Here is a 288,358-nt window from a genome sequence, read left to right as displayed (position 1 = left end):
TGCTTGTTGTGGTGTGTGTGTGTGTGTGTGTGTGTGTGCGTGTGTGTGTGAGAGCAGTTACCACTTCTAATAACAATAACAAGACATTAGTTGCTGTGATCCAGTGTGGTGGAGCAAGTTACAGAACGGCACGTGATGATCACAGGTGTTCGCGGCTGCCTTGTACAAACTTGTAAAAAGAGATATCGCCAATGTAAGTTATATCATCAGTGGACCATCACAAACTAATTCCGATGCAGAACGGCGTGCTCTTCACCGCAACATGGACGGAGACACGAAAAGTTATTTATAGATTTTGGCATTTTTTTACGCTCTATATACAGTACAGAGCGACATTTTTGCTTTACTGTTGCATCACAGTTTTACAGGTGTAAAAGAGTGTCTGAAATTGTTTTGTTTTTTTGTGCAACGTTGCCATCTGTTTTTGTTATTTATTTATTTTCCCCCAGATTTAACGGAGCCCACGTGGAAGCAGCCCTCTCCCTCGAAGGTCGCTCCCGTGACCCGGTAGGTCCAACCAGGTCAGGTAGGAGACCAACCACTTGACTTCCTGTCCAAGGTCAGAAAGGGTGTCCACGCTGCGCCCATTTCGATCGCCATCGATACATTGAAAGCTGACAAAATCATGCAAATATGGCATTTGGCATTGCAAGACTAAACGATGAACATCAATGATGATGTTTAGGTGAAAAAAGAACAGGAAAACTAATTATATTATTATTATAAATGTTGTAATGATACAACCGTAGGTCTTGCAGGGTTACGGTGTGCAACTGATTATCATTTGTAATGAATGGGAAGTATGCAATGTCTGGCACCTGCCATTGTTGCCAAGTTGTAGCCAGTTTCATGAGGCTGAGATTTTGATTATCTAAATTCATTGATAGATTTAAACCATGAACAAGAAATGGAAGTGTGTGTGTGTGTGTGTGTGTGTGGCTATGCGAGGCTATAATATGTATGGCACATATGTACGTATGCAGTGGACAATTTCATATCTCTCTGAAGCAGGGACTATTTTCACTTTGGCCTGATCATAATAACATTATTTGTATAGCACCTTTCATGACGTCAAATGCAGGCCAAAGTGCTTTACATAAAAAAAGAGATCAAACTGTCAGTGTGTTTTGGACCCACAGACAGACAGACAGACAGACAGACAGACACCTTTATTAACCCACGGGGGGAAATCAGTCGCCCTGCAGAGGCAGCACATCAGTTAAGGTTACAAGATACAAGTAAGACTAAGACTGGTAAAAAAAAGTACTGTAGTATACAGAAGAAACGAGGCAGAAGGACAAGTAAGGTGCATCAAGAAACAATAATAATAAAATAATAATAGACAGGGAAAACAAGGATAAACAAGAGACAAGACATAGTCCATCAGTGCATCATCATAAAGTGTATTGCTGCGTCTCATAACAAAAACAAGACAAAAGTATTCAACAGTGCAAAGTCAAACTAAACTAAAGTGTCCATTTGGTCAGTGCAAGAAAGCGTGAGATGTGAAAACGGCACAAGATACGCTTGGAAATGAGTCAGAGTCATGATTTTTTATTTATTTAAATAAATCCAGGTTATGCTTTGATTGTCCTAGCCAAGTGGACGTTGTGTGTCTCGTTGTAACCTTTCAGCACAACTCCTATAGGAGACCCAGGAGGACAGAATAATGATTACTTTACTTACTTAACTCCCGATCCGATTCCGATCACGTTTAATGCCATATCACATAAAGGTAATAAATTGATAAATGGTGCATTTATATAGCGCCTTTATCCAAGGCGCTTTATATAGATTGTGCATTACATTCACCCATTCACACACACACATTCACACACCGATGCCGTATAGGAAACCATGCAAGGCACCAACAAGCACATCGGGAGCAATTAGGGGTTCAGAGTCTTGCTCAAGGACACTAACTCTGGGGGAGCCCACAGGGTTCTGAGCCACTGCCCACAGCCCCTGAGCCACTGCCGCCCCATTGCAATAGTACAATATCCAGTCTAATATCATGATATGGATATAATAATGATACTATAGTGTCCCGATCACGTTTCTTGGCTCCCGACCGATTTTTTTTTATATATTTTTTTTTAAAAGCCACATTTTCACGATCTCCAAGCTCTATGAGCTTGTAGATCTGCTATTATTCAGTAGCTAAAGTATAACATAATGCTTAAAACACAAAAAGGGGTTCCCGGCTCCCGCCCCGGAATGGGTTAAAGAATATTGATTAAAGAATCAAGATGATAAAAAAACACTAAGTAAATGTGATAAAGAACAAATTTAAAGGAGGCCAGATCAAAATGATAAAACGATGCGATAAGAAAACTGGCAATAAGCGACGTCTCTAGGCAGAATACTCTTTCCAGCGCTCTGAGCTTTGAGATTCTGATCATTTGAAAATGACGTGATCGGCCCCAATTTCCGATCACCCGATCCGACCGGGACAACCCTACTTAAAACATTATATAATACAAAAGCAAGGTACACCTCACAGGGCGAATAAACAGGACCCCGGAAACATAACGTGACAACACAATGATCCAGCACAGAGAGAACACACCGTCTTAAATACATCTAGAAGTCATTAGGCCAACGGCTCGCAGCTGAAGCCGGGTGGAGCCCTGCAGGCTGTTCAATCAAGGACTCGCCAGGGGAGAAGGGGAGAGCATGCAGAGCCCAGAGCCTTAGATATATAGACAGAGTTGCGCAAACTGCGTTCACTTCATGGGGCCGGTCCAATGGCGGCTCTCCTACTGTACATAGACTTCTATTGAGCATGGGGACAACCAACTGGGACAAGTCCTGGACCGGAAGTAGGATTGGACTCAGGGAACAGCCCAGCTTTAATGAGCTTAAATCCCTTTATTTTAGATTGTTCAACATAAACATTAAATAGACTTTAGTTGTTACTGTACAATACTTTAAAACGGTTGTCATGCAGTTGTCATGCCTAAAATAGCTCTTATTTGCACCGACCTCGTTGAAAACGATGTATTTCCAACTCCAGCTTTTCTCAGTTCAGGCTGCATGAACAGCGCCCGAGCGCTCGGTTTCTGCCCCCTCTATATCGCAACTCTTCTATTAGATGGCTCTGGCAGAGCCTGTAGTGGCCAAATGGGGAAAGGGTCAGGCCCAAGACGTGGCAGCAACTCCCGTCCAATTAAAGAATATTGATTAAAGAATCAAGATGATAAAAACACTAAGATCAAAAATGTGATAAAGAACAAATTTAAAGGAGGCCAAGATCAAAATTAAAACGATACGATAAGAAAACTGGCAATAAGCGACGTGTCTGGGCAGAATACACTTTCCAGCGCTTTGAGCTTCGTGTCTACTGTCTATACCTGCGTGTAGCTGAGGACGGCTGGATGGCTGGACCACATCACACGGCTGTTCTTTATTCTCTCATCATAGAAGAGAGATACACTGGCCTTTCAACTCCCCCTCTGCCCCTCCTCTCCTCTCTTTCAACCTGACTGATATCAGCACAGACAGAGCAGGAGTGTTATGACTAAAGTTGCAGGACTTAAAAATAGCAGATTTTCTATTTTTGGCAGAAGGACTCTTATCATACGCTAAAGCATTGGTTTTCAACCCTTTTTTTTTACACCATTATTTATTCAGCATTTGAGCCACGGACCACCATTTGATGAGATTTAGCCTTTCTGACCCAAACCATTGAATATTTTGTATTTTGGTTGTCGTTTCATAAGATTTTGTCCACAATAAGAGACAATAGGCAAACATTGACCAAAACAACAAATATTCTACATTCTGTAATTGTGTAGACTTCTTGTAAATGAAGTAATGCAGTTTTAACAACAATTTAACTCTTGCGAGCGTAAAATGAAACCAAACGGACCAGGTCTGTTTGGTTTCATTTGGTTACCAACTCACTCTCCATCATTTAGCTGGGGTACCACCTGCAACATGTAGATACATCTGGTATCGGTGTGTGTCTGGTACAATATTTTTTCAAATGGTGGACATTTTGGGGTCCTTGAGTTGAAAAAGTTTGAAAACCGCTGTTGCACGCACACACGCATGCATGCTATCCGCTGAGCTGCGCACCTCCAAATTGTGGATTTTGGCCCAGTTAAACCTGACACCTGAAATCCTAGCTGAGCTCTGAGCAGGTGTCTGGTTCCAACCACAACACTGGCCTCAGTAACAGTAGCATGGCACCGATAAAACTTCCCACGTCTCACTCTTTCCTCTAACCTCTCACCCCCCCCCCCCCATTTTGCGTGTGTGTGTGTGTGTGTGGCAGGCTATCAGAGACGCTGCTGAGTGACATTCTTGCTGTATCATGATTCCAAGACATGTGTCATAAGTTTGTGATTGTAACATAACTGCAGCCGTAATGTTTGTGCATTTCCCTTTGTGTGGACATAAATACATTCTTAGTGTGTGTGTGTGTGTGTGTGTGTGTGTGTGCGCACATGTTCGGTATGGATGATTTAGTTGTTGAAACCCCCGCTACGCCGTGTTGACACGCCGACATACCACATCCCGGAAGCTCCAACTCTTCGCTCACATAGACTGGAAGTGAATGCCTGGGGACGCACGCGGATGTTTCTGTCGCGCATGTATGTACGGCCGTACACTAAAAGCCAAATTCCAATACCCCAAAAAGCCAAAGTCTTGGCCACTCGGTCACTCACACTCGATCACTCCGGCGTGGCGGTGCTGTGGTGAAATTGGTGACCATCTTGTGGACTTGTGGGTATGGTAGGACAATGTTGAAAAGGAGTGCAATTACCCTTTAAATATGTGTCCTGAATCCCGCTACGTTGAACTCAGCTAATAAACAAACTGCAGCCATTTACATTTTGGACACTGACGTTATGTGACGGTCTACACCAGTGGTTCCCAAACCTTTTCCGTCAAATTAGCCCGCGGACCCCCATAAGAGAGGATTTTTACGGCTCTAGCAGTGATTCTCAACCCGTTTAATTTCAAGGACCCCCCAGTTTGACATGCATTAGTCGACGGACCCCCGTTTAATGGCATTTTCTATCTCTGGGACCCCCAATTTATATTGTAAAATCAAGGTTAATTTAACTCTGAGAGTGTACAAATGGAACCAAATGGACTCGTTGGGGTCCATTTGTACACTCCATTTGTACACTATCATTTAGCTGGTTCCATTTGTTCACTCTATTTGTACACTATCATTTAGCTGGTTCCATTTGTACACTCCATTTGTACACTATCATTTAGCTGGTTCCATTTGTTCACTCCATTTGTACACTATCATTTAGCTGGTTCCATTTGTTCACTCCATTTGTACACTATCATTTAGCTGGTTCCATTTGTTCACTCCATTTGTACACTATCATTTAGCTGGTTCCATTTGTACACTCCATTTGTACACTATCATTTAGCTGGTTCCATTTGTTCACTCCATTTGTACACTATCATTTAGCTGGTTCCATTTGTACACTCCATTTGTACACTATCATTTAGCTGGTTCCATTTGTTCACTCCATTTGTACACTATCATTTAGCTGGTTCCATTTGTACACTCCATTTGTACACTATCATTTAGCTGGTTCCATTTGTACACTCCATTTGTACACTATCATTTAGCTGGTTCCATTTGTACACTCCATTTGTACACTATCATTTAGCTGGTTCCATTTGTTCACTCCATTTGTACACTATCATTTAGCTGGTTCCATTTGTACACTCCATTTGTACACTATCATTTAGCTGGTTCCATTTGTACACTCCATTTGTACACTATCATTTAGCGCCCTGGAACTCCCTCAAGGACCCCTGGGGGTACTTGAGGAACCACTGGTCTACACGATTGTCACATATTTCAGCAGGTCACCAATTTCACCGTAACACAGCCATGCTGGAGCGACCGAGTGTGCGTGAGTTTGCGAGTGGCCCGAGATTTGGGGTATAGGGATCAGGCTTAAGACTTCATCGTATGATGCTGTAAAAACAACGCATTGCAACACGACGCATCGCAGCGGCTCGTGAGCTTATCTATCGCCCCCATTTATGCGGGTGACGCTGCCGTACAATGGACCATAAACGAATCATCATGTGTATTTAAGAAGCAATGGGAATGGCATGAAGAGTATCCTCTGAATGAAAACAACGTGCTTCACAACAATCGGGAGTGTTGCAGCCAGTGTTCCTCATATTGGTATACGGTCTGGGAGCATTTTGTCCTAATAACCCTGAAAGACTTTTGCTCCGGCACTAGCACACACACCTGGCCTCCATTTTCCCTTCTGACGTAGATTATATAGACGGCATATAGATGGGTCTGTCCCCTGCAGAGGAGCGCCGGTGTCAAGCCAGCAGTCCAGCAATCTAGAGTAAACCAGAGGGAGAGAACAGAAAAAGGTGTCTTTTTTGGTATGTTACACAGGTGCAAAGGGAGAGGTAATATTAAGCTATTATGTTACGGCAACATGCACAGCAACATTGTCCTAATATTTTAATCTTGTTCAAATCATTGGAGATGCCAAAAGCAGTCTATCGTCTGAAATGCATGCATGAACCGGCTGATGTTCAGAATCCCAATTCCTTAGTAATTGCCGTGTATGTTATCACCGTACGGTAAATTAATTTGTCACGGTGAGGTCGGCGTATTGCACTGAATAATGACCGTACTAGTGAGGAATATATGTATACTTTTATTTAACACACACACACACACACACACACACACACACACACACACACACACACACACACACACACACACACTCTATACTGTACAATGTAAAACCATTCCATGATCCATCTCTACCTTCTGTAATAACATTTGCTGCTGTCCATTGATGGCAAAAATTACTACAACATATTGAAAAATAGCATGTGATGTTATTGTCGTGTACAGAACTCTGATGAAAAAATGAGTGTGTTTTATATACTCTATACTATAGCTATGGACCAGGGATTTACAGACCCTTCAGATTGGCTTCACTGCGCTGAAACAACATGACTGGCTGGCACTTGTCCCGCCTTCTAATGATCCAGAGGTTGATTGGTTCTGGCACTCGTTCCTCTCTTTAATGACGGCTGTTGATTGGTCACAGGCCCTCCTTTGCTTTCAACTCCCGCCTGGCGAAATAAACAAGCAAAGCTATGAGCATCATCAATCATCAAACACAATCATCTCTCTCACACTCTCTCTCTCTCTCCTGTCTTTAACCACGCTACAGACTGGAGTAATGGCAGTGCCAGTTCACACTGAATGTCTGACTTTGTTGTGGCCGTGCTTTTCCATCAGGGTTTATACTAAAGGCAGTTGAATGCAATCTATTAAAAGTTAGTCAGTCGGGCTGAATTATTGCTAGGCTTTAAATGTGACAGACTACCACACATTGACAATCGAATGGGATAAGTACTCGGTAAAACGCTCCAACGCTTACACGCATGCTGTGCAAAGACGGCAACAAGTCATGTTAATGTTACAGCTGCCAGTCAAATACATTTGAGCACAGATCGTTGATCTGTGACACCGAAGCAACAAGGTTAGATAGACAGACTGACTGACAAAATAGACTGACTGAAAATAAGACTGTTACTAACTGGGATTATAGGAATCCAAAACTGGGATTATAGGTAATTTATAGGTCCTCCACATTTACAGGGTGTCTGCAGGTTATATATGGTATGATCTATTAGCGTGCATGAATATACATACTAGTAGGGATGTCCCGATCATGTTTTTGATCCGAATCACAAGAACACGTTTATGCCATATCACAATTGTACAATATCCCCAAATTATTATATTCAGGTTATTGCGTTGTTTCCCTTCGTCAGTTCTATGAATTGGCTAAAGGGCCTGGCAACGCATGTGACCCCCCCCCTCCTCTGGATGGAAGGAACTGTGCGATCATTAATTTATCTATCCTTCCCCTCTCTTGCTTTCTCTGAAACCAGAACTAATCCTCCTGTTGCATTATTCACCTGTAGAGCCAACACTCCCAGCCCTGGTATCAATATTTCAGTGTGGACCAGACCTCTGCCGACCCATGGCATTCATTTGCATATACCTACAGTACATCAGTCAGATCCTCATACCTTCTGTAACTCAGTGTTGACCAAATGGACCCGTTTGGGGGTCTCTGAGTTGCAGGGATAGTTCATCATTAAATAAAAGAAAAGAAAAAAGAAAAAATATGTTTTTTTTGTCACCTTCCTGATACAATGTTCCGGTATTAATTTAAGTAAATGGGAGGCCAAGCCCTAACTTAAGAGAATTGTTTGGGAGTTTATAGCAATAGTAAAGTAATTGCTCTTTTTAACATTGGCCTCCTATTTACTTCAATGCATTAAATATTGGTGTATTGGATCAGGAATGCAAAAAAAAAAAATCTCATGAATTCAAGGCTTCTGGGGTGAGTAATGGGACAATTCTTTTTGGGGGGCCAACTACCCATTTAACTCAGTGGTTTTCAACCCTTTTCATATCCATTATGTCCATTATTTATTCGGCATTTGAGCCACGGACCACCATTTGATGACATTTAGCCTCTCAGACCTAAAACTAAAGAATATTCTGTTGTCATTGGATAAGATTGTGTCCACAACTCCATGCTGTATTGATGTTTGTAGGCTACCATTATTAGGAGAGATGACGTTAGCAAACGTTGAACAAAATTACAATTACCGTAATATTACACTTTCTGATTGTGTAGACTTATTGTAAATTAAGTATAATGCAGATGTCTAACAATAATTTTAATAGTGAGGGCGTAAATCAGTGCTATTGAACACCCTGTACGTCTGTGTGTTGTTTCGAAAATATTGACCCAATGGAAAGTAGTAAAATGCTTTGGACAAAACCTTAACTCCATTGGACCCTCATACTGTCTGCTAAAGCAGCTAACTCCACCAGCTCTCCCCCTCTGATGCAAATAATTGTCAATATATAAAGTCACAACACCAACTTTGATGAGGCAGTATTGCTTTGTTTTCAAAATATAAGGTTTTCTTAATTTCCTGAAAATGTATTTTCAGGAAATAATATACGGTCCGGTAGGAATTTAATCTAATAGGAGTGAGGCTACAGTACATTAAAGGACGGTGCTGTCGAGGCCGATTTATCTGAACCGAGTGGTTTATCAGAGCAAAGTGTCTAATGGGAGATGGCGTTTAATGCAGAGGATCCATTAGGAATGGTTAATCCACTGTAATTAGAGTCATTTGTCCAGGAGGAATGATGTGCCTTAATGTGGGAGCTGTACTGCATGTCTGACCGGAATAATTGCCGTTCCAGTTGAACCTCTTTGGCATCGTGACACATTGTGAGCTTGCAGATTGGCCAACATATAAAATACGGCTTAATTGGTATAATGCACGTTTTGTAATAATAATAATCTGAATCTGCACATTTAACTGCGATGTAGTGGAGTAGAAGTACAAAGTATCACACATTTTAAACCCTCCAGTAAAGTAAAAGTCCCTCAAAACTGTACTTAAGCATATATATAGTACTTGAGTAACATGGTCTCTGTCGGGGTGGAAACCTTGTGATGTCCAAAACTGTTACTTTTCAGGATTCAAAATAAAAAAAGTAGCAGATCTTTTGAAGATTTTCAAAAACGTCTGAGGACTTTTGAAAAGTACTTTGACTTTTGTACTTTACTGTTCTACTCAAGTGAAATTCTGAACCTCATAGGACTTTAACTCGTAACAGAGCATTTCTGCATTGTGGTATTCGCACTTTGACTTCAGTAAAACATATCCGAATACTTTTTCCACTACCGGAATTGTACCACCCACACAGAGACAGTAAAGTTGCAATGCATGCCAGCTACTGTAGATTCATGAGCTTGACAATGAAGAGTAATGAGGAGGAAACCAAAACGAAGCCATATAATGCCAGTGGAATATGTGTTATATGATTTAGCATCATTCTGTTGTTGACTGATGAATGTTGAATGAACTCGTAGCAGCTATAAATATACACGTATAGCCAAACATGAATGATTTTTTTTTGTTGGACATTTATGAATGTAACGTAGATGAACAATCAGAATATTTGTTTTCCTTGTCGCAGGTATTTGAGCAAAATCGTTACTGAGGTGAAGTGTAACCAACCATCAGATAACTGAACATGACACCACCTTAGAGGGATATTTCCACTTTCAAACATGTCTGCATCATTTCAAACTCCATTTTAACCACGATGAATTCATTGAAAACGCCCGTCCTCTGTTTCAGTTAAATGGGGGTCCCTAGCCTATAATGCATGTTAAACTGGGGGGGTCCTTGAAATTGAAATGGTTGAGAATCATTGCTAGAGCCGTAGAAATCTTCACAAATGGGGGGGGGTCCCTCCCTGGCATTATCTCTTCAAATGGGGGTCCGCGGGCTAATTTGTGTCCATTGGAGGGTTCTTGACGAACCGCGGATGTAGACGATGCTCATATCCGCTGTAGTGTTTATGTATGTGTTGTATGGGTCTGTACGGCAGATGTCTCAGGAGGGATGTGTCTGTTTCACAGATGGGAGCTTTAGTGTCGGGGGGGTGGGGGGGGTGGAAAGCCAAAGTACTGCAGAGCCTTTACTTCGAATGTATAATTAGCTACGTTATGACTTAATTTTGAGTCATATAATTCTCAACATTGCCCTCAAACTTCTCCTTTCCTCTGTGGTTGTTCGGATGGGGTCATGTTCAGCACATGGCACAGTTGTATGATGGAGCATATCTAAATTATGCGTAATTTATACATAAAACAGAGTCACACACTGGAAACAACAGATGCACTTCAAAAGTCATAATACGTTATTCTCGCCACCATCGCGCAATGCTGTACGAAACAGGCTTCAGGCATGATGATCCTCTTTGCTTGGAGTGGAACAGCGGTTCCCTTTTAATTGACATGTTTTCAAATGTTATGACCAACTAGCACCGCACTTCTCAAACATTGACGACTGTCAGAATCCAGAGAATTTCCAATGACAACAATGCACTGTTTTGTGAACCGTGAAATGAAGCCACTTTTTGGACACACAATATCCTTGGCCCATTCGAAGAGAAAGTAAACCACAAAATAGAAGTCACATGAGCGAGTCCTACAGTGTAATCTTGCGTGGCCTAGTCGGCATTCTTGAAGATATGCAACTTCCTTTCAATACCAAAGACCAGTGAGCCAGAACTCGAATTGGATGATAGAGCAAGTGTTCACAAAGTAGGACACTCATTTAATTCATTCATGGCAGTTGATGACAGTACAATTTCAATAACCATTTACAATTTAGACTTTTGACAGGCGCTCTTCAATGACCAGAGCGACTTATTACTGCAAGTCTCTTACTTCAAACGTTGTTAAAAGTTAGTTGGGCAAGAACATCAATACACTAGTATACTTCCTGGACATGACTGGTTAGAGCATGAGGCGTTCATAGGAAATACCACGGGGTGAATCACAAAACCTCCTGGAATCTAAACAGTAGTTTTATTGTTCTTATAAATGTTTTTCTACTTCGTAACAATTTTGGTGTTCAGGTGAGAGGGAGGCTGCCTTGTCTCCATTCTTGCCTGCTTCTTAATCCATTCTGGGCGGGAACCCTTTTTGGTGTTTTAAGTATTATATTATAATTTATACGTTTAGCTCCACAAGCTCATAGCTTGAGCTTGTAGACCTGCTATTTTTACAAATCTTTGCATGTATATTCTTTCAGAGCGAACGCTTTACCTCAAATCTTTGATTCTGGCACTGCGCAAAAAGCTTGGAATAAGGATGTGTATATTACAGGAAACTCCCGTTAATCTTTCCAACAAACTCCCGTAAACTCCCGAATTGTACCATCACACCTGTATATTACCGTATATTACATGTATATGCCTGCTAAACTTCACGCAGTGTGGGGGGTCTCTGGAACAACATATTTTCAGATGGGGGTCGGCAGCCAATTACATGTATTTTTGGGGGTCCTTGACATGAAATATTGAGCACCACTGATATAGAAACATAGGTATTTCAGAAAACTGTCAGGATTTAGATTTTTTCTTTTCGACGTAAGGCCTAAATGGGTAGAGGAATAGTACTCATTTTCAACATTGAACTATGTCATTAATACACCTTAGAGTTGTGTGGAGGGAAAAAAAGTCCCCCTGTTCTGTTTAGCCTAGAACTTGAGGTCATGTGATCAGTGACATCACGTAGATGTACTCTGCAGGCCAAAAAGTACACCTTCGTGATGTCACTGATCACATGACCACATGTTCTAGACCTCTAGTTCTAGACTAAATAGAAGGGGGGGGGGGGGGGGGGGAAACATGGACATCACAGGACACAGGACGGAACATTAATGACATCGTAACCGAGCGCGTCGCTCCACAGGCTGGGAGCGCCTGGTGCACCTTGAAATGTGCTCCGTAGCTGCAAATCGCTGGGTTTAATGGTCCTAAATAAAATATCCCTGGGCGTTCGGGCTGTTCATGACATAGTTCAATGTCGAAAAATCCCCTTTAAGCTAGTTTAAGATGCCATACTGTTTCATTCGACATTGACTTGATTTGTTTTTGTCCTTCTGAAGCCCATGTGAGGCTCATGGGGCTGTTTTAACAGAGAACTTAAATTGGGGTTAAAATCAAACCAACAGTGCTCACATGAATACATTTTGACTGGTTTATTGTTTTGATCTTGTTGCCTTTGTTATATAGCTTATAATGTGTAACATTAAAGAAGAGGATCCAAGGAACTCTGTTCCAGTGAAGTGAAAAAAAAGTCATTGCATTACAAAAAGGACCAACGCGTTTCGGCACTCAGCCTTCGTCAGGGTCCCATGCTTATAATGTGTATTTAATTCTGACTATAGTGTTTTTAATTATAACATGTTGATTATGACTATTATATAAACTATACAAAGTAAACATATATTAAACTATATCTATATCTATAGATAGATAGATAGATAGATAGATACTGTAGATAGGGTTAATATAATGAAATGAGATTCCTAGAAATCTGTGACTGGGTAATATCGGGAAGTATATCTGGTCTGTCCAATGTGATCAAACAAATGTAATGAAATAATTTTGATGCCTGGCATCATTATTGGCAAAGACCATGATATATTGTGATATATTCAGGGTCAAAAAAATGAAGGAAAGTTGCACTAATATTTTAGAAATAGCAATACAAATGATAGTTTAGATAGGTTAGTTTTGTGGATTAATTAACTTTTAATGCTGGCCCCCTGTGCACCGCACAAAATGACCGGAACTACTTAATATTTCACCAAAACCAGAGCAGAACTCCCACCACGGGACTCGGGCAATCAATGAATACAGTTGCAACCACTATATTAATGGCAAGTATTTCATACAGCTTAAGTTAAAACGAATCTGAACTATCCCTTTAAGGCTATTCTTGTTTCAGTTCATATGGAGGTGGTTACTTTGTATAGTTTGAGTATAGATCCCGCCCCCTTTCATGACGACGCGGTTCGGTCCCGCCCCCTTGCATGACGATGAGGTTCGGTTCCGCCCCCTTGCATGACGACGAGGTTCGGTCCCGCCCCCCTTGCATGACGACGAGGTTCGGTCCCGCCCCCTTTCATGACGATGAGGTTCGGTCCCGCCCCCTTTCATGACGATGAGGTTCGGTCCCGCCCCCTTGCATGACGATGAGGTTCGGTCCCGCCCCCTTGCATGACGATGAGGTTCGGTCCCACCCCCTTCCATGACGAAGAGGTTCGGTCCCGCCCCCTTTCATGACGACGAGGTTCGGTCCCGCCCCCTACGAGGTTCAGCACTACGAGCTTGTAGATCTGTTATTTTTGAAAAATCGTGAAAATGTGACATCTGTGTATATATATTCTTTCAGAGCAAATGTTTTTAACTCAAATCATTGCTTCTGCTCCCTGGAACAACATATTTTCAGATGGGGGGTCGGCGGCCAATTACATATAATCTTGGGGGTCCTTGGCATGAAAATGTTTGAGAACCGCTGACATAGAAACATGGGTTTTTTCAGAAAACTGTCAGGATTTAGAAGACATTTGTAGAATCGTTTCCAGGTCTAAATGGGTTAGATAAATACTTCTATGTGAAACATTAATTGGAAATTGTCTTCCGGACCGCTCGTCGGGGGGGGCGGACTGCGACGCTCTACATACCTTGTGTATGAAATGAAGTAATATTGGAGGGGACATCTTTTCAAGCAATGCTATTGCTACTGTATGCTTGCTGTGCGAGTAGAGAATGATTGCAACTGTTAACCGTATGACACTTACCGTATAACATGTTTGACCGTAACAGTAGAGTATCTGTAAGTTAGCTTATCGTAAGTCCTCTTTGTTGTCCATAAGTGCTTTAATGTGTCTGTAATTACACTTAACTGCCAGGGCCATTTCAACAGAACTGGTTTAAAGACCATAATGCGTTTCAACCCATGGGCTCGACCGCAATGAAACAATTAGAACCAGTGAGCTCAACTGCTGGTCCCTAATGGTATTCTCGTAGGTCTGAGCAATCAAGAACCAGAGGCCGATTTATACTCTCGCACACAACGGTGTTGTGTGCGTGTGTGTGTGTGTGTGTGTGTGTGTGTGTCCAGACCTACGAGTGTCGGGAGCTTGTAGATCTGCTATTCCCCCCCCCCCCCCCCCCCCAGCGTGACACCGCCGTCACGGCAAAGTTTCAATCAGGCTTATTACGGTGTGGTACGCATGAAGAACGCAGGGTGGTGTGTGTGTGTGTGGGGGGGCTGGCGGGTCCAAAGAAGGAAAAAAAAAGGTTTAAAAAGCCTCACATATTTGCTGATCGAGAATCGGAGCTATTTTGTTTAGGAATGAATGAGGCATTTTATTTTGGTTGTTTGATCAGTGTTTTGATTTTGACACCAAATTTTGATTTCGTAGAGTCGTAGTCTCGTGAAGAGTTTTCATTTAGTTTTAGTCACATTTTAGTCACCTGGAATGTATTAATAGTCTAGTTTTAGTGTATGACCGTGTGTATGACTAACATCATACACACAACACGACTAACATAAGATGTTAGTCGTGTGTATGATGTTAGTCAGGCCAATGTATTTTGGCCTGATTATATGACTGATTTTACACTTGCTGAAAATAGCCGATCTACAAGCTCACAACGCACCGCACTGCAACGCGTTGTGAGCTTGTAGATCAGCTAATTTCAGCATGCAACCAAGTGTAAAATGACTTGTCTTTTATTTATACTGGATCTCTTGTCCACGAGTCCCTTCCTAACATTTAGTCTATAGTTTGTATATGTTGATAAAATTGTCAGTATATTTAGTCATCATGGCTTAGTTTTCATTTGGTTGGTCAGTGAAAAAAGGTAGTTGACGAACATTTTTTGTCTTCATATTAGTCGACGAAATCAACACTGTTGTTGTTGTCCTCACATTGCAGCGTACAGTTAAAAAGCCAAAACCACCAGACAACAAGACTGACTCATTTCTTCCCAATAAATGGGGGAAAAAACGGTTATTGAGGAATGTGTCCCTGCAATGACATAACCCCCGAAAATAAACGTGTCATTATGGAGATATTGTAGGCCTACTGATACTGTAATAAGAATGACATTGATGGAAAACAGAATTGTAAAAAAAAAAAAAAAAAATGAGGACACTGACATTTTCTTTAAAAAATACAAATACATAAATAAACACAAATAGAATTGACACATTATTCCATTGAAAATGAAATCAAAACAGGTGCTATTTTGTATTTATTCCTCAGCCGTGGACAAGCATCGTGATTGGCATTCTTCTCCAGCGAGGGAAGCCCCTACAGCCTTCCTAAGTAGTTCAAAGCGGAGCGCGGAGTATGTGGTGCATCAAAACATCCAACAAATTGTTTTCTGGTGTGACGAAATATTCCCCCCCCCCCCCCCCCCCACCCTCACGGACGACCGGCTCCCAACATCTGAGCCTTGTTAGGGCCTTAACACAGAACAACAGGGAGTGGGAGGCACCACAGGCAACGGGGAGATCAGTCAATAATTGATCAATAAAATTAGTCCAATTGTAATTGATCCTTAGACGATGTACATATAGGCCGGAGTTAAATCCATCTGTCTGTTTTTCGGTGTTGCGCACGTGTGTGTGCGTGTGTGTGTGTGTGTGCGTGTGTCTGTGTCTGTGTGTGTGTGTGTGTGTGTGCGTGCGTGCGTGCGGACACATGGTTATGTGTATTGTCATTCTACACCCCTGAATTCAAGCCACAGTGCCACTGACCAGATGTTCTCTTGCGCGCACGCACACACTCTTTCGCTCCTCTCCTCTCCCATGTACATTTTCCAGCTCCTCACTCCACTATAGACTGCTTTTCTCCCCACAAACTAATGTCCCCAAGGGGGGGCTGTGTTGGTACCCATTTATTTAGCCTGTATCTCTTCAACTCGTACTACTATGCACGCATGCACGCACGCACACACACGCGGACACACACGCACGCACATGAATTAATTCACCCGCAAGCACATGCATAGGCTAACAAAACCATTTCCCTATAGTGAGGTCAGTAGTAGACCATTTTACCAGTATTTCTGTGTGTGACACACACACACACACACACACACACACTACACACACGCACGATATGATGTTTAGTTTACTTTTTAATGTGGATGGTGAGGAGAAGTAGAGGAGATATGCCTGTAGTCTGACAATGTGAAAAGGAAATTAAACAATGCTGAAAGCAGACAGTGGGTCCAGATTCTTTGAAAGGTCTAATGTAGGCTCCTCACGGAAGGCCCCAAACGTTTCAACCCTCTTAAGCCATTCTGACCTGAGATCAGATTCATACGAGGTTTCCACTGGACACACACTGGTCTGATGAACCCATTCTGACCTGAGATCAGATTCTAAAAATGTCAGTCGTTCTTCGAATTTTTCAAAAATAGCAGACCTACAAGCTCGTATCGCACCACTCGGTGGCGCGATATGAGCTTGTAGATCTGCTATTTTTCAATAGGTAAAGCATAACATGATGCTAACACCAAAATGGGTGCCCGGTCAGAATGGGTTAAGTGGCGTGGCGTACTTACGTTATGTTTTATCTATAATGATCTATATACATCAGGCCTTCAGTGATCTGACCCATACCGCATGTCTCCTGTGGTGGGGGGGAAAGTAGTCCAATGTTTTTACTTAAGTAGAAGTATATAAATGCTGCAATGTGCGAAGTAGAAGTCCCGTGTTCAAAAATGTACTCGAGTAAAAGTACTAAAGTATCGGTGTCAAAATGCACTTAAAGTACTAAAAGTGAAAGTACTCTTATTGCAGAATGTCCCATTCCACAATTTGAAAATAGCCGGTCCACAATGCGACGCATTGTGAGCTTATGTAGATCGGCTATTTTCAAATAGCCAATATTTTCAAAGATTACTTTTGAAAATAGCAGATCTACCAGCTCACAATGCATCACATTAATTCATTAAAACTATGAACTCTGACTGCAGGGGGATATATAATGATCATTATAACGATGTGCAAGAAAATATTTAAAAAGAAGGAAGAACTTTATATTTGTGGACAATCAAAATATGTTTTTTTATTTTAATGTGGTGTCATTAAAATTAATCTGGCAGACTCACTATCTAGAAAATAAAAACATGGCACTTCATTTAAAATAGGTTACAGACCCCTGTTATATGCGCTTCTTTTGTGATTATTTTAATAGACCTATTTACTTGTTTCTATGAGACATGGCAACAGCGCTCTTTGCTGCGGCTTTCTTTGGTAAAATGGAATAGAAACAAATTATTTTGAGGCATAAAGGTGACAGCATGCAGTGCAATAGGAATAATTAACCCAAATGTGACAAAGTCATGTCATGTCTTCTATGGTGCCAGCCGGAAGAAATGTAATACCACGATCCCCAAAGTGCGCATTCCGTATGTGACATCAGCTGACTGGTAAAGAGAATAGTACGGACATGTTGATTGGGTACGTCTCAAACACTCCTTAAACACTCCCATGACTCAAGGCCGTTTTGCGCAATCCACGGGGTGTCGAAAGCGCTTCTTACCATGCCCAAAATTGCTATATGACATTCCACACGCCCTCACCTCTTAAAACTGTAATATTATATGGAATTTCATTGGCCTATGACTATAACTAAAATCAAAATGTGCCGCCAAAAACAACACTGGTAGGCGTAAAATGAGTGCAGTCTCGTTTTCTCTGCCCATGCATGCTTTCTCTGACCGGTTCTGCACATACTGGTGGGGTTTGGCTCGGGGAGGGAGGGAGAGAGAGAGAGAGAGAGAGAGAGACAGAGAGGGTGGGCGAGAGAGAAAACGGGGTGTGGCTGACCCCCACACCCCACCCCTATACCCCACCCCACTCCCCCTTAAAGTCCCTTCACGCTCACACGCGCGCTGCAGCCGCACGCGCGCGTCTCTTCAAAGCCAAGTGGTTTTCATAGACGTCCAATTACACTAAGAGATGACATCTGGGGCAACTACAGCAGATAAATAAGGTGAGAGGAGAGACAAGACTCAAGTCACCTAAGAGAAACTCCAGATAGCCAGAGATCACTGCTGACAGCAAGAGAGAGAGAGAGAGACTCGCACACAAGAGAAACGCGCACACACACACACACACACACACACACACACACACACACACACGCACACGCACGCATAAAGAGGCAGAGGAGAGGGAGGGGGCCAGAGGAGAGGAAGCCACACACAGGAGGATAGAAGAGAGGCAGCGCAGGGCTGTAGCCCTCAGACTCCCAGAGACACGGACGGACACAGGAGAGAGAGAGAGAGAGAGAGAGAGAGAGCTCTACTGACACACACCACCAGAGAGAGAGAGAGACACACACACACAGGAGAACTCTTAGTCTCAGTTACACACACAAGTAACTTCAAACCAACTCTGGGAAAGAAAAGAAAAAACTCCAGAGAAAAGAAAGAAAGATAGATAGAAAAGGGGGAAACAAAGAAGGAAAAGAAATCTGGATTATGTGACAACTTTTTTTTACATTTTTTCTTCTTTTTTTTTTCGTTCTCTGCCTTGCGTGGATTTCTTTGGATATTTTATGAGAAGCGGCTTTGTTTGTTTAGTATTCCTCTCTTTGTTTACTGAACATCTCTTGGCTGTCCCTCTCATCGTCCACCTCTACACGGACAGGCAGCCCCATGAATGTTTCCGCCCCGCGGAGCCCGCACAGTCCATTAGGAAAACGTGTGTGAGTGGATCCTCGCGGCACTGCGTGCGCACCGGGGCTTGGATGCGAGAGTATTAAGAGCTGCAGCACATGTGTATGTATATGTGTGTGTCCTTATAGTTTGAGAAGACGAGCATGTGTGGTGGTCTGAGTGTGTATGTGTGTGTGTGTGTGTGTGTGTAAGCGTGTGCATGTGTGTGAGAGTGAGTGTTAGGGGAGTGAAGAGCGGTTGACTCGGGGAGGAGGAGAAGGGAGGGAGGGCAGAGGTCTTTGAGGCGAGCCCCCGGTCGTTCCCATTTGCGAGGTGATCTGAGTTATGGATGTTGACACATTCCTGTGGCACTGCTGAGGAATAAACAACAGTGGGGAAACTGTAGCGGTGGAATCAGCCACAGCACAGCGGCGCTGCGGGCTTCGCCACTATCACCTCCAGCTGCATCACTCTCGCCTCGCCTCGCTCCCCACGCAGTCGAGACCAGCGCCGTCAACCGTCCGAGGCACAGCTCGCCGGGGACAGACACCCGCCCACACCCCATCCATCAGCGCCAACCGCTCTGCCACAGAGACCCTCCCTGTGCCCCCACCCCCCCGGCTAACCCGCGGTACAGTATACCCAAAGGTCGCGGTCGTCGGGGGCCAACCTCGGGAGAGAACCAGCCATTTCGCGCGCCGTAGCTCGGACGCCTGCTGCTGCGGTCCTCTCCTCGGCGAGGCGGCGGTGGGTCTCCGGAAGGAGGAGGAGGAGGAGGTCGTGGGTCAGGGGGGGCCTCTCCCGCTCTACAGCCCTCTCCCTGCCCCCGCCGGCTCAGCATGCCATCCCAGCCCCCGAGCCTCTCCTCCACAGCGCTCCCAGCTCCACTACCATGTGTAGATGGACAGTGACACAAGGTGCACCGGTCGCCTGCTGGCCCTCCTCCTCCTCCTCCCGCCGCCTCCTCCTCCGCCGCAGCAGCAGACCTCCCTCCTGCCTCCTCTCCCTTGCCTTCCTTCTCCTGCTCGTGCTGGCGCTCGGGCCGTCGCCTTCCTCCTCCTCCTCGTCAGCCGCCCCCGCCGCCGCTGCCGCCGCTGCTGCTTCTCCGTCGCCGTCATCGGCGGCGTCGTCATCATCATCGTCGTCGCAGTTGCGTTCAGACTCCGAGAAAGACCACCACAACAACAACAATGCGCCTGCGGGAGGAGACAATCCTCGCTTTCGCGTCCTGCGTTCCCCCTCATCGGTATCATCGTCGTCGTCGTCGTCGTCCTCATCACCGCCTCCGCCACTGGCAGCGGTCTCTTCTGCGAGGTTGCCGCGGGCCACCAATGTGTCGTCGCCGTCGTCCCCGGCAACGGTGGTGGGACGCCACGTGCGGAGCAGCTACAACCACCTGCAGGGAGACGTGCGCCGGAGGAAGCTCTTCTCCTACCAGAAGTTCTTCCTGCGCATCGACAAGAAGGGGAAGGTCAACGGCACCAAGAGCGAAGACGACCCCTACAGTAAGTCCAAGCTCGTCTCGTTGAAGGCTTCATGGTATATCATGTGTCCCTCATAGAACACCTCTCAGGGAATTCTGTCCGCTCTGAGCACCGCAGTAAACACCTCTGTCTGTCCTCAGTAAAACGGACCTGTAAACCCCTCCGTCTGTCCTCAGTAAAACGGACCTGTAAACCCCTCTGTCTGTCCTCAGTAAAACGGACCTGTAAACCCCTCTGTCTGTCCTCAGTAAAACGGACCTGTAAACCCCTCTGTCCTCAGTAAAACGGACCTGTAAACCCCTCTCTGTCCTCAGTAAAACGGACCTGTAAACCCCTCTGTCTGTCCTCAGTAAAACGGACCTGTAAACCCCTCTGTCTGTCCTCAGTAAAACGGACCTGTAAACCCCTCTGTCTGTCCTCAGTAAAACAGACCTGTAAACCCCTCCGTCTGTCCTCAGTAGAACGGACCTGTAAACCCCTCTGTCTGTCCTCAGTAGAACGGACCTGTAAACCCCTCTGTCTGTCCTCAGTAGAACAGACCTGTAAACACCTCTGTCTGTCCTCAGTAGAACGGACCTGTAAACCACTCTGTCTGTCCTCAGTAGAACAGACCTGTAAACCCCTCTGTCTGTCCTCAGTAGAACAGACCTGTAAACCCCTCTGTCTGTCCTCAGTAGAACAGACCTGTAAACCCCTCTGTCTGTCCTCAGTAGAACAGACCTGTAAACCCCTCTGTCTGCCCTCAGTAAAACGGACCTGTAAACCCCTCTGTCTGTCCTCAGTAGAACAGACCTGTAAGTGTAAACCCCTCTGTCTGTCCTCAGTATAAGTTACAATTGTACTCGGATGGTCTACAGCCAATCTACAAACTTGCGTTGTAGATCTGCTATTTTTGTGACCCATTATAGGCAGAAGAAAAGAAGTAAACAAAACAACAACATATATATATATATATATATATATATATATATATATATATATATTTAAAACGTCTAACAAAAAAGCAAAAAAAATGGCAAATCTACAATCTCACAATGTGAGGTTGTATGTAGAGGTTGCCTGTGACGTTTTGAAAATGGGGCCTATAAGTGGTTTAATTGATTGTGATTGTCATTCAACCGCCCTTTGCCCCGGCTGGGTGTGCCCACATCCAAGGGGGTGGGTGGGTGGCAGGGCAGTATGGTGGTTAGATTGACCAGCCTGTAATCGGGAGACCCGCAATTAGGCCCCTGCACCCGCTGCCATTTTGTGCTGTCAAAGTGTCACCGAGTTCAAAGTTGTTGAACACATAGAGTGCTCATACTCTCTCGGTGTAAGCTGGTCTCAATAAGAGCATCAGGAAAGTACCAATATTTGGTATTTGGTGCAAAATACTTCCGCAAATACTTTATTTAATTTTTTTTAATTCACCGAAGAAACGATATAAAAAAGTCCAAAACAACCCCCAAAATGATGTTTCATGATGTTTCATCTTGGCCATCTTCTTTTTTTTTCATCTTTTTTCATAGCACTGTAGAAGAATACTATAGTGTGCTGACAAATTAATGGTCTGCAATGTGTCTCCCATTTTGTTTCCCCACTTCATTTGGTGCGTTTTCGGAGGAGTGCAATTGTTTCCCTCGCGCCATGAACATTAGGACCACATTTTTTAATGTGTCAGGCTGGTGAAGAGACGTTAGAGCGCTGTGTGCGGTTTGTGTTCCTTCTCACCATGTATAGAGACCTCCATACACATGCATGTGTAGAGTCCTGCATACACATGCATGTGTGTAGAGTCCTGCATACACATGCATGTGTAGAGTCCTGCATACACATGCATGTGTAGAGTCCTGCATACACATGCATGTGTAGAGTCCTGCATACACATGCATGTCATTTGTAGGACGTCTGGGACTAGAGTGTGATTAAGGAGGAGAGTGAGCAAGGTGATGGAGAGGAGAGTAGAGGAGAGGAGAGGAGAGGAGATGTATTAACAGAGATTGCACAGAGAACGTTCTTTCGGAGAAAACGTCGAGAATAAACGCATCATCAAACCTGACAGATATACTCGGCACGCGCAGCTATTTTATGTTAGGATTTACTTGTGGTGAAATGTGTAAAGTCCTGTTCAATTAAAGCTGCAATTCGTAACTTTTGTTTTAAGAGACTAAAACGTTGTTCTGATTACCAACATGTATGGGAGAGTATATTAATACAATATATAATATGTATGAGAGAGTGTATAAATTAATACAATATAGCTGACTGGTTACAGTTGGTCTCCCTGCCCTCCTATTGAGACGTTTGGATCGTGTGCTCGGGTAGGACCACTACTGGTTGACAAGAGGTATTGCACAAAATTCAAAGGGGAACATTTCCTCCCAAAAAAATCAACTCTCCGATGTACATGTAGCTCAACAAGTTGAAAATGTGCAGCTCAAATGGGGGACCCCAGATGGTTATCCAGGACATGGAAGGTATAGGCTATAGCAGTGGTTCCCAAAGTGGGGTCAGGGGACCCCCAGGGGTCCTTGAGGGATCCATTTGGTTCCATTTGTACTGTACACTGTCATAGATTGATTTTTACAATATAGATAGATTTTTGTGTGTGTGTGTGAGTGTGTGAGTGAGTGTGAGTGTGAGCAGTACCATGAGACTCCGTCATTTTGATTTTATTTTAGCTGGATGTGACTGTTTTAGTAGTCACTGGTTCAGCCAGGAACGTAAAACTGTAGCTACAGTATTTTTATTGCAGGTTTCGTGACGCGACAAAACGCACCGTGGTTCTCAGACATTCCTGCGTCAAGGATCACCCACCCCCCCCCATCCAAATTGATGTGTATTTGGCCACGGACCCCCATCTGAAAAGATGCCATGATGACCATAAGAGAATAACAAAATGCTGCATGCCATTCTTTAAAAACACTTTCCCTCCCGACACATAGACGAGGACTGTGAGGCTTGCAGTGCCACTCACCGTAGAAGAAGACATCCTGGACTTTATTAAATCGGGTTATAGGAAGCGAAGACCGTACGGTGGACTCCATCCATGTTGCTCCCTGGAAGGAAAGAAACATGCGCAATGGACCTATAACTAAGACCCGGCCTCTCCCACTTAGACACTCCCACTTGGACACTTTCCAGCCCGGGCTCATTCATTCCAATGTAAATATCATGGATTTTACACATTAAATACTGGTTCATTTTTGGAACCAGACCTTCAGAATCTCTTCCAAATCCGTCAACAAGGCCTGCCATATGCATTGGGAAAATGTATGTGCGTGGCATTTCTTTCATCACTCAGGCAGTAATGTTGGTCGGTACATGACGTGACATGTACAAGCATCCCTCCTTTCAGTGGCATCACGCCATCTGCTGGGCAGTTTGTGCCATATCTATGATTTGTGCATGTACAACTTCCTGGTCTCTATTGCGTTTCTTTCCTTCCAGGGAGCAACATGGAGTCCACCGTACGTCTTCGCTTCCTAACCTGATTTAATAAACCTTGAGGGCAACCAGGAAGTTTAGCCCCCCCCCCCCCCCCCCCCCCCAGCCCACTACAGGGTGGCTTCACTCTAGGCTGCGGTAGAACGGCGAGGAGAAGTTTTTGTCCGCGTGATGTAAGAAGAGGGAATGATAAGCTTTCAAACACTGGATTGTGGCTCATTTTATGCAGAAAAATGAGTAATAAGTGCGCGTGTGCAGATCCGTATGTAGGATAACATGCGAGTAAAAGCTAAAAAATTATAATAATAATTACCGGATTAAATGACATTAAAAAAGACAGATTTTTACATTCTGGCACAGGCAGGGGGCTGGAGAATAGACCGGATTTCCACGTTCCTGGCATTAATACGGTTAATTATTCAAACGGTGTGTGTGCTTGTATATCGTCACTTTTAGAATAGCCGAAGTATGCGACAGCGTTAAAGTGGTTGAAGTGATTTTGATGCTGCGTTATATTATATTAACTCGTCTTTCTTTCACCCCCCCCCCTCCCCCCACGAACCCAAGAACACAAGGACCACCGCTTTAAGCAAACACATAAGCGCAGCAAAGCACCAACACATTCTTGTCTCTTTCGTTTTACCACCATCATGCATCTTACAGTCTTCAACGCCTGGCAGCTGCCAAAACAAAACAATCCACATTTCTCTTCTGGGGTCCAGTAAGCTGATGGGGGGTTAATGCACAGTAATGGAGCGGGGGGGTAGAACACAACACAGTCTATTGAAACGTAACAGTAAAACCGTCAATGTTAGTTTGACTCTGAAAGTGTACAAAAAGTAACCAAATGTTACAAATTGATTAATTAACGCAGAGGAGTTTACAGCATTGGGTAATCGCATTTGGCTGGCTAATATATGTACGAGTATATTTATGATTACATTTATTTGATGTTAACTTGCATGGATTAATTTCCCCTGTTGCTGCTTTATATAACACTATCTGCTGGATTTGGAACAGTTTAACTCGTGACCCGTTTTGAGAGTCAAACAAAGTGAAAACATTTTCGGCTCCCTCAAATGCAATCACTTGTTCTTACTGTAGATGTGTATCAAAAGAAAACCTCATCAGCAACAACAGCCATATACTAAATATACTTTTATCTGCCTATATACAATCAGGTACTTATTATTTTATTTTTTACACACAAAGACGGCAAACGTTCATTATCAACAATGTTTCGTATGCAAAGTGTCTGGACGGATCAGGGTTTGATGTGTGGCCCATGTGTAACTGCAGTGATCATAGGGTTCTTTTTCATCACACAGCTGGGGCTACTTTTTCATCCCTAGACGCAGTTTCCCACCATTATTTGATGCTTCGCATTCACACAGTGATACCAAATTAAATAATTGATGACCATTTCCATCGTTCTCTTTTCCCCTGCCAGGCGGTCTGGGGGATTCAGTGCTGAGGGCTTCCAGATTACAAGCTCTTTCCTCTAAACCTATACACAGTGTAATGCACAGTGTTCATTTAACCAAATGGACCACTCACGGTCACGCGTCCATTTGGTTCCATCTGTACTCTCTGAGTAATGTGGGATATATAGCGGCCAAATGCATATTAATTTGGGTAGGCGCGATGCGACACATTGCGAGCTTGTTGATTGGCAATTTTTAAATGGCTGAAATGTATAGGGCTGGAGCGGACAATGTATGTTTTGAAAGAAATTATCAAAAAGTGTCTTATCATCGTACCATCATCTCATTCTGCCCAATCGGAATTTGCATCCTCACCTTCATCTTCGATGTTCGTGTTACGCAGTGTTTGACACACAAACACTCAACATTGTCCATTCATTGTCTGGCATTTAATGTTTGTGTTAGGACAAAATGTGTGTTTACACACGCACGCACGCACGCGCGCGCGCGCGCGCACACACACACACACACACACACACACACACACACACACACAGACACACACACACAATGCATGTCAAACTGGGCGTCGTTGAGAATCTCTGCCAGAGCCATAGAAGTCTTCTCTTATGGGGGGTCCGCGGGATAATTTATGTCAATTTGGGGGGTCCTTGACATGAAAAGGTTTGGGAACCACTGATTTACACCACTGCTCCCCCCCCTAAATGCGTTGCATGCTTCTCTCTCTCTCTCTCTCTCTCTCTCTCTCTCTCTCTCTCTCTGCGTAACAATCTTTCCGACCAGCGGTGCTCAACCTTCTCTGGACCAGGGCCCACTTGGACGGCTCCAAAGTGTCCACGGCCCACCCATAATGTCTGACCGCGTATTGCTCGCGATAAGTGGTCACGTGGCGTCAGATGGGTGCAGGCTGTGTGCATTTTCAGAGCATGTTTATTCCATCATTTTTATACAGAGAAAAATCACACCCGTGTGAAGTGAGGGGCGCTCTTGTTGTCGTATACATCATCCAATTAAAAAGAAAAAATATATATATATATACTTCCTCATGAATTAATTTGTCAACTTATGTTATCTTTTAACCATGACACAAGGTTTCTTTTTAAAAAGGCATTCGTAGAATCGGCCTCGCGTCTTCAGGGGTTCAAATGGAAATGTTTCTGGGCAGTCATTTGGGGGCCCATGATGTGACCATGTGGGCAGGTTGAGAACCCCCTGTTTGGCACGGTGCATGATGGGAAGCAGCAACACGTGCCGTAAAGTACAGAGCTGGCATTTAACCCATTCTGACCTGAGATCAGATTCATACGAGGTTTCTATTGGACAACACACTGGTCTTGATTAACCCATTCTGACCTGAGATCAGATTCTAAAAATGTCAGTCATTCTTCGAATTTTTCAAAAATAGCAGACCTACAAGCTCGTATCGCGCCACTCGGTGGCGCGATATGAGCTTGTAGATCTGCTATTTTTCAATAGGTAAAGCATAACATGATGCTAAACACCAAAATGGGTGCCCGGTCAGAATGGGTTAACGTTCATAAAGTGGACTTTATCACTTATTCAGCCGCCGACAGTACGTACATAATACGAATGTACACGTGTCATAGTGTGTATCGGCCTGTCCATCTCTGGGGTCGTACAAGCTGCCTCCTGCTGAAAGAGAACATGGGCACACACACACACACACACACACACGAGTGAGCAAGGAGAGGCCAGTTTTGCACATGGCCTCCATATGGCAAAGCCCATTTTTATTAGGGCTTGTGTGTGTGTGTGTGTGTGTGTGTGTGTGTGTGTGTGTGTGTGTGTGTGTGTGTGTGTGTGTGTGTGTGTGTGTGTGTGTCATTCAGACACCAAGGCTCTGCCAGACATGGCTGAAGGAATTTCAATTAGCGTCTCTCCCCCCCCCCCCCCCCCTTGCCTGCAGCCCTCTCTATCACATACACACACACACACACACACACGCACAAATAAACATACAGAGTACACAACTTTTCTTTGAGGCTGCATTAGCATGTAAGATATATCCCCAATTTAAAAGGTCATGCATGGCTTTAAAGAGACTGTCCAGCAGATAAACTGTACTCTGACATTCATCTGAAAACCCTCTGAAAAACGAGTGTGTGTGTGTGTGTGTGTGTGTGTGTGTGTGTGTGTGTGTTTGTCGTGCGTTCGTGCATGATGACGATGCCATAGGCTTTGCACTAGGCCATATTTCCTTTTTTGGCTACTCCTCCTACATTGTTGAACATGAAAGTGGTGACGTGACGACGGTCTGTTTGTTCCATAAACATTTACCCAGATAAAGGGTATTATTAACAGGAGCTTGTGCACGACGAAGGTGTTTCAATTTCCTGAAAAGTGGTAGTAGTTATTTCTACCTTCCAGAAAGTACAGATGTTCCAACATATTTCAGACTCAATGGCCAGAATTATGAGGGGTTGATGAAGGGGGAGAGAGTTGTCTGTCCGTGCCCTATACAGTATTCGTTATTGTACTGTGAAAACGGCAGATCTAAAAGCTTGTAAATGTGCTATTTTCAAAATGCTTGGAGATATACAAGAATACTTTGGACGGCACACTGATAAAGCATTACACTTGTTTACCACAGGGGTCCACCATTTTCAATTCATCCGAACATTTAGAGACGTACAAATATTCACTTCTATATTAAAAGCATGCAGGAAATAATGTAAGGAGGTAAATAGGGAAATTAAACATACTGTAAGGGGGAAAGGGGGTGGTTATATATTGGATATATGTGACCAGATTTGACTGAGAGCCTGCCATCGCGCAAGTTCCAGCTTTTCACCAGAGGAGAAAAACTTTTTTTTTCAGAAAATGAGTTAATAGCAAAGGCAGACTCTCCACATACTAGATCATGTCTGAAATAGGTGTCGGAGCTGGAATTGACATGTAAATATGAAATAAATGCTTAAACATGTAGCTAGGTGTAATGTTAGAGACCACATAAGTGAACCTTTCAAGCCCATTTTCTCAACTCGCCGTTTTCTGTAAGACATTACTCTATAAGCCATATCCACAACTGGTGGGTCAAACTGAACAACCAATATGTCAATTTGAACCTATGATTCCCTGCTTTCACATGACATGAAAAAAAACGGAAATTCAAAAAATACAATGGCAGTCCCTCCCTCAGTCAAATTTGGTCACATATTGTGATATACTGTCACTGAGTGCAATTTGTGCATGTACGTATACACGTGTGTGTGCGTGCAGGGCAATCATAGAAATGAGTTTGCTTATGTTCGCACTAATCTGTCACCTCACATTAGTCAGGCTGGGCAGTATAAAATGAGCAGAGGTTAAACAACGTTCTTTCCAAAAACAACACTGAGATTCCAGTCCTTCAACTCAAAGGACATGTATATTAATAACGTGTCATATTATTTCTTTTGTAATCTTTAGACGATAATCATGACACCTAATTGTCTGGAGGATCCTGTGCACACATGCACCGTTGCGCGCGCGCACACACACACACACACACACACACACAGAAAGTGGAGACGGAAGATCGCGAGTGAGAGATAAACCCAAATATAGGGAGAGAGAGAGAGGCTGCATTTGTGAAGGCATTTGTCCGTTTCCAGTACGTTCTCTCTTGTTTGTTTGTGTTCATGTGCAACATGTGTCCGTTGCCTTTCTCCCGTCTATCCCCCCCCCCCACCTCCCCCCACCTCCCCCTCCTCTCCCTCCTCTCTCTCTCCCTGGCGTATCGTGTTGTCCTCTTCAATAAGCTCACATACAGTGGGGGTGAAACCTAACCCTGGGTCCCTACGTGTCGCTCCCTTTCACCATCCATCTGCTGCGAGTTGCGCTAAAAAAAATAAAAGTCTCTGGACTTGGAAATAATGGCCCCCGAATTCCAGCGACGGCTGAACTCTTGTCGGATGTGTCAGATGTGTCAAATTGCAACTATATAACAACAAAATAAAAGCCCCCCCTCCCCTCACAGGCCACACCACCGCAACCAAAATAATCACCATTAGATGCCGTTCTTGACTGCTCTGTGCACGGCAGAATCCTGCATAAATGTTTACAGGATACTGTCACACACTGTTCATGTGCTATGAAAGTCACAGTTCATCAGTCCTAACAGTTCTGGGCACGGCCTCCTAACAGGTGGACATTTGGACCACAATAGCGCATTTACACAGTGCAAGCTCGCAACGTGTCGCAATTCAAGGTGCATTGCCGTGTGAGCTTGTAGATCGTTCGTGCGCGCAAGGCGGTTGGTATGCTGATCGGTCAGAGATTAGCTCTGGACACACACACACACACACACACACACACACGTCATGGCACTAATGACACTCGGGCATCGGAACTGGGAAACTAAGTACATGTAGGCCTACTCAAGCATTGTACTGAGTATTGCATTGTACTGCAATGTAGAACTACTCCGACTCACACGTTTATTTGAGTAAGAGTACTAAAGCATTGGTATCAAAATGTACACTTAAAGTACCTAAAAGTGGAAAGTACTCATTATGTATCATTTCCCATTTCACAAGTTCAAAATGTATACAAATGTTTTGAGTAAAAGTATAAAAAGTACATTTGGATCTGAGATGTAGTGGATGTTGGAGATACTGACTTTACAAAACAACTTCTAAATTGTACTTAAGTATACAGTACTTAAGTACACGTCCTTACAGTTACTTAAGCTTTTAGATGCAGTTGCTTGTTCAGGGGAGACGTTTCCAAATCAGCGTCGTCATTATGACAGATTTGATTGAGGAGATAGAAGAGAGGCGCCCACACACCCCGAGCCTTTTCTAATCATGTTGTCAAAGATCAGGGCAGTACATCACATGGGGGTCAGGGCCTGCTGCGTGCGCATGCGTGCGTGCGTGCGCAAGTATGCGTGTGTACCCCACAAATAAGATTAAGCCAATGGCCATCTCCAGTATTTTATCCTCTAACTTCGCGAGGCTCCACTCAAGGCTGCAGCACTCACGGAATTAAAACCCAAATTCTGCACGGCATTATGTGATTAGCATCGATAATGCTGCAGCGAAACCGAAAGGCTATACAGAACCGTCCTTGTTTTCTCCCCTGCGTACGACATGGACCGTCACATCTCGTTTGCAAACAAACGGATGAGGCAGAGACACAAACGGACATGTGTTTGCAGTTTGCCTGTGCCCATGTGTTTCATGTGGCTCAATTAGGACGGGGTTGTGCCAGCTTTACAAAACAACAAAAAAATGGTTGTGATTCTTTCTGAGTGTGGCCCCAAAAAATCTGCCACACTCATTTGTTCGTGTTGATAAACATTGTGTGAATAGTTCACTGCAAAAAAACCTTCCCTTTTTCTTGTGGGAAGGGCTTGTAAAATGTACCGTTTTATTGACATATATACATTCAGGAGTGAGGAGTGTGCAGTAACAACTGCAACATTATCGATCCCAGTCCGGAAACTTTGTTTACGACGGTCAATTTGAGGTTTTGTAAAACGGGGTGAGGTGGCAGGGTGTTCTGTGCGGGAACAGTATCACCGTAGAAATGGACGGTATACGCGTAGTAGGTGCTTTCTCTTCCTGAAAGCCGTGCCATTCGCCCTCCATCGGCCAGTCTGTCAAGCCTGATTTGTACTTAATCGCACAGCGTTACATATTAGGCGTGACTTAGGCATCTCACTTTCCTTTTCTCTTGTCCTCCTCTCGCTCCTTTTCTCTTCCTCTCCCACCTTCTCTCGCTCTCTCTCTCCCCCTTGTGCCCTCTCGATCTCCGCTCTCTGTCTCTCTCACACTCTCTCTCTCTCTCTCTCTCTCTCTCTCTCCCTCTCTCACCCTGTCCTCTCTGCTTGACGAGCCTATTAAGAGTTCTCATGGGAAAAGGTAAGAGTGTGCGCCATAAAAAGAGAGTTATGAGGAGGCACTGGATGCGGCAGAGGTTAGTGTCAGCGTTGCTTTTCATTCTATGTAACCCTGACATCTTCATGGACTTTCTTCTCCTCCGCGGCCATAAATAAAGCCTGTGTGCATATGCCACTGCCGCTCAAGGCTGTTTAAACTCTTACCGAAGATAATAACCATAATATTTGCGACAGACAAGTTTGAAAATTAAATGAGTATTTAAGCGTATTTTGAGAGTTACGGCTCGCACCAGGTATAGTGGAATTACTGGTGTGTAACTGCTAGACGCCCAAGGGTGTTGTAATTTCATTGACTGGAAAGTGTAACTGTCTGGAAACAATGCCGCTGAGAAGGTCAACACAATCAAAGTGATCAGGTTCCCCTCAATCTGGGAACCGATTTGAAAAAACTCAGAAACAGAAACTCTGTTAGGCTCCTGCCGTTTCTTAGTCCACTTCCTTCCGGGTGCTTCTGTGTTTATTCATACTAACAACAACACGACATGTTTGGGGCAGTGGCGCTGAGAGATTAGGGTTCACCCTGATATTGAAGTTCTCACGCAACATATTATGCGCCATTAGGTTAATATAATGTACACCTTTCACCACGTTCAAACTACACGGAAACATTTTCAAACGGTTAAATGACGGCAGACACTGCATTTATATAATATTATGTAAAACCTTGTTTAGAAGTGATACCACCAATATCCTGTAGAAACACTGTATCAGGCTTGGGCCGCCGCGGCTGAGCGGTCCAGGCACCTTGGCCGGCAGTCCGGCCTGACGGCGTGCCGCGAGTTCGAGTCCCGAGCCCGTCAGCCCTTGCCACGTGTACCCCCCCCCCCCGTCTCTCTCCCTCTTTCCTGTCACATTACTGTACCCTATCAAATAAAGGCAAAAAGCCATAAAGAAATATCTTAAAAGAAACCCTGTATCATCATAATTATGGACTTAAGAGTCACTTATGTTTTACTAGTATACAACTAATGGGGCTAAACCCAACAACATGTTTGGGGGCGAGCGTGTTTTCAAAATGGCAAAATCAAGGACTGCATTAGGCCTGTGTATGTAAAATATTGCGGAGAAACAAAGTAAACGCAGCACATTGGACCAATCTTATAATCCCACACAGATTGTCACATAAATTTCACTAATGAATCCCTGTTAACTGAAAGATTCAGTCCAGGATCGCACTTGATTTGAGTTTGAGAAAGGAACACCTCGTTACAATGGTTTGGCTCTGTACCATTCATTCCCCAAGACTGTCGGGGGATGTGCAACACTCCTATCGTGTGCTGTCGGGTGGGAACCTGTTACTGTTCACGGTTCAAATTCAAAAATGGTATTGCAATGCAATGTTGAGCTTGTAGATCCGCTATTCTTTCTGTGTGACACAGTATTCTGATCATTAATCATATCATAATATGAGCATTGATTTAAGTGTGGCGATAAGAGGTTTGCCTGATGATTGTATTATGGATACCATTTGTATATCCGTACATTTGTAGCTTGGTAATGGTGAGATCAGTACTCAAGTGACATCTGGAATGTATAGTGCATTGAGTTTCTGAAAGGATATGCCGAGAGGTTGTTCATTGCCTTTTGATCTAACAAATGAAGACCTGAGGCCGATTCTACAAATGTCTAAACGGTTTTCTGAAAAAACGTATGTTGCTATATCGGTGCTTCTCCAAAATGGTACTAGTCCATCCTACCCGTTCGGTACTCTGGCTTTTATGCCATCCCGCATACGCACACACGCGCACATCCAGTCCTATTTGAAAGCCATGTGGGGCTTGCGTATCCGCGCACCCTGGTGTGTCATTGCTATCAATATTGGTTCTTTCCAAACACGCTGTACAGTTTACGCACGCAGTCAATTCCACGCATACGCGCGCTTTGAACAGTACACAGTAAAAGCACACGCAGATGCAGGCACACGTGCGTCTCGTCAACACGTTGTGGTCCATGTGTTTTGTCCCACACACACACACACGCACGTACACGACCCGTCACATCGTCACATCGCGACCACGCACGCACACACACACAAACTTGTGAGACTCGTCTGCATAATTGTTAGACGCACGCACGCACAACCCATGGCCGTGTCGTCGCTACACCAGCCTTTACAAAGTGTGCGTATGCGTCGAATTTACTGCACATGTACGTATGGCGCATTTGGAAAGAACCAATTGATATCAATTATACCGGCTACACCAGGCATGCGGATAACGTAAGACCCTTGCGTGCATCACGTGCACATTCTTGGTGTAGCCCGGCCGTTATTCAAAATCGAATTGTTGGAATAAATCGCTAGGAAAGAAATGGACACAAAGCCCTAAACAAGTCATCCCTTCCCCACAGCCCTCCTCCAGCCCAGTCTCAACCCCTCCATATCAGAGTAAAAACAACATGCTGCTATTTAAGTTCTCAGCTTTATTCCTCTGGGTGGGGAAGCGCAGGCCGTGGCCAGCGATGCGCATTAACGGTAAAAACTGCGGTCACATACGCTAATAAACGGCGTACAATTTGGGAAAGTGAAAAAGGGGCTTTGCAGTTCGATGCATAAGCTATACAAGTGATCAATGGCCGTCTGCAAATTCAGATCCATTGTTCCAGGCACCGAGGAGTGACAGAAAGCTCTTGATGACAGACATCTCTAAAGTTACACCATTTGGCAGCCGACCTCCCCCCCCAATCTCAAAATATTTTGTTCCCGGGACCCCCCAGAAGCAAAGATTTGAATTGCCAATGTTCCTTTTAAAAAGTATAAAGATTTGCACATATTTTCAAGATTCTTCAAAAAGCTTGTATACAGTATCTGCTATTTTTGAATAGCCAAAGTATACAATGTGAAAGGAGGGACATCCGCACACTGCCACTTGCTAGCTCAGAGCATTTTATTGAGCAACGTTTCGGTCTTGCGACCTTCCTCAGGCTTGACTAGCCAAAGTATAAAATAATGGTTGAAATCTGTTCAACTCTGTTCAAATCTAAAACGACACGGCATTGCTTTCCCGGGTTTTAATGGATTCAACTTGACATCTGAAATCCATATAGCACATGGATATGCCGAGACTTAGGATGTTCATTGTCTTTTGATTTATGTTGGGATTCAAGCTTACAATTGAACGTGGCCTCCTGTAACACTTTCAGCTAGTTATTTTCAGATTGTCAATCTGACCTTGTAATATCGGCTGTAATGAAAATCTTGCCAACCTCTCTTCTTCTCCTCCCCAAACACCACCCCTCTCTTCTCCTCCCCGAACACCACCCCTCTCTCCTCCTCCCCAAACACCACCCCTCTCTTCTCCTCCCCGAACACCACCCCTCTCTTCTCCTCCCCGAACGCCACCCCTCTCTCCTCCTCCCCGAACACCACCCCTCTCTTCTCCTCCCCAAACACCACCCCTCTCTTCTCCTCCCCGAACACCACCCCTCTCTCCTCCTCCCCAAACACCACCCCTCTCTTCTCCTCCCCGAACACCACCCCTCTCTCCTCCTCCCCAAACACCACCCCTCTCTCCTCCTCCCCAAACACCACCCCTCTCTCCTCCTCCCCAAACACCACCCCTCTCTTCTCCTCCCCGAACACCACCCCTCTCTTCTCCTCCCCAAACACCACCCCTCTCTTCTCCTCCCCGAACGCCACCCCTCTTCAGCACTATTCAGAGATCCCTCACATTTGCATGCATGCGTGCACACACAGAAGTGCAGTGGTCCAGATGTATGACTAACCTTTGACCCCATTACTCAGAGTACAGGGTCATCTACGGAGCGTGTGTGTGTGTGTGTGTGTGTGTGTGTGTGTGTGTGTGTGTTGCGTGCGTGCGTGTATATGTGTGTGTGCAAGAGCGTGGCAGACAGAGAGATGAGCGGGGCGTGAGTGGGTGAACTTATCTGGACAATCATATTATCCGCACACAAATAAACCACAAATAAAAGACAACATTTCCATTTCCTCACAGGCCCACACAGATACTTCATCCATACGGTCATGGTTAGACTGCAGTTTTCATCTTTTTTCAAAGATGAAGCGCTTTGACCAGACTCACTGGGGAGTGGAGCGGAGGACTGTGTCATCTCTCTTTTCAATCATCATTTACATATTTCTTGTCGTCATTGCCCGATACCCTTCCATCTCTTCAGCTCTCTTTTCTATTAACGTGTGGGCTACAACATGCGTGAAATAAGGCCCAGATTTCGTCTCGAGGCCACAGGCGGAGATGCTGCTACAGGCCGTACGATGGTATCACTTGCCAATCTACAAGCTCATAACGTGTCGCCTCACAAACGCGTCGTGGGCTTGTAAGTCTGCTATTTGTTGGCCGACCCCTAAACAAAAGTCTCCCGAGTAGAAAAATCTATTCTCTGTAAGAGAAATCTCTTCTGTCACGTTGCGTCGTTTCAACTCTCGTGGGAGAGAGTGGCTTCAGACATCAAGAGACCCATTACTATCCGCAGGAATCTTAAGTTGGGGCTTATTTGTTGTGACAAAGCGTCTTTCTCATTGTTTATATTATGTGACAGAGTGTCGCCGAGCACACAGTACACCGGACACACTGACAACAACATGACATAAACAGACGGGAAGAACAGAAGAGAAAGGGGGGGGGAAGAAAGACGAGGAGACGAGAGGGAGACCAGCAACTATACAGAGTATAGAGTATAGATAGAGACTCTGTAGTTGCAGATGATCCTTATATCAGTGGCTCCCAAACTTTTTCATGTCAAGGACCCCCCAAATTGACACCTAATTATAGCCTACGGACCCCCATTTGAAAAGACATCACACAGTATATTGGTCCAGTATATTGGTCGAGTATTTCTCTAGCATTGCTCCAGTATATTGCTCCAGTATTGCTCCAGTATTGCTCCAGTATTTCTTCTAGTATTGCTCCAGTATTGCTCCAGTATTGCTCCAGTATTTCTCTAGTATTGCTCCAGTATATTGCTCCAGTATTGCTCCAGTATTTCTCTAGTATTGCTCCATCATGTATTGTTACACAATGTTGCAGTATTGCTCCAGTATCGCTCCATGTATTGGTACAGCATGGTCCCAGACTGTATTGGTACAGTATTGCTCCATCATGTATTGGTACAGTATTGCTCCTGTATTGCTCCATCATGTATTGGTAGAGTATTGGTCCACTATTGGAGTATTTATCCAGTATTGCTCCATGTATTGCCCCATGTATTGCTCCAGTATTGCTCCAGTATTGGTACAGCATGGTCCTATAGACGGTACTGGCCTGGTGTCGGTCCAGTGTGGGAACATGGAGTATTTGTGGCCGGTAAAGCAGTGGGTGGTGGGGTGTAGCATCTGTGATGGATAAGATCCAGGGCTGCTGCCCCAGCCACCAGTTGCCTCAGGAAAAGCCCCCCTCCTAACACACACAAACACACACACACACACACACACACACACACACACACACACACGTGTGCACGCACCAGCAAACACACTGCCATACCCATTCTCCTGTATTCGTGCATGCACAGGAACAGATGGAAGTGTGTGTGTGCGTGCGTGCTCGCATGCGCGTGTGTGCGCATGCGTGCATGCATGTGTGTGTGTGAGGGCCTTAATGGAGCCATCAAAGGTAAAACTGGGAGCCCAGGGTTGAGTCGACGGGGAAGCATCTGGAGAGCCTAGCCGTTTGAACAGAGCAGGCAGGAATGCCGGCTAATTAGACTCTGTGCGCGTGCACACGTATACGCGCATGTGTGTGAGACACAGAGTATCTGTGCATGAGTCCACAAACATGTACACTGTACGGTATACTCTATATAGACTGCATAGAACTTGCGGTGCAAAGTGACATGTTTTCCATAACTAAAAAAGGTTGAATGCCAACAACTGAAACCACAACAATTAGACAGCACTGCGCTGGCAACTGTAATGTAAATGAAAAAAAGGGAAAAAAAATGCGGGAAATGCAGACCGCTGTCACATACACCCCACCAACCCCACTCCCCCCTCCTTGAAAAACTTTGCCCCTCAGTCATTGCACTGTGAAATGTTTTGACAGAAACTGGCAGTGTTCGTGTTACAAAGTCAACTGCGTTACAAGAATCGCAATACCTCAGACGGCTGCATTTTTCCCCCTTGATCTAACCACCATTAACATCACTGTGAATTTGCCTCACTTGGTGTTTCATTCTAAATGAGAGTTGCGTAATGTTCTGCGGTGGTTTTAGTGGTGCTGTTGGTGTTAACCACTTAAAGCCTTATATGTGCTTTGCTGACGCTGAACACGGTCCCCCCTAGGGCTCTACACTAGGCCCGCTCCTGTTTTCCCTTTACACCAGTCTTTCCTAAACAATGGGTTGTGAGTAAATATATTTTACAAAAGAAATGTGTTTCCTACAAAATGCATCTACACACAATGCACCATGAGGGTGTGCGTTTGGATTGGGATCCCGGGGTGACACCAAATGTATATCTTTTGGGTCTCGAGTTGAAAGGTTTGGGTTCTCCATTTCTACACCAAATATATCTTGAGCTAAAGTTAAGCCCATCGCAACAGGCTCACACCGACGGGAACTGCATTGCGCCGCTCGCCCCAAACACCAATGGGCAAGACGTGAGTGAGCTTGTAGATGGCGATGGGCTGCCTTTTGGCACGCAACACCAGCGCACACCGAAAGTGTACGCTTTATACTTTGTTGCACGACAAAATGATCTCAGCCCATGCAGACTGGAATGATCAAGGCTGTGGCAGAGGGAATTTAATGCTATCTAGTTGGCTGGGTAGGGTAGGCAGACCTGGTATTTTAAACATCGGCTTTACACTCAGGTGATCCTATTTGTTTTGTTTTCAGAATAATCTGGACTTGCTTTTCTTTGTGTACCTCGGCCAGTTTTAAAATCACACACAGCTTGAACAGTGCGGTTTTGGCCCCCCTCTGCCCAGAGAGAGAGAGAGAGAGAGAGGGAGATGTGTAAGTGTTCCTGTCAGGAAAGGAAATAAAATCATTCTGTAGGCAAGAATAAGCTAAATAGAACAGTGAGCATAGGTCACAACTCGTTCTTCTAGGCTGTACTACTGCACCCCAAGACATGCGCCCTGCAGTCAGGCAACAGACTGGGGACCCAACCCCGTGTCAACTTCATGAAAATGTGATATTATGGAGTGCCATGTGTGGCCAAACAATGAAATGCAAAACAAAAAAGAGTGATGAAATACCGTGAAATAGGTTTTGAAAACAAAATATTTTTAACCCAAGAATTCTACGTATGAAAAAAATTGTTTGGTCGTGCTGAAAATGAGAAACAGACCGGTGTTTTCTCAGCTCTGGTCAGAGCCACTGGCCAGGGATGACTTTGATGTGGGCAGTTAGTGTAGGATGATACTGTTTTCAGCCACATGAGTGTAAACCATAGTACTGTACCTCGGCAGAACTTGCAGAATTTCTATTCCCGGGGCCGGCCCAACATGAGCTTCTTTTCTTGTTCTGTCACGTCTCCGAAATGAGAGAACTATTAATCGGGCGCTTAGGAGAAACAGGAGAAAAAAAAAAATCTAAGAAACAACCTGCTCAAGAAATATTGGAAACAGCTGGGATTTTGCAACGATGAAAACCTGTTAGTTTCAAATAATTCATTTTCATGGCACAACTCTGTAGGAGGCAAGCGGTCTTCGGAGAGGGGTGTGCCGCGTGCGTGCACGGCGCGTGCGTGCGTGTGAGCGTGTGTATTTGGTTTGTTGGTCCGGGGCACACAGCAGAAATTGTATGTTTGATGTGTTTTGAAATATTACTTAACCCATTCTGACCGGGCACCCATTTTGGTGTTCGCATCATGTTATGCTTTACCTATTGAAAAACAGCAGATCTACAAGCTCATATCGCGCCACCGAGTGGCGCGATACGAGCTTGTAGGTCTGCTATTTTTGAAAAATTCGAAGAACGACTGACATTTTTAGAATCTGATCTCAGGTCAGAATGGGTTCATCAGACCAGTGTGTGTCCAGTGGAAACCTCGTATGAATCTGATCTCAGGTCAGAATGGGTTAATAATAATGTCATAGATACCACGTCATATATGATTGATGTCATAGACTCCATAGTATGATCCACATGCAAGCCTGCGATAACTCTGTTAATAGAGCCTCTCTTGTTTCACATTTCACTTTTTTTGTTTTGTTTATTAAATACATATTCCAAGCATCTTGTTTGTACTGCGAGGTTGCTTGCTACAGTCACATTATTTATATATTTCTGATTGTTTTGTCATTTCTTTCCACCCATCAGTCATTGCCATGAGTTACACAGACGTAGATTCCCGTGTCATTGCAAATCTGTCATTTTCAGTCACTTTGTTGCTCTGCTTTCAAAGAGAAAAATGATCTCTGCAGTGCTTAGACCTAAACTAATGCAAATTAAACATGATATGCTATAAACACAGACACAGAGGTCCCTTTTTGCAAGGCAGGGGAGAAACAAAAAGTCTTTTCATGGACTTTTTTTTTAATATCAAAATGTTTTGGGGAAAAATGTATGGCTCTAGGAATATACACAGCAAAGGGGGGTTCTTTCCAACAAACAAACCCTGAGCAATTGGAAGAAAGAACCAAGACATCGTAACGTAAAAGCTCTCACTGGGTGAGGGGTAGTGTTCCCAACGCTGTTAACGAGTGACGTTATTTCACAATACACACATACGCACCACAGACCGGCTATGTGTGTGTGTGTGTGGACCCCCACTCAACTCACCGCAGACCGTGTGCGTGTGTGCGTGCGCGTGTGTGTGTGTGTGTGTGTGTGGACCCCCACTCAACTCACCGCTCTAGTCGTTCGTAGTGCTGATGAGGTCACCATGTGAGCAGTCGCAGTATAATCTTCAAAAAGCCCTTGGATAAACAGTGGAAACATTTTCACAACCTCCCCTAACCTTTAGGTTCAGGCTGGAGTCTCACTGGCCATGTTCCTAGAGGCAGGGGGCAACCAGGGTGCAGGGGAAGGGGCACGTGTGTGTGTGTGTGTGTGTGTGTGTGTGTGTGTGTGTGTGTGTGTGTGTGTGTGTGTGTGTGTGTGTGTGTGTGTGTGTGTGTGTGTGTGTGTGTGTGTGTGCGCGTGCGTGTGTGCGCGTGTGCGTGCACTATTTGTGTGTGCTGATGGAAGTGAGAGAGGAAGGAAGCCTTCTATTTTTTCTTCTCAGCCTCCCTCTGTGGCCCTTTGGTGTCCATTAGACAGTTGAACCTGAGTATAAAGAAATGATTTGATACAAACATTTGATTCACCTTATTGGGATATATTCAATGTGGAGTCAAATGATTAATCCATAAAGTTACTAGACTCCGTATAGCGCAGTGGTTTTCAACCCTTTTCATATCGAGGCTCATTATTTATTCAGCATTTGAGCCACAGACCACCGTTTTGATAGAGCAGACCCAAAACTAAGGAATATCTTGTTGAAGTTGGACAAGACTTTGTCCACAATTCCATGCTGTATTGATGTGGTGTCATAGGGGAGATAACAGGCAAACGTTGGTCAAAATAAGAATAATTTTTGTATAGACTTCTAAGTATAGCCTAATGCAGGCGTTTAACAATAATGTAACTTTTGAGAGCGTAAAATGAAACCAAAAAATGGACCCTTTTTACGCTCTCAAGAGTTAAAGATCTAACGAAGGTCCATTTGGTCACCAACTCTCCGTCATTTAGCTGGGGACCACCAGGCTGGAAGCCCCTCAAGGACCACTGGTTGAACATCACTGGTATAGTGTGTTGGACAGTGGATTAGTTAGCCCATTCTGACCGGGCACCCATTTTGGTGTTAGCATCATGTTATGCTTTACCTATTGAAAAATAGCAGATCTACAAGCTCATATCGCGCCACCGAGTGGCGCGATACGAGCTTGTAGGTCTGCTATTTTTGAAAAATTCGAAGAACGACTGACATTTTTTTAATCTGATCTCAGGTCAGATTGGGTTAATCAGACCAGTGTGTGTCCAGTGGAAACCTCGTATGAATCTGATCTCAGGTCAGAATGGGTTAACACTCCAGTGCATGTCTGGCTTGTTGCGAGTCTGCAGCTCCAAGATGGTTGGAGTTAGGCTCTTGTTTATTATATTACAGTTGGTGGTAATACAATAAATTTCCATGGGAGCGTGATCCAGTCTGCACACTCTATTGTTTCTGTGTTGGAGATGGAAGCCAGACACGAAACAAGGTAGAAAAAAACAAACGAGGTGGAGAATCGAAAAAGAGAGGAGATGAGTGAAGTGAGGAAAGCAACGTCGGTTTAGTTGTCTGGTGGAGAGGACATAATCGCTGAGAGGAATACATCATGGATGAACGCTGGTGGTAGAAGTACTCGAAAAAAGTAGCGATGCCACAGAGTGAACGTATACTTTGTTACAAGTGGATTCAAAATCTCGCTTATGTCAAAGTATTTACATCAACACATTTAATGTAGAACAAGTGAAAGTCATTGTACAGAATGATAGATGCCATGTCATTGGTTGATATTTAATGTGGTCGTCATCACTTCAATGTTGCAGCTGCGGTACAGATGGAAGTGATTTGAATAGTAACTTAATCCATGTAATAATAGGCCTAATTCAAATACATTTATTTTATTTTATTAATCTGCTGTAAATCTGCAAAGTAAGTAAAGCTGTCAAATAAATCGGGTTGTATAAAAACTACTATATTTCTCTCTTTAAAGTACACTGCCTCTTAAATGTACTTGAGTATGTGCACTTGGTGACTCCCCCCCCCCCCACTGCACGAAGCAAGTGAGTGGAGGTGAAGTGTGAGAAATAAGAACAAGAGAAGAAGGGTGGGAGAGAGAAAGTGGTGAGAAAGAAAAGAAAAAACGAGAATTGCACTAAATGAGATACAATGAGAACTGTCAGAGGGAACCAGACAACTTTACGGCGACCACCCACAAAGCATGGAAGAAAGACAAAAAACTAATCCAAGGCAATAGCAGCCAGCAGCAGAAAGCCCGCGTTACAAGCAGTGATTTATGAAAGCACTTATTGATAGACTGCTCCGTTGCACACAAAAAAAAGAAAAAGAAAACAAGCACCGGGTGTTACGGAATCAGACGTCTGTGTTCCATACAGGAGTAAGAGAGTCCCTGAGTGTGAATGGATCCATTCGGAATTCTGAGAGGTTTACAGATGCATGTTATGAAAACATGTAGGACAGAAACTAGAAAAAAGAGATACGAGTATGAGTAACAAGTACTACTGCTACAACTACTACAATAATACTACTACTACTACTACTTCTAATAATAATGATAACTAGAATGCACTCTGTCGAGGTGCCAACTTGCGCCTTGCACACAAGTGCGCAAGCAGAGCGTGCCAATTACTGCTACTAACGAATGTATATGTCTTACAACTGACCCATTATTGACCTTATACCAACCTTGAAACGTACCTTATTGACGTCACCATCAACAGCCATCAACATCCGTCCAATTGTCCTTGACTCTCTTGACTCTCTTGAAAAGTAATTTGAAATTTTCGCTTGAATAGTTTGGTCTTCTGCCTCTGCAATGGAATTTATGTCTTTATAAACGATTGTAAAACATAGATTGGTTACAACAACAGCCAATAGCTACTACAAACGTTATGCAAAGCTTGGCCAATCTCAGCGGAAGTTAGGTAGGTTACTCCGGAAGAATAATAAGAAAGTGTGACAATAACTATAGTCTGCTTGCCCTTTGGCCAACCACACTAATAATAATTATTGTAATAATAATAAAGAGTATAAGCACCTAGTAATGTACGGGGATTAGGAATAGACCAGAAACCAGGACATTTAGGTACACTATATAACTGTCAAGGTTATATAGTGTAAGGTCACTTTGTTTACAACTGACAGATTCCTACGTCTGTCAGCACTACATTCTGGTGTCATACTATCTGACTACAAAACCCAGCAGCACTACATTCTGGTGTCATACTATCTGACTACAAAACCCAGCAGACATTGCGGTTAAACACATTCTAAAGTGCTTCATAAACAGTTTCCTCCTACAGTTCGAAAGCACAGCTCTCTCTGTGTGTGTGTGCGTGTGCGCGCACGCCCGTGTTAATGTTCCTAGCTGGCCTGCTTTTATGAAGGTTGTGACGCTGCCCTGGGTTACACACACAGGTGTTTGCCCTTAGTCATTTCCCCCCAATTTCTTTTGGAAATGTCGGGACCCCTTCTATTTTTTACCCTTCTTCTTCCATGTTTGTTAAAAGCAACCTCCATGTTATTTCAAAGTCAATGTCAATCATTAAAGAAAAAAATAATAATCTTCAAAGCCTTGAAATGTTTAAAATAAAGATTTCGGCTGGGGGTCCAGGGCAGAGAGAGTACAGAGAGAAAGGCGGGCGGACTAACGAGATTCAAGATTTTGTATGTGATGTATTATACGTAGTATATATTTTAACACAAATACAGTACATCTGTCACGACCTCAGGTCAAAACAAACGCATATGCTGCACACACACACACACACACACACACACACACACACACACACACACACACACACACACACACACACACACGTTCCTCCATCAGAAACTATTGTTGCAGTCTAAGCCCTTTTGTTGCAAGTTACCCTGCAGTCTTTCAACTCACTAGGCCAGCTAGACGGAAGGCTTCTGGTAAGTGGTATAAGCGGAGCATAAAAGAGCCCTGTGCTCTTGTTCCTGGATCACCACATCAAACAGGTTTAACCACATGAACCCCAGTGTCATTATAGTCTGAACCTCGGCGTGATAATGGGTGAACATCCTGCAACAAATAGGCTAGCTGTAGCATTCGGCGGGAATAGATCTACAAGACTCACAAGCTTGAGCTTGTACAGTATATATATATGTAGATCGGCTATTTTCTTTGCGAAGGGATTTTGTTGTAGAGGGGAAAGAAAGTGGGGCACCGAGTAGAGAGCCCTGGGGGACTCCGGTCAACCAAAGTATATTTAAGGTTTTAAGTGGACGAGAGAGTGCTCACAAATGTCAGCTACGGTGGAGATGGCATTTTTACGACGCGTGTGTGTGTGTGTGTGTGTGTGTGTGTGTGTGTGTGTGTGTGTGTGTGTGCGCATGCGCGCGCATAATGCAGCTGTTTATCAGCAGACCTCACAAGAGAACGAATAGTACAAAAGTGGACTGCAGTGTAAATAAGCACAAAATAACATTACTTAACAGGAGACGATAAGAATGGGGAGAGGGCCAAAGTAGAGAACAAGACAGAGACATACTGTATATACCGTAGAGTCACGGTCGGGAAGATGGAACAGCATGCGTATATATAAACCATAATAGAACAGTATGCGTCTAAAGCGTAATAGATGGTAGCATGAGAAAGCCAGAGACAGAAAATGAGGATCTATATAGAGTGCTCAAGCAGAAGCACTTAGTGGCCAGATGCCTCCAGATGAGTCTGAATGCCTGAATGATTTAGCCCTGATCAAAGAATGATGTGACAGGGCTCCTAAAGTGCATCCCCCTGGCCTCCTCCGCTTGTCTTTGAACCGCTATAAAATCACACCAGGGCTGCAGGATGTTACAAATCTACTGTCCTGTCCTCTCGGAGAGACTGAAGGTCAGAGAGAGGCGATGATTGGACATGATGCGCAATAAAGTCTCATGCTGTATTTTAATCCTCCGTTGCTGCCTTTTTCCTTGATGCATACCATGCATCCAAAACGGACTGAAATGGATTTTCTATTTCTATTATTATAATAATAAAGATGCAGCGCAATTGTTTTGTAGGAGCTGTCAAACTACACCACCGTTCAATACAGGTTTCCGCCCCGCTGTCTAAAACGGCTACCACGGGGCACCCCGTCGGTGACAACAGTTGACTTTACCAATCATTCCACCAGATGATGCCTGTTTACTTTAGGATGTGATGCCCCTGTTTGGTTTTTTTCCCGCGTCCTCTCTACCGTGTCTGTGACCCCCGCTCCACTTCCTACAGGCCCGAGACCCCTTCACCTAATCCTCTCTAACCCCTGATGGCTTTATGGCTTGGTATAATTGACTTTAGGATGAGAGGAAGAAAGGGCCGGGAACCACAGCTTAAACCCGTAATTGGTTCAGGCATGGAAACTGATACAGACGCGGCAGTGCAGCGGCCACGCAGGCCTCCCTCCCTCCCTCCCACCCTCCCTCCTTCCCTCCCTCCTGCCCGTGTGCCTTGCCTGCCTGCCCGTGCTCCCCTGGTCAGAAAAACAAACATGGAATGGAGAAATGTTTTTTCCTGGCTCACGCCTCGGTCCCATGGCACACGTACGGCCTGCCAGCTAACCGCTGGGCGAATGGAAGAGGCGTGGGGGCCGCTCTCAGTTCTGTGACTGTCGCACAGTTAAGAGAGAGAGAGAGGGGGGGGGGGGGGCTAAAGTTTAGGTTTACCCAAAAGCATCATACTAAGGCTATTCAGTTTATTCATATTTTTAAAAAAAATGCTGCAATTCTGCAGTTGATATATATCCACCGTTTCTGAGATCTACACACATTTGAGAAAAGGTCAAGATAAAAAATAATAAAGGTTTGCCAATGATAGTAAAATTCTCCGGCACTGAAATTATTTATTAATTAATACAAGTTTTGCCAAGAAACATCTCTCTCTCTCTCGCTCTCTCTCTCGCTCTCTCTCTCTCTCTCTCGCCTATATTATTATATTTATCATTTCAAACTTTAAAGTTTTACTCTGAAGAAAGAAGCAATGATGAGTATAGGGCAGTGACATAGGCCTAAAGCAAATGGCCTGGCCTATGCAGCTATACTAGGAATTGAACCGGGGACTCACTGGCAGGCAACCACTCAACCATCACGTCGGCCCATTTATCCATCCCTTAGTGTGCGTCGACAGTCCTCTTGTTTGCTGTTTTAAATGAAGGAGCACCAGTGTGAGCTAATTCAGCAGCAGCTGTATGGCTCCTGCTGTATACAGTACCTTTCCAACAGGCCAGTTCTAAAGTACCAATCTGTAGTAGAAAACTGTATGAGCTTATATACCCCCCCCCCCCCTCCTCTATCTGCTTCAGGTGTGTTGGAGATCAAATCAGTGGATGTTGGAGTGGTGGCGATCAAAGGCCTCAGCAGTAACTACTACCTGGCCATCAAAAAGAACGGAGAGCTGTATGGAGCGGTGAGTTCACAGATTCCATCCATCTTTAACCGCTTATCCGTAGTCGGGGGCGGGGGGGGGGCGGGGGGGCAACAGCTCCACCAGAGAGCTCCAGACTTCCCTCTCCAGAGCGACATCAGTGACTTCCTCCTGGGGGATCCCGAGACGTTCCAAGGCCAGTGAGTCGATGTGTTGTGTTTCCTCCAACTGCGCCTTGGTCTGCCCCGGGGTCTCCTCCCAGTGGGACGTGCCTCGAGGACCTCCCTAGGGAGACGTCCGAGAGGCATCCTAACTAGATGCCCGAACCACCTAAGCTGGCTCCTTTCCTAGGCGAATAAGCAGCGACACTACTCCGAGTCTCTCTCGTGTGACTGAACTTCTCACCCTATCGCTAAGGGAGATGCCAGCCACATATTCCAGTGGTTTTCAGCCAGTGGTCTTTGATGGGGTTCCAAGTGGTCCCCATGCTAAATGATGGAGAGTTGGTGACCAAATGGACCCTTATAGGTAAAATGAAACCAAGAGTCCATTTGGTTTCATTTTACACTCTCAAAAGTTAGATTATTGGTAAACGTCTGCATCAGTTAATTTATAATAAGTCTACACAATTAGAGAATGTAGAAGGATTGTTATTTCAATCAACATTTGCCTGTTATCTCTCCTAATGGTGCCAACATTAATACAGCATGGGATCTTATCCAACAATGGCAACAAAATGTATTCTACATGTTGGGTCTGAGAGGCAAAATCTCATCAAATGGTGGTCCGTGGCTCAAGGGCCCAATAAATAATGACATATTCATATTCAGCCACTTGTAAGCGGCAACTTTGTACCACACTGATCCGACGGTCAAACAACAGTGCAACGTGAGAGCTCAGGACTGGACCATAGTTCCCTTCCCACCCTGAAAGCTCAAGGATAGGATAGGATAGGATAGGATAGGATAGTAGAGGAGAGGAGAGGAGAGGAGAGGCCCTGGTTGACACCAAAAGCTGAACTCCACGACACTGTACAAGCTCTCCACGAGTTAGAGACAAGTCCGGCTGTCTTGACTCTTGAGTGCTAAAAAAAAAACCCACAACAATGAACAAGGCTGTTCCAGAAATATAGGCACCACAAACGGCACCAACCTGTGTGAGCCCTGTCCCGTCCACTACCTTACCTCCGCTCCCATTCAGAAACACGGAAACACAATCTACCCTCAGCTTCTCTATTCTGCATCGGTCCCTCTGGGGGGAAGAGTGGCCCTTGTTTCATCTGTTTTCTCTGTCCCACTCCCCCCCCCCCTCCCCCCTCTTGTCTCTCCCGTTACTTTGAAAGGGCCTTAACTTTCGGCGTGTCTCTCTGGAGTCGCACCACAGATGAAATGACACACGGTAGAAAGAAAGAAAGAAAGAAAGGCATTCTGCTGCATGGCCTGTAACCAAATTCCCATGACGTCTTCCGCAACCAGCTATAGTAACACACCAAGCGAAGGGCCCGGGATACCATTACATCCAGCTATAGTAACCCGGGATAACATTACACTGGACGGGTTTAGAGACAGTGGCTTCTTTATCCGGGCAGTATAGTCGAATGAAAACATTATTTCATTATATCACCGGACGGATACATGGAAATGAAACGCAATGCAAATGGCACGCCTCGGTTTCTCCTCCAACGTCAATTAAGTTAATTAAACCACTGAATGATAAACGCATTCATTATATGCTCATAATGCTCATAATTTTGCAATCAATGTTTTTTTCCGCATAGTTCGAATTTGCATGTCGAGCCATTCCTGGCCAGGGATTGCACATCTGGTAAAGTGTTAATGGCCGGTGCGTTCCCGCATGGAGACGTTGCTTCATTGCACTACTTTCATGTCACTTGTGATTGTTGTTTCAGTCGGATCGCTGTTTATTCAGCATTATTCACACCCACTTTAATTGAGGGCCACGCATGCCGGCACTCACAACGGGGGTTTGCACGCCAGACAACAGCAGATCTACAAGCTCACAGCGCGTCGCAAAATACGACATTGTGAGCCTGTGGATTGTCTGTTATTTTCGGCACGCCGAGTCTGTTGTACGGTGGAGTATAAATTATTGTGACCAATGTTAGTTACAGTAAACGGCTGCACAGTGTCTACAAACTATGCTCATTTTTGCTTTGGGAACATTCAGTTTCACTTCTGGAACCAATTTGAACAGCTGTGGCCTGGGAGAGTGAGAAAGAGAAGAGAGCGTGTGTGCGGGTGTGTGTGTGCGCGCGCGCGCGCGTGTGTGTGTGCGTGTGTGTGTGTGTGTGTGTGCGTGCGTGCGTGCACGTGTGCGTGCGTGCATGCACACGCGTATACACACACGTCACGTACGCATGTGTATCCACATGTACGTGCATGTGTGTGTGCGTATGTGTGTGTGCGTGGTGAGTGCATGCACACGCGTATACACACACGTGCGCATGTGTATCCACACGTATGTGCATGTGTGTGTACGTATGTGCGTTTTGCGGAAGGTACATTCTTGGTTGTGAGTACATCCACTGGCTGATTAACCCTTTCAGGACGGAACTCCTTTTGGTGTTTTAAAGCATTATGTTCTACTTTAGCTATTAAAGTGCCGCGCAACGAGCTTGTAGATCTGCTATTTAAAAAAAATCGTGAACATGTGGCACAAATCTTTGAATATATATTCTTTCAGAGCGTTTCGAATCTTTGCTTCTGGGGGGGTCCCTGGAACAGAATATATTCATATGAGGGTCCGCAGGTCTAACTGGATTAAGTGATGATGGGCTCTCGGCCACCAGTGGATCTTCCAGTAAACTTCTCTCAGATCCCCTTCTCTAAACTTCTCTCAGGTCTCCTCATTGACCTGTGGTTGTGGTCAGCAGGGTAATGTAATGCAAGCCACAGTCATCGTGTGATTCACGTCACAACGCTCGTCGTTTTGTCACAATGATTCCACTTCAGTGGTTCCCAAACTTTTTAACCCCCGGAACCCAAACGATAGTGAAAATAGTACATCTACAACTTGAAGCTCACAGCGTGTCGCAAGCTTGTAGATCGGCTATTTCCACTACTAGGCTACTTAAACATTTATTTTTTTCTAATTTATCCTAGATTTTTCTTTTTTATTTCTTCATGAAATTACTGAAAAAAAACCATTGAATTTGTTTTTAAATCATGACAAATTTAGCTTTTTGTTTTGCTTAAATGGACGCTAACGGGTCCCTAACGTCCATTTGGTTCCATTTGTACATCCCATTAGGGTCCATTTGGTTCCAAACAATCATTTAGCTGGGGACCCCCTGGAACTCCCTCAAGGACCCCTGGGAACTAATGTTCTATGGGGTAACTATTCTGTGAAGGTGAAGAGATCTGATGTGCAGTGTGTCAGGGATTGGATCAAATCAATCAATCAATCAATCAATCAATCAATACATGGGTGTCAGTACATGATGTCATTGACTATTCACAGCTTTGGCCATATATCGTACACAAACATAAACCGTATTAAGCATTATTCCTTAATGGAGTACATCTTTAGATTTTGCATGTTTACCATTTTCTCCTTAAACGGTTAACAAACTGACGTCATAGCTGTGCCGCGCTACGAGCTTGTAGATCTGCAATTATTTTAAATTAATTAAAATGTGGTGCAAATCTTTGAATATATATTCTTTACCAGCGAACGTTTTTAAGTCAAATCTTTGCTTCTGGGAGGTCCTTGGAACAACATATTTTCACATGGGGGTCTGTGGCCAAATTCAGAAAATTCTGGGGGTCCTTGACATGGAAAAGGTTGAGCACCACTGGCAGTTTTCTGAAAAACTTAATGTTTCTATATCAGTCGTTCTCAAACTATTTCATGTCAAAAAGTACATGTAATTGACCCACATCTGAAAATGTTGTCCCTGCAGGGACCTCCGCAGAAGGAAAGATTTGACTTAACAACGTTTGTAGCTTGTAGATCTGCTATTTCTCAATAGCTAGTCGAACATAATGCTTAAAACACCAAAAGGGGTTCCCGTCCTGAATGGGTTAGAAGTAGAACCCATTAAAACACAACAATGAAGTAACTTTCATAATCGATTCCCTATCCCAAGATACCGGTATAGTTCCATGTGCCTGATTGTCATGCCATAGACCCTTCTGAAATTAGCTGAATACAATGGCTTCCTCAGAAATCAAACGGACCACAATATACTTTGGAAAATGGTCGGCAGTAATGTCAAGTCATAGTGGAGTCATAGTTTTGACTCATAGTCAATGGGCTAAACATGGTAGACCACCACTATCGTCCTAAAGTCCTTTAACAAGCTTAAATTCAGTGTTGCTTTTTCTAGCCGTCGGCTTTGATTTTGCTAAAAATAGTACAACAGTTTGTACATCCTACAATCAAACGTGTGAAAATCGTCCTCTGCATTAAATCAGGCTTTATGGCCTTACTGTAGTACCAGCGGTGAGAAGATGAATCAAAGAGGAGACACTGTCACTGATTGGAAGAGGATTTGAGAAAGTGGAAAGCTCTCCAAACACATTTTTTACGGTCGTGTTGCTCAGAGAACAAATAACAGATTTTTGTGTGTTTTATGGTGGGGGGTACCCCGCGGTGCATCCGGTTTGGCCCCGACCGTCTATCGTCTATCGCTATCGCTGTGTTCGCGGGAGGGAGGGAAGCCTGGAGAGGAACGGTGATCTTTGTCGCCCGCGTGTACTATGCCCGGCGACTAGTCTGTCTCCGCGGGGACTGTTGGAACGGGAGGCGTAGGACGGCCTGTCTGTCTCAGGCCACACCTAAAAGACACCTGTCTTGTCCGTGTCTTGTGTCTTGTCCGTGTTTAATGGCCGCTCCAATGCATTTCCAATGGAAGTCACATGGTTTGACAAGACAGTCTGGTTTGATTGGGGGGAGGAGGGAAGAACACAGCCATCAAACAAGACGGTCTTGTCAAACCATGTGACTTCCATTGGAAATGCATTGGAGCGGCCACGGGCCACGGGCAAGACACAAGACAGGTGTGAATGAGGCCTCAGTGTGGGGACTGTTGGAACGGGAGGCGTAGGACGGGATAGCACTACGTCGGTGGGGGTTCCTCACTGGCAGGAGAGCCAGAAAAAGGGGCATACCAAAAAAATTAATTAAGTAAATGAAGCATATATTGTGTTAGTTCATGCAGGACATGGGAGTCACACTCACCCTCAGCTGTAATCAGCTGTCGGGCTGCTGACTGAGTCATTGTTTCTAATCAGCCATGCTTTTCTACACACCGGCTTGGCGGCTTCTCGTTCTCACAACGAGGCGGTCCATACAAATATGCGGATACTGGATCTGGAGGATTGAGCTGCCACACACGGTGCTGCTGGCAAATTAAGCTTTGCCAGTTTTCCTCCATCCCAGCCTTGAAATAAATGTTTTGCATTGTCTCACTTTGGTTCCACTCTTTTATATCCATGGGGGAGTTTCTGCATTGTGTTTTTCCCCCGATTTCGCTGAGCATATACTGCTCGGCAAATTCAGGAACATCTTAAAAGAGCAGAGCCATCAACGCCGAGTCTAGGCCTAACCGTATTCCATTTCGTGCAATAAATTGTTAAATCTGAGCTATGATGTGAGTGTTCCTGACTAAATAATAATTAGTTCAACTGAAAAACGTGTCGTGGCACAGCGGGAGTCACTTAGCGCAGTATAAATTGGCCCTTATTCTTCAGCGAGACATTCAGATCAGTGGCTCTAAAATGTAATCCATTTACTGCGTGTTCCTTCTACTGGTGAGTGCAGCTGTCCCTCGACAATAGCGTGATGTCTGATCATATCCTTATGTCTGTTCTATTCAAGAAAAACATTGCCCCAGTTTAACTTTTACATAATGTCGGTCGCTCTCTCTCTCTCTCTCTCTCTCTCTAGTTTTCTCTCATTGCCTATACTGAGTGTCGTCAAGTTATTGTCTAGCTCGAGTGTAAAGGAAGGTGGTACCGTGGTAGGCAGGCAGACAACGTGATTTTGTATTAGGGGTTGTTGAAAATGAACTCGTACAGATCATCAGTTATTGCAAACAGCTAAACGATGACACCCCAGCTCTATTTCTTCTAATACATAAACCCATTTTGACCTGAGGACGATTCTACAAAATGTCTTCTAAGTCTTGACAGTTTTCTGAAAAACCTATGTTTATATGTCAGTGGTTCTCAAACATTTTCATGTCATGGACCCCCAAAACAATATGTAATTGGCCGCCGGCGGCTGACCCCCATCTGAAAATATGTAGTTCCAGGGACCTCCCCCAGAGGCAAAGATTTGAGTTCAAAACATTCACTCAAAGAATATATATTCAAAGATTTGCACCACGTCACAAGTTTTTCTAAAATAGCAGATCTACAAGCTCATATCGTGGCACTCGGTGCCGCGCTACAAGCTTGTAGATCTGCTATTTTTCAATAGCTCAAGAATAACATGACACCAAAAGGGGTTCCCGTTCAGAATTAAAACGGCCAAATCGGTTGACGGTTACACACAATTACCAACCGATGTCCAACTCAACCTATAAATGGCTGAGTTTCATCCACTCTGAGAACTTCTGGGAACTCAGTCAGATTTACATCCTCTCATACCGTTCCCTTTTTTTCTCCCCTTTTCTCCAGAAAGACTTTGGTCCGGACTGCCGCTTGATCGAGCGCATCGAGGAGAACAAGTACAACACGTACGCTTCAGCGGAAAACCGCAACAGGAAGAACAAACCCATGTTTGTTGGACTCAACACCAATGGCAAGCCCAAAAATGGGAGGAAGACGCGCAGGAAAAATACCGCCACTCACTTTCTGCCCATTGTGGTTCAGCCACGGTGATTTGGACGTTTTTCTCTATACCGCGTGGCTCGGGTGAACTGGAGGGGGTTGGATGTTATTTTGCGGAGTAACGGTGGACTTGGAGTAGTGGCTAATTTAATCAGATCTGTATATGAGGAGGATTTGCTGCACTGAGGAGGAGAGAAACAGAACTTCTAGACTATAGGAACTTATCTCTACGGAGAGAGAAGAAAATGGTTTCTCGTTCGGCTAAAGACATTTCTATTTTTCAAGAGAGGCTTCTATGCTAAAAGAACGGACAGAAATGATACCAACCGGGACACAGGCATGTTTTATTTCTTGTGTTTAAATTATAATAATGTACACGTCGGGCACAGATGGAAATATGGAGAGAGAAAGAGAGAAAAGACAGCTTTTTCTGTGCCAAACTTTTATTTTATACCCGGATGAAACAGTTGGAAACAGAAAGGGAACGGATGATGGGATCCCTGATGACCTTGGGGGCGGGGTGTAGGTTGTCTTATATGTGTAAATGTGCGTGATCTGCATGGATGCAGTTATTTATGCAATACTAACTCCTATGGGTTATTTATGCTGTACTAACTCGTATGAGGAACTGAGATGGAACAGATTGTTTTATTTTATTTTATTTGAGATTTGTGTCCACGTGAATTTTACTCCCATAACTACATTTACCACCAGAAGCACTTGACTGGGGAGAGACTAAGAGGAGAGCAAATCGATGCTTCGTCTCACGGCCACGTCGCTCGGAAAAAAGTAATGGATTTATTTTCTTTTATTGAGTGACGTGGTCGTGTAACGAAGGATAAGTCAGGCTAGATGGTGGGGGGGGGGGGGGGGAGGAAGGAAGGAAAGCAAGGGAAGGATGCTTCATCTAACGATTGTCATTGTGCGCCGAAAATAGTGAACTTGTAGATTGGCTATTTTTGTCACCGTCCTATGACAAAGTATAACCCAGGCTTTAAGGGAGAAAGGTGTGGCTGGGTATAAAGGAGGTGAAGGAACAAGAAAAACAAAGAAATGGCAAGGGAAGAACATAAGAAAGAAAGATGGAGGGTAGGCAGATTTGGAACACTGCGAAATGAGTCAGAAAGAGACATTGTTTGTCAAGCTATCATCATCACATAAACAACGCATAATTAACATAAAACAGTCACTGCATTGGGGTTGTCTCCTTCATTCCTAATCCTTTCACCTTGACTGCTTTAAAAGATTATTTATTTTATGTAATATTTAACAACAGAAAAGAACAAAAACATGGAAAGGACAAATTCTTTTTTAAACATTTATGCCTATCTTTTTTGAATACTAATCTATCATTTAAACATGAATAAAATAAATATATTTCTCTTTAATTTGTTCAGACTTGACTTCTATTTATGTTACTTTCAGCCTCTTTAAACGTTCATTCGTTTCTCGAGAGGATTTCAGGTGGTCCCCCAGCAAAATGTGTTGATGTTGCATTTAAATCAGTTTAACCCATTCAGAACGGGAACCCCTTTTGGTGTTTTAAGGATTATGTTATACTTTAGCTATTGAAAAATAGCAGATCTACAAGCTCATAGCGAGCTTGTAGATCTGCTATTTTTGAAAAATCTTGAAAATGTGGCCCGAATCTTAGAATATATATTCTTTCACAGTGAACGTTTTTAACTAAAATCTTTGCTTCTGGGGGGGGGGTCCAATATGGAACAACATATTTTCAAATGGGGGTTGGCGGCCAATTTCATATAATTTGTAGGGTCCTTGACATGAAATATTGAGCACCACTGATATAGAAACATTTTTCTGAAAGTTGATTTAGAAGACTTTTCTTTTTTTTTTTGATGTAATCAATTTAACCCTAATTTTATTTTGAAACCTTTTGGATATTTTTTAAACGTTTTAACCAGGGCGATAACGTGTATAGGCAGAGAGTATTGGGATAAGAGCACCCCTCACTTCCAGACGATTGTTCAAGTCGCTCCGGTCCGAGTCCAAGTCGAGTCCCAAGTCGTTTGGTCCCAAGTGCAAGTCGAGTCCCAAGTCGTTTGGTCCCAAGTCCAAGTCGAGTCCCAAGTCAGTCCAAACCCTCAGGTCCGAGTCCCAAGTCGAGTCCCAAGTCATTTGGTCCCAAGTCCAAGTCGAGTCCCAAGTCAATCCAACCCTCAGGTCCGAGTCCCAAGTCGAGTCCCAAGTCATTTGGTCCCAAGTCCAAGTCGAGTCCCAAGTCTTTCTGTTGTGGGCAAGTCAAGCCGAGTCACAAGTCGAGTCACAAGGTTGTGTCAAGTCTAGAAAATTGTTATTTGTCATGTGACTTGTCATGATTATGAATTGATTACCCAGGACCGAATGGAAATAAGACAGCAAGGACTTTTTTCAGTGATCCCTTTTTGATCAGTGTTTGACTGTACCCTATACCGATTACATTTCTGACAATAAAGTATTCAATCAATGAATCAATAGATATTCCCCACTGTATTTCACTGTACTATGGCTCCCCCTAATGGCCGTTTTGTCCCTGTACGCTGGAGCAGAGGCAGTGCAATCTGCGCATGCTCACAACTGTCACATGTGTGCCTCCGTGTTGACACTAGTTTACAGACACAACTTCACACTTAGTTAGTATGGAAATATGGAATATACAATTGGATCTGGGTGTCTTTCAGCAACACTAACTCAAAGGTAGGAAGCAACTTTTCAATCTACTGCAGCTGTGTGGTGAAAATAAAGGTTTTGCCTTAGTGTGCGAGTGGAGTTGCGCTGCACACCGACGCTGTATTCAAATACTGTATGCTCGGAAACAAAACAAGTCACAAGTCATCTTGTCTCGAGTCGAGTCGAGTCGGGAGTCATTGGCTAGCAAGTCGGAGTCAAGTCTCAAGTCTCGTTGGTCTTTTACCTTCCATGTCCGAGTCGAGTCGCAAGTCTTTACATTCAAAGTCCGAGTCGAGTCGCAAGTCGTCAAAGAGTCGAGTCACTATAACTCGAGTCCAATTGTCTGCTCACTTCACACGGGTGTGATTCTTATTTACTTTCAAGACGGGCACCCGTTTTGGGGTTGATCTTGTTGCTATAGTGCAACATATATATTTTTTTGTCATATTTGAATAAATATTTGAAGTTTCTCAGAAAACTTAAAACTCCGTTTAGAAGGCCTTTTTACGTTTTAGAATCGGCCTCAGTCCTAAATGGGTTAACCATTTAAAGACCAGTATCTCTGTAATAATGAGGAAAACCTTCACAGCAAACATGAGCTGTGGCTCAGGAGGTAGAGCGGGTCGTCCAATGATCCATGGGTCGGCGGTTCGAATCCCGGCTCCTTCTGTCCACACGTGGAACCCTACATTGCCTCCAATGAGTCGGTCGGTGTGGGGCTCGCCACCATTGGTGTGGGAAGTGAGGACGCTGGCGTCGACTGTTCGCCGCTTCACCTCCCAAATGTATGAACGAATTAACCTTTTAAAGCGCTTTTAGCACTTGGAAAATCACTATAAAAATGCAATTCATTATTATTATGATGTCACTTTGTGGGGACTCCGAGGGTCAACCAAGGATAGGCTTTTAAGTGGTTAAATCAGGCTTTATACTACATCATATACATGGGCAACTGGCGGCCTGTGGGCCACATGCGGCCCCCCCATACCTTCACTTAATGTGGCCCTCGGGTAGAATTCTGATATATTATTGATTCGCAAACATGACCCGCTTTAAATACTTCTAAACCTCTAAATTAGTAGCTTGTTCGATTTCGTCTTGATATCCTGCAGCTCCTAAATACAGCATGGAATTGTGGACAAAAACTAAAATCTTTAGTTTTGGGTCTGAGAGACAGTCCCACTAAACCTCATCAAAAATGCAGAATAAATAGTGGGCCCTGGTATCAAAAATGGAAAACCACTGAATTAGGGCATTCATTCACAAAAAGCAAACCTAAAATGTTAAGACGTGGAGATGCAAGGTCTCTGCTCGACAGCTCCGATATGTTAGTGCACCGCCGATCTGTTTCACATGTACACACGGCTTCCTAGAGGATAAACACTGTCTTTTATATATGTGAGAAGAGAACAACAAAGACAGAGAGGGCTTTTTCCTATGGCCCCTCTCGCATGCACGCACGCGCACACGCACACGCACACAAACGCACACATTCATTGGAGTAACAAAATATCGACTAATATTTCTGTCCACGTTGAGACGCATTAGACGCAACTTGGCATGAATGATATGGATTACTCAGAGTATATATTATTTTTTTACCATGAAACCGATTTTTCTTGTGAGGTTATACTGTAGCTGATTTCCCAAATCATACGATCTACTTGTTGTGGGCCATTTGGCTCTTGTACATATAGGAATACAAGTGCACGCACGCACGCACACACACACACACGCACGTACACACACACACCCACACGCACGTACACACACACCCACACGCACGCACGCACGCACATATACACACAGTGTGGTCTAGCAGCTGGGCCCAGCCTCCTCCTTGACCTGTCTTGTCTGAAACCTGTTGCTGTGCCCCAGAGACAGACAGACACATGGAGGAGGGCATATGGCGTAACGTAAATATCACTCCCCCTGTTTATCACCTGATTCTAATTAACTATGATGTCATGCTTTCTTCATACAACCACCCCCCCCCTCTCCCGGCCCCCTCTCTCTCTCTCTCTCTCTCTCTCTCTCTCTCTCTCTCTCTCTCTCTCTCTCTCTCTGCAATCTTACTTTTACTCTAAATCTTATCCATTCCAGCAATTAGTGAGATCAGACCAAGCATGCACGCACGCACGCACACGCGCGTCACAAATAGACACACACACACACACACACACACACACACACACACACACACACACACACACACACACACACACACACACACACACACGCATACATACATGCCAGACCATTATGATGTATGATGATGGAATCCACCAGACTGTGTTTATTACAACAACAAAAAAAGGTCCTGGATGCTCCCATAGTGCTCAGACAGGAATCCTCCGTGCCTAACGGTCGTGTCAAAACGTGAGTAAGTATGATGCATGGAAGGGGAGATTCAGATGTCCTTTCATCCGCCCAGGGCATCCAGCCCTTTGTTTATATGATTACTTGGGTGTTCTGTAAACTACATATCAAGTACAATTACTCTGAAATGTGTTCAAGACACTGATCCCCCCCCCCCCGCCCCCCCTTCTCGTAAAGTTCAAGGGCTGGCATTCCTCAGCCAAGATGTCTTTATTATTTGGTCGTACGACTTGACAGATCTACATATAATGTAAGCTTTCACTATTTTGGTGCCATTATTAGAGCGTGGAACTTTGGAATAAGAAATGGCAGAGGGCTTTCGAAAGCAGAGACAGACTAGTTGTTTATTTGCTCATTTGTGCAGAAACAGTCAGAAACAAGTCTCTGTTCAAAATGTATATATTTATAGATCTCTCGGGGAACAGAAAACTGAATTTATGGCAACTTGAATGTAGGCCTATAAGTGAATGCGGTCTAGCCATCAGCCATTATGCATAACAAGACCAGACTTAAAAAGCAGACCCATTTATTTAAGACAGATGTTAAACACTCATTATCAAGTCAATGACATCTGAGTGGGGCTGCTCAGCTGCGTTTGAGCGACGCACCATCTCTCCCATTTCTGTATTAGGCTACCTCAAACATGCTTCTCAAAACTGTGTTTGCCGATGTCATTTGCGTGCGCGCACGCGTGTGCACGCATGTGTGTGTGCGTGACGTGTGTGTGTGTGTGTGTGTGTTGTGTATGTGTGTGTGTGTGTGTGTGTTGTGCTTATGGGGTATGTTTGGTTAGTGTTTGGTTTGTTGAGGCATGTGGTGAGGGCTCAGTATGCGGTTTCTGTTTTGACTACATCAGGATCTATCGGACCTGTGTCGGACCTCAAATGAAACGTACACCGTCGGGCTTCACACGTTCACAGCTCCTCTTGTTTGCTCAGAGAGACTTGTGGTCCGCGCGACCCGACCGCAGCAGCAGCTGTGAATATTTTACATCCTGGGGAGAAGGGAGAGAGAGAGAGAGAGCCAGAGAGAGAGAGAGAGAAATGGGGAGTATAGAGGGGAGATATTTGCAGAGGTGGAGTGGGGGGGAAAGGAGTGGGTTTTGCTATAGGGTTGTAAGGGTGAGTGTGTGAGGGGAAAGATGGGGTGATGGGGTTGATTAGAAAAGTTGCCAGAGAAGTTGTGAGAGTGAAGGTGGGGTGGGGGGAGGGGGCTGTTTGCAGAGGCTGGGGGGAGACTTTGGGGGGTGCATCATTGGAAGCAGACCAAGGGAGTTCCTGGAACCCAAAAGAGGTGAGAGTGTGGCAGATCAGAGAAGCGGGTCCTTAACCACCCCCCTTCCCTTCCCTCGGCCTCCCTCGGCCTCGGCTCTGCTGCTTTGCCTTTTCCCCCACTTATCTCCTCCAACAGCAGCTCTCGTAAAAAAAAAAATCACACCCGTGTGACGTGAGGGGCGCTCTTATCATCGTACGGGGCGGCTCAGGGGTAGCGTGGCCAGATGGTAACCGCAAGTTTGCCAGTTCGAACCCGGGCTCCCCCAGAGTTAGTGTCGAAGTGTCCTTGAGCAAGACACTGAACCCCTAATTGCTCCAGATGTACAGGTTGGTGCCTTGCATGGTTTCGTCCACCATCGCTGTGTGAATGTGTGTGTGTGAATGGGTGAATGTAATGCGCAATCTCTGTAAAGCGCCTTGGATAAAGGCGCTATATAAATGCACCATTGCAACATGAGAAAAATAGGATAAGGGACAAGGGCAGTGGCACTCAACTGTACATCATCATGACGTAACGAGGCGATTTGCTCAGACACGTATGACGTAAAATCACCTTTCATTGTCATTGGCAAATGTGACACGAGTTATGACAAAAAGCTGTATATAGGAGGGGCTATAGCGCCCCTCAAAAATAAACAAATAAACTTTTTCATCCACGCTGTAATAATTGTTAATCTTGTTCTTGATCTGCATGTGTTATAGGCCAGCAGTTCTCAACCTGTGGGTTGGGAGGGACCCCCAGGCAGGGGGGGGGGGGGGGGGGAGGGTCCCCCCAGATCACAGTGAAGTGGCAATTTAAGGAATTTTAAGAAATGTGTAAATGCCTAAAAAGAAATGAAAGAATGAAAGAAAAAAAATATGACCATAAATGCATCAGAAGTAGCCTAATCAACAAACTAAAAACTGGCCAAAATAGTCAAATAAAGAGGCAAAGATTGTGAAAATAGCTGATCTACAAGCTGGAATTGTGAGGCGTTGTGAGCTTGTATCTGATGTGTACAGTATTTGTGGTCAAACTAAATGGTCAAAGTGGTCAAACTAAATGATGCCTATACAGTTTGACTTGTTTTCCTATGATAGTTTGTTCTTCCCCAGACTAACTCTTATTTTGTAGTGTATGTCCTCGTGCTTCCTGTCTGCCCTAGTAGCTGTTGTCTATATTATATATTGTGTGTTAGCCTAGCTAGCCTATTTCCCTCTGTCTGTTGTCACCTGCAGGCTGTGTCCTCCCTGTGTCCAAACCCCCCTGTGTCTCCACTTCATTGACAGTTCATCGCTCATTGTGAGTACGTGTACAGGCTATGCATTGACTGATATAGAAAATATGTAGATTATAAAGAGACAATGTATACATGTCTGTCTAATTTCAATACAGTAATACTCATAGAAAGGATCTTGCTACTACAGACAACATCCCTTAAAACCCATTTTGGGTGGGAACCCCTTTTGGTGTTTTAAACATTATAAACGTTATAATTTAGCTATTGAAAAATAGCAGATCTACAAGCTTGTATAGGTCTGCTATTTTTGAAAAATCGAAGAACGACTGACACAGAAACATAGCTTTTTCAGAAAACTGTCAGGATGTAGAAGACATTTTTAGAATCTGATCTCAGGTCAGAATACCTCCGTCCACTTTACACACACACACACGCACACACACACACACACACACACACACACACACACACACACACACACACACACACACACACACACACACACACACACACACACACACACACACACACACACACACACACGCACACACACTTCTCCACCCACTCTCTCGTTCTGGTCCAGAAAGGAGCAGAAGGTGGAGCAGTGCCCTCCATCCTCCCGTCTCCTGAGGGCTTGGGGGTTTCCTGCAACAGGTGGCTCAAACATTTGCCTTGGCCTGCGCTGAGGTAAGGCCTCTGTTTATCGATTCGGAAAGAGTTTAGGAGAGTTATGCTCGATTTACACTTTGCCCGAATGGCCGAATGCCGCGCGCGTGTGTGTGTGTGTGTGTGTGTGTGTGTGTGTGTGTCGAAAATGGCTGATCTGCAAGCTGTCACGAATCACGATGCGTGACACGAAGCGTTGTGAGGTTGGTAGATAGTCTATGTTGGACATGTGACAGGTCCGTCATATAGGACAACATACAAATCTGGCCTTCTTGAGTAGGAGGGACAAAGAGAAAAGTAAGAGATAAAGTGCATGTAGAGTTGAGTGAGAAAAGGTAGGATGTGCCTTCCTAGATATCATTGTTAATCAGCTTTATAGTCTAAAATAACATGTTACATGTACGACTACGTTGACTGCCGGTGTGTAAAGTTACTTTTGATGAGTCAAAGCATCGTAACTGTACCTCCTTGAGTTCTTATAATGAAAATCCGGCTGAAAATAGTTCCACGGTTTGTTATTGAGCCGACACAAAAGCCACTTCCTCGATCCGACTCACAGACAAAGAGCAAAGCGAGCTAAGATTGTCCATACCTTAGAGTACAGTATATATGAATAGAGACCGCACCCAAGTTCTCCTCCCATCCACTTAAGTTGCTCTAAAGCGCATGAGGCGATTTCACTCCTCCTTCCGGGTAGGGACAGAGTGCATTCTGGGATGGATTTGAAACAACGGCAAATTAAACATTATAAAACCAATAGAGGGTTTAGCGTATTTAGCAATGGAATGGAATAAATGTCGTGTATGGCGGGTTATGCAGTCAGTTGTGTTAATTTCAAATATTTGACACTGTCGGCGTGATTCCAGATCATTCATTTTTAATAAATCTGTGTTTCATCCTGTGTGTAAGGCTGTGACATGAGGAAGATGAATACTAGAAGGTCAAATGTATCTCTCATGGTGACATTGTATAGTTAAGTTAACGTTGTGATAAACTCAGAGCCAGAGCCATGCTTGTACACTGTCAATCCTCCAGTTGTTGTGAGCTTGTAGATCTGATATTTTCGGTGCACGAACACCGGCACACAACCACGTTATAAGGTTTCACCCATCCCATGCTTTTTTGCCCCACTGCTTTCCAGAGAAATTTGCCTTGCAGTCTAAATGAAAATCTATTTGTTGTTATTGTTGGCCGTATCCCCTGTAACTGTGCTGGCGTGATAGACCCAAGGTCTGGCATGTACTGCCTGCATGTCAGTTAGAAAGCTTCTATTAGGCCTTGATCACTGGCTGCCTGACAGCAGAGTCAACATGCAGGGCATTAGGGCCTGACGCACCATCAAATACAAGCTAATTTATTGGGTGCCTGGCCTGCATCTAGTAAAACTACTATTAGTAAGAAAAAATACTATTCTGCTGAACAACATTGTGTTTTGTTGGTGTGGCTCCTCGGTGGGCGAGCCGTCCAATGAGAGGGTTTGTCTCATAGTGTGTGTCTGAGCGTCCAGGACTTCTCTGGCAAAGTTTCTCTCTGGGCCAATCGGCGGATTCAGCACTGGTCAGATTATGTTGTGTAAACGGTTCTTCCAGTAGGCCTATAGGCCACAGAACTATCACCGCTATTTATTTTTCTACATATATCATCCTTCTGTGTGTAAATTCACAAAATAATTTCCAATTCCACTTGTCTATCCTGTATCCTGTTCTCTGTCCTGATTGGATAGAATTGGTATCAGGTGTGACAATGTATTTTCCTAAATATACTAAAATGGATAGAGAGAGACATGATAAAGGCCTTTTACTGAACAAACACTCTATAGCTTAGTGTTATTTCTATAAGAATATAGAGCTATTTATCACTTTTATTATTATTATTGTTATTATTATTATTATTATTATTATTATTATTATTATTATTAAGAAAAACACTACGTTTAAGAAAATAGCTATCTCTGTAACTTGGAATGAACCAACTACAGTATGTAACCCTTTTACAGTACAGTATACTATGAGTACAGTACAATGAACCAACTACAGTATGTAACCCTGCTAAAACACACAGTACAGTATGAGTACATGAGTTAGTGACTTAATAGGGTGTGAGTCAATTGAGAACAGTCAATAGAGTATCACAATTATAAACAGTATGGTCTATATACAGTATGACAGTGCAGGTTCCTCATCATTTTCAAAATCTATATTTGGCAACTTTCAACCTGCCAAAAATGATGTTGTGAGATTATAGTATAGATTAGCTATTTTATTCCAAGTATAAAGCTAAGAATTAAGTTTGTCATTTAAATAGATGATTCTCTCCAGCCAACGGAATGAAATTTCACCACTAGCACTGCTCCAGTAATAATCCCCACAAGCAGTCAAAAAAACATTAACTGGATAATTACAGTTTGTTTTAATATATTAGCTCCAGTACTTACATGCACCACTTACTGCAAACCACGTATTAGAGTAGGGGTCCTCAGGGGTCAGTAGTAGTGTTTACTTAATTGATCTATGCATTGTGATATTAATACGTAGTTTTTTGGGGCGAGCCGTCAAGGAGAGGGTTTCCTCCTTTTTCCCCTCTACAGTCTACACCATCCCTTTGCCAAAATAACCAATCTACAAGCTTCTATTATTGTCTAATTTCGTCCCCAGAATAGAGATGCCAAGCTTTATTTAACCAGCGGTGCCAGATATGCACTGTAGGGCATGAAAACGACATGGACATGATTTTGCCACATTTTTTGCAGCCTGACTCTCAAAGTGCAGGGAATTGAATGTGTTCCTACATATTGTGGAAGCATGGGGCGAATATCATATTGGTTTAATTTGGAGGCAAAATGGATACCAGCCAGATAGTTGTGTTTCATTGGAAGGCATTTGCTGATGAAAACAAATTAAAAAAAAAACAATGGAGGCCCGAGGTTAGGAGGATTTAGTCGGTTGAATGTAGTGTTTACACTGCATGGTATACATTTTTATATAATGCACTAAAAGCTGTTATGATAGAGAATACCTTTACCATCTGCTATTGATTGGTACAGACGGGCTCTCACGTAGAAACATCTGTCATCGAATGGATCAAAATAAGGGTATTACTTCCCACCCAAAGGCCCGGCCTCCCTTTTAATTCTGCCCAGTTTCACCCTCGGTGTAAATCTGGAAGTGTTGAAACGCATGTGATCATGCACTCCATCTTGGAGCATCCCACACACTGGCATGGTGCTCAGACAAGGTCTAGACTAGCAGGGGTCTTCAACAGGGGGTTCCTCTTAGACTGCAGGGGGCGCCAAACCCTATACCTTCCCTGGGATCCGCACGTAATTTCCGACGGAGCGTTAGTCTGACATGCGTGATGCGCTGCTCCCGTGCTTGCGGTTATGGTTAGGTTAGGGTTTGCGATTTGTCGATTTGTCGGAAAGCGTGCGCGCCCCGGTTCGGGATGCCTCCTGTGGTTAGAGTGGTTGCACTGTAGTGCGGGTGGCTCCGGCTGTCAGGCCGCTCCTCACCAGATCTCCAAGTGAAGGAGTCTGGGAGGCTGCTTTGATGTCGCTTGGCATATTAAACTCGCCAATGAATGCATGGGTTTTGTTCTCGCTGGGGGACGTTATCTGTTGTTGAATTTTGGATTAGACTGTTGATTTAGCACAGTCACACACATGCACACACACACACACACACACACACACACGCACACACACACCACCGCCTCCCCCCTCGTTGTTGGAACAAACACTACATTATTTGCAGACTGTCGGATCACTGGAAGCTGGGGAGTTGAACGTGTTGATTGGTGCGGGTGTGACTGATCGTTGGTTGGTTGATTGATTGATTGATCTGGCTGTGTCTAGTGTAAGTGACCGATGATTGATTGATTGATTGGTCTGGCTGCGTCTATAGTGTAAGTGGTATTGGGCTCCTCGTTCGCTCACTGTGTGGAAGTAGTGAGTTTGTGGTTGAGCAGATCGAGGTCTACGGCAGAGTTTTGTCGCGGCCGGGGGCCGAAACCTTGTATGTCGAAATACGGTCACTTTCCAATTGGATACAATATAGTTATTATTATTGATTCACAAAAAATTAAAAATTAAAAACAATTATGAAATATGGAGATACAAGGTTTCTGCCCGACAGCAACGGTTTTGTATGTTGTTGCACAAATAGCGGGAGGTCTGAGAGTGAGTGAGTTGGCGGTGGGGTTTCTGTGTGATATGTGTGGTTTCACTTTGAGTGGGGTCTGTGTGTGTGTGTGTGTGTGTGTGTGTGTGTGTGTGTGTGTGTGTGGATGCAACAGAGTGGGAGTTTTTTTTATGGTTAGACAGCGTGATGGAGCCTGGATGGAACTTGTGCTTTGACGAGGAAAGCTGCACAGCCGTTGAGGGCTGTGTTGCGTCACGTAGCCACAGAGCCAGGGACATCTGGCCCTGACATGAGATTTCCTTTTATCACCTGCTCGCTCGCTCCCTCTCCCTCTCTACGCATCTGTGTCTCTCTCTCTCTCTCTCTCTCTCTCTCTCTCTCTCTAACTCTCTCTTTGTCTCGCTCTCTGCTGCAGAACAACAATGCCTGCTTCTTCTCAGCCAGACGACGTGTGTTCTCTGGGCCACGCATGGGTATAATCACGGAGAAGATGGGCCCTGTAATGGTGTGTGTGGTTGTGTGTAAGTGTGCATGCCTGTTTGCACTTGGGCGACTATGTGTCCTTGAGTACTATAGCGTGTGAGAGAGCGCGTCCGTCCGTCCGTCCGTCCGTCCGTCCGTCCGTACATGACATGCGCCTGCAGGGGGTCTCAGCGATCCAGAGGCCTGAGAAACACTGACGATGGCACAGGGGGCGGCGGTGGTGGTTCAGGGGGTAGAGTGGCCCGGATGGTTGCCACGGTTCGACCCCGGGCTTCCGACACTGAACCCCTAATTAATAATAATAATGCATTTTATTCATGAAACGCTTTAACATCCTTACGATTCTCAAAGTGCTACAAGGTTTAAAAAGCATGGCAAAATAAATTAAATAAAAAACAATAAAAGAAGCGTAAGCAACATCGTAATCAGTAAAACATGTTTAGGGAAAAGCTTTCTTAAAAAGGTGGGTCTGAAGTCCATTTTTAAAGGAGTCGGTGGACTGTGATGCTCTCAGGTGAATGGTGGAGAGAGTTCCACAGACATGGGGCTGTGGTGCTCTCAGGTGAATGGTTGGAGAGAGTTCCACAGACATGGGGCTGTGGTGCTCTCAGGTGAATGGTTGGAGAGAGTTCCACAGACATGGGACTGTGGTGCTCTCAGGTGAATGGGGGAGAGAGTTCCACAGACATGGGGCTGTGGTGCTCTCAGGTGAATGGTGGAGAGAGTTCCACAGACATGGGGCTGTGGTGCTCTCGGGTGAATGGTGGAGAGAGTTCCACAGACATGGGGCTGTGGTGCTCTCAGGTGAATGGTGGAGAGAGTTCCACAGACATGGGACTGTGGTGCAGGTGAATGGTGGTGAGAGTTCCACAGACATGGGGCTGTGGTGCTCTCAGGTGAATGGTGGAGAGAGTTCCACAGACATGGGGCTGTGGTGCTCTCAGGTGAATGGTTGGAGAGAGTTCCACAGACATGGGGCTGTGGTGCTCTCAGGTGAATGGTTGAGAGAGTTCCACAGACATGGGGCTGTGGTGCTCTCAGGTGAATGGTGGAGAGAGTTCCACAGACATGGGGCTGTGGTGCTCTCAGGTGAATGGGGGAGAGAGTTCCACAGACATGGGGCTGTGGTGCTCTCAGGTGAATGGGTGGAGAGAGTTCCACAGACATGGGGCTGTGATGCTCTCAGGTGAATGGTGGAGAGAGTTCCACAGACATGGGGCTGTGATGCTCTCAGGTGAATGGGGGAGAGAGTTCCACAGACATGGGGCTGTGATGCTCTCAGGTGAATGGGGGAGAGAGTTCCACAGACATGGGGCTGTGTGGCAGAAGGCCCGGTCGCCCATGGTGCGGAGGTTGGTGTTGGGGGGGACGGGGAGAAGATGGTTGTTGGAGGAGTGGTGGGTTTAGGGGCAATGAGTTGTTGATGTGCAGGTCGGTGCCTTGCATGGTTTCCTCTGCCATCGGTGTATGAATGGGTGAATGTAATGCACAATCTCTATATCTCTGTAAAGCGCCTTGGATATAAAGGCGCTATATAAATGCATCATTTACCATTTATGGCATCGGCAGCCCACTCTTCGTTTCAGCACAGCTGAGTAACATGTCACTAATTTGTATCTCCACCAGACCAAAAGCCAGTATACTGTCAAATAAGGAGTTCAAATTAACACTGCATAGTGTGTATAGGAGAGGTTCAATATTTACTTACGGGGTCTTTATATGAAAGCCCAAATCGGATTGTGCATCATTTGGAAAGAATGTTTTGGCCATTTCATTTCCCCCCCGACTGGATTTGTTTATATTTGAGTGTGTGCTAAGAATGTGTGTTCGTTCAATTATATCGTACGTTTAACCCTTGCAACTTTCTTACAAAAGCATTAACCCATTCTGGGCGGGGAACCCCTTTTTGGAGTTTTAAACATTATGTTATAATTTGGCTATTGAAAAATAGCAGATCTACAAGCTCGTAGCGCGCCACCGAGTGGCGCGCTACGAGCTTGTAGGTCTGCTATTTTTGAAAAATCTTTGAATATATGTTCTTTCAGAGGGAACGTTTTTAACTCAGGCCTCAATGGGTTAAGATGTAACGGTACTGATGAGAGAAACAGGGTTGAACCACGCAGACGTGAATGAGACGGTATAACTGGCTCAATGGAAGCTTTTCCCTTTTCTCAACGAAGACATCGGGGAAGAAAACAAAGCAGGGAAATGCAGATGGCTTCCAAATCAAGTCTTAATCACTATTGGACGGTTTACAAAGAAATGATGTTCCTCAAAACATGGCAAGTAAAGTCAATTTTAAACAAATTTCAATCAACAAACCTAAAGTTCATTTGAAACAGCTTCATACATCATGTGAACGTTGCTCTGTGTTATTGAAAATCAAACATTTATACACAAAAAAAAGCAAACATTCTTTTCCTCATATTGACAAATCGGGAAGGGAAAACAGATTGCGACGGACAATATGACCTGTGGACCGCCGCCGTTTCAGTTTGAACTCGGGCTTTCCGCACCTGCTTTCCACCTGGCCATGTCGTTATAGACAAAGACCTTTTGATTAAGTCGTTATTCAGATATTTTATACAAGCATGGTCAGACCAAATTGTTTTCAGAAAGGGGAAAATGTGCTGTGAGATTGTAGCTTGACATTTTGTTGCTATTCGGAACTCGTACGAATTACGATGATGTATGTATATATTATGGCTTAAGTGGGTACAAATTATAATAACCTTGGACAGTGCAGTATAGCCCGTGTGATGATGACTCAATGGTAAGAGTACCCAGAGTGTACCTATTTAAGAGCCCCCCTCTTGGCAAATGTGAACCACATGTTGGTTCCATATGTAAGCAATAAACAGCTCATGGCCCCGTGTCCCCAATTCCAGCCATCATATACGGGGCAAGTGTAGATGAGGCATCCGGAGAACTGGCCAGTTTTACCAACTCGCCGCGATTTAGTGCATTTTAGTTTGACTTCACCTTCATTTAAAAGTCATTGAATTGAGAGAGAGAGAGAGAGAGAGAGAGAGAGAGAGAGAGAGAGAGAGGATAGTTGTTTTTCGAGTTAACACTAGAGAAAGTATAGGAATGCTAAAAGTTTAAAAACACCAAAGTACCGAAACAATGTCATTCTAAATTATTAGTAAACAATATCCTGAAATGGTATTCACATATTCACCTTTTTACCATCATCTAGCTGACCATTTATTTGCACAAAATAATGTGATCACTTTGGAAATGAACTATAACATCTGTGAGGTTGACATACTACACTGATGAAGACAGCATGTTAGCATAACGATGAAGACATTGATGAAGAACCTTCGCCGCGGCGACTTGGTAAACTGGCGAGGTCTCCGGTATCCGTAGATAATAGCAATGACGAGTGCCCCAAGCGCATACATTGCGTTTTATTATTTTACCCCAAAGTCATAATATGATATAATAATAAATAATATAATATCTTATATTATATTATGGAATCACACAGTTAATCAGAATCATGTGCCAAAGCTCATGTATAATCCTAGTAATTGTTATAATTTGTCCTATAGGCCAAGTTGCCAGGAACGGTCCTGAAAATGTTACACTGAATTTTCACGAGGATAAATAATAATTTGTAATGCTGCGCAGTTTTATTTTTTTATTTCAGTCACTGAAATTTTGTAATGTAATGTTTACCTCGGGGAACAATCTAATTATTAAACAATTTGGTTATGTAAACTTGGAGGAAATGTGATCTTAAACAGATTATCCTGTCTTTATTGTGCTATTTTTTTTTAAATCACACATTGACTGTATCAATGAACAGCAGGAAACCATTGCAATGCACGCACGCATGCACGCACGCACATACACATACACATACACATACACATTCGCATCAACGTTGGCTTAAGCAAATCAAACAAAAGACAAAACCATTCTGTGACACATTCTCGTTCATTATTTTTCTAGACACTGTGGACAATAGTATCAGACACTGAAACTTCAGAACTGCAGCTTAGGAGAAGAGAAAAACAAAAGGGGGGGGAAAAAAAGTCTTTCCCGAGAAGATTCTGCTTTATTAGACTGTCAAAAGTGATGGCTGGTTAACCCATTCTGACCGGGCACCCATTTTGGTGTCGGCATCATGTTATGCTTTAGCTATTGAAAAATAGCAGATCTACAAGCTCATATCGCGCCACCGAGTGGCGCGATACGAGCTTGTAGGTCTGCTATTTTTGAAAAAATCGAAGAGCGACTGACATTTTTTAGAATCTGATCTCAGGTCAGAATGGGTTCATCAGACCAGTGTGTGTCCCGTGGAAACCTCGTATGAATCTGATCTCAGGTCAGAATGGGTTAATAGGAACCGCAGGTCACTGGAGACTTTGTGGCCCGAATCTAATGCAGTCAGTCCTCTCTGTCTTCTTAACTGTGGAGAAAGCAGTGGTTATATGGGAGATCAAGACTTGGAGAGGCAACCGCAAATGTCATTCATAGCCCTTGTACGCAGACGATGTGCGCGTGTTGTGTGCACGCCTGTTGTCCGTGTGCAGGACGCATCTGTGTCCGTGTGCATGTGCGCTTGTGTCTGCTCGCTTGTGCTTGGGCTTGTGCAGTGAGCGTTTGTGTGTGTGTGTGTGTGTGTGTGTGTGTGTGTGTGCGTGTGTGTGTGTGTGTGTGTGTGTGTGTGTGTGTGTGTTTTGTTTCTCGTCTCTCATGCCAAGCAGCGCTGGGACTTGCTAACCACGCGGCCGTTTGATCACTATGGCATTGAAATTCTCGGAGGACAGCGGCGGTTTAGACTGGTACACTTTGTCTATGCCCTCCAGTCACCTCCAGATCCAGATGGGAGATAGCTTATAACCCACTGTGACTCTGGTGGTGTCTGGTTGGAGACCTCCAACAGCTAGTACACACAGTACATGGGCAACTGGCCATGCCAGGCCCCCACTCGTCACTGAATGTGGCCCCGCAGTTTAATATCGGAATACTGATATATCATTTCAGCCACGTTACAATTTCAGCAAACATGACCCGCTTTAATTACTTCAGTCTAGCTTAATGAGCAGTAGTATTTGTAGTAGTTATTGTCTTTTTGATGTCCAATGTATTTGCACTTCATAAAGTTAACGTAACTTTAATTAAAGGCATTTGAGAGGCATTTGAAATTAATTAAAAATGTAACTTTTCTGGATTCCAATTCGAAAATAGCAAAACATTATTCAGGATTCCAATTCAAATATTTAGCAAAGATTGCTGATCTACAAGCTCAAAACGTGTCGCCAGTGGCGTGCACAGACATTTAGAGGGGCAGGTACTCAAGTGAAAAAAGGGCACCTTGTGCAGAGCGTGGAACCGGCCGGTTGCCTTAATAGTGTGAGATTTATAGATTTTGGGGCATAAATAATAATATTAGAAGCTTTTTTTTAATCAAGAATTGGTCAATGTCACCATGGTCCACATACTGTAAAAAATTTAAAGGGCACATTGCTGTCCAGACTCCAGAGGGCAATGGCAGGTGGTGCTCCAGCATCCACTAGTGTCTATCTGTGCACGCCACTGAGCTTGTAGACCGGGTGTTTTTGCTATGACAGTAATATGCAATGTGGCCCTCTGAAGTGAGTGTGTAAATATAGTGGCCCTCTCCATTGTCAAAGTTGCCCACCCCTCTAGTATAGATGCTTTTCACGTTTGCATCCAGCTGCACTTGGCTGGCATTTTAAACGCCATCGCAGGCCGTTTGTCCCGTGCCGAAAAGAAAAGAATGTCCGATCTGCAAGTTCACGCCACACGTCGCGACGTGAGCATGTAGATCTGCTGTAAACCCTGCAGGCCTCAGTGTTGTGGCCTTCTGTTGTGCGCATGCATGTGCGAGAGAAATGGCTGTTAAAAATCCGGAGCGTGCGTGCGTGATTGTGTGTGTCAGTGGTTTTCAACCTCTTTTGTGAGCATACTAATACCGTGTTAAGTGGTCATGAGATTCCCACGCATTTTCATTCATCGATTGCATTTCCGGTTTGGATCAGCCGAACCAGCTGAACCAATCAATAGGTCTACTATGATACCACTATACTACTTCACGATAAATAAATAAAATTATAATAAAGAAAAATGAGCAGATCTACAAGCTAGCTAAAGTATAACATAAAACAGTGGTTATTAACGTTTTTGGCTGGGGACCCCCGGAAATGCTTTGGCCATGCCTCGCAATGTATTCATTTGGTGACCCCCCCCCCCCTAAAACACCTGACCTAAAACACCAAAAGGAGTTCCCGTCCTGAATGGGATAAATGAGGTACTATGTATCTGACCTCTATACTTCTATACGTAGCGGAGTGCACTGTACTGAACCGTCTCCATTGATGTGTGGGTACCTCGACTCGAGTGAAACGTGTATAATAATAGTTCACCGCAGGATGTTGGACTATTTCATAAAAGGTCTCCTAAACGCTGCATGTGCTCCGTGCAGTGGCCTGTTTGTTTAGAGAGAAAACAAGGAGAAAGAGACTCTAGGCTCTTTTTCACCGTGCACTCTCATTGCCTTCAATTTCCTTACTCCTACTTCTCCTTGGTTGCTGTCCAATATCCTGACCCAGAGCGTGCATGCGTGCGTGTGTGTGTGTGTGTGTGTGTGTGTGTGTGTGTGTGTGTGTGTGTGTGTGTGTGTGTGTGTGTGTGTGTGTGCAAGCGCACGTGCATACGTGTGTGTGTGTGTGTGTGTGTGCACTCCATCTTCTCCTGCAGAGTCCAGTGTGTGTGTGACCTGCATTCGGAATGAACTGTCTTCTTGCTTTGCTTTCTCATAGTAATAACATCCATGTGGCAGGGCAGGCGTTCTATGTTTTTCTTGCATGAAATGGACCAGTCAGAATCGATGACGGCCCCCGAGTTGGTTACAGCACTTTTGCTGTTGCCCCACAATATGACACACACGTGGACGCATTCACACACACACACACACACACACACACACACACACACACACACACACAAACACAGGCGAACAACAGACACACATGCTTATACGGACCACAGACAAAGACTCAGGTACATCACACACACGCACGCACACACTCACGCGTGCACGCACAAACGCACACTCAAACAGATGTGTACCCATGTAAACATGCACATACACTGACACTTAGCAAAGTTTGGAACAGACATGCTCTCCCTCCATGTGTCTTTGATAAGGCAGACCTACCTCATACTGTTTCTTTCTCAGGTCTAGCTACACACAGTTCAGCTGGAGTGTGTACAGGTGTGTGTGTGTGTGTGTGTGTGTGTGTGTGTGTGTGTGTGTGTGTGTGTGTGTGTGTGTGTGTGTGTGTGTGTGTGTGTGTGTGTGTGTGTGCGTGTGTGTGTGCGTGTGTGCGTGCGTGTGCGTGTGTGTGTGTGTGTGTGTGTGTGTGTGCGCGCGTGCGCGTGCACGCGAGTGCGAGAGAGAGAGAGACATGTTGGAACATCCCCCATACTGTATTTCATCCTGGTTTCATAATGCTAGGATTATTGTCAGAGGAAATTACATGTAAGAGTTCTAACACCTCGACCTAAGATGAACATATTGTTGCTGTCAGGCCAAAACCTCTTATTTCCATATATATATTTTTTTTTTGTCGTGCATCAATGCAGCTACGTTGTCATACTACAGTGACACACATAGTATAGCAGAAATAGCAGATGTACACGCTCCAAACACAGCACAATGCTATGCGGTTCAAGCTTGTAGATCTGCAAACGTTTTGCCGTGCAGTCGTGCACGTTTTAATTTGAAACTTTAAAAAGCAAGCCTTTTTGCACATCACTGACAGGTGCAATGGTGCATAGGATAAGACCAAATTAGATCAAAAGAAAAAAAACTCCCACACCTTGTCATTAAATGCAAGAAAACATATTGAATGGGAACATACTATACAGTTAAACTACATACCAATATGAATCTTAGTCCAACTGTTCTTTTTAAACTGGGAAAGCCTCGGTGTCGTGCGTTCTCTATTCACAAATAGCAGTTCACGAGTCAAGAACCACACCTTTTGAGAAATGTTAAAGATGTTTATTGAATGAAAGACCACACCCGTGTGAACTGAGCACTGGAACTGTACTGTAATTGTTATACTGTACTGAACTCCTGTACTACTCGTACTGTACTACTCGTACTGTACTGTAGTGTCCTGTGTATTGTACTGTTGTGAGTGAGGCTGCAGTGGGAAGTGCATTCCATAGTTTTGGAGCCAGAAGGGAGAAGAGGTTGGGACGTGTGGAGGTACTTGCAGCTTCCCTGCGTTGGCTGATAGTGCGCGGGAGGGTTTGTAGGGTTCAATCAGACTTGCAAGATATTATGGGGGTGCCATACGGAGAATGGGGGAGCCAAGCGAAGAAGGGGGGAGACATGTGAGCATTTTGGCTGGTTGAAGACCAAGCGAGCTGCGGCATTTTGCATGCCGGTAGGCCAGTAAGGAGGGAGTTACAATAGTCAAGTTTTGACGTGACTGATGTCTGGATTAGGAGCTGGGCTGACTCCTGGGTGAGGAACGGTCTAATTCGTCGTATGATAGCGCGTCACTTCCTGATGCGCTATGAGCTTTTAGATTTGCTGTTTTTGACCAGCGCCAAGTATAAAATAATAGTTCAGACAGAAACACTCACGTCAAAGTAGATAAACCATTTATTGCAACAAATGGAATAGAGTTAAACTTGGCATTAAAGGCTCCACTCTGAGAGATGTACTCGGGGAACGTTTAGCAAAACACCTTTAGGGATACAATAGTAATACATAAGCAATACATTGACATTGATATTTAGCTTGAATCAGCGAACATGCATTCACACATATTTGAGCCTATGCCAGATTCTTGAGTCTATGCCAGACTGATGACACAGAATCTGCTTTCCCAGTTTGACTGGGTTAACAGACAACTGATGTGGGGGTTGGCAGTAAGTGAACATCAAGTGTTCATACCGTGCATCGTTGTGTGCACAGGCTGAAACTGAATTAAAATCCTCAGTGTTTGCTTAACTACATAAGAAAGTACAAATGTAACCATGAAGTGCATTTGTATTCATTCATTCATGAATTTATTTATTTTATTTATTTTATTTATATAGCACCTTTCCAAACATAACATAATTCATTCATTCATTCAAACCTTTATTTATTCTCGAAAGACACTGAGGTCACCAACATTTGTAGTGTCGTTGAGAACAGAACAGCAACATTTCCTCATCGTGTGACATACTGTAGCATGTAGGCTATGTTTAAACACTTGGGGGTAAGTCTGCAATCAGAGATTTGAATTGACCGTATGTTTCTGGGAGAACAGCTCTTTAAGTGAAGCTGTAGGTCATTCCACGTGTTTGCAGTATACGCTCTTGAAAAATGGACCCATTGAGGATTTTTATGTGTACCCTATTAGTCCTGACGTATATACAGTATATCTAAAACGCACATCTAAATTGCAATGTCAGTAATTTTTGCGTTGCAGTGCGATATATTTTCATATACTGTTTTCCCCATTGCACCTGCCAAACGGCTAGACAGATAGCAGATCTATAGTTCCTAATATTCGTACATATACGGTATAGGAAATACCTCACATTTGGCATACATTTATCTCGTTTTCTGGGGATGAAAGTCGTCAAAATGGCATCATTTTCGCCATGTTCATTAACCCATTCTGACCGGGAACCCATTTTGGTGTTAGCCTCATGTTGTGCTTTAACCATTGAAAAATAGCAGATCTACAAGCTCATAGCGCGCCACCGAGTGGCGCGCTACGAGCTTGTAGGTCTGCTATTTTTGAAAAAATCGAAGAACGACTGACATTTTTAGAATCTGATCTCAGGTCAGAATGGGTTCATCAGACCAGTGTGTGTCCAGTGGAAACCTCGTATGAATCTGATCTCAGGTCAGAATGGGTTAAGCGATACTGTAAGTACATGTGTTGTTTGGCTTGACTCTGATGTTAAATTGGCAGTATTTGAAAGGATTCAATATGTTACTAGTCCATAGCCAGTGTGTATCTGTCTTATCTCACCTCCGTTCATTAAAGGCTCCTAGCCATGTTTTCAGCATGGTACATCTCATCAAAACTTCTGCTTATTCCACCTAATTTTCATGTTCTCTCCTTTGTTCCCACAGCACTCCCGCCCAAAAACGGCTCCATTGTCCTTTGTTCTCCTCATTAGTGCTCTCATCAACTCTCCTCTCCTTGTCTCTCATGCTTAACACATTCAGGACGGTAACCCTTTATGTTTTAAGCATTATGTTACACTTTAGCAGATCTACAAGCTCATATAGTGCGGCACCGAGTGCTATTGCTAGTGCTGTTTTTGAAAAATCGTAAGAATGTGGTGCAAATCTTTGGATATATATTCTTTCAGAGTGAACGTTTTTAACTCAAATCTTCTGGAACAACATATTTTCGGATGGGGGTCGACGGCCAATTTCATATATTTTTGGGGGTCCTTGACATGAAAATGTTTGAGCACGACTTACATATAGAAAACTGCCAGGATTTAGAAGGCATTTGTAGAATCGTCCTCAGGTCTAAATTGGTTAATTTATACTCCACCGCGGTATGACAATGTCCTATCCCTATCCTTATCCACCCGTGGACTCTCACGCCCTGACAGTTTACTAGCTCTCCCTCTCTCCTCTCTCTCTCTCTCTCTCTCTCTCTCTCGCTCTCTCTCGCATAGTTTCAGAGCAGAGCTTTCCCAGCCACATGTACTCAATATAGCCAGTTTATCTTACCTTGGCTTTAAAACAAAAGTCATCCACCCGTGATTAAAAAGAGTCAGGGACTTAGAACATGGAGGGTCAGACTTCAAAAGAGAGGAATGGGAGACCTCAGGGGAGAAAGTGGAGAGCGCCAGTGGCTACCAATGTACTATAGGAATAAAGAATAGCCTCTTGTCTACTCTAGGAACTATTTGCTGGGACAATTTCTTTAGTCGGGGGTCCGTCCGGGCAGCCATTGTCATGGCAGTCCTTGCACTTGTATTTCTGATTCTTCTTATAACTAATCACGAAATCTGCATGAAAATGAACAAAACGTTTTACACAGGCCCACTCCTGTATGCCAAACCTTCTCAACCGGTAGGCTAGTCCTGGTGGTGGTGCTGCAGCAACCGTCTAAAGTTTAAATCTTTGAAAATTCACAATACATCATGAGATGGTATCACTTCAAAGCTCTCGCCAAAATGTAGACCCAAGTGAATAGAAATGTTCAGATGCTTTGAGCTGATTCTCTCTCTTCTCTCTCTCTCTCTCTCTCTCTCTCTCTCTGCAATGCCCAAAGTGCATTTATTGCATTTCATTATTTTGAAGGTGGTAATTTTCACAAATACAAAATAATAATGATTATAACAATATTATCTGGGTCGCGGTTTTTTCCCACATTCTGAATTCCCATAGACTTTTTTTTTTAAATATTGCATCAAATAAGAACTGTGTTCCAAAAATAAACAAATGATCCTGGCGGTTTCACTTATATGGATATGAACAAAACTCCAATAGTGCTGCCGCCAAGTAATCACTTTCTAAGAAACCATTTGTGGATATTAATTGCATTACCACCTGCATGTCAAATTGGACCTCCAGGGAAATAAGGGGGAAAAAGAAAGGAAAGTAAAACAGGCCATTAACTGAAGACCATTGAGACATTTCTTAAATAGTGACTTCTGCAGATGTTCATACTGTCACTTCAGGAGGAGTGTTATAAGTAATTGTACTGTGGGTTCCACAACAGCCCTGTTCTCTTGTGCAGTGACAAGTCCAGCTAGATGATTACATCCCATTAGTGTTGCTGAAGTTAAGCACCAAGGTTGTGCTACACGCATGCACACGCACACGCACACATGGAGCCCTGAATGTGATAGGTAAATGGAGATGCTGGTTGGCTAAGTATCACAGCAGTAATTGTGCTGATGAATGCAGAACGGTTTGGCTAAATATCATCGGGAGAACTTGGAGGGAGCAGAACCATTTCTTCACTCCACACATGTGTGCACCTGTCTCCATGCCCATTCGCACCTGCACACGATGGAACCTGAGAACTGACATTATTCGCAACAAAGTAATACAGTCATTCTTAACTGTGCCTTTGTGCAAATGTATACACTTTCAGAGTTGCAGACGCAAAAGGGTCCATTTGGAACCCCCGGTGGTCCTTGATGTTAGGAACCAGATTGTTAGGAACCTTGTAGAAAAGGTTTCTAAAAAAATGAAGAAAGGGTTTGGTGAAAAGGCTACATTGAATGTAGGTGATTTGGTTGTTTTCAAACTGCATCAAGTTAAGTATTATTGTTATTATAAATCGTTATTATAATCAACTTCATCAAGAAATCATCTTGGCTGGGCGATATGGACAAAAAAAAAACCTCTATGGATATTGTGACGATAATATGTGACAATAGACAAAACGAAAGAAACACTTTCAAAATGCAGTGCGCTGTGAACTACTTTTTTGCTTTTCTTGAAGTCATGAGTGATTTAAAACCAGGAAATGACGACACCAACCGACGCCATAACATCTCAATATCATGGCATCCCAAATCCCATAATGATATCTAGTCCTCACAATCACCACATCAGTATCGATATATTGCTCAGCCGTATAAAAGTGAAGCTCGGGGTCATTGCGACCATGCCAGGACAGCCAGCTGCTTAACTTCACGTCTGTGTGTCAACTAATCGCTGACGCGGATGAGTCTCTCAAGCATTGGGTCGTCTGCGTTAAGTCATTTTGGCCGGGAACCCCTTTTGGTGTTGGCATTATGTTATGCTTTAGCTATTGGAAAAATAGCAGATCTACAAGCTCATGGCGCGCCACCGAGTGGCGCGCCACGAGCTTGTAGGCCTGCTATTTTTGAAAAATCGTGAAAATGTGGCGCAAATCTTTGAATAAATATTCGTTCACAGCGAACGTTTTTAACTCAAATCTTTGCTTCTGGGGGGGTTCCTGGAACAACATAACATGGTCGGCGGCCAATTACATATATTTTTGGGGGTCCTTGACATGAAACGGTGAACCACTGACATAGAAACATGGGTTTTTCAGAAAAGGATTTAGAAGACATTTGTAGAATCAGGTCAAAATGGGTTAAAAGGGAGTGAAGTAATGCTGATGGTCGATGGAGGACAGGAGACCTCTGTTAGTCTTCAGCCTCTCACACCTGCCATACCACTCACTGAGCTCGTTAGTCCGTTAACAGTTGTGAATTGAACGAGGGTGTTTCTTTGGCCATATCTCCCCGCCGCAGACATTTGCACGCCGATGATGAGTCTATTGGCTGAGCACCAGTTATAGCTCAGCCTGCCTCTCTGATCTCGGATTCCGCTCTCTGTCGTGTACTTTGGCTTACCTGTAAATATACTGTTATGAGAGCAATATGTCGGTCTGGCCCGATATACTGTATCTATCAGCTAATTGTTTGACTTTTTCCGTTATCGGTGAGCTTGACCAATGAAAAACAATCTGGCCTGCAAATAATTGTCGATAATATACTCACCAGTTCTGTCTAACTTCAGTGAACCAGGTCTTGTCATTTTGCTTTGCTGGGCATACTGTACATGCAGTCTATGTAGAATAGCAATAGCATTTTCAACAAGTTGTACGTCACGTTCTGATCCAAATTGTTGTTGTTGTCTCCAGCAGGCTGAAGGCATGGGGAGAGAGTATGTTTTGCACCAGCTAATCTCGGGCACCGCTAACCCGGTCGATTCCACATTTTGCACACACACTCCCTGGATGCCAACGATGAACCTCTGCCCTAAGTTTTCCAAAACGGCCTGTTATAGCGCCACCAGGAGGCCGACTTTTGTAAAAACATTATTTTTTGATATTACTCCTCCAACTTCTGTCCAGAAATCCCGCAACTCGTTACACAGTATCTCTATAGTCATGTGTTCAAGACGGATCTGTCCGATATTTCAGATTCCATCCTGATTGGCTAACATTGGCTCGTTTTTAACAACGGTTTTTAACAACTCCATATAACGATCATGAACGCATTTACGTGCAATCTTTCACAGACTTTCCTACTAGGTCGGAGATATATATCCCACCCTTTTCACATTGGCCTGTTATAGCGCCACCAACAGGTGGATTTTTGCAAAAGGCATTTTTGGAACAAAATGCCTCAAATCATCCAATTGCCATCCAAGGCGTAAGAAGAAATGTCACCCTTTTCAGATTGGCCTATTATAGCACCACCAGGAGGCCACAACCTGACCTGGCCTGGTGGAGACCTGTGCCCCGAGGGTCACTTTTTCTTCTCTCATAAGGATCCTTGGCACAAACCCTTTTCAGATGGGGGTCTGTGGGAAAATACATGAGGGGTCCTTGACGTGAAAGTGTTTGAGGACGTACTGCTATCTAGGCAACAACACTAAACGGCACAAACAAGCAAAAAACGAGAAATTGGGAATATATGACAATGTTAAAAAGAGCTGGACTCAATGATCATGTGAAGTTATTGATATATGCCATGTGTGCCACTGTCCACTGGGCAATCATTGTGCTCCCATTTTTGACACAACACATGACAGACAGTAAGTGGAAAATTACAAACACCGGTGTCCCATCCAAGTGTGAAGCATCTTTAGAGTCCCAAGCCTGGAGCCTTGGACCAACCTGCTCATCAAAGACAGAGGGGGATTTACCCCGGCCAACACACATGCGCACGCACTCACACTCGCACGCACGCACACACGCACTCGCACACATCGTCACTCACTCACACACGCACATGCTCACACAGGTCTAATATGTCCCAGCTGTGGATGGTTGCGTGATACAGCTAGACAACAATTAATGTGGAGAAGAGGCAGGACATGTTGACCTACTAAACAGAGAGAGAGAGAGAGAGAGAGATGGAAGGGGGGGGGGGGGGGGCAGAAAGACAGGGAGGGAAATGGGAAGAGAGAGAGAGAGAGAGAGAGTGTACGCACGCACGTACACACACACACACACACACACACACACACACGCAGTCACACGCACGCGCGCACACGCAGAGATGTATACAGAGAGAACAACAACCTCATATAACTGCTAACAGGTTGCAGTGCATGTGCCAGCTCTCTGACATGCCTCACTGTATGTTCTCAGCCTCCAGCTTAAAACATCTGACATTGAAGTATCACACACAGCAACCTTTAACAACCAGCGAATGCCTGGAGTGCTGCATGCACTGTCATCCCTCGGCTTTCTGCTGGAGAGACGTGAGCTAAGGTCAGTGTAATCAGCCCTGACAGCTAGGCCCCCATATGAAAGACCCAAATCCACTCTAAACAGAGTTCCCCATATGTTATTTCTATAATCTTGGACAGCTCCGATAATATTTGTGAACATGAACAGTTCTTAACCTCACCTTAACCCCAGCCAGTCCCGTCCCGAGAACCGCCCACACACGCCAAAAAAATAATAATTTGAAGATCAACTTTGCGGGTTCATAGAAAACAGTGCTTGAGCTTTTACTGTATTATCCTCTAATGTATTTTATTGTAGGCCTACCACTAACGTTTTTTTTTATTATGCGCAAACATGAGAAATGACAAATAAAGTGAACCTTATGTGCCACAAAATGGGCTTAAATGCCCACAGAAATCTCTATTGGTATTATATCCATGAAGTGACCTTGTAATTTAGTATCCAGAGAGAATCATTCTTTTTTTTCCCAATTGTAATTAAGTAAGTAAGTACATTTTATTTGTAAAGCACCTTTCAAGACAAAGTCACAAGGTGCTGAACAGAACACAGAACAAGCAATCAACAAGTTCAAACCAAACAGGAAAACATAGCACAATAAAGTAAAAAAGACAATAAAGAATTTAACGAAACCAATAAACAAAGGCATGTAAAATAGTGAACTATAGGCAGAATCACAAAAACATAGGTATATAAAAAGTCAGGTAAGAACTACATGGAAGAAATAAATAAATGTGTCTTTAGCTTTCTCTTTAAAGGAGTCTACTGACTCAGCATTTTTTAACATGAGGGGCAGGGCGTTCCAAAGAGTAGGAGCAACCACTGCGAAAGCCCGGTCGCCCTTTGTTTTTAGTTTAGACCTGACAAATAAGGTACCTTATGCTAATCACAAAAGCTTTGCCGTTCAGAGCAATCCCCTGATCAATCAATCAATCAATCAAACAATCATTACGCCTCTTAGTATTAAAGGATATCAGGGATTCCACAACTTCTGAATAACACTCCACTCACAGCCACATGGTCTGCCAATTTGTAGCACAGTCTGTACGCATGAATAATATAGTAATCCATTCACACACATGTGCTGTCATTTTAGTAAAGATGTAGTCTTGTGTGCATTGTTTGTTTATCCATTGCCGAACTCTCAACATTGTGATGTGTTTCCAGCATAATCTACTGTACCTATAAATGCACCAAGTCTCTACTTCTGTACGTCTGTAATCCACCTAACTCGGGAACCATTCGCCCCACCGACTTCACACCCCACAGGGAATCCAGTGCCCGGTGTCGAGTCGGTCGGACCCACGGTTGTCCAGAACTGCCACAAAAGGACGACTTGAGTCGTGCGGCCTCATCCTTCCCAGCATTAGGTCTGCCGTGGTCAGCACCTCGTCAGCACAGGTGTGCTGTTCCCTTCATTGTGTTTGTCAAACTGGCAATGAGAAGACTAATACAAATGTGTGTGTTGGCGTGGCAGTTGTGTGAGTGAGTTTGTATACTGTATAGCTCGTCGTAGAGTTGGTGTGTGTAGAAGGGGGGAAGGAGAGGGGGCCTATAGTATAGAGCCCTCCGGTCAAAGAAAGATGTACTGTAGTAGGTTTTAAGTGGTTTAATGAGTTGTTCACTTGTCTGTCTGTCTGTCTGTCTGTCTGTCTGTCTGTCTGTCTGTCTGTCTGTCTGTCTGTCATGCCTCTCCTTCTCTCTGTTGACCCAGTAAGAATGTCCTCTGGGCCGGCTCCCAGACATTGGTTGGGGAAGAATATAAGAATTGAGTCCAACCGCCCAATCTGACATCTCTGTGAAACAAAAGGAATGTGTCAGAGGAGGTCTGTGAGTGTTCTTCTCTTTGGGCAGACTGGATGTCCTCTCTCTTCAGCCAGACGAGTGGTCGGGTGTGTTGAGGTTTCGTTGGCAAACGGCTCACGGTGGAGGGGGGGGGGTGAACGTGAGAATGTAGAGTTCGCGTTGAAATGACGCATCAGAAAGTCACTGTGCAGCACTTCACACGGTGCGGGGGTGGACTGTCAATCATTTTAGCTGGGTGAGGGATTGATTGAATTTGGCAGGTGTGTGAAGCTGTTTTGTTGCAAGGAGTTGCATTGGTGTGACATGTCCTTAAAACTGTTTAGTTGCGAGGAGTTGCATTGGTGTGACACGTCCTTAAAACTGTTTAGTTGCGAGGAGTTGCATTGGTGTGACACGTCCTTAAAACTGTTTAGTTGCGAGGAGTTGCATTGGTGTGACATGTCCTTAAAACTGTTTAGTTGCGAGGAGTTGCATTGGTGTGACATGTCCGTAAAACTGTTTTGTTGCAAGGAGTTGCATTGGTGTGACATGTCCTTAAAACTGTTTAGTTGCGAGGAGTTGCATTGGTGTGACACGTCCTTAAAACTGTTTAGTTGCGAGGAGTTGCATTGGTGTGACATGTCCTTAAAACTGTTTAGTTGCGAGGAGTTGCATTGGTGTGACATGTCCTTAAAACTGTTTAGTTGCGAGGAGTTGCATTGGTGTGACATGTCCGTAAAACTGTTTTGTTGCAAGGAGTTGCATTGGTGTGACATGTCCTTAAAACTGTTTTGTTGCAAGGTAAGGAGTTGCATTGGTGCAATACGGAGACAAAACTCTCTGCGCACATAGTTGGATAGGCCTGAAAAGCTCAGGCTTGTGGGTGGGTTGTCTGTTGTTGCTGACATGTGATGTCGGGTTGATCTTATAAGTTGTAACCTTGTCCATCACATTCTGCATCTTCCAGGTTCTGCTATAGGTATACTGGAAGATGTGCACTTGTGCATGTGTCTGGATCCTGGGGGAGGCAGGGGGGGGGATTCTTAGTTCAGCCTGGGGACAGGGCTGAAGGCGAAAAAGAAACATTCCTTCCTCATTATTTGGGTTGGCACACAGGCTCTTTCTGCTGTCAGAATGTCTTACAGCTGTTGGTCACAGTAACTATTTCATTTATGGTTCCCCGCCTTTTCTCGTCGGCCTTTCGGCTATAGGCTGTGTGGGTTTGTGATTGAGGCAGACCCTGATGACAAGACCTGCACTCTGGGGTGTGGTGAGGGGGCTGGCAGTCCTCTGTCCAACTTCTGTGGTCCTGTCACCACCTCATCTTCCTCACAGCTGAGGTCCATGGGTGTGTCCAGATGTAGACTAGACGCCTATAGACTAGAGAGTACATTTAGAGTTACGGAGAAATACATCATCGTTTCTTTATATAAAATACAAACGTTGTAACTTTGTAAATAACAGTATTAAATGTTATTGTGCAAACATGTGTGTTGTATTATGATGAAAATAATTGAAGGGAAATGTAGTATTTTGTTTAGAAAACAACTGCTAACCTTCTGGGCAGTAAGAATGACATAATGGACATAATTGTCACTAGCGGAGCCACCCTGGACATTTCGGGGTTTTTTTGTATTTCACAAAGCTGTCCTGTAATTGCTTCCACCTTCTCCGAGTCTCCCGCTGTGACAGACAGACAGAGTAACCAATATGCAATAACAATACAATACTATTACAGGGTCCGTCCCCCCCCCCCCCCCACACACACACACACACACACACACACACACACACACACACACACACACACACTGCATTTTAAGCACACTGCACACTGTCAATTGCTCACTGCATGAAAATACAATATATCAATATAAAATATACTTTAATTTCAATACAGACGGAAAATAGACGGCACCCGGGAGCATTATGGGTTGGCGCCCCAGCCTGTGTCTTCCGTGAGGAAGAAGCCCAACAAACCCACGGTGAGGCCTTCAGGAGGGCCATTCAAGCCTCAAGCGCAGCCTGCAGCACCACCAAGGGCAAGGTGGAGCCTGCGGAACCATTGCGGCTCAAGAATCCACCATTCCTGAATAAAGTGCCTGGTGCTGGGAGTCTGGTGCAACGCACAGGGCCTGACCTGGTGAGAGCAGGAGTGGACCTGGTGAGACGTAGGAGGGGCCCGGACAGGAGTCAACCCACAGAGCCTAGTCCTTCCACGTGCCAGAATGGTACCTGCCAGTAGTTCAGGAGGAAGCTCGATCGAGGGTAGCTGCTGGGACTTAAGTCGGGACTTGATCACCCCGGCTGGGTCACCTGAGTGAGGTGTATGATGTTGGGAGACCCGAAACCCCGATGACCTCGGGATACATCACTGAGGATACGTCCCAGGTGCATCCACGTATGTATGTATGTATTTTGTTTTAGTTTATTTAGTCAGCTAAAATGTATTTTGGCGGGCCTTGATGCCGTCGTAATGACTGTTTTTACACAAGCTGAAAATAGCCAATCTACAAGCTCACAACGGGTCGCCTTGTAGATCTGCTATTTTCAGCATGCAGCATGGAGTCCTTGAGGGAGTTCCAGGGGGTCCCCACTAAATGATAGTTAGGAACCAAATGGACCCTTATGGGTCTGTAACTCAGAGTGTACAAACGGAACCAAATGGACCCTTATGGGTCTGTAACTCAGAGTGTACAAATGGAACCAAATGGACCCTTATGGGTCTGTAACTCAGAGTGTACAAATGGAACCAAATGGACCCTTATGCGTCTGTAACTCTGAGAGTGTACAAATGGAACCAAATGGACCCTTATGCGTCTGTAACTCTGAGAGTGTACAAATGGAACCAAATGGACCCTTATGCGTCTGTAACTCTGAGAGTGTACAAATGGAACCAAATGGACCCTTATGCGTCTGTAACTCAGAGAGTGTACAAATGGAACCAAATGGACCCTTATGCGTCTGTAACTCCGAGAGTGTACAAATGGAACCAAATGGACCCTTATGCGTCTGTAACTCAGAGAGTGTACAAATGGAACCAAATGGACCATTATGCGTCTGTAACTCAGAGAGTGTACAAATGGAACCAAATGGACCCTTATGCGTCTGTAACTCAGAGAGTGTACAAATGGAACCAAATGGACCCGTTACAGAGTTAAATTCACTTAGATTGTACAATATACATTGGAGTCCCAGAGATAGAAATGCCATTACATAGGGACCTTAACCTACTGTAATTAAGATCAAACCGGTGGCCCTTGAAATGAAAATCACTGCTAGAGCCATACAAATAATCTCTTATGGGGGTCCTTGGCATTTATTTTCAAACGGGGGGTCCGCGGGTCGTTTTGGCAGTCCTTGACATAAACATTTTGGGACCCATGGTGCACATGTCCTATAGAATGATCCCAACAACACAGATGTGAGAATTTGAGAAGATGTGTGTTGAACTGTTGATAGATTGCATCATCGGAGACTGACAGTGTATTTTTATGTACCTTTGATCATACGTATTTCGGTTGCATATAGCATTACGGGAGGGATGAAATATCCAGAGCATTCTGGCTAATGTCAATGGAATATTGGCGCTGTCCAATTGAAACCAGTTTGATGTATAGCGCGAGAGAGACAGGTCAGATTGATCAGGCATGACCTGGAGAAGATCCAAACCAGATCAAAAAAATGTTGACTATAATCCTTCTATACAAAAATAAATGGCTTCATGGTTCATTCTGGGCCTGAGCCCACGCCAAAACAACAGCACACCATTAATGCCTGGAAGACTCCTCCTTATGACTTAGAAGGCTGTGTCATGGTATATTAAATTGATCATTTCTGAGAGAAGCTTCATCAGAACATTCTTTGTCAGTGACATTAATCATTGTCTCGTCCAGCATCCTGCCAAAACAAACATCAGACATGCAGACACTGCATGGCCAAATCCACATGACCAGAGTTTCAATTTGTGCCTCGACTAAATGCTTTCCGTTTGACGGCAAGTGAAGGTGAAACTCACTGACCTCACTGAGCCTGTATAACAAATGGTTTGTTCATATATAAAACTCTCGCCATAGTCCTATTTTACTGCAAAACTGTGACGAAATGGCATACTGTTGCCAAATGATCAGTTACCCCAAAGATATGTGGAGTTCTGGTGGATACTTGGAGTAATCAAAACATGTTGTGCACGGTCAGCTATGTTGTCCAAAATTAGTGCGCAGCATCCATCATTTTGAGATATCAAATTTCAAATCGCAAATTGAGAAAAAGTGTAGGCCGCAGATCACTGGTTCTCAACGTTGGGTCCGGGGACCCACAGGGGTTTTTGAGGGGGTTCCAGGGGGTCTCAACCAAAACAATTGATAGTAATGGAGGGGACTCTATACGCGGTCCGTAACTCAGATAGTGTACAGTGGAACCAATTGGGTCCATTTGTACACTATACAGATATTTGATTTGATTTGATTGTTTGACTGTTAAGCCTTAAAATGCAGTTTTTGAGGGGCTCCTATGCCCAGCTTTGTGTGTTTGTGTGTACCCCATGGCGATGATTTGATTGGCAGAGCACCCCATGGTGATGATTTGATTGGCTGAGCACCCCTATAGCGATGATTTGATTAGGCTGAGCAATGTATACATAACGTATTGAGGATAAAAAGTGAGGAGATAGAATTGAGGACGCCACAAGTGATTAGCCGGATTGGACTTGAGGATAAAAAAAATCACACCCATGTGAAGTGAGGGGCGCTCTTATCATCTTACAACATCGAGGAGGGAATTCTAACTCATGTTGCTATGATTAGGTGATGTAATGATGATGTAAAACAAACGGTAACAAAACAAACGTTTTTAAAACAAACATTGATCTAAAAACATTAAACCTGTATATAGGAGGGGATATATCGCGCCCCCAAAAAATTGACACTAAGCCGAATTGCTCAGACACTATGATGTAGAATTCTCCATTCATTCACATTGTCAATGGGAATTTAATGTTTGTGTATAGGACAAGAATAGCCAATTTGCTCACATAAAACTCTCTATTCATTGTCAATGGGAATTTAATGGTTGTGTACGACGAAAATCTACACTAATAGCTGAATATAAAGAGGGGGATGTGATGAATGAAGATGTATGATGATAAGAGCGCCCCTCACTTCACACGCATGTGATTTTATTTTATAAAATTAAGTACCAACGAGGTTTGTGCATTTTCAAAAATGTTGCTGATCATATGAAATCTAAGCCAACAAAGTGGAGCCAGAGCAGCAGGGAACTTGCACCTGCAGAGTGTTGAAATGATGTGATTAAGAACAGGAAGCATAAAGAGATTAAGTGAACCATGTGGGGCCGAATGTTGCATTGATCTGCGCTCCACGCAGTCCATCTGTTCCGAATCAATAGCGATTTGCACAAAATCACAAAAGTCATTACTCTGGGAGCTTCATTGTTTTTGTGGACAGACCCATTGTCTTCATATCCATATAAATATACAGCTCGGTTTTCTTGGGACAATTTTTTTACTTGCAATTTCACGACTAAGTAATCGGACTGTCATGTGCGTAAACTAGTTTACAGTATTTTACCCGCGGTCTATAAAAAAAGTAAGTGGAACCAAATCAAATGGATCCTGCATGCATGCATGGGTACACTCAGATATATTTTATTTTATTTCTTTTGACAGTTACACCTTCAAATACCGTTTTAAGTCGTACTATGCCTAGACCACTTTCTTTTAATTAATTTCCTAATAATATGCTGATCATATTAAATGGGAGCCAACGAAAAAGAAAGTGGAAGCAAAGCAATGGGGGACCTGTTGGCATGCAGTGAACAGGAAGACTAGAGAGATTAAACTACAGGGGGTTAAATGTTGCATTGATCTGTCTGTGCTCCGTACAATACATCTGTGATCAATAAAATCACAACTCTGGGAGATCATTGTCTTCATGGACATGATTTATCATATCCATATTGATTTCTGAAGGGAATATGATTTTTACTCGCAATTTCATGAATAAGTCATTGGACCATCATGGTACATGCAATCCCCCGCAGGATCAATAAAGGTATCGATCTATCTATAGACCTATACTAAAATTTACACTATGACACTTTTGTCTCTCCATAGAGCACAGATATCCACCAGCTGTTATTCGTATACGCTTGTAAATTACTTGATTCACTGTGTGAACGTTTATGTCTTGTTGGAAGGCGAAGCATTTATAGCCGGGCATCGTCTTTTAGTATATTAGTAAAACAACTGGTCAAGTGCACACTATATTTCACCACGTTATGTCACTTAATTGTCATGAGCTTGTAAATATCTCTCTCTCTCTCTCTCTCTCTCTCTCTCTAAGCCTCGGTCCCATGGCCTTGTTCATCTGCAAAGAGAAAAGCCTGGTCACAACCTATAGGGCAGAGAGTGTATCTGCGGAAGTGTCGGGCCGGAACATCCGTCAGATGTACAGGTATTTCCCCGGCCCGGATACGTACATTCTTCAACCAACCAACCGACACTTGTTTCATTTACGGAGAAGGTAAACAGATAAAGCGTAATTTCCTTGAGTGGTACTTCCGCCAAAATCCTGCTACTTCCGACCTACTACTTTACAGCGTAGGTCTTGCCTTGTCTCTCTCGCTCCTCTCGATCAAGAAAGTCAAGTAACCTAACGAGATCTTTGGGCAGGATTTCAACCTTTTGTCAACAAAAGTGCATGCTCTCAAGACTAGCTGGGTGCCCTCATTCAATGCCATTTTCATTATGCGTGCACCACTTGGTCCTCCAACATCTCAATGTCACTAAAACTACAGTAAGACCTCCCAAAACAAACTGGTCCGACTACATGTCAGCCACCCATCTAATTCCAACACACTTTGCTAGTTTGGCATGGTCTTCAGGGCAGTGGTCCTTTAAAGGACCTATATCTTCATTATAATAATAGGCTCCTCACAAATGATCATGATAAAATGGCACGGGTTGCTGGGCAGGCCGGGTAATACTGTGCAGGCATGAAAAACATAAAACTAACAGTTGTTCATGGATTGTTATTGTTAATGGCGGTTTGGAGCCCGAGTGGTCCAGAGGTTGTCAAGGTTTCAACAATGAGCGCTCGCCGCTCAGCTGCAAACAAGGCATAAACAAAGTTTCCACGGTGATTATCATATTTAAGACAACTTGGCCAGTCAGAGATGGTTAGCCATAATGGAAGAGAAGGCACATTAGTGTAAGTACTTTGAATAAAAAACAAAACATGGATTGTAATTTTATCTCAACTGTAACTTAACATTAAAACCATTAGTTTTAACCCATTAGGGATAGGAACCTCTTTTGGTGTTTTAACCATTATGTTATATAATTTAGCTATTGAAAAATAGCAGATCTACAAACTCATACCAAGTGCCGCGATACGATCTATAATACGTGCAACAACACAGGCAGGGCTGTATCCTTGCGAGCGGCCGCCATGCATTATTCATGCTGTTGAAGCTTTATGTTGACCAGAGTCCAGAAGAGTTTCCAGTCCGTGACACTTCCTCCACTGAAGGGCCCTAGATATACCGCTATAGAGCGCAGCTGTCCCGCCCCCTTTCAGAAAAGCGAGTGGCCCAGGAAATGAAACCCCAATGCATTTTTCCATCGGCACTTCGAATATAATTTATTTAAAGACGGTTACGCCGCGGACAAAGCCAATTCGGATCATGACAAATCATGACAATGAACACAATGTTTTGGGACGATCAAATCATTAGAAAGAAGAAAATAAAGGCAGGAGACAACACTATTTGTTTTGTTTTTCGTCTTATAAATTATTTGATCGTCCCAAAACATTGTGTTCATTGTCATGATTTGTCATGATCCGAATTGGCTTTGTCCGCGGCGTAACCGTCTTTAAATAAATTATATTCAAAGTGCCGATGGAAAAATGCATTGGGGTTTCATTTCCTGGGCCACTCGCTTTTCTGAAAGGGGGCGGGACTGCTGCGCTCTATAGACCACTGGTTCCCAAACTGTGGGTCGGGACCCTTTTTTATGCGTCACGACCCGAGCAAAAAATCCCCCTTTTTCTTCCTACAAAATACAGTATACGATATTTATTTTTATTTTAAAAAGTAAAATAATGAAAATGAAAAACTGTGTGAATCTAGTGAACTAGTGAAACTAGGTCTATAGGCTACAAGCACAGAAGGCGTTGCTTTGCGCTGTGTTTTGTGAGCTTGTAGATCTGCTATTTTCACTAGTTTGGATCTCGACCTGAAAGGTTTGGGAACCACTGACTGAAACAAACGATAAGCTACAGAGAAATGTACAGTAGGCCTACTGGGATACTGTACGGTACTTTTTACCAACCCTTAGCCACCATATCACATTATAAAACATTGCCAGTCCCTGTGACATGTACTGTGCATGGTGTAATTTACTTACTTAAGTAAAAGTATTAATACTGCAATGTAGAAATACAAGTAAAAGTAGAAAATTGAAACTGCATGTCAAAAATGGATTATAAAATCGTGGTATAAAAATGTAAAATATTTACATCAGGAGCAAATAGGGGTTCAGACTTCAGAGTCTTGCTCAAGGACACTTTGACACTAACTCTGGGGGAGCCCGGCGGGTTTGAACTGGCAACCTTGCGGTTTCCATCCAGCCACTCTACCCCTGACCCACCGCTGCCCTTGCCCCTTAGATTTACAGGCCACACAATAGGATCACACTTAACACAATACAATATATTTTGATGAAAACACTTGAAGCATTCTCCTGATTTATTTTGTGGGCTAGAAAATTTGGAAAATTAACCAAAAAACAGAAAAGTCAATTCCTAATGTCGATCAGATTATGCTAAGATATAACAATACACATTTTTGTATAGATAAAGATATATATAGATATCCCCATATAGATATCCCCATACCCATACTGAAACAAAGAGATATCCCCTGACCCATACTGAAACAAAGAGATATCCCCTGAGCCATACTGAAACAAAGAGATATCCCCTGAGCCATATTGAAACAGAGAGATATCCCCTGAGCCATACTGAAACAAAGAGATATCCCCTGACCCATACTGAAACAAAGAGATATCCCCTGACCCATACTGAAACAAAGAGATATCCCCTGAGCCATACTGAAACAGAGAGATATCCCCTGAGCCATACTGAAACACAGAGATATCCCCTGAGCCATACTGAAACAAAGCAATTATTTCTGGAATCACAGGACTACAATAAGCAGAGAACATTTGAAAGTAAATTAACCTCAAATCTGTTCACAAAACGCACAATAGTGTGACCTGCAGACTGACATGGTGATCATACAAATATAGAAAGAAGCAGGGGCTCGCAACTCACTTTAAGATGCTCCAAACTTTTATTCAGCGACAGGCAGGCAGAGAAAAGTTTCGACATCACAGTCTTTGTCAAGTATGATTCTTTGACAGTGCCTCATTTCCAAATATTGCCAGAATGTAGATCTGGGAAGGCCGGATTCTGTAACTACCGGTAGATCATCAACCGATTTAAGAGTATTCTTTTCATAAGGGGCCCAATGTAAGAATTCCTTTATTAACCCAATCCTTCAATAAAAAGTGAGTTTTGTTAACCCTATAGAACACTAACCTTATATTTGTGTAATTTTCATAATGTTGCTGTTGTCTGAGGTGATGTCTGGTTGTTGGCTGATCCAAGATTTGGGTCACACTCACAAGGTGGCGGTAATGCACCAACAACTGGATGCCAACTGCCGTAAAACAAGAAGAAGAAGAAGCAGCCATTTTGACTCTGACACAGAATGGTGTTCACTGTTCACCAAGCATGGTAGGCCAAAATGTTTGTTGCAGCTAATGCTGCTACTGGCTTTTGGTTGTTTTAGCACTTTAGTCTGTGTCAACATTAATGTCTTAATTGAACTTACCGTATTCAAATATATTTGTTTCAGTCTTCAAATGAGTTGACCACAAATGAAGTGCTCTGCTGCTGTGTCTATAGAGACGTGCAGATACCGGTAAAAAGCATACATGTGTTCTACATTCTACATGTGTCTGTGTATTTAAATGCACTTTTAGATTTGTAATATCACTGTCTTTTTTTGTAGCTGTGCAGGTGCTGTTGATGTCCCCCTTGCCCTCGCATTGATTGTGCTGTAGTATCACTGCAAATCAAAGTAGGTTTTATTGTTTGTTCTTTTAATAATGTTTTGAATGCAGTGTTTGCTTATACCAGGGCTGCCCACTAATGTGTTTTTCCGTTTTCTTAACACATTTAGACCTGAGAACAGATTCTACAAATGTCTTCTAAATCATGACAGATTTCTGAAAAAACTGTTTCTATGTCCGTGGTGCTCAAACTATTCCATGTCAAGGACCCCCAGAATTATCTGTATTCGGCTGTGGACCCCCACCTCAATATATGATGTTCCAGGGACCCCCTGCATATATTTGAGTTAAAAATGTTCACTGTGAAAGAACATAAGATTTGCACACATTTTCAAGATTTTTCCAAGATTGCAGACCTCGTAGTGCGGAGGTTTTAGATCAGTTAAAGTTTAAAATAATGGTTAAAGTGGTTAAAAGCTATAAGGCGACACCGATGCGACCCCATGGTCTAAATGGGTTGAGGGGACCAGTCTTTTATGTTGTTGTTAATTTGAGTCATCCATTTAGTTTGTATAGGCAGTTACTGTAGACATTTGAGTTGTTTTCTATACTGGCACGTTTTAATTGTTTTCTCTAATCTGTTACAGTTGTAACCTTGTTCACGGCCGGGTCCGCCCTGCTGCACACGGCTTTCATCTGTTGTTGGGACTGCACCGTGGGACCTTTGGGTGTTTATTGGTGTGTATGTTTACCTCCACTGCCTTGACTATACAATAACTATTGTATTGTTGGATAAACTGAAGCCAATCCCTAAATAGGCTATTTAAAGTTCAAGTCACGCACTAGAGGGTTTACAGGAGGTACAATACATTGAGTTGTCCCCTTTTCTTTCCCCAATATCATTTCGGTATAATAGTTGGTGTCCTCGGTCCGACCCGCCCTTTCATAGGAGAGCTAATTATAAACTTGTCACCTTATTATCTTATCTGCCATTTTTTATATGCTGTGTAGCCACATTGAAGTAGAGTTGTTATATTGTGCACGCACACACACACACACACACACACACACACACACACACACACTACTGCTTGTTTGGGATTTTGCTGTGGTTACTTATTTACTTTGTGCTGTTATCATCAGTATCTTTTAACTTTTATTTAAATGTTTTACGTGTAGGGCACAGTTTATGTAAACCTCGCTCAATGTCTTCGCTACTCCTGCACAGCAATGACCCACTGCGCGAATAGAGCAACGACCCACTGCGCAGACAGAGCACCAAGGACCCACTGCGCAGACAGAGCACCAAGGACCCACTGCGCAGACAGAGCACCAAGGACCCACAGCGTAGACAGAGCACCAAGGACCCACTGCGCAGACAGGATGGACATCACAGTGAGTACCACTCGGCACCCCCTGCTCTCTCTCTAACCGTACACAAACGCCCAGCATCATATTTTATATTCAGTGGTGGAAGAATTAAGTACACAGATGTTTTACTTGATCCATTCAGGACGGGAACCCGCTACGAGCTTGTAGACCTGCTATTTGTTTTGAATGGTGAAAATGTGGTGCAAATCTTTTAATATAAATGATATTCTTTCATATATATTCTTTCACGTTTTTAATTCAAATCTTTGCTTCTGGGGCGGTCCCATATTTTTAGATGGGGGGGGGGGGGGGGGGTGTCCAATTAGTACTTTTACTTTTTACTTTAAGTATATTTTGGTGCCAATACTTTTGTACTTTTACTCGAGTAATTCTTGAATACCAAACCAGACTATGTATACGATTTGGTAATGATACTGTACTTTTACTTAAGTATAAACTGTGAGTACGTTCTTCTTTTCTTGGAAATACATTGAACTGCGTATTACAAGATTACAAAAGGCATAATACATAAGCAGTGTAATATTAAAAATAAGAACAGCAGCATGAAATGTGTTATATAAAGTAAAAACAAGCATAGAACGGTGTGAAAACAATACTGTCATCTTATTTTAAACGGTAACAAATGAAAACAAGATTAGCTTGCAAGTTTCTAAATTGCCCCATGCAATGACATCATGGATTGATTCCATGGATTGATTCCAGGTAAATGGAGCGCTAAAACCGAAGGCTGTTTTACGGCCGGCTGGCTGGCAATTAAAGCAGACGGGAAACCCTGGGCTGTTCCGATCATTATCAAAAAAGTTTGATATTTATTTAGCTCGCTATACTGTATGTATTGTATACTATACTGTAAGAAGCTTGGGGGCTCTTTTCGGTCAAACAGTAGTGTGTTGCTGCTAGAGGCCCATTGGCTCTGTGTCTCCATTTGATGATGTTTGGTTGTAACCCCAATCCTTGTGTTGGGAATTGAAGTCCCCTGTATATATTATATGGCAGGTGCAAATACCAGCAGGGGTGAATTAATTCACATTATCATGTCTTCTGCAGATTAACTTCCACCAACTTCTTCTAATACCACCTCCTAATACCACCTTCTCCTAATACCACCTCTTTCTGACACGTCCTTTTAACAACAACTCTTTCCATGTTGGTGGAAGCTGATCTACAGAAGAGTAGATGTGACCAGATTTGACTGAGGGACTGCCATCGCGCAGCCTCCAACTTTTCACCAGAGGAGAAAAACTGAAATGATTTATGTTGTATCCAAAATGAGTTAATACCATTTTTAAGAATTTAGGTAGGTGGTTCCACAATTAAATACATTTAAATTTAAATGTAATCTTTATGTTGAATTATTGAGAGTAGCCTAATCGAAATCTAAACGCAATATTATTTGTAAAATGTATATATATTGATTTGAAATCAATATAATCAACTTTATACATTTTACAAAGAATATTGCATTATTGGTAGTTGACATTACACATACACCAAACCAATCATCTTAATATATTGGTTGTTAACTCACTATCTTTGACTTTAGACAATCAAAGACAGTGGGGTTGTAACCCCAATCCTTGTTGGGAATTGAAGTCCCCTGTATATATGGCAGGTATGGCAAATACCAGCAGGAGTGAATGAATTCACATTATCATGTCTTCTGCAGATCAGCTTCCACCAACTTCTTCTGAAACAAATCCAAAATGAGTTAATAGCACAGGCAGACTCTTCACAAGCATGTCTCAAATAAATGTGCCTGCCTTCTATAAAGGGGGACTTCAATTCCCAATACAAGGATTGGGGTTACAGCCAAACATCATCAAATGGAGTGACACAGAGCCAATGGGCCTCTAACGCCAACACACTACCGTTGTTTGACCCAAAAGAAGCTTCCACTCTGCACAATGGAACACCCATACCAACCCAGACCTGGCCTTTGCCATGTGTCAGCAATGTAAATGCATCAGTACCTCAGTCAAGTGCAGTATCTTGCAATTTATTACAATTTAGGCATTTAGCAGACGCTCTTAATCCAGAGCGACTTACATTAAGAAAGAACGAAAAGCATGGCAATACATCACACACATAAAAAGTTAGTTATCATGAAACATGAGTAAGCTAAGAACGTAACAGTATATATCTATATAATGAGTTGGAAATTGTGTGAAATTTGTATCCTATTTTGGAAAAACTTTGCACCATATTTAAGGGACACATATTTAGTAAAGGCACAGTCAATTATCTTATTGTATTTTAATAATGTATTGGAATATATTTTATCTCCCCAGATTTGTCAAAAGTCTATTTTTTTTTTATTCCCCCCCTGTACAGACCATTTTTTAAGAATTTAGGTAGGTGGTTCCACAATTGAATACATTTAAACTGTAAATGTATGTTGAATTATTGAATCAAAAAATTGAACGCAATATTCTATGTAAAATTATATTGATTGAAATCAATATAATCAACTTTATACATTTTACTAAGAATATTGCATTATTGGTAGTTGACATTACACATACAACTAACCAATCGTGATCTTAATATATTGTTTGATAACTCACTAAAACCAGTGTTTCGGTAGTGACTGCACTGTTTCACTAGTGACCACAGCATTGTCTTTACAATGCGATGCCATTATAGTCACTTAACTATTTTGCTAAATATTAACTCAGTCATAAGATGCTTTACATTTGCTCAAGCTACTACTAAACTACTACTGCCTGATCACTTCGGTGCTAGGTCGTGTGGAAGCCCAACCATCTCCTTTGCCTCCATTCTCACTCTGTCTCTCTCTGCCACACTTTTTACATTTTGTTTTGGTATTTTCAAATTTGGTATTTTCAAATTTCATATTGATTCCTTGTGCAAAAAGCTTAAATTCACTCTGGGTTTCTTCTACAGATTGAAGGCTTGTATTGCTTGTTCAGCTCGTAAAAAACTGGTCATTGGTCTCTTTCTGTCCCAATTGGATTATGGTGTTACCATTTATAGGTTTGCCTGCTCCTCAACCTTGACCAAATTGGATCCCTTGTATGCTGCATTGAGATTCATAACAAATGCACCTTTCAGAACACGTTGTATGCTGTAGTCGGTTAGTTCTCATTGGCAGCTCGCAGGCTTCAGCATTGGCATATTTTCATTTATAAAGCCATTCTGGGTGACCTGCCGTTTTACATTTCATCCAAATTCGACCTGGTCCAAAACGGCTTAAACCTCAGGTCAAATGCTTGGCTGCGGTGTGTAGTACCAGCATTCAAATCCGAGGGGGGTAAAAAATGTCTGGCCTTCTTTGGCCCTTGGTCGTGGAATGATCTACAGTCCAGACTAAAATTAGCTTTGAATGTTCCCTTGAGAAGTTTCAAAAGGATCATCTTTGATGTACTATCCAACACTTGCACATGTTTGGATATGTACTAGCCTATGTTCATGCCTATATTTATTATATCGGCTCAGATCGTGGAGATTGTGTATATGGTGTATTTTGCCCTGCTACTAAAAAGTAGGACAGGTGACGTGTTGTATTTATGCATAGGTACTTTAAGGTGTATTATGGATGTTGTATTTGCTGGTTCAAAATGTAACATTGGCGATGTGGTATTGAAGTGTAATTTTTATTTCTGCCTCTTGGCCAGTTCCCACTTGTAAAAGAGACGCAGTCTCAACTTATAGCCCATGTTTTTTGAAATTTCGAAAAGAAAAGTTAGCCTCGTTTCTCATCATTTTGGACCATGGGCTATAGCCCATATCGTACGGCATACTATAGCGCGCCGTTTTTCATCATTTTTGAGGATTTGAAAAAAATGACAAAATGACAAAAACGATGGGTTATAGCCCATGTTTTTTGAAATTTCAAAAAAAAAAGTTAGCCTCGTTTCTCAAATGATGAAACACGGCGCGCTATAGTATGCCGTACGATATGGGCTATAGCCCATGGTCCAAAATGATGAGAAACGAGGCTAACTTTTTTTTTCAAAATTTCAAAAAACATGGGCTATAACCCATCGTTTTTGTCATTTCGTCATTTTTTTCAAATCCTCAAAAATGATGAAACACGGCGCGCTATAGTATGCCGTACGATATGGGCTATAGCCCATGGTCCAAAATGATGAGAAACGAGGCTAACTTTTTTTTTCAAAATTTCAAAAAACATGGGCTATAACCCATCGTTTTTGTCATTTCGTCATTTTTTTTAAATCCTCAAAAATGATGAAAAACGGCGCGCTATAGTATGCCGTACGATATGGGCATGGTACGGCATACTATAGCGCGCCGTTTTTCATCATTTTTGAGGATTTAAAAAAAATGACGAAATGACAAAAACGATGGGTTATAGCCCATATTTTTTGAAATTTTGAAAAAAAAAGTTAGCCTCGTTTCTCATCATTTTGGACCATGGGCTATAGCCCATATCGTACGGCATACTATAGCGCGCCGTTTTTCATCATTTTTGAGGATTTAAAAAAAATGACAAAATGACAAAAACGATGGGTTATAGCCCATGTTTTTTTGAAATTTTGAAAAAAAAAGTTAGCCTCGTTTCTCATCATTTTGGACCATGGGCTATAGCCCATATCGTACGGCATACTATAGCGCGCCGTTTTTCATCATTTTTGAGGATTTGAAAAAAATGACGAAATGACAAAAACGATGGGTTATAGCCCATGTTTTTTGAAATTTTGAAAAAAAAAGTTAGCCTCGTTTCTCATCATTTTGGACCATGGGATATAGCCCATATCGTACGGCATACTATAGCGCGCCGTTTTTCATCATTTTTGAGGATTTGAAAAAAATGACGAAATGACAAAAACGATGGGTTATACTCTCAATGTGATTTTACTGGTTAAATAAAGGTTAAATAAAATAAAACATTTGGACCACATGATGAAATGTCTAGTATGTATACAAATGAAAAAGACATATCAAGGTTCAAGGTTGTTTATTAGTGTCCCTGAAGGGCAAAAGGTTTTACAGCAGGTCATAAGGCTTGAAACGCATATAAATACATGAATCAAACCAAAGTTATTGCTGCTGGTCGCAAGCATTAAATGTATGGTTAATTGAACGTGTCTGTTACATAAGTGTCAAATAAACTTAATTATGAAAACCTTTGTCTCCCACTCTGCAGGTCCATGCACTTCTATTATGGACCCCCAGCTGCCTCGAGTGTGAACTTGGACCAGGCCTCTTCATGGAGCCAGCAACAGAGTGCCTGCCTGGAAATAGTCATCAAGTATCATATGTAAGCTAAGCACCTAATTTCTATGTAATGAAGCTATGCATAGATACTATAGTGCTACTGTACTGTATGTCTAGAGTCACACAGATGATACCTGAGGAAAGTGGCTGGTCATTTGTGTGCAAGCCAAGACAAGCACACTGGAAAGACCTGTGGACAAGTTATGCCTCATCTGTGAGACGGAAACTAACGTTTAATGTTTTCATGAAAAAGTTTATTTATTGGATCAGTGTCTCTCCATCTGATGTCTAATCCTTGTGGTGGGAATGATAGTCCCATAGCACGTGCAGGTAAAATCGGTAGTGAGTGAATTCACATTTCCGTGTGTCTTCTGCAGATCAGCGAAATTTTGAAAAGATGTAAAAATTTGAAAAGAAAGTCATGTACTGGGTATGGTGTGTCAAAGTGTCTCCTCCCCCCTTGGTTGTGTGGGTTCATTTCCATTCAGTGCGATTGTTACAACACTTGTATTGTTTGTGTTTTTGTACGGATAGTTGTATCATTTTTAAGAACGTGCTCAGGGACTACAGATGTAAACTAGCTTTTGGCTAACTCTGGCCCATTTACATGGATGTGAAAACTGACATGTTGATTAAAGAGCATTGTCCCTGTCAAATAAATAAACATTGTACAGACTCACTGTCCAGTAAGGCCTGCCACTAACTCCTCATCCGGGGAGCCACTCCCCGGTGTTTATTTTTGTCTCACACTCTGCAGTTCCATGGACTTCTACTATGGATCCCCAGCTGCCTATCAAGAGTGTGACTGTGGACCAGGCTTCTTCACAGAGCCTATCAAGAGTGACCATGGACCCGGCCTCCTCACAGAGCATGACCATGGACCATATCATAGTACACCACAACACTATTTTATCTAAACATTATTATACTACTTCATATGATCTGACATCGTTGTGGCAACATGTTGGTGACTGTCCTCGCTTGTAGCAGGCATTATGTATGTGGTGACCACGGCAAAGGCCAGGTATATGTTCCATCGTGCAGAGAAGTTCAGTCTAAGCTTGGGGGCTCTTTTGGGTCAAACGGTATAACCCCAAACCTTGTGTTGAGAATTGAAGTCCCCTGTATATGGCAGGTGCAAGTAGATCAGCTTCCACCGACTTCTAATACCACCTCCTTCTAACATGTCCTTCTAACACGTCCTTCTAACACCACCTCCTAACACCACCTCCTTCCATGTTGGTTGGAAGCTGATCTGCAGAAGTGTGTGAATTCACTCACTCCCACTAATACCAACCGGTGGCGGTGCTGTCGTCGGAGGCACTCGCTGATCAGCCTGCGTCGGGGCCCGCTGGCATCTAGTTACGCCACTGGTCAAGCCTGGATCTGTAACATCTTTTCACTGAGAATCAATTTATATAAATTCCCCTAAACTTTATAATTCAGTGTGGTCTGAATTTCTGCGTCTTTTTAAGGGTCTTTTACCAAGGTGTTTTATCCATTGCCTGGATTGTGTTCAAAGGGTTTTTCTAGGATTGGCTAAGGTGACTAAAGGATTTTATTTAAAGGGTATTTCACATACCCTTTCAATAAAATCCTTTAGCCAGTCATTTGTGAAAGGTAATGTATATAGTTGTATACCGATTCATTTGGTATCATTCAACGTTATCTCAAAGGTTTATCCATTGTGCTATCTTAAATTGACAGCTCACTATATTTGACAACTAGGCCTAAGGTTTTTGAAAATGTTTCTTACTGTCTTAAACTGACAGTCCTATATTTCTATAACTATTAGGATAATTTCTTTGGGGTTTTTCCGTTACATTTTTCTGGTGGACATATTTTAATTTAAGGTCCTGGTTCAGACTTACATTATTCACTTATAAATATAAAATAAAAACATTCTCATCATAATGGTAAAATTTCAACCATCACTGTCTCTCCATTTGATGTTTTGCTGTAACCCTCTTCACAGAGCCTATGTGACTATGGACACAACCATGCACTGCTACCATGTTATATTACACCACTACACTGTATTTTATCTTAACATTCTTATTCCACTATATACTGTATTATCTGACATTGTTATACTATATTACTATTACGTTTATTTCTATTGCTACTATTATTGCCTGTATTTCCTCTGTCTCTCTATTTTTCTCTCCCCCGACATAGTCGGGTTCAGCTTGATGTTTCTTCTAAATTCCAATACCCCAAATCTCGGCCAAAAATGAAAAAATGGAAAAAACGATGGGTTATAGCCCATGTTTTTTGAAATTTTGAAAAAAAGGTTATCCTCGTGTCTCATCATTTTGGACCATGGGCCTGTAAATGAACAACACAAAAACTAAGGCACTGGTGTCGGACTTCTGGTTTACCGGAACGGGGTTCAACTCCCTGCAGTGCCCTACTCAATGTGTTGTATTTACCGGAAAGGATGGGAAAAATTAGCAAATTGCGGAGGATGGGAAACATTAGCAAATTGCGGAGTGTTTAAAAAAAACGATGGGTTATAGCCCATGTTTTTTGAAAAATTGCGGAGTGTTGCGGAAAAATTGCGGAAAATTACGGAAAAATTGTGGAAATTACGGAAATTGCGGAAAAATTGCGGAAATTGCGGAAAAATTGCGGAAATGGGAAATTGCGGAAATTGCGGAAATTGCGGAAAATTGCGGAAATTGAAAATTGCAAAAATGGGAAATTACGGAAATTACGGAAATTGCGGAAATTGAAAATTGTAAAAATGGGAAATTACGGAAATTGCGGAAAAATTGCGGAAATTGAAAATTGTAAAAATGGGAAATTGCAGAAAAATTGCGGAAAATTGCGGAAATTGAAAATTGCAAAAATGGGAAATTACGGAAATTGCGGAAAAATTGCGGAAATTGAAAATTGCAAAAATGGGAAATTGCGGAAATTGCGGAAAATTGCGGAAATTGAAAATTGCAAAAATGGGAAATTGCGGAAATTGCGGAAAATTGCGGAAATTGAAAATTGCAAAAATGGGAAATTGCGGAAAAATTGCGGAAATTGAAAATTGCGGAAATGGGAAATTGCGGAAATTGCGGAAATTGCGGAAAAATTGCGGAAATTGAAAATTGTAAAAATGGGAAATTGCGGAAATTGCGGAAAAATAGCGGAAAATTGCGGAAATTGAAAATTGCAAAAATGGGAAATTACGGAAATTGCGGAAAAATTGCGGAAATTGAAAATTGTAAAAATGGGAAATTGCGGAAATTGCGGAAATTGCGGAAAATTGCGGAAATTGAAAATTGCAAAAATGGGAATTTACGGAAATTGCGGAAAAATTGCGGAAATTGAAAATTGTAAAAATGGGAAATTGCGGAAATTGCGGAAAAATTGCGGAAAATTGCGGAAATTGAAAATTGCAAAAATGGGAAATTACGGAAATTGAAAATTGCGGAAATTGCGGAATTTTTAAAAATCCTCAAAAATGATGTGGAACGGCGTGTTATAGCATGCCGTGTCGTGTTTTAAATCCTCAACAATGATGAAGACTATAGCGATGACCTCTGAGACCATGGACCAATGAACCATGTAAATACAACAAATTGAGCAGGGCACTGCAGGGAGTTGCACCCCGTTCCGGTAAACCAGAAGTACGACACCAGTGCCTTAGTTTTTGTGTTGTCATTTACAGGAGTGCAGGAGTAGCGAAGACCATAAACTGTTCCCTACACACGTACAAAACAAATAAATAAAATAAAAAGATACTGATAACACATTCACTTGAACTCTTCTGTTGAATAATGCTGACCTTTGAGATTGTCAAGTTAGAATTGATTAGGTAAACGCTGGCAAAGCCTGCAATGTACGCGTGTTCTAAAATAAATTATGGAAGAGTTCCTTTCGATGAGGGCTAGGTGTACTAGAATAGACAAACCAAAGGATTGCAATTATGCAGGTGTATTCATCTTCTTGCAAGGAATTTCAATTTTCAAAACATGTTTTTGTGGCAGGGCTAACATATTATACGAGATAATGACTATGGCCCTCTCACAGATAGGAGTGAGGGATCCTACAAACATTAACCATATATTGTATTTATATTCAACAAACTGAACAAAGGTAAGGTACCCCATAGGTTAAGTGCTCAGAATGAACAGAAGTTTATTGTAGCATACAAAGGAAGTCATGTTAAAATACCAAGGGAAGGAGGAGTTATTATAATCATAAAAAGTTTATCTAAACTAATAAATAAATAAAATATCAGGCACAGTAAACAAACATATCTGCAAGACTGCAATGCATATTGTCTAAAACCATCAATCACTCATTTGATTTCCCTCTGTTACAGCATTTGGCCTATAGCATCAAACTCATTTTTACCCATTATAAAATGTTGCCTAGCTAGTGAGTTTGAAGCCGCCTTACAGTCCGTCAGGGGCTGGGTAGAGCTAAGAAATCTTAATATTGGAAGAAAAAAAATACGTTTTTCAAAAGAATTTCCATAAATACCGGTAAAAACAATATATTTATAATACATGAATCAATTAATTAAGAAGTAGTGAAAATAGCAGCAGATCTACACTCACATCAAACCAAAAGTCCTAAGTCTAATAGGCCTATATATTTAAGTGTTAGCACTACACAATAGCAGATCTGCAAGATCACAACACATCGCATTGCAACATGCAACAAAGTAGGGCTTTGTCACACATGTCAGCAGGTGAAAACACGCACGTGTCAGCACAGGTGAAAACACAAGTGGGGGGTTAAACACCTGCCTATAGTTTACATTGCAGCCTGTGTAAAAACAGGCAAACAAATAATGCAATAATCACCTCCCTAGCAACATTTTAAGAGGTGAAGTCAACCACACCACAGCAGTTGGTCGATGTGCCGTACACGCATGTATGCACGTATGCAGTATGCACGTACTCACGCACGCACGCACACACACACACACACACACACACACACACACACACACACACACACACACACACCCTTTCCCTCACACTCCATCTGTCTCTCTGTATCGCTCACACACGTACACACAGTCACATATAATCACGCCTTCAGACTTGGCCACCCAACAGACTCATCTAGCTAATAAAGACCTTGGGCTATTGCCCAGAGAGTGTTATGTGTGTGCTATTTGAGTGCATGTGTGCAGAGCAAACAGACCTCTAACAACAATAACAAGCCGGTTGTGAAAGACTTAGATTTTTTACTAATAAGCCATTATTATTATTAGCTGCATGGTGACACTTTAATGATTGGAAAGCGTTTTTGTGAGCTTGTAAATCGGCCATTTTGGCGAAGAGATTTGATGTAGACGGTCACCACAGTACAGTTATAACTCAAGTCCGGTTAATTGAGTGGTTAACCACTCGAACCCCGTCATCCATGTTCTGCAAACTTTTCCAGAGAGGCTTGGTATGGTAAAAAGAGGTCGTCTTGGCCGGGTCCGTTTTACTAATAATAGAGTATGTGTTGAAGGCAGACATGGAGGGTTCAAGTCAGGCAGGCCTGCTGTCACACAGGCCCAACAGAACATGAATACACACATGCACAGTACACATGTACACATATGTGCGAGTGTACACTTGCATGATGTACGCACGCGCATGTGCATGCACGCAAGCACGCACGCGTGCACACATGCAACAACAAACAGATGCACAGGCGCACCAGGCCACCAGCAGATGCTAATTATCAGGCAGAGTCTCAGACAGACACAGATACGTATGCACGCACACATGTCGGTCACACGCACATCGTTGCCATGGGCTCAAAGGGCGACTATTCAACTAGTCGACTAGTAAATCCACTAGTTGACCTCATTGATACTAGTTGACTAGTTGATGAGAGAGAAAGAAATAATTTAAAAAAATCGTTTTTGTAGGCCTCAAGATCAGCTAGAATGCTAGATTATATAGTCACCAATGTACACAATTTTTAAATGTACAAATATTATAAAAAAAATAACAAATTACACAATAGGTAGTTAAACAACTAGTCGACTATAAACTAAGCAAATAGTCAACTATAAAAATCACTAGAATTGAAAGCCCTATAATTTAAGAACAAACACTGAAGTCCATCCAAAGGAATGAGCAGGGAAAACAGCAGGCGAGCAGCGGCACTAATAGTGAGATGGAAAAAGTATTCCTCACACAACGGCTCACTACTCACTGGTGGAGAAAGTACTCAAATGTTGATGTACTTAGTTTGGGTGTCCAGAGTCCCTTCCTCAAAACACCATAAATAAGACACAACATGTCGGCCGTGAACGGCCTTCATCAGGTGATAATCAGCAGTATGTGACAACTCCCTTTTATCCCAGTCGTCACATCACGTGACTGATGACGACTGCATGCAGGGCAGGTGATTCACTATAACACCAATAAGTGACATGACAATAAATATAACAATAAATATGAATAACCACGACAGCAAGCAAGTTTACAATAAGGCAACACAGTTTCAAACAGTTTCAATAAAACTTGCTGTTTTTTTTGCTTGTTACAGACTGTTTTAGTATTTTTTTAATATTTTTGAGATTTTGCAACTTTTTGTTTTTAAGATTTAAAAAAAGATTTGGTACCAAAAGTAGTTTACAGTTTGGGCAATCTGCTCCAAAATAGTGTTAGTCAGTCAGAACAATATCAAAGGGAACAAGTAAGAGACACATGAAGGCTAACATTCAAGATCAAACAATGGCTCTCTGGACATTGGCCAGTAAAGCCATCAAGATTAATTTAAGTGGGCGAACCCAGATAAATGACAAATACCGAGAAGTATATTTCACAAAAGCAAAATAAATCTAAAATGTATATAAATAATATATATTTTAGATTTATACATGCTGGGTCCCCTGGGTCCCCAGCATGTAGATGTTTCTACATGATGGGGGACCCATACTCAACATTTTTACATGCTGGGGACCCATACTCAACAGTTTCTACATGCTGGGGACCCATACTCAACAGTTTCTACATGCTGGGGACCCATACTCGACATTTCTAACATCAGTTTCTACATGCTGGGGACCCATACTCAACATTTCTAACATCAGTTTCTACATGCTGGGGACCCATACTCAACATAAAACCCTGGTGTACTCAACATGTCCGGGTTCACAATGGGGCTCTATGGGCTGGCAAGTAGACTAACTGTGAGATGTAGCCGCACAACCCTGGCTCCGGTACCACATAAAAACAAAAGCTGTTGATCTTAGGAGGTCGGAGAAATAAGGGTGAAAATCCATCAGCCCGTCAGTCATGCGTCTTAATGCAAAGTAGTAAAGATTTGAATGTAGACATGTCTAGAAATATCTGCTGTGCCCCTCTTTTCCTAATCCTGGAGAGGAGAGCCAATATTAATACACCTCTTAAAACACCAAGGGAAATGTTATTTCATCTGGCTATTGAGTGTATGTGTGTGCGTGTGTGCTGTGTACGTGCGTGCGAGCGTGCGTGTGTGCGAGTGAGAGCATGTGCCATGTATGTGGCAATAGTTGGTGACACTTTGGCACCAGCTATTGCGTGCGTGTGTGTGATTTTAGAAGCATGCTGTCTGTGTAGGGCGGCGTTTCAGTGCAGTATCATGACATGTGCATAATGTGTGTGTGTGTGTGTGTTTGTGTGTGTGTGTGTGTGTGTGTGTGTGCAAGTGCGTGTGTGTGTGTGTGTGTGTGTGTGTGTGTGTGTGTGTGTGTATGTGTGTGCGTGCACGTGCGCGCACACACACACACACACACACACGTTTGGACAATATGTGGCTGTCTGCCATTGTCTCTGTGTCTGTGCATAATTACATCTAGCAACATTCTCAATGACCCAAACAAGCCAGGTTTTAAAAACCACACACGTACAATAGAATGTGTTGTTTTGATTTGTTTGAGTGCTGACAGACAGAACAGGAGCTGAGCAAGGAGCACACTGTAACTGGACACTCCCCCCGCAATCATATTTGACACTTCTCAGCAATAGTGAGATTGATTTAACAGGGTTTTGAAACCTTAAAAAAGCTGTACAATAATAGTGTTGTGTTAGATATAGTTCTATATCCCGTTGGGAGAGTGCTTCTTAATACATACACTTTTGTTATAGGCCTGTTTAAATGACTAATAGGCTAATTGTTGTTTCCTTGATACATAATACAGTAAAATGCTCAGCGTTATTTTAGCCACTGCGATGCGTTTTGAGCTTGCAGATCGGGTATTTTTGCTACAACAGTAATATGCAGTGTGGCCCTCTGGAGTGGACATACAGTGGCCCTCTGTAGTGGGTGTGGAAATATAGTGGCCCTCTGGAGTGAGAGTGGAAATATAGTGGCCCTCTGGAGTGAGACATAACATAACATCATTGAGCAGTGCAGTGAATGGCAACGACAGCTGTACATAAACTTTGTTGACTTTCAGAAGGCTTTTGACAGCATCCATCGCGATAGTCTCTGGAAGATCATGAGAAGCTATGGAATCCCCTCCCACATAGTTAAAATCATCCAACAATTCTATACTGGCTTTTCTTGCACTGTGGGAACAAGCATCACCAGCTTTGATGTACAATCCGGAGTGCGCCAAGGATGTGTGATGTCAGCATTACTTTTCAATCTTGCAATAGACTGGGTCATGAGGAGAGCCACGGAAGACAAGGCAAGAGGGATACGATGGACCCTGCATTCCACCATTGAAGACCTTGACTTTGCGGATGACCTCGCCCTTATGTCACATACACACACACATATCCAGGAAAAAACAGACAGACTCCAGCACTATGGCCAACAAGTCGGACTGATCGTTAACATCAATAAAACCAAAATCATGCCCATTAACACCAGTACACCAACACATATAACAATAGAGGAGCAGGTATTGGAGAATACAAATAACTTCACATACCTTGGAAGCATCATTCACCACGATGGGGGAGCTAGTAAAGACATTCAAAACCGGATCAACAAAGCATACACAACCTTCATAAGACTTAAGCAAATCTGGAAATCAAAGCAATACAGCACAAAAACAAAACTCCGGATCTACCAAAGCTGCGTACTCTCAACACTACTGTACGGCGCAGAATGCTGGAAAACAACAGAAAATGACATCCATAAACTATCCACCTTCCACACATCATGCCTGCGAAAGATCCTGCACATATTCTGGCCCAAGACCATCTCAAACATTAACCTCCTCAACATCACCCAACAAGACAACATGCACAGCATAATCAACAAACGCAGGTGGACCTGGATTGGCCATGTGCTCAGAATGGACATCAATGCAATCCCAAGAGTCGCATTACACTGGACCCCAGAAGGAAAGAGAAAGAAAGGCAGGCCCAAAACAACATGGCGTAGGACGATCGAGAAGGAGCTCCAGCTACAACATCAGAGCTGGGGGACCATAGAGAAGATGGCCAAAGACAGATGCAAGTGGAGGAACTTTGTTGCTGCCCTATGCGCCAGCCGGCGTAATGGGGATAAGTAAGTAACTGGAGTGAGAGTGGAAATATGAGTGGCCCTCTGTAGTGGGTGTGGACATATGAGTGGCCCTCTGGAGTGAGTGTGGAAATATAGTGGCCCTCTGTAATGGATGTGGAACTATAGTGGCCCTCTGGAGTGTGTGGAACTATAGTGGCCCTCTGGAGTGGGTGTGGACATAGAGTGGCCCTCTGGAGTGAGTGTGGAAATATAGTGGCCCTCTGGAGTGGGTGTGGAACTATAGTGGTCAAAGTTGCCCACCCCTTCTCTAAGTCACACTCCTAACACTCACATGTTGTACGTTATTAAAAAAGCATGTTTGGCATGTGTGAGTGCATGCGTGTATGCGTGCGTCTGTGCATGTGCGTGTGTGTGTGTGTGTGTGTGTGTGTGTGTGTTCAAATGTACATGTAGTATACAAGTCGGGACAAACCCTAAACAGTGCAGGGTTTCTTCTGGGGGGAAAAAAAGAATTATATAAACAATGCTGATTTTGATTTTTATTTGAACGGCATAGCCACGGTCACCAGTGGTGGAGCAGAAATCATCTGTGTCTCCACTTCCAAACACACAGGCAGGTAATTTTAGACCCCGGGGGAACAAATTAGCTGGGTTTCACCCACTCAGGTCAATCAAGGGAGTGGGGGAGGATGGATGAGGACAGAGACATAGAATGATGAAGGGAATGTGAAGGAGATGCAGAACCTTACTGCATGAAATGAGAACTGAGAGACATGCATGCGTGCGAGCGTGAGTGCGTGCGTGTGCAAGAGAGAGAGGAAACCGGAGGGACAGAGGAAAAGACAAACGCTGGAAAATACAAAGGCATATAGAGTGCAGTACACAGACTCCCAGACTGACCCTCTTCTAGGCGGCTCTGCCTCCTACAGAGCCACGCCGTGACAAGCCGACAGGGACATGAGAAATGAATCCGTCGGCGTTCCCCACTGGTGGTCCTGTGTTCAGTGTGTTGCACCCCTCCCTCCCCCCCTTCATTTAATTACCTGGGTAGGAGTCAGATCAGAGCAACAGCGCAGCACTAGGCCTCTATCAGAAAGCAGAAACAATAACAAATGCCACATTAAGAGGATGGGGGGGGGGGGGGGGGGGGGGGGGGGAGAGAGAGAGAGAGAGGGGGAGAGAGAGAGAGAACAAAAGATGAGATGAGAGAAGCAAAAACTAGAAACAGGTGGAGTGCGAGAAAGAAACAGATAGCTGAAAAGCTGAAACAGAAAGACAGCCAGGAAGAAACACGAACACAAGATAGAAGGAGAGAGAGCGGTTTAGGTGGAGGGACAGAGAGAGAGACGGAGAGAGACAGAGAGAGAGAGAGAGAGACAGCGAGAGGGAGAGACAGAGAGAGGGAGAGTGGGGGAGAGAAGAAGAGGGGTGAAGAACGAAGGAACATGGAAAGCCGGTGGTCTTCTCTGCTATATTTAATTACCCCAGTAGGAGTAAGTTCAGTGGATCGGTAGTAGGAGTCCACAGGCCTTCATCAAAGCAGCAGTCACTGCCTATTAGAATATTATTACAGAACAGCAGCAGCTCGGGCAGTGGGCTGATTACTGACTGGGTCCAATGGGAGGCCTCATTTAGCTGGAATGCATGGAGTCTGAAATAGAGAGCACAGATATACACAGAAATGCCACTTGTAGATTGGAGCCATGGGCTGAAAAAAAACATTGTATCGCAGGACGGACGGATGGACGGACGGACACACGGATGCATGTGTATCATTGCGCGGAAGCGGGGATTGAACCCGGGGCTCCCACTCGCCAGACCAACATGCAACCTATACCGTGCCAATATAGGGCTGAGCCCGATTGGCAGGGCTGTTGCGGGCTGGGTCTTGGCTGGGGGCTACAATCTTTGAAACGCGTCCTTGCGCTTCTCACTTCACACGGCGGACCGCCACACACGATGTCCCTCATGTCCCTCACGCGAGGATATCACGATCCACGTCCTGCCGACTACGCCAGATTGTATAGCATTGCGCAGAAGCGGGGATTGAACCCGGGGCTCCCACTCCCGCCATGCAGACCAACGCGCAACCTGTCATGCCAATAGGGCTGAGTCCGATTGGCAGGGTTGTTTTGCGGGCTGGGTCTTGGCTGGAGGCGACACATGGATGAAAGAAAGAAAGAATTGCATAGTGGTGAGGTCATTTTGGAAAAGTCAAATGTTTATTATTCCCGATAAGAAAGACAACAAACAAACATGATATACCTTATATAATTATATATATATATATTTTATTTTTTTTGCTTTGTGGCGGATGTGGTGACATCTACATGTTATATATTGATCAATGCTGAGTTCTAAAGTAGAATTCATTGTTGTATAACAATCCGTGGAAATACCGGTAACACTTTACTTTAAAGTATAGGGTCTATAATGCATCATAATCGCATTTTATGCACTTATAAGGCTACATAACACTCGTTATAACAGTTTATATTAAGTATGCGTAACTTCCAACATTAGCGTTGTCGGCTTAGCGACATTCATTGCGCCGATTTGGAGATACAGGCCATTGAAAGCGGCTCATAGAGTGCACGGGTATACCAATTTTAGGAACACTGATTCTATGCTGCATGAACACGAGTATAGAACTTGCTGGATAATTATCATTGCCTACAGGAAGTCAGATCACATCTCGCCCACCAATCAGGATGAACATTGAACGTGGGCTGATTGGTTGGTTGACTGGCTGAAATTAAGCAAAACGCTGCGCATTATTTCTTCTTAGATTTGATCAGTGGTGGAAGTTGCAATATCACAATGTAGATGTACTTGATTCCAAGTAAATTCTGTATTCAAAATGATGAATACAAGTAGTCTACAATGCATCGGCATCAAAATATACTTAACCCATATAACACTTTTGGTGTTTTAAGGATTATGTTATACCTTAGCTATTGAGTAAAAAGTACAATATTTGCAACAGAGATATAGTATTGGAAAAGTGACATACTCAAGTACCTCAACATTGTTAAGCACATGCAGTACTTGAGTAAATGTACTGTACTTTGATCACCATCACTTTGATATGGCTGGTTCATAATTATAACTACTACATTTCTCTGCTGCACAAGAAATATATACAGTAACAGGCCACATGCACAATCACATGGGTGCACGCATGCGCGCACACACACACACACACACACACACACACACACACACACACACACACACACACACACACACACACACACACACACACACACACACACACTGAATGAATGTATAAACTATACACGTAAACTTGCTCGTACAAACATACACCCACACACTCTCTCTCACACACTCGCACACACATTACACACCTGGTGTGGTCCAAACCACGACCACCATGGCTGAATTAAGGAGACACAGCACGCACGCAGCCACGCACGCACGCATAGACTGAGCAAACGTCAATGTCAAAGTTCCATTTTGCATGTACGAGTGCCACTAATAGAATTGACAAAGGGGGGGAAGCCACTCAGTAAAATCGTCATGATCGTTATAAATGAACACAGAAATGTAGGCTACAAATTTAACGCATTCACACAGTAAAATGGATGCTTTCTCATTCTCCCTACAGTCACACACGGACGCGCACACTATGCATGCTCTCACGCACACATGCATACATGCGTGCTCATGTGCACACGCACGCTTATATGCATATGCACATGCACACACATGCGCACATCATGTGTTTTGCCCACTCACCAATTCATAATTAACGTTCCAATTTTGGAACTCTGGCTCATGGGCTGCAGTGAACCAAAAATAACTGAACCGGTTCCCATTGGGAACCAACCTGTGGAAAAGTTATTCAAGAAAAATCACACCCATGTGAAGTGAGAGGCGCTCTTATCATTATACATCATCATACATCATCTCCTGAACAACTGAATTCATGTGATTGGTTGGTAAAATTTACGTCATATTTGGCATTTGACCTAATTTCTCCTTTGATTGTCAATGGCAAATGGAAATCACACCTGTGTGAAGTGAGGGGCACTCTTATTGTATCATCGTACATCATCATGACGTACCATGCCGATTTGCTCGTCCAACATATGACGTAAATTCCCCATTCATTGTCAATGGGAATGTAATGTTTGTTTAAGACGAAAATCTACACTAACAGCTGAATATAGGAGGGGCTAGCACAACTCGAAAAACTGCCGATAATGGCCAAAAAGTGAACATTTTCAAGATGTTTTGGTCATTATCGCTGGAACGGAAAGTCCCCCCCCCCCCCATGATGTGCTGTGTGAATATACAGTCCATAGAAATGACAGGAGCACAGCTCACAATGTGCGATTGAAGTTTTATCAAAGAGAAGTCCAACACGCTTTAGCCAGTGGGTATTGAAGAAGGTGCTCGGTGCTCAACACCAATACTAAGAAAAATACCTGAGCACTTATAATAAACTATACCCGTCCCAAATAAATGACTGTCACGGTGCAGGGCGGAGAAGGTGTAGGACCTACTTCTACTGCAGACAGTAGAAGCGGAGGCAGGTTTCAGATGCAAGATCCAGGTTGTATTAATAACGCAGGGAAACAGGGAACAGGCACGAGGAAACTAATACTCAGATATGTTCTCAAAAACAGGACAGACCACAGTGACTACATGTAACGAATTAACAGAGAACTGAAAACACAAGGGCATATAAATAGACAAGGACTAACTAGACACAGGTGAACACAACTGACAAATCAACACAGGGATTGGCTGGGAGACTCACAAGACACATGTGGAGAAAACAAGGTTTGACAAGACAGGTAGAGAACTATAGGGACAGGACAGGAAGGCACAAAACAATACTACAAAATTAAAGCACACAAAACTAAACAGGGAGAAACAGGGGAAAAATACCACATACCACCATCTACTGCCATCTCACAGCAGAGCTATGGAGGTTGTATTTACCTCAGATCATAGTTTTTGTCATATCTAATTTGCTCTAATCAATATCAAATTTTAGCGCATTATGAGCCATAATGCAAATAAAGGGCGGTGTGTGTGCACGCAGGGATTTTGGCCATTTTTACGCAGACGCTATCTGTCATTAGCTAAAAATACAAGAAATGCAAATGAATTATATACATTTCTTCCTGGATAAACCACAATAAATCAAATCTCGTTTCTCGGGCATGGCTATACGTATATGTGCAAAGGTAAGTTTAGCTCGTTCTCAGTATTCAAGGAGTTAATAGGTTTGCTTTTCCGTCTGCTCCGTTTGTCCTTTGGCGCATGCGTGTGCACGCGCGTGCGCGCACGCGCGTGTCAGTGCATGTGGTGTGTCTGTACCAGTGTACCTATAGGCTGTGCATGTGTGCAGAGTGCAGGCGTATATATACACAGCGAGTCAAGGTTGGCCTAATTGGAGGTTGTTTGTATGTCTGGGAGAACGTGTAAATGATGGAGGGAAGGAGAAAATGAAGGAGAGGGAGGGAGCAGGTGGCCTCCTTCATCTGGACCGCAGCTGTACACTGCATGACTCACACACCGACCTACCTTGACCACGACACACGCACGCACATGCACACGCACACGCATGCAGTGGCGTGCACAGACATTTAGGGGGGGGGGGGGGGCAGGTGCTCAAGTGGAAAAAAAGGGCACCCTGTGCAGCACGTGGAACCGGCCGGTTGCCTTCATATAGTGTGAGATTTATAGATTTTGGGGCATAAATAATATATTAGAAGCTTTTTATCAAGAATTGATCACATGGTCCATGCACATTCCTCTCCTACAAAAAAGGGGCACATTGCTCTCCAGAGGGCAAAGGGCAGGTGCTCTAGCACCACCTAGTGTCTATCTGTGCACGCCACTGCACACACACACACACACACACACACACACACACACACACACACACACGCACACGCACACACACACACATGAACCAAAATGTTAACTGAGCTTGCTTTACTTTACTGCACGTTGTATTCAACAACCATACTTTCACAAATGCACACATGCACTGCTGCATGCTTATATACACACACACACACACACACACACACACATAATGCTATAATTAAAACACGATCGCCACAGCACTTTTTTCTCTGCATGTCATGGACGAACCCTGCAGCCTTCCATAGCATGAGTTACACTTCATACACCAAAAATACCCGTCCGACAATTTCAAAATGTGTTGCATTTTGAGCTTGGCATGACCCCGGAATGCAACCAAGTTATGGTGCAGCAGGGGTGACATGGACAGAGCCTGGGTGCTCTGTACCACCCATCCCATCGCAGTCGACTGGGTGCTCTGTACCACCCATCCCATCGCAGTCGACTGGGTGTTCTGTACCACCCATCCCATCCCATCGCAGTCGACTGGGTGCTCTGTACCACCCATCACATCGCAGTCGACTGGGTGTTCTGTACCACCCATCCCATCGCAGTCGACTGGGTGCTCTGTACCACCCATCCCATCGCATCGCAGTCGACTGGGTGTTCTGTACCACCCATCACATCCCATCGCAGTCGACTGGGTGCTCTGTACCACCCATCCCATCGCAGTCGACTGGGTGTTCTGTACCACCCATCCCATCGCGGTCGACTGGGTGCTCTGTACCACCCATCGCATCGCAGTCGACTGGGTGCTCTGTACCACCCATCCCATCGCAGTCGACTGGGTACTCTGTACCACCCATCGCATCGCAGTCGACTGGGTGCTCTGTACCACCCATCACATCCCATCGCAGTCGACTGGGTGTTCTGTACCACCCATCGCATCGCAGTCGACTGGGTGCTCTGTACCACCCATCCCATCGCAGTCGACTGGGTGCTCTGTACCACCCATCCCATCGCAGTCGACTGGGTGCTCTGTACCACCCATCCCATCGCAGTCGACTGGGTGCTCTGTACCACCCATCCCATCGCAGTCGACTGGGTGCTCTGTACCACCCATCCCATCGCAGTCGACTGGGTGCTCTGTACCACCCATCCCATCGCAGTCGACTGGGTGCTCTGTACCACCCATCCCATCGCAGTCGACTGGGTGCTCTGTACCACCCATCCCATCGCAGTCGACTGGGTGTTCTGTACCACCCATCGCATCGCAGTCGACTGGGTGCTCTGTACCATCCATCCCATCGCAGTCGACTGGGTACTCTGTACCACCCATCGCATCGCAGTCGACTGGGTGCTCTGTACCACCCATCACATCCCATCGCAGTCGACTGGGTGTTCTGTACCACCCATCGCATCGCAGTCGACTGGGTGCTCTGTACCACCCATCCCATCGCAGTCGACTGGGTGCTCTGTACCACCCATCGCATCGCAGTCGACTGGGTGCTCTGTACCACCCATCGCATCGCAGTCGACTGGGTGCTCTGTACCACCCATCGCATCGCAGTCGACTGGGTGCTCTGTACCACCCATCCCATCGCAGTCGACTGGGTACTCTGTACCACCCATCGCATCGCAGTCGACTGGGTGCTCTGTACCACCCATCACATCCCATCGCAGTCGACTGGGTGTTCTGTACCACCCATCGCATCGCAGTCGACTGGGTGCTCTGTACCACCCATCCCATCGCAGTCGACTGGGTGCTCTGTACCACCCATCGCATCGCAGTCGACTGGGTGCTCTGTACCACCCATCGCATCGCAGTCGACTGGGTGCTCTGTACCACCCATCGCATCGCAGTCGACTGGGTGCTCTGTACCACCCATCGCATCGCAGTCGACTGGGTGTTCTGTACCACCCATCGCATCGCAGTCGACTGGGTGCTCTGTACCACCCATCACATCCCATCACAGTCGACTGGGTGCTCTGTACCACCCATCCCATCGCAGTCGACTGGGCGTATACTGTGATGGATAATTATATAGCAATATTAACGAGAGGGTGTGCTATACCCTCATTAATGGCACGCCTGCGTTGCTGCAGGAAGGAGCTGATAGGCCAGTTCCATATAGGCAGCACCAAAGTTAAAAATCACACCCGTGTGAAGTGACTGAGGGGCGCTTTAATCATCGTAAATCATCATCATCATCATCATCATCAACCAAGGGTTCCCACCGACATACATACAGTATGCCGATTTTCTCAAGACACATAGGACGTAAATTCTCCGTTCATTGTCGGTGGCATTTTTAATGTTTCTTCAGACAACACAAACATTAAAGCTGTATATAGGGCCCCTCAAAAAATGGGAGTACTTTTTCCACCACTGATATTGCCATGTGCATCATTCATTCATACCATATAGTCAAAATCAATTCTCTGACAGCCAATGTACTCCACAGACAATGTGCATGAGCACAATATGTCTTGCATTGGGCTAAGCTCATATACTGTACACTCACAGGAGACACTGAGGCAATGATGTCTGCCTTATATTAATTATTATTATTAATTAATAGTATTTAACACCCGAGTGTCTGTGACACTGCCCCATTTTGAGATGGGGCAGAAGGGGGAGAAGGTGAGACATTAGCCAATAACATAAAAAATATATTTTTGACCTATACGGTAAGTCAGCTTGTGTGGCCTTACTACAGTCACGCGAGTAGAGACAAATTACAGTTAAAATTGCTTTGTAAGACATGTCTTATGTTTCTGTGTTGCAAGATCAAATACACAATTGTTGGGGGGGGTTTGTCTATGGTGGAAGTTGTGTGTTCTTTTCATCACCAGTGAACCCAGCGTGGCATATTGCTTTATGGGCAGCTGGTTGCTTTACGCTGCTCTCTGCTGTCTGGGGTCACCAATGGGCTACAGGGCATGCTGCTGCTGTGTGTGTGTGTGTGTGTGTGTGTGTGTGGGGACATGGGGGTGCATGCCTTCCAGGGCATAGTTAAGTACTTTTTTGGAGCTCCATTTTTCCCCCCCTTTTTTCTTTCATTTCACTTTGATTCCTGGAACACTAAACGTTGTGCATGCATGGACTAGCACACGCACACAACTATGCACAACACACACGCATGCATGCACACACAAACAAACACGCGCACGCGCACACACACACGCGCGCGCGAGCACGCAAGCATGCAAGCATGCACACTCTCTCATGGCTGTTTTACTGACAACAGGCTGGGCAACAGCTCAAACTCGCTGTATTCAATTAGATTTGCAAGTGACACACTTGCTCAATCTCTCTCTCTCTCTCTCTCTCTCTCCCCCCGGGCCCTGCCCCCCCCCCCCCCTCCCCTCTCTCTCTCTCCCTGTACCCCCCCCCCCCCCTCTCTCTCTGGGTCATTGGGAACTATAGAGAATATTGCTTTGATTTAAATCTAATTTGGTGGATGATAAAATCAAGCAGGTGTATCAAATTTAAAATTTCATGGTCAAATACAATATGTTCCAACGTTTTCTTTAAATAGGAACTTGAGCTGATGATTTGTAAAAGAATGCATTTCCATGAAATAAAGATAGTGTGTGTGTGTGTGTGTGTGTGTGTGTGTGTGTTGTTGACACTGAGTTAAATGGTAAATGGTGCATTTATATAGCACCTTTATCCAAGGCGCTTTACATAGATTGTGAATTACATTCACCCATTCACATGCACACATTCATACACTGATGGCAGCGGAAACCATGCTTCAGTGTCTTGCTCAAGGACACTTCGACACCAACTCTGGGGGAGCCCAGGTTCGAACTGGCAACTTTGCGGTTACTATATCCAGCCATATACCCCTGAGCCACCGCCGCCCCTATACGTTACACCAAGACGCTCAAGTCTGACGCACAGTCTGGCCAACCCGGGCTTTTATTGTTACAGACCCGTAGTAGAGGTCTTTGCTTGCTTTTTATGGCTTTTCAGGCTGCGGTTGTGACACCCTCGGTGCTTTTCAGGCTGCGGTTGTGACACCCTCAGTGCTTTACAGGCTGCGGTTGTGACACCCTCAGTGCTTTTCAGGCTGCGGTTGTGACACCCTCAGTGCTTTTCAGGCTGCGGTTGTGACACCCTCAGTGCTTTTCAGGCTGCGGTTGTGACACCCTCAGTGCTTTTCAGGCTGCGGTTGTGACACCCTCAGTGCTTTTCAGGCTGCGGTTGTGACACCCTCAGTGCTTTTCAGGCTGCGGTTGTGACACCCTCAGTGCTTTTCAGGCTGCGGTTGTGACACCCTCAGTGCTTTTCAGGCTGCGGTTGTGACACCCTCAGTGCTTTTCAGGCTGCGGTTGTGACACCCTCAGTGCTTTTCAGGCTGCGGTTGTGACACCCTCAGTGCTTTTCAGGCTGCGGTTGTGACACCCTCAGTGCTTTTCAGGCTGCGGTTGTGACACCCTCAGTGCTTTTCAGGCTGCGGTTGTGACACCCTCAGTGCTTTTCAGGCTGCGGTTGTGACACCCTCAGTGCTTTTCAGGCTGCGGTTGTGACACCCTCAGTGCTTTTCAGGCTGCGGTTGTGACACCCTCAGTGCTTTACAGGCTGCGGTTGTGACACCCTCAGTGCTTTACAGGCTGCGGTTGTGACACCCTCAGTGCTTTACAGGCTGCGGTTGTGACACCCTCAGTGCTTTTCAGGCTGCGGTTGTGACACCCTCAGTGCTTTTCAGGCTGCGGTTGTGACACCCTCAGTGGTTTACAGGCTGCGGTTGTGACACCCTCAGTGCTTTTCAGGCTGCGGTTGTGACACCCTCAGTGCTTTTCAGGCTGCGGTTGTGACACCCTCGGTGCTTTTCGGGCTTGGAGCCAGAATTCTAATAATAGCAGCGGGTCTATTCGGAGGTCGGCTCCATTATCTCTGGTTCTTTTTTACGCAGGTGGGTTTGATGAGTTAGGCCTGAAGTTGAGTATATATATATATATAGGGCTTAAACATGCCAGGTATTTACGTACGTTGGTATATTATTCTATTATTCTGATCTACCGGTATTTTTCCAAATAGTAGCCCGGGCTGTTAATATGCTAAATTGATTTTATAAGGAACTATAGGCTGCTAGTAGGCCTAGTAGGCCGTTGTTTATCTTTTGCACCGGGCCATTATTTGGTTACAGTTACTGTCGAGCATGTTTTTTGTGCAACATTAAAAGGTATGATAAACATACATTTTGACATATTTGACATATTGACATTTTGTCAAATATTCTGTCTTTTTGATTTAATATTGAGAATAGGGGAGCTTGTTATAGGCAGCTCCTTCTGCTTAATTGATTCACGCAAACACGCATGATGTAATTAGTTTTGTAGCACAGCTGTGTAAAATTCCAATATTATAAACATTTTAAAAGGCTGTCATATACTCTGAATATATTCTTTCAAATGAGGTTTGGCCTTAGAGATCAAAAATACTCTGTACTCAGATTTTGTATGAATTAATTTTCAACTATTTGAATAAAGGTTGTACACATCAGTGAAATGAACCGCTGGGAAAATCACTAATTGAGAGAGTGTAGGCCTAACAAGCACCATGCTCAGTGCACATGAAATATATCTCTCTCCATATCGTTTGATAAAGGCATATCAAAAATATGACTTAGGACCTCTGCTTGGATTCATGGTGAGTGGCGCACCGAAGATAACAAGCTCACAACATGCTGCATGTGGATTGTGGACACAACACTTGGAGCTTGTATACGTAGATACACGGAATGACAATGAACATTTCACAGAAAATATAGCACTTTGAATTAAAACAATCGGTTGTGCATATAGGCATATAGTATGGCACAAATTATTATTTTGGGGATGTGGAGGACTTTGGTGGTGAGGCATACGGTGAGAGGTGCGCAGAAAATAGGAGATTATATATATACACGCTGTGTATATATATAAATGAGGCTGACTAAGTTTGCAAATAACGTCCCATGGGCGTTTATACGGACAAGGACGGTCATTTGGACGAGGCGGTTATTACGCAAAATGGTGTCTATTTGTCTGAGTAAGGGCTGTTATTTGGAAATAAACGGTATGTTGTTTTCATGGTTTCGAAAACCAATGTTTTTCATATTTTCTTATCGTTGAAAACCATGAAAAACAACATACTAATACACTGCATAAGCCTGTGAGGTACTGTGACATACTTTGAGGATGCACTCAAGCGTTAAACTGACATTCAGACGTGGGAACCGGTTCAGTTCTTTTTGCTTCTTAGTCCATGAGCCAGAGCTCCAAAATTGGTGGGAAAACCTAGACCTATATTAAATTGTTTATAGGGTCAATACACATAAATTAATACATGATAACCCTTCCACGGTAGTAGCTTTTTCATATTTTCTATTATTTTGCATATTGTCCTACATAATGCGTCATTTGCATATTAAAAAAGGTCAAATTTGTAATAAATCATTGTCCTTGTATAAGTAATCAATTGGGGAAGTTTCATGGTGATAACAATGTAATATAGGTATGGTTTTGCACACTCAATTCATAATTAACGTTCCAATTTTGGAGCTCTGGCTCATGGACTAAGAACCAAAAAGAACTGAACCGGTTCCCACTGGGAACCAACCGGTGGAAAAGGGGCCTCGGTATTTTGCAATGCATGTGTTTTCTGTAACATCAGCAAAGTTAAGCTTCACTAATAAATAACATAACCAGTGGTACTCAATAAACTTATATCCATAGCCAAGTCAATGAGGCTTCATTGTTTTCTTCAGTCCGCCTCGATGCCAAAACAAAATATTCACACACACTCACTGTGAGAAATCTCGTATTTCTTATCAGTGGCTGTAAATTGTGCAGGGAAAACAAACAAATAAATAAATAAATACAAATAAATCTTTGCGAATTTCTACTTTTAGTGTTTTGTCAGTTGACACTATACTAAAGTGTTGAATGACCCACTGCTGAGCACCAGAGGTTTGGTTCATCTGCCACCCAGGGCGCTGAGATTTCGTCTGAGACTCCCGAGGTATGATTATGATATTTTCCATTGTCCCAGGGAAAAAAATCCTCATCACTGCAGACACGCCGTCTAGAGCTCCACTGCCAGATAAGATATCACCCCGATGACTTACAACTAGAAAAAGAGGTCCAGGTGTTTGTGAACGCTGTGTGAATAAATAAAACAGGCACAGAAAAGAGATGACATATGCACAACTGTGTCACACTATTGTCTAACAGAATGTCCAGAGAAACGCTCACTGAGGCCAGATATTGCACCCTACTGGCAGGTCAGGGCTGACCTGTATCTTGCAGGTGACCTTCTCATGAAGGGGGAGAGACTTGTGATACCACAGGAGCTCCGAATGGAGGCATGGGTTCGAATCCCACTTCTGACACCATGTTGAATGACGGGACACGGGACACAGCTAGTAGCTCTTACAAATTTACAACACTTGTTTACTAGTCACCGGAAGTCTGATACATACATGCAAAGCATGCTGGACCTTGTAGTCTATCACATACATAGCCCTACTGCCACACTAAGAACAGTTGCTAACATCTGAGTACAGAAGAAAGCCTTCCATAAGCCCTGGTGTAGCTTGAAGACAGTTTATAGATTATTATCTCAATATATTTTGAAAAAAACAGATGAACAACCTCACAACGTGCCACTGTGAGCTTGTAGATCTGCTATTTTCATCTGTGCCTGTTTTGATATAGACCTGGCCGCTTGTTTCCCTTGCCAAATCTGGCAACACTGGTCACAGCAGCAACAGGAAGAGGAAGTATATGCACACACAAAACAGGTCAATAACAGTCCGACCCCAAACCCAGCTAATGCCACGGGTGAGTCTTCACCGGCCACGTATGTCGAAGCCACAGGTGAGTCTTAACCGGCCACGTATGTCTGACTATTGGTACTTCCAGGGGCGTTACTAGCGCTACGCAGACAACGTAACGTTGCGTTGGGGCCCAGAGGCAAGGGGGGCACACGGCCACCCACCCGTGCCGTCGGTAAAATAAAATTATAAATACATACAGAGATGCAATGGTAGTTGAGTGAGTTGAACAAAGTTTGGCGGAGCCTGGTGGTGGCTGCTGCTATAGCACACACCAGCTGTCGCACCCGCTGGGTCCCACTGAGGTCTAGTTACGATCCCCCCCCCCCGCGCGCACGCAAGAGAGAGAGACGTGACCAGTGATGACAATTTATACTCCATCATACGACGGTGTCCCGCACTGAAAATAGCAAGGTGCCCTGCACTGGTTTTGGCAACGGGACACCGTCACACGACTACGGATAAATCAGTCTTAATGACTGTGGCAGTGTTACAGTATGGAAGACTGATTGAAAATGTGTTCTGGTTTGTATGGGAAGGAACGTCTTGGAAAGAATGTTGTAACGATGTATGTTTGGCTCGTGTAGAAGCGCTGACTTTCTGACCCCTACAGTCAGAGTGCAAAAAGCACTAACTCAATCACAACACAGCAGGAATAGTTTGGGAAAAGTCAAAGCAGGGAGACAAGCATAATCACACTCATGCCTAATTTATGCTCCGTCGTATGACAGAGCGTAAATTAGTCGCGCGCACACACACACACACACATTCGCGCATGCACGCACATACGTGGGTGCAAACACACACGCGCGCTCGCGCACACACGCAAGCACGCGCACACACGCACGTGCGTTGGTTACAAACCAAAGCATGTTTCTTTACTTACAGAGATTGTTGATGCCAACTATAATATACTTGGTTCAATATTCCCGTACCCGCTGACATTGTGTTAATTAACAGAAATCTGTTCACAATGTTTTACAAGACGGTGCAAAAGGAAGAGCTCGTGTTTATCCTGCAGCACTAGACGCCGTCGAGTGTAAACCACTTGGAATCACAGGTCTGCCACAACCATCGTCCATAATGTACATATCTATCCGCAGCGTGGGGAAAGGCCTCATCTAATTGGACCCTCCGTGTGTGTACATGTGCGTACCTGTGTGCATGTATGTGTGTGCATGTGAGACAGAGAGAAAGAGAGAGAGAGAGAGTCAGAGTGTGTGTGTGTGTGTGTGCGTGCGTGCGTGTGTGTTTGTGGGTGTGTACACCATTATGTAAAGGGAGAGTTCACATATTCGTGCGGGCCCATATCAAACAGAACTGTTAATGTGCTTTTCCTAGAATGATGGAACAAATAAAGGGCCTTTCTTTTGTAAATGTTTATAATGTCCTCTCCTCGGGAACACCATGAGTAAAGCATCTGTTTGTTTTTGAACAGCCATTACCTCCACTGACCCTCCACCATGCGCCGCTCGAAGTCGTCCTTTGAATTTATCACAAAACACCTCGTCGTCTGCAGCAACTTATCAAGATTAATGAGAATATAGAATGTATTTTGACCAAACCAATAATACACGCTTCCTATTTTGTGTCTGATACTCATTACTGGCGTTGTACTGCCGAGACCTTCTGTGTCTGTCTATCCAGACAGCGATAATCACCACACTCCCGTCTAATTTATGCTCACATGCACGACGGAGCATAAATTAGGTTCTCCGCGCGCACGCACGCACGCACTCATTACTGGTGTTTGTAACTAGTGCACCAGACCACAGAGGAAAGCGGTAAATGCAGTCCTGTATGTGCCTATGCAGTTCTCACAATAGTAAGGATAGATTCCATGCACAGAAACTAGTGTGACAAACTGTTGTTTAGCGATAATAATATCAAAACAAACCCCAATGGCTGTGATGTAAATTCCCCCGACTTCCAACCATATCGGTATCGGCGAATATATGCCAGTCTAACCAGCGATCCGACACAGGGGTATAAGGGGTTGACACTATAGTGGCAGGTAAATACAATGTTGGGGCAAATAAGTCATTTTCTTTTTTACCACCTGCGAAGCAGGCTGGGCTACAATCTATCAGGTTGGTAGTGGCAACTTATCATTTCACTGGCTGCCGTAGTCACCTATCTTTCTCATTGGCTGCCTCGTCTCTATAGGCAACCAGACACTTTTTGCCTCTAGCCGACCTCTAAGCCAATGGGATAGTATTGCATTGCAGCCACACACACCCAAATACAGATAGACACAGATATTTACATTTATTATTATTATAAATATTATTCTCTGGTATCGGTATTCGGTATCTGTATCGGCTAACACAGAAATTGTGGTATCGGGATTGGATTGGGAACGAAAAACAAAATGCATTTTAGTCGACTAAATTAACTGTAGATTTAGTCGACTAAAATCTTATGGTATTTAGTCAACTAAACAGTAAGACATTCCAGGTGACTAGAATGTGACTAAAACTAAATGAAAACTATTCAAGAGACTAGAATAAAACAAAAATAAAAAATTGCTGTCAAAAATCAACACTGGCATGCACGCAACAGGCACGCACACACGCAAGCACACTCCCACGGTATTCCTGCCTGTCTGGCTCCATTTCTTTTCCTTCTTCTCATCACTCCTACACTGTGAATCCCTGGTACATGTGACGCGTTTTAAAACCCAAACACCAGTGTGTAACAATTTAATGCCAAATGTTTATTTATGGATATAAAATACACTTATAGAACACGAGTCACCGCAAACACCTCACGAGAACACCTATACTGTTCTAATTCGAAACAGGCAAATGACTGACGTTTGATATGTAAAAACAAAACACATTCATACGCGTTTAAAATGTGTTGCCGGCGACTAAACATGTTCTTCTGTATATAGGCCTAATCTAAACACCGTGACACGTTTAAAAAGTGTTACAAATAAGTGTTTGGAACCTAAACGCTTGGATTTAGTGTAAACGTCGACCCATCTTCCTCTCCGTTTTCCACTCCCCCACCACCTTGCTGCTATACCCTCCCTCCATTTGACCATTTCTCTGCCCATCCCTCGCCTCTATATCACTCCCACACACCCATCAGTCGTGTTAGTCCAGGCCTGTGGATCCATTAGTCAGTGTTATCTTCATGTCAACAGTTCTTCTCAAATATTTACAATATAGTCCCTGGTGGGGAGACGGTCCAATCCAGGGTTGGGATATATGATTCACCCTTTTGTTAACACAGTCGCCCCAAAGTAACACTGTACCTCTTATAGAGGGAGCCCACGCTCGGGACGGGCCCAGCACGTCCCCCGAAACAACATGTTTTGGACAGCATGGACGATGAGGTCCTCAAAGAAGACCATCCATACACACACACACACACACACACACACACACACACACCCACACACCAGATTGAAGGTGAGAGGATGTTGTCGACCAAAATCTGGATCTCAATCTGAACATTATCTATTTCTACTCAACGTGTATAATTTTGATCAGAGATTTGCATGTCTTGTCTGACACGGAGACGCGCGTGTTCACACACACACACACACACACACACACACACACACACACACACACACACACACACACACACACACACACACACACACACACACACACACACACACACACACACACACACACACACACACACACACACACACACACACACACACACACACACACACACACACACACACACACACACACAATAATTATGAGTGCTAATATATATACAGTAAATGTAATCATGAATGTTCCTGAGGGGTCCTTGAGGGAGTTCCAGGGGTTCCCCTAATTGATAGTTAGGAACCAAATGGACCCTTATGGGTCTGTAACTCTGAGTGTACAAATGGAACCAAATAGACTCTCAGAGTTAAAGTAACATTGATTTTACAATATAAATTGGGGGGTCCCATGAAGAAATGCCATTAAACAGGGGTCCGCAGATGAATATGCATGCCAAACATGGGTGTCTTTGAAATGAAACGGGTTGAGAATCACTGCCATAAAAATCTTCTCTTAGTGCATGGCATACAGTATGTTTTCAAATGGGGGTCCGCGGGCTAATTAGTGTCAATTTGGGGGTCCTTGACAAGAAAAAGTTTGGGAACCACTGCTTTAGAAACAAGCCCACACCACCCCACCCCCCCAAAAAAACGCAACCAGCGAATAAAAGTAATATACGGTATACATGCGACTGTATACAGGGACAAAAACAAGCCCAAATTCGCTTATAAAAGAAGTGGACTTGGAAACCGCTGGTCAGAAATTCAAATAAATAGACAAGCCGGTCATTTAGACGGAGAGTGGAAGTCTCGTTGACCCCCGCTAATCTCCTTATAGCGGAGAGAGGGCTGATGACCTTATTTACCCACAATGCATCAGCAACACGTACTTCATTAGCCCGGTGTCAAAGAGGGAGCATGCGGTAGCAGGAGAGAAAGCAAACAAACCTAAACATACGCATTGAAACACATCGTCGCTGCCGGGCCGATACCTCGTATGTCCAAAACACTTTTCAGGAAGTGTCAAGTGTGTGTGCGTGTGGGTGTGTGTGTGTGCGTGTTCCAATAGAACCAATGAAGCATATTTATTGTCACACGAGATCTTGTTGACCCATTTAGACCTATGTCAGTCGTTCTCAACCTTTTCCATGCCAAGAGGACCCAGGGAATTATAAGTATTTGGCCACCGACCCCCATCTGAAAAGACCCCCCCTGCACAGAAGCAAAGATTTGAGTACAAAACGTTCGCTCTGAAAGAATATATATTCAAAGATTTGCGCCACATTTTCACAAATTTTCTAAAATAGCAGATCTACAAGCTCGTAGCGCTGCTGAGGGGTAGAGCTTGTAGATGGGGTTCCACGTCCTGAAACGGGTTGATACTTTTCACTGGGTTCAGTATGAAACCCACAGACAGACTATACGAATTATAACCACGTTCACTTTCAAATCGCCGATCTACAAGTTGGACGCTGCGGGGCAACACACAACACTCTCTTACGCTCTCTTCTCGTACACGACAAAGTGCAGGGCATTGATCTATACGCATACGTTACGCGGCAACGACGAACGACGTGAAAGGAGGCCGAAGGAGATGCGAGGTTTCTTGGCGACAGCGGCGATACATCAGCCCTGGCAGTTAGGTCACAACAGGCTAGGCCACAGACACGCAGCGCGTACACAAAGCACTGCTTCCACTGTGAGGATCCAACAAATACACATAGATATGAGAGAGAGACGCGCGCGCGCACGCACGCACGCACAGATACGTTCACTCTGTCTCACAAACATACAAGATATATTAAGAGTTGAGTCACCAGTAAACCCTGATAGATAAACAAGATGTTGAAGTCGGTGAGTTTATTTGACGTCGCTCTCACTCTCTCCCCATCTCTCTCTCTCTTTCGGTTTCTATGCATGTCTCTCTGCCTCTCTGTGTGCGTGTGCGCGTGTGTGTGTCTCCCTCTCTCTCTCTCTCTCTGTGGTGTCTCTCATGGCCTGTCTGCAACCCTGACCTCCTGCAGTGTTTGTTTTAGAGCGTGGCCCGTTAGGGAAATATAGTACACACACACACACACACACACACACACACAAACACACACACGCACGCACGCGCACAGGCACACACACACAGCTTAATGGGAGGAGGAGAACATGTGGCAACGCACGCTGACGTTAGTGAAATACTTGAGAGTTTCCTATGTGAGATGTTGAGCATAACTCTATGTCTCTATCATCACATCTCAGGTATTAAATCACACGTCAGATAGCGCTTAGCGCGTCCGCAATCCTGTTTTCCCCCGAAAACGGCAACCTTCCCGAATAAGAAAAACACGAGTAAATACTGCGATTCCAGGCAAGAAGCTCCTTTAGCCCAGCGGTGCTCAACCTGTGGGCCATGGGCCCACTGACGGCCCACGGGGGCCCACTGACGGCCCACTGACGGCCCACGGGGGCCCACTGACGGCCCACGGGGGTATTGCAAGTGGGCCCGCAGACGTTATTGGCAAAACACGCAACATGAACATCAAGGTACAATAGATTTGTTGATCGGAAAAATCAATGCGGTCTGAATATCCACCCATCTGACCAATATGTGGTCTGACCATATTGATTGATTGATTGATTTGTATGTAGTAACAGATTGGAGAATTACAGTTGTCAAGCACAACTGTTAACTGTGTACGACACCATAAAGCATCACACTTGTTTACAATATAGGGTCCACCGTGTTCAATTCATCATAACATTTAGAGACGTACAAATATACACTTCTAAATAGCCACAAACAGGAAATCATCATAAAGGAGGTAAAAAAAAAAAAAGAAAAAAAAACATATACAGTGAGGGGAAAAAAAAGGGGTGGGTGGGGGATTTACGGGGGCCAGTTTCGAATTGCAGCCGTCTGTAGGTGCCCTTTGAGAGCGGTTTGGAAGTCAAGGGATTTGCATGTCTTAATGACTGTTGGTAGGGCGTTCCACATTTCGGTGGCATATATAGGAACGAAAATAATTTAGTCTCTCGTTTGTGCCGAATCTGGGTTGCACATGGTTTGTTGGACTCCCTCATGGTGTTGTGGGTGGGCTGCGCGATTTATACGCGATGTATACTTGGTCGTATCAGGACAGACTTTTGTGGCCAAAACAGCCAATCTATAGCTCCCAGCGCGTTGTGGTGGTCACACCGCATTGTGAGAAAAGCATTTAGAGCAGCGGGCCCCGTTCACCCCATGCTACCTCCTGACCTATAGCTGACACACCAACCCCCCCCGACACTCAGTCTCGTTGTATTTGGCCGAAAGTCTTTCATTTCTTCTAATATGATTATGGCAAATAATCACAGAATCTCACTGCACTGAGAGACATGCAGCTGCTGTATACAGTATACGCTCCCAGCTGTACTCTATACCAGGGGTTCTCAACGTTTTCTGGCTGCGGGGACCCCCGGAAATGCTTTGGCCGCGTCTTTCGCGAACCCCTGCTCTATCTCCGTGGTTTACTGGATTTTGCCGTTTGTGTTAAATAACACCGTAAAACCGCCATTATACCCTTTTCACGTTTCACGCTCACATTTTTGGGAATCACAATAGACTCAGCTGGAAACCACATATAGATAACACAAAAAGAAAATGATCAAAATCAATTGCAATACCAAACACGTAGTAAATTATGTAATGACAGTGCGGCAATTCCAAAGCCCCTTCAGGTATATTTTATAAGCTATTGTCAAGCAGGATAATTTTATTTTGGGTGAGCTGGTCATGTTGAAAGTATAGCACTCGAGTCAAAAACGTGCGGGCATCCCTGACCTATAGAGGGTGTTCGACGTGCACCACAAAGGGGTACACGCACCACAGTTTGGGAACCCCTGTTTTAGAGTGTGCTAAACCAAGCTATATATATAGCATCCACAACTGAACCCTTGAGCAAGGCACTGAACACTGGAAGTGTTCATGCAAACAGGCACGCACACACACACACGCACACACACCATATCCATTATCTACAAATCTGGCTGCATTGCCCACGGACCAAGCCATGTGCAGACTGGGTGTGAGGGATTAGGTTTCAAAACACAACGCCAACTCTGCTCACAAATACTGATAAAATACCCTTATATGGAGAGACACACACACACACACACACACACACACACACACACACACACACACACACACACACACACACACACACACACACAGTCATATTCCAGGTGTGTGGGGAACTGGAATAAACGTGAATGACGTTGGGATGGGATGATGAAAAAAAAAAGAGAAAAAAAAGTTGGCAGCAAGAAATAAACATCAGTCTTGCAACATTACAAATGACTGTACTTTATTGATAGTACTAATAGCCGCATTTAGATGAATGTGATATTATATAAACGATAGCACTAGTCGGGGGGGAAATTAAGGCCCCGTGTAAGAGCCAATGAATGACTAAGACCTTCTCTTCTGTTTCTCTCTTCGTGTAGAGAAAAAAAGAGGAAAAGAAAGTCATTTACCGGTATTAAAAGCCTGGAGCTTGTGCAGTCTTCTTCATTACACTTTGGCTCTGTCAGACAGCGCTCATAGACTGTTGATCTCTTTTATGACCACATATACGGTATAATACGCTTCGCCCTGTCAGTGCTGCATGCGGGTCCAAAATCCCTTTCTTGATGACATTATCAAGAAGAACATTTGGCTGCTTTATGAGCTGTCTCTGCCTTTGGGCTGCAGGACTCTCATCCGTACAGAGTGTATTGTATGAGTGATAACATTCAGTGGTGGGAATGGTAACCAAGTACATTTATACATAGTACTGGAAGTAAAAGTTTGAGGTATTTGTACTTTACTTGAGTATTTCCAATTTCCAATGCTTTTACTTCTACTCCACTACATTTTGTATACTTTTACTCCACTACAATTATTTGAAAACTTTAGTTACTATAGTTGAGATTTTAATGATTTCATTTTGATTAGAAAACGTACAGTAACCACTTCAAACTTATATATTTCGGCCATTTGAAAAAAAAAGCAGATCTATACAAGCTCACAATGAGTCACGATTCGAAACATTGTGAGCTTGTAGATGGGCTATTTAGTCTGGTTGCCCTAGTCTGGTTACTTAACTAAAGACCTGGAGGCGTGGTCAATGCTCTTTGGCCACTCAGAATAGCCAAATGGCATTGATCACGCCTCCAGGTCTTAAGTTAAGTAATAAGACCTGGTACTTAAGACACGCAAAATACAGCCCATAGACCATTAGCGAGTTGGCTGGCAGATTATTGTTTTCCAGGCTGTATTAGAATGCGAGAATACTCCACCCCGCGGGTGCCTGATACTTCTTACTAGTAGTGTGGGGTGGGGGGGGGGGGGGGGGGGGGCATCAGAGGCAGGCCTGTCTTTACCATATAGTCTAGAATTATGCTGACAAAACCTCTCCACAGACACTCCTCCACCCTGCACAACAGCTGAGGAACATCTAACACTGGCACTGTCTCTCTCTGTCTCGCACGTGCACACACACACACACACACACACACACACACACACACACACACACACACGCACGCACCCGCATGTGTACGCACACAGGAAGGTCATGTCCTCCTAATAACTCCTATTCTGGAGTGTTTTCTTGGCAGACCGAGCTGCACTTCAGTGTGTGGCCTGACTGGGCAAACACACCTCAAAAATGTATCCAAATGAAGTTTCCAGGGCCGTTCCAGAGGGTGAGTCACTGAACCATCATCACACTAATGAGGGCTTCCCCTATTTATGCCCCCCCTTTTTTGGAGGGGGGGGGGGGGGGGTCTATTCGGTCTATTTGTGAGTCATGATCTTTATTGTCATGTTTTGATTCATCCATCTACACAGCTGCATTGTGAGCTTGTATAGATTGCTTGTACAAAGTGGGACCAAACGGACCAGTACAGGTCTGTATACTTTCCACCAAAATAACTTTGGTTCTAGAACCGGTTCCCTCTATAGATCCTTGGAACCTTTGGTGCTTTCACAGAACCATGCTTTGGTTCCAGTTCCAAACCCACTTTTAGGGTTCTGAAATAATACCAGTGGAAAAGTGTTTCACTTAATGTGGAGTGGATGCACCACTCATATCACAGAGGTGTGATTTGTTCTGAAACGTTTCTTCTGGTACAGGAAGGCTGTAACGAAGACTTTCACCTAGAGCTCCATATATGGATACAACAGAGATATCTATAGTGGCCCATATAATACTGTATGGGTATCATTGTGACACGCATCCAGTCGAACCCTATATAAAGACGAGATTTAGGGAGAAGCAGTAATGGCTACGCTCCTCGTGAGAGACTTCGTATAGCTTTCCATACGAGACAGGATATTTTGGGAATTTATACAACCCAGATATTCTCAGCGATACCTGACATTACAACCCAGACATCGTTGTGTTGTCAGATATTCCAGCATCTTGGTTAAGTTCTCACCTACTGTATAGACAACCTCTATCCGCGGGACCACAGTGGCAAATACATTAAAAACAAATCTAGCGAGACCTGGTATCATTTTAGTGCCTTTAATGGCATTAGGAATGAAGGCATTTTTTAAAGATGTTACGGTTAGCTTTTGGTACTTTGCACCAACCAAAGGGAAGTATAGTTCGAACACTATTCGCTGCGGCTTGTTAGCACATGTTATGCTTTAGCTATTGAAAAATAGCAGATGTACAAGCTCATACAAGCTTGTAGGTCTGCTATTTTTGAAAAATCGAAGAACCACTGACATAGAAACATATTTCAGGATGCAGGATGTAGAAGACATTTTTAGAATCTGATCTCAGGTAAAAATGGGTTACGATTGCTAAACCACATTGCCATGTTTAAAAGTCAACATTCCCTCTATCAGGTTCTTATAGACCCAAATGAGTCACTGTTGTTTATCACTCTGGGGGATCTCAAGTGCCTCTCAATAAAAAAAAAACGGAACAAACCGTTTCTCGTGGACACAACAGTCATAGACCTTCCTTGAACAAAACGACAGAAACTATCGTTTGTTATTATTATTGTGTGAGCCAAAGCTCTGAAACGAAAGAGCGGAGCAGAAACATGGATAGCATGCACTTTGGTTGAAACTCCACTGGGTTACAGACAGTATACAGTATCAACAAACAGGTGTGTGTGTGTGTGTGTGTGTACCTGGTGCATTTATATAGCGCTTTTATCCAAAGTGCTTTACATAGATTTGTCCATTACATTCACACACACACACACACACACACACACACACACACACACACAGAGATGAGTCTTGCTCAAAGACACTTTCGGGGGAGAGCCCGGTATTGAACTGTGAACCTTGCGGTTACCATGCTGCTGCTCTACCGGCCACTCTACCCCTGAGCCACTGCCGTGTGTGTGTGTGTGTGTGTGTGTGTGTGTGTGTGTGTGTGTGTGTGTGTGTGTGTGTGTGTGTGTGTGTGTGTGCGTGTTCGTGGAGTGAAGAGAGAGAGAGCGAGAGAGATAGCGACCGCATGAGCATTTAATCCCCTCTGCAGGGAGGGAGGTGGCAGAGCCAGTCCTTTTGTTGTGTGTTCCAGAAAGACCTCATCCCCCTCGCACGCTCATGCAAGGACAGGGGAACTCTATACTCTCTCTCTCCCCCCTCTCTCTCTCTCTCTCTCTCTCTCTCTCTCTCTCTCTCTGTCCCATCCTGTCGTCCTCCACGGCACGGAACACCTATTGTCCATCCCTCACACACGGAAATGAAAACAATATACACACACACACAAATCCTCTATACTCATGAACTAATATTTAGTGGGCTGGGGTTTGGTGTATACTCTTTGCTTCCCTCCATAGACCTCCGTTTGCCTAAATACAGCCGATTTACAAGCTCACACAGTCACAACGCACACGTCACGTTCAATTTGCGACACATGTTTTAGCTATAAGCTTGCAGATGGGCTATATTTTCAGTGGTAATAATGTTATGCCCAGACGGGGCCGGTGGATGGATGACAACATGACTGAAGTGGTTGAAGCGATAAGGCTCTCCGTGTGTGTTGATGCGGGTGGCTTAAGAGCGTTTCCCTGTCACTCTGCCATCATCATCAGCTGCCTACAGAGACTCTGTACAACCTGAAGATAAGCACGATAAGACATGCAGTCAGTGGTGGAACGCAACCAAGTACATGTACTAAAGCACTGTACTCTACCCATTCTGACCTGAGATCAGATTCTAAAAATGTCTTCAATAGCTAAAGCATAACATAATGCGCCCAAAATGGGCGAGGTCGATTAAAAAAAAATGGTTCAAAATCCTAACGTTTTTTCTGAAAAACCCATGTTTCTATGTCAGTGGTGCTCAACCTTTTTCCATGTCAAGGACCCCCAGAATTATCTCTATTGGGCCACGGACACCCCCCATCTCAAAATATGTAGTTCCGGGGACCCCCCCCCCAGAAGACAATATTTTAGTTAAAAATGTTCGCTCTGAAATATATATTCAAAGATTTGCACCACACTTTCACGACTTTAAAAAAAAACAGCTGACCTACAAGCTCGTAGCGCGCCACTCGGTGGTATGCCTTTTTTCGGACAAGAAAGAGGTTGTTTCCTATGGTAGATAAAAAACTTAAAAAAATCTGATTTCATGGTTCTACAAATCCCGTATCCCTACTCCTGCTTCTTCCCCATTGAGCAAATCATTAATATCATAAAAGGACACTTTATCTTGAACAAGGTGCTCTCAAGATAAATAAAAAAGTGACACAGTATGATCTCATGCTCATGTCGCACCAAGACGTGAATAGGTCTTGGTCTGCTATTTTTTTGAAAATGCCCAAACATTTTCCAAACATTTAATAAACGTTTTGTTGAGCAACACCGCAGCACAAATTATACATCCGTAGCCTATACTATACTATACGTAGCCTATACTCCGACATTGTTGCGTGCCGAGAGCAGACGATAGTCTCTGTCGGGTGGAAAACTGTTCCTTTTCAGGATTCAACTATTTGTTTTAAATAGCAGATGGACAAGCTCAAAGTGCGTCTTCACATTTCGAGCTTGTGGACCTGCTATTTGTGATGCTTCTGTGTGACGGTGTCGTGTGATCAAGTAGGACATTAAAAACAAAAGAACAAAAAGGACCCGGGCGGCTGGCGTAGCCGTCTGGGCAGCACGGCTGGTAATCCAGTCCGGCAGTGTGCCGCGGGTTCGACTCCCGATCCCGACGGCCTTATCTGCGTGTCACCACCCCCCCCCCATCTCTCTCTCCCATTTCCTGTCAGCCATACTTTCATCTATCCCATAAAGCCAAAAATATATCTAAAAAAAAAAACCCCACAAAAGGTTCAAAATACGGAGATAAGAGGTTTCTGCAGTGCTTGTATACAACTGTTATATTTGGCGCACGCCTCCGTCACACACAGCGGCGTGTATACGAATCAAGCTTTTAGCCATAACACCCGACTTGTTTCATCGGATGCCCACTTCCAACATCTGAGCGAAACGGCACGACAGCCACTAATCGCTGAATGAGCCACCACACACCTGGAGAGCCTTCAAAGGCTCGCAGGTAGGTCGGCGGGTGCAAGGTATGTGCAGGCTATACCGTGGTGGTGACCCTCTCGCATTAAGCGCCAAACAGATGTGCGCACGCATGCACGCGCGCGCACACACACACACACACACACACGCTCTCGCAAAGTGGCGCATTCCTTCACCGACACAGCGCTGCCCACATGAGGGTCTCAGGTGTTTTTCCTTTGTACCTTTTCGAGCACAAAGAAAGCGACAGAAAGTGAGTGAGACAGACAGAGATAGAAGGAGAGGCTAAGAGATATGATGTTTTCCTTTTTCTTGTGAAACCCCATCCCCCTTTCATTCTCTCTCTTTTCCAGTGTCAGTTGTTCTTTTGTGTGCGTCGCTGATGAGGCCCCCTTTGACACTGAAGAGGTTATCCACTTGATACCTGACGCCTATTGAAGTCTCTTTCTCTCTCGCACGCACGCACGCACACACGCACGCACGCACTCACACACACACACACACACACACACACACACACACACACACCCCTGAGTTATACTTAGTTGTCACACTGTGAGAATCATAATCTTTATTGTCACATTACAGTTTTAAGTAGCCTACAGTAAAAGGGTGGGTGAAATTCGTTTTCGTGCATATGTAGTTCCCATCGTGTCGTTATTCCCAGGAATACAAATAGAAAGGGAAGAGGGGGAGGGGGATCAAGGCAGGGGGGGGATTAAGTTCAAGTTTGAAGCTTTTGCCACAGGTCGTACAAATAAAGGGCTTCTCCATGTTAGATGTGGCAAAACTTTGTTACAAATTCATGTTTTTGTTTGTTTTGCTTGTAGATCTGCGATTGTAGGTGTGCGACATCATGGGTACACACACACAGCCAAGTATCATTTAGGCATAACTCCAACCCCAACCCCTAAACCTGACTCCTGGAGTCTCTCTATTCTCTCTCTCTAGCTCTCTCATTCGTGTGCGAGCACGCACGCACGGACGCACGCACGCACTCACTATGTTCGTGGGCCAAACTCAACCTCACGGTCACCCTAACATAGATACACAGGTGACACAGCAGCAAAGACATCACAGCAGAAACTGTCAGAAAACACTTACATCATTGTCTGGAGGGAGGGAGGGAGAAGAGCACAGTAGATGGAGAGCGAGAAGAAAAACAAAGGAGAGACAGGGGTTGAAGAGAGGGCAGAAACAAGGACAGGACAGAGATAAATGCATATCGTCATGGAAACACCATTATGTCCAAATGAACCGTTCCTTTTCAAGAAATAGCAGGTCTACATGCAGTCCACCAAGCTCAAAATGTGGCAACGGATTGTGAGCTTATAGATCGGCTATTTCTTCTTGCTACTTTTCACTTAGCACTCCTGTGTGATGAAGTAGGACATTAAATGACCATGAAGAAATAGTTGAAATATGAAGATACAAGGCTTCCCGCCCCATAGTGACGATATTCTGAGTTATCAAAGCACATTCCTCTACTACAGTGCAGGTTTTCAACCCTTTTCAAAACTATAACGAATATTTTGTTGTCGGTGGACAAGATTATGTCCACTATTCCATTCTGTATTGATGTTAGGAGAGACAACAGGCAAATGTTGAATTGTGTTGACTTCTTGTAAATCAAGCAATGCAGATGTGTAACAACAATTTAACTCTTGAGAAAACCAAATGGACCCGTAAGGTCTCAAGAGTTAAAGATCTATACTAAACTCCATTTAGCTGGAGACCACCCGGAACCCCCTCCACTGCGCAGAAAGCATGGAATAAGGATGTGTATATTACAGGAAACTCCAGTTAAACTTTCCAACAAACTCCGGTAAGCTCCCGAATTGTACCGTCACACCTGTATATTAACGTATATTACAGTATATGCCTGCTAAACTTGAGGTTTACGGGCAAATTGGTTACGGGTGAGAAGAGGACAGAGGACGACATTATCTGCTGCCCGATGCCGACAGTGCACTGATCACCAATGTTTGTGAGTGAGCTTTGTAGCAGATTGGGTGTGGCCGCGCCGTCCAATGTGCCTGTGTCACAGTGCTCATCAGTGGAGAGGACCAATTATTCCCCACGGCAGCTGTAGGCACTCTCACATGATAGGCTACCACAGGCCTCCTCCTCCTCCACCTCTCAAAGTACACACAGAACTATAAAATAACATTATTAATAGAACTACAGTACAAAAATACAAATATGGCTGGCCATATAACATGGCCGTGAGGATGGCATGGTGTAGTACGAGAGTAAATGAGGACTACCTTGTTTCAACTTATCCCAGGACAACTACATCCGTATGACTCCTCTCTACTTTCTCCCCCGACAGAAAAACTATGCTGTGTTGTTGATTGCCTATTTATTTAACTACTTAATATATAAATGTATAATAACGTAATTAATATAATAATATGACGACATAACGTAGCCCTGTGTGTGCCCTGTATCTCTCGGAGCTACAGAACGAGTGTATAGAGTGTCGCAGTCCCAGGAAATGAATCCCAATGCATTTCATAGACATTTCAAAAATGTAAAGACCTTTTAAGCGTCGTACGAAGCCAACTCTTGTCGTGACAAATCATGACAACACACACAACATTCTGGACCAAACAAATGATTACAAAGAAGAAAAACAACAACAAAAAAGTGTTGTAACCTGCCATTTTTTTGTCTTTGTTTGGCCCGAAATATTGTGTGTGTTGTCACGATTTGTCACGACAAGAGTTGGCTTCGTACGACGCTTTAAGAGGTCTTTAAATAAATACGTTTTGAAATGCCTATGGGGGAAAAAATGCATTGGGATTCATTTCCTGGGCCTGAAAGGGGGAGGGACTGCGACGCTCTATAGAGACTGAGGTCAATATACTGTACGGGGCTATAGCTATAAGGTAGCACATTGTGTTGGCTCTCCATCGTGGGATATCAGATGTGTTCCAGAGAGCTTCTGTTTCTTGGGGGGGGGCTCCATTGGATGGTCCCCGGACCCGTTGGCCTCCGGGAGTGATTATTTCATTCAAATTAATCGCACTGCTCAGGAGAGAAGAGGCAAAAAGGCACCTTTACAGTAGAAAGGTAGAAGGCGTATACCATTCTGACTTTTGGTTCTCACAAAATGTATATATATGCAGCTAATTCACCGTGTACAACATTTTTAATAAGCTTTATTATATAGGCTCCTGAGGAGATAGGAATGTCCACATAATGGTTTTATTCTAAACTCTGAACGTGATAGAAGGTTTTTAACCGTTTGCCATATTTTTACGATCATGTCACACAAGATCAGACCAGCACTAAAGTTCATTCAACTAAAGTTCACCCAAAAAAATGTTTCATAAAATAATCCCATGGTTTATTTGATAAGACCTGCATGGCTCTTCCCCCAATGCTGTAATCTGGTAATGTGAACATGATTGTTACAAGCAGGAATAGCATGGAGGCTTAACATGCCCGTCATGATTTCCCTGAATACGTATATTTACTATGAAATTATTATGAGACAAATGAATATGGATAATGATGTTGGTGGTAAAGAAAATAATGTGTGCGTGTGTGCGTGATGTGTGTACCCCCACTACTGTGAGGGAGTTACCCTTCACACTCCACTGAGCCTACTGTATAACCCATTCTGACCTGAGATCAGATTCATACGAGGTTTCCACTGGACAACACACTGGTCTGATGAACCCATTCTGACCTGAGATCAGATTTGAAAAAATGTCAGTCGTTCTTCGATTTTTCAAAAATAGCAGACCTACAAGCTCGTAGCGCGCCACTCGGTGGCGCGCTATGAGCTTGTAGATCTGCTATTTTTCAATAGCTAAAGCATAACATGATGCTAACACCAAAATGGGTGCCCGGTCAGAATGGGATAACACAATCATTCAGACAGACAGAGACAACTCTTGGGTTGAATTCAAGCAGTGGGGGGGGAAAAGTAGACTATACTCATTTGTTTTTACTCAAGTAAAAGTATCAATACGGCAATGCAACTACTGTTAAAAACGGTTCTTGAGTAAAAGTACACAAAGGTATTGGCGTCAACATATACTTCAAGTATACCAAAGGTTAAAGTACTCATTGTGCACAATGCCCCATTTAATGGCATTTCCATCTCTGGGGACCCCCAATTTATATTGTAAAATCAATGTTAATTTAACTCTGAGAGTTTGCAAATGGACCCATATGGGTCAATTTGGTTCCAAACTATCATTTAGCTGCAGGGACACCCTGGAACTCTCTCAAGGACCCCTGGGGGTCCCCAGACCCCACTGGGTTAGGGTATGTCGTTTAGGCTCCCAGCATGTGCAGTAGGTCGATAAGATCGTCTTGATAACTAACCCATACTGGTGATTAGTGCCTCAGCAGTCTGAACAATATTCTGCCAGAACAATATTCTGTCAAAACAATAGTCTATACATTGAAAGTATAGCATAACACCAGGTATCTGTACTAACATGCTAAATCTAAAATCCTTGGCAGTTTACTGCACAGAACAAAAAAAAACAACTACCAAAATCAACCCAATCGTTGGAAGAGTTGAAAAGGCTTTTGTTGCTCCTTGTTGGACCAAACGTCTGAGCCCATTCGTCCTCCCATGGATTCCGCGGCGGCGGTGCAAAGAACGTAAAAGCATTCTGTTTATCAAGCCTAGATGAAGCCAAGACCTAAATATATACTAAAGCTATAGGATTAGATTTAATCCGCGGCCAGAGAGAAAAATGCCCATAAAAGGCATCATCAGAGTATTATTGCCTCTAAACGGATCTTTTTAAGAACTCGCGAGGGTGCGCAGATTGAGGTCATTTGTGGACAAGCGTGGAGGATGGCACTATCCCAGCTCCCCGAAAGTTGCTGACTCTGCGATATGTGCCACACGTTAGCCCGGGTGTGTGTGTGTGTGTGTGTGTGTGTGTGTGTGTGTTTCCCATAGCTGTGATATGTGGTCATACTGAGCCCCGGCGTCAGATCACTTAGGACCATTAAACATCCAAACACACCATGAGATATGGGCCGTGTAACAAACGCACAAAGGGGGATTGCGAAAAGGTTTCACACACACACACACACACACACACACACACACACACAAGGAGCTGTTCTAGGTCACAAACTCCCACCTCATAGATGACCCATTTTACAGCCAGCTTGGACCATGAAGCTCAGACAATGGGGGGAGTTGGCAGAGCCAGTGAGGGTTTGAAGCTGCCTTCAGACTGAACGACCGAACCGTGACCAGGAACTGACATTTCTATTTACTGGAAGGTCACACAGACTGCCCTCCCACATCTTCACCCTAGCTGACTTTAGCCACGACGGCGAACCCATTACCGAAAATCTAACTATCTCTAACTTACCGATAACGTCGCGACTTACAGACGGACAAATCCTCGAAAATACGCTAGAATGTACAGTATAGCAGAGCCGTGCTCGGGAATCATTAGTTGATTTGACCCCCCCAAGCCAAGCAGGGAGGCATTGGGTCCCATTTTTACAGTCTTTGGTATGACCCGGCCGGGGATCGAACCCCTGACCTCCCAGTCTCAGGGCGGACACTCTAACCACAAGGTCTGGTGACAGACATGATAATCATCACACAAACACATTTTTAGGACATACATTTAATAAAAGCAGTTTTTGGAGCCATTTTAACCCTATAACCCTGAAGCCTGAGTTGTATACTTAGTAGCGTGCTGGTGTCACACACCCAACATAGCAAAGCTCAGTTGTGAGCTGAGCAGAATGGCAATCTTAGGTGTGCAACAATATTCTTAACCATAAAACAAACATCTCTCTTGAGACGACCAGGGGAAAATAGTCTTCCCTCTTCACAATGTCTTTTTCTCAGATTGTATACTGTGGGGGACATTAAGCCCCTCACAAGAACACGCACGCACACACCCTTGTATGTTTTGGGTGGGTTTCCTAACTATTCCGTGTAAAAGCAATTTGTGCTTCCTTTTTGCCCCTACGACTCTCACCCAGCCACAAGACAATAACAAACTGATGTTAAATGGTCTTTTTGGGGGGTGGACTGCAGGGTCTTTGAAGATTTTTCAATAAACATTGTTTCCCCCCCCCCCCCCCCTCAGCACTCTGTGATGCTTCTTCTGCCTTAATGACACACACACACACACACACACACGCCACTCTAAACCGTTCCTGTCTTACTTCAGAGGAAACCTCGGCTCCCTCTTTTCTCTTCGCTACATTAAGCAGCCCCTTCACCTCACCTCTGTGTTGCGCGCGCTCTCTCTCTCTCTCTCTATCTATCTCCCTCTCTCTCTCTCAAACGCGCAAAAACAAGGCCAAAGAACAGGTCGGTTGCTCTCTCTCTCTCTCTCTCTCTCTCTCTCTCTCCACAATTTACATCCAGAGTTTTAGAAGCAGCTGGACAATAAAAGCATCTTAAAAGGATCCACTCCCACCATGTTTATGTTAGCCAGCTCTGTAAAGAGGCCAGTGATGCTGCTCGCTGGCCAGGTTAGTATGGCTACATTCATCTCTAGCTAGCCCACGCAGTCAAAACTACTTTGGGACAGTTTAAGGTGTGTGTACTGTGTGTGTGTGTGTACTGTGTGTGTGTGTGTGTGTGTGTGTGTGTGTGTCTGCGCGTGTGCGCGTGCCTGTGCATGCGTCCATGGAACAATGTCTCCAAGAATCCTAGATCTCGGGGCTTTTAAGACGCCCCTCAATAACACAGTTTCTCTAAACAAGCTGTTGGGAAGATCAGATAGTGTCCTTTGGACATGAAGGCAGAGAGAGAATGGCTATAAGACACAGCTGGGTGAATGAAGGAGATGACTCCGGCCTCTCTGTGAGATCCCGACCATAGCACTCTTACTCTCTATAACCACTTAAACCGGAGTTCCTCAGGGCTCCGTACGTACCGTACCGCTGTCATTTATGTTTTCGCTCTATACATGAAATATCTTCGCTGCAAAATTGACAATCTACTATTTTCTGTAAAGGTTTTTATTTTTATTTTTATTTTTTTAATGGGTGCTGGGATTTTACCCAGGAACCCCTTTTGGTGTTTTTTAAAGCATTATGTTATACTTATGCTTATCCCATTCTGAACGGGAACCCCTTTTGGTGTTAGCATTATGTTATGCTTTAGCTATTGAAAAATAGCAGATCTACAAGCTCATAGCGCGCCACCGAGTGGCGCGCTACGAGCTTGTAGGTCTGCTATTTTTGAAAAATCAAAGAACTACTGACATTTTTTAGAATCTGATCTCAGGTCAGAATGGGTTAATCAGACCAGTGTGTGTCCAGTGGAAACCTCGTATGAATCTGATCTCAGGTCAGAATGGGTTATTTTATATCAGTGCTTCTCAAACATGCCCAGAATATAGGGATGCTACAAAGCAGTGGTTCCCAAACTTTTTTCATGTCAAGGACCCCCAAAATCATTAGCCCCGCGGACCCCCATTTGAAAAGATATGCCAGGGACCTCCCATAAGATTATATTATTATATATTTTTACGGCCCTAGCAGTGATTTTCAAACATTTTAATTTCAAGGACCCCCAGTTTGACATGCATTACTCTACAGTCCCCCGTTTAATGACATTTCTAATCTCTGGGACCCACGATTTATATTATAAATCTAAGTTAATTTAACTCTGAGAGTGTACAAAATGGAACCAAATGGACCCGTTACAGACCCATATGGGTTACAGACCCATAAGGGTCCATTTGGTTCCTAACTATCATTTAGCTGGGGGGGACCCCCCTGGAACAGTCTCAAGGACCCCTAGGGGGTCCCCGGACCCTACTCTGGGAACCACTGCTATAAAGGGTTGGTGTTGGCTCATCAGTTAGTCCAACTCATCATGTCGGATCAGACGAGGTGCGCGAGGACGAGGGGGCAGAGAGACGGGACACACAGGGGCACGATGAAAAGGTTTCCCTTCAAACAAGACCCTCGCCATGCTTACTCTGGGTTCACAGAACAGCTAATTATTCAAGTCAACAGACAACTCCCAGCCGACCGGGTGAACCACGAGAGATAGGGGCTGTAAAACGCATCTTTTATTTAACACATACGTTCATTTTCTATTTGACTTGGATGCTACATCGGATTATACTGTGAGTTATTCCTCAGGGGGGGGCCTATTAAAGAAGTGGCCCAGGGCCATATTTCAGAAGGCACAATTTCACGTAGAAAAAACCTCATCATATGGCCATCTATGGCCATATTCAATGAACGTGTCATGTTACAGTCGGAGCTCCGAATATAGCACGAATCAATACATTCATGATTGACGAGGGTATGATTGATCATAGAACAAACCATCTAGGATCTAATATATGTATGTATCCGTATCGGTCAGACAGGTTCAAACAACCTACTGTACTCTAGGGTGGGCGGCCATCTATCTCTGGGACCCCCAATTTATATTGTAAAATCAATGAAAATGACTATACGAATGGAACCAAGTTAGGGTCCATTTGGTTCCTAACTATCATTTAGCTGGGGACCCCCTGGAACTCCCTCAAGGACCCCTGGGGGGGGTCGGTGGCGCGCTACGAGCGTGTAGATCTGCTATTTTTCCAACAGCTAAAGTATAACATAACGCTTAAAACACCAAAAAGGGGTTCCCGTCCTGAATGGATTAAGAAAGCAAAGCCAAATATTGCCTATACTTTTCAGAGTCTTTTGGAATGTGTGGAACATCAGGGTTCTAACCAAAGGCCACTTTAACAGGTGAATGGGAAATGGCGACATGCATTTTAAGGAAAGGTTGACTTGTTCCCCATCGACTAGACCGGGTCTGTCTATTGTTAGAAGTTATTTTTCCAACAAAGAGACAGCTTTTTATGTCTGGAAAAGGAGATTGGAAAAAAAGAAAAAGTCCCAAATCGCATGTCAGAGCATGAGGGTTCACCAGAGAACATAAATGCTGTCCCTGTTCTGATAGCATAACAGACAGAGAAAGAGAACAGAGCTAAAAGAAAGAGTGCGAAATCATTTTCCGTCATGGTTTCCTCCACGCCAGATGTCACTCACACTGACCAGCTCACTTTAACCCATTTCGGGCGGGAACGCCTTTTGGTCTTTTAAGCATTCTGTTCAATACTTTAGCTATTGGAAAATATAGAAGATTGATAAGCTCATAGCGCGGCACCGAACGTTTTTACTCTTGGGGGGGGGGACGGGGGACGGGGACCAACATATTTTCAGATGGGGGTCCGCGGCCAAATACAGATAATTCTGGGGGTCCTTGACATGAAATATTGAGCACCACTGATATAGAAACATAGGTATTTCAGATTTAGAAGATTTTTTTATTTTTTTTATGTCAGGCCAAAATGGGTTAATCAACCCCTACTTTAGAACAGCAGAGTGGCGAAGCAGTGGAGCGTTTTCCTGAAAGGTATTCCATTACACACTACACTACGAGAAAACACTCCCATAGGAATGAACGACATTGACCCGACGGACAGACAAGACAGTCCGTGGCCAGGGCTATACGACAACGCCAGAAAGAATGGCTGCCAAAATATTCAGGACTACAGGAACAATAATAATCCCTCTTCGTATACTGCATGTTTCCGCTCAATTTAGAGGGGTCACAGGCACTCCCAAACGCTGCGTTGAATCTGCGTAATTCTTTTCAGTTTCTTATCCCGCAGTCTTTATAATTAATTCTCTGCTTCTACAAAATGGTGGGTGTCGTTAGTGGGAGACAAGTGTGCAGGTTGGACAAAGTCAGTAGAAAACAAAGATGGACACGCGTGCAACAGGTCAACACCGGCCTGTGGGCACCCAGGAATCAAGTCTTCAGCACCACTCGTACACAGTACACGAAACTATAGGACCTCGACAGGCCTCAGTGCCATAACAGCATGATCTTCCTGTGAAGTCATGCACAAAAACATAAAGGAGTTAAACAGTTTCCAGTCGTGACAGAATGACAGAGAACGTGCACCTTTCCATGCGTGTGTGTGTGTAGTAAATGAACCCATGCAGAGTGAAGCCATATATGATATCCTCCCCCCCGTGAGGGACATCGTGTGCGGCGATCCGTGTTGTGAGAGTGAGAAGCACGAGGCCGCCGCGCTTCAAAGACTGGGGGGGGGGGGGGGGGGGGGGGGATTGTAGACCCCGCCCGCAACAGCCCTGCAAATCGGGGCAGTTGGTTTGGCGAGGGGGAGCGCCCCCGGGTTCAATCCCCACTTCTGCGCAATGCTATACATCGGCAGCACTACTGACGGATACTTGAGTCCAAGAATAGATACTATAGGCATGCAACGATATATCGTATATCGATATTAATCCCGATGATATGAATCGATTCATTGAAATAAATAAAAAAATCGATTAAAAAAAAAGCTTTAGTGTTACTCCATCATATGGAGAGAACTGATAGTCAAGTAGACTCTATTGACGGCACAGTAAAGTGCCGCGGTACATAGGTTGAGAAACAATGAAGTAGAGCACTTTAGAGGGGTGTGTGTGTCTGTGACTGTGCCCAGGTGATGATGGTCATCGTCGATGCTCATCAAGGAAGGCAATTATGTTTCTGCACTGTCAAAAGTAATGCTTTTGTTTTGCAATGTAGTTAAATAAAAGAATCTCAGATAAATAAAGATAAAGATAAATTATAGTAATAAAATAAACGGTAATTCTTCTTATATTATATGAATAAATAAAAATCGTGAACCTCATATCGTGATACGAATCGTATCGTGAGTTGAGTGAATCGTTACATGCCTAATAGATACTCTCAAGTGTTGCAACGCATGTACACACAGACAGACAGACAGACAGACAGACAGACAGACAGACAGACAGCTTATCGAGTATGGAATCTCCATAGCATGCCTAACCCTCTCCAAAACATTTATTTTCTTGTAATCATCAAACACACGCCATAAATAATTAAAATACCTGCCTCGCCAAATCGCATGCAAACGGCAGGCAAAACAAATCACGGGTCTTTTCAGGGAGTCGCTATGGAGGAGAGTGCAGCCCCAGGAGGGGAGGGGAGGGGCGGACGGATGGGGGCTGTGATTGTTGCCTGGAGAGAATGCTGGCTTATCCTTCAGGATAAATACTGGTGCTGGGACAATAGACCAGCTTCAGCTGAGCAGAATGTCACCTCAGTGTTTATCACACCCCAGATCCCTGTTAACACACACACACACACACACACGCTCGCGCACGCACCCATTTGATTTAATTCTACCATAGGCCCACTTGTGGGGACATCAGACCTCACAAGTATAGTAATACAAGTACACACGCACGCACCCAGTCAACATCTACACTTACATCACACACACACACACACACACACACACTACAGCAGCAGCAGTGTTTCGGGCCGTCCTATCTCGTACATCTCACCTCTCCTGGTGGAGTGACAGTTCTCGTCAGATCTCTTCAAGGCTGGCTGGAGATAAGAGACCATCCGAGTGCCATTTGTTACAGGATGAAGCCACCCTCATCGCTACACGCATGCAATCCCTCAAAGATAAATCTATCCACTATCTATCTACTCTATCTAGATAGATATAGGTACTGTACCACTCCCCCCCCCCCCTCTAAGTACCTCCCATTCAGTCCCCCCCAATGATGAAAAGCAATCAGGTCCTGTTTGTCATAGGAAGTGATATTAACTTTGGGGGGATTATCACAGCCCTCATGGCAAACTCATGCAATCCTGTTTTATAACACTGGAAGTCTCGGAGGTAACGGAGGTGGCCCGTGCGGTTTTCCGTTGCCAGCAATTCTCTCCCAATTGCCCCTCGTCGTACTCTTGCGATTGCAATATGCATCTCAAATCTATACTACTTTGAATGTTCTCTTTATGACAGATTGTAGTTTTGCTGTCATAATAAGATTTGATTTATATTAGATCTCGTGTAAAATTGTAAAAAAATATAATAAAAAAAAAAAAATAGCCAATAGACCCTTCAACTGTACAGTTTAGCAAAAGCCTGTAAATAGAGACCCTTTGGTTGTACCGTTTGTAGAAAAAGCTTGTGAATATCCAAGACCCACACCCTTTACCTGTACGTTTTGCGGGAAAAGCCCTCAAAACTGTCCTTTTCCTGCCAGGATCTACATGCTCAGATTAGGGAAAACCAGAAGGGCTCCATCAAAAAAATGTATTCAAGGTTCAAGGCGTTCAGTCCCTGCCTGCCGCTGTGTGAAAAGAGGAGTTAACGGGCCATTATGGGCACTGGATTTGCCCGTAAACCTCAAGTTTAGCAGGCATATACATATATAAAATATACAGGTGTGATGGTACATTACGGGAGTTTACCAGAGTTTGTTGGCAAGTTGCTTTTGTGAAGTTTGCTACCTACAGTGGTATCGTCGCTATGAAGTGAAACGTTTCGAGTGTTCGTTTTGTGGGGGACCAAAATGCAATCCCATGAGCCCGACGTTAATTCAACTATACTATTCGTCGCGGTCGGGGAGAAACCGGCTCCATTTTTAGTTTCCTTTTGAATAAATCAGTGCTATTGAATGAACACCCTTTACGTTTGTGTGGGTTTTACAAATATTGAACCAATGAAAAGGATTAAAAAGTGCTTTTGACAAAAACCTCCTAACTCCATTGGATCCTTAAAACTGTTAGCACTCCAACTTTGTAGATGGACGTTTTTTTTCATTATTGATTAGAATGACGAAGTGAGATGCAAACAAACAATCTCTAATGGCCAAAACCCTCCTAACTCCACTTGAGCTGCATGTATGTAGATAAAGTGATGGATGAAACTATGAGGACACATTCAAGTATCGGAACAATATGTAAAGTCCCCGTACCGACTTTGATGATATTTGGGATATTTCTGCCCCGACAGCAAAGACATGGTATTTCTACAGTACGTAGATACCCATGTTTAAAGAAAGAAAGCCAATCTGCATTGGTCATTTTCACAAGGCTGGAGAGTAAATTACCATGCAGAGACAGTACAAGGCGTTTCAGAGGTGTAAATCCATGTTTATTTAAGGGATGACAATGTTTATCCATGATAAACTGGAGAACAAAAAAAATAAACATTCACAGTACACTTCATTAATCTCCCTAAAACACGAACCGGGGTGCATTGAAACGTCACACAAACTGCACAGCCCTACTGTAGAAGCATTTGTCTCTCTCTAGCACATAATAAAGGGCTGTCTCTATACAAAAATACCTTGTGGGGAATTCAAATCAAAGGGCACAAAAAGTCAGGGCAATTATCAAACAAAGATTGTTCCCCCCCCCCCCCCCCCCCCCATCTCCCTTAATTATCTCAGCAAAATGGCAACAGCATACAAATATGGCATTTTGTAAGATTCTGTAAAGATAATCCTTCATTGATCCCCGGAGAGGGAAATTCAGGAAACGGCAGAGAAAAGGTGGCGTGTTGGCACGAAGTAACAATAATGCCTTCACGAGGTTTTTAAAACGGCGTGCTCCTCTAAGCTACCAAAACAAACACAAAGGAAAACGTTCGATAACTAAGGCAGCCGGCCAAAAATAAAATGAGGTCTGATGGTACGGAACAGAATGGCAACACATTGGGAAATGGAATTGGAATCAGGTATCGGTTATTACCTTGGAAGTAAGAGTTCAAGAATTCACGGAATGAGACTGGTCAGCTCGTGGCGTGTTGATTGGTCAGGTGTGGTCAGTTTGTGGCGTGTCGATTGGTCAGGTGAGGGTTCTAACAGACTCTATTGGTCATTTCATATTGTATGCACTACTACTCCGAGGTAGGGTAGTTATCATGGTCAATGCATCAGGTCCCAGATTAAAAAACTAAATCTGAATGTCGTGTGGACTTGCCACACATGCCACATCTTAATTAGCATCTTACGGTGCCCAAATTGTGAAATGTCTTTTTTTTTTCTCTTTCTTTTAAGAAATAAAGAAAAGTAGCTGCACTATTTTGTGAAATTTGTGAAATGTTAGAGGAATTTTGACATTTTTGAATTTGAGTTGAAGATTTACAGTATATACATGACTAGTATATATTCTTTCATGATTATTATTATTATTATTATTCACAAATATCTTATTTTTCCTATTTCCATCCGATTTTTCAGCGGGTCCAGAAAACCAGGCCCACTGCGATGCTCTATAATGGCTATAGCGTTGCAACAACACTATCAACTCTCTTCTAAACCTACTCAGACCTGTACAGAGTAGAGTCTGAATGTAGTGCGCAACCCATAAAGGGCCTTTTGGGGGCGAATGTGGTGGTAAAGGGGGGCCTGTGCGCGGCGAGAAATAGAACTAATAGATTAGACAAAGGCGAACTCCGAAACGACACCCCTATGGTGGGGCGTGGAATTAAGAGCAATGAAAAGTGTTGTTTATAGAGAGCACACCGCCACGAGTCCTGTCATCATCATCATCATACATAGTGTCAGATATACGTACAGTTTACAGTACACAGCAGTGGACCTTCACAACCTCGTAGAGCGGATGAGGGCAACGTGATGCCACACACATATACCTCAAGCTTTGTATCACATCTGCAACGCTACCGCTCATTTCTTCACACACACACACACGTTGAATCCACCGGAGGTCAAAAACTGAAAACCTAATCAATCAATCAACCAATCTGGCACAATAGCATATAGCGCTTTCGTCACTTAGCGTGTAGGAAACCTTGTATCCATATTTCATCTTTGTTTTTCCCTCCCTTTTAAAAAAAATAAACGAATGTACTGTTCATGCTTTGTCGTATGACATTATTGCACAGTAGCAAAAAATATGCGACCTACAAGCTCACAACATGACTGGCGTCGTAACACGTTACGATGCAAGCTTGTAGATCTACATCTACAATTGGATCTATTATTGGAACACAGTTTTTCCCCCCCCAACATTTCCTGGTACAGTAAATAACATTCTTGGACATGCAAGGTCTCCCACCAGACAGTGACGAGTTGTTGCATGTCTGCTTTTGGCATTGGATTGCACATGGCCTTCGCTTCAATTTATGATCCATGTGTGACATCCAATAGATTAATAAACAAAATGGCTTAGGGGGCGGCTGGGGTTTCATGCTAAAAGCATGACTGGAAATTGTGGGATTAGTGATTGTGGCTTTACCAACAAATAATGTCATACCTGACCACAACCAATATTATTATGAATTAATATTATTATTATTATTAGGCCAAAATAGAAAAGTTTTCTCATTATAAAACTGGAAATATCAGCGGCAGTATAGTGGCAGAATACAAAAGTGATCTTCTATTACTTGAAAAAGAATGTACCTTGTTATTGTCACGGTGTGACAATAGCCTTCGTTATGCAAATATAGATCCATGAAAGAGGCAACATGTACACTGTAATAATAATAGCATACGGTAGAGGACATCAGGGGAGCAATCTTTACACAGTGGACAAAACATTAATGGCTGCAGTGAGTCTAACAAGTCGCTTGATGGGCCTTGATCTTCTCTCCACATTCACTCTAAAGGGCTAAGTTATCTGTGTATGGCCATGTCGCTCAGCAAAAATAACTTAAAAAGGGAAATGTTTCTCCCGACGTGTTGACGTTTGACGTTGCAAAAATGATGATATCACATCATCGGCTTGCAAGCTTCCCTTTGATAGCACTTTTCAACTGACAAGATGTCTGTCTGTCTGTGGCTAATATCACAAACCACTGCGCCAATCGACGCCAAATGTCTTGTGAACGCTGCCTGTGGGCCATGGAGGGGAAAAAAAATCCTGTAATTTTTTTTCCACATGTTTTATCTTTTGTTAAATATTTCCTTGCTATAATGTCATAGATTAACCGACATCAAAAGACGACTGATGAGATCCAGTCTTAAAATAGTAGAGTATTCTCACCAAGCGACATGGTTGCATGACAAAGTATGAATTAGCCCTATTGATTAGTATTTAAATAAATAAAAGTCAACTTCTTGTTTGTGCTTAAATTTGCTCCTTCAATTCCAATCAGCTACGGTAATATTTTGCCATCTTCTATTCACCAACGATTTATTGATTTACATCAGAATTTCAGATCTATTTTATTCACACACCTATAGATTTGCGATTGATTAAAATAACTATACACGGCTGAAATGAAGGTGACACTCAATGCCATCTTGCCAAGAGCATAGAACACACTCTCCCTCTGAATGATGTATAAACTAAAGAAATGGCCAAGCATGTCTCATAAAAAGAACACTGCTGCAGTGGCGCTGGTATAATCAACACAAAAACTCATCTATGACAAAGCATCATATCTTGTGATGTGATTGTCACGTAATTTCTTTTGTTTATAGATCATGGACATATGGGTTCCCCTCCCCCCCCCCAACAGCATTCTTGGCATTTTTTTGTTTCTTCCTTATGCCTCGGATACAATTAGTCGAAGACGCTTTTTAACGATGAGATAGTTTTTTTTTTTGTGTGTTTTGTGAAAAGGGAACCACCACCACCTTTGTCCTCTAACCTTCCCCCGTCGTGGCTCTTGGAGTGGGGCGCTCCTGGGCTCAGAGCATCCATTCATGATGTCCCGTTAGTTCCCCTCCTGGGACTCTCGGACCTTGGCCTGCAGCGCGTCGCACGTCTTCTTGGCGTCGCCCAGCAACATGGCCGTGTTGGGCTTGTAGAAGATGGGGTTGTCCACGGCCGCGTAGCCCACGCCCAGCGAGCGCTTCATCACCACCACCTGGAGGGAGACACGCACACGCACACGCACAATACATTTTGATTTTTTTACAAGGGAACAAATGTAACAGGGTTGACACAGGGTTGTAACAGGGTTGTTCACTTATGGCACCTCCTCCTCCACACGGACAAACTGCCTAGAACAGCCGAAACAGAACAGTATTTGGAATTGGCAAGTTGTTTGGCTTTGCTCTTTGTCATTCCAGCTATTCTTAGACCACTCGTGGTCAGTTTATGCACATGGCCCAGGCTTCCGAATATCAGTATGGCAAATCTACTCTCTAGGGCCTCCTTCGCTCCCCTCCCATCTCCTCTCTCTCTCTCCCGTCATGTGCTCTCTCAACCTCTCCACTTTCTCATCCATAATGCATGATGGGGCACATGGTTCCATTTGGGACAAGGGTGAAATTTAAGGTACAATCTTATTAGGCAATCAGCATCACCAGAAGTGGAACAGGTCTAATTCAGGACAGGCAGAGACAGCCTTACAACAAAGTGCGTTTACTCGTTTACTGCGTTCCATATGCACCTGGGGTGAAGCGATTAATCGAATGATTGGAGGATAAGAAAAACACCGCTGTAGAAATATCTGCCAGTGGGAATCCGGTGTTAAAGGAATATTCCGTGATTTCACTTAATTCATTAATAATAATAATAAAAAGTGCTTAATACCCCTTACTATAGGGGACCATATAAGGAGTTCCTCCCCATCACCAGTGAGCCCCTGGGGTCAAAAAAATCCTAGTTTTCGGTTTTGGTGGCAGGTGAGAAAGCCTTCATCCAATCAGGACAGGGGGGGGGGGGGGGGGGCTTCCTCCAATCATGATCGAGCGGGGGCAGACCTTGGTTGGCTTGTTGCGCGTTCCCCCACTGTAGAGCGTGTGCATGTCTTGTTCACAACATGGCGGAGCAGCAGGGGAGAATCCAAATGCAGCCACCAGCTCGAATCACAAGAAAATAATGATGAAGAGTAGTCAAGAGAAGAGTCTGAAGACCCTATGGTGAAGACAGAAGCCAGGCGACAGCTTCTTCCCACTAGCCATCTGTGTGGGACATGGAGTAGCCACGTCTCCATGCTTTCCACTAGCCATCTGTGTGAGAGGCAGCTGGGTGGTCCGTGTACCGACTCGAGCTGCTGGGAGAGAGAGATGCCTAGCGGGAACCACGATTCTTCCAGACTCCATAACCAGCTGTTTTCATGTGAAAGTAAAGTTTGCTAGTGTAGGCTATACGTAACGTAGGCTTGGCCAGCCTACGTCATACTCATAGCGTGGATTCAGGAAGCTTCAGTGAATCCATGCCATGAGGCTGGCCAAGCCAGCCAGGCTTCAGACGCTACACTAGCATAGCTGTAGCTTCTTGGCTACGCTAAACCAGCATGGTGCCTGGTGGAGCCAGGGTTACGGGCTAAAACGTTTGGGAACCACTGGTATACGGCATTTATTTTATTGTCGATTAAGAATTTTCCACACACTGTGCACACAGACATACACTTTGCAGATCTGATAAACTTTACACGTCGTCATGTTGTTACACAATGCTGCCAAGGTTTTACTCATGCTATCTTTTACCTTCTTCTTTGTATTATGGCTTGCTTTGTTTTCGTTATATTACACACAGAGCGTGCCATGCCAACATTTCACGCGCAAAAACGTGTGAATGTGCGCGCACACACACACACACACACACACACACACGCACACGCACACGCACACACTCATATGAGCGTGACAAATACATCTTGAAACTCTTGGAGAGAAAACAAATTGAAATCTCACACACATATGTTGAAAGCCTACAGCTACAGAAGAAATGTCCTTAGTTTCCCTTTTTGGCAGTGGTCGGGGTTGGAGTAATTTTGGTTCAGAATACTTTAGTTAACTTCCCAGCGCGTTCACACCATCAGCTGCAAGCCCTGCCGTCTGGAAATGGTTATTTAGACATTAATATGTCTAGTTAATAGACGTTAATACGTCTAAATAAGGCTCCCTTCGGCCAAATCATTCAAATACACGACATTAATTCCATTGTTGTGCCGAGGACACACACATCCATCTCCCCCCCCCCCCGGAGACCAGACCCAAACGACCAGCCGTCCAAGCCTGTCAGCCCCGTGAACCGCCTTGAGGACATGAAGTGTTGGATGGCACAACATTCAAACATGTGAAATGTCCTTCCACTGTCATGCCGAGGAACACACCGTTTATAATCAATCCCTGGGACCAAATAACCCGTCCAGACCTGTCAGCCCCGTGAACTGCCTCGAGGAAATCAAGTGATGGACGGCACAAAGACTCCATCACACACACAGATAAAACATGGTCTTGCCCTCGTTGCCTCAGCTCGTCTGACTCCCTGGGAATCAGTCAGACCTCCCTGTCTTGTCCGTCCGTCTGTCTGTCTGTCGGTTACTAGGAAGAGGAATTACGGTCCCTTTTCCTAGTACCCGTCAAGAGCCCCGGGCCCTCCTGTCCTCTCTCTCTCCTCTCTTGGTTGCCGGTACGTCGTAGAGTCAAATTTTAAGATCCTCCGGACCGCCGAAACGGACCTTTTCACCTCTCCTCCTACTACCTCCGGCCCGGGGGTCCCTGGGGTCAGCTCTGGCTCGGGGCTACTAGTTGTCCCTCCCGAGATCTAGGCTTATGTTCACATTGCTCAGGGGTGGCTTCGCTGTGACAGGACAGCCCCCTAGACTGTGGAACAGAATTCCCCTTTAATACCATCAGATCTGCCCCCCCCCCCCCCCCCCCCTCCGCTCCGTTGAATCCGTTGAAACTGAGCCTCCAGGCTGATATTTAGGGCCGCTTCTTTTTTATTGTCCTTACTGACAATAAATTGTTTACGTGTGTCCTTACCGTTTTTGTTGCTCAGGGTTTAATTTGTGCTTCTGAGCTGTACGTCATTTTGTACATGCGATTCATTAACCTCCTGGTTTATGCAGCACTTTGGTCAACAATAGGTTTTTTTGTTTTTATGTTTTATAAATAAATGTGACTCGACTCATTATACTGTAACTGTATGTCAGTGTTTTGTACAAAAACTGAGACCAGATGATGTGACATTTTTATGCTGGAAATGTGGGACCACTAACTGTCGAATGCATTAGCAATGGGGCAAACCGTGAGGTACAGTATACAGTTATAAAGACAAACTCCCAGTGTGTGCACGTGCATGCGCGAGTCAAAACGACCATTACAACCTTCACACCGACAGTCTGGGATGAAAACATTTCCCATGGTGGCGACAGGTGTGTGTGTGTGTCTGTGTATGTGTGTGTGGCCGCATGTGTGCATGTATGCGTGCATGCGTGTCTGTCTGTCTGTCTGACTTGACTCTGTGTGTGTGTGTGTGTGTGTGTGTGTGTGTGTGTGTGTGTGTGTAGTTAGGTAGTCAGATCCCAGTGATTTCCCCAGGGGGGGATGATGTGTGTTTGGAGCGCTGTATGAATCCCAGACCTCGGAGGGTTGCCAGTGGGACGCTCCAAAATGTCATCATTCCACAGTGACAGAGTCACCACTAATGGGAGCAGCATGGGACTGCACCTGGGACCGGAGGAATCCGCGTCTTTGGGTGCATGTATACACGCCGTGTACGTCCCTGTTGTGTGTGTGTGCATGCGTGCGCGCCTGCGTGTGTATGTGTGCACGCGCGCGTGTTTTCAGGTGTTGCGTATGTGTGGTCCAAGGGTGTGTACAGTATGTGTGGCCCTATAGAGCCCCCCCCCCCCCCTATATGGGGCGCATACTATTTAACTTCAGGAGTTCTAACAGCATCTTGACGTTTGGAGTCTCGTGCAACAGTTGGTATAATCAAAGGAATCGGTTGAACTCATTGTATAACAATGTGTATATATTTCTTCATGAAATGATTTCGATGATGATTTGGTGATTTGATGATGATTTTCGTCACTTATGTGATGCGTTGTGCGAGCTCAGACTAATGGGTTTAGTCGATTTAGGTAAAAAAATACGTGTTTCTTTGGTGCTCATTTGACGATAATATGAAGAGAAAAAATATTACAGTGACATTTTATACATTTAAAAAATAAAAAAAAGGATAATGCATATGGATTATGGATATGGAGGGGTTGCAGTCCTAATATTACAGTATTACATGGCCAGGTGATTTTACACAAATATGTCTTTTACCTGCTTGGACTTCCACACCTCGAGGACAGGCATTCCAGCAATGATGGAGTTGGGATCCTCCTGAGAGGCTGAGTTGACCGTGTCATTGGCACCGATCACCAGAACCAGGTCAGTATCTGGTCAGAGGAACATAAAAGACAAAGCTGTGGATAATATCGTTAACAAAACGAGCGCACAATAAGTACCTTGTCACTAAAACGTCCCTTAGGTCACACCGACCTAGCTACAAAGCCATTGTGACACTGACACGGTCCCCAATTGGAAAGGATTCCTTTCTTAGAATGAGGTGTTCTTTTGGAGGGGCGCTATAGCCCCTCCTCAACGTCTGGCTTTCGGAATTACGTCATAGTGCAGCCAAGTCTATGGACTTTTAATGTTTGTTTAGAGCACCTTAGACCTTAATGTAATTACCAGGCGCCCCTCACTTCACACAAGTGTGATTTATAAGGGGCGCTAGCCGCTAGCCCCTTGGCCTTCTATAAACGGCTTCTGTCCCCACACGTGTCAAGATTTGCCATTGACAATGACCGTCAGAATTCTGCTAACTATGTAATTCATTGTTGTAAATGATGATGTCTGCATTATCAATAAATACATAATTCCGCTAACTATGATGTGAATTAAACATCAAAACATTAAACGCCATCGACATTGAAAGGAAAACCTGCGGCATTATGTAAACGAGCAAATGGGCTAACCAATCACGTGGTGGTGGGAGCGCTTGGCCAATAAGGGACCACCTTATGTACCTTATGTAGCGATGTCAAATGTCCGCCAACATAAATTGTTGTACGACGACGAGAGCGCTCATCATTTCACACGGGTGTGATTTTCTTTCAACATTTTGCGTCAGCAGAGATGTGGTTTTTTTCCCCCCAAAATGCACACACGCAGATGTAACAAATGGTAGACGAGATCAATCAAATGGATCGTGTTCCGGCTTGCATCAAGGGAACTAACGTAGTGCACTTTGAAAACCTTTGTGTTTTCATGTTTTGCCAGTTATTTGGGGCCCCAAGACGAAAAACGTTCGTCGACTACCTTTTTCCACTGACGAAAACTAAATGGAAACTAAATGAAAACTAAGCTATGACTAAAACTAAGACTAAATATATTGACAATTGTCAACAAATAAAAAACTAGACTAAAATGTAAGGAAGGGACTAGTGGACAAGAGATCCAGTATAAGTCATTTTACAATCGGTTGCATGCTGAAAATAGCCGACCTACAAGCACACAACGCTATTTGTTTCAGCAGGTGTAAGAACATTACGACGGCATCAAGGCCCGCCCGCCACACGCTATAAAACATTCCGGGTGACTAAAATGTGACTAAACGAAAACTATTCAAGAGACTATGACTAAAGACTAAAACGTGCTGCCAAAAACAACACTGATCCCAACGAGCCACAGGTGGTGAACCAGTGGTCAGGCCTAGTGTTTCAGGAGCCGCGGCGGTGGTTCCCGGCGGCTCAGAGACCAGCAGCCAGCTGAGGGACTCCTATATTCTAATGGTCTCCCACGGACGGCGCTGTGTGGGTTGTGCAATGCAACAGACACCAATAAAAAGCTTGAATTGACTCTGATCAAGCAGATGTTCTGCAGACCTTTGGAACAATTTGAGATGGCGTTAAAGTGAAATATAGCCATGCCATTGCCAGTTATACAAGCAGTTTCATTTCATTTTTTTTTTTATATATAAAAAGCAATATACCAGTTCTTTTTTTTGTTCTTTTTATATAAAAAAAACAATATACCAGTTCTTTTTTTTCTCTTTTTGAGTGGTGCAACAACTCCTACAAACCAGCAATGTCCGTGCGTATCTATGTATGTATCTATGTATCAGTGGTCATGAGCACGAGTGTGTGACTTATTAGGGCCGATTCATACTCCTATTTTACCGCTGTTTCGGCGCTGTAGTGCCGAAATGATTTCGGCTCGTCAGAAATTTCCAGTAGCACCGAAGAGCCGACTTTAGGACGGTACCCGCCCCCCCCCCGAACCTCAAATGACGTCAAATTGTAGGCTCTACAGCGCCTAACCGACTTTTATTCGGCTCTAAAATAGGAGTATGAATCGGCCCTTAGTCAGAAACAGAGACAGGCATAGTGCTGTGCCTGCTCACGGGTGTGATTTCTATATAAAAAGCAATATACCAGTTCTCTTGGACCTGTTGGCTCTAGGCCAAACAATCGGCAAAAATATCAGTCCTACAAGCTGACGTGTTGTGACCTGGGATATTCCCAGCAAAGACATTTGATGTACAGTAGATAAAAGTGTGTGTGGGGGGGGGGATCACGTATAGAGGCCTGGGGGATCTCCGGTCAATGAAGGGTTGATGTGGTTATTAGAACATCCATCTACAGTAGATCAGCTTTTCCCAAACGAGAACCCAAACTTACACAAATATAATTTACCACTTAAGCCTAAGGCCTACTTAATATTATATTTTCCCTGTTTCTTATTATCTATGGAACTTTCTTCGGTTTCGAAAAATGCAGAACTTCTTTTGAAAAATAATACTTTTAAATTAACAACAATGAAATTGAAATGAAAACCTATATACAGTGTGTATGTATGTGTATATATATATATATATATATATATAGAAGGGACAGGAACCCCTGGTCCAGAGGACAGAGAACCCCTGGTCCAGAGGACAGAGAACCCCTGGTCCAGAGGACAGAGAACCCCTGGTCCAGAGGACAGAGAACCCCTGGTCCAGAGGACAGAGAACCCCTGGTTCGGAGGACAGAGAACCCCTGGTCCAGAGGACAGAGAACCCCTGGTCCAGAGGACAGAGAACCCCTGGTCCAGAGGACAGAGAACCCCTGGTTCGGAGGACAGAGAACCCCTGGTCCAGAGGACAGAGAACCCCTGGTCCAGAGGACAGAGAACCCCTGGTCCAGAGGACAGAGAACCCCTGGTCCAGAGGACAGAGAAGGGACAGGCATTACCCTTGAAGTCGTCGTTGATCTCGTCCATCTCCAGGACGATGTCGTAGGGAACACCGGCCTCCGCCAGCAGGACGTTGAGCTGGCCAGGCATACGGCCGGCCACTGGGTGGATTCCAAACCTGCAACACAAAACACACATACCAGCTGAAAACACCATAGGACGAGAAATGTCGGCCGACTACCTCTTTTCACTAAGAAACTAAGACCTACCATGGTGCGCATTGTGATTTAAAAATAAATAAATAAATAAAAACGAATGTTACAACGTGAACCTCATATGGGGTTCCTAGCTGGCATGAAACATTTTCTCATGGGGGTCCGGTCCGTGGCCCCAAAAAACCCATTAACCCATTCTAGACGGGAACTTAGATTTTTGAAAAATCATGAAAATGTGGCGCAAATCTTTGAATATATATTCCTTCAGAGCAAACGTTTTGAACTCAAATCTTTGCTTCTGGGGGGTCCCTGGAACAACATATTTTCAGATGGGGGTCGGCGGCCGATTACATATCATTCTGGGGGTCCTTGCCATGAACACAGTTGAGCACCACGGACATAGAAAGATAGGTTTTTCAGAAAACTGTCAGGATTTAAAGACATTGTTTTAATCTGATCTCAGGTCTAAATGGGTTAATGTGGCAGTAAATTGGGAGGCCATTCATAGCCTTGCCGTCAGCAAGTGCTTCTGGAGCAGAAAGGATGAGGGACTTTAATGACCTGGGGGACAGGGCTCATAAAAACAGCTTGAAAAGACGGGAAATGACAAGAGGATGAGAAGGAGGAAGGGGAAGGGTGTGTGCGTGTGAGTGTGGGTACGTGCGTGCGTGCGATGAAGAAGAGCTGAATGAAAGGCGACGGGAGAGAGGGCGATGACAAAAGAGAAGCGACAATGTCAACGATGGCGGTGGGTGCCAAAAAAAATAAATCCAAGGAGATATGTTGCAGTGTTGATTTCGTCGACTAAAACTAAGGCGAAAAATGTTCGTCGACTACCTTTTTCACTGACGAAAACTAAAAGGAAACTAAGTTACGATGACGAAAACTAATACTACATATATTGACAATTTCGTCACATAAAAACTAGACTAAAATGTTGGGAAGGGACTAGTGACAAGAGATCCAGTATAAGTCATTTTACAATTGGTTGCATGCTGAAAATAGCCGATCTACAAGCTCACAATGCGTCGCGACACGTTGTGAGCTTGTAGATCGATGGCATCAAGCAAGGCCCGTCAAAATACATTTTAGTCGACTGAAACTAGACTAACTAAGTGAAACCTATTCAAGAGACTGACTACAACTAAAATAGAAATTTGCTGCCAAAAACAACACCGATATGTTGAAGGAGAGAAGAGGAGAAGGGGGTGAAGAGATTGGAGGATGCACGCTAGACCAGGTTTACGATCACAGAGCGACGGCAAAGATCAGAGCGGTGGTACTCGGCTAACATTGCCCGAGGTGACTCAGCCCTGCCTATGATGTACTGCAGCCTTGATCATCACGCACACACGCGCACACACACACACACAGGTTTGTAATACTATACTTGTGAGCGCATCAAACTTTTAGGACAGCATTGCTATTGCAACAGCTGAAAATAAAAACAAAAGAAAAGAAAATAACCTCGGGATTGTCTAATCTACAGTAATACTAACCTGTCCTGAATCTTTTTCTAAATGTAAATGCATCTCTAAAAAATATATATATTTTACCATAAAACAACAGTTTTTCTTGTGAGGACCTCACAATGTCTCTTTCTCAAACTGTACTATACTTGGCCTGGGCCGCGGCTGAGCGGTCCAGGCACCTAGGCCGGGAATCCAGCCTGACAGCGCGTCGCGGGTTCGCGCCCCGAGCCCGACGGCCTTTGCTGCGCGTCATCCCCCACCTTTCCTGTCAAGCTACGGCAACCCAACAATAAAGCCAAAAAGAATATCATAAAAAGAAACTATACTTGTTTGGTCTTCAAAGAATAGTAATAAAAGAACACACCTAATCTAGCAGCCAGCTAAAGGCCCTTTTTCCACGGACATACAAAATGAGTATTACCAGAAAGACACAAAGAGACAGCCCTGCAACAACAGCTGCAACAGGTCTGTAAACTCTGAGAGTGTATGAATTAAATCAAATGGAACCCCTGTAGGTTTTCGGAGCACGCGGAAGGGACGAGAACAGACGATAGTATCGATACAGATCACCATTATTATTCCACTGAGGAGGAAGGGACGAGAGCAGACGCCTTGTGGTAGGCCATTTGCGGTACCCATTTGTGGTTTGCCGACACATTTCTATGAGTCATGAGCAATTATCGCTTTTTCTTCTTCATCTTCTTTTTTTTCCTACGGACATTGCTGGTTGTAGGAGTGGTTGCACCACTCAAAAAATCCCAAAAGAAAGAAAAACCTTTTTTTCCCAAAAGATCTTCATAAGAAAATCTAACATATTCCATGAACATACCAGTAAGACGCCTGAGGGGCGAGGCCGCGTGCACCCATCCGCCTCGCCTGACGGCAGACTGCTGGGTGAGCGCTGGCGCTTTGGCATGGGGGAGTCGGATCAACATGGAATGAATTCTGTACTGGCCATATAAGGAACGTGTCTTGAGTGTACAGGGTTTGATGAGGTCAGATCAACATATGGAATGTCTGAACAGGTCAGCTCCATACAGTATATGGAGATCTAAGTGTGGTAGCGGGGACATTCTCTTGAGTGTACAGGGTTTGATGAGGGCCCATGTAGGGCCGGGCCTTCATTTTCGGGCCTGTTGAGAACTCTAGTGTTCACCGGCTGCTGGGCGCGACTGCACTAATAACTTTGGGGCAGAACAGGTTCTTCTGACATATATCCATATATGGAGATCTAAGGGTTTGAGGTCAGATGTAGAGTTGCTGGGATCTCCATATATGGGCTTAACTGCGACAGCAAGTCGCATTTACTATTGACATCATATATCCATCCCTGATGATGTCACGTGATGTCACGATGACCTGGGCACCATATGTGGGCTGATGTCACGTGATGTCACGGTGACCTAGGCACCATATAGGCCTATGGGGGCTTGCCTGGGGTGACCAACCAACCAACACACTGACGAGAAATACTAGATTCCATAGTTAACTGCAACCTGTAGTCGGACAAATAAAAATACTTTTAATAAGTAGTGCAAATAGCTCACAATGTGACACATCGCAACGCGTTGTGAGCTTGTTTGGGTTGCGGGGGGACAGCACATTTTGTGAACCATCGAGGAAGGAAAATAAAGATGGAGAATGCAAAGGAGAGAACGCATGATGGTGTGCAAGGAAGATGGGAAGAAGAAATGAGAAAGGAGAGAGAGAGAGAGAGAGAGGAAGAGAGAGGAGAGGGTGAAGGGGGTTCCTCTCTTTTCGTCTGACCACCCACTTGCCTCTAATCAACTACGAATGCTCTAAGTAGCAGCAGCTGCAGTAACCAGGATCAAACAACCAAGGCAGGACAATTACTGAAGCTTCCGCTCTGCCCCCCCCCCCCCTCCCCTCCTCCATTTTATGTTGTCCTTTCATTCATTCATTCATTCATTCATGCATTCATTCATTCTCCTGTCAATATCTACCATAACCACCACACGTCTAATTGTTTGTGCATGTCATAACAGGCGGACATTTGCAGACAACAGAAGAACACAGCGCGTCAGGTTGTGCAAATGTTGATCGGTAGTTTTCTGCGAAGGAATGTGGTGCAGAAAGAAAGAGGGGACCTTGCTAGTACGAACAGTAACATTTTTGAAACTATGGGGGAACAATAATAATTTACACATTTTAATTAATCGTTTATATCCTATACATTAGCTTTCTTTTTGGAAATTTCAGAGGAGTGAATTTCACTAGGCCTGTCTAACACTTACAGTATTACATTAATATGCCCTTTCCCATGGATCTCACATGAGTTTAGTGACAAAGCTATTAATTAATGGTGTAAATTGTGTAAATCTCTGATCAAGTCTATCCATATTAAATGACCACCAATGGTGGTCATGGTAGTTTAGTTACCTGACATTCTTGCCGGCTTCCGTAAGTATCTTCACCAATTCAGCAATGGGGTACTGGGCCTTGGCAGCACAGAGTCCATAACCTGGGGTAGAATTAGGAGAAAAACAGAACATAGGTGGAGTGGATATGGACAACTACCACAATAACAAGCCAATGCTACAGTACATGTATATAATGGTATTGGTAGAACTGTATGTATTTGGTTAAAATGGGTAAGGTTTAAAAAAGGCAAAAGCATGGCCTGTATGTCTGTATGTATGTATCGGTATGTAATGTATAACGCTGTCTCTTGGTGCCCAAGACAAAGTTCTCCTCTGAGAAAATAAAGGCTAATTTAATTTAATTGATTAATCTGGCAGCAAGAAAATATTACAATGGAACACAAAATAAGAACCCCTTGAGCTCAGACAAATAGTTAATATGTTATACATTAAAACAGTAGATCTACAAGGTCACAACTTGCCAAACATTTTGAAAATTCCACCCTACGACATGCCCAAATAAACAGGGAACACTGTGGTGGAAATGGTGATAGAAATGGGAATAGTAATGACAAAAGAACTGTCTCGAGTGGTCTTTATTACACGTATACGTGGATGTTATTTGACAGATGTGCTCATGGCAGGATCTCTTCAAGCAACATAACATGGGAAATCAAACGGTATAAATGGAAATTCCCCCGTCAGCGCACGCACGCACGCACGCAGTAAAGTGAAAGTTTGGTCAAGTTGACCACTTAAAAAGGTATGTCTGTGTCTGTTGCCTAAAACCAGGTTAGTCTGACTATGTACCATTGGCAGGTCTTTGAGGAAAAACAACCTGATCAGAGTGGCATGTTTAAATACAAAATCCAACTCCCCTAAATCCCCCCCTGGATTCCTACCGTTAACTTGGATATGGATTTATGGGACTCCGGAGTACACATTATGCACGTGGGAATAAAGTGGGGAATGCGTGCGCGGCGCGCGCTCCACACATACTTTGCACCGTTGCACCCTGGCAGCTTGAAAAGAATCCAAATATAAACCGAGGGAGCATTTCGGAAATAACTACTAATACGCGCCTGTTGGATTGGATGTGCGCTCTGCTTTCTGCACCCCGTCCTTCATCAGGGGTGAGGTCCTGTGACAGGCCCTGTAAGGACTCCACTGTGTGTGTGTGTGTGTGTGTGTGTGTGTGTGTGTGTGTGTGTGTGTGTGTGTGTGTGTGTGTGTGTGTCTCTGTTGCTTTCACCCATTAACCCATTTAGGCCCGACGTTGAAATAAAAAACATTTTACTTCTAAATCCCGACAGTTTTTTGAAAAACCCATGTTTCAGTGGTGCTCAATATTGCTCAATATTCCATGTCAAGGACCCCAAAAAATATATGTAATTGGCCACCAACCCCCATCTGAAAATGTGTTGTTCCAGGGGACCCCCAATAAGCAAAGATTTTAGTTAAAAACGTTCGCTCTGAAAGAATATATATGAAAAGATTTGCGCCACTTTTTCATGATTTTTCAAAAATAGCAGATCTACGAGCTCGTAGATCTGCAATTTTTCAACAGCTAGCGTATAACATAATGCTTAAAACATTTCCCGTCCTGAATGTGTCAGGACTCGAGGCCGGATTCTACAAAATGCCTAAATCAGTAGTTGTTTGTCACACATTCAAGATTGATCCAAAACGTTCAAGGATAGCAGGATGTCCCGCCACACATCGATTCACTGTGTACGGACCAGGATATAGCTACATCACACATCAACTCACTGTACGGACCAGGAGATAAGCTACATCACAAAGACACAAACTATAGCCATGAACAACAGATACAGCGCAAAGGCACTGAAAGTAAGGGCCGGGGAACGCTGTTCCACAGTCTAGGGCAGGGGTCTTCAACAGGGGGGTCCAGGAGCCCTAGGGGGTTCTCAGAGATACTGCGGTGGGGACCGGAGGGACCTGGAGATAGGAGGTTAAAAGGTTGGCGATATGAGAGGGTATACCAACCCTCTTCATGAACCATCAGGAGAATCATCTAAAGAACGTATTGTAAAAACCATACTGGCAGCCAGCGGGGAGAGGACAGGTCGGATAGGGGTAATAATGGTCTCTTCCAAGTACCCGTCAGGGTACTCGGAAATTTGGAAACTTGGAATTGCAGTACTCCAAAACGGGACGATATTATGAGGGGCTTGGATGACTTCCTCAAGGTCTTGGACAAGAGAGGAAGAGAGGCTTGATTTTGGGCGATGGTACAAAGCCGTGAAAAAGAAGAAAGAAGAAGAAACGGGTGGGACAGGTTGCCAAGAGCGTTTATCTGCGTGATGGAGTCAGGAGGGGCAGTAGGTTAATGGTAAACGTGTGCGTGCTCATTCAACTGTAGGACAATTTGTGCCATCCAACCCTTCACCGTACGCATGTCCTCAGGGCAGTTCATGCGGCTCACCGGTTTGGACTGGTCGGGGGGCGACCGCTGGCCTAGTGGTCCAGGCGCATGCCACATTATAGGCTGTGGTTCGAGTCCCGTTCATGACGACCCCCCCCCCCCTCTCCTCTCTCTCTCTCCCCCACCTCTCTTTCCTGTCCATCTTCACTTGGACAAAGGCAGAAAAAAGCCCAAACAAATCTTAAAACAAAAGTTTAATGAAAAGGTTTGGACTGGTCATTTGGTTTCAGCGGGAAGACAACGCTGTGTGTCGTTGGCAGATCAGGGGAATTAGATGTCGTGTCTTTTAATGACATGAACGGATACAAATAAAATAATAGGATCAGGAACGGATCGTGTTGGGTTTTTGGAGGAGGGATCGAACCACTGCTTGAAGCAGGTTGGATCGGTGCCAGTGGCCAGCTGTTAATAATTGAGAGGATGCTGGGTGCCGCTTGACAAAGGGAGGAGGAGGGGGGGTGTGACTCTGATGTCCTTGACTTTGCGGATTCACAATTAGCAGAGGACATGTCCAAATTGGATGGATGACAGAATGTATTGTAGTGAATAAGTTCTTGGGATTATGAGATTTGTTAACACTTTTTTTGAACACACATTTATTGAAAAATTAGGATCTAATTCACGCCAGCATTTTTCCCAGCAGAGCTCTTATTTTGAAAAGCCACATTTCCAGACTACCGGAAGTGAACATATCCTAGTAAGTGGAACAGGTCCTGGACAGGCCTTGTTTACAAGATGGGTCTATGCCGGGGAACTGGAGAGGTCAAAGAAACGTTGTTTTGACCAAAAATGCCATCAGGGACAAGGAATAGGAGATACAGGCGATTGAAAGAAACAGATAGACTGGATTATTATGGCGAGGACGACCTAAGATGGGCGATCCATTGTCATGACAACAACAGGTAGCTACCAGAGTACGCAAGTAGCATTATGGCTTGAACGATCGAAAGCGCTATAAAAGAGAAATTGCCATTGATTAACGGCAATGGCCACAAGCGTAGTATTAAATACTATAGGCTTCAATTGACGTAGATCTACAGCAATGGCGCGGAAACGGTTAATGTCGCGTGTATTTTTGCCCTCTCTACCTTAACTGCTTCCTGATATTTGTGAAAATTGTTGGTTAATATTGCAAATGTTGGATTTTATCGTCTCACCACCACTTCCATCTGCTTGATTACAGACAATTCCTCCACTATCAATTCCACTAAATGATATCATCATTTAGTCTCATTTAATGACTTGTTGTTAACAGAAACATACCTATCACATTCTTCTTATTAATGTGTTGATATCATGGAAAAATCTAAAACAAATAAAACTGTTGCCGCAGTGCGCACGCACACACACACACACACACGCGCACACACACAGTGAACGTTGACCCCGGTCGATGGTGATTAAACTGAACGGCAAACAGGAAAGTGCTCTCGATAACGCGATACATTTGTATGTACAGTATGTGTGGATGCATGTGTGTAATGTCTGCATGTGTGTATGTACCTCAATTCCACTTATTTCCATAACCTCTCCCCGACACGGAGGGCTAAACCAATACAGTAAAAAGCTTCCCAATGCCCTTGAGAGAGGCGGCATCAGAGCAAACACTCAGTGGAACGATACGTCCCAGACGCACGTAGACGACCACACACACACACACACACACACACTTATGTTTACTGGCCTTGTCACAACAGCCAATCATGCGTTGTCTCTTGTCACAACAACCAATCAGACGACAAGGTTTCAAACTCAGTGGGCAGCAGGGCTGACTGTCTGCAGTCCAGCGCAACGACTTAATGGTTTTCCACGTACCGATCCTGTGATTTCTTTCTTTCGCTTCCAACCTCTCTCTCTCTCTCTCCCTCTCTCTCTCTCTCTCTGGAGCAAGTGTTTCTCCTCTAAAGGGAAAACAAGTGGACGCAGACAAAGCCGCGACGGGGCCAGACGAGGCCAGGGAAACGCTTGTGTTTATCAGGCCAAGTCTTAACTGTTTCCACAGATGTCAATCAAGCAAAGTGACTGTGACGGCTCCAATTAGGGAGAAATGGTCAAAATGGAAACAAGGGGAGTGATTGAAGGGCCGGGGGTTTCGTAACGATGCTATAACCCCTACTACTGGCCAGTGCGTCACAAGGACAGATGTATAGTATACCCGGGGCTGGCTGGTATGCGTTAGGAATGCGATATTGGGTGCAGGGTTAGGAAAATACCATTTTTATGTGATGTTTTATCATATTTAGAACACAGAGTTGCACTTGTCATCCCGTCTCGTGAATATATGCAATTACGCCATGCGGGGCTTTCTATTGAAGTGGCGTTGAATTGAACAGCTGGCAAGTGGTTCAAAATATGAACAGCAATACGAGGTTCCCAGTGCTTCTAGGATTTCACAATGCAAGTACATTTACTTTATAGAGTTTTCAAGTATCGCTTCAGTACTGTATGTCGTCGTGGTTCCCAAGCTTTTTCACGTCGAGGACAACCATTTGAAAAGATATGCCGGCGACCCCCATAAGAGAAGATTGTTACGGCTCTCAGGACCCTCAGTTTGACATGCATTAGTCTACCCACTGTATAATGCTTAATTTACAGTATGATGTACAGTATAATTGGGTGTGTCATGTGCCCAAAAGAGCATATGTACTGTACAAGGTCACAATGCATCCGAGCTTGTAGACCATATAGTACAAAGAAACATAGTTGATCAAAACAACTCAAGTGAATATATTAGTTGTAAGGATACTTCCAAGCGCTTTCACTGACATACATTTGATCAAATAAAAATATGTATTTTCTCTCTAAACCTCAACAACGTCTCTCGCAAAGAGTCTCTTGGGGGAACCACGTGCAGAGAACAAGGAGTCTATATAACTAACTATGCCATCTTACACCTAACGAGAAAACATGATCTGCTTTTAGAAGGGCCGCACGATTATGGATAAAGTTCAAGGCCAATCCTCATTATTTTGATGGTACCACAATAATGTAATCACAATAATAGCTGTATTCCTGGGCCGGCCTAGTGGTCCAGGCACCTAGGCTGGCAATCCAGCCTGACAGAGTGTCGCGGATTCGAGTACCGATCCCGACGACCTTTGCTGCGTGTGTGTCGTCCCCCCACCCCATCTCTCTCCCCATTTCCTGTCAAACCACTGTCAATATATCAATAAAATCTAGTTTTGTGATCGTATTATTTTAAATTGTGCAGCGCTAGCTCTTAGGTCCCTCACGACGCAGAGAGCCCGCCCGGCCCAACAAAAACATTTTTAGGAGATACTTTTACGGTTTTTTTTACCTTCTGCCCCATTTTATTTGCCTTTGAAATAATGTCCTTTAAGATCAGTTACGTTTAAAATCAGAAAAAATTCCATTAAATGTTTAGTTTCTCTCTTTGTTATTATCATATTATATATAATGTTATTTCTATTCATAAACCATGTTACTACACAGTAAACATCACTACACGGTAACCGCAATGAACATGTACGATTCTTGTTGACGGGCGAAGGCTACAATCGACCCTGAAAACAGAAGAAAAAAAAACAAGTGACCCAAAATGCCACCCATATTATATTCATCAAAATAAGGCCTCGTTTCTAGTTTTTGGCTCGACCTTGCACGTATCAGATACTGTAGAGCGTCGGGCTGAGGGGCTGATCGGACCACACAGGTCTGCAGAGCCTCATGTTTGTGTATGACCGCCGCCTCTGCACCAGGCAGCTATAGCTAATTAGCCTATAGCCAAGACGGTGATGTAACCAGGGGGTCAAGCCCGGGTTAAATAAACAGAGCACACTTTAAGCAACGCCGAAAAGATGTGACAAAGTCAGTGCTTCTCGGCGCACACGTGACGCGCAGCGGCGGTAAGACCTCGCGCATGTGTGCGTGCGTAGAATGTAGATTGAGCTGCCCAGTGCCCTTGGGAAGGTATGACTTTGTTCAAAATGTTGGTGTGCGAGTGTGTGTGTGTGTGTGTGTGTGTGTGTGTCGAATACCAGTTGACTCAGAAGTGCACACTCACACTCACACTCACACACAGTGGGCGGCAGTGGCTCAGGGCTAGAGTGGCCGGTTCCCAGTTCGATCCCGGGCTCCACCAGAGTTAGTGTCCTTGAGCAAGGCTCTGAACCCATAGTTGCACTAATTGTTGTGTAGGGTTTGCTCCGCCATCGGTGTGTGAATGAATGGGTGAATGTAATGCACAATCTCTGTAAAGAGCCTTGGAATAACGACGCTATATAAATGCACCATTTACCACACACACACACACACACACACACACAATAATTCAAGTTACTCAAGAAGTGTGTGTGTGTGTGTGTGTGTGTGTGTGTGTGTGTGTGTGTGTGTGTGTGTGCGTGGGTGCGTTACCTGGGACGATGATGACATTGTGGGCGTCGTTGATCATCTCCACCGTCTGGTCCACGTTGACCTCCGTCACGCTGCCCACGATCTCCATGGGCTTCCCGGAGCCCGTGGACGACGTTCCGAAGCCGCCCAGGATCACGTTGGCCAGGGAGCGGTTCATGGCCTGGGCCGGGGGGGGGGGGGGAGAGAACGGTAGAGAAATACATGGTAAGATGGTGCATTTATATAGGGCCGTTGTTATCCCATTCAGGCCTGCCGTCGACAAAAGTCTTCTGAAAGAATACATGTTCAATTTGTGCCGCATTTTCACGATTTCTTTCAAAAATAGCAGACCTACAAGCTCGTAGCGCGCCACTCGGTGGCGCGCTATGAGCTTGTAGATCTGCTATTTTTAAATAGCTAAATTATAACAAAGTTTAAAACAGCAAAAGGGGTTCAACAAGACGCTTTAGAGAGATCTGAAAACAGCAGACAGCAGATCCCAATCTAATAATCCGATTGTTATAGAACATAATGCATGAAATAACTGCATTTTTTGGTGAAAATGTGAACTCTAGGGGGGGTGGCTAATGCCATCCCCAGGGATCCCAAATTATACCCCTAATGGGGATGAGCTGGCCTCTCCCAATTAGGGGACAAGCGGACAGAGGATGCATTGTTGTGATTTATGTGCCAATTCCTTTTAAAATCTGTTGCTTGGGAATCCATCAGGAACAGTGTCACACTGAAACTCCAAATAATAAGGAAAAGAACAAGAGCACAAAAAAACGCATCAGTGACATGATGCTTCTCTCTGAGTTGGAGTTGCACTGGTTAAGACAGTACAGTTAGAGTCCCCCCTAGTGGACAGGAGAGGAACTGCAGTCAGAGAATGCTGCTGAATTGACTCCACAATGAAACACTGGAGTGAAATACACTTAATACAGTATTTGTAGACATAGACCAGGTTGTCAGAAAGAAGTGTCTTTTTTTCCCCCCTCCACCAACATAATAGTATCATGCATTTCTGTTTTCTGGTTATTGTTGAACTGGTATGGTTTTGACTTGTTTGTCAGGAGTCAGGACAACACAGAGCGGAGTGCAGGAACGAGTCACATGAATTGTAATTGTAATTTTTCTCAATTTCTTTTAGGTTTTCTGAGCTCAATTGCACCCCCAAAAAAACCCAGACCACAGATTTTCTGTGGTCTGGAGGTTTTCAGGCTCAAACAAGAGATCTGATTTGCCTACGGACTGTGAGGTAAGAGTCCACAAATCCTGTATACCGTATGACATCAGCAGATGTCACTATTGCGGCCTGTTTGCCCGTTTTCATTGCAGCTTAAAAGGCTTCAAAACACACAGAGAAAACCCCAGACCACAGAAAGTCCACTGAATGTTCAAAAGTTCAGGTTGTGTGGCTGTAATAGAGGTCATAAAACCTAAAAAGAAAAACGAAGAATAAAAATAAATGAAAATACATCCTTAGCAATAATCCTTACTAATAAAACACTATCATTGTGTCGCGTTTCATGTTGATTTATACATACATTTTAACCAAAAAAAAAAAGAAGCACGGCTGTTGAGACTCACCACACACATGATGTAGGAGAGGATGGCTCCGGACGATCCGATCAGAGCTCCCACGATGGTGAGCAGGTTGTTATGCAGCAGGAAGCCCTCGGCGCACAGCGCCCAGCCCGAGTAGCTGTTGAGCACCGTGATGACCACGGGCATGTCGGCCCCTCCGATGGCTGCCGTCAGCGTCACTCCCTGAAGGAGACACATTAACCCATTTAGACCCGACACCAGATTCTACAAAATGTCTTCTAAATCCTGACAGTTTTCTGAAAAACCTCATGTTCTGTGTGTCAGTCGTTCTCAAACTATTTCATGTCAAGGATCCCCAAAAATATATGTAATTGCCCGCCGACTCCCCCCCATCTGAAAATATGTTGTTCCAGGGCTCATTCCGGGCCAATCACACAAAACCTCAAATCTGGACATAGGATGGGGCTAGCGGCCCAAAAAGAAGATGTAGATGTTCCAATGCCAATATTGGCCTACTGGATTGCCCATATTTTATACCCCAGCCTGCGCACATTGCACTCCCTCTGCTGACCTTCTAAAACACGCGCCCTCGCCTTGTGTGCCATATCAGATGAACGCATATTAGCCAGTGTTTAAGGCATCGTTAGACCTCAATTGTGGATGGACGGATGGAGCTATATAGCCTAGTAGCGTCTGACTGATTAGACCTCGGCTGACTAGAACACCGTGAAGAAAAGCAGAGGATCGGTGTCATGAGCTCATTACAGGCCAATGTGCGGCGTGCCGTGCACACACACAAGTACACACGGCCACACGCACACACGCGCGCAGACACACACACAGGGAGTAAGGCTAAGCAGAGCCAGATACTTCCCATTAAGTCATGATACACTTGATCAAACAAACCAAGAAGGACGAGGCTTGAAGAATATCAGGTCTCGCGTTAAAATACACCATGGACGACAACAGCGACTGCAGGGGTCACAGCAGCGAAGGCTCTGCCGCATTTTACCTTTAAAAAACGCTCCCATCATTCTCAGATGGAGCACCGCGCCGAGGACGGGTCACGGGAACAACCTCAGGACACCAGGTGGAAAATGACCATTTCAATGACCCCAGAAATTGGGAGTTTCATGTCTTTGTTATGTCTCCATTTTCTTTTTAGTCGTGTGAATGTGGGAGCCGACCACCATAGCTTCTGCGAACCCAGCGACTCCCGTACAATTAGGCCTGCTGGATCGTGCAACAACTTGGGTCGTCCATCAAAAGAGGAAGGCCTGTCAGTGGGTTTTCAACAGCGCAGGTCTCAGGAGAACTCCCAAGAGGTTTCACCGTCCACCTCTGGCATCAGCGGGAGCAACTTGTCATAGATTCATTAACAACTGCTTCTGAAACGGCTTCCATGTACGTCAATAAACTCAGACCCGTTTTCCCCTTCACAATTTTGCCTTTTCGAAAAAAAGTTTGAATTTCCTGGCGTTACTGAGGTTTTCACCCTACTAATTCATATTCTACCACAGGTCGTTTCGAGGAAGCAATCCGATTGGTTGAAACAGCCTTCTAGTCGTGGGTTAAACCAGCACCATTCACCACCTAATCAAAACAAAGAATTCAGCTGCTCTGTTCTCCCAAAAGCACTAGCAAACTCGGTCGTAGTGACTATATATGTCATTAAAAATATATATTCTTTCTTAGTTTTAAGGGTAACTGGTGTGGTTTAACGTGATTTATTACCACTTCAGTGATGCTTGCGGAACTCGACATCGTCTCGTTCCGGACATCCCTGTCGTGGCAATAATCACGTTAACCCACACCCTCTCGTGTAATATTGCTTAAATAATCTATCCACCATCGTCCATTATGAGGAAGAAGACAGAGCGATATCTAATTTATGCTCCGTTCGTCCGTACAACAGCGTCACAGACCGACACAATCGATGAGGCCACAATGCTGTGGGCTTATGGATCGGTTAGGTTCAGTACGTAACACCGTCGCACGACCAAGTCTAAACCGGCCTGGGGGGCACTGTGGCACGGTCGGTAGTGCTGTCGCCTCACAGCTAGAAGGTCCTGGGTTCGATTCCCGTTGGGGACGCTGGGGGCCGCGTTCTCTCCTCCGCGTCATCAGTGCCCATATACCCGAGGCGGGGTTGGCGAAATGGCCTTTCTGTGTGGAGTTTGCATGTTCTTCCCGTGTCCCCTAGGGTAGGTACCCTTACAAAAAACATGCAGTACACTCTACACTCTACATTGCCTCCCCCTGGCACAGCCGGGGCGCCTGATGGAGGGGAAAGGAACTGGTCAGAACAACGTGTTCCTTCCACGCGCTACGTCCGGCCGGGGAAGCCCCCGTCCCCTGTCAGGTGAAAAGAAGCAGCATGGACTCCTCATGCATAGAAGGAAGCATGAGGTCAGTCCGTTGCCCCCCCCCCAGGTTGGCAGAGGAAGTGTAGCGCCCAGGATTACATTAGATAATTGACACTGGGTGAAAAAAAATGGGTTGCAAAATCGTGGGATAAATTTAAAAAGTAGAAAACCGACCTTTAAACGCTAGTGCAACGTACTGTAGCATCCTCTTCGTGCAGGCAGACACACATACTGTACTCGCGCACGTGGGCCTGCTACGCCAATAATACTGCACCTCTAAGACTGGTCAGCTATCGAAAACATTCATCTAAAACTACATAACAAATAACCTGAACTAAAATGAAAATGTAATAAAATACCCATGTAATATCCCGTGTGCATGTGAGAGGGTCGTTTTGAAAAAGCGGGCTAACTGGAACCACACAGTCCCTAACACCAAGCAGCCCAGTCATATTTCACTCCCTTTATCTCTCTCCCATCTCTTCCTTGTTCTACGCCTTCTTTCTGTTACTCCCCCTCTTTCCTTTCTCTTTTGTTAAACATTTGTTTGTAGGGTAAGCAGTATGCGCCTCCACTTGTGTTTTCCATTGAGAGTAAGGCTTGGGTATTGGCAAACTGCCTGTGAAACCAATTGATTTGAATACGATTTTAACAGTGTATGCGCGCACACGCACGCACGCACGCCACGCCACGCCACGCCACGCCATGCACGCACGTACACACTGGTGGAATCCGGTCAACCATATAGGGTTTAAGTGGTTAAAACCTCTATAGGCCTACTTAGTAAATTAATACTTGGTTGACCGGGGATGACTTTGTACATGGCCCACTCTTTTTTAAGGCAGTCTACAAGCTCACAACGGTATTGCGAGATTGTAGATTGGATTTTCTTTTTGTGAATAGGGATGCTGCAGTTCAACGTCTCAGCACTTTTTGACCCGTTCCAAACCAAGTTCAGTAACAATAGCTGTTATACCATATGCCTCTCAGCAGTGGCACACATAAAAGTTACATCGCTGGGCGACGTCCTCAAGCCAACGCAAACTACCAGCTGGCACCGAAGCAGTGAAGGGAAAAAAAAAAAAAGGTCTGCATTCATTCTTTGTAATGATCTCCATTTCCGTACTTCCCAGAAGCACTTTGTGTTGAATTGGTGCTAACAATAAGACTGGTGAACTCTTTACCAGGACCTCAACTATCCCCGATCACTCACTCACTCACACACAGACAAAAGGTCTATGACAAAGTCCTAATGTGCGATTTGTGCACCACTATGAAAAGGAGCCCCGCGCACACCACAAAATAGGTTACATTATGATGTCACAGAGAGACTTCAACCTTTGCTTTCATACAAAAGTATGACATATCCGAGACTATTTAGATCTCATGGAAAATTCTAGTTTGACCACTAGAAACCAAAAACAGGTAAGACAAGAAAATCTTGTTTAGTTTAGGCAGTGGGTGCTCAGCTACAAATAGAACTTAGATCTTTTTAGTTTAGGCAGTGGGTGCTCAGCTACAAATAGAACTTGGATCTTTTTAGTTTAGGCAGTGGGTGCTCAGCTACAAATAGAACTTAAATCTTTTTAGTTTAGGCAGTGGGTGCTCAGCTACAAATAGAACTTAAATCTTTTCAGTTTAGGCAGTGGATGCTCAGCTACAATTAGAACTTAGATCTTTTTAGTTTAGGCAGTGGATGCTCAGCTACAATTAGAACTTAGATCTTTTTAGTTTAGGCAGTGGGTGCTCAGCTACAAATAGAACTTAGATCTTTTCAGTTTAGGCAGTGGATGCTCAGCTACAATTAGAACTTAGATCTTTTTAGTTTAGGCAGTGGATGCTCAGCTAGAAATAGAACTTAGATCTTTTTAGTTTAGGCAGTGGGTGCTCAGCTACAATTAGAACTTAAATCAAATAAAACCCAGGTGGCCAAAGCGGCACTCCAAACTAAAGGAAACGCTTTGGCGTTTCGGCCTCAGCCTTCCTCGGAGGAGATTTAAAAGTCTTGCAGCCTATATTTTGGAGTGCCGCTTTCCCCCCCCACTGTGGTGGTATTTGATTTAAATAACCAAAAACAGCTTGTAGACGGGCTGTGTGCGCAAAACACGGCATTCTGGCATTCTATGGAATCCAAATGACTGAAATCAGTTGTTGGCGACTGAGAACTTTAGCGCATGCAGACATTAAAGTCTGCATGCACACACACGCACACCACAAACATGCACACACACGTGCGCAGCATACCATGACAGCGGAGAGGGCAGAGACTGATCCGAGACAAGTGATGCCCATGGTGTAGCTGGGATCCATCATGTATGGAATGATCCCTCCAATGCTGGCTGCCATCAGGCTGGCGTTCAGAACATGACGACCAGGCAGCATCAAGGGAGAGCTGCTCAGAACGCCTGCAAAACACCATATAATGTAGGACGGGGCCAGAGGAAGAAGAGACAAATAAATTAGACCATACATGGGCAAACTGGCGCGGGCTGGGGGCCCCACACTTAACACAATCCCTACTTTTGGCGGAATGCTCCGCCATAAGGAATGTTAATAACCTTCCGCTCCTGTCGGAATTCTCCGCCAGATAAGCTTTATTATTGATATCAAACCGGATCGCTGATTTCTATTTTTGTCATTATTATTTTGGCTCGGCCTTTCCTTCTTTAGCGATCCTAGACCGGGTTGCGCAACAGCGGTCCCGTCCACCTCCCATTATACAGGCAGACTAAAAGCTGAATAACTCCTAATCTACGGAGCTCTCCATGGTTTGGTCAATTAACACGTTTTTCAGCTTTTTAGTCCGCCTGTATACAAGAGGTGAACGGCAGTGCGTACGTGCAAAACCTGTCTAGGATCGCTGAAGAAGGAAAGGCCAAGCAACCCGGTTTGATATCAATAATAAAGCTTATATGACAGAACGTTCCGCCAAAAGCGGTTGCTGGTTGGATTCTATATGGCGGAACGTTCTGTCATGAGCAGTTTCACATTTTGTGCCCAAGTGGACGTCTTTGGTATTACCCCGCGTGCTGTGCCCAAGACGTCTGTGGGATTCTTTATTATGTACGTTAATACGTGGTGCCAAAGTGTGTGTTATTGCCATTGAGAATGCATTGGGCGTTTAAGTTAAATAACTCAGAAACTATAAAACATTTCAAAGTAAAAAGTTCCAGCATGTGTCTCCACAGTCAGCTGAATTATAAAAGGTGTGAATGGAGTTTCTAGGTGAAAGTGATTTTTGGAAAGTTTTGCGTGGGCTCACAAAGTGTATACCCATTGACACAACATTTCTGAAGTTGTACTTTGAACTATAACCACGCATTTAAGCACAATATACTGTATACGTATCACACATAAATTATCAAAACATTTTTAAAACGGTCATTGTCCACCATGACATGCACAACATTTAAAGTGGTTTAAGCATACTGTAGAATGAAGCGGCACATTTCAAAACCTGTTTATGGGAATTGCATGACAAATCTTCTGTTCTCCATTAATAGCGACCACCACCATGTTGCTCCACAGTGTGGTTTTGTCCTTGTGCTGTAATGAATTGCAGGTGAGGTTTCCTCAGAACCATGATGTTCAATTAGTATCAGCCTTGAACACTTTATCACTGTGGTTACTGTGAAGTGAACTGTGTGGAGGAGCAATTTCTCCCCGTCGGGTCCAAGGGGATTTAACCAGCAACCTTATGTTATCTAGTCCAGTGGTTGTCAACCTTTTTAAGGCTGCAACCCCCACCCCCAATAAACTGGGGGGGGGGGGGGATGGGGGACCCCCACTCCGACAAGAACTCAAGCACTTGGAATTGTAGGAGTTGAAGCAAAACACTTTTTGCTGTGGCTCAGGAGGTAGAGCAGGTCGTCCAATGATCCCTGTGTCGGCGGTTCGACTGTAAAGTGCTTTGAGCGCTATAAAAATGCAATTCATTATTATTTCGACAAACAATTAGAAATGATGTGGGGGAGCCCACAGGTTGAGAACCACTGCTCTAGTCTACAGCTGCGTGTTAACACTTCCAGTGCGCCGGGATTTTTCAAACATAAATACGCCCCAAAACCGGGAAGGCATAATCTTCCGTTACTACTACCTACCTCGCGCCGTCACATCTGGTCTCTCTTTCTAGAAGCGGTTATATTCCAAACGAGTCAGACATGAAGACAGAACATCGTCGTTTGATCAAAACCATGGAGAGCGCCGTAGATTTAGAGTAAAGAGACAGTTTAGTCGTGGACGGCAGTGAGCGAGCGCAAAACATGTGTAGGATCACTGAAGAAGGCATGGCCAAGACGTCATGGGCTTCCTACGGGGGTAATTCTAAGGACGTGTTGGGAACACAAAGTGTTAAGTAAACTAAGTTTAGCTGTGCATGAATCGTGCGCACACACACACACACACATACACACACACACGTTTCCACAGGCACTCACCTTGCAGTTTGCCATACGCCACCAAGGAGCCACTGAACGTGACACCGCCGATGAAAGTGCCAAAGTAAGCGATGATCTTGGTCAGGTTGGCAGCAGGGTCCGTGGCAAAGTGGGGGAACTCGATCATGTATTCCGCCACGCAGGTCAGCACGGCGGCCAGTCCAACCAAGCTGTGGAAGGCAGCGACCAGCTGAGGAAGATCTGTGATCTGGATCTTCTTAGCAATACCCAGGCCTTGAGAGAGAGAGAGAGAGAGAGAGAGAGAGAGAGAGGACAGATACAGAATGTTTTAACCCATTTAGACCCGAGGACGATTCTACAAATGCCTTCTAAACGGTTTGCTGAAAAACCTCATGTTTCCATGTCAGTGGTGCTCAAACTATATCATGTCAAGGACCCCCATGAATATTATGTAATTGGCCACCAATCCCCATTTGAAAATATGTTGTTCCAGGGACCCCCCAGAAGCCAATATACGAGTTAAAAACGTTCACTCTGAAAGAATATATATATTAATTTTCACGATTTTTAAAAATAGCTAAAGTATAACATAATGCTTAAACAGGTGTTTTAAGCACACTTTTTAGAACTACCTAACAAAAAGGTTTGTGTGCAGATACAATGACAACCATTTAGTCACCCACAATGCATGCGCAGTTGTGCGCACACACAATGTGGTGGTGCTGGGAAACAGTTACAGGTCGCTCGCTCTGTGGAACCAGGTGTTGCCGATGTGGGATAATTTGGTGGAATTCCGTGTTTGTGAGTGGGCCTCCAATATTTGTGTTGTCTGTGCGTGTGTGTAAATGTATGTGTGCGTGTTCGTGTGTGTGTGTGTGTGTGTGTGTGTGGGGGGGGGGGTGATCGCTGGGGGCCTTGCAAGGTTAACGCGGGGCATCTGGAAATGCACCGTTGGTCTGATTGTAGAGTTTAGTCTGGGTTTAAGCTTTGTTACTGGAACAATTAGCATTCAAATTGAAATGAGAGAGCGAGAGAGTGACTCAGACACGATGCTGACCATTCCCACAAAGCTCCAGCATCTGCCCAGAGCGAGGTTAGTCACGTTGTGTTTGATGTAAACATCACAGAACGCAGAACACCTGTGTTGCTCCATATGGCCCGAGCTAAGACCAGACAAACAGACATCACGCAAAAAAAAAACATGTGCACTTAACCACCCTATCGGGGACCACCAGTGGTCCTTGAGGGGGTTCCAGGTCGTCCCCGGCTAAATGTTGGAGAGTTGGTAACCAAATGGACCCTTATAGATCCATTTGGGTTTTATTTTACGTTCTCAAGAGTTACTTTATTGTTAAACATCTGCATTACTTACAAGAAGTCTACACAATTACAGAATGTAGAAGAATTCTTATTTTAACGTTAACGTTTGCCAACAGCATATTGAATTGTGGACAAAATCTTAGCCAACGATGACAAAATATTCTTCAGTTTTGTGTCTTAAGAGGCTAAATCTCATCAAACGGTGGTCCGTGGCTCAAATACCCAATAAATAATGGGCCTCGATATGAAAAGGGTTGAAAACCACTGCAACAGACGGTCTACAAGCTCGTGACGTGTTTTGAGCTTGTAGAACGGAGCTACTCGGTCGCCGTTTTATCAATTACCCACACAAGAAAAGTCACAAACCCCAGTCACGAGTCGACGCATACAAAAAACACACACAAACACTCACCGACTGTGCCACCCATGGCCATGGCCATGCCCATCTGTGCCATGAGCTCGGGACAGGGTTTCAGGGCACCCAGGGTAGCAGCGATGCCCCCTGCCACGCCCATCATACCCAGGGTGTTCCCCAGACGGGCCGTCTTCTGGTTGGACAGGCCTGCCAGGGCTCCCACGCAGCACAGGCCTGAACCAAGGTACATCATCTAAAAGGAAAGAACGGCACGATCAAGGGTAAGGATGTGGAATGACTGGAAAGGGGCCTAAAAGGCCAGCACATGTTTACTAAGGGATTTTAGAGCAGAGGCTACCAGCTAGAATTATAATGACACCAGGTCAGGTCAATGGACACAGCATGGAAGTACTTCGCACCATCCATTTATTCATTCCTTTATTCATTCATCCTTCCTATTCACCTGGAATGTTTTAGTGTTAGTCTAGTTTTAGTCTACTAAATATCATAAGATTTTAGTTGACTAAATCTACAGTTGATTTAGTCGACTAAAATGTATTTTTGCTGTCGTAATGACTGATTTTACACTTGCTGAAAATAGCAGATCTACTGTACAAGCACACAACACTTCACAGCACGACGCGTTGTGTGCTTGTAGATCTGCTATTTTCAGCATGCACCCAATTGTAAAATGACTGGATCTCTTGTCCACTAGTCCCTTCCTAGCATTTTAGTCTAGTTTGTATCGTTAGTTGACGAAATTGTCAATGCATTTAGTCTCAGTTTTAGTCATCATAGCTTAGTTTTCATTTAGTTTACATTTAGTTAGTCGGCAGTGAAAAAAAGGTAGTGAATTATCCTCTTTCAATCTGTAAAGTTTTTTGCTAGTACAGTTATTTCCCCAGGTAAAAAGGTGCCAGGGCTCACAGCCCCATTGTATAGTAAACCCACCACACTGTCAAGTCACACCTGTTCAATGTTGTATCCGGCCTGCAGGGCGGCGCCGTAGCCTCCGACGAAGACGCCGGTGGGAAGCAGGTAGAGGTAGTTGTACTCTGGAGGATCGGTGGGCCGTTTGAACATGTCCAGCATCTTCTGGGTTACCAGGAAACCACCTGGGCCACGGAGAGGGAGAGGAGAGAGTTAAAACCGGTCATTTACATGTCATTAGACAGATTTGCTGTTTTGGATGTCATCAGACGATTTAACGTTGTATAATACAATCAGATAGGACTTTTCTGTTTGGATGTATGGGCTGTCAGAAAGGCCAGAAAGTTGTTTTTTGCCACTCAGTAGGCGTTCCTGCATAACTTCCGGGTATGATGATGATGATGATGTCACGCGCATACCCTTTATTGACGTCGTTATCAGCTACTGTTCGAGGTCCTGTTGTCCGACTACTAACTCTATCACTAACCCTAAATCTAACCCTAACCCCAGCCTTAACCGGCCGCGTAAGTAACCAACGTTTTTAAGTAGTAATAAGTAGTATAGTGAGATATAATTTCACTTCCGCTTTACCTAGTCGTCTACTGGCGGTAGGCAGCATGTAGGACATGTCCATATTTGCTGATAAGGAACATACAGTATTGGTGATTATCGGTCGACATTGGAAGCCGGTGGACAGATGCAGGGTTCATCATGTTGACCTGCTGGTATCCTAGAGTGTTCAATGTACAGATTGGTATTTATTATTGTTATAATGTGTTCTTATAATGTTTAGAGTAGACTGATGCCAGGTTCTTGGTCTCCCTGTGATCCTAGATTACCAGCACTGTGATGCATCTGATGTGTTACGGTACCTTGCGTGAATCACTCTGGATCCAAAGTGTTGGTGATTGTGAGGTTGGAAAGACAGGGTGAGAGACAGGGTGGTAATAGTGGTTGAGTGAAAAAAAAAAGGGATTCCTTTCAAGTCGACAGGCGTTTGTAGACCAATGGATCCCAATGTTAGGAATCAAACCACTTAAGCCCTACTGTACATGTACTGTACATTTTCCCACCGTTTCAACTCCATGCCCGAGATAATGACATTAATCTACCTTTGTCAGGTTGCCATGCCCGAGAGAACGAGATTTGATTAATTGCCATTAATCGAGTGTTTTAAAAAAAAAACTCCACGTAAAGAACAGCCAAATCCCCACGTGCACGCATGCATGCACGCCGTCTTTAGTGACATTATGGCTCATAATGCGATGAAATGGGCATGATCGGGCGCGTAATAAAACATGAATTCAACCTCCTGCTAATCTAATCAAAACACTTATGGCATTGCTAGTAGGCCTCGTTGGGCCTCCGTAGAGCAGGGGGCTAGTAGGCCTCGCTATAGGCCTCCGTAGAGCAGGGGGCTAGTAGGCCTCGCTAGGACTCGGTAGAGCAGGGGGCTAGTAGGCCTCGCTATAGGCCTCCACAGAGCAGGGGGCTAGTAGGCCTCGCTAGGCCTCCACAGAGCAGGGGGCTAGTAGGCCTCGCTAGGCCTCGGTAGAGCAGGGGGCTAGTAGGCCTCGCTATAGGCCTCCACAGAGCAGGGGGCTAGTAGGCCTCGCTAGGACTCGGTAGAGCAGGGGGCTAGTAGGCCTCGCTATAGGCCTCCACAGAGCAGGGGGCTAGTAGGCCTCGCTATAGGCCTCCACAGAGCAGGGGGCTAGTAGGCCTCGCTATAGGCCTCCACAGAGCAGGGGGCTCGATTAGTTTCACTTTCAACCAAAACGATCATTTTGCAATTCGGGCTGGCGCACCTGCTACCTGAATCTCCACCGCCAAATGGAATCTCTACCCCCCCCCCCCCCCCCCCCCGGCGTTGAAATACTTAAACTGAATACTTTGGAAATGTTTGCCCAAAATAGGGACGGCAGGTTGAAAATGTGGTTAATCAGAGAGTGCTTCATGGCAGTGTAAATATTTTAACGAGAAACCACCGAAAGTATCAAACCAAGACCAGACATTATTCTTTACAAGTAAAGGGACGATCACATTACGGCTTCTCACTTTTCCCCCCCCCCCCCTCACACATCACGCGTGCACACACACGTACGCTCCTACCTGTCTCTCTCCAGCTGCTCATCTAAATTTAGAGCTCAGTCCTCCCCCAGTTAAAACACAGCAGTAATAACAGTCTGACTATTATTACTTCAGTACGATCTGAGTCAATATATTAAGGATGGAGGAATGTGCAGGACGGAAATTTGAACAAGAGCAAGAAGCCAGGGAGCTTTTTTTTAATACATTATTTATAAGGCATTTCTCGGGAGCTATATTTAAATAGTTTTGAAGAATAAGACTACTAGTTATCACTGGCAGCCTGAACGCAAAGCCTGCGAAGCATTGCTTCTCAAAGTGGGGTCTATGGATCCTCAGGGGGTCCTTGGGAGGGGCAAACCCCAGCAAAATGAGTTATTATGGCGACACAATAATATGAACACTTGCGCAGTCCTTGGTAGTTTGGTACAATAAAAAGAAAGACTCTTGCACACCTTAAAGGTGACGTAGGAGGAGACCAAACGATAAAAAAGGCTTCTAAATCCTAACAGTTTTCTGAAAAAAAAAAACTATGTTTCCGTCAGTGGTGCTGAAACTATTAAGGACTAAGGACCCCCAGAATTATCTGTATCTGGCCGCGGACCCCCCTCTGAAAATATGTTGTTCCAGGGACCACCCAGAAGCAAAGATTTGAGTTAAAAACATTTGCTCTGAAAAAAATATATATATTCAAAGATCTGCGCCACATTTTCACGAGTTTAAAAAAATAGCAGATCTACAAGCTCGTAGTGCGGCACTCGGTGCCGCGCTATGAGCTTGTAGATCTGCTATTTTGTAATAGTATGACATAATGCTTACACCAAAAGGGGTTCCTGTCCTGAATGGGTTAAAAAGGTTATACAAATCTTTTTCATCCAACCAGGAGAGAGAACACTCCGGGAACAGGATAAACATACGGAATTGGAATGTATGAAACAAAACAAGAAATAGAGAAAAATTGGAAGTTGAACTCTCTAAAACTGAAGCTGATAAATGGGCTCTTTTATATACAGTGGGATTGGCAACCCACCTGAACGCCCGGGGTTATTTAATACATTAAATCAGAGCGCCCAGAAATTTATAGCAGCAGAGCACATTTTTAGCGACAGACCGGATGCTATCCCAGATGTAGCTGAAGTAGCTAGATGTAGCCAAAACACTCCCGAGGCCATCGACAACAACGGGAGGTATGATTAATTCTAACGCGACTAGCGCCGGCTCCTCGATGGGCGCAGGACTTAAAGCCAAACAAATTCCCAAGATTGAAAAAGATTTCTTGCAAATCTGCTCTGATCTCATAAAATGACCCCTATGAAATCCTCAGGACTGAAATCCGTCCCCAAGACGGAGAACTTTAAGCCCTGTGGGCCGTCTAAAACATCTGATCTTTTCTTAGAATTGGACGGAATGATTTAGATCAAGAGTTATTCACGTTTTAAAGATTTCCGATCCCACCGGAAAATAATATTGAATGTTGCGCAATAGACGCTGCCAGCCTGTGGAGCGATACAATCGGTTTTGATATCGATAATCTCCGCCCTTTTTATCAATCTCTGTCCTTGCCGCTCAGGGTGTTCACTCAGGGCTACTGTAACTGTCAATAATATACATATTCCTAATTCCACTGCCCCACAGTGAGTCAAATACAAGGAAGAAAGAAGATCAAATGAAAATGTGGAGCGAACAGAGATTCCCGATTCATGCTCCGATTCAACTGAATAAAAAACGGCACTTCATCCATACAGGAGTTTTCCGTTGCCCTTTTCTACCGCTGAACACAGTGGAGACACAGGGACGGGGGGACGGGGGAGGCGGGCGTCTGAAAGACTATACACTTCAGACGCTGGGTTTATTGAAAGTGAACTTCAGTGTTATGTTTGTGGCACAGTAAAAAGGATCGGATCGGAGAGGGGTATGTAGGTGCTTGTTCGGTGAGGGGTTGGTGTGGTGTGTGTATATGCGTGTGTGTGTGTGTGGGGGGAGGGGGGGGGCTCTTCCCAGACCTCACAGAGGAATGTTGGTTATTCTGTTCCCCTAAGGCGTTTATGGGTAGTGTGGTAGACCGCTTAGAGTTGTGCATGTGGAATCGAGCCACCGAGTGAACATAAAGAAGAAGAAAAAAAAAATTGAAATTAAACAACTGGTGCTTAAAAAAAAAAAAAAAAAGAGAGAATAGGTATTTCTATAAATGTTGTGGTATTTCTGGCACGCTTTTGTCGGAGGGAAAACTTAAAGGTAGATCTGAGGGACTAATAAGTGGTTTTAACGGTCGTTGCCATAGGAACCGCGGCGGGATTCACAGCCTCGCCGCGACCCCTGACCCCTGGGTGCGTTCTGGGGATCTCGCGCAGACGACAAGCTCTTCAGAACTCTTTGACGCACGCGGCCCAAATGGGCCGACACCTTGGAACCAAAGTGGCCTCAGATGTCTGGATGAAAACGTCTTTGAAAGAATGCAACGTGTGTCTCTTATAGCCTTCCCAAAACGTCTGCATCAAAGTCTCCTCGTTAAGTCTCGATTCATGCCGCCGTCGTCGCACCGTGAGCTTGCAGATCCGTTGTGAACCGAGAAGTGGTTCACAGCCCTGCCCTGGAGGTACAGTCAAGTGTTCCAGAGGACCGTTATGAAGTGATGAGTATTCTAATAGCTACTGGAACACTTTGTCATTCTAATGAGAATTATTACGGGTAATAGCGGGGATGAATGTGTGTGTGCACGTGTGTGTGCGTGCGTGCGTGCGTGTGCGTGCGTGTGTGTATGTGTGGTCTAAAGCCAAAGCCACAGACTCTGGTTTAAGCAGGTGAGTAGAATAAAGGGGGACAGCTGCAGCGTTTTGGTTCGAAAGCATGTTATTGTATAATTGATTAAAAAAACCACTTCAATCTTCGGCTAACGGTTGAAATTGTATTGGCTGAAAGTTGCTGTAATTGGCAAAGGGTGTCTGTCTGCGTGCGTGCGTGTGCGTGCGTGCGTGTGTGTCTCACCAGCAATGTTGACGGAGGAGATGAAGGCAGCGAGAACAGCCAGTGTCTGGGCAGTGGTCTCTGGGGTGTAGGCTCCTCCCATCAGGGACAGACCACCCACAGCCGTCAGCCCTGCATGGAAGGAACACGTCGTCCATTAGCATCAGTGAATCCACAGCTTCAGAATGCGTCATGTATACTGTGCTGTACGTGCAATATATAAAAAATAATAGACATATATTTTACAATACAATATTTATATGAATACAAATAAAGAATAAAGAAAAACTTTAAATGACCCAATGACTATTTCGCCCAGATCGGCCCGATCTTGCGCAACTTTCAACTCAAGCCTCTTGAGAGGCTTGAAATCTTCTCAAAGGTGTGAGTGGGGGGGGGGTGGGGGACAGATCAAGTGAAAATGACGACGTGTCACCAGAGATTAAAGCAACGGGATTACTTTTCTCGTGTCTGGTGTGAATGCAGCTTCAAATTCATGACACAACTGTGATTCCATCTGTTCCTATACAGTACATGTCATGCAGGAAAAATGAAATGAAGGTTTCTATGGCGGCCTATGTAATTTCTCTACCTCTAATATGAAGTTGTAATGAAGCAGCACTTCACTAAAACCATGTCACTTGAGAGAAAAATCACCTTTAGATTCATTGACTCTTTCTTTGGCATAGTATTGCCAATCCAACATAAAAGAAAACAGCCTGTAATGGCATATTAATGGCAGACTGATTACACTGACCCATTTCAAAAAGCTTAACCTTCCAAATGTAGAGAATAAATGAATATGCTCTACAACAGAGAAACAGTCACAGTCCAAGTGCCGGGCATGAAAACACCAGCAGACACAGTACTAGGGCGGCTGCATGTGGCTCAGGAGGTAGAGCAGGTCGTCCAATGATCCCTGGTTCGGCGGTTCGAAACCCGGCTCCTCCGGTCGAAGTGTCCTTGGGCAAGACACTGAACCCTACACTGCCTCCAATGAGTCCGGTCGGTGTGAGCTCGCCACCATTGGTGTGTGAATGTGGGAAGTGAGACCGTTTGGCTCTCACAACTAAGTACAGTCAGTAATACAAGTAAACACACACACACACACACACGCACGTAACGAAGTGGAATGTTCATCCCAGAGGTTTATGTACATGCTATCTCTATGACAAATCCCACCTACCAGGACAACAGAAACATAAGTGGCCATTGGCCAACACTGAATCAGTCCCTCTCAAGTAGATTAAAGCATTTCATCAGACACCAGATATTGATTTCAATGGATATAAAGCCAGTGGCTAGATGATTCAAGATAACCCACCTGTGACGATGATGACTACCAGTTGTAACACTGTAATACTCCCCATAGAAAATATAACTGTCCCTCACTCAACCCCCAAATTCCAACAGGATTCCCTAATGTCTGTCCGTGTGTGTGTGTGTGTGTGTGTGTGTGTGTGTGTGTGTGTGTGTGTGTGTGTGCGTGCGTGCGCCCGCATGCACCTGTGTGTCTTTATGATGCCTGGCACAACAACTATAGAATTCCACTGGTTTCAATCTTTCCGTAACCACAGTCAGCCAGTGGCGAAACCAAAAGGCTATTGGTAATAAGAACATGCCAAGATATGCAGGGCAAAATGACCTGGGCACAGCGGCGGGGAGGTGGAAGAACAGAGATATCCCATAAACAAAGAGCAGAACCCCTCAAATTAATCTTCAACCGGCTTTAAATGCCTGCCGACTGCCCAGTCCATGTTGTACTTTTCTGTTGACGTCTCACTCTTGTAGCGTTTTCCACTCAAATTCATACTCCCAGACTTGAACCTATAATAAACCATCGTATAATAATGCCTCTGTTAAGTGAGCTCGTCAAATAAAGTGCCTCGTCAACTTCAATGAACTTGAGGACTTGACAACGGGGTGCGGACAATGACTGGCGAGAAGACGAGACGTGGTAATGAAGTGAACGAAGTCGGGACGGAGCCAGAAAGAGGCTAAAAGGGGAGAACACGGTGGTGTAAAAAGCTCGACTGTGACGATAGTCGGTTTTTCCCCGCCCTCACAATTCCAACATTATCCCAACACTTTGAACCCACTAACACGAGTTACCCCACCTAAATTGATAAAGCCCTCTTTCCCTCCCAACAACGAGTTACCCCAGACCTACGAGCTCACAATATTAAATATAACTTATTTAAGTTAAATCTGACTTGCCTAAGCCTGGAGTGCAGATACCCTGTTACATGTATTTTTCAGAATGGACAAAAATGATTATATTTTTTCAATACAGAATTAGATCATATCGACATCGGTAATATCGGTTATCGACCATAACAGCAATTAATTATATCGGATATCGATATCGTCCAAAATGTCTCATCGGCACATCCCTAAAAGACAGTATATATAGAGAGCATAAGTGGTTAAGGGGAAGTGAAAACTCCATGGGACTGTTCTACTACTGGGTGAGCCGACACCGCAACAGATTGCTCTGATGTCTAGCTGCGAGTGGCGTGCGAGTGTGTGTGTCCGAGTGTGTGTGCGCGTGTGTATGTGTGTGTGTGTGCGTGCGTGTGTTTTAGTTAACTAGGCAAAGCCCTATACCCAAAGTGCCAAAGATCACAGGCCGCATGTTACATCCGACTCCTATGTGCTTTTAAGGGTGATCAAAGCCCCGGGAACACACACATACATGCCACACACACACACACGCACTTAGGTCTGTCACCCCGTAACCCCTGGGTGTTAATAAGGAGGTAAGGGAGAGGACACGGCCCTCTGCGTGTTACAATGACTGACATGTCCAAATAGTGCCGGCACGCACAGTCCAATCCTCGCTCCACTCCAAGAGAGAGTGGATGGAACCAAATGGTCACATAAGGAGTTCACAGTTGGACACATTAACCCTGGTGTACATTATATATGGCTATTTTAGCCATTTGTTTATCGTGTAGGTCAGTCCATGCAAAAATAAAAATAAATAGCGGTTGTGAGCTAAGGATCCACAATTCTTTCAATTTTCGGAAACGTGTTGAGTGGAATCTTTAAACACGCTCAATTATCTCTCTTTACCATCCATCTGACCTCTACATAATTCACCATCAATCTTTTTTTTTGTTCTACTGTCCCTCTGCCAACCTGTGGAGAGCCCTGAACTGAGCTCACGCTTTCTTCAATGCATGAGGAGCGAGAGCAAGCCACTACTTTTCACCCGACAGGGGGTGTTTCCCACAGTTCCCACCTGACGTTGTGTGGGAGTTCTGACTGCTTACAGTTTGGGCGATTGTCAACAACAGTTTGGGCGATTGGCTACAATGTCTGGGTACATACAAATACTGCAACAACAACAACAACGAGGTCATCTAGTGGATATAGTCGGCTAGTTGCTTAAAGGCCGTGTGGGCGGCTCACCTGAGATGGCGTTGGTGACGGACATGAGGGGCGAGTGCAGGGCGGAGGTGACCCCCCACACCGTGTGGTATCCCACGATGCCCGCCAGGCCGAAGATGGTGACCATCTGGGTGAAGGCGGCGTTGGGCGCCGCAATGCCCAGCCCCAGGAGAGTGGCGAGACCTGGGCACACACACACACACACAGACACACACAGACAGAGCGTGGGAGATAATATGACAACTAGATTAGTTACCACCACACTGTCTCACACACAGTGGATATTACATGGTGAAAACACTCAATCAAAACAAATCGACCATTATGTATTTTAATAAAATAAAAAAGGGTATTCAACATTGTTGAAATCAATTTTATAAAAATCAATTTCATTAGAAGCTCCCGTGCAATGATTCGCTATTTGTGCGTTGAATGACCACGTATAAAATAGCTCTCAAGTGGTTAATCACACTAATTGATTAAGTCAATTATGGAGAAAATAAATCTATTCGAATGTTTTGTGTTGATATAACACGCATATTATAAACACACTATGATTCTTCAGTTAATCTAAAACGTCATCGATAGAAAACAAACGGCAAAAAGACAGGCCTAGCATACAGTGCACGCACGAGAGAGAGAGAGAGAGACACAGAATGGTCTATACTGTACACATACATACATACTGTGTACATGCTGTATGTACCAGTGCTGTGTAATCTAATATGTGATGGATGGTATGGCCTGGATAAAATAAACGTTTAGTGTACAAAGCAGCCGGGCTGCAGTAGATCCATGGTGGTGGGTCTGGGTTTAGGGAAACCAGGCAGCATCACAGCTAAACAATGCTGTCCACCACATTAACCACCACACTGTGCCTGTACATTGAGCTGGGGCGTGGCGATCTTTGGAACCCGCCCACTCTACAGCCAGCGCCACTTCAGACACACACACACACGCAGCAGGAGACCGTTTACAATGCACACTTCCTGGCACTAACAGGGTGTCTGTGCCTGTGTGTGCGTGCGTGCGTGCGTGTGTGTGCCTGTAATCTACCTGTCTCACTACTTGCCTCCGGTCCACATGCCAGCAGTGGTGAGAAGAGACTTTGACCGGAATAGTCCTTCCTGACCCAACCAAAAAGGGAGGGCTGGGCCTCTCTGATTTGAGCTGAAACCTTGTTTAGTGACCCGACCTCACCTCATACGCGTCGGTTTGTTCTAGGGTTTATTATCCTTTCTAAATGTATTGTTTTACCATTTGTGGCCGTTGCTTTAAAGTGAAACTTTGGCCCACTTTCAACCTAGATCTCACGGTTCTGATATGAAGAGAAAAATATATATATATATGTCTTCCGTGTATTTCTCTGTGCAATGTTGATCCACGAAGAAGTCGCGAAACAATGACGGGGCATCGTCCACGTGGAGTTAGGGGTCTTTAACTCAGAGAGAGTTAAAAATAACCCTGATATAGTGTTGATTGGGGGTCCGAGAGAAAAGTCTCGTTCGTCATGGATATCAGACTGAGGGTCCTAGAAAGTAACAACGGCTGAGTATCAGCGTAAATAACCCACCTCCGGTGTACATGCCAGCCTGGGTCATTGTTGCCGTGAACGGAGAGATCTGAGCCGCCTTCTCCTTGGCCAGCTCCTGGACACTCTTGGGCTTAATGAGAGGGGCTGGTGCGGGAACGTTGTTAGGCTGGGGTGCAGGGAACAGATTCTTCCCGTCCTGGAAGGCGAGGGGTACAGAGGGGGAAACGGAAGGAGTACATGGAAGTGAAGACAATTAGCAGGGAATCATTGCAATCATTGCAAGCAAAAAGGATAGACAATCAGACATGCATGACACTGTGATTAGAAGCCATATCTACATTAATAAATACAGTTATGGCATCCAAATAATAAATGGGGCATACTGTAAAATGAAAATTGTCTATACAAAATGAACACCTTGTATTTAAAAGAAATGGCTGTTGAAATGTGTCAAATGTTGAATTTTAGCATTGCTAATTTTGGAGGAATGTTCACCAAAAATAGCAGACCTAAAGTCTGTTATTTTTTTTGTGAGCTTTGTCGAAGAGATTTAGTGTAGAGGAGGAGGGGGACAGAAGCAACTCATGTCCGGCCAGGCTGCTAAGCAATAAGCATAGAGGATTGAAGTGGTTAACAGTTTAAGGGCCCCAGACGGAGGTCTCCGTCCTATTAATTAATTACGCGCGATGCCCTAGACGGAGATTGATTAATAGGAAGGAGATCGATATAAAAACCGATCGCATCGCTCCACAGGCTGGGAGCGTCTGTTGCGCAACCTTTGATGTTGCGCAACAGTGGGACATCATCCAAAATGTTCCCTCTCCATTTCAGCCGACGAGAATCTTATAACGTTAATAACTCTAAATCATTCCGTCCAATTCTAAGAAAGGATTATGTGTTAAGACGGCCCACCGCGGCCCGTCGCGGTAGAATTAATCATACCTCCCGTTGTCGATCGCCTCTAGAGTGTTTGGGCTACATCAAACTACTTCAGCCACAGCCGGGAGAACAACCGGTCCGTCGCCAAATGTGCTCCGCTGCTATAAATCACTGGGCGCTCTGATTGAATGGATTAAATAACCCCAGGCCCTCAAGGTGTCAAGCATGTGTTCAGCATACCTGTAGCGGTAAAGAGAGGCCTCGCACAGTACCTGCATTACAATAGATCCCCTGATGACATGGTCTATGGTTCCATAGTTGAACTCCTCCTTGACGTTGAAGTGAAAGTTCTCCGTGTCGGGGCTGATGGCCCGGATCAACTTGGTGATGTTGTTGGAGTACAGGGTGCTGGACTGCGTGGGCAAGCGGCTGGGCAGGTCCGTGAAGCCAATGTGCGTTACTCCCTACGGCAAAATCACAAAGAAAACGTACTTCATGAAAACGCACAACAGATAATGGTTGACGTCAACTATAATACTAGTCTCTTGTGACTACAAAACCAAAGAAAAAGGACAAACATTAAACAATCCTAGGGATTCGTGGGACTACTGCTGCACTATGAATGCAATCTCAGTTTGATTCTACCAGGATTCGAGGAGGAGGCTAATGACTAATTACACAATTCTGCCCCACCGGCAGCACTCACCCTAATGAGGCCTATAGGTCATCATAGCTCATAAGCCTTTTGAAGCTGCACGAACAGAATATGAACAGTTGAGATTATGTATGCATTTATTTTAGCAGGGAACAAAGAAATATGTTTTGGCTAGAAGACCTTCCTCAGTGTATTCCTGCGTTGTACACATCAAAACCAAGATGATCTAAACACGACGTCGTATCAGGTCTTGCAGAGTGTATATTCTGCCTTAAATTCGAGCGTGGGGTTTGGCCTGCGCCCACGTCAACGTGACATTTATCAAGTGATTCTATATACAGCCCATCCTAGATCTGGTCGGAGCTTTGATGAATGTCATTTAAATAACACGCCTTTAAGTTTAAATATTCTCGAAACGCCCCGAATAAGAAATAACCGGAATACGACCAGACAACATTATGGAAAGCATAGAGTTATAATGGTAAGCCAATAAAAAAAAAAGTGTGCCCCGCTCGTGGGGGAAACTTGGCACAAAACATTTTCAGATGGGGGTCCGCGTCCAAATACATAATGTTGAGAACTACTGATTTGTAAAATTGGCGTCAGGTCTAATTGGGCTAAACGGTTGTATCTTATTATGTACAGTAGTGTAGGTATGGGGGGTGTTCATACCTTGTGTACCGTCAGCTCCCCGGGGACAGTGGTCTCGATGTTTCCACCAGCCTCTGCAGCCAGGTCCACCACCACAGAGCCATCTTTCATGCTCTCGATCATGGCCGTGGTGATGAGGATGGGGGCCTTAATACCTGCATGGATAACAGAAGGAACGAACCACGGGTCATTATGTGTGGGCCGAAGAGTCAACAAGCGTTGTGTCACCGTCAAGCGGAAACCTTGCGCAATGTGCACGTCGCTTCTCTGTTAACCCTTTAAGTGCCGGAAGTGCATCAAAATAGAAGCTCCGGGGTGCCGGATTTGTCTGAGTGCTTTTACTCTGAAAGCCATGAACCGGAAACACTTTCTTAAAAAAGTTGACTTGACAAAGTGACCTCACAATCTCCGATCATCTTAATATATTTATATACGCTCCAAAAAGCGTTCATATTTTGCGGGAGAGACGGATGAGGAGCAGAAATGAAGCGCCAGCATATCGATCCATTTATCACCACGGAGAGCGCCCTGGATGAGGAGATACGAGTCATTCTTTCCGCCGCGCTAACATGGGAGTCAATGACAAGCTAATAGTTGCACAGAGCGTTAGCATACGGCAAGCGAAAAGCGAAATGCCAAAAAAAAAAATAGGAATAATTCTGAATATTCTTATCTCGCCCCGTGTCGTTTGGACGTCGCTAGGACGTCCACAGACGTCGAAGGCACCTCTCGGTTCCAATCCTTATGACGTTTCCAGACGATTTATGTACTAAATGTGTTAAGTGGCACTGAATGATACTGTTCCAATGGATTCCAAAGTAGTTATCGTTAGTGACTCTTTTTGATACAGAGACAATCATGGCGACTAACTGTTCAGGAGAGGAGAAAAACTGTGTGCGTGCGTGCGTGCGTGCGTGCGTGCGTGCGTGCGTGCGTGTGCGAGTGCGTGCGTGCGCCACTGTACCAGGGATAAGAGCAGTGCTGATGAGGATGTCGACATCCAGACACTGCTTGGCGAACAGCTTCATCTCTGCCTCTATGAACTCCTTGGACATCGTCTTGGCGTAGCCTCCCTGACCGTCTCCCGACTCCTTGACGTCCGTCACCTCCAGAGTTTCTGCTCCCAGAGACTTGAACTGCTCCAACGCTGCAGCTCTGGGAGGAGGACAGAAGAAAGTAAAGAGTTGAAACAATTCCTTTATTGAGGTAACACCAGTCTTAATGGGGTTTCGTTCAGGTGGCAAGATAGTTCCTCCACACACAGCCAAGTTGACTCAAAGTAATTCATTGTGAGGGAAAGAACAGTTTCCCACTTGGCCCCACTTGAGAATCTAAACCCACACTTTCTGATATGAACAATAACACCATCACACGACTAGCACTCTCGATATCAAATGACACTGACCATCCTCTGTATCGTTTCTTTAACCTCATGCCATCTGGACAAAGATACAGAACCTTGCCCTGGAAAAAGGTCCGTTTTAGTAGGAGTTTTGTCCCCTCAGCCATCGCGGCATTAAACAAACTGCCCCGCCGATAGGATGGTTCTGTACACAGCTTGTGGGGACCTCATGTTTTGTTTTTTTTGTACTGTCTTGGTGTTATGTGCTCTGTGTTGTTTTGATGTGGGTGTTGAACTGTTGAACAGATTGTGAAGACAAATATCCTTCGGGACAATAAAGATTATTATTATTATTATAAACAGTGTTTGTGGCCCCCAAGCATACTGTATGACCATTTAAGTGATCAGATGGGTGGGCCGCATGAAAATAGCAGATCCATAAGCTCACAATAACACGCGGTGCAACACATCGTAAGCTTGTAGATTTGCCATTTTAATATGTTCCACCCGAATAGGGATGCCACGATTTAGATTTCACCGGGTTACGGAAATGGACACATTATGTACAGCACAGAAACATCAGTAGGCAGTACAGGGTCCATGGGCGAGAGCTGAGCAGTCCCACTACATCACTGCTCGTTGCTGCCATCTAGTGGCCGGTTAGGAGACAAACCCAAATCTCATCATCAGACACTACTAGTCCAAACATATAGGGTTGGTCTCAGTTTGTAACTGTTTGCAGTGTACGTCATCTCATCGAGCCCGTCTACACTGTAAACAAGGGATAAAGGGTTACATACGTTTTCTCCATTTGTGTCTGAATGCGGTTAAATAATACATACATTTTGTCGTTTAATGGTATATTCAGTGGTTACACTTAATTCAAATATCACTTATTTTTTGTTTTGTTTGACTCCCTCCCTACTATAGAGTGTGCTTGGTGTGTGTGCTGTTGGCCTGTCGCGTGTCCGTGTCGTCCGTCCCCCCCCCCCCCCCCCCCTGTAGTGAGTGCATGTGCACATCTTGTTACCGGGGCGGACCAGGGTTTTTCCAAATCACCCAAATCACTGAATGCTTATTTAACGCTACTAATGCTACTCATTTAATGCTCATCATTTCAGTTGTTGTTTCTATCAGACTAGGAGGATTGTATACTTTCTAAAAATATATATAAAAAAATAACCAGCACGTCACTTACTTACTTACCCATATGAAGTAAGCACTTGAACACTAGAGGGACAATTCTGGGGGCAAACATTCCTCGGAAATACCAGATCTACAAGCTCAAAACACATGGCAACGCGACACGTTGTGAGCTTGTAGATATTTAGTGTATAGAAATGATATACCCCCGGGGGACTAACTCTATAGCAGGGTTTGGTCTAGTTAACATAACCTGATGAATAACTTTTTTTTAAATCCAGGATTCGTCGTTTTTACACGAGGAATTAGTAAAAAACAAACCTTGTATCAAAGCCTCGGACAATGGCTCCCATCGCTCGGGCAGTGCCAGCTGCTGCCAAACCAGCCACACCACCTCCAATGATCAGAACCTATAGCCGCACGCACAGTGAAATAAACACCACCTGTTAAAAATACACTGTGAAAACAATACTGGCACATGATGCAATTCACGTGCACACAACACAAATATATCATACACACCTTTGCAGGTGGTACTTTCCCAGCTGCAGTAATCTGCCCAGTGAAGAACCGCCCGAAGCTGTTGGCTGCCAGCACCACTGATTTGTACCTGAAATGACACAAAACATGCACATTGTTGTCATCGTATGGACATGATCTACATCCTTGTATGGAATCCATGAATCCACACAGTTTCTCTCTCCTATAGAGCACCGAAGTCTGACGTCGATATCGGTAGAGGGCGCAAATCCACGGGTTCATGTACTTTTTATTTGCATTGTAATCCCCATAGGGGGGATTTTAGATCGCCTCATATAACCCATTCTGACCTGAGATCAGATTCATACGAGGTTTCCACGGGACACACACTGGTCTGATTAACCCATTCTGACCTGAGATCAGATTCTAAAAATGTCAGTCGTTCTTCGAATTTTTCAAAAATAGCAGACCTACAAGCTCGTATCGCGCCACTCGGTGGCGCGATATGAGCTTGTAGATCTGCTATTTTTCAATAGCTAAAGCATAACATGATGCCAACACCAAAATGGGTGCCCGGTCAGAATGGGATAAGAACTGTGCAGAGACAGCTTGTTTATTTTTGGACCACAATGCTTACTGTATATGAAACAATTTTAAGAGGACCCCATGTTATTCCCCATAGAGAAATTACTTCCGTGAACCAGGGGATGAGCGAGTGACGTCAGGACTTCGGCGCTCTATTTAATCATAGTGTAAGTGTGCAGAAAGCAGAAGCCTCTTTATTTATTTATTTATTTATTTATTTAAGACCTTTTTAATGCCACTTTTAGTGAAAATGTAGGATGATTTTTTTTTTAAAGCCAGGACAACGCTCCACACGTCCCAGACTTTTCTCCCTTCTGGCTCCAAAACGATGGAATGAACTTCCCATTGCAGTCAGAACTGCAGAATCACTGAGTCCCAATCTTCCGCCGTAGTCTGACAACCCACCTCTTCAGACTCCATCTTAGCCCGTAGCGCTTGCCCTAGCCTCGACGACCTTACAGGCGTATGCAACGGCTCAACTCGAACTCGTCTTCTTTCTGGTTGAACGTTGCTGAACAGTGTTCATGGTGCACCATGTTAGATCTTATAATGGAAGTTTTCTTTTTTAATGTTGCTATGAGTAAGTTAAACAGGCTCAAACTCCATTCTTTATTGTAGATCTCATCATCACAGCAGAGAGAGACTGGTGTCTCCCTCCAGAGCTCAACACCAGCGGCACCCCGAACACAAATGTCCCTCACCTCTTTATACACCATACTTTATTCTATAACTGACGCATGTTTGAAATAGGTTTGCGTGTGTCGGCTGTTTGTAAGGAGTTTGTCAGGGAGGATACGTTTGTCACGGAAGAGCAGGTGACGATCAGCCCCCTTGCAGATCATCTACTAAAACTATAGTAAAATACGCACATCACTTAGTGGAGGAGGTGCTGGGATCAAAAGTGACATCAGAAAAGGGCAGAACTCCAGTTTTGACCTGATGAAGAGCCTTCTCTTTTTCTGTGATCATCTACTAATACATGAAATGAATAGACAAAGATTTTTTGTGGCCGAACAAATAATTAGAAAGAAGAAAAAAAACGGCAGTTTAAAATACTTATTTTTTTGTTTTTCTTCTTTGTAATTATTTGTTTGGTCCAAAGTATTGTGTTTGTTGTCATGATTTGTCACGACTCGAGTTGACTTTGTATGGCGCTTAAAATATCTTTTTAAATAAATACTTTTTGAAAAGCCTATGGGGGAATCATTTCCTGGGCCTGGCGTCGTCATGAAAGGGGTCGGGACTGCGACGCTCTATACCCTTGACACATAATATAGATCAACAGCTAAACCTGCTGACAGACATTTCATAGGCATATCATTTGTCATCACCACTACACTATCATAAGTATATGCGCTGATAGTATGGTTAGTAGTACATATACCATGCAACTTGTATACAGGTGTCTGTCTGCGTGTGTGGCCTTACCCTGCGATGTTGGCCATGGAGCTGAGTGCATCGAAGCCCTGGGCGATGGTGACCCTGGGCACCTGGTCCATGGCCAGCACGGTGGCTTTCTTCTGAGACAGCAGGTCCATCAGCTCAGGGTTCTGGGCCGGGTAGATGAAACTGACCAGGGTCGCAGACTCCTTCATGAGCTCGATTTCATGTGTCATGGGAGCACGCACCTGTGCAGAAAGGAGTGGGTTGGATAAAGGATGACATGAAAGAATCGTAACTCCACAGATTAACCTCGAAAATTGCACTATATCATTTTGAGAAGAATACACTATACAAATATAAAAACCTTATTCGAAGCGGATGGGTTGGGAATCGAGATTTATACCGAATTTGTGAAGGCGATATCTGAGGAGCGCCTTGAATGAGTCTCTATAAACATATCTCAGCTGTCGGTCCAAAATGTTCATTTTTCAGGAAATTAAAAATATACATTTTTCAGGAAATTAAGAAAACCTTATATATTTAAAACAAAGCAATACAGCCTCATCAAAGTTGGTGTTGAAACTTTATATATATGTGACACAGGCCAGCACTTTGGTCCTCAACTCGATTTTTACAGATTACAGATTATTACAGATTATTAAAGTACAGAATGTAAGCTTTCATATGATGTATCATTCAATGAAATTGGACAATAACTGAAGGAGATATGACCATCTAAAACTTGTTGAAACAGATAACAGATACAAATGCAAAGTAGAGAAATTTCCCTTCAAAGATTCTTCAGATTTAGCACCTCTGGAATGGGTGTGACAATAGATGCTTGTCCACACCCCTATGTCTTGCATAATCACTCCCCCACCCACTAACCACTCCCCCACTAGGTTACCTGTCAATGACAGTTGAGTGGACACACTGTTTTACTTGAGTTAAAGTAAAGAAATGTAGGACTGAAGTTGTTTAGTGTATGTTTTGTAATAATACAAGTAAGTAAGTAACTAGTAGGCTAACTGAGTTTTCAATGGATATAGGCTATGTAGTTTTAGACCAATGCTTTTACATTGTGTTGTAAATAGCTGCAGTAGGCTACACCATTTTATGCAGGTCTACAGTACTTTAAGGCAGCAATCAAAGTCAGACAATTGACCCAGTATTTTAGATAAATAAAACCGACGCATCAGGCTATGATGCGTTGTGCGCTTGTAGATTTGCTATTTTTAATAAACATCCGTTCACATGCCTGCATGGTTTCTATTTAGTGTGCAAGGCTTACATCCGGTCTAAAGCCCACCCACTGTATGCGCTGATTTCCATACACAATCCGTATCCTCCCCTCACCGGATGTTGAATTAACAGTACTAACGGCCATATATTTGACGATAATCTTTTACACAAAACGAATTCCCGACATTTCCTTTTCACTTGATACCGTTTCGTAGAGACGGCCTACACAAACGATCTGTATACCAAATGAAAGCCCGAATTTCGTAGTTTATATAGTATTTTGATTTTTTTTAAATGAGCAAAAAATGAGCGAGTTATAATTTAAAGAAAAGACGAGTGTTCTTGGCTATTTGTGCCGCGGGTGGAGGAGGAACAAGCAGCAACAAGCAATAACTTCCATGGCTATGAAGCAATATAGCACTAACGGGCAACGTTTCACATGTATTATTAGTTTTATACATTTTAGGAGTGAAAACATGTGTTTAGATGCTTATGACAACATCTCAGCAGTTAAGACAATGTCCCTCTGTTAACACACGACAGCTAGCTAACTAGGCTAGCTAGCTTTTAGCCTGTTGTTGTGTGATGGTGGAAGTACGGTAGAAATAGCTTCCAGGCTGGGAAGCGTATTTGAGCGAGTAGCTACGTGGTTTTGTTTATTTTCCTGTAAAGTATAACCCAAAAGCTCCTCCATACTATAGCCATGTAGAATAATTATTTGTTTACAAACACAAGCACGCTAATGGGCGGTGACCAGAGCGTGAAACCTCAGGACAAAGAGATCCCAGGACCAATCGAAAACAACATGCAAATCTCAGAACTGCGCTTCTCCGGTCCCAAAACATTGTTAAAAAACAAGCCTACTTTGACATATAAATGTATACGTTTAATTTGCCCAAATGAACAATCTGTTGGAATAAAAACCTTCTTCAACATTCAAACTGTCTTCATATGAAAAAAAAAAAAAAAACACATAAAAAAAAAAACGATTTTATTTTGACCATTTAGACCATTTCGTTCTGGCGAGTTGAGGCACTTTTTGCTGGCACCTGTCACATATTGTCAATTACTTCCATGAGAGGGGGAGACGTGGTGGAGTTAGTTGCTTTAGCAGACATTTTGAGGGTCCAATGGATTTAAGAGGTTTTGTCCAAATCACTTTTTACTACTTTCCATTGGTTCAATATTTTCGAAACAACACACAGACGTAAAGAGTGTTCAATAGCATTGATTTATGCCAAAAAATCTAAAACCTCAAAAATAGAGTTATTTGGTTTCCTCCCGACAGTATGTAAACGGAACAAACGGCCAAACTGGTTGGGGGAGGAATACAAGTGCAATGCGTTTCCCTCTAACTTGTGGAAGCAACTCTCACCTGTTCTCCCCATAGAGTATAAAGAAGGATAGAGACCCCCCCCCCATTTGGTGGTCAAATGCGGAAGTGCAACCGGAAACCCCAGCTGCACGGGGTTTCCTCGTCATGAATCCACGGGTCCGCCTGCAGTCATTCCTCTTACCACTAGGGCCCAGTGCTTCAACGTTGGAGCGTCTCACTGGCCCCTTGGTTCTCCCCCATCGTCCCTTACCTTGACGAGCACGTCAGACGCCAGCACGTCTTTGACGTCCTGGATGGTGGCTCCCGCCTGGGCGTACTGCTCGTCGGGGAACTTTGCGGACTCTCCGGCTCCCGACTGGACGACCACGTTGAAACCCTGCTTGACCAGCGCCTGGACTCCGGCCGGAGATATCGCCACGCGGCGTTCATTCTGGAAGATCTCCTTGGGAACGCCGACCGTGACTTGTTTGTAAGGAATGCCTTGAGAAGACAACGAGACAACGTGCAAGTTGGGTTTAATTAAGGGGTTCCTTGTTGTCACCCGACTGCTTTACACACGTCGGCTACAAAAGGTGGCCCATTCCATTAGTTAGTAACAATTCATACAGATACACTTTCTTCTATAGAAACAAATATTGGAGGAAAAAGGATATGCAATCAATTCAAACATAGCCAGATTACACTCCGTATCAATCGGAGACCTTTGAGGGGTGTGTGTGAGTGTGAGTGTGAGTGTGAGTGTGTGTGTGTGTGTGTGTGTGTGTGTGTGTGTGTGTGTGTGTGTGTGTGTGTGTGTGTGTTTGTGTGTGTGTAAACCATTTCATGTCCTTTCATACAAGGGCAAGGGTGTTTGAAGGAGAAGAACTGTGACTGGAGTGGAAACCTTGTTTACCATAAATACACCCGCAGGCATTTCTAAGCTGACCATCTAGGCCAATGTCCTATATAATAACTACCCAACAAAAGGCATCGTCTTTCCCACTGCCAAGTGCCAAGCCGTTACTAAAACTAAAGGCTGTTTAATATACGCATAAGACAAGTATTTGTCGATAGTGTAAGTGTTCTCCACAGAGAAATTAATTCTCTAAACAAAAGGACAGACGGAAAATCACGTTGACAGTTCACAAGGGCCTTTTTCAACATCAAGGCTTCAACATGACAAGCAACTTAAAAAGAGTGACCAGGAGTCTATCTGTGTAGCTTTAGTTATGGGTAACACCAATCCAAACGTGCGTGCCAACTTGCTACAGTATACAGAATGTCCTCCGTGTTTTTGTGATAAACACCCTCATCACTGCGGCTAGCCATCCGTTACCAGTTAGCTAACCATCATCCCCATTAGCGTATATCAGTCAACACATTGAAAACAAGGCGGTTGTTTTAGCATCAATTACATAATCCTGGTTGCACGTTAATTAGGGCTAACATTAATACTGAACATTCTCTTACTACAGCATCTGCGTATGTTAGTGTAGACTGTAGAGGGACAATAGGAGAGAGGGCTCTATTTTTGTCCATGTTAAACCCCTTATCCCTATACTACTTTGCCTTTTTTACTATTTTGAAAATATTTTTTGAATGGTTCGACAATAGTAAAAAAAAAAGGCAAAGTAGTTTAGGGATAAGGGGTTTAGCATGGATGAAAATAGAGCCCTTAAGAGTCTTGGGGGGGGGGGGGGGGGGGACTCTGGTCAACCAAGTATCAGGTCTAAGTGGTTCTGGGTCCATTCAGGATGGTCTGGTGTACGGTCCTGTGTGTGTATTAACGTTTCTCTGCTCTTCACTTGGATGTGTTCTGTGGACTCGGACTATCAAGAGCCAACCAGTTGATACTGTGCCAAGAATAGACACTACCAGCTGCCACCAGCTCACACGCTGAGCTCTAGGAATGTGAGGTCACTATGACCCTTCAGTGACAGTGACATGCACGCGGACGTGTGTGCACAGGGACGTCAGCGTTATTACACAATACTACGCTCGCTGGCACAAAACACGCACGCCTGCCGCATCTGTTTGATTGTAGGCAGACGTAAGCTAAAAGCGGTACGCGTGGGACTAAAGCACCTGCAACCGGCTGACACCGGTGTTCACTAGGCAGGCCAAACGTCCTGCTTGTGGACGCTGACGACCGGGTTAAACTGAAGCCGTGGGAAATGGGAGTAGTGCAGCGCAGGCGGTACAGTGTGCGACCTTGGCCTTGGATTGCAACATACACACATACTGCACAGTGGGGATGCTATGCAACAGTTAACCCAAATTATCAATTTTAATCAATTATAAAACGTTAATAAAATAGACGAAAGACGATTAATAACCTTTTGGCTATTATGGCCAAAAAGTGTGTATGTATACAAATTTCAAAAATAGTTAAAATAGCTTGTAGATGTGCTATGTTTTACTATTTTTGCACCAAACCATTGTGTAAAAAAACTAGTAGAAAGTGCTCATCAATTTCTATGTAAATAACCAATAGTTGCAGCCCTACTGTACAGACACATACATACATACATACATACATACAGTACAGGAATCAATAACTATCATGCAAATTACAAAAGGGCTGAAATGAATGGGGAAAAGAGGACACCATTCAGTTTAGTCACCTTTACGGCAGATTCATGAAAACCTGTCGCGTGTAGTAAATGATGTTATCGGTTGCTGCTGTAGTTGGGTTAACAACAGCAATGCTGCTAGAAAATAGAAATAGCATGCGGGCAGCAATCTGTATGAAAATACACACACATACATACTGTAAAACAGGAATTCTGTTGTCATATTGCTACAGAGTATCACTACAGCTCCACCAGTTATCACCTTTACTTAGAAAGCAAGCTTTATTAGAATTTAGCTGTATATCAAGTTGGATTCAGTATTGTGGTATTCGGGTCTAGGGCAGGGACTCAAGCCTGTACTGTACTCAAGTCACATACAGTACTATAAACCCTTACTTGACTAGATCTCAACTATTTGTCGAGTTGTGGATGTTTGGCTTCCTATGCCGCAAAGTAAACCCAGGTGCGAATCCTGAGGGTTACCATTACGAATAGACTACAACATCCTTTCCCAGGACAACTAGCATTAGTATAATTACTGTTATGCCTCCACAATACTATGAATGTGCAGGAAAACAAATTCCAAACGAAAACGACATTGCGTAAAGCGTTTCAAGGCTGCAACCACTGATTATTTTATTAGTGATTATTCTATGGATCACTTTTGTCACGAGTTTTGAAGAGACTTCTGTGTGTAGCCGGCCCGGCGCGCAACTCTGCAGACAGCCCAAGTTAAGCGGAGCAACACAGACACAGTCTCGGGGTCTTACCTAGTGGACCAGCGCATCGTCCAAGAGCCTGGTGGGTCCTGAAGAAGCGCAGGCATGGTGTTTTGACAGCACGGGCACTCTGCAGCTTAACACATGACACCCCGCTGAACAGAGGGGCTGAGCAGCTGGTAGCCACGACGCGTAGCAGGCTCGCCATGGTGCACACTCCCCACTCTCATACGGCAGGGGGAGCTCAAAACTAGACAGACTGCACTGTCTCTCGCTACCTAGAGGCAGACGGAGACGGGAAGTGGAGGGAGAGGGAAGTAACAAGAGAGAGAGGGGTCACAGTAGGAGTGAGTGGAGAGTGCGGAAAGAGGGAGGGAGAGGCAGACAAGGACAGTGGGAAGGTGAGAGACGTGAGGAAAAAGACAGTTTATTTTTTATTCCACTTTCAAAAGCAGGCTATAAAAGCAAGTCCTTTCTCTAGGAATGCTTACAAGTAAGTACTGTACATCGCATAATGGTACCGTACGCACATGCTATGCTATGTTTAGGCAACAGGTCGAATCCACTGCAAATGCTTTAAACTTTGCCCTAGAACTTCAATGGCTTCCCTGTCGGACAACCTGTCCTATGTGACCTACAGTACAAAGTCCACGACTCACATCTTGATTGGTCGTTAGAATTATGTTCCTGTCATATGCATTTGTCTTCTACCACACAGATATGACGAGGAAAACTTGGGACAATGAAAATACTAGAAAAGTGTTTGCCAATAATTGAATTACATAATAATTATAACACATGTCATGACAAATAGTAGGGGTGGAATAGCTAAATAAATCAACTAATCAAATGAATAGATTATTTGGAGGAAATAATAAAATGTTTTTCATTCAATTTTATTTCACGTAGTGGAATTGGCAGAAGCCGCAGAACTTCAAGTTCTTGCCACGTGATGCATATTTTTTATATAATATACAAAATAAAACAAAATATATTAAAAACACGCTTCTCAATTATTCGATTAATTAAAAAAGTAATCGATAGCATAATCGGCAAAGGAAAGAATCAATAGTTGCAGTGCCTATAGCACACAACACTGGAACAGTCAAGGGCACTTGCTGGAGAAATACATCATGTAGTGGTCAGAGAGGAGGTGATATTACTGGAATACTCTGGACAAGCCCGACATCACATTAGTAACATAACATCATTGATTAACGGCTAATCATTAAACAACACACTAGGGCCTACTAACTATAACACTGAAAGGCTGGGGAGCAAATTAGGTCACAAGGCATATATACTAGGGATGTCCCGATTACGTTTCTTTGCTCCCGATCCAATTCCGATCATTTGATTTTGAGCATCTGCCGATACCGATTTTTCCCGATCCGATATTTATATTTCATAGAGCACGTTTATGCCATAGTACAAATCACAGACAATTTCCAGTCTAATGATATGGATATAATATTGATACTATAGGGATGTCCCGATCCGATCATTTGAACAACAATTTGGTACAACCCTATACTGTATTCACAAGTCTCTAGACTTTGTCTAGAGTGAAGAGACCATGCAGCTCAAAACACAATGACAAAGCCATTGTGATTCATTCAAAGCCACAATACTCAAAGACAATAACCATTATAATGTCTGAGTTTGAGGACAACAGGATGCATGCATGGACCATAAACTGTAACTGAATCATATAGGCCAGTCAATCCATTGGAGAAAATACATGATATATGCATGCATATGTGCACTCCCCTGTCACTGTGCTGTGACAGTGACTTTAATATGCTTCTGCATCTGTCTAAAACTACTATATACCACCACGTCATCAAGCCCTGTATAACTATAACTGTCCGGGGGGGGGGGGGGGGGAGCTGTAGGTTATTATTATGGCAGACGTGTGAGTGACACCGGGTTGTTTAACTTGGACATTATCTTCACATCCCGCACATGGAAACGTATACACGTGTACAGTATACACTGTCTCGTCTGTCTGTCAGTTTATAAGATACAGCCAGACCAGCACAATTAGTTGCATAAAAAATAAATAAACGTTTTCAACAAGTGTTTGTTTCTCTTTTATAAATAATATATCCTTCAAACTGACTCCTGCTGTGTCAGGAGTTTACAGCAGCTGCAGCCAAACAACCACTTTTGGGGTTTTTTTGTCTCCATTGACAACAAAAAGAAAGTCGGATTATACGCCGTCGTGCGACTGTGTCGCGCACATAAAACAGCAGATGTACAAGTTCACCAACGTGTCGCGTCGCGACGCGTTGGTGAGCTTGTACATCTGCTATTTGATGGAGAGAGGAAAAAATGCTAACTCGAGCAAAGCTAGCTTATGGCTAACAAACAACCACGGCTGTTAACGCGCATTCACATGAAATGACATTAAAACACTACAAATGCAGACACACACGCCGTAACAAAGAGAGGAATGCATGCATGGTCAAAACGTGGCCCCCCAAATGAAAGCTTAGTTCCCATACATTAAACAGCACTGACCTTTGCAGACAGCTCTGTGACTCTGTGCCCTGTCTGTTCGGCCGGAGGACAAGTTGGACCGTAAACCGGGTCAGGTTTTTGGAGAGGGGGGGGGGCTGTCTGTCTGCCGACCCGGAAGATCATCATCACGTGAATAGGATTTTTTTTTGTCCATGGATCATATTTGAGGATGCACATTTTTTATTTGATGATGTATAATTTATGATGCGTTCGTCAAATATGATCCATGGACCAAAACAAAAAACAAACAAAAAACGCGTCCATGCAGCATCATCATATCAGATCAGATCTTAGGATAGGCCTTTCATTGATATCTGATCTGATATGATGGTGATGCTGGACGCGGTGCCAAAAGTCATATTAAACAATAACTCGCTGATCATTAACTTAATTAATACACCCGAGAGCAAACCTCTTAATATTCTTTAAAAAAAAAATGATTTCGTATTCATTGATTCATCATGTTTTATGTAATACTATTAGTAGTCCTACAGACATTCTATAATACTATAGGCCTACCAATACCAACCACGACCCAATTGATGTTTTAAACGCAAACGTCGATAATAATATAATAAATAAATAATCAAGATCAAATAGATTGGAAAAATAGTACGATACTTGAATAAAATGATTGAATCAATCAATACGTAGCTGGCCTGGTATGATATTTTGCCTGCATCATATTTGAAATGTGTAATGTCAATGAAGATCCACTGAGGGGCACTGCTGTACTCTGCTGTACTGCTATGAAGCTTTCATCCATGGCTGCTGTGCCTCCTGATTGATTGATTGATTGATTGATTGATTGATTGAAGTATTTGTCAACAGTTTGCAGAATTACAGTACATTTCAAGCACAACTCATTACAAAAACTGTTAACTGTGAGTGGACTGTGGACTGAATGTCTGTCCAACTGTCTAGCTGTTGTTGGAGGCTGTGCTCTGGATGTGCTGAACATAAAACGCGTGATGCTCAAGATAGGAAACCTAAGCGTTTTGGTCCAACACAAAGTTCTATTCGAAAAGAGTCTAAGGGCAAATTTGAATTATCTAGTCATTCTTATTCTCTCGTTACAGTATGTATACCGTAGTTAAATTTGGCGACCTAAGACATAGCACTATATAGAGCAGTCAGTGTATACGCATAGTTTTATTAGATATTCCACTGTTAGGTTCTATACGTATTATTCATGATGAATATTTCTTATGTATTTCATTACCATGTTTTTGTTATTGCTTACTGTAAATCACTCTGGCTTAAAAGCATCTTCTAAATGCCTAAATTGTAAATTGTAGTTAAATCATTTTGCTGGGGGCACCCTGGATTCATGTCCTTACTGGAAGTTGGTTAAATAGCAGACATGAAACGTTCAATGAGAATAAAACAAAAGCATATATATATAAGGCACCTGCAGCACATCGAAACCATGCATAGAAATAGAAACATATACAAATGAAAGACATTTATTTGTTTATCTAAGAGTTAATTTTAACAGCAGGTTAAATTAATCAAATCTCCTGCTGAACGAGAAAGCAAATCAAAATTGCATATAGTTCTTTTTTATTGAAACTGGCACCAGGACAAAAAAAAAGAAAAGGGAAAAAGAAAACAAAGAATACAAAGGGAGACATTTAAAATGAGAAATTAAATACTGCTGCTTCATGTAATGTTTTCCAATTGTGTCTTGATTTTACACTGTAGCCTACCTAATTGCAACCCAAAAAATGTTATATCATTAAATATGTTTTATGTTGCAAAATTAAAAAAAAAAAATCTGATCTTAACAAATACAATAATGTATAAAATACTGTATTGTTCTCATGACTGACGATAAATGCTAACATCACATCAGCAAACACAATAAATAATGTAAAGAAAACATATCAAAGTAAAGAATCAGGCCTAATGCCAAAGAGCATTCGTAATGAAGTCATTGCAATACAGTGATTAGAGGGGTCTTTTTTCAGTCGTTGTCATAGATGCAATCTGTGGAGAAATCATATCAACTATGAACATTTGCCATGAAATAGAAAATCCAAATAATCAAAACAATAGTAAAACCTCCTAGTAGTATTTTAGTGTGTAAAGTATGTGTTCATTATAAAATTACCCCCTAAACATTAAAACGTACCACCTCCAATGTCATCATAGATATCAGCATCCCTATAGGAACAGCAAAAGAAAATAAAGAATACATGAATATGAATAAAGAATTACATAATATATAAATTAAGCTGTACATCTGTCTGTGTGTGTGTGTGTGTGTGTGTGTGTGTGTGTGTGTGTGTGTGTGTGTGTGTGTGTGTGTGTGTGTGTGTGTGTGTGTGTGTGTGTGTGTGTGTGTGTGTGTGTGTGCGTGTGCGTGTGCGTATGGGTGTGCGTGTGTGTGTGTGTGCGTGTGCGTGTGCGTGTGCGTGTGTGCAATCATGTGTTTGTCTTTGAATGGGTCATACTTACTCCATGTCAATGTGGTTTGTCGAAACATAGCCAACTGCAAAGGAGAGTGTAATAATAGATCATTAATATTCATCTCAGACAGCAAGACATACATGTACACATGACATGTACTATTCTGACAGGTGGGTTTAGAGTGGGTTTTACAGTCTATGGTTTAGACACATGGGTATAGCCTACTAGTGTAGTATACTGTATGAACATTTTCACTGTTAAAGACAAGATGAAATGAGAAAGGTTCTAAAAGGTATTATATCTTACATATAGGTAGAGGCCTCGTATAAGCCCTTTGGACTTCTTGCCTCATTTGGGTCCATTTTTTACACATTAACATTTATTTAGGAGAATTAATTCTGTATTTTAATAGTATAGTATATAGACAGACACTAGACAGTAGTTACTCACACTTGCCCTCTTCATTCCTACAGATCAGCTTGTTGTCCACGGCTTTAACAATGACATCGACAGTTTCCCTCGGTTTGATTGCCAGATCTTTGCCACTCCACTTTTTATTAGATAATGTGGGGATGATGGTCACCTGATAAAGCACCTGGATATCCCCTTCATACTACAATAGTGTGGAAAGGATAAGAAGTCATGCGATGTCTTGCGATGTTTGAAAAATGAAAATCATTGCAAAGAGCTATACAGATAAGAATCACATGAGTGAGGGAACAGCAATGATGTAAGCAAAATCACATGCCTTGAACTTTTTCCTGAAGTCTCTTTCCTCTTTCTCAAACTTTTTCTGCTTCTTTGGGTCCATCTCTTCCATCTTGTGTTTCAAAGCTGTGAGGCTAGAGAGCAAATACACACACAGACAGACAGACATGATCTGCTAGGTCTCATAGTAAGTGCTCATTGCGTCCGCAATAATAACTTTAGGCCTGACCTCAAATAAAAATTAAAAATCTTCTAAATCCTCCAGTTTTCTGAAATAAATATTTTCACGATTTTTCTAAAATAGCAGACCCACAAGCTCGTAGTATGAGCTTGTAGATCTGCTATTTTTCAATAGGGGTTCCAGCCCAAAATGGGAGGATGGGTTAAATAGTAGAGATTTTAGTGGTCAAATTGAGATCTTAATGATGAGAAAATGAGAAAGCTGGCAAGTAACAGAATCCACATCACAGCCTTTAGACTTTAAAATGCAATATATGCTATAATTATGTGTGTGTATAAAACATTTTGGCTCTTTAGTAGTTTTACCTGCTGATTAGCGGTGGAAGACGAACAATTTGAGAGTCAACATCGTCATAAATGTCTTCATCAACTGCCGCTCCAGACTGGTCTAAGGAAACTAAAACAGGAATTGTTGAGTGAGTTGGCCAAGAAGAACACATTCTCATTTAGAGCAGTGGTTCCCAAAGTGGGGTCCGGGGACCCCCAGGGGTCCTTCCAGGGGGGGTTCCAGGGGGTCCCATGCAGCTAAATGATAGTTTGGAACCAAAATGTAACTCTGAGGCCTCATTCGCACGTACCAAACAGCAATCAAGAAAATGTTTGGTCGTTTTTCTTTTAGTTTTTTTGGGACACCACAATGCTTTTCCAATGGGAGTCACATGGTTTGATCAAACATTTGTGTTTGATCCCGATTGCTGGTGGTGTTCTGCCCCTCCCCCCTCATCAAACAAAAATGTTTGGTCAAACCGTGACCCCCATTGAAAAAGCATTGTGGTGGCCCAAAAAACTAAAAAACGCTTGATTGCTGTTTGGTACGTGAGAATGAGGCCCCAGAGTGTGTGGATCCGTCCCTGACGGGTCCATTTGGTTCCATTTGTACGCTCTCAGAGTTAAATTAACATTGATTTTACAATATAAATTGGGCGTCCCAGAGATAGAAATGTCATTAAATGGGGGTCTGCAGACTAATATGCATGTCAAACCTGGGGGTCCTTGAAATGAAACGGGTTGAGAATCACTGCTAGAGAGCCGTAAAAATATATTATATTATATGATTTGGAATATCTTTTCAAATGGGGGGTTCGTGGGCTAATTATAGTGTAAATGTGGGGGTCCTTGACATGAAAACGTTTGGGAACCACTGATTTAGAGCGTGGGCCTCAGGAAGGAACTGCAAAAGGAGTAGTAGGATGTTGCACTTCACTAGCACTGGAAACTGTACTGGGACGTATACAGTATACAAATTAGCTATAGCTAACTCTGAGCCCAACAATTCCATTGCATATATTATTATTTTTTAATGAGAAGAATAGTTCATGGATCATAAACGTGAAGCACAAACTGTTTAACAAAAATATAACTACAGTATAATAGCTTTTAAAAAGAAAATAGATACCTGAATTCCCCTCCGCAGAAAACTGGCTTGGTGGAGGTACTCTGACGTGGAAAAAAGGTAGGCCTATTAGCATTAATATATTATACACATTCAATAAAATTGCATGGGTTAACATTGGATTAAATGAATTAGTAAGTAGTAAAATGTTCTGATCATGCAATGATAAGTCATTAGTGATTAGTTAATTGCACATCATTTGTTTGCTTCCACCTCCACGTTGGGAGGTAATTCCTGACTGAAACAACAGAAATGAATGAATCCACATTAAAATAACTTTAAATAATTAGTCAAGTGACCAGAAATCGAAACACCGATTCCATTGAATCAACAATCAGCTGAATGTTACTCTAATTGATTGGCCTGTCTGGTCAGTAATCAAACTTCAATTATTACGACTAATCATTATTGTTAATGAAAAGGGTGTAGATGCCCATGTTGTGCTGATCTGGAGTCAGTTGTTACTCTTAAAGTGAAGGAAATGGTGTGGGGAAACATGACTTCTAATCAGCAAACAAGGGCAACTTCACCCCAAAGTGGTTATTTTAAAGTTCAGGGATTAGCATCATTGGGCGTGCAGATCTGTGATCATGTCGTGCTTCATTTCTTCTCCGTATAGTAGTGGGATCACAAAGTGTAAACCGGGCTTTACAACGGAGAGTGTTTTACTCATTGGTGGTAGTAGCAGGTTTCCTCCACTCAAACATCCTCAGGAGCCCACGAGACATTGGTGACGACTTGCGTTCCAGTGGGACAGAGGGACTTGGGAGCATGTCCAAACCAAAGGTGAAAAGTAAGTACCATTTTGTTTCTCTTTAAATATTCAGTTTCAGTTTGTTACTTGTGAACACACGTGCATACGGTATATGTTGACTTTATGGTATAGTTCTGTGTGTATAAGTAAGCCTTGCACAGCCTTGAGGCCCATATAGGGGCAGGAGCCTATATCTCCTGTTTCTGTAGCGTGGGCAGAGTGTCAAGCAGGGAAGCACCGGGTCTCTGGTATGACCCGGCCGGGCATCGAACCCTGACCTCCCAGTCTCAGGGCGGACACTCAAACCACAAGGTCACTGAGCCGTACTGTACACTCTCTGTGTGTACAGTATGCATTATCTTGTGTTGAATGAATACACATTCTGACGAAAAATGCATCATGTTATTTGTGTTGTTTGTATTTACAGTAATACTGAAGCAACGTCCTCATCTTTGTTGGATATAATTTCAATATTTCTTTTTGCTTTTGATTTGTTGCATCAGCAATACAGGGAGCGGATTTGGCATCATGTATTGATCATTACTCCAAACAATACATTTGTGGAGATAATGGTTAAATAAGATCATTATTAGATGCATCTAAATGAACATGTCGTGGCTCTGAAACATGGCCCAATTACTAATAACGTGTAATGCTGGTGACACAGAAATGTAACCTTATTCATTGTAAGTTGTTAATATAAACTCTCAGCTGAATATAAAAACGACATCTTATAAAACCTTATTTTCTTCTGTATGGGTCAGTTCATTCATTTGTATACTAGTGTATGTCTTTATACGTCTTGATGAATTGAATACGCATACTGTAGGACCACGAGGCCCTCAGGGCATTTTGTGTTATCCTTTTAGCATTATTGTATAAATGTAACTGTGCATCTGTACTTTTTTCAAACTGTTAATACAGTATCCTATCAATCAATCAAAATGCATTCTCACCTGATATCCAGACTTGGATCAACCACATCATCATAGATATCTCCATCCTCCTCAGGTGGAGGGGGCAGAAACACTAAAGGATTAAAAAATATATATATAAAAATAAAACACTAAATACTAATAATATATAATCATAAACATAGCAACACCACCAAGGAAAAATACTGAGACACAACTGAAGAAACAAATTTACCCTTACTTACAATCATGACAGCATGCATGTCTTCAGATATATATAAAACAATTTGTTAAAAATGTAAATTAAAGTGAATCAAAATACAATTATTTTGGAGCATACCTCCAAGTCTTTTGATGTCACTGTAGAGAGAAGAAATGTTCACATAGATTTATAAGGATAGAGTTAAGGATTGCTGGTTGAGAAACTATTCACTTCATGCAAACACATATACACGCACATACACACGCACATACACACACACACACACACACACACACACACACACACATCGCACACACGTCGCACACGCACGTCGCACACACAGTAATATTTATAGGAAGAATTATAATGTAATATTCCCTGTACTGTACCTGTTGTCAGGAGCGATATCTATGTCATCATAAACCTCAGGGTCATAGTCCTGCTGGGTCATAGCAGAGCTTCCCTGGTTCTTCAGAGAGTCAAAGTCAATTTCCACAGAAGCAGTCTTCACATAGCCAACTAGAAAACACAAAGACACACAGTCAGACAGACAATCGTGCAAGCTGCACATGCAGGCACGCAACACCATCAATCTTGTATGGGGGTCCTTGGCATGCAATATTTTTGGATGGGGGTCGGCGGCCAAATAGAGCCACTGATATAAGCATATACCAAAATATTTTTTAAATTGAAGTCATGTTGGAGATTGTTGAAACTGAATAGCCATGATAGAAGTCCAAATATGTCCCATGGCGGTTTAGAGTTATTGGTCTTTAAAACTAACAGTGTGTGGCGCGGACGGATAGCTCAACCGTCTGGGAACCTAGGCTGCTGAGCCAGCCTGACGGCGTGCCGCGGGTTCGACTCCCGATCCCGACGGCCTTCGCCGCTTGTCTTCCCCCCCATTTCCTGTCAGTCTACTTTCAACCTATCAATAAAGGCAGAAAAGGCCCCAAAAGATATATCGTAAAAAAATTAACTTTCTATCTATGTACACAGTAAAATAGTGTTCATCTATCCATTTGTAACAGAGTACAAACAGAAATGGACCCATTTTCACACTCTCAGAGTTAAATGAATAATGATAATTCTACTTGACTGTACTGTAGCATGTACATTGTATAGCTCTCTCTCTCTCTCTCTCTATAGGGGTGCGGAGGGGTCAGAATCACATGAACCATATGACTGCACGGGGCTAGGTCGGATGTGGCTGAGGCCTTGGAGCGCTTTGCACATGCCAGTACTGTATGCATAGCATGCACACGCATGCACACTATACACGCACACATGCACACGTGACACACACTCACACACACACACACACACACACACACACACACACACACACACACAAACCGAAAGCCTTCGCTATGCGACTTAATACCCACAAGCTGTCAGATACAAACCAGACTTGCCGAAACCTGAACACAATGTCTATATAGTTATTGTTCACACAATGACAATGACAATGACAAACAGCATAAGAAGAAAACACAAGGCGTACTGGAGCCGTCTTCTGTCCGCCCCAGCCATTTGCCCTCTGGGTTGCCCTGGACGCGGATGATATGCACCTCGTCTCCTTTCCTCAGGGACAGCTCTGTCTTACCGCCTCGACTGTCCACACGAGCTGTCCCTTTGTGGATTACCTGCAGTGGGCCAGACAACTAACACACACACACACACACACACACACACACACACGCACGCACATGCACGTACACACACACACACACGCACGTACACGCACGCACGCACCCACACACACACACACACACACACACACACACACACACACACACACACACACACACAGGGAGGTTAGAACAGGGAGTGAGTGTCTGTTAATTTGAGACAGGTTGGTCAAAGAATCTACATCCTGACAGTTTTCTGAAAAAGCTATGTTTCTATGTCAGTCCTTCTTCGATTATTCAAAAATAGCAGACCTATGTACTGTAGATCTGCTATTTTTCAAGAGCTAAAGCATAACATAATGCTAACACCAAAAGGGGTTAATGTCATCGCTGTTGGGTAGAAATCTTGTATCTCCATATTTTCCGAGTAACTTAGTTAAACCCTACTTCGTCATACTACAGTATATGACACGATAGTGAAAAAATAAATAACATACGGTAGCAGAACTGCAAGGTCACAATGGGTTGCACCGCAACACGTGACGTAGTTAGTTATTTATGAAACATTTTGGAAAGTGAAAGTGTGTCTGTGGATTTTATAAATATTTAACCAATGGGGGGAAAAAAGTATTAACAAGAGCTTGTATAGCTTAATATAGCTTTGGATCCATTCAAATACACGTTATATTTTTTCCATTCACTGGAAAATATACAGGACGAGGTTATCACCCGACCGACAGCAACGATATTATAGTAGGATAGTCACTTTGAATAGGATAGATATTATAGTAGGATAGTCACTTTGAATAGGATAGATATTATAGTAGGATAGTCACTTTGAATAGGATAGATATTATAGGATAGTCACTTTGAATTTCTTCCTGGCATCTTGTTCTTTCTTCTCACGCTCTCTCTGTTCTTTCTTCTCCAATTCCACACGCCTTTTCTCTTCCTTCTCGTCTTTGTCTCTCTTCTTCTCTTGTTCCTTGGGGTCGGTGGTGTCCCTGTTGAGGGGCAGAAAGGGAGACAGTGATGGACGCAGCAGCAAGTCAAGGCTCATACATAGTCTGGATTTACGGTGGTGGGGTGACTGACCACCGAACTACAACATGACGTCACTGAGCCACGGTGAAGAGCAAACCACCGCCACCGCTCCAGCCCTTCTCTCTGTTTTTACTCACCACCGCTCAACGTTATTTCAGCTCCGGTGGTCAGCTGACCACCGGAGCGGTGGTCACCTTACCACCGAAAATCCAGACTATGAATAGGCCTTCACAGCAGGAGGAGATCCCTCTCCTGACTGACTGGATACAATTGGTATCCCATTAGTAAAGCTAAATGCTGTAGAGATGGGGAGACCCATGTTACTGAAAATCACTTAAGCCCCGTTTAAGTAAGCATGCACGATGGGAAAACAGCCTTGTGAACAATTCCAACATGGGTCCAAAAGTTTAGAAGAGTGGCAGGTCATTTGTGATTGAGGTGCCCTTTGTGGGGGGGGGGGAAACCCATAGTCGCCCTCACCATCGCTCATCGAGATCCTCATACATCTCCTCATCACTTTCATCCTCTTGGCTCTGTGCAAAAAAAGAAGAAACAAAATCAATAAATAAGCAAGGAAAATAATTGCGACCGAAGGAATTGTGCATTTCCCGTCAGTGTGTGTGTTGGTTGGTCGGGGTGAGAGATCAAGTGACATCACGTGACATCATCAGGGCTGGAGCATGTGACATCACGTGACATCATCATCAATATTAAGCCCATATATGGAGATCCCTGATGTCAATATTGACCAGCAACTCTACATCTGACCTCAAACCCTTAGATCTCCATATATGCAGCTGACCTGTTCTGACATTCCATTATTATGTTGATCCTTCCCCATCCATCCTTCCTCTGCGATGTCTCCCTTTTGACTGATACCTGTCCATTTAAACTCTAGACGGGCCTGCCCCAAAGTTATTAGTGCAGCCGTGCTCGGCAGCCGGCAAAAACTAGAGTTCCTAAAAGGCCCTGTGCCAAAGCGCCAGCGCTCGCCCAGCAGTCTGCTGTCACCCAGGCGGATGCGTGCACTTTCTCGCCCTCAGGTGTCTTGACTGGTAATATATAATGTACTGTATGTCTTGCTGTCTGTATGGAATTAACCAGCTCAAACCTTTTAATTTCAAAGACTCCCAGTTTGACCCCCAATCTAATACAGTGTAAAATCCTCAGTATACAACTTGAATACCAAACTATCGATCATTTAGCTGAGGATCCCCTGGAGGCTGATCCAAAGGACCCCATGTTGAGGATCAATGCACATTATAGTACTACTATAAACAACAGTGTGTGTATAAACACAAATATGTACTTTACTACCGTATCCACAGTTCCACACGTCTGGGATTGTGCTCTGTGCACATGTGCGTGAGCAATTATAAAATATTTAATCAAATTAAAAACACTCACCTTTGGCCTTTGACTTGGGTGACCTACAGAACAGGCATGATGAATTGTCATTACAAGTGAATTTCATTTATTCACTATTGTCGTAATATAATAGCATTCTGATTACTGAACACATTATAAGTATAACATTAACAGAATATGAACTGAAATGATCCGAACAATGGTATGAATGATAATGTGAATGTCCAATTGGAGCTCTATTACCTGTGGAGGGTGGTAGTGGAGGCGGAGAGGTCATCAAGCCAACGTCATCATAGTTCTCATCTTGATCTGGTTGGATTCTGGAGGCACAGTTAAGTTAGATAATATATGCTAGTAATATGCTAACTCTTACACAATCTTCAAATCTTAGAGATAGTCCCTAATTCCTGCATGCACCTCAGAAGAATCTATACCATCAGCTGCCATTTGTGTTCGCACAAATATATTTAAATATCTTTATCCATGTATCCATTTCTGCTAAGCAGCAAGCTGCATAGTGTTCGACTAATTTGAGCGGCTCCAAAGGTGAAACAAGTGGGGGGGGGGGGGGGGGGGGGAGGCGGGACATGCACTCTGTTTTCCAGGATTTTCAGAGCTTTCAATGCATTCGAAAAGTATTATTAAACAGAAATTCGTAGGTGCGTGCGTGTTGTGCACGCGAGTGTGTGTGTGTGTGTGCGTGTGTGTGTGTTTGCGTGTGTGCGTGCGTGCGCGTGTGTTACTTACATGGCTCCTGGGTGTCGTGGGGGTAAAGAAGGGGCTGAAGGATGTGAGGTCAGCGATGGGGTCACATGGTTGGGGTGAGAGGTCAGCGATGGGGTCACATGGTTGGGGTGAGAGCCTGGGGGAAAGGAGGCCTTCCTCAATGCTGCCGGACCTTCATCACAACAAACACATATAGTCATAAGCAAGGGTCAAAATGCGTGCATGAACACATAGACATAAGCAAGGGTAAAAATGCGTGCGTGCGTGCGTGCGTGCGTGCGTGCGTGCGTGCGTGCGTGCGTGCGTGCGTGCGTGCATTCGGATGCATCCTGCACTCTCTCTGCACTGAATTGTAAAATGATGATTTACAACTTAGGCATTTAGCGTGCTCTCTTATCCAGAGGAACTTACAATGCAAAAACAGATGACATAAACGTAAAGTCAACAAATGACAGTGTAAATTATGTCATTAAGTAGATCATCAAGTAGAGTGCAAAGAAAAACAATGTAGTGCTTCAAAGTAATAGTCATCTTTAAAATAGCCTATATTTGTTGCACCTTCCTCGTTTACTTTCCTGTAGTTAATCTAACGTTCAAAGAAAAAGAAAACACATACTGCAACAAAGGCCTCATGCCTCATCAAGTGCAGGGTGAAAAACAAAGTTACATGCCTTAAGAAACAAATAGAAAAGTATCTTCACTGGTATACAATACACCAAGGTGACTAGATATCAAAGTAAAACATTATGATGTGATTAATATGTCCAACAGAGATGCATGTCATTGCAACCTGTACGTCAGAAAAGAGATCTGTATCATTATTAGTATTATAACACTGCAATAACCAAACCTGTGCATTGTGGCCCATTGATGCACCATGAAGGCTGTGAAGTGAGCCCCCAAATAATATTGTAAAGCACTACGAGTTTAATGATAACGTAACATCAATGTTAAAAAGGGAATGTAAAAGAATAAACTCATAAAAGTGGTTAAATACATTTGGAAGGAACATAAAATAAAATCATATAAGCTGTCCAGGGAATGTGTTTACTTCTTGTAAAGAAATACAATAAATAAATGTAACAATTTAGCAAGAAATAAACACATTTATAACAAATTAAACAATACGTTTTAATTGAACACAAAACAGATAAAGGTTTAACATGAAATGAAGGGAGATGCCTTGCTATAATAAAGTCTAATGTGATCCATATCTAAACAAAAACCGTGTCTACCATACAGTAGTATGGTATCGTCCGGGGAGCCCAATCTCATTCTGTCAGCTATTAGGCATTGAGATGTCTTGTGGTGTTTTTTCCCCCACAATACTGTAAAGTCTGGCTGCAATACTAATACTGTTGTCGTGTATACCTGTTGCCTCATGCCGGACTGTTTTATTGCAGGGTCAGAGAGTTGAACTTGAACTTACTTCCCCATGCATCATGATGCATGCAAAGAGACAGCATCAGCTGTACAGACTCAGAGGAGACTCAGAGAAGAGAGGAGGTGACAGGGGGAAGCAGGCAGGGGACAAACTGAAAAGGGAACTCGATTGCATATAGAGGAACCAAGCATTTGTATGACTGGAGAGAGGGAGAGAGAGAGAGAGAGAGAGAGAGAGAGAGAGAGAGAGAGAGAGAGAGAGAGTTCAGCACCTGAACAAAACACTGTCAACTCTCTGACTTCATATGCTTACTGGGTGGACCTTTTGGTGTTTTAAGCATCATGTTATACTATAGCTATTGAAAAATAGCAGATCTACAAGCTCACAGCGCAGCACCGAGTGCCGCGCTACGAGATTGTAGGTCTGCTATTTTTGAAAAATCTTGAAAATGTGGTGAAAATCTTTGAATATATGTTCTTTCAGAGCGAACGTTTTTAACTCAAATCTTCTTGAACAAATACTGCGTTCAAGTTCAGGAGACTTCGGGGGTAAAAATTAATTCTCCTGAATGCTGCATGCCTTCCGGCATGGCATGGAAAGGAGAGGAGTGGCATTTGCATTTCTTTCACCATGTAGTAAACGCTGCATTCGTGGTCTGGAAAGGACAGTTGTTTCACAGACGGGTAAACGGGCAGGGGCTGTACGCCCCCTTTGATGTCTATGTGTGCACGTCCCTGCTCCTGTCGATGGTATACACAAGCTGAACAAACACACGACACTTTTCCCTGTTCATAGTTTCCCAATAAAATCACAGTTTCAGATCTTACGCTATCCGCTAATCTATAAACATTTATTTTGTGACTATATGGAAACTTTTGGACTTTGGATAGCTTTTGGAGATCAAAATGTATACTGGAAACATAGTGAGTATCAGCAACTGCAGCCCCAATCTAAATATAGCGAGTGTTAATGACACAGTTGTATGTGACTTGGTTGTATTTATTTGACATTTATACTAGCTGGCATGAATGCAGTGTTCATAAATAATTAACGTTTCTTCTCAGTTTCATTGCCAAAAAACCCACAATATGTTTTTGCACATGCCGATTGTGTCACATCTAGCCTAGGCTACATATATTCAAAAGGCTTATATCTCATTATAGGAGGAGGACATACAGATTTGCAACAACAATTTTGATTATAATGATATATTTGTTCAAACCAACTCACCCTCATTGGAGACATGAGTGGCTCCTCTGAAGCCCTCGAGGCTGACTCTGGGAGGTCTGTTGGGCTTGGCCGGGGCAGGGCCCAGGGCTAAACTGTTGGGTAAGGGGTTTCGTTTGGGGTCGCTGTCGTTGGTCTCAGTGGAAGCGGCGGCCATCATTTTGACAAAACTAGGTTTCTTGGAAAGCGGAGGCCTGTCAGGTGGGGTGGAGTTGCTAGCACTAAGGGGCCGTTTGTTGACCCCGCCACCTTTCGAGTCATCGTCCGACTCTCTCTCCTTGTTGAAAATACTCTGAGTAGTCCTGAAGTTGGAGATGTTAGCAGCAGAGTCTGGCGTATGGGACGTTTTGTTTGCGGCGTCCATATTAACTCCTCCCACGTCCTCATTTCGTAGACGTAACTTTGACACCGAGCTGGTTGGTTTAAGTTGGAAAGGCGGTACCTTTGGCGGGGTGGGGCTGGCAGTGGACAATGAACCCCCGCTGTCCTCTTTGGCCCAGGGGGGCTTGAAATTGGCGGGTGACCCCGGGGGCGGAGGGGGCATGGGAAAGGCGGGCTTGGACCCAGGCAGGGTGGAGCTCAAGGAGGGCTTGTGGAGCGGAGGCCTGGGCACTGGGACTTTAACCTCGGCATCCGGCGAGAGAGGTGGCTTGATGGGGAACGCTTTATATGCAAACAAAGGTTTAATGTTGCCGTTGGAGTCCTCTTGGGTGTTTGAAGACATGCCAGGCAAGCCTTTGGTCTTGGGTGCCCATCGTACCTCCGGGGCACTTTTTGTGGATTGATTGGAGACGGTGCTTTTAAGGAAAGTCGGTTTAGGTGGAAGTGTGCTGCTTGAGAGGCTCTCCATGACAGGTTTCTTGGGCTGCGGCGGCGGGCCAGAGGACACGGTAGGATGCAGTGCTGTTTTTAAGCGTCCCGGAGGTGGGGAAGGTGTCTCTTCAGTGCTGTTGGCACCACCAGCCTGAAAGCGAGCCATAATGGCCTTTACATCGGCTTTGTTTTCCTGGAGGGAAGAGAAACAAACGGAATTCATGAATTCATCTAATTCAGAATCTGAATAAAAATATTGTTGCTCCCGGGTGGAAACCTTAATATACTGGCTGCACAGAATAATTTCTGATATTGATACAGTATCTTATATCTCAGATCAGTATAGCCTATGCAGTATACAGTATGTGCTTATATTCATTAAATAGTTCCTGTTGTGTAAAAAAAGCCTCTTATACAGTATAACAATTGCACCAAACAGGAAGTTGGGACAATGGGCAACACTGTTAGTGAATGTATGAAACTTGCGAATGTACACAAAGGCTGTGCAGGTAGACGACCACATGACATGGCCCTAAAAATCCTTTGGTTCCATTTGTAGTAGGCTAAGTATATAAGGCTATACACTCTCACAGTTACAGAGTCCAGTCTGTTACAGTCTGGATAAATAGATGACTCCAGACATGTTTCAAAATGAAGTATCCCTTCAAGTATGGCATTTAAAATAAGTTCTCCTAAGCAAATTGTCTATAAATGTCAAGGATATCGATTCTCCAATGAAAGTAGAAATGAATGTTGTTGTGGCAGGTGCACGGCAGTAATACAATACATCACAATTAATGTGAAAAGTAACAGTAGCAAGTAGGACAAAAGTAGAACAATATAAAAAGACCACCGGGCGTCAACTGTATCCATGTATCTTTGTTGCAGGCAAATCTAGCATGCATGCGCATTTTGTTTTCATGCAAATTCCCCAGCCTGTACAGTCAGTCAACACAAGGTGTTTTTGTCTAGTAAGTTGTTATTATAGTAGGAGGGGTGAGAGTGTAACACTGAATGTCACTGTAGTACACAAAGTAGCCTAAAGTATGCCTTTTTTTTTTTTAAATAAACGAATGAATAAAACAAAACATTGATATCCCCTCAATTGGTTAATTCATAATGTGCCTGTTCCCTTCCTAGAAATGTAGTGAGTCAAAAGTAGGCTACAATATTTGTGTCTTTGAAAGTGCTGATACTCACAATATTTACTTACATACGTATACAGTACTCAAGTAAACATGTTACGTTAGCCTACTGTCCACCACTGATAACATGCTGTCTTCCTGAGATGTGCAAATACAGTATTCTCTCATCAGCTCTTTGAGTGAGTTCCACACAGTAGACAGACGGGTAAAAGGGCAGAGGCTGACAACAAAGGCAGCCCCCTTTGATGTCTATGTGTGCATGTCCCTGGTAGACATGAGTAGGGAGCTGCCACACCCGTTTAATGAGGCTGGTTTGAATGAAGCCAGACACACAGCATGAACAATACCACAGCTATAGGAGGAAGTAGAGATAACAGGAAAGGAAAAGTACACCACCTGGCCTGTGTGCCATTGCAACAATTACAACAAAGCACAATACAGGAAAAGAAAACTGTATACTTCAACAAAGGGAAGCCGCCACAGCGGAAAGAAATGGCACGCTTTCAACGCAGGAATTTCATGTCCACCTCCACCCAACACTCTTATACAGTGAAAAGACACGCCAATATTATATGATTAAAAAATCTTTAAAAAAAATAAATAATATATATATATATATATATAATCCAGTATCGTAATTGTATCATTATTGGGTTGGCTTGTAAGGTCATAGACTGGTAAATTAGGGATTTTGTATTATTGTATAAGAAGAAGGGGGAAAAAAAGTGCACATGAATTTTATTTTATTAAGTGTAAAAAAAAAAGGGGGAAATAATGAGAAGAATTTATGCGTTTTATGTATGAACTTGTGTGTGTCACAATTTTAACCCATTCTGACCGGGCACCCATTTTGGTGTTAGCATCATGTTATGCTTTACCTATTGAAAAATAGCAGATCTACAAGCTCATATCGCGCCACCGAGTGGCGCGATACGAGCTTGTAGGTCTGCTATTTTTGAAAAATCGTAGAACGACTGACATTTTTCTAGAATCTGATCTCAGGTCAGAATGGATTAATCAGACCAGTGTGTGTCCAGTGGAAACCTCGTATGAATCTGATCTCAGGTCAGAATGGGTTAATATGTAGGCTATAGCCTATACTGTTTTTGAGTCTGGCGCAGAGGAGTTATCCTGTGCTGGAAACCATTTCAATAAACTTTAATAAGTATCTATCTAAATAATTATGACCTTGAACTTTCAATCAACATTTTGTGTAATAGCTTGCCACTGCCAGCCAAGACTAGTAATAATCCTTATATGTGGTGGTTATTATTAGTTATTTAACCTGAAACGCATAATAGTTTACTGAGAAACGTATATAGTTTATTTGTCTGCTTGAGTGAAAGCAGACAACATTGTCTCGTACTGGTGGCGGCATTTTGAACAGTTTGGCGATTTCTTTCGTAGTTTAGAAACACATCGATGGGCTGTATTTTGCGTGTCTTAAGTACCAGGTCTTATTACCTAACTTGAGTAAACAAAAGACCTGGAGGCGTGATCAATGCCATTTGGCTATTCTGAGTGGCCAAAGAGCATTGATCACGCCTCCAGGTCTTTAGTTCACTCAAGTTAGGGAATAAGACCTGGTACTTAAGACACGCAAAATACAGCCCATATAGTGTCCATAAGGAAAAATGTCACCAATCCGTGGTTAACCAGCAACACTTTGATTGCTGGACATCCCTGAACGATGCATTTCAGCTGACCACATTTACAGTATTCACACAGTGGCCATTTTGGCCTTATGGCACACTCAGGGGTCACTGAGGGGTCACACTCAGGGGTCATGAGGGGTCACACTCAGGTGATGGAATATTGTAGTGAGCACTGAGCAATGTTGCCATGTCTGCTGATTATAAGTGACTTGTTTTCCTGTTAGGATGCTTGTAATTATTGGTATAGTTGTGGGTTGCGTTGTAGGCCTATGCATTTTGTCATCTGAAAATATTTTATGGCAGGGAGTCGGACTAGAGATTTGTGTTGTTAAAATGTAAAAAGATATATATATTTTTTAAATTCTTCACTTACTTTTACACAGATTGTTTTGAAAATTGCAGATCTACAATCTCGCAACACGTCACATCGCAATCTACAAGGCTGCTGGAGGTCCATGGGGCTCCATGCTCCATGGCTGTGATGCTGTTTTCTGAACTCTGACAATAAATTGAAACTCTGGAACAACTTTAATTTGCCTGTTTGCAGTCGACTCATTCTCTGTATCTTTGCCTGAGTATTTAGTCAAGTCTTTACGTATGTTCATGGGCTAAATAGTTTTGTTCATATACTTCAAAGTGGAGTTAATTTACTTCATACTGGTGCCGAAACCCAGTGCCTTTGGGGTGATTCACTCCAGGCTCAAGGACCAGTGGTAGGGATTTTTCAGTCTGATCGTTTGTCTAGTTCAACATATAATGGGCATGTATGTTGATTTTATGTGGTATTTTAATTAGAGAAGTTGACTTAATGGGGATGAAGATGCCTAAGGGAGATTTGGAAACTGTATAGAGATATTTACCGGAGTAAAATTAGATGTTTCTTTGTCAGACGAAAGACAGTGCCCCTGTCGTACGCATAAGTGTTAATCGTCCTAATTGTGCATAAAGTTCTTATTTATGTTCGAATAAATTTGTGAATTGGTAAAGTCAACGAAGGTACTTATGCTATAACATGTGGGGAAACTCTAAAGTTATATAGGACACTCTAGGATTTTAACGTAAGTAGGTAATCTTTAGCATGCATGAGATCTGGACAGCTCTTTTAAATGGGAAGAGGGTAGCGTATGGTCACTGCAGTAGACTGGTTATTTGTATGAGCCTTGGTAATCTAGAGTATTTAAATAATTATGGATGCTCTCTGCATGTGCTAAAAGAGGAGTTAACTAAACAAAAAACGAAAGTTACGAATCATTTTTTGGATGACTATGGTCATTTATCCTTGACATTAGCTGAAGCTAAGAGCTTCAGATGCCAAGTATGAAAACCGTAACACACTTTGAATTCGATAATTGGGTGCTTTGATTAAGCAAAGGGGTTGGATTCAGCGACGTGTATTGTGTTTCAGTGTCAGATTTCTGTAATACGCGTACGGTTTATCAGTTATGTATAATATAGCTTAAATAACCATGTTCTAAACTAGTGTAAACTAAAGTGGATCTTTGTCTCTCATGGGTGAGAGACAGGCGTGTTTGGACAAGACGCATAGTCACCCTTCACAGCTGGCACTCTATGGTAAATATAGGTATGCTAAATAGATCAGCTGCTGATAGCAAGCAGCTACACCTATACTGTGCTCCCTGGTGACCATACCTTATTTGGACATGTGTGGACCACTTTAGACTTCAGGGGGGTGGGGAACCTGAGACCACCTTTTCCCTTTGATGTCTTTGTTCTGATCTATATAAAATCTACTGAAAATGTCTATCTGTGTGTTAGTCTTCAGGAGCCGAGAGGCTGCTGGAGGTCCATGGGGCTCCACGCTCCATGGCTGTGATGCTGTTTTCTGAACTCTGACAATAAATTGGAACTCTGGAACAACTTTCATTTGCCCGTTTGCAGTCGACTCATTCTCCGTATCTTTGCCTGAGTATTTAGTCAAGTCTTTACGTATGTTCATGGGCTAAATAGTTTTGTTCATATACTTCAAAGTGGAGTTAATTTACTTCACTATCCAGTCCAAATGACAATTTACTCCCCCGCACAATAAAAGCAAGCCTGGAATGCAGATGATGGAACCTCTTCTTGGTGCAATACCGGGCAATACCGAAGAGGAACATTGATTTGTATATTTCCAATGTGATGAAAAATTGTTGCACAATCTAGCTGACACAACTAAACAGCCACTGACTGCTGCCACTTCTCTAATACTCTAATACTCTAGTACTCTAATACTTTTCTATATTATTACCATGTAAAAAATGACTTCCCCAAACATGTGTGAACAGTACAAACAGTACAAAAACAAGCTACTTTTATTTACTTTGCAACTAGATATGAAATATGACCTGTTCAGATTGGTGGCTTCTATTGGAATCAGATTTTGAGTGGTGGGTGACCACTAAAATGTCTCACCATATTCCACTGCATATGATGAGCTCTCAGTAAACCGAGTACAGTTATAATTGTAGCTGCGTATGCCATAATGTATAGGCTATACTCACCATGTTTGAAGGTTGACGGCTCTCTGAGAAGAGAAGATATTTGTGTCGGCGAGCTGCTGTGGAGAGAAACTGTGAATGAGGATGGAGCAAACAGGAGCGTGACAACGATTTATAATGTGTATCCTGCACTGTGTCCTGTCATTCTGCAACCAACTACTTCCCTTCTCAGTACTGTGTACATTTGTGTGCGTGCATGTGTGTGTGCGTGTGTGCTTGCTAGCCATGGCTCCTTTATAGGCCTATCTCTAGGTTACCATCTCATTGATTTGCATATTCCCAGCAAACTCCCTGTAATTTCCAGACTGTGATGTAGGCACTAGGCACGCGCACAGACACACACACACACACACACACACACACACACACACACACACACACACACACACACACACACAATTTATTTGCGTTCACATTTAACAAGAAATTTGTGAACACAAACAATAGTAGTGACTCAACAATAAGAATTTCAGGATGCAAATCAGGGTATACAGGAATGAAGCATCGCCACCTCCATAGGGCCAATTATCACAGACACTGAACAGAATTTTGCCAATGCCTTATTAGCTCTATAGGCTTGGGCATTACAGCAATCTGCAGGCCTCTCACAACTGATTTATGGACATTACCGAGGCTTCCAAATAATTATGAACACAAGCAGTTTACATTTGTAACCAACTAACCATGTATAATAGCACGCGCACACACGCACGCACACACGCACACATACACACACCCCACTAAAGACAATGCTGAAAGCAGTGAGTAAAGACAAAATGAAAGTACAATATTTGATTCATACTTGTGTTGTGATCTTAGATCTGCCATCAGCATGTGTAAGATTAGGCATCACTAAAAAACAATGGTTGAACATCATCTGAATCAGCAGCCGGAGAAAAATAAACAAAAGACATATAGTAAGTAGTCTTGGGCGTAGTCGTAAGTAAGTAGTCTTGGGCTAGGCCTAGAGTAATGACCTGCAAGGACGTAAGGAGAACAGAAAATAGCCCGCAATTAGCAGAAAGAGAAGTAAAACTGAAAGAATAAGAGAGGGATGGACATTTTTTTTCCCCCAGCTCTCTTTCACTTCAGTATGCTGCACATATCTGCCAAGAAGAGTTCACAGACTGCAAACACATGGCCTTTTGGAGCCTCTGGCATTTCTCCTTGACTGCCCGTTTCACAGAAATATATCCATGGTATTAATTTGACCACTTGTGAGTGTATACCAATGGTCCATTGGTTTACACACTCTCTGGAGTCTGGACTTTACAATGTTCCCTCAGCTCTCTTCCTCAGCTGTGTGGTTTAATAGTGGTTTATCTTATGGGCTAGATCTTGCGCCACGCCTTAACCCTTATCCCTAAACTTATTTTCCATCTTTAACTATATTTAAAAAAAACATTTACATAGTCCAAATAATATCTACAAGCTCACAAAGTGTAGATGTAGAATCAGCTAGTTCAAAATAAGTAAAAAATGGCAAATACGTTTAGGGATAAGGGTGGCGCAAGATGGAGCCCATATACTGTATCTTATACATGAACTGTATGTGTCCTTGATGCTAAACAACACCCAAAAGTGACAAGTCACATGACTCAACTCTATGCACTTTTTTACTTTTTTGCAAGGTCAGAGAGGAAACCAAGGTCAGAGAGGAGAGACAGGGATTGGATTTGAACCCTAGGGTCCTTGCGCGCCCGCTCACATGGAACATTATACTGGCGGAGCCACCAGGCACCCCAAACTCTTATGTATGATGCACACTACTCTAGATTGCCTTGTTGACTTTGATGAAGACGGTTATGGGGATAAGAAAGTATTCATTTTGACCAGCTGAAAGTGTTTGCAGATGTTAAGTACCTGCTGTTTAAAGTAAATGCCATGGACGAGCCATATCCCGAGGCAAGGGTCATAAACTCTCCGTTTTACTGTCGTAGGCTGTAGGTGTATAATGCCATGGCAGACGGCAAGCCTTTAAAAACAGATGTTCACTTAACACTTCGCTAAACAAAATACTATTTATTGTAAAAAATACAAAAAAACAAACAAAGCTGAAGTACATGCAGTTTCATTGTCACGATTGAAATGTTTCAACACAGTGATTTTCCATTTGTGTTTCTTATACACAGGAACGTTGTTTGGATTAAAAGGTTTGGACAGAAGTCTCGCCAAAAAGCACAACCTATTTGGAAGAATATTCTTCCTGTTCCATTGTTGCTGCAATCAACAAACATAAACATCTCATGCTTTTCTTGCGTGATCCAGGATAAAATGATGCATGATAGATCATCACCATACTATTCCATCTATAAGGCAGCCAAAGCACCATATTGTAACATACAGTATATACAACCCTATTGGCAATTGGCAAATTACCAATTAAGCCCCATTTAATACGTAAGCTATTCGGAAATAGCCAATCTAAAAGCTCACAACATCATGTCAAATGATCGCGACGCCTTGTGAGCTTGCGGATCTGCTGTTTTCAAAAGACTTTGGGAAGATTTGGACGTCATTTGAAACACTTCTGAAACGGGACATTATTCTGCATAATGAGTACGTTTACTTCACGGTATAGCTTAGGTATATTTTGACGCCAATCAATTTTCTACCTTCACTTAAAAAGTAAAATGTTGAACACCACATTGTGGCACCCGCTTTACTTCACGCCAAAAACAAATTTGCTTGCTGCTTCCGCCACACACACACTCCGTAACCATCCTCAGTCCTGCGTGCGGCGGCGATACAGATAGCCGTCCTCTGCGTCTTCCTCGCCGTAGCCGTGGTAGCTCCCTCCTCCTCCTCGGCTGGCCTCCCCAGCGGCGGAGCAGTGGATGCCCAGGCTCCTCTGGAGCCTCTCCTCCTGGCCACGGAGCTCCGTGGAGTCCACCAGGTCGTAGATGCTCTCCAGGGACCACATGGGCGACGGGAACCAGGCCTTGACGTCGCCGTCCTTGCCCACCACCAGCATGCTGAAGTGGTCCCTGCTGATCTTCAGCTGCTCCCGGAGGTTGTTGACCGCGTCCCGGGACAGGGGCTCCAGCTCCGTCTGGCTACGCCCTGCGGGGTGGAGGGGGGGGGAGATTAAGCCCATTCTGACCTGAGATCAGATTCTAAAAATGTCTTCTACATCCTGACAGTTTTCTGAAAAAGCTATGTTTCTATGTCAGTCGTTCTTCGATTTTTCGAAGATAGCAGACCTACAAGTTCGTAGCGCGCCACTCGGTGGCGCGCTATGAGCTTGTAGATCTGCTATTTTTCAATAGCTAAAGCATAACATAATGCTAACACCAAAATGGGTTAGAAAGAAAACATGCCTCTATACCGAATCGTTTTCAATAGTGAATGGAATTCAAATCAATAGAGGGTATGCGCGTGACATCATCATCAAACCCGGAAGTTATGCAGGAATGCCTAATGACTTAAATGCCTAAACTACTTTCTGGCCTTGACAGCCCATACATCCAAACAAGAAAAGTCCTATCTGAAACAACATTAAACAATGTTAAACGCACTTTTCCTTATTTATTACTCCTTTAATGCTTAGTATGAGGTATAAAGTACAGCAGCCTTGTGTTCCTAAAACAGAAAGATTGGGTATTGGGTAAGACTGTTATGTATCTTTCAGGACCTTTCACTGCTTTGTCTCAACCATTACTCAATGGCTCTAATTGAATAATTACTTGATGTCAACGAGGTTAAAGTGTCATAATTAATGATGATCAGGACCATCCAAAGACTCAAGAGGATCCCTGGCTAACAAGACAAATATGCCTTAAAACATTATACTCTATAACAAAAATTACTAAATAAAAACACCATCAGTATTTTATTCCTTTCATAAATAGAGCATCTTTCACTCAATAGGGACTGTTTGGACTATTTGCGCCGCCCTCGTTGAAAACAATGTATTTCAAACTCCCGCTTGTCCCTCTCCAGGCTGCATGAACAGCACTCGGTTTCTGCCCCCTCAATAAATACAACTCTTTTATTAGATGGCTCTGGGCTAGACCACACATATGACATCATCAGCTTGCGACGGGAGCAGTCCCAATTGAGTGAAAGATTCTCTATTTATGAAAGAAATAAAATATTGATGGTGGTTTTTATTTTAATTTGTTTTGGCAAGTATAATGTTTTAAGGCATATTTGTCTCTTAAAGGTTACAATGTATATTCAATGCAACTCACCATTGAGGGGAAACAACTCCACAGTTCCTGAGGATCCTTCTCCTGATCCAACTAGCTTTAACAAGGCAAAGTGCCGTATACCTGGAGACAGAACATTTTCAATAGATCAAACGTTGTCCTTTCCTCTGTATCCACACGCCTGTCTAACTATGAATGATCCATATGATCCAGAAGGTTGCACACAATAATCTAATCAGGTCTATATAGGCATAATGACCTGTCTTTTAAAAGTAGACACTGACTGGAGCTATAAGGTCATATTAAAAGGAATATTACAATAAGTACACTGTATCTACATTATGGTCTGTAACTGACCCATAGGACACTCCTGTCCACCGAGGGCAGAAAGCTGCTGCTGGTACGAGTACTCATCTTCAGAGGGGGTGGAGATCAGCAACAGTCTCCTCTTAGACACGAACCTATAGACAGAGGGAGTGGAGATTAGCAACAGTCTCCTCTTAGACACGAACCTATAGACAGAGGGAGTGGAGATCAGCAACAGTCTCCTCTTAGACACGAACCTATAGACAGAGGGAGTGGAGATCAGCAACAGTCTCCTCTTAGACACGAACCTATAGACAGAGGGAGTGGAGATCAGCAACAGTCTCCTCTTAGACACGAACCTAGACACAAACATCTGGGTAATTAATCAACCACACTTTGGAGACTCTTATGAATTATTAACAAGACGACTGGGTCCAATAATGACGTGGCTGCGTATGATGATTCCATAGTTTGGGCAAGGTTTTTTCAGCACGTTTTGACCACCATTCGTCGATGGCTTCGCTCTGAAAGTATAATAGAATCCAATAACAGCATCCACGCCAAAGTTGTGGGCAACGCGAGCCCCACTGACTTCAATTAAAAAAGAATAGTTAAATGTAATATTTCAAATAAATAAATAAATAGACCCTCTTATAGACAGCTTAGACTCAGAAACAGGTATTGCCAAGTAGGTAGAGATACGGAAACTTCTTTGCAAGAGACTTGTAAATGTTCTAAATGTTGTAAATGTTCCATTTTTGACAAGCTGTTTCACAATGAGGCATTGCATAGGAGTGATATATACTGTATATACAGTACATGTACCTAAGCAGTGAATTCTCCGGCTCTTGCTCAGTTTTGGAGCAGGATGGAGGAGCCAACTTCTCTTTTTCCTTTTCCGGCCGCCGTGATTGAAAGTTGTCAATGTATTCCAACAGAGCCATGGGCGATGGGGGAGCCTCAAACACTTTCTGGAGGAGGGAGAACGGTAACAGTTTACAATTTAGACATTTTAGCAGAGCCAGAGAAAGACGTACAAAGTACAAGATTGGAGTAAATAGCATAAACCCTATACGCCAGTTTAAGGTAGAAGGGTACCCACAATAAGCCTCAAACACGAGCGCAAACAGTTTACTGAAGGACCAGCAGCAGGGTAATGAATACATGCACCTGCAAATGGTCCAGGTGATTAAGTAAAGACACTCATGTAACCACAGCCAGAGCCATAGATTAAGACAGAGTTATGCAATAAACTCTGTTCACTTGGGGCCAGTCCAATGGCGGCTCTTCTAATCTACATAGACTTCTATTGGTTTGTCCCTATTTGAAGGCTTCAAATATAGGGACAACCAGAAGTTTACGGAATGCATTGGAGTCTATGGGCTCCCGCAAGTACATGAAACACATGACCGGGCTGTCTTCTGCCCCCTCAAAATCACAAAATCGCAACCCAATCACTGTAAGTGCTCTAATCCAGACTGGTTCCCAAACCTTTTAATGTCAAGGACCCCCAAATTGATACTAATTAGCCTGCGGACTCCCATTTGAAGAGCTATATCCCATGAGAGAAGATTTTTACATTCTAATTTCAAGGACCGCCAGTGTGACATGCATTAGGCTACGGGTCCCCATTTAATGGCATTTTTATATCTGGGACCCTGATTTATATTGTAAAATCAATGTTTAGTTAACTCTGAGAGTGTACAAATGGAACCAAATGGACCCGTTAGGACCCTAGTATTGCTTTAGTCCGTAGACCAAAGCATGTCAAACTGGGGATCCTTGAAATGAATAGGTTTCGGAATCACTGCTAGAGCCGTAAAATCTTCTCTTATGGGGGTCACTGGCATATGTTTTCAAATGGGGGTCCGCGGCCTAATAAATGTTGATTTGGGGGGGGGGGGGGTCCTTGACATGAAGAAGTCTGGGAACCAATGTGCTAGGGGCTGAGCTAGAGCCTGCATTTGGGTTTTCAGACTGCAGCACAAAATGGGGAGTGAATCCGTGGTCCACTCCTGACTGAGGGGGGTTCATTCCACAGCTTGGGAGCCGCAGGAGGGAGAAGAGTCTAGACAGGTTGGCCAGGGTTTTTGGGAAGCTGACCCTTGACCTTTGGTTAAGTGTGGGGGGGAAGGGGTTCTCATGCCCCTGAGCTTAAGGCCGGCCTTAACCGTGCCCTCGATTGCCTTGAACTTCAGGTCATCGCCTGTTTTGAATTTGGACGCGTCTGAAGGGAATGCACTTAGGGCTCTGACATGAAACCGTATGGGAGGTTGAAGACCAGGTGTGCTGCCTGCAGCATTCCGGAGCACTTGTAGTGGTTCGAGTGAGCAGAGACAGTGGTGTAAAGAGTACTCAATTGTTTTACTTAAGTAAAAGTACGGAATTGAAAATGTATTTGAGTAAAAGTACAAAGGTATCGACATCAAAATGTACTTAAAGTACTAAAAGTTAAAGTATTCACAGTGCAGAATGTCCCATTTCACAAGTTCAAAATGTGTACAAAATCTATTGAAAATAGCAGATCTACAAGCTTGTAGATCGGCTATTTTCAAATGGCCGAAATGTATAGGGTTGAAGTGGTTAATGTATGTTTTCTAATCAAAATCTCCAAAGTAACTAGTAACTAAAGTTTTCAGTACACATTTTGGCTCCGAGGTGTAGTGGAGTAGAAGTTAAAGTATTGGAAATTTGGAAATACTCAAATAAAGTACAACAAATACCTCAAAATTGTACTTAAGTACAGTACTTATGTAAAAGTACCTATAGTTACTTTCCACCACTGGAACTAGATGGTCATTTATATGGATTGTCCGTGTCTGGAATTTGTCTGTGTAACAGTGTTCTTATTTATTTCCTCTCATCATCCCAAAATCCATTGTGTATGCCATGGTGGTGAATAATCTATTTTTGTGTCTTAAGCATTATGTTATGCTTTAGCTATTTTTGAAGAATCGTGAAAATGTGGCGCAAATCTTTGAATGTAAATGCTTTCACAGCGAACATTTTTAACTCAAAGCTTTGCTTCTGGGAGGGTCCCTGGAACAACATATCTTCAGATGGGCGTCGGAGGCCGCAATTACATATCATTTTTGGGGGTCCTCGACATGAAAATGTTTGAGAACGACTGACATAGAAACATGGGGTTTTTCTGAAAACTGTCAGGATTTAGAAGACATTTGTAGAATCGTCCTCACGGTCTAAAATAAAGTATTGGCACTCTGGCTAATTGGCGTGTGCGGTCACTCTCTTGTTGTTTCAAGATATCCCTCTTCAAGTAGGGAGAATAATGGCATCAGACAACCCACCAGCCGCCGGAGGCCTCCTTACATTGGGCTTGATGTCGTAGTCTGTGACTGTCATGGAGAAGAGGTCAGACGAGGATAGCCCGAGCTCTGATCTCACCAGGGCGATCAGGTCTGGATCGGTAGACTGTTCTGGAAGGTCGCTGAGAGGTGGCTCAGAGCCTGGAACACACAGTCCCGCACGCACGCATACGCGCACGCGCACACACACACACACACACACACACACACACACACACACACACGTTTGAATGGACACACACCAAAAAGCTGAGCCATAATGTAACATTGAGAGTGTAAAAATGCCACTCCCCAATAGCGCCTTGAAATACATTTATGCTTGTCATTCAGAAAATCTATTTGTTGGCGTTTCCCTCTCTTGTTTTCCACGGTAATAGTAAAACATAGTCATGTATTAACGAGTAAAAGGTTCAAATGGACCGTCCATTACTGTCTGTAACTCTGAGAGTGTACAACGTATTTACAGTAGTTGTACTCTCTTAGAGTTATGGCCGCTCCTTGAAATTTAAATTAAAAAAGAAAATTAAACTGCCTTATAAAAAATTCACATTTTGTGTGAAGTGAGGGGCGCTGTTATTGTCATTCATCATCATACATCACATGCCATGATCAACTAATCAAATCATCACATTTGCCGTGCTACAAACACAAGCACAACTCATACACACAAACACACAAAGCTGTGCATAGGAGGGGCTGCTAGCGCCTCCCACACTCTCACACACACACACACACACACACACACACACACACACACACACACACGCACACACGCACACACACACACACACACACACACACCTTGCTGGTAGTGTTGCAGGGTGAGCGTTGCATCGTGACCTTCACCCACAATGGTTGCCATGGTGATCTTCCTGGTGGCGAAGTCGCAGTGTCTCTTCTCGTTCTCCTCCTTCTGTTGCGTGTACAGCGTTGCATGACTGCTGGGCGTCGAGATCACCTGCAGGAGTTACAGCAAACTCAGTGGAATCGGTGAATGGCGACAAACACAGACAAGAGCATCCATAAACACAACTTTACCCATTTTGGGGGGCGGGAACCCCCTTTGGTGTTTTAGCATTATCTTATACTTTTAGCTATTGACAAATAGCAGATCCACAAGCTCATAGCGCGGCACCGAGTGCTGCGCTATGAGCTTGTAGGTCTGCTATTTTTTTTTTTTTTTTTAATCGTGAAAATGTGGCGCAAATCTTTGAATATATATTATTTCAGAGCAAACGTTTTTAACTGAAATATTTGCTTCTGGGAGGTCCCTGGAACAACTTCAGATGGGGGTCGGCGGCCGATTACATACTGTATCATTTCTGGGATCCTTGACATGAAATAGGTTGAGAACCACTGACATATAGAAACATAGGTTTTTCAGAAAACCTTTGGGATTTAGAAGTAATTTCTTTAGAATCGTCCTCAGTCCAAAATGGGTTAAGTATATGTAAATCTGTCATGTAAAATGGTACTAAATCACACACTTTTTCTTCTAATATATGTATACATGCTATCATGGACCGAGAGGTAGGAGGTTACCATCAGTCTTCTCGTCCCCGTGATCAAACTCTGCACAAACTCCTTGAAGGCGGTTTTATCCTTTTCAGTGGCCTCTCTGTTGGACTTCTTTCCTCGTCCTTTCCCCTTCTTCCCTTTCTTTCCTTTTTTCCCCTTTTTCTTAGAGCCGCTTTTCTCTGGCGAGCCGTCCTCTTTGTCGTGCTCCTCTGTTCTGCGGTCGCCACTCGTCACGGCGTCTTGTCTCTGTCCTCCTTCCACGTGGGAGTCGTATCTAAAGACAGGATGCATTTTGAAACGTTATCGTTGATCATGAAACTGAATTTCCGCATGGACTTGGGAGGGTATAACAACATACTGATTTCATCCAATACAGGCCTGGAAAGCTTCCAATATCTGAAGGACAAACATGACCTGGAAAAACAGTATTTACAGTTAAGGCACCATTTTGATAAAAACATAAAAATAGACAAACCTGAAACAGATCTGATTTACATCTTTACAGAAGCTTATAAAGGGGAAACCACAAAAAAACTGATATCAAAACTATATTCGAATATATTTTCTGCTAAAAAATCACTCCACATCATATGTCAAACTTAAATGGGAAAAGGAGGCAAATATAACCATCACAGAAGAAGAATGGCTGAATATATGTAATATGATATCCACAACCACGAGTTCTGGCCTATGGAGAGAATTCTCATGGAAAAACATGGAAGCAGGGAATTGTTGGAGGAAATGCAATAATACAATGGCTGCACTTCCACGTATTCTGGGACTGCCCAAGAATACAACAATTTTGGCTAGAAATAGTATCAGACATTAATGCAATAATGGGCTTTGAGATTGAATTTGAATTTACAAGTGTCTATCTTTGATAAGACAAAACAGAGCTACAGTAGATTATGGACATGAAGTGAAAGCGTTGCCGAACACCCCCAGTTTATCTATAATTATTTCGACAAAACGCACGGTTTAAAAATACGAAAACCCAGCACACCTGTTGGTCTTCACTTCCCCATTGCTCCTGGAGACGCCCTCCGGAGATTTGTGTGACGTTTCCTTTTCGACGCCGCTCGAGGCCTTCCCCTCTGCGGACCCTACGGCAGGTGGCTTACGGATAACAAACCTCGAGCGCCCGCGCAAAATGTCCTGGACCTTGTTCTTCAGAACCACTTTCTTGTTCACAAGCGCCGGCCTTCTGTGCAACACAGAGGTCACATTGCCGTGCCCCTGAGAGCTACGTCCCGTTTTCTTCTTCAGGGTTCTCTTTTTCACCACAATCCTCCTCTTGGTGACCCGCTTGCACCTGATGAAATACAAAAAAAAGTCAGTAGACACTAGACAGTAGACACTTCTTAAAAGGACACTTCACCCTATTTGCAAATTATTTTATTTTAATGACGTTTAAAAGATGATGAACACTTTCCTGGGGGTCTTTATGTGTGTATAGTATGTGGTTTTAGATATTTTAGATTTTAGCAGTGAGCCCAGTGTCTCTGATGTCATCGACACTGGGCTCACTTCCTTCCTGGAGACCAATTCCCATAATGCTTTGGTGCACTGCTCCTCCTCGTGGATGGGGGGAGGGGCGGAGGGCTGTCTTACTGAGACAGGTAGTCCAGGAAGGAAGTGAGCCCAGTGTCCATGGCATCAGAGACACTGGGCTCACTGCTAAAAATATCAAAAACCACATATTACACACATAAAGACCTCCAGGAAAGTGTTCTTTCCCCCCCCTATAATTATAATTATTATCCCACGATTTTGCAACCCATTTCTTCACCCAGTGTCAATTATCTAATGTAATCCTGGGCGCCAAACAGCATTGGCCACACCTCCAGGTCTTAAGTTAAGTCATAAATAGGGCCCAAAGTATGTAGATTGTAATGACGGGACAATACTTTAAAGGGGAGCCTTTTCGTGTCATCTTCTCCAGCCTCCTCATGGGGAACTGGTCAATGACTTCCAGAACCGCTTCCACCCGAACTGGGTAAGGGAACCGCTCACTGACCCGCAGGTTCTTCTTCAGAACCAACATGGAAAATGCCTGCTCCTGGTTGGAAGAAAAGGGCCAAAACACGCACGCACAGTATGCTTCCATTTACAAATGTGTACAGAAACACTTTTACATAGTGTTTAAACGATGTTAATAAGACCAATATAAGGCTTTATTTTTTAAATATGCTTCATCTGAACTTTTAAATGGCACTATAAAATAGGGTCCTGGTATAAAAGAGTTTGAGAACCCCCTGGTCTCTATAATTCCGTACCTGGTTGGTGAGCTCAAGGTAGTGAAGAAGTTTGCTAACAGTGTCCGGGTCTAGACTCTCTACTACGGCGTCTCCTTCAAAAGTGGTCTTCTGGATGCGGCCTTCCATCATGGCGTTCTGAATGATGGTGACGATGTAGGTGTCTCTCTCTGCCAGGCGGCAGTTCAGGCCCTCCTGTTGGATGGAGGGGGCGGATGGAAAGAGAAGTGGAAAGAAGAGGAAAAGGAGAGACATTTTTACGTGGTGCAACCACTTCATTAAGTAGCTTTTTTGTGTCCGTGGGTGGCTGGGTGGCTGGCTGGCTGTGTCTGTCCGAGCACGAAAATATAGCGTTTGGTTGGTTTTCACACTGGGTGTTACAGTACAGTACAGTACAGTACAGTACAGTACAGTACAGTACAGTACAGTACAGTACAGTACAGTACAGTACAGTACAGTACAGTACAGTACAGTACAGTACCCACACGGTAACTCTGTCATTTCTCAACCGTTTAGGACTCAACCGTTTAGGACTCCATCATTGACAAATCTTACTAGCCCATGGTGTGCGATCACTTTTATCAGCCCTACGGGGCTGATATAGCAGTAGCTGCGGCCAATCAGCCCAAGCTAAAATGCCACCACACATTCACCTCTCACTGTGAGTGGCCTCGCTGCTGAAGGAAGTTGTTTTGTTGTCTTTGTTTTACGAAAATAAGGCTATATGGGTATACAAACGAGTACCCGGGGCATTTGTTGCAGCAGTCGGTAAACAATGTCAGACAATGAATGAATGCCACAGGTGATAATTACTCCATACAACAGTACCTGTTCCATGTCTTCCAGTTGCTTCTCCATCATACGGAGGTAGTTGTCACCATGGGATGGAGATGTGATCACCCACAGTCGTTTCTTACCTGTGAGGAGTATAGGGTGGTGATTATTCCATATTGTGCTACGTTAGATAGCTGTATGCATGCATCCATGCCACATGTGGATAATACAAATCCTTCAAATAAAATAAAAAACAATCCTGAAATGAACATCGAGGATTTTACTGTGTACATTTGTACTGTGTTAAACGTAGGTAATTATGGATATAGTTACCAGCGAAGTTAGCCAGGAAATCAAGCTCTGGTGCCAGGTTTGATGAGGGGTCCTCTATGCCCCTGTTTTCTTCTGGTTCCCTATCCTCGTCCAGCCCGAGCCCCTGGCCCAGCGCCTCCAGGTCGGAATAGTCTCCCCACTCCCTTACATTGGGGTCCAAATGATCCTTGGACTGGCTCTGTCTTTTCCCCGTCCGTGCTGCAAGCAAGTAGTTACAGCCCCACAGAAGGACAAGCAGCAGCAAAGACCATTTGGAATGATACAAAATAGACATCGTCTTCAACCTGGACTGCTGGTTATAGCTTTGTTTGTTGATTAGCCGGTTCGATCGGTCAGAATCAAGTCACAAATAATCCTTTCGCTGCACACATTTGTGTAGTTATTTTATCACCATCAATACATAGATACGATCTTGTTCTTATTAGGTCACAACCATAGGTTTTGGTATTGGAGGCAGCTTTGCACTGACTTTTAACCTACTTTCCAATCCTTATTGTACACTCACAGAGAAAAAGAGAAAACAGAGAAAAAGTTCTAGAATCTCTTCTGCTCTCAGAACTCCAAGATGGGGAAAAAACAACAATACAACAAAACTACAGTTTCAAGTCAAAAGTGAATTTAAAATCCTCAAAAAACAAGTGCATTCCACAGGAAAGAGAGGGCAGCACCAAATACAGCTGGGCTGTAGCACTGCTGGCTGTTCTCTCTCTAGCAGAGACTGAGACTGAAAGAGACTTTGCAAAGTCCTTAGTCCTCTGTTGCACACCAGCACGCACACATGAACACACGCGTGTGAACACACACAGACACACACACACACTCTTGCGCGAGCGTGTGCACACATTCCTGGTTCACATTATAGCCAAGCGTTGTTAACAGGAAACTCATGGAATTTTCTTTAACTTCAAAGCATTTTCTCCCTGAAGAATCTCCCTCGCTCTCTCAATCTCTCTGTGCGGTTCTGCTAATGCACACAGACACGCACACTCACAGTTCACACACACACACACACACACACACACACACACACGCATGCACGCACGCACGCACGTATGCACGCACTTATGCAGACTCACGTCTCATAGCTGACACATACAGTAGCATACAGTACATGTGCTGTAAAAAACACACATGCACACAACCACACATCATTTGATCGCTATAATGTCAACACATCGGTTGACTCTAGGTTCTACTTGTATCATTTACTGCAGCTGCAGGTCAACACACTAATATTCATTGTGGGGGCGTTGCACAGACGACCCCAATATGTGGAATGAATTCAGTTACGGAATGACAGTTCAATTAAAACATGATGTGGCTCCTCAGAGTTATGCAATGCACCCTATCTTTTACAACAGCTGGTCTAGTTTACTCAGCAAGAGACCTTTTTTTTCTTTTTTCTACCCCTTCAGATTTATGCAAGTGATACTATATTGGCTGAAATCAGAAAATGCCTTAGTTAAGCTTGATTTATAATTGATTTGTACTTTGTTGTGCGCCATGTGCCATGTGCACTGCTGATGTAGCTTCTCTACAAGCTCAAACACGTTGCAGGCTTTTTTTTTTGGGTTCTTCTCTGGGTCAATCGATTCTGTAAAATGTAGTCTACTCTACTGTAGACCTACAGTAGAAAATCCATAAACCTTTGCCTACATTCATTACATCCTCTGATTAAGGGTACCGTTAATTAAGGTTACTCTCTACATTAACCAACATGACACCTGGTGTCCCTATTTTGGGCATGTTTTTATAAGCCTCACAACGTATGACGGTTATGGTATGTTGATGTTGTGAACATCAACATTTTCGTTTTCGAGAGGGTCCAGCAGAGAACAATACAGTAGACAAAAACATTACAACAAATACATCCATGCATACATGACAAAACAGAAAGCTCTCCCAGATTGTCAGCTCCCACCCCACCTAAACACCCAGAGAATAAGGCACTTAATGCATCATCATCACAAATGCATGCATGCATAGTATACATACATACATACATACATGCGGCTAATGATGATGACAACAAAACCTGTCTGCTTCTGTAGGTCAGGTCAGGCGAAACACTTGCACATCATGACCACGAGGAGGCAGTAAAGGTCATTGCACTGTTGGTATTTTAAAAACTTTTCTGCCACCAGCATGCAGACAGAGAATCTGATATTTAATTTGTAATGCTATAATATGACCATCACCATTGTCATCTTAATGCATAAAGTGTTAAGCTCAATCAGAGGAATACATGACAGTGTAGTAGTGTACAAGATGCTTGGGAGGTTCTCCTCACCGTTTGAAAAAAGTAGTGGGATGTCTGGACTGGAGTATGATGATAGATACTTCCAAACTCCAGATGGAAGGATTTGAACATTGTGACTCTGGCTCGAAATTCGAATTGAGACACTACCGAGACTAAACTGATACATGTACCTGAAATCGCTTTGTCTCTGCCTGGCTTCTCTTTAATCAATGCCGTTGTGCATTTCATCTAGGTATTTCACAGGAAAGAAAGGTAGGCCTATGTTTTTTATTTGGACAATCCAGACTTGTCTAGTAGAGTAGAGACAGTAGAGTAGACACAGTGAGACGAGAAGAACACGGACAAAACAATGTGCAGCGTGCGATCAGCTGTTTAGATTATTGTGCATTGTGGCGTTGTTACATTGTAAAGTTACCGGCCGGTATGTGTTTTTCTTCCCTTCAGCCAGCTGGCAAATATAGCGGTGCATGGCACTTGCATATCTGGTCTACAGAGGATGCGGAAACGAATAATGACCGGAAATCGTATGTAGGCGGGCCGAATATGAGCATACTGCCTGGAAAGACCGGTGACGCGAGGTGCCACTCACTCTGACGTCTTTATTACGTCACACTTTACCCCGCCCTCCCCGGAAATTCACTGCACTCACTTCGTTGTTTTTTTTGACAGAAGCAGCAGCAACCATGGTTCCTCCTGTTGCAGTGTCGCCGCTTATCAAGGTAAGAAAAAACACACAACAACGTGAATTATATGACGACATTGAGGCTCTTTTAATTGCTTATTTGCTGTAAAACTTCAAGAGAATAAGTGACTGACCTCTTCTTGCATCGTTCAGCTGGCAGTGGCAACCTACTAGCAGCCATGCTAAAGTCTGTTAGCATAGTGTGCATGCGAATGACATTGACAGTTGGAACGGAGGAGTCGCTCCTCTCAGGCAGTAGTTTGTATTTACAGTAACACAAACATGACGTCTTTTACATGATGCATGGAAATGATTTCATTGTCATTCGTAGACGCATATAACCACGGCATGGAATATCTGATTGCTTAGAGACACAAGGTCAATGCAGTGACTTAGTTGGAATTTTGCCCGTTATACACGTTATGCTCATCGATGCAAAATCTCTGATGAGAAGTGTTATGTTGTGAGTGAGATTGTAGATCTGCCATTTTTGGTAAGGGATATTGTAGAAATGAGCGAATCGCTGTGTTCATCATGACAGTTTATAGAAGGTCAAGATATGTTTCATTCGATCATTCCAGCAAATATGGAGTAAACTCGTTAAAGCCATCAAATGTATGTTATCTGCCAGGTTATTTCTTCTGCATGTTAAAAGAGTTAAAAGACTAGTACTATTAAAGTTAAAATACTATAGTATTGGTACCCACTCACTGTACTACTATTGAGGTTTTCTCGAATGTCTGCAGAAATGGACTAATGCTGCTGATCCTGTCACCTGCATACTGTTTGCTGGCACATGAATTGCTCATGTATGTTACATAGCCCTGTTCACATTCTAATTTGCACAACATGAGGAATAGACTAGAGGATTGTATCTGTCTTCCATCAATGCATTTAGAAACTTAAAAGTTTCAGCTATATTATATTTTCTGCGATGATACATTGACAGTTTTTCATGGGTGTTTTGTTTGACAAAGCAGTAGTTCATTGATTGGCAGAATAAAACCAAACATGGCAACCAACTTGGAAGTTAGTCGTTAGAAAAATGATGGTTTATTCATTGTATCATTTACCTTTCGAATCCGATGAATCCACCGCTCACTCACTTTAATAGAAACACTTCTGAGCTACTGTATAGTGTCAAGATTGTCACTTTTATGAGAGACCATTTAAAAGAAATCTCAGAAAATGTATTTTCTTACAGTAGCCATTGTGATGTGTCATTGTTAACAGTGGCTAATCAGGCTGAATCTTTTCTTTCAGACGGCCAGATGGTCTGCCTTGTTCCTTGGCATGCTCTATGGAAAACAGAGGTTTGGTAAGTGTGTGTTAACCCATTTCGACCAAGACTACTCTACGTCAGTCGTTCTAGAACATTTTCATGTCAAGGACCCCCGGAAATATATGTAATTGGCCACCTGACACCCATCTGAGAATATGGTGTTCCAGGGACCCTCCCAGAAGCAGAGATTTACAAGCTCTACAATCTACAAGCTACAAAAATCTACAAGCTACAAAAATAGAAGATCTACAAGCTCGTAGCGCGGCCGAAAACCGAATATGATTAAAATGATATATCTTTTTTCCTACCATTGCTGCCATGGCTGTACCTTAAAGCTACCTGATTTATTGCAAAACTTAACTTAAATAATAATCACTATTTATTGGGTCCATAAAACATTTATTCAGCTCTTTTGAATGCATTAATTGCATATTTGCTGAAACCGAATAGGCCGAAAATGCCTATTTAGCCATTTTCTGCCAAATATTCGGTGCATCACTAGTTAATAATGCATGGATCTGTGTGTATGTTAGACAGTGCTGGGCGATATTGACACGATAACATTAACTTTGGTCTAAATACCGGAGATGTACCGATGCCACATTTCTTCGACTGCATAAGTTGCGTGTCGATAAGTCTGTCTGTAATTTAAAATAAATCTAGGACAGACGGTTCTCAAAGTTAGGTCCAGGGACTCTCAGGGTTCCTCTCAGGGTTTCCATGTGTACTCTGAGTCATGGTGCTCATACCTTGAAATGAAAGGGTTTGAAAGAACCACTGACATATCATGTAAAGACATATCATTGAATTAATTATTACATACAAAACATTACAATTCAAGAGTGTTTTATCATCTCTCACTGTCGTCGTGCAGAGTACCTGAAGCCCATCGCCGAGGAGGAGAGGAAGATTGAAGAGGCAGAGAAGAAGGCCCGAGAGGAGCAGGAGCGAATCTACAAAGAGCTCTCTGAAGGTAACCTCTATTATTTAATTCAGTGGTTTTCAACCCGTTTCATATCAAGGTCCATTATTTAGTCTGCATTTGAGCCACGGACCACCGTCTGATGAGATTTAGCCTCAATGTTTTGAATATGATTTTGTCCACAATTCCATGCTGTATTAATGTGGGTACCATTAGGAGAGATAACAGGCAAAGGTTGGTCAAAATAACAATTCTTAATTGTGTAGACTTCTTGTAAATTAAGTAATGCTGATGTTTAGCAATAATCTCACTCTTGAGAGCATAAAATGAAACCAAATGGACTGGTTTAAAGATCTATAAGGTTCTATTTGTTTACCAACTTTCCCTGATTTAGCTAGGGACCACCTGGAACCCCCTCAAGGACCACTGTTAGTCCCCAGACCAATGGTTGAAAACCACTGATTTAATGTCTTATATTAGTGGACAACACACTGATAGAAATGTATCTTTTTCTCTCCTCTGCAGCCAATTCTGAGAGCATCCTGAAGTAAATGCCTATGGACCCGGTATAACAATGTTCTGTCAATAAAATGACCAAGTTATTTTTCATTTATTGGAGTCTCCTCATTTCTCTATTTGATTCTCAGTGGATGGGAGCGTTGCACTAATGCAGTACTTTACACTGTAATAATTTAAGCATTAGTTTATTGGTGTGTGCCAATAAAACAAAATGGAAATTTGAGTACTTTGTCCTCCATTGATTTGAAATTTGGGATGTGCAATTGTGCATGCTACCTTTTTTTTGGGGATTTTTTTTTCTCCAGTTCCTATTTTTTGAGGGGAGCTAGCACCTCCAATGCAGGAGCCAAGTCTATGGACTTTTAATGTTTGTTTAGAGCCTTTTTAACAAAAGGCAAATGACAACGTCATCTGGCTGATATAATTTCAGTAGGCGCCCTCACTTCACCCGAGTGAATAATTTAAAATTTGTATACTGGATGGTTTTAGCCACTCTACAGAGAAACCCCATTGATGTGCAAGTGCAACCTTACCTTATTTGGTAGTACTTTACACGTTAGAACCTGTTGATCAACGGCAAGCTCTAATGGTGTAGTGGCCCCTTCTCTCCTATAAAGACTAAAGCATTTAGATGTTCTGTTTTCCGTGTGCACCAAGGCATGCTACTAAAGTATATAACTAAGGCTTTAATCTCTATGTACAGGCATACATACATTTATGTGTTGGTGTGTTTTTTTACGTGTCCAGTGTAAGATGAGCCCTCGAGGAAGAGCGTGCCGGTAATCCTGCCCTCTTTTAGCTGCGGCAATCCCAGGATTGAGGTCAGGGGCCAGAAAGTGCAGTGTGGACAATATAGTCTGGGAGCCGTGGGGATGAACGTGGTTTTGTCGGGAAATGTTTTTTTTCTTTCGCAACTGATTCTTGTAGCTTGGGGTCACCTCTTAAGAATTCAAGAGGGTGCCCAGTGATATTCCTTGGGCATTTTTTGTTATTAACCCCATAATGCCCGAAACGGTAAAAATCAACCCAAAATAGAGTCTTATGGTAGTTCATGCACAATGCTTGATCTAAAATCTAAATGCATCACATTTGCTTTCTACAGTGTTTATACATGAAAGTGGATGTGTACAGTTCATTTGATTTAATATTTATGCATTTTTAGATATTAACCCCTTCATGCCCAAAAGAGCAATATACCATACAGTTAGATTAATGACGTTTTTTGCAGAGTTATCCATTCAAATTTAAGGCTTCAAATTAGCTTTCTACAATGTCTGTATTCATGTTTTTGTGGAAGTGGTCATGCACATCATATCCCCTGTTAATATGGTCCAATGATACCAACTAGCCAAATGTGTCTGAAACCCCAGAATCAGAGACGAAGACAAGAACTAAGTTTACAGGAATATTAAAAACGGTAAATCCTATCTAATATTACTAGTGTGACTATGGGTGCTAAGTATGGATGGCGTGCTGCGTGCTATGCTACATGTGTGAGTGTAATACCTTTGTAATAGTGTAAGAAGCTTAGGGTGTTGTGTATGTAAATGGAAAGGTGGGTGTTATATAATGTGCTGCAAGTCTATCGATGAGCCCAGGGAGTTTTTCTGGGAATCGATGTTGGGCTTAGTCAAAGTCAAAGTCATACGATTTGTCACACACGTCACCGCAGTGAAATTTGTTCTCCGCATTTGACCCATCTCTTGGAGCGGTGAGCTGCAGCCAAGGAGCGGTGAGCTGCAGCCGTGCCGCGCTCGGGAATCATTTGATTAGTAGATTGGACCCCCCAATCCAACCCTTTGATGCTGAGTGCCAAGCAGGGAGGCATTGGGTCCCATTTTTACAGTCTTTGGTATGACCCGGCCCGGGGATCGAACCCCGACCTCCCCGTTTCAGGGCGGACACTCTAACCACAAGGCCACTGTCTGGTTAGGAGTGTCGAGAATGTTCTGGGTGGTGGGGGTAGGTGTTCCCATGGCCGTGGGAATGAACAGGCCTATCTTGAGCATCCTACACCAAAACATTGACAGAACATTGTGCATGACAAACCATGTACTCTAGTGACTAGAGTACATGGTTTGTCAATCTAGAGTCAAACCAATCTAGAGTCTAGTCTACAGTTACACTTTTTGGAGTTACATGGGTTTGCACTCTTGCAGCCACATTTTATCATTTCCAAAATGAAGTCTGGGGCAGGTTTGCAATCATCAGGTAGATTGGTCTTTTTTTCCTTCCAAACTTCTCTGGGTCCCATGCTGGTGGAAGATTCCCTTCCACATTTCGCCATAAAGCTGCTTGAAGATTAGAAGATAGATGCTTGGCCATTGTTGACTTGATGTCCACTATTGCCCTATCCTGGCTTGGAGATTCCATAGTGAGAGGTACATCCAGTCCAGCTCTGGCAGAGTAGTTCTGGAGTAGTTCCAACGGATTGTGTGGCCCTGGTTTTGAGGGTAGCTACTGGGACGTAAGTCGGGACTTGATCACCCCGGCTGGGTCGCCTGAGTGAGGGGTATGATGTTGGTACACCCGAAACTCCGTTGACCTCAGCATACATCACTGAGGATACGTCCCAGGTGCATCCATGCGATGTATTTTTTAGAAGTATTGAAAACGTAAATTGGATGGTTTTGATTTTGATGTTTCCGTGCAGATGAAATGCTAAATAAAGGGTTAATATGCATTAATCTGAAAGGAAACATTTAGTACATGACCAGGTTCACTCATATACCTTGTAGAAAGCAGATCTGAGACTGTAGGCCTATACTGTAAATCTATGACACAAACCTTAATGGGTGGATCGTGCGAGAGACATGCAGCTATTGTATAAGAGGCTTTGCTTACAGTTGAGTCATCAGCAAGTCTGTGACCTAGATGAAGTGAGACGCAAGTTCAACAAACGTGTTCGAGTCCACAGATGAATGGTTGTGTGCATCCATATTAAACATGTTCAGGTGAGGAGAAAATTGGATGAAAACAATGGCCCTTTTACTCGTTAAGGCTAAGGACTTGCATTTTGTCTAAAGATTATCATTAACAATAGGTGTGCACGTATGTAAATGTTAATTTACATACCGGTATCACAATTTAAGCTACAGGAGTACAAAGTCAATGAGATCTTAGTTCAGAAAGTATACGTTTTCTTTATTAGGTAATGATTGTATAGTGGACAAAAAGGTGAGCTTTAAAATCCTTTAAGCCTTTAATCGGCAGCATAAAGGTTGAGAGCCCATTATGAACATTGTAATTAAGAACATTTTGAAGTCTGACAAATCTACAACAACAAAAAAAGTTCAAGACTTATCAAAGACTCAGAGTTAAATTATCTATCTGTATTCTAGACAAACATTTGGGTATTTACAGTGATAGGAGGGATTTCTTCCCGTTATCTTTCTATAATACCTTGCAAAGAATCATAGAAATAAGAAATATTTGCCCTTTTTGTTAAACCTTTGGCTCATAATACAAAGATGATGTCTGTCTGTCTGTCTGTCTGTACTCTGTAGGCCAAGTGCCTCTGCCATGGGTTCACACTTCACATTTGTCTGCTGGCTTCGCAGTAGCAGTTTATACCCATTTTGGGCGGGAACCCCTTTTGGTGTTCGCATCATGTCATGCTTTAGCTATTGAAAAATAGCAGATCTACAAGCTCATAGCAGGTCTGCTATTTTTGAAAACTGTCAGGATTTAGAAGACATTTTTAGAATCTGATCTCAGGTAAAAATGCGTTAAAGAACCACCATCCCTCCATTCTTCTGTGCGTTAGAATCTGGTCTCAGGTCAGAATGGTTCATTGATGTTTATGACGCAGGCTTATAGGGTGCAAACTTTTTTTTCTTTTTTACCCTAGCTGGGTATTTTACTGTAGAAATCATTGACTGTAGCATCACTTGATCACTTTTATCATGATATTCATAATCAAGTTAAATTTGTAAATATTGAATTACGGGAAGAACAAAATAAAGTTTCTTTTTTAGAACATACCGGTACATAAATAAGTTGTTGCTCACTAATTACAGTGAGCAACGGTTTAATCTAATCTGGACCTAACCTGTGTTATACAGCACATGTACAAATATCACAATAATGCACAATCCATATTTGGGAATAAAGAGTTCCAAACATTTTGTACAGCCTTTCAAATGGTTGATGTGGAAGGACCTGTCATTACCGGTATACTTACTGTACAAATAACTATGTGACATCATAAGAATACACATGTAGTCCCAGGTGGAGAATATTCACACTTAAATGGGACATTATAACATATACATACAGTGGGCCTATAGGTTTTCTGTTGTAATTCATATCGCTTGGAATAGGGTTAAATATCTGTTCACAAACGCCTATGGAGAGATATATACGGTAGGGTAGGCTATATACACTGACACGGAGCAAGACAGGAACGCCCAAAAACGTCACATCCGGTTTTTTACCCTGGGCAGAATTTTCTATGGCTGCGAATGCAACTTTTTCCAATCCTTAATCACATACGGACAAACATCTATGCCGATAATATCTAACTTGCGGAGGTAACGTGCCTTGTCCACGGGCAACAGATCTTTCAACGTATGGCATTGCAAATACGTTTGATAATCGCTACTCTGCGCAATATTGTTTTGGAAATGCCGCAAATTGCATTGCAGTGAACGAGAGCAAATCTCAACTTACCCTGGGGGTGGTGACTCCGCCCTGAATACGCGATGTCGTGTCAGTGTATATAAAAGTTCTGGGTCGTAATGGTTGGTGCGGTTAAAACATCATGACACACAGAATACAGTCACCCCAAGCCTCCATTATGGTCCTCAGGTAATGTTCCGAGGCATGGCGGCTCCTGTCGCCTGTTCATGGGTGAAGTCTCTCAGTCTCAAGGACCAGATAATTGTCTTTATATGTCGTTTGGTGTTTGTATAGGATGCTCCCTGCAGTCAGATGAGGACCTGCACATTCTTCATTCAGCTTTCATTGGAATTGAACAGCATTTGCTGTCTTGCCTTGGAGGTGAGACACTGACTGGTTGGCCGTGGTGGTCGTTGCATTCTGAAGTCCGTCCATCACCTCCCTAGTGCACAGCTAAGTCTTTGGTCCTCTAGCATATTGTGCACGACTTGGATCCTTCCATGTAGAGAGAAAGAATACATCAGTCGACGATACAGTTGTATTTCATTAACCATTTTGTAATGCAGAGTACCATAATTGGTTATACGTTAGCAGTGTCTACTTGAATGCTTTTCTGAAAGCATACACCACCATGGTTATTATAGGACTTCCCTATATGACCACGGCTAAAATGATTCCATTGTCACCACAAACAGTGGTGGAATCACAACAAGCAAATTAATGATAATACTCATATTACCAGCAACAATCCTGGAGTTCCACTCCTGCCTGTTTTTCATCAGACCATCAAGCATGGGCTTGGTTAGTGGATGGAAGCGAGCAAACTCCTGAACAAAGAGTGAAGGATGACATTTAGATTGTGCACAGCATTGTCTTCACACAGACCTAAAAAGGTCCTTTAGGTTTGTAGTAAAAAGGTTGCCAAAATCACTTTGAATGAGAGGCTATGGTTGCCTTTTTGTTTCAGTGAAAATGTTTTTAAGCTTATATCTTTTCGCTTGGATGAAAGCTTATGGGTTGCATGAAGTTAATTGCATGAATGAAGTTAATTAAAGATTACACACACCGATGGCAGGGGAAACCATGCAAGGCACCAACCAGCACGTCGGGAGCAATTTGCACTATTACATTGCACCAGCACTATTGCACTTGGGTTATTGTACAGTATGGTTATTTATTTGATGCCAGTGGTGAAGCTCTAAACTGAATTTCGTTGTTTCATGCAAGCAATGACAAATAAAGATCTCTATCTATCTATTTGGGTTTCAGTGTCTTGCTCAAGGACACTTCGACACCAACTCTGGTGGAGCCCTGGTTGAACTGGGAACCTTGTGGTTCCCATCTGGCTACTCTACCCCTGAGCCACTGCCGCCCCATATTATGCATCCAGAGAACCAAATAATTACAATCGAGAAACTAGAAACGTCTCTTTCTGTGGCATCAACCGGCCATAACCCTAACCCTAAAAATAGTTTAGTGGTCAAACATTTGTGACTGAAATAAAACTTTACCGTGAAGACAAATGTGCAGACAAAGTCAATGAAACCACACTGTATCTTTGGAAGTTGTGCAATGCAGTTTCTGTCAATCATTTCCTGGGGGTAAAATAGAGAAACAGATTTTTAGAATAAACATGCTTCCTTGTTGTTCATCGCGGTCCGTGATGATGTTTGTGACTTGGGAGCCCAGTTGGGACTGTTCTCAGGTCTGTTCTCTACAGCACTGGTTCTCAATCAAGGAACCCCCGAATCGACATTTATTAGGCCACGGACCCCCATTTGAAAAGATATGCCAGTGCACCCGATAAGAGAGGATTTTTACGGCTCTAGCAGTGATTCCGAAACATAATAATGTGTACAAATGGAACCTAATGGCCCCTAACGAGACCATTTGGTTCCATGTGTACACTCTCTGCGTTACAGACCCATAAGGCTCCATTTGGTTCCGAACTATCTCTAATTTAGCCAGGGACCCCCTGGAACTCCCTCAAGTACCCCTAGGGATTCCCGGACCCTGCTCTATATGGCAGTGGTTTTAAAACGTACACATTTCAAGGACCCCCCTTAACTCTGACAGTATACAAATGGAACCAAATGGAGGGCTGATTTGGTTCCTTTTGTACACTGTCAGGGTTACAGACTTCTGAAGGTCAATTAGGTCAAATAGAAACCCCTCAAGGGACCCTTAGAGTCCTGGACCTCACTTTGAGAAGCATTGCTTTAGGCTAGTGCTTTGATGGTCCACTAGCCTGACAGTGTGTCGGGGGTTCGAGTCCCGATCCCAACAACCTTTGCTGTGTGTCACTCCCCATCTCTCTCTCCCCATTTCCCTTTCAGACTACTTTACACTATCAAATAAGGCAGAACCACCAATTGGAGGGTCCAGAAAAAAAGAAACGTCCAGGAGTCAATTGCTTGCAGGGTTTGAATTGGTGAATTTACAATGATAGACGTTGTAGTTTTTTATCTCAAAAACAGCAAAACATAATCATAGACGCATGCATGCAGGAAGGAATGAATGAAAGAGTACATGCTGTTCAAACTTACAATAGGTGCCTTTTTCAGTATTGTTTTCTCCAAGTCTCCCATGTCCCACATTTCTTGTGCTAAAAGCGCGGCCTTCTGCAAGGGGTGCGTGCGTATGCACGCACGCACACGCACACGCACACACACACACACACACACACACACACACACACACACACACACACACAATAATTCAATGAGCTAATTAGCAGACTTCAACAGGGCCACACCTAAAAGTATTACTTCCATTCTATAATGCTCTCCTTAACCCACTTCCCTCTCGCATTCACTGTAATATTATGTTAATGAATATTTTGTAATAATCTAAACCTGCCCTCATATACAGGCAAACCTGTCTCCTGAGTCCTGAGAGAAGACAAACTATATGCACCCACTGCACACAAAGTGGAAACTGAGCTACATTCGCTAACCATCTGTCCACTGTACCAACATCAGAGACACATACTTCCCACAGATTACAATCACCCACGGAGATTTTGAAAACATGACTGAGAAAAAACTTGCATACTGCTGGCCGGCTACAACAATGTGCAAACACAGCAGCATGATTCGTGAGCTGCTGTGATAGGAGAAGGATATCAAATGGAACACAACCACCCTAAAGACCAATCATTGTGTGAGATTGTGAGTACATATAGTGAGATTCTTGGTACATAGAAATTGATTTATTCTAAATTCTGACTTTCAATAAAATGTTGTTTTGATTGTACTGTTTCACTTTTTGTTTTGGCAATGTAAATGTAATCTTCTCTCATGCCAATAAAGCCCTTTGGATTGAATTGAATTGTATGGATATATTTCTAAACTGATATTTACGCCCTCCGTTTAAAAAAATGATAATAGACACTAGAGAACATTGAATTATAAAAATAGGTCGAGAATGTACCGATGTCCTACAAACACATTTTTGGGGGGAGGCTATGTGTCAAGTCCTACACTGAAAATAGCAGATCTACAAGCTACAAATGTTGCGTCCGTGACACATTGTGAGCTTGTAGATCTGCTATTTTTGGCGCAGGACATGGTCATTCAACAGATTTAAATTAGGCTGAAGAAACAGCAAAACGTGACAGACAGCCTACTGCAAGCATGCAGGTGTCACAAACTTCAAATGTATTAATATTTATAATATAATATGAACACATCATGAATGCTTCTACAACGTATGATGTTATAGGTGCCCAGTAGGCTAATATAGCTACCAGAATATTTGAGACTTTGAGTATAGGCTATATAAATTTAGTTGACTTATTATTATAATGACCATGGGCAAATGAATGAGCAGTGATGTCATCGTTTCTCAAAAGCTCTGTTTCACATGACTATAAAGATTTACAGATCCACTGAAACGGATATTTTGGAAAACCTTCAGTCATTTATCTGTTTCCAAAAATGCTGGCATTAACATTGCCCTATTATAGCGACACCAGGAAGACGATTTTTGCAAAATAGTTGGTTTATATTACTCAAACAAATTGTGTGATGTGTGGCGAACTTAGTAGTTTGTTTTGTTGTTGAGTTCAATGATTGTGTGGTCCTTCACATAAGCTCTTGTGAACTCTTATGTGAAGCTATAGTGCTCCTCACCTGTTGCGATAGCTCCCAGGGTTTTGTTAAAGCTGAGAGGTCAGCTGCGTTCATCATCATTGCCCTATAAAGGGAAATCAAATAAAAGATTTGTCAGTCTGTGCCCTTCACTAGTAACTAATGCATAACAATTCATGAACTGAACGTTGTATTGAATGTTATATGACAGGGGTTGACAGTGACACTAACAACCTGCCCACCTGGTAAATAAAATGGTTGCCCGTCGGGGCAGGTGCACATTTTGAGTGGGGATGCAACTGTCTTTATAGTTCGCTATAAACACAACATGAGATATAACTGTCTTGAACGTGGTCAGAGCGCGTCTCTCCCTATCTCTCTACCAAGTCCCCACCCCCTCACCACACACACACACACACACACACACACACACACACACACACACACACACACACTGAGTGTGAAGTGGCTATGGCGTGTGCTCCTGTGCAAACAGCTAATACAAGCTTACAACATCACCAGGTTGCAAAATTCTCAAGCCAGGGCTCAAAATTGCGACCATTTTGGCCGCAAATGCACCTGAAATTTAATCTGTGCGACTTAAAAATATATATTTGGGAGCACCAGTGTGGCTGTCCATAATTTATGTCAAACTGCATGGGGGTCTTTGACCTTGACAATATCTTATCTTTTGAAATGGGGGACTGTGGGACGTGTACATTTTGGGGTAGTTGCCATGAAGGTTTCCCTACCATGCATTTGTAAGTTATGTAATGTTATAGTGCTGTTTTAATTAATTTAAAAAACACACTAATATGTTAAAATGAACGGTAATTAACAATATTTTTTTGGGGGGGGGGGGGGGGCAAGTGGCCATATTACCTGAGACCTTAGTGTCAAGTCTGTCAACCCCTGTATGAGCTTAGTCTTGTGAAGATAGCCAGAAAAGCTTTTTTACATTGCAAGCTCACTCATTTTATACAGTTCAAATTAAAAGTTATGACGGAAAATTACTGGAGCAAATCCACACTAATAGAAGTTTCAACATACTGGGAAGTGACCCCAATGGGAGCCCAACACCAACCCCCCGCGGGGGCCTGAACCAAAATGAGAAACCGACTGAATAACTGACATGGCCATGGCCAATCAATAGCACCTTGTAGCTATGGGGGGTAAAATGTACAGTATAGTGGCTCCAAATGCCCAGTACAGGTCTGTAACATAGGTCTGTATAGCACAGAGTTATGGGGGTCCTTGAAATTAAAACATTATTAAAACATTATTGAGAACCACTGGAACCACTGGCATTTGCCAGGGAAATTAGAAGGATTCATCCTCTGTAGAGGAGTATGCAAAGGCTAAAACTATGTCATCTAGATAGCATATTATTGAGACAGCATTCTATTGTGTTTACTTATAGTTTCATTGTACAGATAAGGTGTGAGCACGTCTGCGTGCGTGCGTGGTGCACTCACGTGACAACCTCTTTCCTTGTGAGCTCTAGGGACATGTACTCTATCCACTTCTTCTCATCTGTATAAGTCACAGATTGGTCAACAATCCGCTTGAACGTGCCTCTCTTCCTAGGTATAGGAGGAAAGATGGATTACGAGTTAAAATAATAATAACTGCATGTTGCTGTAATAACAGTAGCTACGAGGCCTGACACAAGACGCTTACTGTACATCATCACCGTTTATTACCCTGAGCCAGAATTCTGTTTCTGTCTACTATTTCTTCATTTTCATTTCGTAGTAAATGTATATCAACAATCCTGCACTAGTGTGTAAGGCGGGGAAATTAGTAGATCAACTATTAATAAAACAAAAAATCCATAGATAGCAAAGAGATAAGAAAAGAGCAGAATTCGGAATAATACGGTATTATTATTTACCGTATATAGAAAAATATAGCAAAAGGGAAAGAAACAGTATGAAGGACCGCCCTAAGCCTTTGCATTGGTTCCGCAATGCTGTTCTTTTGTTTTTTTTATCCCAGATGTTCCAGCCAGTTTTAGCCCATTCATTGAATGTCACCGGACAGTACAATAGGCACTAGGCGGAGACCTCTGATCTTATGGCGATACGCAAGACTAGGCGAGGAAACAAAACAGTGTGGGAAGGGACTGAAATCCCGTAAGAGGGCACTTTTGGACAAAAATAGCAAAAATAGGAGAGCTTGTAGATCAGTGAGGCTCAACCCTGCACTCTGCTCTACTGGAGATGCAGTGTACGACATGGATTTTGAAACAAATTAGTTCAACGCAAAATGCCTGCACTCAAGTTCAGGAGACTTCGGAGGAAAAAAAGCAATTCTCCTGAATGCTGCCTTCTGGAATGGCATGGAAAGAAAAGGAGTGGCATTTTGCATTTCTTTCACCACGTAGTATACGCTGCATTCGTGGTCTGGAGAGGGCAGTTGTTTGACAGACGGGTAAAAGGGCAGGGGCTCCAAGCCCCCATTGACGTGTCACGTCTGTGTGTGTGCACGTCCCTGGTGGGTGAGACGCGTGTTGAGACGCGGTACTGACTTGAAATGCAGAACCAGATCGGTGGAGATGATGCAGATGTCCATGACGTTCATGACGGTTTCAATCTGCCGCTTGCTGAGATTGATGAAGATGTTCAGCATCTATAGAGTTGAAGAGACGAAACAGGTTACAGGGTGGCTGATGAATTATGAACTGCAGTTGGTGATTTGGCAGAAGTGTGTGAACTGTATCCTAACCTAGTCGCAAAAAAATGTGCATTCCTATAGCTTTTAGTGTCCTGAAAAGTAACAGTTTTGCACATATACAGTGGAGTTTGTATTTCTGTTATTTATGCTATCGTGCAGACACCATGCAGTTAAACTCCAAAATGTAAACTCTCATTTGTAAACTGAATCAACTGCATCAACACTCACCAACCCTTGTTTATAATGGAGACTCATGAGGGACCACTCGGGTGGTCAACCAAAATCACAACGTAATTGTTTCACGAAAATGAAGAAAACGTTACTTAAAAAAAAAAAAAGCAATACTGCCTCATCTATATTGGTATTGTGACTTTATAATATAATTGTCAGATACGTGAATGAAAGGGAGAGAGGGGGTGGAGTTAGTTGCTTTAGCAGACAGTTTGAGGGTCCAATAGAGTTATAGCTGGTTTTGTTTGAGGCAATTTTCAATACTTTTCATTGGATTTTTTAAACCAACAGACTCTGAGTAGAACCGCTGCTCCTTCACCTGGAAAGGAGTCAGCTGAGGCGGTTCGGGCATCTGGTTAGGATGCCTCTCGCGTGCCTCCCTAGGGAGGTCCTCGACGCACGTCCCACTGGGAGGAAACCCCGGGGCAGACCAAGGCGCAGTTGGAGGAAACACATCGACTCACTGGCCTTGGAACGTCTCGGAATCCCCCAGGAGGAAGTCACTAATGTTGCTCTGGAGAGGGAAGTCTGGAGCACTCTGGTGGAGCTGTTGCCCCCGCGACCCGACTACGGATAAGCGGTTGAAGATGGATGGATGGACACAGACATCAAGGGTGTTCAATAGCATTGATTTATGGGGGGGGGGGGGGTTAGCTGGTTTCTGCCTCACAAACTCCTCTGACTTGAAAGTTGAGCAGGGTGAAATGTACAGCATGTGTGGAAAGTAACTAAGTACTTAAGTATAATTTTGAGGTATTTGTACTTTTACTTCACTACAATTATTTGAAAACTTTAGTTACTAGTTACTTTTAACGATTTTAATTTTGATTAGAAACCACACATTAACCACTTCAACCCTATACATTTCGGCCATTTGAAAATAGCCGATCTACAAGCTATCTGCTATTTTCAATAGATTTTGTACACATTTTGAACTTGTGAAATGGCACATTCTGCACAATGAGTACTTTTACTTTTAGTACTTTAAGTACATTGATGCCGATACTTTTGTACTTTTACTCTTTGATGCCGATACTTTTGTACTTTTACTCAAGTACATTTTCAATTCCAGTACTTTTACTTGTAACGAAGTCGTTCTAAATGGCAGTATTGGTACTTTTACTTAAGTAAAACAATTGAGTACTTTTTCCACCACTGACAAGCATGCTACAAATCTAACAAGCTACATGTTTCTAAATCCTCACCTCATCATTCAGGAGGAACTTGGAGAACTCCAGATGGTGGCGCTCCTGAACGGAGGTGCCATGCAGCTTAGCCAAAGGATTATCTGATCTTTAGGGGGGCAGATAGAAAAGGAGAAGAAAACCTGAAAGAGCTATCCACAATATGAATGATGATTTAAGTATTTTTCTAATAAAAAAGAACCAAACGTGTTTATCTCAAGGGGGTGGGAGCAATAAGCTATGCTTCTTCTCACTCCTTTTTAATTTGCTTATTTTTTAAATTATTTTGTACTGCTGTTATTCTGACGTTTCTGTTTGTATTGTTTAAAAAAATAAATAAAAAAAGCTTTATTCAAATAAACATTTCAACTCTTAACTCGACAACTCAACTTCACTTTGCCTAACCATAGCGTTAACATCCCGGAGCAGATCACAATATGCATCTACTGAACAATGTAGGCTAAGTCTAGCTATGAGCATAATGTCTAGATATTAAACATTATGCTGAGAAAAGCTGTTGAACAGGTTGACTTACTTCACATTGTAGAGGTCGCTGAGCCCTCTGTGGTCTAGATCATGGCAGAAGCCGGCTGTGACCATAGCCAACACCTCCACGTCAGTGTAGTATCGCTTTAGGAGCCCCGTCTGGGCGCGCACACACACACACACACACACACACACACACACACACACACACACACACACACACACACACACACACACACACACACAAGGAAGAAAGAGACTGCTTGATTCAGTGGTTCTCACCCTTTTCTGGAAAAAACGTACAAATGGGACCAGAGTCTGTTTAACGGCTTGAACCCAGCATCGATATTCTGGGGGGAACATTAACCCGGAATATAGCAGATCTACAAGCTCACAACGCCACACATTGTGAGCTTGTAGATGTGACATTATTTGACAAAAAGACTTAGTGCAGAGTGACGGACAAAATCGGTTCAAGCACAGAGACAACTCAGGTCCAGTTTACGAAGTATACCTGTAGGCTCTATGTCTAGTCTAGCACTCGCATGACTGTTGTTTCCTGCAATGTTATTGGCTACTGAACTCCAGACGCTTTGACACGTTCTCCCCCCCCAGCGGGGTGGAGCCCCTTGTCTTTTAACCGTTTGGCCTCCAGGATTAATTAAAGAATGACTATTACTATATGCCAGGATTTCCCCCCGTTCAACCCTTATTTTGAAGATCCAAAATACCGCGACGGGAACGGGATGTTGACATGATGGTGCGTGTGTGTTGTAGGTGTTGATCTCTCGCGTAACTTGCGTTTATTGGCTCGCTTGCCGAGAGAATTCATTAACGTAGGTTACGTTTATCGGCGGGGATTGTGTTAAATATCGACTACTTGAGTCTTGAACAATGGGCTGTCTGGAGGTGTGAAGTGCATTGCCGTGGGGAAGAAAGGGTGACAGGGGTCAGTTTGACCGAAAACGAACAGGCAGAGATGGTACAGTACTGTATACGTATGCCTAAATTCATATTTAGAAAAATGTTTCAGATGGAAGAAAAGAAAATTGGAGATGATTTGAATCGAATATTTAGGAAAAGTCATGGAAGGGTGTGCTATAGAGGAGTGGCTTTCAACCCTTTTCATATAAAAGAGCATTCTTTATTCGGCATTTGAACCACGGACCACCATTTGATGAGATTTAGCCTCTCACACGCAAAATTAAATAATATTTTGTTACGATTTTATTCACATTTCTATGCTGTATTGATGTGGTACCATAGGAGAGATAACAGGCAAAACAATGATAATAATTATAACAATTATTTTACATTCTCTAACTGTGAAGACTTTTAAATTAACTTAGTAATGCAGATGTTTATCAAAAATGGACCCGTAAGGGTCTGGAGATCACCTGGGACCTCCTCAAGGACCACTGGTTGAAAACCACTACTCTAGACGTTTTACACTAGTATGTGGAAATCATTATTGCTACTATACCGTTAACATCAGCTCAGTGGCCTTGTGGTTAGAGTGTCCACCCTGAGACTGGGAGGTCGGGGTTCAATCCCCGGCCGGGTCACAAAAATGACTCTAAAAATGGGACCCAGTGCCTCCCTGCTTGACACTCAGCATCATTCAAGGGTTGGATTTGGGGGTATATAAGTCCCCGAGACATACTAGCGTCATGTCTAGGGGGTGTACTTGTACATCAAGCTGCCTCACGCTACAGAAACATGAGATATGCACCTGCCCCTATGGGCCTCATGGCTCGGCAAGGCTACTTACTAACTTACCGTTAACATGGCAAACATGGTTTGTGCCACATTGAAGGCATGGCGCCAGTTGTGGTAAGGGAGTTTCCTGTATCCCTTCATGATTGAGTAGATGAAACGTACCAGCACCTGGTCAGAGACAGAAGAAGGGATGTGCTTTTAAAGGGATTGTGACATTTAATTTTTGTTTGCTTGTATGTTTTTCTTAATTTCTTTAGGTTTTCTGAGCTCAATTGCATCCCAGAAACCTGAACTTTTAACATTCAGTAGATTTTCTGTGGTCTGGGGTTTTCTGCCCAAAACGAGTGCTCTGATTTTCCTGCTTGATTGTGATGTCACAGCAAGCAAATCCCATATATGACAATGGGACTTGCCAGTAGATGTCACTGTTTTGCCTGTTTTCATTGCAGCTCAAAAGGCTTCACAGACACAGAAACAATCCCAGGCCACAAACCACAAGGTTTTTTTGGGTGTAATTGAGGTCATGAAAAACTAAAAGAAAAACTAAAAATAAATTAAAATGAATGTCATGAAAACTTTAAGGTTTTTGAAAAGGCTGCCCCAAAGTGACACACATCCTGTCGTCCTGACACACATCCAAGCTCGTAGCGCGCCACAGAGTGGCACGCTACGAGCTTGTAGGTCTGCTATTTCTTTTTAATCGTGAAAATGTGGCGCAAATTTGGAATACGTACATATTTTTTCAGAACGTTTTTAACTCAAATCTTTGCTTCTGGGGGGGGGGGGGGGTCCCTGGAACAACATATTTTCAGATGGGGGTCGACGGCCAATTACATATAATTTTTGCGGTCCTTGACATGAAATATTGAGTACCACTGACCTAGAAACATGAGGCTTTTCAGAAATCTAGAGGATTTAGGAGACATTTTTTTTATTTCTACGTCAGGCCAAAATGTTTTTTACAACAACAGTACAGTGTATAAAACACAGCTCGTCTGTCTAATCATGCAAGCGTCGTTACCTCCTGGGGAATTGTGTATTTCTTCACCAATCCAAGCTCAAGGTACATCGCCACGCTACACTTGATCAGATCCAGTTCTTCGATAGGAAGGTCTGAGAAGTGGAACGAGTAGAGATCGTACTGTTCTACTAGTTTTTTCCAGGGTTTCTAAAGACGGTAATAGGTGTGACGAGAATAGAAATAGAGCAGGGAACAGAAGAGTATTACTTTACTACAGTATCATTTATTTTTGTGTAAATAGCAGATCAACAAGCTCACAACGCATTGCTTAGCGATGTGCTGTGTGAGCTTGTATAGCTCTACGATGTCCACTATACGGTTGTTTCTATTGTGAAAGTATTTATTCTATGTTCATTTTAAGACGGTTTTAGCGCTGGCCCTGCGGTGTGATATGTCTTGTTGCACGTTAGGTTACCACACCAAAGGGTAACCATGCAACTCCTTGGCTCCAAACGGTTACAAGGAGTTAACGCTAAAACCGCCTCGACCCTTTGGTGTGGTTTGGGCCGTTGAATTCCATGCGTTGAATCACCAGGGTCAACGTGGGTCAACGTGCAACAAGACATATCACACCACAGGCACAACTCTAAAACCTTTGGTGTGGTTAGGGCTTTAGGAGAAGCTGGTTAGTAAAAATAAATAAAGCATAAACGTTTGAAGCTGGATGTTACCAACCACGTACCGTGATGGCAGATAATTCGTCCTCATCACAATTATTGGTCTCCTCGTCATACATCTCTCTGGTGGGCTGAATAGAAAAGCAAAAACAAACAAACGGCAGCAGTGAATAAAGTGTCTGGAAAGATAGAAAGTCACTTCTTTAATGGCCACATATTGACAAGCACTGAGAGCATTCAGTGACACAACACAAACCGAGCTGTACTGTACACTGTACTGTACTGTACTGTACTGTACTGTACTGTACTGTACTGTACTGTACTGTACTGTACTGTACTGTACTGTACTGTACTGTACTGTACTGTACTACTGCTAGCTACATATCGGATGGTACGACAAAAAACTACCATACCTATTGGGAGAAATACAACAATGTGCGAACGCAAGATCTGTGAATTGTTGCGACAAAAGGTTAGCCAATGGAATACAACCACCCTAAGGACTACTATCTGTACGAGGTAGACCTACTGCACATGTAAACAGAGCAGCTACCTTTAAACACATCTTTAATTAAGCAATAAGCCACGAGAGGTCTCAGGTTACCGGGTATTTTACAATGGCTGGGGGCGTAGGCAGACCCGAGGCACAGCCGAGGGTCTTCTACCCCCCAGACAAAAACTAGACTAAAATGTTAGGAAGGGACTAGTGGACAAGAGATCCAGTATGTCATTTTACACTTTGTTGCATGCTGAAAATAGCAGAACTACAAGCTCACATGTTAGTCAACGAAATCAACTGTAGATTTAGTCGACTAAAATCTTATGACTAGTCGACTAAAACTAGACCAACACTAAGACATTCCGGGTGACAAAAATGTGACTAACACTAACTTAAAACCATTCAAGAGACTGTGACTAAAACCAAAATCAAAACAATACTGGTTTGGCGTTGCACTGACCAGGACCGCCTGTATCTCGTCGGCTCGACACTTGACGTGGTACATCACCATGTCCTCGTAGATTCCCTTCCTGTGGTCCAGCTTGTTCATGGCGTCGTAGGTATCTGGACACTGGACGGACCAGCCCAGGAACATGGCCAATGCCTGAGCACCAAGACACGGAGCAGCAGAAGTGTATATTTGTATACGTCTCTAAATGTTATGATGAATTGAAAACGGTGGACCCTCTTGTAAACAAGTGCAATGCTTCATTATGGTGTCGTCCACTCACAGTTAATAACAGCATTTGTATTGAGTTGTGCTTGAAATGTACTGCAATTCTGCAAACTGGTAATAAGTACTTCAATCAACTTAGGAACTAAGTGAACCGTGCGGTGCTGTGCTTTTTAGTTTTTCAACAACAACAAAAAGTACCTGTAATTGAAAAATTCAATTAAAATAAAATAAATAATAAATAATAATAATCACAGAAAAAAGGAAAAAAAAACTAAAGCAAAACAAACAGAACTTCATGGGTTCTGGAAGGTTCTAGGTTAGCAACGTTATGTAGACAACATTATGTTTTGTGCTATAGGCTATGTATATTTTGTACAGTACAGGTTAAGTACCATTATTAATAATGGACTCTTGCAAAACAGTTTAAATTACTTGACAAATATGTAACAGTGTACAGTACGACAACATATACCTCAAACCCTAATCTAACCATAACTGCAAGCAGGGGAGCAGCGCATGTTGGAGCGCATGTCAGACCGTTGTTTCTGCATGTCGGACTAATGCTCCGTCGGAATTACAATAGGATCCCATTGTACCTCCATAAGATAACATAATGTAGGCACTGGCAGGGTACAGTATTGTACCTCCATAAGATAACATAATGTAGGCACTGGCAGGGTACAGTATTGTACCTCCATAAGATAACATAATGTAGGCACTGGCAGGGTACAGTATTGTACCTCCATAAGATAACATAATGTAGGCACTGGCAGGGTACAGTATTGTACCTCCATAAGATAACATAATGTAGGCACTGGCAGGGTACAGTATTGTACCTCCATAAGATAACATAATGTAGGCACTGGCAGGGTACAGTATTGTACCTCCATAAGATAACATAAAGCATATAAAGTAGGCACTTCCAGGGTACAGTATAGCCTATACATTGTACCTCCATAAGATCCTCATCCTGATCATCAAATGGCCTTCCATCTGCCCTGTTGTAGAAAGTGGCCACGCCCACTATGTCGTCCTTTGTGTTGACAATGGGCAGAGAGAGGACATTCTTTATGGTCCAACCACTCTCATCCAGTGGCCCCTTCTGCAAGACGGGAATGACATAGACAATATTTACGTGCGCTTGTGTGTGTGTGTGTGTGTGTGTGTGTGTGTGTGTGTGTGTGTGTGTGTGTGTGTGTGCGTGCGTGCGTGCGTGCATGTGTACATTTTCCATAAATGAATGCCCTACTTGAGCTTGTAGATCTTCTACTTTTTCTACATTTAAAATTTGAATCTTGAAAAGTAACAGTTTGGGACATAATTAATATGAAGGTTTCAACTCGGTACAGACCACAGACAGACTTGTTGTTCTGAAGGTGTGTGATGTAATGTTCTTGCATGATCTTACCTGGAATTTGAACATTTCCTCTTCAACCGGATTCATAATGTTGCAAATCTGTAGAGCAGGAGAGTAACACGTCGCTTCAATACACATTTAGTAAATGGGACATACTGTAATTATGCCGTTAAGATGGATGAGAGACAATTACGGTGAATGAAAAGCAGCGTTGATTTTGTCGGATAAAACTATGACGAAAAATGTTCGTCGACTACCTTCTTTCACTGACAAAAACTAAATGAGCTATGAAAGCTATGCTGACTGAAACTAAGACTAAATATATTGACAATTTTGTCTACAAATAAAAACTAGACTAAAATGTTACGAAGGGACTATACTCGACAAGAGATCCTGTATTAGTAAAAGACATTAATTTGACACTGGGTTGCATGCTGAAAACAGCTGATCTACAAGCTCACAACGCGTCGCGCTGTAGATCTGCTATTTCCGGCACGTGTAAAATCAGCCACTACGACGGCATCAAGGCCAGCCAAAACACATTTTGGTCGAATAAATCAACTGTAGATGCAGGTCGACTAAAATCTTATATTTAGTCGACTAAAACGATAGGCTAACAGTAAAAGTTCCAGGTGACAAAAATGTGACTATACAACTACATGAAAACTATTCCTCGACTATAAAAACTAAAATCAACAGTGATAGAGAGTGACTCACGACGCCATGCTGGGCGACGTACGTGGGCAGGCCAGTGCACAACACCCAGTGGTCGTCAGGGGGAGTCCTGAGGAACCAAACAGCATGGTCAGATGTTGTGCACAAACACATCCTTGGTCACTGATGATTTGTCCTTCAATAGAACAGTGGTTCACCCCTGTCAGGTGTTAAAGGAGCAACTTGGACACTCGGGCATGAAGGAAGCATGAGTTCAAGTCCGTTGCTCTCCCCTTGTCCCCCATATATGGGGGACTAGGTTGGCGGAGGGTGTGTAGAGCCCAGGATCACATTAGATGATTGACACAGGGGTGAAAAATAGGTTACAAAATCGTGGGATAAAAAAAAAAGAACAGTGGTTCCCAAAAATGTTTATGTCAAGGACCCCCAAATTGACACTAATTAGCCCCCATTAGTGGGACCCCCGCTAATGGACCGCCATTTCGAAAAGATAATGCCAGAGAGACCCCCATAAGAGAAGATATGTATACGGCTCTAACAGTGATTCTCAACTCGTTTAATTTCAAGGACCCCCATATTGACATGCGTTAGTCCCCCATTTAACAGCATTTCTATCTCTGGGACCCCCAATTTATGTTGTAAAAAAACAATGTTAATGTAACTCTGAGAGTGTACAAATGGAACCAAATGGACGCCGTTTGGTTCCATTTGCACACTATCAGAGTTACAGACCCATAAGGGTCCATTTGGTTTCCAAACTATATCATTTATAGTTTGATATTGATATCATTCATATTCACTTCGGGAACCACTGCATTGAAGGATATGCGTGTCAGACGTCATCATCATTCCATTATGTGGGAATGCCTACTGATCCAGTGGCAATTAAAGAACTACTTTTTGCAGCCTTGACAGCCCACAGATACATCCGATCCAAACGGAAAAGTCTGGAAGACTGCCGGAAGTACCATTATAACTCAATGGCTCGAGCGAGCGGAAGTTGAGTTGTGGCCTCAAATTTCCCCCCTCCATGGACGTTTGTTGCTGTTCCACTTTTGTCCAGTAGGTAGTGGCAGCTTCAACGTTGGGTATAGCCTTAATTCTGGGGGCTTGGCCGGAACCCTCAAACCAGAACTTCCTTTCCCTCAAACCGGAAGAAAATAATACCTTCACAATAAAAAGCCTTGACTCTGCGTAGTTTCGCTGATTTAATAAAAAATATCAATGTGAGTGTACTTTCCAGAGACTATTTAGTGTCTGTATATCTTTGTTATCCCACAGGGAAATTCTATTCTCATCGCAGGCTACGAGAGAGAGAGAGTCACGCTGTTATAGGGAAGGTGTTATTCTTCCAGTCTGAGGGAAAGGAAGTTCTGGTTTGAGGGCTTCGGTCTGATGACTATAAAACAATGACTACAACATGACGTAACGAAATAAATGCTGCCCAGGCTACATCTCAGGCAACAGACTTCAAATACGATCGGCGAGAGAGAGAGAGAGAGAGAGAGAGAGAGAGAGAGACCACGTCCACACGTCCTCTACATTTTCAAACAATTTCCAAAAATAGTGTAAATAGCAGATCAAGCTCACAACGCATATTTATTAAATACCGCCTCTAAAAGGACACTTCTTCTTAAAGTGAGTAACTTTACTTACGGGATGACTTTGATGTCTTCTTTGACGGTTTCACCCTGTGCCAAAATGTAATCAATGAGCTTGTGGAACTTTATCTCCTACGGGATAGGAAGAAGAAAGAAAGAAAAGGTTACCAAGAATGACTGAATTGTGTTACCTCTGTAATGCCTAGTGGAATACAACTGGTGCTGGTAATGTGAGTGTCGTGATGTTTGATGTTTGATTTTTAAGTAAGACCAGTAAGACAAATGAGTGAAAACAGATCTATAAGCTCACAGTGCACCACAATGGCAATGCGTTGTGTGCTTGTAGATGGTCCATTTTCATCGTGTGATTAAGTATGCCAGTATGTCTTAAATGGTTAAATGCAGCACATACCCTTCCGTCAGGAGTTAGAGGGCCAGCATATGGTTGTGCCTCTCCCATCAGCACTGGCCAGATGTCAAAGAACTCCTACGAGTAGACAGATATGAAAAGAAACACAAACGTCAGCACGGCAAAGCATGTTATAAGTGGTAAATCTATATAGCGCCTTTATATCCAAGGCGCTTCACAGAGATTGTGCATTACATTCACCCCTTCACGCACACATTCACACACCGATGCTGGAGGAAACCATGCAACGCACTATAGCCAGCACATCAGGAGCAATTAGGGGTTCAGTGTCTTGCTCAAGGACACTTCAACACTAACTCTGGGGGGAGCCCGGATTGGAACTGGGAACCTTGAGGTCCCCATCCGGCCACTCCACCCCTGAGCCACTGCCGCCCCCATGTCATGAATATTCTTATGAATATTAAAGGCACAGACAAAGACATTTACCAGGATTCATTCATGCAAATGTCAAAAGACACAGAAACAACTACGGGAGTGTATGCACTTACACACGCACATGCAAACAAACATATACCTACTCCCAGTTGTGGAATATAACTGGAAAGTACTTTTACTCATTAACTACTGTACTTAAGTATAGGCCTAGTTTCTACTGCACTAGTACATCTCAGAGGCAAATATGCTCTATTCATTGACAGCTTTTAGTGACTAGTGATGTTACACATTTCAATTATTCATATTATACAAAACATTTACATTAATTGGTTACTGTAGTATATTGTGATAACAATACTTTTAATCAAGTAACATTTTGAATGCAAAAGAAACATATATTTCTGCATAGTGGTATTGCAACTTTTAATAAAGTTAAAGTCTATAGTCTAGTGTCTACTTCCAAACACGCGCACACACACACACACATGCATACGCATACGCACGCCCATGCACACTCACGTGCACACACTCTCGCGCGCACACACGCACGTGCACACACACTAAATGTCCATTACCTTTTCCTTTGTCATATCCAATAAGGCGACACTATAGCGCTCACAGTTGAGGTAGGTTCTGACTGTATACAAGGCTTTGTGGAACTGTCGCTCGATGTCCGTCAGCTCTTCAAACACCTTGTTGGCAGACAACAGCAGGAGCTACAGGGAGACACCACACACACACATTCATACAGTATACGTTAACCCATTCTGACCTGAGATCAGATTCTAAACACGTCTTCTACATCCTGACAGTTTTCTGAAAAAGCTATATGTTTCTATGTCGATATATCGAATTTTCAAAAATAGCAGATCTACAAGCTCATAGCACTCGGTGGCGCGCTATGAGCTTGTAGATCTATTTTAGATCTATTTTTAAATACCGGTAGCTAAAGCATAACATAATGCTAACACCAAAAGCGGTTCCCGCCCAAAATTTAAATGAAATAACGTACAGTGTATGTATTTTTTTTTATCTACCAATATGCATTTGTGTTTATTTTGATTTAAATGTTACAAATTGACGTTACATTTTCAAATTGATTAGAACATTTTGGGTTCTAATTCTATCAAATAGGTGAGTTGAGTAGGGATTTCTATAAATGCAGTACACCTACCATGCCTTTACGCATCTCAACGTTGTGGAGGTGACTCAGCTCATTGAGATTTATGTTTAAGCTGCCAACTTTCAGATACGCTGTAAGAAGCTGTAAGACAAGACAGAATAACAAATTATGATACACAATATTGCAGAACCATCTTAAAAGCGGCAATCTGAAACTCATTTTTCAATTAACCAATCTGTATGGTAGACTATGTTAATACAATGCAAAGGCCTACATCTGACCTGGTTGGAGGTGGTCTCCCTACAAATGGGCTTTACGCACACAGAATAACTCCCTACTAGGTGTTACCAATGATTACTAATTAAGGCTCTGTTCCATTTACCGTACAGTGGTTCTCAAACCATTTAATTTCAAGGACACACCCAGGAGGCGGCAGTGTCTCAGGGGTTAGTGTCCGGATGGAATTCCGCGAGGTTCCTAGTTCAAACCCGGGCTCCCCCAGAGTTAGTGTCGAAGTGTCCTTGAGCAAGACACTGAACCCCTAATTGCTCCCGATGTGCAGGTTGGTGCCTTGCATGGTTTCCCCCGGCATTTGGTGTGTGAATGGGTGCACGATCTCTGTAACGTGCCTTGGATAAAGGCGCTATATAAATGCACCATTTACCCACATAACTCAGTGTACAAATTGGATCCGTCAGGGTCCATTTGGTTCCATTCATACACTCAAGAGTTACACACCCGTACAGGGCCATTTGAACCCACTCCAGGACACTTTGAGACCCACTGGTGTAGCAGTGTGTTTCCAGTGAGCCAACATGCACAATAGCAGAACCCTGACTCTGTTTGACCCGAATGGAACAGAGCCTTCATTAGTATTGGTCAAGGCTCCAAACAGCGACAGAGTCCAGGAATACCATTTAGGGTGTGTTGTGTTTCCCCCGATGCAGCTTAATGAGTTACAGTGGACAGGCCTTGAACAAACAAAACACTAAAGACTAAACTTGCAAAAAGATTAATTAACTTGAAAGCAAATTAGGAAAACAAACCCAGAACTTAAGAAACTGTATTAGGCTATTGACCCTTCCATAAAGGGAGCCATATATAGCAGCTCTCCCTGGGTGTGTTACCTGCTTGTTTCCCAAGCCACACTGAGCCTCCCTTTTATACCAGGCGAGACCATACCAAGAACACAGATCTAATTGGTAACCACTTAGCTCAAAATATGGCCCATGAGTCGATTTACACAATGATATGGTTTTACTAAACCCATTCCAAACACATGCATACAATTCAGGTGCCACATCATTAAGATAAGAGATCATTATAACACAAGAGCTCTTGGAACATAAAAGAGACACCCCTCCTGCTCTGTAGCATTGGTAGCCTACCATCCCCCACTCCATCAAGAGGAACACGTCACCTACTGCAGGAGACAGGTGCCAAAGAAACAATCATATCATACCTAAAAACACAATTCACAATAAACAGAAATGCTGTTAAAACCCATGCACCATCTTTGTGTCCTTAATTTATATACTTTATATAATGTTACTTCGGTACCAATGATAATATAAGAATAACATGCAACACTAATGTCCAGTCACACTGTTCTCCTTAAATGAGAGCAGCTGTGTGTATGCCTGTTTGTTCCTCTTTAGCACGTGGTAAACTAAAGTATCATCGGTAACATCTGTAATATGGCTGCATCATATAGTCCAAAGAGATGCACGCAGTCTTTGACCTTGCCCCTAATTGTGACTTTGGCCTTTGACAACAAGAAAACATTGAATCACTTCCAGTACTGTCAAACAATCTGTCCTAACCATGTTCTGCGCATCCGTGAACAAACAGTGGAAGACTCGTTTTGAGTACTTGGTGTATATTGAATACAAAAGCACAAGCTGTACAGTAACTGGGCCCATTGCACTCTGGGAAACTGACAGCATTTATCCTTAACCTCTACCAAAAACGTTTTAAAAATAGTCACAATGCGACACATTGTGAGATTATAGATCAGCTACTGCAACACCGTCATATGGCAAAGTATAAAATAGCTAAGTGGTTAAAACTGACCAAAGGGAGCTAGTCTACCAAAGGGCCACTGAATTTATCATGGTGTATGTAAATTCAAAACAACAAATAATCACTTGGAGATAGACCTTAAATTACCGTATTTGAAAAAAATACAGTCACTAGTTGTTTATATTCAGACAGCAGGAGCTAATCTCAGCATGTAATCTGTACTCGGACTACGTATCAGATGGCATAAGTCATATGTTCTTGCATCAAACTCGCACTCTCACTGTATGCTGTAACTTGTACGTCAAGCAGACGTGACCGTGTGTGACCATCCAACATACCAACTTGAAGACAATTAAAGGACCACTTCACCACTTTTCAACCTATCTTCATATAATAGGTCCTCACTAATAATCATGAAAAAAGGTGCAATTTTTTCATGATTATTAGTGAGGACCTATTATATGAAGATAGGTTGAAAAGTGGTGAAGTGGTCCTTTAATGTCACAGTGCTCGTAAACAACGTGTAGCAGCTTGATTACAATGACATAGCACTGATCCTATCAAAAAATAAAATAAAATAAAAAGGATATTTGAATTTAAAATCAGCAAGGGGTTTTTGGGGCACCAACGGTGGCTCACCTACATTCAAACATTTTCTTTGTTATACAGTATGACATACCATCCCTTTGAGAGATGGTTCCGTTTATAATTTCAACGTAAACAAGAAAACATCACAAATAAAACTTCAGTTCTGGAAGGTTTTAGTTTTAGGTTATGAAAGGTTCTGGGTTACACCTTTCAAATGTGTAGCCTACCAAATCTACTCCTTGTTGCTGATGGACAATACAGCCGGTCCTACAGTGTAGATATTTATGTTTTCGTTTGCATGACTCACATTTTCATCGTCAACTGTGAAGCAGTCCCCATTAGTCTTATTGAGAATCATAATCACTGCCACTATCCGGTTATGAATTCCCACATTCACAACGGGATAGGCAAGAAGGTTCTTTGTCACGTAATCCTTTTGCTCCTCATCAACCCATGAGCTGAAGTTCGTTTCCTAAAAGAGAGTAAATACATTGTTTTCATGTTAGTCTGTAATAGGCTTGGATCAAAATGACATGCATACATCACATACTGTGCACAGGACATGTGCACTGAAATGTTCTCAATAAACATCACAGGTCTACTCACTTCCGGATTAAAGGTACAATCATATAGTTCATAAATGTATCATTGTGTAAGGGTGTTGTAGTGGTATGCTGTGCATACAGTACAGTGTTACTGTCAGCCGTGTCAGACAGAAACATTATCTACAGCCTTATCTTCAGCTTTTTATGTATTTTAATAAAGTAGTGCCCTACTACTTCATCTTCATCATATTACATTACAGTGTCACACAAAAGTAGCAAAAATAGCCAATCTACAAGCTCACAACTTGTTGTCGCTGTGGCTCACAGCTCGTTGTGAGCTTGTACTGTACACTATTTTTGAAGGTTTTCAAGTATAAGAAGAGCTTGTGACTAATTTAACAACATTGGGTCCATTAGAGCATGATACGGTTTTGGACATTCTACCCGACCGCGATGGTGTGCCGTGATTCTTTGTATTTTTTCCAGTTTTTCATGTGTTTATGAGGTGACAGTACTTCATTGGACCCCTTGATGTGGTTGTTATGTGCAATGATGTATTCCCATAGTATTTAGGGTCTCTTCCTGGAGGCTGAAACCTTGACAGTCAAACATGACAATGAAAAACAAACTGTGATATAATTAGTGACATCACAATTTTATCTCCTCCCTATCATACAACCACAGCTGTGGGTGTGGCTTCAGTTCAGGTGGATCACCACCCATCACCACCCACCAGGCAAACTAGGCATACTTAATGAACTTGTGGGAGTGTCCACATAAAATTACATTTTAACAAATACTGTAAACTTTTTTTTTTTTTTTATAAATCTTATATAATAATAATAATACCTGATGGTCATGTTTTAGGGTGGGGAAAAAATCGCGGCGCTCCATCTTTAAAGCGAAATGAGGTAGAGTAAAGCAGACCTAGAGTTGATCCGTTTGAGATTAATGCTGACGGCTGACTATGATTCTAATCCCCAACTAGAGCGGGCCTGATGGAAACAAATGGATTATGTCTGACAAGGGCATTCATTTTACCCTCTTGTATGGCTACGAGTTCCCACCTGTCCATGCACTTTCACCCCTGATTCTCTAGTTTGGTCATTTGTCATTGTAGCCCACATTTGTTTTTAACTTTTTTTTCCTGCTATAAACAGGGAGACATAATTTGTACCAAATAATAGACCAGGACATGTAGGGCAAATAAATAGATTGACGTGTAATCTAATACTTTTGTATTGTTGTATTGTATACGTTTTAATTTCTGTTCTTATATTATCAATTAAGTATGCATAATGAATAGTTTATAGATCATTTGTTTCATCTATAATCTTTATTTTAGGAATATACTTGAGTGTGATAGCAGGCCTATATCAAAGAATTTGTTTGTGATGGTTTGCCTAACCATTTAATCCTTGTTGACAGGGGTCTCCCATGCAGGGGCGCCCTCGATTTTTCCCTCTACACTATTTTCGGTGAATGTTCGCCTATGACAAGCCCAGAATAGGAAAGCTATAGGGTTCATGTGGTTGTGTCATGCTCTTCAGTCCATGTGATCATATAACTATATTACATTGTAAGCACATGCTACCCTATAAAAATGCTACGCTTTGTTTGACATTGATATCAAATGCATGTTGTTCTCAACTTCCTTCATACCTTTGTGACATCTTTCACATTACAAGCCTTCGTGGTCGTAGCCACATGGCCGACAATTCCCGTGTCCAGTGGATAGACGATCTCAGAGTCTGGGTGCACCAAGCTGTATTCCAACGTTGAAGTCGCGCTAACGTTGAAGAGCCTCGTGGCAATCTCGGGGATGCCATTCCGTACGCGGTACATCCACAGGCTACACCGGTCCCCATGAACGAGGGCCAGTATTCTCTTCAGGATCTTGAAGACTACCAGTTCCATGTTGACCTCCTCCTGCATGTCTGCGATTAGCTCATCAACGAAGTGCATCTCTTCAACCTTGAAAGAAAGAGGGCCAAAGAAAATGCTGCTTGAACATGATTTAAAAATAAATATATATACTGTATATAGATACATTCATGCAAATAAAATGAATATTATTAGGACAAAGAATATGTAAACTTTCAAAACATGTAGGTGTAACTGTAAGACCATTAACACAGCTATAGCCTAGTATACACCATTGTCTAAAATACTGATAACTTGGCCTACTGCACATCGCCATACCTGGCAGAGTTCTTTGAAGTTAACGAAGTCAACCTTATCACCAGAGACCCCCGATGCCTTTGATAGGATGGCCTTGTCCATATTCTTGGCAAAGTATTTAGTAGCAAAGCTTGGGTTACTTTCCAGGAACTTTTCCACGTCTTCCTTGCTCACACCCATGTTTTCGTCGTCCTCTTCGCCCTCTCCTTTTGCGTCTGTTTCCTCTTCAGCTCACGGATGGAGTTCCACCGATAGTTCCTACAGCCTTCCAAACTAATCTATAGCTTGCAACTCCTCCAAACGGGCCACTGTGGGAAAAAAACAAAAAAAAACAAAAAATCAAAACACTCAAACGTACAAAAAACCTGGTGTCAATGAAAATATAATCCAAATGTTCCACAGAAGTGGTGAATACAGTGAACTACAAGAATAGTGTATATCTTTTCTCACTGAAAAACAAAAGAATCCTGAGTGAGATATGGGAGAGTCCCGATGTTGGCGGAGGAAAGGAAAGGCGTAGAGCGCCAAGGGGGGCGGAATCCAAACAGTGGTCATCAGCAGATATGTGCTGAAGGTTAGCAGGGATCTATGCTAAACTGATCAGCTGATCAGCTATGGGCTTTATCGTAGCGCTTTCACACGGCCGAAGAGTTCAATCTAATTATGTAGCACGATCAGTTCAGTAACGTTTGCACACTTCACAGTGCAGGTTCGGCATCAGGCTATTCAGCAACACAGTTCAGTTCCGTATACCATTTCGATTAGATTCTCGTGTGAAGACTCCAGATCTTCAACAAAAATGTAAATCCTGAAGGATGCAGTAGGTACCATACAGGTATATATATAGCTGACCTTCATACAGCGACCTACCCATCAGTATTTCATTATTTTATTATAAATGTATGTTTTGTATAAAGAAAGCTACGGAAATTAGGACATGAAAAGGTTTCTGTGCTCCCTCCACCTTACGCGCGCACGTGCACACACACACACACACACACACACACACACACACACACACACACACACACACACACACACACACACACACACACACACACACACACACACACACACACACACACACAAAGCTCTTTAAGTTCTTATTAAACAAGGCCTCCTCAGACATAAGTCCTATTTAGTCAGGCCACTAGCTGATTATCTCAGCACCCAAACTAACTCTCCATCTCTCTTCTCTCGTCTGCATTTCCTTCAGCACTGTACCGGTCTCGTCTGTATGCATGGTTACATTGGAGATCTGCACAATAATGCACTTTGAGAAAATGCATCTTCCTGCCAGCTGCGCCATTGACTGACCTTAGAGAGAGTTGCCTGAATAAGTAATGAGTATGACCTGCGGCTATACTGTATGTGAGATGCATTGATGTGTAATACCATAGCTGCTACTCCAGTGTAAATCACATACAGTAAGGGCACCTGCTCATCCATTTATGCCGTTTCTAGGCTACACATTTGCTATAGTTTTAAGCCCTACAAGTTTTCATTGATTGATTGATTGAAATATTTATTAACAGTTTGCAGCAAACAGGAACAAGTTGCAGTCACAAGCTGATGTCATGTCGTTTACATTAGGAACAGCAAAGGCAGTGAAGAGCAGCAGGGCTTCTGCATGGCTATATGTCGCTCTGTTGGTCCATCCACCACTTTGGTCTTAAAAGAGTGTGCACACTAGCTGTGCTTATCAAGGTCACAGAGAGACAGAAATATTTCTATATAGTGTCTGAAAAAGTAAAGTCACACCCATGGCCCTGTGCTTCAAGGGGCGCCCCGAACAACGGACTGATATGGAGTGAATCAATAGATTTGCAATATAACAGGTCGTATCTGTTATATTTTATCCATGTTCATTTACTGTTCATATTAATTTCACGTGGTCCCATTTTGTCATCATTAAATATGCCATTTCTTAAGGTCCCATTTATGTCCCTCTTCACTGGACTTTAGTTAATTTGAACAGTATCAGTATGAGCGCGACACACCCTTAGGCCAAAATATAAAAAGAAAATCGAATAGGTAGCTTGCCATGAAACTTTCTTGATTGCATTCATGCTTCCTGGAAGATCAAACCTAAATAGTTGAGTGACTCCATACTGCCACCCTCCTTCCTTGCATGGCATGCACATCACATTTGCATGAGATCCCATAATGTAAGATATAATACTGTAAAGTATTGTATACTGCCTTTGACCTATTTGACATTGCACTTGGCCTAGTGATCAATAGGTGTAGCATAAACATGGACTCCCTCCTTCCCAGACCCAAAAGCCAAGCCACACAGGTTTAAAATCCCCAAATTTATTTTATATTTAAGATACACACCAATGACTCTAAAAATGGGACCCAGTGCCTCCCTGCTTGACACTCCGCATCAAGGGTTGGATTTGGGGGTATATAAGTCCCCGAGACATACTAGCGTCATGTCTAGGGGGTGTAGCCTACTTGTACATCAAGCTGCCTCACGCTACAGAAACATGAGATATGCTCCTGCCCCTATGGGCCTCATGGCTCGGCAAGGCTACTTACTAACTTACCGTTAACATGGCAAACATGGTTTGTGCCACATTGAAGGCATGGCGCCAGTTGTGGTAAGGGAGTTTCCTGTATCCCTTCATGAGTGAGTAGATGAAACGTACCAGCACCTGGTTTTCTTAAGCAATTGATTAATGTACACGTCCTCATTTCGATCAGGGCTTCAGTCTCCTCATTCGACCACGTCTATCCACGGTAAACGGGACATCTTTGCACTGCGTAAAATATGCCTTCTCCGTCTCCAACTGTGTTCAGCTCCTCACCCGCCTCATTTGCTTCATTTCCTTGACATATCCATTTACTGCGGATTGCATTCACACCTGCACCGAATCGTAATCAAGTGCGATCTCATTCAAGACACTGAACTTGCAGATCTGCCATTTTTGCCATCTAAATGCATTATATGGTTACATGGGCAAGGACAGCAGGGGGACGCAGCAGGGGGAACCTTTATCAATGTGTTCCAGACCATTCATAAACTAGCCTACACAGTGAAATCTATGGTGATAAAATGACACTCATAACGTGCATGTGTCGTGCCGTCTGGGACCCCCCCCCTCCCCTCTCTCTCTCTCTCTCTCTCTCTCTCTCTACGCACGCAGCCGCCACACACTGTTCTTTTGGGCATGGAGGCACAACGCTGAGCGCACAGTAAAACACTGCCACTGCCAGTGGCAGTGCTCAGCAAAATTGCCCAAAAATAATTTGAGATTTTAATTGTGCGATATTCAGATAATCTTCAACCGATTGTTATAATTCGAAGTGCATGGTATATATTCTGTGAAGTTTATATTTTCATTGGGTGTACAAGTCATGTTTTTAATATGCCATTATCAATTGATATAATATAGATAATAGACTTATAGAGAGATGGTAGGGTAGTGGCTATGGCTAAGCCCGGCCCCTGCGTTAGCCATGCAGCCTATATTATCTGTCGCTTCTAGGTGTGGAAAATAATGATTATTTTTCTGATTCGACCATGCATGATTCTGCATTGATACAGCGACGTGACATCATTTTTTTATGTTACATTTCTGTCAAGGAGAGTAATTAATTAATCACAGCACTTTCGAAATAAAAAAAGTAGTTCAATATTTAATAAAACTCTGACCAGTCTGAAGCGAGTGGTGCAACAGCACCCCCTATTGGTACTCTAAACATTGGGACATATAGGGACATAGGTTACATGACATACTGTATAGGGACATTGCTGTTCCTATAGTTCTATAGCCTATAACGGCAATGTTATCCTTTTAATGTCAACATAGACAAATCAATATGAATATTATGTGTCTTAGGATTTGTTTTTTTTTGCAGTACTAGTTACTTTGTAGATTTTATTTTTTATTTTTATTATTATTAGCATGTAGACCTTCTATTTCGAAAATATTTTTTATTGAAATGGGACATTCTGCATAATGAATACTTTCTACTTTTAGTACTTTAAGTAATTTTTTATACCAATACTTTTACTCAAGTAGATTTTGATTCGCAGACTTTTACTTCTAACTAAAAAATCACACACGTGTGAACTGAGTGGTGCAATCCCCCCCCCCCCTCTCTCTCTCTCTCTCTCTCTCATTAGAGACACAGCACTACCCCTCTCTCTGTTTCTGGCGCCCCCTACTGCTATTAATACGTCACATACTCGTGCTCATTGAGGTACACAAACAGGTACACAAACAGGTACATACACGGACATTGCTGGTTGTAAGGAGTGGTTGCACCACTCAAAAATGTGAGTAGGCTATACTTTGTCACCACTGCGTATACCAGCCTGGTGACTCCAAGCATAGGTAGGCCTACAGCCAATGAGCCGTTCAGCAGAGCACTGCTGTTTTTTGGTTTTCGTGTGATATTGAACCCTGCAGGATGGCATTGACAACCTTCACTTAAACTTCAATACGTAAATCTTTGCATGTGTGTGTGTGTGTGTGTGTGTGTGTGTGTGCGCGCGTGCGTGTGCGTGTGTGTGTGTGTGTGTGTGTGTGGGTGTGCGTGTGCGTGTGCGTGTGTGCGTGTGCGACGTGTCTATCCTTCATGTATCTCGAGCACAATCTGATCGATCAACTTCAGAGTTGCGGCGTGGTCCCGAGGAAGTGCTTGCCTGGTGTCAAATTGATTGGATTGGAATTGGATAGGTGGTTGTCCAGAACAATCATTCCGACCCATATATGGCCGTATTTAGGCATAGAATTACGAAGATCCGGTTGTCCAGAACAGCCCATCCGACCATCCGACCAATATGCCCATGTATGGGCGATATATAAATCATACGTGATGACACAAGATTCGAGGCAGCTTAAAAGAACGCTAGTCACAATATTTTGGCATTTCACAGAGGCATGCTGTTTTGTTCTGTTAGTCTGATGATATCATCTCTTTGGAGGTAACAATAGTTTCTCTTCTAGCAAAGACATGACAACGCCATTTGAAAAACCTCAGATCATTGGGCATATACGTAAAGGGTTGAACTACACTGTTTTTGACACCAAATGGATCCCCTGCAGTGCAAAGTTTGTCTGCCTCGGGAACTTCACGAGAGGGACTGGTGTGATGCAAATATATGAAGTGCATCAAGGGGACGTTCAGCTTGTGAAGGAAATTGAGAAAGCAAATCCCATAAAGTGTGGGACATTTGGTGCTTCCTCACTCCAACAGAGAAACCTAGCGACTGGGGATTTCGATGGCAACCTCGACATCTGGAACCTGGAAAAGCCGGAAACTCCTGTGTACTCGGCGAAGGCTCATAAAGAGATAGTCATATGTATAGATGGTGTTGGAGGCTTGGGTATTGGGGACGGAGCCCCTGAGATAGTCACGGGAAGCAGAGACGGGACGGTGAAGGTGTGGGACCCCAGGCAGAGAGACACGCCCGTCGCCACCATGGAGCCCATGGAGGGCGAGACCAAGCGAGAGTGCTGGAGCGTCGCCTTCGGCCACGCCTTCAACAGCCAGGAGCGCTGCGTGTGCGCGGGATACGAGAACGGGGACGTCAAGCTGTTCGACCTGAGGAACATGTCCCTGCGGTGGGAGACCAACATAAACAACGGGGTGTGCTGTGTGGAGTTTGACAGGAAAGACATAGACATGAACAAGCTGGTGGCCACCACCCTGGAGGGAAAGCTCCACGTGTTCGACATGAGGACCCAGCACCCCACGAAGGGCTTCGCCTCCGTCTCGGAGAAGGCCCACAAGTCGACCATCTGGCAGGTCAGACATCTGCCTCAGAACAGAGACGTCTTCATGACCACGGGCGGCACGGGCAGCCTGTACCTGTGGAAGTACCTGTACCCCGACAAGAGGACCAAGAAGGACCCACAGGACCTGGACGTGGGCGTGGCCGGCTCCGTCGACCTCCTGCAGAACGTCAGTCTGTCCAAGCAGCCAATCAGCAGCCTGGACTGGAGTCCCGACAAGCAGGGCTTGTGTGTGTGCTCGAGCTTCGATCAGTCCATCAACGTTCTCATCGTGACAAAACTCAACCGTGTGTAAAAAATAAAATAAAAAAATGCTTTGACTCCATTCAGTTGTCTATGTTGTATCTATGACGTATGACTCCAAATTTGGGTGAGGTTTGTCAGAGCCCCATTGATCTCTATATCTATACTATAATTCACAGATTCTGTGTGTGTGCCACACTGTATTTGGCATCATTTGGACAGCGTCCGGTAGGACAACTTCAGTAGCCTTCTGCAAACTGAATAACTTGAGCCTTCTGTCAGTTCTCTGGGGGGGGGGGGGGGGGAGTATAGCCTGCTCTGTCCCTTCCTGCAGACAGCCTCAGTGCAGTTCAGTTTTTTGTTTAAATATACAGTACACCCATGAACTTATAGAAGTTTGCTTGGTCCGTCTATACAGTTAAACTGCCGTATTTTGACTAAAGTGTCATTCAAATGCGGGAACATTGACCTGTTTCTTAAGGGAAGGTGTTGATAATGTGGCGGCCCAAAATAACATACAGCTAAAATGTGCACCGCATCAGCAGAAAAGCCTGCTTGTTTGTTTTTGCGTTGACGCCCAGAGAGACTTAGAGGCTATCATTTGTTTTGGGCGGAAGTTGCAGAATTTTATATCAATTATACCATACCTGCTGTGTTCTTCATATGTGTATCTTCATATGCTGTGTTCAATTACTAAAATTGTTTAAATTTAAATTCAGCTCATCACCCTAATGAAATCAAAGCAATGAAAAGCCTAGTCTATTTCACCAAATAAATTATCGATTGTACTGTAAAAGGAAGTGTGCTCTATTTCCATGTACCTACCTGGTAATTGTAGATTATATTTATAATCCTCCCCAATTACCCATTGCATTTGTGTATTTTGAATTTAACTTTGAACTTTCAATAACTGTTAATTACCAGGTATTTACTGTGTAATTAGACATTTTGACCACATACATTTCCAAAACATTAACAGGTAAAAGTTATCGCGTAAGACAGGTGGAACTGTACTGTGAAAGGAAGCGTGGTTTGTTTCCATGGTTCTTTTTTGAGTAGATTATTATCCAATAATCTGGTGTTTTGTAAAAAATTATATCAGGGAGTGGTAACGACTAACACAAACTGATCAGTGCCATTGGTGGGCATCCTCTCCGCTCCAACACGTGTCCATAAGTCTGCTTCTCCCCCTGGACAGCACACTGTACACACTGTACAGCACTGCATCTGTATATTAGCTGTGAGGAGATAAGAGGAAACAACCACAGAGTTCCCAGGACCCAAAGATGAAATGCATTATTATTACTCCACCACCCCGGTGACAAATACGCAAATAACTGTCAAAGACATCAACTATATTACCTGCACTCTCGCCTGTTTCTTTGTCCTTGAAACAGAACCACAGGAAGCGTCTTGTTGCCTAATGTGAGCCTTATGCCTTATAGTGAGCCACAATTGCCAGGTGTGTATCATGGTGACATCATGGAAATAGAGCACGCTTACAGTTCCTCCTTCCTTACTGGGTACCTATCATCAGGTAATTAATTACATGGTAGTTGTCAGGAAATTACCTATAGTAACATCTGGGAATTTCCTGGTAGGCACAAGCTGAGAATCATTTTCGGAGGTTTAACACTAACGCTCAGCTCTGGTCGTATAGCCAAGGCCTACTACTACTACTATATTATGGCGACCATACAGTTTACAGTAGGTCGCAGTTTACTATGAAAACCTGCATATCCCGTCAGTCGTGTCACATCTCATGTCACACCTCCATATAATGACCATATAATTATGGTCACGCCTCATGCATATTACGCCATGCACCATATATGGCCATCTCTATATACAGTATGAAGATCATGACACTGACTGACCTCATCAAACCCTGGATAGCCATCCATGGAGAGGACTGGATCATCACCTAGATCTGCATATATGGAGCCGGCCAGCAACTCTGCATCTGACCTCAAACCTCAAACCCTTAGATCTCCATATATGGAGCTGACCTGTTCTGACATTCCATAATGTTGACCGTCCCCATCCGTCCTTTCTCTTCGATGTCTCCCCTTTGTCTCCCCCAAACTCTAGACGGGCCCGCCCCAGAGTTATTAGAGTTCTCAACAGGCCCGGCCCTACACCTGGGCCCTCATCAAACCCTGCCCCAGTAATGCTTAGATCTCCATATATGGAGCTGACCTGTTCTGACATTCCATATGTTGATCTGACCTCATCATACCCTGTACACTCAAGACACGCCATATATGGCCAGTACAGAATTCATTTCATATGTTGATCTAAGCCCCCCCCCATGCCAAAGTGCCAGCGCTCGCCCAGTCTTCTCAGGCGGATGCGTGCACACGACCTCAAGGTCGCTTCTCGCCCTCAGGGTGTCTTACTGGTACTAATTATTTCATATAGGAGTATCCTTTTTACTTGGCTTTACCAGAAGCCTTTGTGCCTTGACATGTTTTATGTGGCACAGGCATAGAGTTATTACTCTATGGGCACAGGGCAGTTTAGTTACTATGAAGAAGTGACTTGAAGCTATAACATAACATAGTTTTTGACTGTGACGTATGATGTTAACCATTGTGAATCTCTCAAGCCAGACAATTATTCCACAGACTATAAATTAAGTCTGTAATTCCCCTGAAAGCCGGTCAAAAGAAGTTGCCATTCCTCATTTCTGTTCAATTATGCTTTGACTATTTTGATTTATAGTAGGAATTATGTGATTACAAAGACCAAACCGAAGTGGACAGACATCTGCTTTAAAGCTCGAACCGTGTCAGCGATTCAGAAGTACAGACAGAAGCGTTTGAAAATTGTGAGTCATCAGTCTGTCTCGAGAAAATAACCCATTTTGTAAAGATAAATACTTGAATGCAGTTTTTATTTTTTATTGCTCAGTTAGAAATAAATAGTCAACAGAACATGGAGTTCAGTTTAATTGATTGATTCTTGATTCTTTATCAGACATTGCATTTTGATCTTGACTCTATGTGATTGTTTTGTACACACATTTCTTGCAATGTGGTTGTGCCTTTTTAGGGGTAGGTTCTTTTTGTATTTATTTATCAGGGTGAGGTAAATTTCAACCCATAATTCCACTGCTTCCATAATAAATAGGCCTTGGGAAGATATTATCCACTTTGTCCTCTAGATGTCACCTTTGTCTCAGTTGTGTGAGTGTCTATCTAGTAGCAGTGTTGTTTTTGGCAGCAAATTTCTATTTTAGTTTTAGTCATAGTCTCTTGGATAGTTTTCATTTAGTTTTAGTCACATTTTAGTCACCTGGAATGTATTAGTGTTAGTCTAGTTTTAGTCGACTAAATGTCATAAGATTTTAGTAGACTAAATATACAGGTGATTTAGTCGACTAAAATGTGTTTTGGCGGGCCTTGATGCCGTCGTAATGACTGATTTTACACTTGCTGAAAATAGACGATCTACAAGCTCACAACACTTGTAGATCGGCTATTGCAACCAAGTGTAAAATTACTTAAAGGGGATTTCTTGTCCACTAGTCCCTTCCTAACATTGTAGGCTCCTCTAGTTACTTGTGCAAGCTGAGCGTGCAAGTACTAGTTTCGCCCAGGACGATATTCGATGCGTCCCAGCGTATATGGTCCCAGCAAATGACGTAATGACTACTTGCGCCTGATACGTCAGTGGTGCCAGATTATATACATGTATACATAGGAGCATTACCTTTAATCCTCCCGACACTAAAACATATCGTCAATACGTCACCATCGAAAACCAATTACACTCTGGCATTGGGTCCTTTAATCCACATATTTATTACGTCATCATTGAGAGCTAGTTATACCAGTTATACCCTGACGTCACATGCTGGGACGGTGCATACGCATCAAAAGTGGCGCAAAGTAACCACAGTATACCGCGCTAATCAACTTACAAATTACCTATACACAGAGGCATTTAGTATATTAATATCACTATAGTCCAAGATTTAAAATTTAAATTTAAATTTAAAGCAATTGACAATTTAAAATAAATAATAAAATAATTATACTGTATACGTGATAACATATTTTATTTCAGTTTATATACCTTTTTTTTCATCGGATATCGATGATTTATTTGTCTTTGAAAAACTAAAAAGGGATCCAGAATCATTCTAAATCGATAAAACTGTATTCCTTTTATAGATAGAAACTTGTACCATACTTCATAATACTACTTTTTTACATGCATAAATTAGGTATAGCAAATAGCTAAACCTAATAATTCAACATTTTAAACGTTCCTTCACAGAGAAGCTGAGATGTGACAGTTTGTAACGGTCGACAGTACTTGCGCGCTCTGCTTGCGCACTATGGCCTACTAGTGTGCAACAAGCAAGTATGCACTCGACAGAGTGCAGTTCTAGTTTTTATCTGTTGACGAAATTGTCAACATATTTAGTCTTAGTTTTACCCATCATATAGCTTATAGTTTTCATTTAGTTTCCATGTAGTTTTCGTCAGTGAAAACAAGGTAGTCGATGAACATTTTTCGTCTTGGTTTTAAGTCGACGAAAACAACAGTCTAGTAGAATGTTAAATGTGCACCTACAGCATGCGCACAGGCTTTTTATCTCCAAGTTGAGAAAACAGCAGAAAAAGAGTCAAAGATTGAGAGAATATAGAGAAAATGTAACGGTTGATTTACTGTTAAATTAACAATTCATGCGATAACTTTATACCAGTTTGACCACTTTCAATGAGCATGCCAATGAAGTCGAAATAATATGTCCTAATCTAAAAATGTGAAAGTGGCTAGCTGCAAAGCTGTAGGCCTACAAGCTTACAATGTGCCGCAATGCGACGGGTGAGGGTGAGGAGGACGGTGGATCCTAGCCTTGAGTCTTTGTTTGTGTCAGATATACACAAAGACTATAGACTCAATCATCTCTGACAATCTTGGTGGTCTATAAGGCAGTGGTTCCCAAAGTGGGGTCCGTGGACCCTTAGGGGTCCTTGAGGGAGTTCCAGGGGGTCCCCAGCTAAATGATAGTTAGGAACCAAATGGACCCTTATGGGTCTGTAACTCAGAGAGTGTACAAATGGAAGTTAAATTAACTTTGACTTTACAATATACATTGGGGGTCTCAGAGATATAAATCAAATGCCATTAAATGGGGGTCCGTAGCCTATAATGCATGTCAAACTGGGGTGACTATTGATTGTAGTACTCAATAGTCCACCAGATGGAGCCCTCTACCATCACATTGATTGCATCAGTAAAGCACATGCACTGTAGCATGCGGTCTGTGGTGTGTTTAAACTTTTGACTGTAGAATGAACCTTGTGACCTCTGTGAAATTATGCTTGATATTAGCAGCGACATTGATAGCTATTGTGAAGATCTGTATCACTTCACAAATTAGTTCAACCTGACAGCTATTGAATATGTTATTATTATTATTATTATTATTAATATGTGAAAGCAAAATATAATACAAATGTTTGTTCAGATAAAATGAGCAGACAAGTCAATTCAATCAATAACCACGGCAAGCCCCTCTTATAACTACATTTAAGTAACACTTAAATATGTTAAATCAAATGGCCGACATTCTGCTAACCATTTCATGGGGCCTTTAAAGATTAGAATGATTTTTATTTTTTTGGCTTAATTTCTATTTCTTTAGAAATCAAGACATACGATAAAGGTGCCTTCATTTCCTCATATTGTAGTACAAAAGCCAATCATGAGTTACAGTGTTCATTTAGTCTTGCGTAGACAATCAGAGGTCTCAGAGGTCTCCACCTATACTGTCACGATACGCACAGCTAACTTCAGCCAATGAGACCAATATGGGAACAATTCGGAAATAACAACTAACAACTCCACAGAATCAATGCAAAGACTGTGGGGTGTTCCTTCAAATGGGATGCCGGTATCAGGATTTGTGTTCAATGCAATACGCGTGTCCTCCAGGCATCCCATCCCTGAATTTCAGATCTCTGGTGTTCAGGCTATGTGAGACTAAAAGTACCAAATGTAAAAGTACTCACCGTGCCGAATGTCAAGTTTTCAAATGTATACACATCTTTTGAAAATAGCAGATCTACAAGTGCACAATGCGTTGCATCGCGACGCATTGTGAACTTGTACTACAGTATAGGTCGGCTATTTTCAAATGGCCAAACTATATATAGTGCTGAAGTGGTTATGTATGTTTTATAATAATAGTAATCAAAATCTACAAAGTAACTACTAACTAACGTTTTCAAATAAATGTAGCGGGGTAAAAGACTAAAAGTACAATATTTCCGAGATGTAATGGAGTAGAAGAAAAAGTATTAGGAATTGAAAATACTCAATTAATGTACAAATTCCTCAAAATGTTACTTAAGTATACAGTACTCAAGTACGTACTGTAGTTACTTTCCACATCTGACAATGGTTAATTGTGCTAAGTAGAAGCTATTTTTGGTTCCACGTATGATGAATTATAAATCAGGCTTACCTCTGTGCATAGCCCTGATGCAAATAACATTTGGCTACCGGTTCTCCTGTGAATGATGACCTGGTGACAGGACCCCAGGCTGGACTCATAATGCTTCTCTTCTGGTCCATCGACATCACAGAAGATAATACAGAGCAGCAGGGAGGAACGAGAAAGGCAGAATAAGGGACTGCACTGCCGAATGTTTATTTAACTCTGTGGATGGACCTATAGTAATGGTCATTGTTTTACCTAAAAGTGCCCTGCCAAAATCCTGAATGTTCCTGAATTTAATTCCTGGTCAAGTTTTGCGCTTTCAGGGTTCAATTTACCTCAAGAACCCTATAGTGTCTATATACTGTGGGCTGGTCATCATCTTTCAGCAAAAATAGGCAGCGAAAATAGCATATCTATAAAAGCTCAGCATGTACAGGCTACATCGTCTATTTTCGCTATATGATAGTGTTAAACAATGAGAAAATGAGGACTATATGGCGTTCAGAAATCCTTAGAAGGTGCTCCTTGGGTCGAAAAGGGGGAAAGGACATCCAAAAGGAGCCAAAATGAGCCCAAGGCACTCTTGTTGAACAAGAAGTTAAACAAGAAGCTGTTGCTTTTTATGTTCGTATCAGGCTAGTTTGTAATTAAATGTAATGTTTTGACCAAAAAGGTGACCTTCATCAGGCTGACAATCACACATTGTCTGCCCTGATGAAGGCCGCCTCTTGGCCTGAAACATGTTGGCTTTTCTTAACCTGTTCATTTATGAAATGGCCTGATATGAAAGCTTTTTGTTTTTACAAAAGCAAGAAGAAGAAGAAGAAGAGTGCCGTGCCGTGGACTCAATTTGGCTCTTCATACAAAGAATATGGGGTTTAAGTGGTTAACACTCTGATAGAGAATGGATGGTGTCAGGCAGACGCAGAGAAATGGAGGGTGTAGGGGGTTGTGATAAAGAGAGGCCTGCCTCATTAATGTTTTATTTATTTATGTAAGAGGCATAGAGAATAGCTCCCCTGCCTACTGAGCTAGAGCACAGCGGATCTATGGGAGACGTGAAACAATAATATAAATCTCAGGGACATGTGGGAAATGTATCAATTGAGATCGCTGTAAAGAATTACGAGGGTGAGTTATTATAATAAAATGTTCATGCCTACCATATCCCCGGCAAGGAGAACAGTGAACAGTATGCTCTCTCTCTCTGTCTGTGTGTGTGCGTGTGCACGTGCACGTGTGTGTGTGTGTGTGTGTGTGTGAGTGCATGCGCACGTGCGTGCATGCATGCATGCGTGCGCGCGTGCCCCCACCAGCGCCCCATTTCTTGGAGCCGGACGCCGAGCCAGTGGCGCCACACTCGCAACTGACAGCTTAATACTGCTGCAAACATTGGTTTTGTGGAGTGGGTAAAAATGAGATGGGATTTTTAATGGCTTCTTTTTGAGTGGGCTTTTGCTACACTGTCGTCCTCATCATCTGTCATATTTGCCCGTCTAATGATGTTTAATAACAGAGTAGTGAGGCACACGGCGCGTGGAGAAAACTCTGCCAACTATATTGTGCCTCCATTTATTCTGATGATGAGTTGAGGTACACTTAAATGTTATGACGCACAGGAGTATTTCCACTCACAGGCAATGAATGCTCTGCCCAGCCAAGTTAGCTGTCTGTCAAATAGATTCTCTGTTAGCCTTGGTTTCACATGCAGTAAAAGTAGTGGTTTCCCTTACAGTAGATCCTGCATGTCTATATGCTGTCTATGTGTGCATGTAAGCACAAGTGTGTGCTTGTGTGTGCACATGTGTGCATGTAGCCTACTGTATACTGCAGAGAGTATGACATGAAAGTATTTTTTTTGTTTGTCTTTGCATGTGGGTACTACTCAGACATGAGGCACTTGCAGTGTGAAATACTCAAAAGTAGGCCCATCTA

General features: G+C 43.4%; 7 protein-coding genes across 11 annotated transcripts; 3 read left to right on the top strand and 4 right to left on the bottom strand.

Annotated features, from left to right (window-relative positions):
- The first annotated feature begins 18,599 nt into the window (after positions 1–18,599).
- LOC308309816 (fibroblast growth factor 10-like) lies at positions 18,600–54,619 on the top strand. 2 transcript variants are annotated; one of them, XM_080755732.1, is made up of 3 exons: positions 18,600–20,625; positions 46,381–46,484; positions 53,087–54,619. In XM_080755732.1, the coding sequence occupies exons 1-3, from the start codon at positions 20,013–20,015 to the stop codon at positions 53,288–53,290; spliced, it is 921 nt and encodes a 306-aa protein (XP_080611858.1). In that variant the 5' UTR covers positions 18,600–20,012; the 3' UTR covers positions 53,291–54,619. The 2 variants fall into 2 exon arrangements, with proteins under 2 accessions (XP_080611858.1, XP_080611859.1); XM_080755733.1 differs by having other exon boundaries at positions 53,091–53,261.
- A 94,186-nt stretch (positions 54,620–148,805) lies between these two features.
- Positions 148,806–206,876, bottom strand: nnt (nicotinamide nucleotide transhydrogenase). Its single transcript, XM_080756626.1, has 22 exons — positions 206,812–206,876; positions 204,340–204,566; positions 201,268–201,497; positions 198,485–198,684; positions 196,514–196,601; positions 196,313–196,401; positions 194,471–194,661; positions 193,528–193,661; positions 192,473–192,664; positions 191,361–191,517; positions 189,809–189,970; positions 186,416–186,526; positions 181,382–181,527; positions 180,470–180,665; positions 178,777–179,010; positions 176,585–176,745; positions 172,017–172,196; positions 170,448–170,607; positions 163,647–163,728; positions 159,619–159,737; positions 156,662–156,777; positions 148,806–152,514 (listed from the first exon to the last, which is right to left on the bottom strand). The coding sequence occupies exons 2-22, from the start codon at positions 204,494–204,496 to the stop codon at positions 152,362–152,364; spliced, it is 3,258 nt and encodes a 1,085-aa protein (XP_080612752.1). The 5' UTR covers positions 204,497–204,566; positions 206,812–206,876; the 3' UTR covers positions 148,806–152,361.
- A 1,469-nt stretch (positions 206,877–208,345) lies between these two features.
- fyb1b (FYN binding protein 1 b) lies at positions 208,346–227,821 on the bottom strand. 3 transcript variants are annotated; one of them, XM_080756004.1, is made up of 20 exons: positions 227,728–227,821; positions 226,929–226,984; positions 220,818–221,820; positions 218,225–218,375; positions 217,721–217,797; positions 217,517–217,539; positions 216,590–216,642; positions 215,934–216,069; positions 214,939–215,098; positions 213,824–213,953; positions 213,573–213,592; positions 213,275–213,347; positions 212,234–212,326; positions 211,568–211,608; positions 210,478–210,568; positions 209,972–210,065; positions 209,674–209,836; positions 209,272–209,305; positions 208,946–208,977; positions 208,346–208,800 (listed from the first exon to the last, which is right to left on the bottom strand). In XM_080756004.1, exons 2-20 carry the CDS (start codon positions 226,929–226,931, stop codon positions 208,778–208,780), a joined length of 2,400 nt encoding a protein of 799 aa, XP_080612130.1. In that variant the 5' UTR covers positions 226,932–226,984; positions 227,728–227,821; the 3' UTR covers positions 208,346–208,777. The 3 variants fall into 3 exon arrangements, with proteins under 3 accessions (XP_080612130.1, XP_080612131.1, XP_080612132.1); XM_080756005.1 differs by lacking the exon at positions 227,728–227,821 and having other exon boundaries at positions 208,949–208,977; positions 226,929–227,126; XM_080756006.1 differs by lacking the exons at positions 212,234–212,326; positions 227,728–227,821 and having other exon boundaries at positions 226,929–227,126.
- Positions 227,822–228,932: 1,111 nt separating this feature from the next.
- On the bottom strand, positions 228,933–240,302 carry ccdc80l2 (coiled-coil domain containing 80 like 2). 2 transcript variants are annotated; one of them, XM_080756839.1, is made up of 12 exons: positions 239,589–240,302; positions 239,310–239,398; positions 238,503–238,676; positions 238,134–238,285; positions 237,230–237,538; positions 236,251–236,500; positions 235,510–235,666; positions 234,713–234,849; positions 232,208–232,353; positions 231,434–231,537; positions 231,119–231,199; positions 228,933–229,988 (listed from the first exon to the last, which is right to left on the bottom strand). In XM_080756839.1, the coding sequence occupies exons 1-12, from the start codon at positions 239,860–239,862 to the stop codon at positions 229,651–229,653; spliced, it is 2,211 nt and encodes a 736-aa protein (XP_080612965.1). In that variant the 5' UTR covers positions 239,863–240,302; the 3' UTR covers positions 228,933–229,650. The 2 variants fall into 2 exon arrangements, with proteins under 2 accessions (XP_080612965.1, XP_080612966.1); XM_080756840.1 differs by having other exon boundaries at positions 238,134–238,279.
- A 2,163-nt stretch (positions 240,303–242,465) lies between these two features.
- Positions 242,466–245,476, top strand: atp5mea (ATP synthase membrane subunit ea). The gene is made up of 4 exons (XM_080756069.1): positions 242,466–242,567; positions 243,794–243,848; positions 244,687–244,785; positions 245,260–245,476. The coding sequence occupies exons 1-4, from the start codon at positions 242,532–242,534 to the stop codon at positions 245,283–245,285; spliced, it is 216 nt and encodes a 71-aa protein (XP_080612195.1). The 5' UTR covers positions 242,466–242,531; the 3' UTR covers positions 245,286–245,476.
- A 5,188-nt stretch (positions 245,477–250,664) lies between these two features.
- Positions 250,665–274,150, bottom strand: LOC308309596 (rod cGMP-specific 3',5'-cyclic phosphodiesterase subunit beta-like; the record flags this gene model as incomplete). The annotated part of the gene is made up of 22 exons (XM_080755506.1): positions 250,665–250,700; positions 251,385–251,468; positions 252,420–252,494; positions 254,007–254,070; positions 255,440–255,547; positions 256,495–256,595; positions 258,077–258,164; positions 258,591–258,700; positions 260,321–260,428; positions 261,282–261,428; positions 261,964–262,029; positions 262,858–263,001; positions 264,026–264,175; positions 264,482–264,529; positions 265,148–265,214; positions 266,762–266,838; positions 267,119–267,193; positions 268,087–268,227; positions 268,686–268,775; positions 271,552–271,716; positions 273,452–273,763; positions 273,992–274,150. Coding segments are annotated over 22 exons (2,415 nt in total), but the record flags the coding sequence as incomplete, so codon positions are not given.
- A 4,788-nt stretch (positions 274,151–278,938) lies between these two features.
- On the top strand, positions 278,939–280,015 carry LOC308310317 (dynein axonemal assembly factor 10-like; the record flags this gene model as incomplete). Its single annotated transcript, XM_080756617.1, has 1 exon — positions 278,939–280,015. One exon carries the CDS (start codon positions 278,939–278,941, stop codon positions 280,013–280,015), a length of 1,077 nt encoding a protein of 358 aa, XP_080612743.1.
- Between the last annotated feature and the right edge of the window lie 8,343 nt (positions 280,016–288,358).

The sequence above is a fragment of the Protomyctophum bolini genome, assembly GCF_963924005.1.
Source record: "Protomyctophum bolini genome assembly, chromosome: 22".
Taxonomy (NCBI): domain Eukaryota; kingdom Metazoa; phylum Chordata; class Actinopteri; order Myctophiformes; family Myctophidae; genus Protomyctophum; species Protomyctophum bolini.
The sequence above is the reverse complement of the archived record's forward strand: the minus strand, read 5'-3'. Positions and strand labels throughout refer to the sequence as shown.

Excerpts from the sequence above, each read along its gene's own strand:
- LOC308309816 (XM_080755732.1), top strand. The coding sequence starts at position 20,013 with ATGTGTAGATGGACAGTGACACAAGGTGCACCGGTCGCCTGCTGGCCC. Across the intron at positions 20,626-46,380 it reads GAGCGAAGACGACCCCTACA|GTGTGTTGGAGATCAAATCA; the intron begins GTAAGTCCAAGC and ends TATCTGCTTCAG. Across the intron at positions 46,485-53,086 it reads ACGGAGAGCTGTATGGAGCG|AAAGACTTTGGTCCGGACTG; the intron begins GTGAGTTCACAG and ends CCTTTTCTCCAG.
- nnt (XM_080756626.1), bottom strand. The coding sequence starts at position 204,496 with ATGGCGAGCCTGCTACGCGTCGTGGCTACCAGCTGCTCAGCCCCTCTG. Across the intron at positions 198,685-201,267 it reads CGTCTGACGTGCTCGTCAAG|GTGCGTGCTCCCATGACACA; the intron begins GTAAGGGACGAT and ends CTTTCTGCACAG. Across the intron at positions 192,665-193,527 it reads GGGAGCTGACGGTACACAAG|GGAGTAACGCACATTGGCTT; the intron begins GTATGAACACCC and ends ATTTTGCCGTAG.
- fyb1b (XM_080756004.1), bottom strand. Across the intron at positions 213,954-214,938 it reads GCGGACAGAAGACGGCTCCA|TTGGCTATGTGAAGACTGCT; the intron begins GTACGCCTTGTG and ends TGTGTTTTCTAG. Across the intron at positions 208,801-208,945 it reads CTATGATGACATTGGAGGTG|ATTGCATCTATGACAACGAC; the intron begins GTACGTTTTAAT and ends ATTTCTCCACAG.
- ccdc80l2 (XM_080756839.1), bottom strand. The coding sequence starts at position 239,862 with ATGTCTATTTTGTATCATTCCAAATGGTCTTTGCTGCTGCTTGTCCTT. Across the intron at positions 236,501-237,229 it reads GGGGAAGTGAAGACCAACAG|ATACGACTCCCACGTGGAAG; the intron begins GTGTGCTGGGTT and ends TCCTGTCTTTAG. Across the intron at positions 232,354-234,712 it reads ACTACGACATCAAGCCCAAT|AAAGTGTTTGAGGCTCCCCC; the intron begins GTAAGGAGGCCT and ends TCCCTCCTCCAG.
- atp5mea (XM_080756069.1), top strand. The coding sequence starts at position 242,532 with ATGGTTCCTCCTGTTGCAGTGTCGCCGCTTATCAAG. Across the intron at positions 242,568-243,793 it reads CAGTGTCGCCGCTTATCAAG|ACGGCCAGATGGTCTGCCTT; the intron begins GTAAGAAAAAAC and ends CTTTTCTTTCAG. Across the intron at positions 243,849-244,686 it reads CTATGGAAAACAGAGGTTTG|AGTACCTGAAGCCCATCGCC; the intron begins GTAAGTGTGTGT and ends GTCGTCGTGCAG.